At 38.3% G+C, this 283,617-nt stretch overlaps 4 protein-coding genes across 4 annotated transcripts; 1 reads left to right on the top strand and 3 right to left on the bottom strand.

The window, feature by feature from the left end:
- Window positions 1–6,734: 6,734 nt before the first annotated feature.
- Window positions 6,735–40,810, bottom strand: LOC140240016 (uncharacterized). The gene is made up of 7 exons (XM_072319827.1): window positions 40,677–40,810; window positions 39,386–39,565; window positions 28,633–28,668; window positions 22,416–22,511; window positions 21,818–21,990; window positions 9,248–9,315; window positions 6,735–6,912 (listed from the first exon to the last, which is right to left on the bottom strand). The coding sequence occupies exons 1-7, from the start codon at window positions 40,708–40,710 to the stop codon at window positions 6,735–6,737; spliced, it is 765 nt and encodes a 254-aa protein (XP_072175928.1). The 5' UTR covers window positions 40,711–40,810.
- Window positions 40,811–63,057: 22,247 nt separating this feature from the next.
- LOC140239584 (uncharacterized) lies at window positions 63,058–68,772 on the bottom strand. Its single transcript, XM_072319414.1, has 2 exons — window positions 68,151–68,772; window positions 63,058–67,859 (listed from the first exon to the last, which is right to left on the bottom strand). The coding sequence occupies exons 1-2, from the start codon at window positions 68,770–68,772 to the stop codon at window positions 63,058–63,060; spliced, it is 5,424 nt and encodes a 1,807-aa protein (XP_072175515.1).
- Window positions 68,773–75,042: 6,270 nt separating this feature from the next.
- Window positions 75,043–158,572, top strand: LOC140239912 (glutaminase kidney isoform, mitochondrial-like). The gene is made up of 17 exons (XM_072319728.1): window positions 75,043–75,269; window positions 76,081–76,101; window positions 85,401–85,469; window positions 101,213–101,291; window positions 103,822–103,955; window positions 106,299–106,428; window positions 112,162–112,405; window positions 114,142–114,200; window positions 114,753–114,844; window positions 121,849–121,966; window positions 122,802–122,978; window positions 124,199–124,330; window positions 124,939–125,034; window positions 126,783–126,921; window positions 128,052–128,115; window positions 144,627–144,752; window positions 158,464–158,572. The coding sequence occupies exons 1-16, from the start codon at window positions 75,043–75,045 to the stop codon at window positions 144,718–144,720; spliced, it is 1,875 nt and encodes a 624-aa protein (XP_072175829.1). The 3' UTR covers window positions 144,721–144,752; window positions 158,464–158,572.
- Window positions 158,573–177,424: 18,852 nt separating this feature from the next.
- On the bottom strand, window positions 177,425–216,425 carry LOC140240019 (uncharacterized). Its single transcript, XM_072319830.1, has 3 exons — window positions 216,338–216,425; window positions 197,010–197,670; window positions 177,425–177,797 (listed from the first exon to the last, which is right to left on the bottom strand). Exons 1-3 carry the CDS (start codon window positions 216,423–216,425, stop codon window positions 177,425–177,427), a joined length of 1,122 nt encoding a protein of 373 aa, XP_072175931.1.
- Between the last annotated feature and the right edge of the window lie 67,192 nt (window positions 216,426–283,617).

Consider the following 283,617-nt stretch of genomic DNA (forward strand, 5'->3'; position numbering starts at 1 on the left):
TTGAATTATAAATGAAGACATGAAAACCACAAGTGAATTGAAATGGATAGCCGAACTCTGTGCTTGAAGTTATAGGCTGACTGTAGCAAAGACAGTTTACTTAGCACGCAAGTTGGCAATGAACTCATACTGTTTATTGTTCACCAATTGGCATGGTGGCATAATGGAAGCAAAAGAGCACTGAACAGCTTCACTGACAAATACAACAGGAAAATATGAACTGACATGAAAAAACATCAACACATGTAAAAATAATAACATCAAATGAGCAAACATCCCTTCAAAGTAAGACGCGATAGATTTCAGATTCTCTTGCCCTATATACAGTATGTTACAATGCTAGTGTATGCATATACACACAAGGATAGAAACACACTTTTTGTCACTTGCTTCAAAAATTCAAGACATGTCTAGAACAGGTGCCGACCAAAAAAGTCACAAATTTCACATAAAATGAGTTTGAGAATGTAGCCAATCACAAGTGCTGACATGAGTCAGATGTGCACTCTTTATCTTCTTACTGAAATGTATGTGTGCAACAAGTGTGCAGCAAAAAGACGTTTCTAAATTCTCAATGACAGCACAATGTACATACGGTACATTGTATTTCAGCAGCATGAACTGAATAAGTAGACCTAACAAGCATGTGCTCAATCACTTGCTTACTGTACACAGCTTCTGAGTTCATTCTTTATGTTCAGTGTGTTTGGAACACTTCTTCATCCAGCTCGGCTTTTCAGCAAGTTCTACATGTAGGCTAGCTGACTAGTATTCACCTATAAGCCTGGAGGTAAATAAACTGCAGAAACTCCAACCCCAAGCACCTTATGATCTGGAGATTCTCCTGCCTGAAACCCCTGGCAAACGGGAGATTCCAACTTGATGTGCGCGAAGTTCCTTGTGGCTGGGGTCCAGCTCTAGGGTTCTAGATGTTATAAGGCTTATTTTTCAACATACGATGACAATAGGTAAGAAATCATTTCAAGCGGGAGAACAGGAGATTTTGCAAAAATGGGCTTTCGGCGGGAGATCTCCTGTCGAAAGCGGGAGAGTTGGAGTCTCTGAAACTGTATTTCATAGACCCATTTTATAAATCAAATAAGGCACAGGTTTAACTTTGTGATAGAAGTGGCGATGCAGCTCACTCTCGGGTATTCACAATGTCATGCATGTTTTACCATTGTAAATACCCTCAAGTGCACTAGTTACTGCATCTCCGCTAACGCACTCTCACCTGTGTATTATTTGTATACTAATAAGGAAAACAAACATTGAATGTTCCCATCATGCTACAGGTGTCGATGAAAATTTAAGAAGCACCAAATACAGTATTTACACTTGTTTACACATTAAAGATGACATGAAACTGTCTACTACACCACATGTTGAGTAAAAAGTCTTCTGCAGCTAAGATCTGGCACAAAAACTTCATATGAATTTCATCGCAAGGTTTGATTGTTACATCTACCTACTCAGACCTTAAATCCATCCATAAGGCCTACCCGACAGTATTGAATGTTTTTACACTGTTTGTATATCTCATTCTTTCATCCAAACACACACTTAGATATAATAGCAAATACTTTTCTTAACATTTTTTTTTTGTTCAATGGCAAGGAAAGTAGCTATTACATAATGAAAAAAAAAAAGACGAAGTAGCAAGAAACGCAAAAATTCTACAGTGAAGAATACAAAGGGGTAATGCTAAACCTTCCCATGCAATAATATGCAGCATTCACTCAAATCTCACTGTATAGGTGTCTTATTTTTCTCATAGCAAACTCTTCTTGTCTTCATGTAGTAATTACTCTATACATATATGTGTATATATATATTGACTTTTCTTCAGCTGTTGTTTAAATCCTAGTAACTTGTACATTCTCCACCAAATATATCACATTAAATTACAAAATACTTGAGTATCACAAACCCATCTATGTCAATCATACAGACAGGTTGCCTCAACCAGTAAATTTTCAAATTTTAGACAGAAGCAAGGTAGAGCTAATGTCATGTCACTCTCAGCATACAGGTATTATCAATGAAAAAGAGAAACTTGTTGGAAAAAAATAAAGAAAGATGAGACTAAACAAGTAATCCAATTACAGTCAATCTTTCTACGCCTGTTATGACAGATGAGTATGCAGGGCATAAAGATAAGAAGGATATGACTGTAAATTGTTTACATCATGCCAGTGAAATTTGCTGAACTGGCATCTTAACCTCCTCATTTTCACATCTAAAAGTATTTCACAAAACAAGAGAGAGTTTAATCACAATCTTGGAGAAAACAAATAGATTAATAACATGTACATGTACCAAATACATTTATTCTAAAAGGTAACAATATTTCAGTATATTGAATTACAAAATGCCAGTCCAATTTTATTACATACTTTTAGAGACAAAAGTTTAAGTCTTTAAAATTTGGATCTGCAGCCTGATTTGATAGAATGACTGATCCCATTTAACTATATCCTTTTAAAGACAGATGTTTTAGTCTTTAAAATTTGGATCTGCAGCCTGATTTGACAGAATGACTGATCCCATTTAACTACAGTCAACCTCGCGTAAGTCGACATAATTGGGACTGAGCAAAACACGTCGACTTACGCGAATGTCGACTTACGCGTAAGTCGACATTTTGTCGACTTATAAATGAAAATTAATTTCTTCTGTACAGAGTAAGATTTGGATCACGATGCGGATCGCTACCAATATCTTACTCCTTTTGCCGCCAAAACATGCCTACTGACATGAGCAACAATAATGTTTTAGTTCATGCATAAATCTTGCGCGGGTTAGTAACAACACACAATTCCCAAATCTCTGGAGAGATTTTGAGAGAGCGGGATTGGAAACCTAGGCCCGTTTCTAGACATTTAACGTTTTAAACTTGATTTGAAATGTCAAAGGCAAATTCCCCAAAATTGCATTAAACCTTGCGATTTAAATTCAAGTGCGTTGCTGGGAAGATATGCGTGTGATTTCGCATGATTCTGTCGAGATTATTTTTCAGTGCCGACTGAGTTGAAATATGTGTGATATGCTTAAATTTGTACTGTTATGCCATACTCTGAAAATGAATTGTTCTCGCGCTCCAATTCGCAACATTACCGCTCTGTACGCGGGCCTGTCTGAAATAAAAAGAAGAAGAAAAGTTTGTTCATCCGAAAACGACATTTTTCGGACTACTATAACCTTCGTAAAAACAAACCTCTTACCATTGTCGGACTAATTTACATTTGGACTGAGATATAAAACTTCGGCATAGCGAACTTTAACAATAATTCGTTATCATTGTTTTCATTGACATTTTGTGAAGCAGCATGCGTTTCGGTAGTTTGAAACGTGTAAATGTTGCGATGTCTTTCCCCTGCAGTGCAGACTAAGTTCGGTCACGGCGAAAGTTCCGTTACGAAATAAAAAAATAATGCGAGCCTTTTTAACAATAACGCACTTCCGTACATTTTTATGCGTTTAAACGCAGTTTCTAGTTCCGGACAAGAACCGCAAGTCTTTTCTGCAACGCTCTTGCATTTTAAAAACAGCGTTGCTTGTGATTTGACGGACTTGCATTTGATTTTAGAGTTGCGTTTAAACGCAATTGAGTTTAAATTTCATACAATTTTCTAGTTTTGTATTATTATCAAACGCAAGTTTTTTCAGCGTTCCGTGTGATTTGATGGACTTGTATTTGATTTTCAGAATTGCGTTTAATTTTTAATTTTGCTTACGATAAGTCTTTTAACAATAACACACTTCCGTAGATGTTTAGAGATGCGTTTAAACGCAATTCGTACAAAAACCGCAAGTCTTGTCTGCAACGCTCTTACGTTTGAATACAGCGTTACGTAATTTGATGGACTTGCATTTGATTTTTAGAGTTGCGTTTAAACGCAATTGAGTTAAAAAGGTTCCCTACAATTTTCTAGCATCGTGTGATTATCAAACGCAAGTCTTTCAGCGTTCCGAGTGATTTGATGGATTTCCATTTGATTTCTAGAGTTGCATTTAATTTGTAATTTTGTTTACGAAGTAAAAAAATAATGCAAATCTTTTAAACAATAACACACTTCCGTAGATGTTTAGAGATGCGTTTAAACGCAATTTCTTATTGTTTCGTACAAAAACCGCAAGTCTTCTCTGCAGCGCACTTGCGTTTAAATACAGCGTTACGTGCAATTGGATGGACTTGCATTTGATTTTTAGTGTTGCGTTTAAACGCAATTGAGTTTAAGTTTCCTGCAATTTTCTAGTTTCGTGTGATTATCAAACGTAAGTCTTTTCAGCGTGCCATGTAGTTTGATGGACTTGCATTTGAATCAGAGTTGCGTTTAATTCTTTATTTTGCTTACGAAACGAAAAAAAGTAATGCAAGTCTTTTCAACAATAACGCACTTCCGTAGATATAGAGATTTATTTAAACGCAGTTTCTAGTTTCGTACTACAAAAACCGCAAGTCTTCTCTGCAACGCTCTTGCGTTTAAATACATCGTTGCGTGTGATTTGATGGACTTGCATTTGATTTTTAGAGTTGCGTTTAAACGCAATTGAGTTTCAGGTTCGTAACAATTATTTTCTAGTTTCATATGATTATCAAACGCAAGTCTTTTCAGCAACGCACTTGCGTTTAAATGCAAAAGTTGCGTGTGATTTGATACACCTGCATTTGATTTTTTGAGTTGCATTATTCAAATAGTTGCATTGTAATAAATCTTTTAAGAAAGGGACCTGGTTTTAATACCGCTTCGGAATAATCAACGTTAGGATATTCGGATTTACAAAAACACCTATTTCATGTTCGGATAATGAATACCTTCTGGGACATATAAGTGTACAAAATTTGTGCGTTTTGAGAAAAACGAGAGGGAGAAAAGGGGTAAAGTGAACTGTCTTGGCTCATGGGTACATGTAATGCTCCAGTGTAAATGAGTGTATATTATGTCCTTTCTATATTCTGGCATACAAGACAATGGACGCATGGCGCGAACGCTACCGCGCCGTACACTAGCGAATTACCGAGTAGAAACGCAGCGAATCGGAGCAGGAAAACAATTCTTTTTCAGAGAATGGCGATAAGATTTTGAGCGAAAAATTATGTCGACTTAGACGAGGGAATTAACACGTATTTCAGCTCAGTTGGCACTGAAAAATCAGGTCGACTTACGCGAGTTGTCGACTTATAAATGTCGACTAAGACGAGGAAATTTTCAAGGAATAACAAAGGCAAAAATCGGGACTTTTTTATTGTGTCGACTTAAGCGAGTTGTTGACTTATGCGATGTCGACTTAGGCGAGGTCTACTGTATATCCTTTTAGATACAGAAGTTTTAGCCTTTGAAATTTGGATCTGCAGCCTGATTTGATAGAATGATTGACCCAATCTAACTATATCCTTTTAGAGACAGAAGTTTTTGTCTTTAAAATTTGGATCTGTGGCATGATTTGATAGAATGACTGAACACTCATGCAGACTAAAACACTACTTTGCACTACAGGCATAATGCAAGATTGCATCCATATCATGATACTTGCTACAACTTACCAAGGCTTCTTGTTTAGAATGAATAGGCAAGAAGGTGACTATGTGACACATTAAACTTTCTTTTAAGTGTTTTCTTTGACATCTGGTGAGTTACCTTCTCATCCCACCCTAAAATAGAAAGCAGCTTGACGAGTATTGAAAAGTGGGCTTCATGCCTCCTTGCCCTAAATTCTAATCCAAAAGTGCACAGGATAGCACATCGATTTTAATTACTAAGCAAGCAGATTTAGCTGAAGAAAAATAAATGTAAACACAACTAGCGTGTTTTCACACAGTTAATTTCCAACGAAAGGCAACTGTACCAGCATTTAAAGCTAAAAAAAAAAAATGACTACAAAAGCTGGGATCAAATTATTTAGTACACATTTTCTGGGTTAGCAGTATGGGTACGACCACCACACACACCATTTTACATGTATGAAAACCATTCTACATGTATTTTTGAACATTGGTTTACATGTACAAACACCATTTGACACGTAAGGGCATTATGCTATTAAAGCAGGAAGTCACATCTGCCCCTTTACTGTGTTACCCTGAATAAGTCTTAAACCCTTAAAGGCTGAAAAAGAAAATACATAAATTGATCTCGTTGGAAAATCGAGGGTTGAGATTCACTTGCAAATTGAAATTTGCTATCTACCTCCTTTTCCACTCTCAAAGTCTAGGAATCTTTCAAAATAGTAAGCTTTTCAGTCTCTCTAAAGCATTAAAACCTTTAGTGAGCCCTAAGACTGCTCTAGGCCAGGTCTGAGTCAGATCTGAATAAATTCAACAGTCTACATTTACAATTAGACTGCTCTATATCAGGTCTGAGTCAGATCTGATTAAATTCAACAGTCTACATTTACAATTAAGACTGCTCTAGGCCAGGTCTGAGTCAGATCTGAATAAATTCAACAATCTACATTTACAATTAAGACTGCTCTAGACCAGGTCTGAGTCAGATCTGATTAAATTCAACAGTCTACATTTACAATTAAGACTGCTCTAGACCAGGTCTGAGTCAGATCTGAATAAATTTAACAATCTACATTTACAATCAATCTTGGGACATTCTTACCAGATTAAACAACACTGGTAACAAGATAAACAAGAAAACTCAGCATGTAATTCTGTGTCTGTTATCCTGCCAGTCGGAATATTCTTTTGATACTGCCAACTGAGCAGAAAAATAACCCTTCATTTAAGCATTAGGAGTTCTGAGTATGATATTATGATTGATAATACGAAAAGAACTTGTCCCCAATCGTCCGTTGCTCACATCTGTATCGAGATAGTCTTGGGCATCTGGACTGGCGTTGTCATTGTCCAGTTGTGTGAGGCGGAGGGTAAATGAAATCTCCACTCGCCCACGAAGATTTCTATATTGGGAGTTATGATAAGATCATGACACAACATTGTGAGTGACAGATATACACTACTGTCAATGATGAAGATTGTCCAACATTATCTATCAATTCATTTATTGTTTAGAGTGTGCAGAGGCAGTTTCAGATAACTCTGATCACTTGTGACTTCATGGGTGGGTATAAGTGAACTCCTGTTATAACGAAGTCCTCGGGACCGGCGGTTATCCTCCATGATATCAAAATTTTGTTACAACCCAACAAATAAACAACTAGAAATGTTGCTATGGCGACTGGTATGCCTCCGCCACAATGCATGGTTCTCCAAATAGGTCTATAGCACAAGGTCTTGACAATGTGTGATGACTGGCAAAGTATTAAAATGACAGGTTTGTCACAAATGGATTGAGCGTTCACTATCCTTGAACTAGGTTTATTTGGATAAATGGCTATACTGTCTAAGAGTGCAGGTATTTGGGGATTTGAGGATTTGTACCTAACTTTTTACCCTTCTATAAGTTAAGAGAGGAAGTGAAATTTAGCACTTTCACTTGACCTTTGACCTTTAAGCAAGAAAATTCTGATAGAATCTGTATTGGGTAATATATGCATACACTAAGTTTCAAGAAAAAATCCTGCGGGAATTGCATAGATAAGAGAGAAATAATGACATTTTGAAGAGTTGACCTTGACCTTTTGCCCCAACCTTTGACCCATGACAGCTAACTTCCCTACATGATCACTGCCAGTCAGTACATACATATATACTAAGTTCCATGAAGATACCTTGAAATATTTGTGAGATAATGGAGAAAAAAGTGAAATTTTAACATTTTCATTTGACGTTTGACCCTTGACCTTTGACGTCATGATCCAAAGCTCTCTCTGGCTAACCTTTATTTGGTAGTTCATGTATACACCAAATTTCAAGAAAATACCTCCAGGCATTGCATAGATATAGGGGAAATAGTGAAATTTTGAGCATTTGACCTTGACCTTTTGACCTTTGACCTTGAGCATGTGCGCTCAAAAGATAATAGGCACAACTTCGCCCACTCATACATATACATGCCAAGTTTCATTAGGATATCTCTAACACTTTTTTAGATACGCTGTCCACAAAATTGATTATGGACGGACGGACGGACAACACGAAAACATAATGCCTCCGGCGACACTTCGTGGCGGAGGCATAATAAAAATACATAGACTGGATAATCTGGCAGAATGAATTGTTACTTCGTTGTAACCGGGTTTCGTTATAACAATGTTCGTTGTAACGGGAGTGCACTGTATACTCAAGTATACCTCAACGTCTCCCATAAATATAAAAATTCACAAACAGTTGTCTCTAATTTTTTTCCTCTGCTTCATTGGAGCAGGAAATCTGCCTGAATTTACACACCATAAAATATTCCACATTTCTAGTCCCATCACTTACTTCTACTCCTCATCCATCCACAAGGATTTCCTTTGACGCTGGCATGAATATTGATTCATGGACTTGTACTGAAATTGTTTTAAAACTGTCACCGAGGATGGGAGGTGGATCCAAATAGCATGAAAAGTTAAAAGCAAGTTTGGTAGTTAACAAAATGTTAAGTGTTTAACCCTAAAAAGACTGGGGGGGGGGGAGCCTAAAAGGCCCCCCTCGACATTTTGTGCGATTACTCGGCAACACGCATTGCTTTCACCGCGACGCTCTTTGACTTTTTTCTTTTGAGTTTTCCGCACATTTTGACAACAAATATGTGACGCCCGGGGGTATGGTTCTGATGTTATGTAACTTTTTGTACGTGCCCATCGGACTGAAAATGGCTCCAAAATGTGATTTTGTGTACAAAGTGAATGCAAATTGATATTTTTCACATGGTTCATATAAATATGCTTATTTTTACTCTCAATGGCTGATATCACTTTCTTTTAGCAGTATTGTTCTTCAAAAAAGGTCTGATTTTTGCATAAATTAGCATAATTGATTGATATGAAATAAAAGAAGTCTATTTTGAAAAAATCTAATTATGTGATCTTGTAGATTACATCGCACACTACCATTGTGCAAATTTTTGCGGTGATAGCGTGATCCACGACCCTTTAGCCCCCCCCCCCTCCAGTCTTTCCAGCTACCAAAATACCCCAGTGTTTTTAGGGTTAATATTTTGTTTGCTTTATAAATGGCATAGAGGGTCGGGAGGATAAGGTGCCAAATCAAGGGAAAAGAATGGGTACTTTCCCTAAAATAAATGGCTACTCATGCAAAGCACACACACAAAAAATACTTTGTATTGCCTTATTAACAGGGAGCACAGATATGGTGCCTAATATTGGGTAGAAAAGCTAACACACTCACGTGAATTGATCTACAAAAACTCCATCCAGGAAACTTTCGTATGGTGATCCACTGTATGCTCCTTCAATCTGTGGAGAAGAAATAGAGAAACATTCCTTTGGCTTACTCTGAATAACAACAGTTTGTCTTGAAGGGCAACTTACCATGTACAGTTGTACTTTTTAATGCATAGTTGTATCACACATATAAATATCCAATTCTATAAAGTTGCATTTTTTCCAATCTTTATAGAGGATCTTTCACTCCTTTTGTGGAAAATTTCGCAGATTGGGTGAACGATGCGCAAAATGAAAATAAAAGTGCTCAAAATGTTGAATTTCTGCTATGCCTAACACCATCATTCACAGAATGATATTAAATGATTTGAAAAGCTACTACATTAGTATGAAACATTTAAGCACACCAAAGCATCAAATCCCCTGTACATGATTACAGGTGTTTGCAACTTTTGATGGTGCATAGTTAGGCATAATGTGCTTCCAGCCACGAAGGTTGGAAATTTATGATGGAAAGAGACTTTTGTATTGAAGTGTAATTCATCTCTTTACAAAATTATATAGAATAACAAAATACGAACATACCCCCCCCCCCCCCCCCGAAACCTTGGGGTATCATGCTCACTTGAGCATCACAAGTTCACATTCCATGCACTTTTGCAGACTATTACCTGAGAACACATCAAATGGGAGGGGGACATTCCTACATTGAATAACACTGGCAAAATTACCTGGCAAGTATCAAGAAACTTTGCTTGTGCAGTGTCAGAAAAGAAAAAGAAAGAAAGATGAAAATATCCAACTGGTCCAAATTCAGACCCCACCCTACCCCAGGATCTACCATTTATATAAACCTTGAAAGTACATTCACTAATGTATTTGCCATTACTCAGGAGTGTTTGCAGTTTTAAACAAGATTTGTATTTTTGTTTGTTTCTTTGTTTATTTTATATTTTCACAGATACTCAAATTTGAAGGTTCTGGGGTCCTTGTACTGAATATGTATTGTCACCTTGCCAACCCTGCCAACTCTAGCAACAAATTTGACCTTGCTTTTTGTATAGAAGAAGAAAATGTAAAATTAGACCCCAATTTGTGCCCCCCCCCCCATCCCTAGAACCACAAGGAACAGCGTTGAAACTGCAGTAACCAATCTTCTTTCTCATAGCACTATTGAAGTCTGCGTATCCATTCTTTTCTCATAGGTGTTGTGTAAATTATCATAATACATAAAATTATGGATCCAGCTTTAAGGAGACACATATAATATGCTCATAATTTCCATATTAACCCATTGAGGATGAGTCCCAAGTATTCTTGGGCAAGTGTCTATGGGAAATGCATGTTGTAGCAAAATCAGCCGTGCTCAACAGGTTAAGGAGATACCTTAGGGAGACAAGCTGGATCCAGAGTGATCTTTGATAGTAATTGCTAGATGTATGTGTCTGTCAGCTGTCCATTTCGTCTGTTTTGCTATTGTTGTCATTGTAGTTGAAGTTGTTTTACTACCTACAGGATACACAATGTATGGTACATACAAAGTATTCAGGCTGATATTATAAACACTAGTTTACTTAAAGATAATAAAAAATTTTGGTACCTCAAAAGTTTCCCTGAATTTCCGTGTTTCAGGTTAAAGTACCTTTCAAATAACTAACACTGTGAGACTTACTCGCCCCAAAGTGCTCTCATTTCTTAGTAATTATGCAATTAACTGCGACCAGCAGCCCCATACGCATAGCGTAATGGGGCTTTGCATTGTAACATTCAGGATCATGACAGATTTAGTATCGCGGGTAAATATCAACTTAAAATCCAAAAAATTCTTCAATTTGAAGACATACCAATTAAGTTGAAGTCTTGAAAACAGGCTTCGGACAACGTTTGGCTCTGCCAATAGTCCCTTCCTGTTCGAATTGATGACTGAATGTGACTCTGTCGAGAGGACCTTGGGAGAGCTACATACACTGATTACTACGGCCAGCGCATACGCACACATCACATGCGAACAAATTTCAAATCCACGAACGGATAAGATGTTTGTGTGTGCATGCGCTGGCCATTAGCATTCAGCGTAGCTCTCCCAAGGTCCTCTCGACCGAGTCACATTCAGTCATCAATTCGAACAGGAAGGGACTATTGGCAGAACCAAACGTTGCCCGAAGCCTGTTTTCAAGACTTCAACTTAATTGGTAAGTCTTCAAATTGAAGAATTTTTTGGATTTTAAGTTGATATTTACCCGCGATACTAAATCTGTCATGATCCTGTAAGCTACAATGCGAAGCCCCATTTAGCTATGCGTATGGGGCTGCTGGTCGCAGTTAGCTACTCGGTATGCGTATGGGGCTGCTGGTCGCAGTTAGCTACTCGGTATGCGTATGAGGCTGCACGCTGCTGGTCGCAGTTATCATGCAATAATGGTTTCGCACAATACGTGTACTACTTCGCCGCCGTATGGCGGTGGCTCTGGTACGAAACCATTATTGCATGATTACTAAGACATGAGAGCACTTTGGGGCGAGTAAGTCTCACAGTGTTAGTTATATGAAAGGTACTTTAACCTGAAACACAAACTAAGACAAGGAAATTCAGGGAAACTTTTGAGGTAATACCAAAACTTTATATTATCTTTAATACTGATGATCTTGACTGGACTGTTTTTCTTCCCTTTAAAGTGGAAATCCAGTCCAAATATAAGTTAGCCTGACAAAAAAAAAAAAAGAGTAAAATCTTATGAGTTCAACTGTAAAAATTCGACTGAAATCGATTGAAAAATAAGGAAGAACTTTATGAAATTTTGAAGTTTTGATAATTTCTGCAATAACAGTTCTTGTACAGTGGATATGAATATGCAAATGAGTGAGCTAACCATGTCATACCCTCACAATTTTCAACTGATTATGTAAAAAAAAAAAAATGAAGAAAATTCAATGTTTCTGCCCTTCAAGTCTGAAACATGATGTTATTCCTCGTTGAATAACTTTGAAACAGTGATCAGTTAGATACGAGGATTTGACCCTCAGGAACAATTGCATTTGAATGAAAGACTGGATATGTCTAAATTGTATGTACAACCTATATGGTAAGTTGTAAGGAGATGACATGCTCACTTTGCCATTTGCATATTCACATTGACTGTTCAAGAACTGTTTCCCCACAAAGCAGCGAAACTTCAAAATGTCATTAACTGCCTAATTTTTCATCCGATTTTGTACAGAATTATACTGCTGAACTCGTAATATTTTATTCTTTCTTATCACACTAACTTATATTTTGACTCGATTTCCCCTTTAAACAGTACACACTCTACACATTTTATTTTTCTGACTTGGCAGTATAACAGTGATTTTCTTTCGGATATAGTTTAAATCCTCCTGATTCATACTAATGAATGATTTTCCAAAGCTACAAAAACAGATCTTTAGTTACTGGCACCGCACAGGTTTGCATCCTGTTGGTGACCAAATATCAGGGTATCATTACTACCCACAATGACGCTGTTACCACTGGCCATCTTGTGTATGAAGAGTTTTTTCAACACCATGGAATAAAGTCTATGGGCTGAACTTGAGCCATCCCTTAGCATCATGAGCTGGTGGCATCATCTTTAACAACAAAATTGTCAATAGAATATTTGAAGTGGTAGAGTATGACAATCACAATGATCATAGTTTAACTGTGTCGGTATATTGTTGAAGTCAGCTTGAAATTATTCTTTTTTGACATTGATACCCCATTAAAAGATTTCATATGCAATTTAGTTGATAAAATTTTTCCATAATGTATTCACTGCATTTTGAAATATTAGATAAATCATCGTCATTCATACACCATAATATTTCCAGGACTCGGATGAACATGAATACAGTTTAGCTTTGATGGCAAAATATCACTTAATGCATACCTGCCAACATTTCAAGATGAAATATCTTACTCGTGGATTGCAAAAATCTTATTTTATATGCAAACTGAAGTTAAAAATCTTACTTTCGGTCAAATCTTCAGAAAATACACATGAAAGGTATATCTAAATATTTTTTCAAAATCTGATTTTGCTATTTCTAATGTAAAAAATCTTACTGAATCTGATAAAATCTTACTAGTTGGCAAGTATGTTAACGTTCAAAAGAGGGCATGTTATTTTTACAGCCTAAATGAGAAAAGATGGTGGTTACAGAAGACATAATTTTTCATTAAATACATGTATATTTGTATAAATGAAAAAAAGTTTGAAATTCCTCAAGATTACACAAGGAAAAAATTCAATAAATTTCTGCCTGCCAAAAAAGGTAGTTCCTGGTAGTAAAAAACACTTGTAGAAATCAAAGAATCCACATGTATTGAGTAATCAAAAGTGGCTGTACAAAAATATTTACTGGAAAAGTTATATTTTTGTGAATGAGGAGGTCACTGACATTTTAGCAAGATGTTGTTTTTGCAAATTGACAAAGAGGTTATTATAAATGCACTATTACCTCAGTTTATTGCAACAATTTTGCATGTTGTTATATTTGCAGTCCAACAGTAATTCCTGAAACTTGTGAGGATTAAACCCTCCCAAAAACAACACTTAGGTAACCAACAATATATGTACAGGGGCCAGTAAAAATGTGCATACTCAACACTAATAGGTACTTATAATAAATGTAAAGAGGCCAGAAAAATTTATGCATAATAACAATTTAAAAACTGTAAAATTCATAATTTCCCAGGTTTACTTTTTGATCCCAAACTTTAAAATTATGTAGAAGAAATGTTTGTTCTTTAAGAAAATACGGTATAAAAACAAAAGACTGATCATGCTGACCAATTTCACCAGTTTTGTGTCCTCATTCAAAATTGGGGTTTGCGACTTTTTGTTGGTTTTGTAAATGCATGGTCACGTATCTAATTTTTCTTTCTGGCCAGCTTCTTCTTTGTCACAACAATGGCTTGTAGATGGGTAATGCCTACAACCCACCACCACTTTACAATTTATGGTGTAATAGAGAGCTCTGCCTTGTGATATTTGAGCAGCTCTTTTACCACAAAGCTTATATCACCCTCATACAGCTGCTGCTTTGGATGACGGCACACACGTTGCCTGCATTGTGTAGCTGTATGAAGGTAGGATTTTGTTTTCACTATTCAGGCTTTGTGAATATTTTTTTTCCCCACACAGTTGAAGTGCCCAACATCACACCAGAGTCAAGCCTGCATTTATAGCTAGTATAAATCAAGTGAATAAAATAGTAATTTGTTTTGTTTAAATCAGACACTAGAATAACCACAAAGTAATGGAATTTAATAACCCACATCTTCACAAAATGGTGATATTGGAAACAATTGTGTATGTATACAACTCTTTAATTGTTGCATGAGTTTGTCTTTTACTGATTACATCTCTCTCTTCTTCTTTTTTTTTAATTAAATGCATAAGACTTGAAATGTAATACCTGATAAATTTACTACTTGACAATGAATTGAAACTGCAAGTGAAAACTAAAAATCAATTCAATTAAGATATCCTCTATATATGTATTATAATCACATTCTTTATTCTGTTATAGTAATAATTTTAATGTATCATATTAATTTTTGACTATTAGCTTTTTTTTTAACAATCAAATGATTTTATACCCATGGTGTACAAGTTTATATTGTGAACTTAGTTGTTTTATGTTAATTTTATCAAATATGTATGTCAAGTGGATCCATTTGAAAATCAGCCATCCTGAAAGGGCTATCCACCCTATTGCTGGAAATGAATAGATAGATAGATAGATAGATAGATAGATAGATAGATAGATAGATAGATAGATAGATAGATAGACAAATCTGTAGCACAGGGCCTGGGTAGAGGAGAGATTCTTGTTTCTTCTCCTTCTCCAACACCACCCTGATATGACTCATCAAGCAAGTTTCTCTTGCCGAGTCTCTGAGTAAGCTTATACCCATATTACTGGATCCGGCACAGGCTTAAAGTGCCATGAGTCCGTACTCTATTTGGACAGGTGTCAGACTTCCTGAGATCTGAAAGTTCAATGGCCCTCCATGCTCAAAATGACTGGCCAATAGAAAATCATTTAATCATAAATCATATTAATACAAACAGAGCAGTAGAACTATATCAAAATCACACATATTCATGTAGTCATGGAATTTGAATGTTTCACATGACATTGGACATAAGCACAGCAGTAATCATCTCAGGTAGTATACACATTTATGACAGGGAAGTTGATGATGTTTGAATGTGTCTTATAAGTCTCAAAATGACCTAAACATAAATATTTACTGAAATCAAAATTATATAAAAATAAGCATAGGTTCTTGAAATTGATGATTTTGCATCTAGTTGTTTGTAATGCAACTAATTGGCAAATTGCCCTTCATATACAACTAGAAATGTCGCTATGGCGACTGGTATGCCTCCGCCATAATGCATGATTCTCCTAATAGGTCTATATAGTACAAGTGGACAATGTGTGATTACATTTTCACAAAACTGGCAAAATATTAAAATGACAAGTTTGTCACAAATGTGTTGAATGTTCACCTTCCTTGACCTAGGTCTAATTGGATGAATAGGAGAGCATGTATTTGGGGATTTAAGGACTTTAACTTGACTTTGACCCATTCATAAGTTTATTCATTGAGTAATTATCAAGGTATGGAGCAAAAGTGCAATTTCTGTATTGAAAAGTACATTGTTACCATTTTCATTTGCCTTTGACCCTAAAATTCATAGGATAATCACTGTCAGGCAGAACATGTATAGAAATATGTAGAAAGAGTCAAGATAACTTGAGCCACTTCCGAGATATGGAGGAAAAAGTTAGTTCAGCACTTTCCCTTGATCTTTTGACCTTTGAGGCAAAAAAGAGGAAATTTTCAAGAGAATCTCTATTAGGTTTTACATGCATACACCAAGTGTAAAAAAAAAAAAATCATCCTGCTGGCATTGCATAAATATGAGGGAAATAGTAAAATTTGGAAGTGTTGCCCTTGACCTTTGACCCCATGAACCCTTTTTATGCTCTAGATAATCACTGCCAGTCAGTACATGTATATATACTATGTTCCATGAAGATACCTTTAGCAATTTCCAAGTTATGGAGAAAAAAGTGAAGTTTTAATATTTTTACTTGACCTTTTGACCTTTGACCTCATGACCCCAAACTTTCACCAGAAAATTTTAATTGGGTAATACATGCACACACAAAGTTTCAAAAAAATATCTTCAGGCATTGCATAGATATGGTGGAAATAGTGCAATTTTACGTATTTGACCTTGACCTTTTGACCTTTGACCTTGACCATGTGCATCTAAAAGGTGATAGGCACAACTTCACCCCCTAATACACATACATGCCAAGTTTCATTAGGATACCTCAAAAGGTTTTTTAGTTATGCTGTCCACGAAATTCATTACGGACAGAAGGACAGACGGACAACCCGAAAACATAATGCCTCCGGCACCACTTCGTGGCGGAGGCATAAAAAAAACCACATATAATTCAGAATTTGCACAGCTTGAACTCCCTCATTTGTTTGCCCTTTTAACCGATAAAATCCTACAAAAAAAGTCAAAAAAGTATCCTGGATCCAGGCAGTTATCCGGATCACTACCAGACTTTAATCGTCTGTTCCTTGTGGCAGTATCAACTTTTCCTACAAGTTTATCCAAATCTGTTCACAACTTTTCTAGTTATTCTGCAAAAAGACAAACAAAGAAACTAATGCAGACAAAAACATGTCATTGGCAGATGTAATTATGTTGGTTTTACTTTCATCCTTGAGTTAAAAAAAAACACAAGGCAAGTGCCATAATGTGTCTCGCCCATTCGCGTACAATTTCTTGTACGCGAATGGGCGAGACACATTATGACACAGAATGGGATATAACAGATAAAAAAGAGATACAAGAGACCCGTGGGTCTAGCGCTCACCTGAGTATCGCAAGTTCACCTTTCACGCAGTCACTAATCTAAATTATTCACAGCTCTACCAAAATTTGACCAGGCATTCTCAAGTAGAAGATGAAAATGTACAATAAGGGCACAAATTTTTTACGATTCCTTAATTTGGGGGGAGTGGGGCCCCCTGGGGCCCTCTGGGTGGGGCATGGTGCTCATTTTGATAAATTGAGATCCTGACCCCCTAGGGATGCTACTTGCCAAGTTTGATGAAAATCCATCATGAGGTTTTCAGGAAGAAGATGAAAATATACATTTCAGGCCCCCATTTGGACCTTCCCAACCACCCCCCCCCCCCCACCCCTGCCCCCAAGAGGGGCACCCCTGGATCTCCTATGAACAAACTTGAAACTACAGTCATTAATGTACTCACTCATAGTATTATCTTAGCTCTATAACTTCTGATTCTAGAGAAGATTTTTAAAGATTCCTTCATTTTGGGGGTGTGGGCCCCCCTGGGGGCCCCCTGGGTGGGGCATGATGCCCATTTTAACAAATTGAGATCCTAACCCCTTAGGGATGCTACCTGCCAAGTTTGGTGAAAATGGGTCATGGGGTTCTCAAGAAGAAGATAAAAATGTACAATTTAGGCCCCATTAGGACCCCTCCTCACCCCCCTCCCCTGGGTCCCAAGGGGGGGGGGGGGGGCAGCCCTGACTCTGCCTTGAACAAACTTTAAACTACAGTCATTAATGTACTAACTCATAGTATTAACTTAGCTCTATCACTTCTGGTTCTAGAGAAGAAGATTTTTACAGATTCCTTAATTTTGGGGGGTTTGGGCCCCCTGGGGGCCCCCTGGGTGGGGCATGGTGCCCATTCTAACAAATTGAGTTCCTAACCCCCTAGGGATACTACCTGTCAAGTTTGGTGAAAATGGGTCATGGGGTTCTGAAGAAGAAGATGAAAATGTACAACTTAGGCCCCATTACAACCCTTCCCCACCCCCCTCCCCTGGGTCCCAAGGGGGGCACCCCTGATTCTGCCATGAACAAACTTGAAACTACAGTCATCAATGTACTAACTAATAGTATTAACTTAGCTCTATCACTTCTGGTGCTAGAGAAGAAGATTTTTACAGATTCCTTAATTTTGGGGGGTTTGGGCCCCCTGGGGGCCCCCTGGGTGGGGCATGGTGCCCATTTTAACAAATTGAGTTCCTAAACCCATAGGGATGCTACCTGCCAAGTTTGATGAAAATCGGTCTTGGGGTTTTCAAGAAGATGAAAATATAAAAAGTTTACGCACGACGGACGACGGACGAAGGGCGATCGCAATAGCTCACTTGAGCCTTTGGCTCAGGTGAGCTAATAAAAGGGTAAAAATTTATGGCAAAAAAGAAACGTGCCATAAAAACTTAAGATTGGGCCCTTAAAGTTCATTGACCCCTGCCTGTGACGTTTGACCTTGTGGTGACCATCCACTCGATCCCCAAGGGACATCTACCATCCAAATTTAGTCACAAATGGAGTTATGGATCAAAAGTTATGACCCATAATAGAAACGCATCATAAAAACTTAACATTGGGCTCTAAAAGTTTGTTGACCCCTGCTTGTAACTTTGACCTTGTGGTGACCATCCACTCCCCAAGGGACATCTACCATCCAAGTTTAGTCACAAACGGACCTATGGATCGAAAGTTATGACCCATAATAGAAACGCGCCATAAAAACTTAAAGACCTAATAAAGTGGTTTAGGCATTTTTTTCTCAATGATGTAATAATATTAAATGTTAAATTCTAAGTAATTCTATGGTTGTGCGGGGTATTTTACTGTTCTGAATTTTGTTCTATATTTGTTAACATAATGGATGCAATTTCCTCGGTTTTGGAAAACTTGCTATACTTTCACCGCATGCGGCGCACTATCACTTCTAAATTGTGATGACGTCTAAGAACGGAGTCGTTGCGTTCACGACCAGTCTAGCCGTAGCCAGCGAGCTGGCAAGGCTATGGCTAGCGCAGCGCAGCGACAGCCGGCCGGCGGCTGCACTGGCTAGCGCTGGCGGCCGGGGGAGCGAGCTAGCGAGCGCATAGCAGGTGCTGCGCTGCACTATTGTCATTGGCTAAGCCTTTAGACAAAAGAATATTTAATGAACTGTATCGGATTTAATACTGCCAATAATACAGATTACAACTGTGGTACGCTTGGATATCCATTATTTTCGGCAAACTCGTGAAATAGGCCCCACCACTGCGTGTCTGTACTATAATACTACGGCGACTCGCCTGTTTCAGCCCCACCGTGTGGTGTTCATCTCGGTAGGTAAGCACGGCGGTGGGGCTGCCTTCCACAGTGAATACTCGTGAATGCGGCGAAAATGACTTCATAATATGGCCCTCGGCTCGACTAATTTATTGGCCAATTTAACCATAAATACAACCCTACTTAACCCTAAACCCAAGGAGGACCTACCCTTGCTTGCTAAAAACGCACGGGTACGGTGCACGCGCACTGCGGTGGGGCCTATTTCACGATAGCCCCACCACCACTGCGTGTCTGTACTAATACTACGGCGACTCGCCTGCTTTATAGGCCTAGACCTACTAGTGAATCCAGCCCCACCGTGGCATTCATCGGTAGATAGGCACGGCGTTTGGGCTTCCCTCCACAGTATGATTTTTAGCATAAAACAAAAATGACGATCATTCTTGGTATCGTTTTTCTTAGAAAATGACGCATCTAGATTACTGATCATATTGCAGAAACTGACTATGGGAAACTGGTTAGGCCTTTTTTTTTTTTTTTTTTTTTTTAGCCACACGACCCACCCTGTAACAACATATCCCCCTAACCGTTCAATAGGCGTTAGAGTGTAGCCTCTGTACTACTACCAAAGATTCTGCTATTACTACTTACTAGTCTACTAGACCTAGTGCCGTAGTGGTAATAGTACTACTACTAGTAGTAGTACTAGTAGACTACTACTACTAGTAGACTACTATAACTACTAGTAGACTGCTACTAGATCTACTACTAGACTACTACTGGTAGTTTAACTTGTAAGCGCCGGCCGACGGGCCAGGCCACGGCCGGGACGCTCCCGCTTGCTTGCTGTGGCCGGAGTAGCCGCTCACTTTGTGAGCGAGCTGGGCCTGTTCTTCTAATCTACTTACTAGACAGTTACAACTTACAATGTCAATCATGTAGAATACAGTATATCGTTTCTAACGTTAAACTATATGGGGGCATACCAGACATACCACTCTGTATTTCCCAGGCGATTGTTTCCGTGAGGTCTATTCTCGGGCTTGGTGCCATGTTCATACGCTCTTGCACTGGCAGCGGGGGAGATGCAGCTGGTTCATATCGGTATAAGGTGCAGCCCCACCATAACGTTCTGGTTCATCGGCTGCCTCTCCCTCCCCATCTTCCCCTTCAACTTCATGTGCCTCCTCTTCCTCTCCGCTATTGTCAGAGCTGCAGTCTTCATCATCATCATCAATGTCGAAGTTTACCCATATAGGGGAAGACATTATGCTCGAGGTACGTATCTGTGCAAGCTAACTTAGTGATAATGTACGTGGTAATGCGTACATGTCGACAGTCAGTGTGTCGACCAGGAGCGCACATCCAGCGGGGCCCGGGGCCTGGCCGGGCTAGCTATCGTGTACGCGCGTGTACCAAGCTAGTAATCTAAGTGCTTGTGCTGAGCGGCGTCTGCTAACTGAGCACAACTCCGTGCTTATACGTCATCAATCGGTTCAGGGGTGTTGGTCACGTGACTATCTTTTTCGCAAAAGCTGCAAAGGGGTCCTCCAAAAATGTGATATTTGGGGGAGTTTCTAGAAGCGATAAAAACCGGAACGACACTGACAACATATTTACATTGATAATCATGACATATATTTTACATTTCTTTTGCATATTAAAACATTTTGCAAGCATTTTATTAGGTCTCTAACATTGGGCTCTAAAAGTTTGTTGACCAATGCTTGTGACCATTGTCCTTGTGGTGACCATCCACTCCCCAAGGGACATCTACCATCCAAGTTTGTTCACAAATGGAGCTATGGATCAAAAGTTATGACCAATAATAGAAATGGGCCATAAAAACTTACCATTGGGCAGTAAAGTTCATTGACCCCTGCCTGTGAGCTTTGACCTTGAGGTGACCTTCATATATGGTAAAATGTGAAACTTTGTATGACCCCTCTTCCCTCGATGTTTGATTGCAATTGAAGCCCAGAGTAAAGAGTTATTGAAGTTTTTGTAGTGTTACGAACAGACAACGGACGGATGGACGGACGGACGGACGGACGGACGGACGACGGACGGACGGACGGACGACGGACGGACAGACGCCGCAGGCTATCCCTTAGTCTCCCCTCACCTCCGGTGGGCTCGACAAAAAAACAACATAATTAGCTCAGGAAGAGCAAGGGGAAAAGGAGTACTGTAAAAACCAGAAACATTCACGGCAGAAAAGTTTTGCAAATTGGAGCCAATGGCCTTTTTCCGGGCTTGAAACTTTCACGAATGGCCACTGACATTCCATGCATGGTGTAGGCATACTTTCCCATGTATTTTACTTTTCCGAATCCCGGCTCCGCACGAAATTTACAAAAGTTTCACGCACATGAAAATTTCCGGTTTTACAGGATCTTGCTTACTGCTTGAATGAAGCTCTGTGCCAAAGCCTGGTATGCCGCTGATGATGGCACATCTAAACCCGCTGTGTAATTCTTGTCTGTTTCGAAGGTACCATACAGGATTACACCTGGATATGGTGTTGTTGACATTGGACTTGTGGTTGTCATGGGTCCTGCTGAGGTTGCCATGGGGCCTGCTGAGGTTGCCATGGGGCCTGCTGAGGTTGCCATGGGGCCTGCTGAGGTTGCCATGGGACCTGGTGCTGCTAAAAGCAAAGGAAACACAGACAGAAGAGAAATTTCAATTTCAAAAGATAAATCATGAAGAGAGGCAATTACATTGATATCAAATCATAGGATCTGTAAGTCAAGTTTACACAAATATCAACATGGCATTGGACTTGTGGTTGTCATGGGGCGTGTTGTGGTTGCCATGGGACCTGTTGTGGTTGCCATGGGACCTGCTGAGGTTACCATGGGACCTGTTGTGCTTGCCATGGGACCTGTTGCTGCTAAAAGCAAAAGAAACACAGACAGGAGAGAAATTCCAATTTCAAATGATATATCAGAGGTAATATCAAATCACTGGATCTGTAAATCAAGTTTACACAAACATCACCTGGATATGGTGTTGTTGGCATTGGACTTGTGGTTGTCATGGGGTCTGCTGTGGTTGCCATGGAACCTGTTGTGGTTGCCATGGGACCTGTTGCTGCTAAAGCAAAAGAAACACAGACAGGAGAGAAATTCCAATTTCAAAAGATAAATCATGACGAGAGGTAATATCAAATAACTGGATCTGTAAATCCAGTTTTACACAAACATCATCCTGGAAAGAATTTCAAAATTGTGACAACCCAAAAAATCTACAAAAAGTCACAGATCAGGTTTCTCTGTGATGGACCAAGATATGTCACCAAAGACTCCAATCCCAAGCACCTTCTAATCTAGAGATTCTCCTGCCTGAAACCCCTAGCAAACGGGAGACTCTAACTTGATGTGCGTTCGCGCACATCACGAGCGCGAAGTTCCTTGTGGCCGGGGTCCATAGCCCTTAAGCGGGCTCTGGGAGCTCTAGGGTTCTAGATGCTCTCTTGTGCTATCTAAGGCATATTTTTCAACATACGATGACACTAAGCAAGAAATCATTTCAAGTGGGAGACACAGAGCTAGGGCGGGAGAAATTAAATCTCAAATGGGAGAGGAGGAGATTTTGTAAAAATGGGCGTTCAGTGGGATATCTCATGTGGAAAGCGGGAGACGTGGAGTCTCTGTGTCATTTGGGTTGATTTCTTTACTTCTTTTAAGTTTATCTTTACACCTGAGAGAGTAATATTTTCTCTACCTACACACTGATAAAATTTTGGCAGCTTGAAACAAAACCAAAATCGAAATATGAGCAATTTTTTCTGGACCATTTTCTTTTGGACATGCACTGCTTTTAATGGGAAATAGAATACTGTAAAATGAGGAATGTTCATGTGCATTTTAATTTCGCGAGAGCCAAGATTTGCAAAATCAAAATGCATGCAAATTTTTTTTTTGTCTACATACACTTCACAATGCATGCATTGAAAGCCAATATGATGCTGTAGGGCAATTCCACGATAAAGTGGACATGACCATCAAATTTTCAAAATTGTCAAATCTCATTCATTTTGGTATCAAATGAAAGCTTAAGGACTGAATTTTTCATATTTGACCATCTTTTTAAAAAATTACATCATTTACTTTGCTTAATATGTGCATAAAATCAGCATAATTAAATTTGACAAAATTATCTGAAAAATATAATGAAGTTAAATGAATGTAGCATGAGAAAATGAAAAAGGAGGTAAAAACTTTGCCTTTGTTTTCAGAGTTTAAGGGTTGAACATCATTACCAAATCATCAAAGTGCAAGATTTTCTATGTGTTAAGCTTCAGCGAACATCGCATATACGATCATCAATAATGTCACGGTGTTACAGTAAAAACTGATGTTTTTAGTATTGTTTGAAAATTACAAACACAAAAGGGTTTATTTTGATAGCCCAAATCATGACCACATGTAGCTACCATTATATACAAGTACTAAAATGATGGTAACTCATTTTGTTAATTAATTAAAGCTGATTAAAATGTGTCACAGTGTTACAGTAACTGTAACACCGTGACTATAACACCGTGACTTGCATTGCAATAACACAGGACACATACCGGATTACACATAATTAACTGTTGAAGTGACCATCTGATTTCTCTGTCACGTTTACTCACAGGATAGAGGTTTTTCAGGATTGTTCATAACAGATGGGTCAAGCTATATCCACAAAGATTATCCCTTGCACTTGTTGCCAGCATCATGCAATTTTAACCCTTTCTGTGCCAAAAATCGAGAACTGTGTTTACAATGCAGTGGGGTTTGATATGCCAATCAACGCTCAGAGCACATGGTGGGTTAAAATGGAAGCAGTCCACTCACAGTGTACCACCTACCAGATTCATAACTATCCAGAGCAAACATTTCTGAAGGTTTTGAACTTTTAATTACGGTAAAGGCAACAGTTTCAGTTGAGTTGATACCCTTCGTTTAATATTTTTATCATAATTGACCATTTTATCACATGGTTTGACTCTTCTTTTGTAGACTCAAATGTGTTCCTAACATGATAAACAGTCTGAAATCTTGCTGCAGCTTCCCTGGTATCCTAAAGAATTACTTAGGGCATACTGAAGCTAGATTGATGAGTCCACCAAAAGTTAATCTCACTGGAATACTACTTTCCTGTGGATGGTGCTGTGCACAATCTTACAATGATTCTTTTTATTGCTACTGAAATTGCTAAGTGGGTTCACATGGCTTTGTGACCAAAGGTATTAAAATCAAAAGTTTCAAATTTGTATGTCATCTTTAAACATACAAATTGGACTTTTAAAGAGTAGTTGTAAACCCTAAAAGTTCACTCAGAAATATTTAACAAGCTTTCAATGATGATAGAGTGAATTATGTCTCAAAACATAAAGTATATTTTACTGAAAGAGCAGTGTTCCTGACTTAACGTGTACAAACGTATATGACATGTCACGGCGTTACAGTGCAAAGTTTTTTTTTACTTTGTTGTTTTTGTTGATCTGTTATGATTTCCATAATTTTCTGTTTTATCTGGAAGTGTTATAGTGTGATGTCAAACATTCATCATGAATTATCATTTCATTCTACCTAATGGAGAAACACTATGAGCTGAAAGTATACAGGATTCTCCATAGGTTTTCTACACACATTTCAGAGGTCACGGTGTTACAGTCACGGTGTTACGGTGCACTTATTTAAAATCTATGTCATAGTTTCCCTGTCGATTGATTCTTTAATAAAATTTTACTTCATTATTATCATTTGAGTCTCTAGTACATCCAATGAACACATCCACTAATCAAAATGTTCATCAACTTCACAGAGTTTTGTCAGTAAACAAAGTGCACAAAAACCCATGTCCATTTTGCGTCACGGTGTTACAGTGGTAATTAATCATGCATAACTCATTTACCACAGCAGTTTTTCTTCCTTTCTTTTGTTTTCAAAATTGCTTATGACGATATGCATAGATACACAATAAAAATTTTTTCTCAAGTGTTACATTTTGATTATCATTTACATTTGATCCGTGAAATTATACTCAAAAGTGTCACGGTGTTATCGTGGAATTGCCCTGTACACCCCATCGTACACTGTACGGCACGCTCACTTGTATTGTACATCCGGCCCTCGCTGTTTTGGCTTGGGCAGCTCCCATTGTTGTAATGGTGATGTTTGAGCTGAATAGAGAAGTCCGTGCTAAGTACTAGTACTGCGTACGTTATGTCCAGTACATGTACAATGTGTACATGTGCAAGGTGCGCTCAGGAGGAATAAACAGTTTACCCCTTCCAAAGTTCCAAGCAATAGAAATGATCCAATTCATGCATGCTGGTACCACTGTATGCTATACTACTACTGTGAATGCTTAGTACCAGTACCCTCAATTGTATGTACACGGTGTATGCATGTGTGTACAGTACACACAGCTTGAGCCAGGCTGAGCGCGAGCGCATCTGATTTTTTTTTTTTTTTTTACATGCTTGCTTTTTTCATTTTGTGTTCAGTTTTTGTTGCATGTTTCATATAGACCAGAGTAGTAGGAAGCATCGGCAATTCACGAAAATGGCAGACGGCTCAATTTGCGAAAATTTCACGGCACGAAATTATTCTGTTTTACACTACTTACATATTTTTTACTGATACTTCTGGATAGCACACATGAGTGACCCTAATCTTCAATCCTCTTTTGTCTATTTTCTTTTGTACATCCTTACTCTATCTTATATCAGTCAATTTTTACATGGGTTAGGACAGTCCAATCTTTTAATAACAAGTTTAATATCATTTTAAAGCTTACCCTTCTGAACTGTCAATAAAAAAGGAGAAATTCATTTTGGGCTACAGTATGTGGGTTTTGAGCTGGGTGGTCAAAATTGGTCATACAGGTTCTTTGATTGATAAACATTAATAACAAAAAGAAATGAATGATTGAAACCATGTTATGGTTCATTATTCCAAGGGTTTATTAATCTAAAAACGAAATCAGGCTTGTTGTTCCAAAGGCTCATTAATCTGAACATGGAAAGGTTCATTATTCTGATGGTATTTCATTCTGTAAATGAAATAAGGTTAGTTATCACACACCTCCTTTTCATCTTTGGATTGACAAACCACATTTCATTTTCAAATTAACGAACCTTTCAAATGACAAACCTAATTTCATGTTTGGATTAAAGAACCTTCTGAATAAGGAACCTTATTTCATTTTTGGTTTTGCAAACTTTGGAATAACAAACTTTTAGAATAACACCACAGATGTTTGGATTAAACAAACCCTCTTCAATTTTCAGATTAACAAACCTCTACATGAAATATGAAAGCATGTAATTTTAAGAAGGATTCAATGTTTATTTGATGAAAATTGGTTTTCAAATGGCCGAGATATCCAAAAAAGTGCTAATAATAAAAGGCGACATGCCACAACTTTATTAGGATCTCTTTGTTTCACCTTGTTTTTGGATATCTCAGCCATTTCAAAACCGATTTTCATCGAATAAACTTTTGATACCCCTTAGAACTGCATGCTCTTTGACATCTCATAGAGTGGTTTCTGAATATCTCGCAAAATGTTAAAAGCTAAATCCTCACCTCGACCAGAACTGTACACACCCTTTAAAGCATAGTGTAGTAATTGCAGAGCCGATAGTGTAATTTGAGCCAAATATCACTGTGCAAACAAAAGAAAAGAGGACAAGGCAAGTGCCAAAATGTGTCTTGCCCTTTCGCGAAGAAGAAATTGATATTTTTCTATATCCTGGAAGTTCATTGACTCCGACTATGACCATTGACCTTGAGATGACCTTCAAATCCCCAGGGACATTTATCAGCCAAGTTTCATCACAAATGAACATATGGATCAAAAGTTATGAGCCATACTTGAAACACACCGTAAAAACTTAACATCGGGCCCTAAAAGTTTGTTGACCCCTGTCTGTGACCTTTGACCTTGTGATGACCTTCAACTCCACAAGGTTACTCAGTTGACGAGAGCCATCTAGCCACATTCTTATCAGGTACCATACCCGAGAACTGAATCGCATCGCCATTCTTCTTTCTAAGAACTGTGAGGAGCTGGAATTTCCTGTCGACAGAAATTGTTTGAGCGTGATCTGTAGGATCATTCCGTAACCGACTAACGGTTGATCGCAGTGGTTAGTTATTTTCTTCAAATTTGATATGTTCTTGTAAATATCTGTAAATAAACTGTCTTATATGTTAATAGCATAGTCTGCACGAATCTTCAGCCTAACGAAGAAGGCAGACTTAATCAGAAGAAGAAGGGACATTTACCAGCCAAGTTTAGACATATGGATCAAAAGTTATGAGCCATACAATTGTACTTGAAATGCACCGTAAAAAACTTAACATTGGGCGCAAAAAGTATGTTGACTCCTGTCTGTGACCTTTGACCTTGTGATGACCTTTAACTCCCCAAGGGACATCTATCATCCAAGTTTGGTAACAAACGGATATATGGATCAAAAGTTATGAGAAATAGTCAAAACACGCTGTAAAAACTTAACATTGGGCCCTAAAGTTCATTGACCCCTGCCTGTGACTTTTGACCTTGAGATGACCTTCATGTTTGGAAAATGTGTAACTTTGCATAACCACTCTTCCCTCCAAGTTTGATTGAAATTGAAGTCCTCAGTAGAGAGTTATTCAAGTTTTTGTAGTGTTGTGGATGGACGACAGACAGACGACGGATCTGCAGGCGATCCCTTTATAGTCTCCCCACACCTCTGGTGGGCTTGACAAAAACCACATCATGGCAAATGTAGTACTAACACATGCAGCAGCTAGCAGGAAAGAAATAATCTGAGCATAAAAGTGACCCATGACATGCAAGGAGACTTCTAAAGTTGCTACAATTAGAGAATTCTGATTTGACATGGCATTCTATCATATTCTATTTTCAAAGTTTCCTAAATTTTATCACAAGAGCATCCATCACCTGCCTACCTTCATGTGAAAACCTCCACAGATGGAGAAAAAAACAACAACTAAATTCCCATTGTTATTTGTGTGGTAATCATGAAACGCTTTTCCACATTAAACAATTGTAAATGAGCATTGGAACAAAGAGTGATATAATTACAAACATGTTAGTATTTTAAATCATGTACAGAATGTTATCAGCGGTGATGCTATTCGTGCAGGAAATCATATGAATTTGCATGCAGGTTTAGATGGTCATCGTCTCAACTGTGGTACTATACCTCCTGATGTTGTGGTCAAAGCAGAAAGCCCTGATACTGGATAGTGAACACAAGAGATAGGTATGTTGTAATTGCAGAGCTGACAATGCCGTTTCAACCCAGTATCAAAGATTAATACTCAATTGAAAGATAAAAACTTGCAACCTTTTTTTGATAACCCAGGGTACAGCACTGAAAAAAAAAAAAAAAAAAATTCAACAAGAGACCCGGGGGTCACGCGCTCACCTGAGTATCGCAATTTCACCTTCCATGCATTCTTGCACACTCTTACCTGAGAACATTGGAAACTAAGGTCTGAATATACGGATCCCCCCAACTCCAGGTGGAGGAGGGGGGGGGGGGGGGGGGGGCAGGCAGCCCTGGATCTGCAATGAACAAACTTGGAACTGAAGTCATCAATGTACAAATTCATGGTAATAACTTTGCTTTATCATTTCTGGTTCTAGAGTAGAAGATTTTAAATATTCCTTAACCCGTTGAGGACGGACTGATTTTGCTACAACACGCATTTCCCATAGACACCTGCCCGAGTATACTCGGGACTCATCCTCAACAGGTTTATGTGGTGGGGGGGGGGGGGGGGGGGGGGCAAGGGGCCCCCCAAGAGGGACATGGTGCCCATTCAAGGGAAATCCCCCTAGGGATGCTACCTGCTAAGTTTGGTCAAAATTCATCATGAGGTTTTCAAAAAGAAGATGAACATGTACAATTCAGGCCCCATTAGGACCCATCCCCATCCCCTCTCCTGGGTCCCAAGGGGGGGGGGGGGCACCCCTGATTCTGCCATTCCCATGAACAAACTTGAAATTATAGTCATCAATGTTGTACTAACTCATAGTATAATCTAAGCCCTATCACTTCTGGTTCTACAGAAGATTTTTAAAGATTCCTTAATTTCATGGGGTTTGGGCCCCTATGGGGCCCCCCTGGGGGCTCCCCAGGTAAGCCATGGTGCCCATTTTAACAAATTGAGATCCTATCCCCCTCCGGATGCTACCTACCAAGTTTGGTGAAAATCAGACATGGAAATCTCGAAGTGAAGATGAAAATGTACAATTTAGGCCCTACTACGACCCTTCCCCACCCCCCTCCCCTGGGTCCCAAGGGGGCACCCCTGATTCCCCCATGAACAAACTTGAAACTACAGTCATCAATGTACTAACTCATAGTATTAACTAAGCCCTATCACTTCTGGTTCTAGAGAAGAAGATTTTTAAAGATTCCTTAATTTTAGGGGGTTTGGGCCCCCCTGGGGGCCCCCAGGAGGGCCATGGTGCCCATTTGAACAAATTGAGATCCTATCCCCCTAGGGATGTTACCTGCCAAGTTTAGTGAAAATCGGTCAAGGGGTTCTTAAGAAGAAGATGAAAATGTAAAAAGTTTACGCACGACACACTACGGACGACGGACGCCAGACGAAGAGCGATCGCAGTAGCTCACTTGAGCCTTCGGCTCAGGTGAGCTAACAAAAAGGACACAATGAGAATTTTGGGGTTTAGCTTATTGTGAATTCATGATGTTAAATAATGTTAGATAAGATGTTAGCATGTGATGTTAGGATTTGGTATTGTTATTAGTGGGGGTTTTTGATTAAAAAGTTAAAGTGGAGTTTTTGGGAAAAGAAATGAATAAGATGTTAAATCAATTAAAAGATTTGAGAGTAAGGAGAAGGGTAATACTTAGGAGGGAGATGAGTTTAAGAATAAGGAGGGGAAGAGAAAAAGAAAGAAGAGTGAGAGAGGGAAAGATGGAGAGAAGGAGAGAGGAAAGCGAGGAAAAGAGAGTGAGTTAGTCAGAGGGAAAGAGAGTGAGTTAGAGGGAAAGAAAGTGAGTTAGTCAGAGGGAAAGAGAGTGAGTTAGTCAGAGGGAAAGAGAGTGAGTTAGAGGGAAAGAAAGTGAGTTAGTCAGAGGGAAAGAGAGTGAGTTAGTCAGAGGGAAAGAGAGTGAGTTAGTGGGAAAGAAAGTGAGTTAGTCAGAGGGAAAGAGAGTGAGTTAGAGGGAAAGAGAGTGAGTTAGTCAGAGGGAAAGAGAGTGAGTTAGAGGGAAAGAAAGTGAGTTAGTCAGAGGGAAAGAGAGTGAGTTAGAGGGAAAGAGAGTGAGTTAGTCAGAGGGAAAGAGAGTGAGTTAGAGGGAAAGAAAGTGAGTTAGTCAGAGGGAAAGAGAGTGAGTTAGAGGGAAAGAGAGTGAGTTAGTCAGAGGGAAAGGAAGAAAACTGAAGAACAAGATAAAATTGTATTAAGATAGAAATGTCAGTCTTAGAATAAAATATTGCATATTCTAATTTGTTTGTGCTCCCTTGAGAATAATTTTTTTTTAATCTCATCACTTTGTTTGTGCGTATGTAACTGTAACTGTTGCGTGGTCTTGTATTATGCAAGATGTATTGTACATGTTATTCTCTTGTTGTTGTTGTTTTTTGTCTTTGTCTTCTGTCTTCTGTCTTATCCAGGAGACAACCTAGGTTTTTGATGTCACATTGTTTTATACAATAAAGAATGTGGAACAAACAAAATAGTGACAGTAAAGTACAACATATAATGTTCAATATAAGTGTTATGGTTAAATATAACCATAACAAAAAATAACAATTATACATTGTTCTGTGACATATTCAAAATGGGTGAAAATGTAGCAATAATTGTTACATGTGACATGAAGGTACAGTTGTGTGTAGCGAAAAGAGGGTAGATAATGACAGAGCAGGGAGGTGCTGGAGAAGGAGAGAAAACTACTGCTCTCCTTTGAAGTCATGCGCGGCACCGCCGAGAAGTTATGCATTCAACTACAGGTGTTACCCATGTGCTTTGACAAAAGAGAGCATCAATAATCGGGACTAGCGCTCTCATATCTAGAAATACTTGCCCCTACTGCAATTCGCTCTCTCTTTCAATGTGACGGCAACAATGAATTTGTGTACCTTGAATTGGAGCAGCGAATCAATATGCAGTGTAAAACTGACAATTTTAACAGCAAATAATTTAAAAGCACGCTGGAACACGCTTTAGCGGAATACTTTATTTGAAAGATCAAAATATACCAGTTTAAAAGATAGAAAACTAACATGCGGAAATGTGTGCATTATAGAAAATATTAGGTTTTAAAGAGGGCCTAATTTTCATTTCATTTTTATTTGCGCACTACGAAGAAACTATAAATACATGTTTATAACATTGAATTCTTTCCTAAACTATTCTAAATCAATTCCAGTATTTCATTAAAAATTTTACGGTGAAATAAAGCTTGTAATTCAACGAAAAGTGAAATTCGTTCTTCGTCTCCGAACTTCGTCTTGCAATTAGAGCGGTGCCGAGCATGACTTCAAAGTGTAGTGGAATGGCAGACATCCCATTGTAACTCCTTAAACCCAAACATGTGTTTGCATGAATTACGAAGAGTTGCCACTCCATCTCTGTAACACCCTGGACAGAGAAAACAGGTGATACAATAAAGTTGATATGCACAACAACTAATCAATCTGAACTGAACGTACACAACAAACATGAACATTAACACATATTCACAACTCATTTCCATGCAAACACTTCACATTTTGCACAATGCATTTTTTTTCTCTTTTTTTTTTCCCCTTCCCATTCTCTCTATGTCTTTATCGCCACTCAGTGAGCAGTAACATGAACATCATATTCTCACTTTGGCGTATTGCTTAGACAATTATTTCTGAGGCCATTGTCCTCGTCAAGCGTCAACTTATCAGAATGATCTCCTGAATTTCTGTTACATCCAGAGTTTTTTGTACGACATACGGGATCCTATGTTTACATTAAAATGATGTCTGTTCATTTTCATTATGCATTGTGTTAGAAAAAAAAAAATGTTGGATAGTTGAATTAAACTTATCTTTTTCAATGGTCAGATTCAAATCATACTGTGTTCAATTATTTCGTTCAATAGACCTTGTATTTCATTTATATGAACAATAAATTTAGAAATAAAACAAGGCAAGTGCCATAATGTGTCTCGCCCATTCGCGTACAAGAAATTGTGCTCAAATGGGATATAACAGATAAAAAAAGAGATATAGCAGATGAAAAGAGATATAAAAGGGGGATGGAAAAAAAAATGTGCCATAAAAACTCAACATTAGGCCCTTAAAGTTTGTTGACCCCCGACTGTGACCTTTGACCTTGTGGTGACCATCCACTCCCCAAGGGACATCTACCATGCAAGTTTGGTCACAAACTGACCTACAATGTATGGATCAAAAGTGATGACCCATAATCGAAACGCGCCATAAAAACTTAAACATTGGGCTCTAAAAGTTTGTTGACCCCTGCTTGTAACCTTTGACCCCTGCTTGTAACCTTTGACCTTGTGGTGATCATCCACTCCCCAAGGGACATCTACCATCCAAGTTTAGTCACAAATGGAGTTATGGATCAAAAGTTATGACCCATAATAGAAACGCGCCATAAAAACTTAACATTGGGCTCTAAAAGTTCAATGACCCCTGCCTGTGAGTTTTGACCTTGAGGTGACCTTCATATATGGTAAAATGTGAAACTTTGTATGACCCCTCTTTCCTCGAAGTTTGATTGCAATTGAAGCCAAGAGTAAAGAGTTATTGAAGTTTTTGTAGCGTTATGGACAGACGACGGACGGACGGACGGACAGACGCCGCAGGCGATCCCTTAGCCTCCTCTCACCTCCGGTGGGCTCGACAATAAAACCAATCAATCAATAGTCATTTACATCTAGACTGACTATATTTCATTGATATTGGAGGTACAAACATGCAGTTCACTTTCATATTGATTTTCAAGACTAATAAGAGTTCCTAGTAGCCTCTTGTTTGCTAATAATAATAATAATAATTGCATTTATATGGCGCTTCATACTGACGTTTCTAAGCGCACTTTTGCTACTCATACAAACAGACTAGAAAACACAATAACATCAACAAAATCTGGTTGATGTTTGCATTTTTTCAGTCTTCATACAATCTTTTTTTTAATTCAAATTCAAAGCTTTCTGCATTGAACATATCATAAATGAAATACACTTTTTGTTTTTTTTTAATACAACGTACTATACCTAAATCTTTTTTTAATGTGTATAATGGACTGATAATGAAATAAAAAAAAAAAAGTTGATTTAGAGTTATCGTGTAGGATAAAGGAACAAATGGTGATCTGACTGAATTATGGTAGAATGTGCAAGGGAGTTGGAACAAAGAAGGCTTGCAACTACTAAACACATAATTGCTTGAAGAAATGACAGTCTGATACTAAAGACTAAATAGTAAACATTTCTCTCTCATGATCTATTGACCGATTCGGGTTCGTTGAGGGCAGCAGACATTTTATGGCACTGGGCGCAGCCAAGAGCTCAAATTGCGGTGTCTCAGTCGACCCCCCCTGCTCTCCCCCACCCCCCGGGCAACATGTTTATCGCGCACTTGTAACAAAGGTTCGCGCACTAAGCAAGCATTCGCGCACTCAGTACGAGACGCCCATTGGCTAAAGCAACCATGCATCAGTTTTTCATTCTGTGCGCGTGCTAATGTAGGGAGAGGGGTGGGGAGTGGGAAGGGGGGGTCGGCTGAGACACCGCGTAATGGCGCTGCCCATGCCAAAAATACACATAGCGCGTCACAGAATCGGTCAATAGCTTTAAAAGAGATTTCCGTATGATTTTTAGGCTTTTGTGTTTGAACATCTATAGATTGATTTGTACTGGGTGCAGTTTCAGAATTTTTAGTGACTAAGATGAGGAATCAGAATGTTTTCAAAATTTATAACAAATCTGAAGGATGATGACATAGCAGAATTACATGAAAATGTTTGATTGGGGCTTAAGAAATCAGAATAAAAGAAGAAAGCATGAATTCTATCCAGACAGATGAGCTTGTTAAGCAAGTAGTATTGTAATGGAATGACACTGCTACATCACTGGAATATGTGAGACTCTATGTCATCGTCCTTATTCAGTGTATTGTGTTCGTGGTTTGTCAGGGTATTGGTTTATCTGCTCTAGGACCACAATAATTCCACAAATCTATACATGACACTTCATGATGTGAATATATGTGACCTGCTGCAACATAAGGATCCGAAAGTCGGGGGAGGGCAATTTTCTGAAAATGACATGACATTATTCCCTTACTCTTCCGCTCTAATGTCATATACAACATGACTCATGAAAGTACTCAGTTGCAGAGATATGGATGATTTTATTAGCGCATGTTGAGGGGTTTGACAAATCAGCATTTCGAGAAAACCGCCTTCTAAGTTTTCCTGTCATTATCAAGTGGAAGCAAGACAGTTTTCACTGTTTGACAATAGAAGGAACACTCCTAGCAACCTCCGCGATGCTCATTCAAGCTTAGCGCCAGCAGTCTACGCATGACCAATCAGTAACCAGGATGCCACGCACTGACCGATGAGATCACTCCCTCATTGCTAGGGGCGGAGTCTAGCTGCGGCGCTAAATCCAAATCTTCGGACACATTTCTATTCCGTTGAAAGTCAGAAAATCATGGCCCAGAAAGAGGCTCTTGTCTCGCCTTTCCTTTGATCATTTAGCTTCGAAATTTCAGCAGATGGTAGAAGATACATTAGACTACAAAATAAAGTCAAAAACAGAAATCCGAACGTTTTGACGGATTTTGATGATCTGACTTCAAACTCGATTTTCTCGGCTCACCTGTCAGCGACTTTAGGATCCTTTTGTTGTAGCATGTCACATAGTGACATATCAATTGTCTGGAATGCCCCTTTAAGCCTAGCTCACACCTTTGCGTTTGGAGCTTGTGTTCAGCTGCGTATTGCCCGAACGCAGTCTAACGCAGCTTAACGTAGTACTACGCAATGAAACGAGCTAATACGAGGTCAATACGCAGACTAACGCAGAAGCTTTGCGTTCTAGCTCGCTAGTTTGAAATTTTTTCAAACATCCGCAACTGAACGCAAGATCAAAATTCATACAAACTATGACGAGGGGCAACCAGCTAATGCGAGCAAGGACGAGCGACAACGAGCTGCTTAACGCAGGCCAACGCAGCTTTATTTTGAACTGCGTTTTACTGCGTATGGTTGCGATACCTGCTCGCTTCACCTCGCATAACCTCGCTTTAGTTCGCATTACCTCGCTTTAGCTCACATCACCACACTCTATTCCTGGTACTCTGCTCGCATTAGCAAGGACCATTGTGGATGTAGCTCGCTACATTGCGAATCTAGCTCGTCTGTCGCTCGCTCCCCCTCGTTCCTCCTCGTCTTACCTCGTTCCTCCTCGTTCCTGTTCGATGCTGCTCGTTTTAACTCGCTATGACTGCGTATATCTGTGAATACAAAATCTAGTTTGATTTAATTAAAATTCACTTATTTGACGTAAGAAACACAACATGCTTGTCAAATCATGAAGCTTTTGTAATGATTGTGTGCTTCCAGCGACATCCGATCCAAACATATCAATTTTAAAAACGCCTCTGAGTTCCCCGCTATTATTGTAGATTTTGTGGACAATCCTGTTTTTCTCGAAGTGTATTACCACACATATATATCGCAGAAAAGTAATTTTGTGTGTGTTTTTTTTAAACCAGTTATATGCTCTGTTCAGTTCTCAACAACTGCAGGTATATTAGCAAGGTTGTCATTCCTGCTATGGTGACCATAGGCAGGCCATTTTAAAAAGTTTCGAAAAAAATAACCTGTAATGAAAATAATGTCTTGACCAAAGCGACATCTAGGGTGACCTTATAAGGACAAGTTGAATTCAGACCATAAAAAACCCGGGGGGGTCACGCGCTCACCTGAGTATCGAAATTTCACCTTCCATGCATTCTTGCACACTCTTACCTGAGAACATTGGAAACTTAGGTCTGCATATATGGATCCCCCCCTCAACTCCAGGGTGGGGGGGGGGGGGGCAAGCAGCCCTGGATCTGCAATGAACAAACTTGGAACTAAAGTCATCAATGTACAAACTCATGGTACAGTTGTATTAACTATGCTTTATCATTTCTGGTTCTAGAGTAGAAAATTTTAAATATTCCTTAATGTGGGGGGGGGGGGGGGGAGGGGGCCCTAGAGGCCCCCCAAGAGGGACATGGTGCCCATTTGAAGGAATTGAGATTCTATCCCCCTAGGGATGCTACCTGCTACGTTTGGTCAAAATTCATCACAAGGTTTTCAAGAAGAAGATGAACATGTACAATTCAGGCCTCATTACAACTGTAGTGTAGGACTTCTCTCCATCCCCTCTCCTGGGTCTCAAGGGGGGGGGGGGGTATGCCTGATTCCGCCAATCCCATGAACAAACTTGAAACTACAGTCATCAATGTACTAACTCATAGTGTTATCTAAGCCCTATCACTTCTAGTTCTAGAAGATTTTTAAAGATTCCTTAGTTTAAGGGGGTTTGGGCCCCCCTGGGGGCCCCCAGGTGGGCCATGGTGCCCATTTGAACAAATTGAGATCCTATCCCCCTAGGGATGCTACCTACCAAGTTTGGTGAAAATCAGATATGGGGATATCAAAGTGAAGATGAAAATGTACAATTTAGGCCCCAATTTAGGCTGCATCGAGTAGTATTTGTAAGTTTTGACGACAAACTTGTCAATTAAAATATTGGAGAGCCATCTTGCACACCTTTCTCGCTTGTTTTCTGGGTTCAGAATGGCAAAAAAACTCTTCTTCTGGCCATCGCCCGGTTTATTAGAACACCCAAACGCTTCACACATCGGCATTTTCGAAGTGAAGCAATAGATCATGCCACGTGCATCTGCCGCGTGGCCGGAACCATGCGGAACGCTACCGCTTGCTCGGCCCGTATCGCCGTTACTCAAGCAGGGCTCCCCGAGCCAGCTGACACTCCAAACAAAAAGCAATGTGATGCTAATACGTCACGCCGTCACGTGATCTTTCTCGCCGGCGTACAGAAGTTGAACAGTTACGATTCAAAATTAGTGATGTTAAAAAATCGATTGTGACAAGTTGGGAGGGTATTTTTCAATGAAACTTAGTCATTATGGTCCTTGATTTATGTAGATTATGGTGAAATTTATTCAAAATCGTCTGGACTTCTCCTTTAAGGCTGCGTTCTGCTAACGCAGCTATACGCAGCTAAAATCGCAAAGGTGTGAGTGGGGCTTTAAGGACTGTCATATGCAGCACTGATTCTGAGTATCTTGCAACACTAACCCTGCTGCCAGCAGACCCGAACCAGAGACCTCATGATTGTGGGTCCATTATACTTTGAGCTAAAACAGCTCCTCCTGAGGTATCCAGAAGATACTTTATTTATACATAGGGTAACATCCCCAGTATTCGGTCACTTAAGCTTTTTTGCAATATTTTTCAAACTAAAATAATACATACATACATATCTACAGCAATGTATGTGAAATATATCAAATTTCTTTAATCTCAACTTTCATTTTGTTAAATATCTCACAGAATTGCACAAAATCGCGAAATATTTCACCTTGAAAATTCCCCAGTATACGGTCATCGGCTCCAGTATTCGGTCACGCGATGTGCCCGTTCAAAGTCAATGCGTGTTCAAGGCAGCTGAAAAACGCGTGCGCGCGCTACCTTGTCAGCGCAAAATTGCATCGGGGAAGTTGCGGCGACCGTTGGTGACCGAATACTGGGGCCTCGGCACTTGCATTCAACCCTTGTACATTGGGACACTGTATCGGCACGTACGGACATTTTGTTTTTCTTTTGCATTTTTGAGGATACCATTACACTCCAAGCTTGCGATAAGCGAAAAATCCCGCGAGAGAACGGCATATTTCTCGATTTTTAGCGCTTTTTCGGCGACCCGTACTCTTAAAACTGGGCCTTATCCGCGCGCGCTTTTGGAAAGTAGCGCCGATTCTGCACTTTTGACGGTAAAATTTGGGATTTTGGATGGATTTTTGGAGGGGGCTAAGGGAGTTTCCTGTTGTGAATGAGTGTGCAAGTATGTGAATTAGTGTGATTTGCGTGTGTTGTGACAGTTGAACTTACTGGCTGGTGACTAGTGATAAGTGACCGAATACCGGTGCCTGACCGAATACTGGTGCCCTTACCCTAATGTGAATAAATTATCCAGTACCAGATATCAACATCCCTTTCATTCATGAGAACTGCTATTGGATTTCTTGAGAAATTTTTGCAGTTTGTCAAATGAAATGCATGTTTACCAACATGTGCATTCAAGAATTCTGGATCGGAATTCATGAAGAATGCTTCGAAAATAAACAGAATTATATATTAGAAACACAAGTGTCATGATACCTTTGACAGAACATGTAATTGTACTACAACATACAGTACATATGACTAAGAGCTTCAACACTGCTGTATACACTGCTCATGTACTGTATACGCCGCTCATGTACTGTATACGCCATATATTTCTAAATTTAAATATGTCTAAATTTTCGCAAATTGGGAATTCCCAACGATTTCGCGAGTGGTTAAATTTGCAATCATGCAGTCCTAATATTGAACAGAGAAGTGTACACAGGTACGTCACATTCACATTGGGATCAGAGTCAATATTTTCGCATGTCTTTAATTTCGCGAATAGCACCCGACTTGCGAAATTCGCGAAAATAAAAACTTCGCGAAATATTTAACGTATACAGTATTTGAATGCTTTGATAAACATCAGTCTTCAATGGCAATGATGAAACAGAAAGAATGCAAGGTGACAAAAACACAGTGGTCTCAGGTATGGCTTCTTGGATATTGAAAGAGGGCTAAGCTTAGAAAGCAAGTTGCAGTACGGGTAACCACTTTACCTGGTTTAGCTGATGAAAAATACACTCCACATGCGACAGCCACGATGACAATCACAATTCCAATAATGACACCAATGCAGATCCCTTTGGCCATATCCTTGGATACAGTACAGCAGAAGAGCTTCATTGTTTTACTAGTAGTTTCACCTTCTGGACTTGTCGAAACAGGATCATACTTGGCTTTTGGAATTAAAAAGCAAGAGAGAGAGAGAGAGAGTGTGTGCATGTGAAAGATGAAAAGGGCAAGCAAACGAAAATTTCTGACAGATCTAATAAAACGAAGCAAATGCCATGCAACATATTTGTCTCGCCTACACAATGTGTGAATTTTACCTAGTGTTTGTCCATGTACATTGTACGTTCATTGATCTTTTGACCTTTGATCCAGTTGGAGTTCAAGAATTTTAAACTTGACTAAACGGCCATTTTTATGTACAGTCTGTTATGTGAATTCGGTGGTCAAAGCTCAAAACTGTGGAAAGTTCAATATAGAGTACACCACAGTACTTGGAGTACAGTGCTCATCAGGCAAAGTTCATTGACCTTTGACCTTATCAGAATTCACCAAGATATTCAAACTTGACCCACATCATTAGATTGTGTACCTGTGGTATAAATTTGATAGTCACAGCTCAAAGCTATGGAAAGATATTCAGTACACCACAACACTGTGAGGACAGTGCTTATCAGGTAAAATTTATTGACCTTTTGACCTCTGACCTTGTTGGACTTCGCCCATATTTGAACTTGACCAGCATGTTTCGGTTCTTTACGTGTGGTGTCAATTTGGTGGTCATAGCTCAAAGCTACGGAAAATCATTGAGAAAACGCCAAATTGTTTACAACAATTTATAACGGAAAAGTGACGCTTACATGTCATGTACGTACAATGTATGCATGTCACGCTACTCAAGAAAAACAATTAATGTATTCTAGGAAAAGGACACTTTTAGAAAATTAATGTCGTCTTTAAAAATCCAGTGAGAAAAGATATTTCTGTTTGCTATGACAAGACATTAAAATGTCTTTAAAGTCATAATTCATTATAATGATAACCCACTCCTTAACCCATTGAAGACGAGTCCCCGAGTATACTCGGGCAGGTGTCTATGGGAAATGAGTGTTGTAGCAAAATCAGTCCGTCCTCAACGGGTTAATAACCCTAGTACTTATACCACATAATAGCCTCTTTCCCCCTCCCTTCTAAGCCACCCCAACAACCCCCACCCATTAGGTGGTCTAAAATAGGTCTGCAATAGTAAATAAAATGATTTATAAAGGATTCTCCTACCTTTCAACTCTGTGCCATTTTCAACATCTGTCATGCTGAAATTACTCTCCTCACTCACTGATGAAAATCTTAAAGTCTGTAATCAGCTGGTGTAGCAGTCTCATCCAGCCTGGACTGCTCACGTATGTAGCATCCTGAAAATGTGATTATGGAAAAAAAATAATCATTACGTTGATGATGATCAATACAGATGCAACATGTTTTTGCCTTTTAAACATGGTTATATCATCTACAGTCACTGGGACCATATACATGTATATGCCCACTACTGTACATTCCATTCATTCAAACAATAAAAATTAAAAAAAAAACACACAAACAGGGCCAAAATATTAAGAACACACTCCTCCAGATGTGGAGTGAGAGCTTAAAGCTCAAGAACAAAGCCCCAAAACAGAGATTTAAAGAGCATATATTTGACAACCTATATATTCACAGCACATGACAGCTATTGCAAATAATTGACATACTGCCCCATTAATACACACTGAGAACATGCATGCTCTAACAAAACATCAATGCAATTTTCTCATCAAGTCAACTATATCAGTAACAATACACATAATATTCCAATTTGAATCTGCTCTAGAGTTGTATGCAGTTGGATTGAAACCATGTTTAGAATCTGCACATTATAAGCTTTAATTCCACCTGATGGTGTGTCGTTATTTCAACTAAATACAACACTATTGGAGACTATGCACCAGGCCAAGAGGGCTCAAGAGATGGAGTCACTATAAGTCATATGCCATATGTTATCATAGATGCTATCATAGATCCCATGTTTGATGCTGCCACTCAAAAAATGTTGCAGCTTGTGCCAAACTGGAGCTTTACTACAGACAGGAAGACAATGGATTCATGTCTTATTGCAGAATGACTAGACACTCTGATGTCTGGTATTGGTAATTACTTCTTGCTATCACCACACAGATGAACCATTGACGTAGACACAAGGATGTGCAAACAGAAATTGGGCAAAGACTGATGAAATCAAAATCAAAACTACTGTAAAACACGATATATTCGCGGCACGAAAATTGTGCGAATCACAGCCAATGGCCTTTCTCGCAGCATGAAATTTTCACGAATTCCAACAGGCATGCAATGCATACTGTGTAGGCAAGAATTTTTGTGTGCAGTTTAATTTCGCGAATGTTGGCGCTCGCGAAATTTGCGAAATTAAAATGCATGCGAACATTCCTCGTTTTACAGTACTTACATGACTGCACATGTCTGGGCACTAATCTGACATGTTTTTAAATTTGTGACGAACTCTAGAGGTCATGCTAGCTCGAAGAATCATGCAATGAAGTGGAAAAGTGAAAATACTGGTTTTCCAGGAGTTCAAAGTTTCAAACATTTTCACAAAATACAGCTCTGATTTCAGATATTTGTGAATGGGATGGACTTTTTTTTTCAATCATTAGGGGAAAACTTCAGTCACGTGGTAGATGAATAGTCAAGCAAAACATATCCAACATTACATTCATGTTTTCATTCAAATCTTCAGATTGCTCAGAAAGATGGCAGTTTCAAACACAAACATTAAGTCATAGGCTCAAGTGGACTTTCTGTGGTTCTCTTTTGGGCATCCATAGAAAAACTGAAAGCTGTTTGAATAATCAAGTTCACAGCCAAATGGGACTCCAGTTCTTGAATATGAACCTCCTTGACCAATATTACACAAACATCAATAATCTCCTAGAGATGCATTTAATTGCTGGATTCCATATGGACAGCTACAACATATAAATCAGCTTTAATACATTTTATTACCTCCGCCAAGGGAGAAGGTTATGTTTTCGTTACTGTTGGTTTGTGTGTTTGTTAGTTAGTTAGTTTGTCTGTGTGCAAAATAACTCCAAAAGCAGTCAACGGATTTGGATGAAACTTGCAGGAAAGATTTAGAATGATACAAGTAACAGATGATTAAATTTTGGTAGTGATCTGAGAATTTTGGGGGAATTTATGAAGTATTTTTGATATTTTGGCGGGTAGGGTCAATGAACTTGGGAGTTCAGGCTGCGCGTATTTGAGGTTTGCATGCGCGCACTAAAGTGCGTGCTTGATTTTCTGCTAGGGCGAGGCGCGCCGTGCAGCTGAGGGTTTATGACGTAACAAAGGCTTCTATATTGGGAAATCGGGCGGCTCTCAGCACACAATGCTATAAGTACGTATGGGTAGAAATCACTGATATCTCTATGGAAGAACAAAATCAGTGGTGGAAATGAGCCGCATGCTTGGCGGAAGTCTGCGCTCTCAGAGTGCTTCTCTACTTGTCTGTAAAAAACAGACATTTTAATTTGTTGTGATTGTGTATACCTGTACTAAGCCACTTGCTGTCACTCCCTCGTTACTCACTTTTGTTCGCATTAGCTGGTTGCTACTCATATCCACTCATATAGGCAATTTGCCTAGATGCACTGGCTTGCGATGATTAAAACAGAAAATTTAAACTAGCAAGTAACCAGCGCGTCTACAGAGCTTGTCTGTGTACATAGTATATAGTGAGCATGTTCCATCGTGCTTTATTGGGTATGACTGGATATTTCACTGAGGCAAAATGCAATCAGAATACGCAAAGACGTGACCGTAGCATTACCTAGGTATTGTATGATTTACTGAATTTATAGACTGCTCCATTGCAATAGTCTTTAGGTCTTTATAATATAGTACAGTTCTTTATTCTTTTTATTTCTCTTGTTTCTTGTACTAGTAGATAAATTGGATATAATGTATAAAATATTGCTCATGTAAATTATGTTCATTTAGAAGTTTTCGTGAGGGTAAGTAAAGTCTAAACAGCCTCAGACTAAAATCAGAAGCTGACAGACCACTGCACACTATGGTACTATTAAAGCATTGCATCTTCTGGACCAGATTGTCATCAGGCTATTTATAGTAGGGCAGATATGTAGCAAAAATTGGTCGAGATGCTCACATCTGGCGGAAAGTATGAAATTTTGCATGCATAGAGAGGTATTTTGGGGCACTGATTTCAAATATTGCCGGATCCAAGAGATCTGACCATGGGATCGGCTGCCATTTTGAATTCCAATATGGCCGCCATCACAAAACAAATTTAAAGATCCCTATCTTCAGTTCTGAATGACCTGTGGCACCAAAATTTGGTACACATGAGCTTTTTGACATATCGAATTTGATGACAGATTGATTTGAAGTGTCTGACAAACATCGAATGGCCGCCATTTTGAATTCTAATATGGCCGCCTCGATGAAATATTCAAAATCCCTATCTCAATTTCTAAGTGGTGAGTGACGCTGAAATTAGGTGTAAACAAGTATTTTAACATACTGAGTTAATATTGACTAATGTGATGTGCCTGACAAACGCAATGCCTGCTATTTTGAATTCCAATATGTCTACGAAGACAATCATGACGACTAACATTCACGGGCATGACAAAAAGTGCAACAAAAAGGAAGCATAATGCACCTTTCACTGACATCACAATGTAAATACTGCAGCGCGCAGTCAATCAGTTACAAACGCGCGCTCAATCAAGTAGCCTAATTTACAAACCCGAGATAGAGATTTTCAACACTCCAACATGGCAACTATGTATAAAAATTCAAATTGGCTGCCGTGCAGCTTGTCAGACATGTCAAATAAGTCTGTTATTGAAGTCATCATATCACCTACATTGTAACTACACGCAGCCGCTGTCGCTTCGTAAGTTAGTATTTACACTAATTCTGTCACAAATTGATAAAATAATTTTGTATAGGCCTACTTTTAGTAACATTTTTCGTCGACGCAAGTTGTACTGTACGATCCGTTGATATGTTCGTATTTGTGAGAGTCGCGGTAAAAAGGGGAATGCCAAAACGAACATTTTTTTATAATAAATAATTTATATTTCCTTGGGTTAAAAAAAAAATCATATCAGGGAAGCGCGCCCGGGAAGGGGGGGGGGGGTTAGGGGCGGTAAAAAACAAACAAACAAAAACCGAAAAACATGTGAAAATACGATGCCGATCATTTTGCCGATTTCTGATCCGATACCGATTTATCGGCAAATTTGCCGATCCGATTTTCCGATCTGATCATAGCTTCAGGTTACACCACTATTTTGAGGTTCTGTTATAAACAATACTTCTAATTTGAACAGCGGCTGTAGCACTAATAATACTGCGTCGCACTACCAGACTGCGCTTCTGTGGCCGTGGCAAACAATCATGTACTATACGTGTTTTTGTTGTTTGTTTTGCTATAAATGTATTGTATTGTTTTGCTATAAATGTATTGTATTGTTTTTAAGCAGACAGTAACGGAAACCAGCCTCGTCCTGTGTTTTTTGTTTGACTAAATCAATAATTAAGTCATGTTGATCAGCCATAACTATAGACGGTCTAATAATCGACTATTAAGTCTCTTCGTAAAACGGAAACTTACAGTTGATTTAAAGTTATAGCGGACTTCAAGTTGGATAAAGTTAGCGTTGATTTCACAATCAACGCTTGCCCGACCAGACACCGTGCGCTAGCGCTAGCACGGCGTCTGACGTGTGTGATACACATATCTACGAAACCCCATACACATATCTACTAAACCCCTCGAACACGGCCACACAACAACAAAACTGTTGAAAATTTCTACATTGTTATCACAAATTGTACAAATGACTCACGTGAACTGAGATGCTTGGACTATGAGCATGGTATTTCAGTCCATAGTGAGCCCTCATGCAATATACACTGAGCAAAAAGTCCAATCTTAACCCGAAATGCTGTGATCATCGCTGGGCCATTCAAAATAATCCTTTCCCAGCCTAATTGCCCAGTGCCCAGTGCTGCGCCGACATTTCGAATCATTTCTGCGATTTCTACGATTTCTGCAGCGTGCAGGATTTTAAAAAGGTGCAATTTTTGGTAAGTTGTAAAATGAGTATATCAATATCAATAGCTGGAAACGGTAACTAAATAGATAAAGTTTTCACCTTATGTAGGTCCTAGTCTTAGTAGGCTAACAAATATGATGCAGTAAATTCAAAATCGAGTCTGCGCCCCGGAATCCTGAGATTACGTAGTGTCCACACCGTACAGCCCTGTCGCGACTTACACTTGTGTACAGCGACAGGGCTGTGTATAGTTAAATCAACGCTAACTTTATCTTGATAAAACGGGGCCCTGGTCTTGTCTAGCTGAGAAGCTCTTGTCACCTACTGTTACTATGGTAAGTTTAATTGTCTAGGCCCTATGTCGGATAGACATCGAAACCGACAACTTGTCAGGACAAGTTTCATGAACACCAGATGAAACGGTGCCCAGCAGCAGAAGTTTAATAAAGCCACGAATATAGAATACTAGTAACACCAACAGTCATTTCGACATGCTAACGTTACAATGTACATGTAGCACTAACCGGTTAGTATCTGGGGGGTGTTTCACAAAGCCGTTCTTAAAGTTAAGAAGGACTTAAGTGCGACTGGTGATCAGTTCTTGTGCCAAATTATTGAGATTCTGATAAGTATAGCACGCAAGAACTGATCACCAGTCGCACTTAAGTTCTTCTTAACTTTAAGAACGGCTTTGTGAAACACCTCCGGAGGAGACCGCGCCGCGACACTTCGTGTGGCGGCTGTCGCAGTTAGTATAGCTAGATCTAACTGTAACGTTAGGGCTATCCTCTAGCCCGACCAGACGCTGTTATTAGTGTTAATACGCTGTGCGAATACGTACGTACAGCGACTGGGCTGTGTATAGTCAGATAGTTAGGGCTATCCCAGGTTTTAGGGGGTTATTCAGGCTTTTTAGTTCTAACTTCATCATAGCCCCTATGTCACCCTACCTAGGCCCACGTTAGTTTAATCCTACTAACCGATTCTGTGACGCGCTATGTGTATTTTTGGCATGGGCAGCGCCATTACTGCGGTGTCTCAGCCGACCCCCCCTTCTCTCTCCCCACCCCTCTCATGCGCGCTTAATGAGAAACTGATGCATGGTTGTTTTAGCCAATGGGCGTCTCGTACTGAGTGCGCGAATGCTTGCTTAGTGCGCGAACCTTTGTTATAAGTGCGCGATAAACATGTTGCCCGTGGGGTGGGGGAGAGCAGGGGGGGGGGGGGTCGGCTGAGACACCGCAATTTGAGCTCATCGTCATGGCTGCGCCAAGTGCCATAAAATGTCTGCTGCCCTCAACGAACCCGAATCGGTCAATAGGCAAGGCTACGCAGGCTGCGATTTTTTTTTCCGTAACCCTAACGCGTCGAAATTGCCAATTGTGTCACTTGAGCAAAGACTATCAGCGTACTGGCTGGTTTTGTACGCATGCGCTTGGACTTGTTTATGCATGCTGTACTGCTACTGTATACAGTATGTACACATAACCAGTGGCATGGTTCTGTTAACACAGAATCAGATTCGAATGTGAATGACACGCCCTTCAAACATAACAACGTGTTTGTGTGTGTGTGTGTGTGTGTGTGTGTGTGTGTGTGTGTGTGTGTGTGCGCGTGTGTGTGTGTGCATGTGTGTGTGTGCGTGTGTGTGTGTGTGTGTGTGTGTGTTTAAAAAAGAAGGTGATTCAGCAGCACAAGTGTGTGCGTAAGGCAGATATGGATTGGCTTGAAGTTAGAAAGCCTTTTCTGAGATATTCATGCAGAATTCTATGTCAAGTAATACGCTACGCATGGAATGATTTGTATGGGTCTAGGGCAATTACCCCCTGGGCAATTACCCCGGACCCTTCCCCTGTCCCTAATCCTAATCCTAATCGTGAAACTAATCCTAACCATAACCCAAACTCCTAACACTAAACCCAACCCTAACCCTAATCTTAACTCTAACCTTACCACTAACCAGTGTATAGCCGGGGGGTAATTGCCCTCTGGGGTAATTGCCCGGATACGGATTTGTATATATAGGCCTATATTGTACTGTGTGTTAAGAAAAATATGATTTAGAAGCACAAGAGATAAGAATTCAGCAGCTTATTTTTGTTCAAATTAATTTCATTGTAAACATGGGCCTGATATCGATGAAATTCAAATAAAGAATATCATTAAAAAAAAGTTTTTTGGTGTATTATTCTGTTCGCACTGCAAGTATACACTCAACAGTAACACGATCCCATTAATCGAAGTTCCAAAGGAAAATGACAAGTGAGGACACAAGTCGTACATGGTAAGTTGGAGCTTTATTCAAAGATGTTTCACATGAGCAAGCCGTTTAGCAAGTATATAATTTTACAAAACTCAGCACTCGGTATATCGTGTACAACATAAGCAGGGAGATGACCTTGCTGGTATATTAGCAGGGAGGTGAGACTAAAATTCTCTCACCTCCCTGGTACACGGGAGGGTGCCTTTTTCAATCAAAGTTACAAATCACTGGTCACTTTCACTGACAGCGATCACTTGTGTTCAGATTATTTTATGGGCTGCCTTACGCGGCAGCCTCAAAAGTGGAGTGAACGTCAGGTGGTGTCCATTGACAAGCCACGAATGATTTTTTTTTTTTTTGTGGGGGGGGGGGGGTGGAGTAGGATAATAGTGCTGCTTGATATAATGATGTGTACATAGGCCGTGAGGTAAAAGAAATTTCATTTCAATTCAATTCAATTCGATTTTATTGCCCGTTTCTGGAAATTTGTTTTCTTAGCATAGCATGCATACAAGTTACATCGATACACAGAGCACACGTTTAACATGGATACATAGACATGATAAACACACAAGAGATATACAGCAATACAATGTCAATGTCATTGTCAGAAATACATAATATTAAAGAAATATTAATCTGTATAAATCAACGTTGTGTTGGGTGTGGTGTGCATTAACATACACTAGTGTGTAAATATGTATCAGATTTATAATAACTATATAAAACTTATAAACAATATAAATTAATACATCTTTACGTCTAAATAAATGATTGTATATATAAAAATCTCGAAGGCTATTTATGTGCGTGTGTGTGCGTGTATGTGCATACGTGTGTGAACGTACAAAAATGTAAGTCTATGTTTTTTGACAAAACCGTATAAATTACAGCCATACGATTGTTCTTTTGTTTTTGTTTTACAACAGCTAAGATACTGTATGATATAGTAATTTGCTAGTCAACTGTTCGGATGGCGTTAACTGCTGTCTGTGAAGGGTTAGTGTATAAGATCGCATTTGTAAAAATCTACGGTTTAAAGATGTTAAAAGCAATGACAGTATTCAGTGAAACATTGTGCCAACATCCATGTGACGTTTACATGAATGGTTAGTCCAGCGTGGCACGACATAACTATGTGCATAAGGTTGAGCCAACATTGGTTCGAAACCAAGGTGAAGTAATAGAACTGATGTCACAGAGGTTATTTGTAAAATATTTGGAGTGATTACTACAGAGGGTGAATTTAAAATGGAATACAAACATATATTTTAAAGGTCCTGTTTACCGTTGGGAACAGTGATTTAAAAAGTGTTCAAGATATCACTTTTGGTATTATGTGTAGGTCATTTCGTTGTATCACAAAACATCCCACCATATGAAACGTTTTCAATACAGCATGAAATATAAGGAGATATCACTATTTTTCCCACTAAACCATAACTGTAGACGGTTTAATCTGGAAACATTTTTATTATAACTATTCTACACATTTTGTATATCTAAAAATACATAACATCGATGATAATGGTTCAAATATTTACATTGGTTGTTTCTATCCGTAACGCACATTTAAGAACTATTTTGAAGCACCAATGCTGGGTTTTTGTTTCATATGCAAAAGGTAAATGATGCCTTTACGTTAGAATATGAAATTTTGCATACATGTACTTTCTTTTCTATTCTCTTGTATAGGAAGTCGCTGGAAAATTATTGCCTGATTTTCTTGATCGATTATAATTTTTGACAAATCGCCTTTCTTAAAAAAGTTTTCCTCAAACTTTAACCAATAATATTTTCTTATTTGCCAAGTTTTTTTTATTTTTTTTTTAAGAAGTTGTCTTTAGTTTGGACTTCCCCTTACTTTAGGTTTCAAACACAGACCTGTAAATTCATCTATTTCAACGTTTGACGTTGTATCTCAGATCAGCAAAAGTTGTCGATTTCTACAGCCTGGATGCATTAGGATGCGTGCAGAAAATGCACAGAAATTGGTTAGGAAAAACATATAGCACTAATACTAAAGTAGTCATATGAGCGGTTGAATTGGCAGGAAGGGATGGAACAAACTTTATGAACATCCCAGCTTGCAGACGGAGGTCAAAAAGACGTCTCAATTTGGTCGCAACTATAAATGGTCAAAGTTGTCGCAAGTCTGAAAATGACCAGAAAATGACGTGATTTCAACGTCTCTTTGAAACGAATTTATCACGTCATGTTATGGACCTCCTGATGTGTTACGTCAGTTTTCCGACGTATTTATTACCTAATATTGGTGACATATTGATGACGTAAAATTTACGTCAATTTTGCGACGTGATTTTTACGTCTTAACACGTATTAATGACGCAATCTACGTTGGTTTGCAACGTATTCATAGCGTTATTTAAATGACGTTTTAATACCGTAATATATACTTTGTTTTACAACGCATTTATGACGTCATATGAGCGACGTATTAACGTGAATTTTTTTTTCAGTTTTGCGACGTATTTATGACGTCATATTAGCGACGAACTAAAGACGTAAAATTCAAGTCAATTTTATGACGTATTATTCACGTCGTACTTACGACGCATAAGTGAAGTAAAATTTACGTTGCTTTGCAACGTATTTATCACGTCATATAAATGACGTATTATGACGTGAAATTTAGGCTACATTGTTTTGGGACGTATTTATGACGTTATATTAGCGACATCTGAACGTTATGTTCACGTCATTTTTGCGATGTCTTTGTGACGTCATATAATTGGGCCTACAAATTATAGTTTTACAGTTATATCAGTTTGCTTTGCAATGTGTTTATCACGTCATATCAATGATGTATTATAACGTTGAATTTACGTTGTTTTGCGACGTATTTATAACGTTGCATTAGCGACATGTATATTAACGTTATATTCACGTCAATTTTGCGACGTCCTTATGATCATTTTATTAGGCCTACGAACAGAGTTTTAGAGTTATATTGGTTTGCTTTGCAACGTATTTATCACGTCATTTTAATGACGTATTATAACGTTAAATTTACGTTGTTTTGCGACGTTTTTATGACGTTATATTAACGACATATGAACGTTATGTTCACGTCAGTTTTGCGACGAATTTATGACGTCACATAATTAGGCCTACGAATTATAGTTTTGTAGAGTTATGTCAGTTTGTTTTGCAATGTATTTATCACGTCATATCAATGACGTATTATGACGTTAGATTTACGTTGTTTTGCGACGTATTTATGACGTTATATTTGCGACATAGTAACGTTATGTTTACGTAAGTTTTTCGACGTCTTTATAACGTCATATAATTAGGCCTACTAATTATAGAGTTTTATAGAGATATATCAGTTTGCTTTGCGACATACTGTCGTCAGAATGACGACATTTTCACGTCATTACAGAAAGACGTCGAAACTGTCAACAATAAGACGAATTGTTGTTCAAATGGAAGATATAAAAATGACGTCATTATTTAGACTTCAGAAAGGCGCAATGATTGTCGTTTGTTTAACGTAAATAAGCAAAGAAAGCAGACATCATTTAGACGTCTTAAACTGACGCCAGAAAGTCGTATTTCTGCTCAAATGGATGACGTCTAAAAGATGACATATTTGTGACGTCTTTCTGACGTCTGGGTTGTTATACAAAGACGTCATAAAGACGTGTAAATTACTAATTTAAAGACGAGACTGACGTCAAAAAAGTCTTTTAGACGAAAATAAACAAAGATACTGGACGTCATATAAACGTTTCAAACTGACGTCAGTACGTAGTATAGTTTGCTCAAATGGAAGTTGTCCAAAAGACGTCATTGGTGGTCATATAAGAGTCGTCTTAATTACGTGTAAATCACAGTTCTAAAGACAAGATGTACGTCAGAACGTCGTGAGCACGTCGTTTACACGTCAATTCATGACTTTTTAACGTATATTGGAAAAGAAAACAAGGAATACATCTGAAAGACGCCTTTTCTTCAAGAAGAAGGGAAATGGACGTGATTTTGACGTCATTTTGAAGTCGTGGCCAGTTGGTTTATCAGTTTTTCAGTTTAAGATCTAATAAAGTGCATGTGAGCACCTCAAGGTACAATCATGATAAAAATCTAACCTACCCTACTCCCAACGGCGTAGCCAGGATTTGATCTTAGGGGGGCGGTTAGTCTGCGAGGGAGCGAAGCGACCGAGCCCGAGTGAGCGGAGCGAGCGAGGGGGGGGGGGGGGAGGAGGGTGTGGGAGGGGGGTGTCCCACGGTAAGAACTTTTTGCATTTTGATGTTGTCAATGGTGCAATTTGATGCATGTTTTTGCGCGTTTTATCGACGTGAAACAGTCCCACTTGTTTAAGGTATAGCAGTATATTTTAGTGTACATTATTATTGAACAATTTGCCTATAAAATGGTATAATTTTAAATACACTTCTTGTATTAATTCTTTTCACTGAATATCATGAACGCGACTGAACCCGAGCGAGCGGAGCGAGCGAGGGGGGAGGGGAGGGTGTGGGAGGGGGTGTCCCCCTCCCACGGTAAGAACTTTTTGCATTTTGACGTTGTAAATGGTGCAATTTGATGCATGTTTTTGCGTGTTTTAACGAGTTGAAACAGTCCCACTTGTTTAAGGTTGCAGTATGTTTTAGTGTAGATTATTATTGAACAATTTGCCTATAAAATGGTATATCATTAAGATAATCTTCTTGTATTAATTCTTACACTGAATATCATGAACGCTGTCTGCAGTTCAGCAATCAAACAGAAAAAGCATGCACACGAGGGTGTAGATAGGGGCATATCCCCTCCCACACGAAGGTGATTTTGCGTTTTCAGACCTGAAATTCAGCGATCTGGTGCAAATTTTTGGTGCAATACTTTTTCATCGAAGTGTTAAAATCACGGAATTTAGCTCTTATTCCGAATGTGCACCATCTGTGTGTATGTATAAAGTCTAGTGAGGTAGAGCTTAGAGGAAGGGGGATTCCCCCTCCCGCTCGCAGAGCTTTTGCGTTTCTAGAATTGAAATAAAGCGATCTGGGTATAGCCACAGTCTACTTCTATGCATGGCGGAAGGGGGGGGGGGAGGGGCGGGCGAGCAGGGAGAAGGCGTTGGCGAGTGTTATCTCCACCCTTCCCTTACGATGGAGCTTTTGCCTGAAATTGAGATATCTCGTATATGCATATTTGATGGAATCAACATTTGGGAAATCACAAAAAACAAAACAAAAAAAAAAAACAAAAAAACTGATGGGGGGGGGGAGCTGAGGGAGGAAAGGGTCGATTAAAAGGGGAAATTCCCCTTATACATGAGGGAACCTTGAGTTTTCGGAAAATAAGTGATAAGTCTTGTGCGCTCAGAATTATTCATACTTTTTTTTTGTTGTAAATCTAAAAAGTGTACTAAGCTAGGGAAAGAGGCACAGAGGGGGAGGGTTTGGGAGGGGGATACCCCCTCCCAAGCACGAGAGATTTTGCATATTTTGAATTGAAATTCAACGATCTGGTGCACACTTTGAGTGAAATATTCAAAAAAATATCTTATTTGATGAAAGGTTGCAAAGGAGACCCGCTTCATGTGCATGCATACAGTATACACGCATTTTTTTTTTTCGCCTCCCAAATCCCCGGTCCAAATCTTAGGGGGGGCGACCGCCCCCATCGCCCCCCCCCCCCCCGGCAAATGTCCTAAGCCTTATATCTACGTCTATTATCTATTCATTAGTTGCTAGCACTGTTGTATCACGTTTAAGGGGGAAAAATTGTAATGCTTTGTGACATTGTTACGAAACTAGATCACAGCAGGCTCAATCTTGAAATATATAAATATGTGTTCATAAAACACGCTGAAGTTTGAATAACAAACATTTTAACAATAGAGTGCACAATTTCTGACACTTTTATGATTATGACCAGAATGTTTACTTTTTCAGACGTGAACAACGACCAGCTGTGACCTCGCTTTCATTTTCTTTCAGAATAACTCTTGATTACGTTTTTTACGTTGGCATACACAAAACTTTGCAAGTAACGATATACTACACACCTGCCACACCCACACAAACACATAAACACACAACACACATTGCACGCACTCGCACATACACACAAAGAAACACACACAAAGTGCATGGAAGGTACAATCATTGCACTTTCAGGCGCCCGCCCTCGAGTTTTCGGTGCAAAGAAAACACACATACACACACACACACACACACATTGCAACATTGGTGATAGATTCCGTACTTTTGTCCAGGCTTGGTATGGAGCTATATAGGACACCATAATATGATGGCTATCATCGTTTAAACGTATTGTGATATGTCAGTTTCCTATAAATGCATATCATAAAACGCGTAAGAAGCGTCTGTGACTCTGAACAGATGCTTGATGTTCCAACTTAATGAAAAGACCTTAAATTTGGCTAATATCGGGTAGATTAATTTTCTTCTGGTTATCCTTCACCATTAGAATAAATGAAATTAATTTGTGCCAAATAACAACACATTATAAAACGATCGTTTCAAGTCGCTTGCACAAATGTGTACTACTCATAAACTCATGACCCCACCTGTATGGGAATCTGATACCAGTTAATGCTAGGTGATTGTTTCTATAATATATCGATCATGAAGTTTCATAAAAAGTTACGAGTATAACAAGAACTCGAGTTTTGGAGCGCGCTCGGTAACCAGCTTACATGTGTGAATGCGGCTAGTGTTCTTACAAACAAACAAACAAACAAACAAATCAGTGTTTTAATATTCTATCATTAATTTTATTTTCATCATTTCATTGAATCGACTTACAATAAGGGTGCTAGGCCATGTGGGCATTGAAGGGAGGGATCGAGTAGCAATATATTGATAGTCGCAATGCTTATTTAGACTGATTGTAATGATGAAGCTGAAAATATGCAAGAGATTTCGTGAAGTTGTTGATGGATTGGTGACATGAAAAAAAAAAAGTATTGATAGTGCAATATGGTGGAGGATAGATTGCTTGTGGTAATATGTATACGATGGTAATACGAGTAGCAATCATGGTGTTGATGATGATAAGATGATATCCAGTTGTGAAATGATAGTAACGATGTTTATGGTCGATCCCACAGAACTTTTTTTTTTCCATAATCTTTTATTGATTCCATATTCAATACAATTTCATAATAAATCGAATCATATGTATTACAGAATTCACGATTTAACAAAACACAATTAAAATGAAATCAAACCAAGCTGTACTTTCAGCAGGAACAGTGCATTAGCAAAGGAAATACAATTCACCGAGAAAAAAACCCAATAACATACACTGCTTACTTGCTTTCATTAAAATCAAATCGATCACAGAACTCTTTTCTGTGATCGATCCCTCAGTTTTATAATCTAATTGAAACAATGATGGTAGTGATGATTGCTTGATATTAAAGGAAACCAAAACCCAAAAGAGCAATATGGATTGAGTGAACGCAGCAACATTAGTGAAAGTTTGAGGAAAATCCGACAATCGATGCAATAATTATTCATTTTTATAGTTTTGGTGTTGCAATCACTGGATAAGGAGACTACTAGAGTCCATGATGTCATGTGTGGACAACAATGTGAAGAAAACATGATGAAAAATACAAATTCCATCAACTTAATTGATACTGACATAAGTTATGTTAAAGGCAGTAATCATTCCCCCTACTTTCTGAAAGCGGTTTTTATAGTCAAATGTTCTTTCATACGCAAGAAAAGTGAAAACATGTTTTATGATTTTCTTTATATTTTCTTTATGTTGTTGTCCACACATGATATCATGAACTCAAGTATCCCCTTGTCCAGTTGTACCAACATCAGAAGGTTACAGCTCGTTATTCCGAAGGTTCGTTATTACGAATTTCATTTTCGGATTAACAAACCTCTAGGTATATAGGGAATTTGTGTGTATCGGATTAACGAACCTTCGGAATAACGAACAGCACCCTATCAGAACGTTAAAAATGCATAACTTTTGCATCTTTGATTGCGCAATTTTCCTTTAACTGTCACTGATGTGTTTTACTAATGTTGCTGCTTTCACTCAATCCACATTTCTCTTTGGGTTTGGGTTTCACTGATGGTCGTTTTGGTAGAGGTAATGATGTACTTGATGAGGAGAACTATAGGGTTGGCAATGATAAAGTGAACATCAAAAAATATAGACATATATATTCATATTCATATAATAGATCAATTCAAACCGTACGTGATATTAGAATTTTAAATGAAAATGAGTTGCTGTTTGCTTTATAAATGTTGTTTCAAAATGCCTTTATAAAGCTGATTGAATTAATATATTAATATTGAGATTTTATCGATCTAAATCGATGATTACTCTCCCCCCAGATTCTCTTCCCTCCCCCATCTTCATCTTGGATGTTAGTGCATGAGAATCTAATCATATATCTTGATCTACATGAACCTGAACTGACTACGCCTTTCTGAATCATTTTTTTTTTTGAAGCACAATCATTGTGAGGTTGGAGAAGTATAAACCCAAATTAACCAAGTAGTGTATTCATGTTACCCAATTAGACCTAATGCCCACTTCGAATCTGATTACTAACTGCGTGGCTTAATAAACATGATCAATGTTAACAATAGCAATTGCTGCAGTTGTACGCCTATATAGGCCTATGTAATACTTATCATAATTCATTCCAAGCTTAGATTTCCAATTTACTTTTGCAAGATATTGATCAAAACTTCGAGTTTGCATCTTTACAACAATTTGTACTCCATGACTGAATTTCTCTTTTCTAATGTTTTCATCGAGACGCTCAGCGCTTAGAAACATTGTAATAAGCGCTTTATAAATGATATTTATCATTATCATTAACAACGCAAGTCTTGCGAGACAAAGGAAAAGTGTCAGCAGACGGCGAACAAAACCACAGGAATACCAGTAGTGTAAGCAGACTGCAAAGCAGAACGTGATGCCGATGGCGAAGTGGAAACACGCACACACACACACAACACACACTTTTGTTTTTCAATGATATTTTATTGATTTCATTCAAATCATTCATAAATCAACCCATTCTGGGTGTAACATGAACATAAAAACGGTACAAATGCCATTCAAAAGACAAATCCATTACCAACTTATACTGCCAATCATCTCCCTTCAACATAACAACTCGATTAAAATCAATCCTACTGACCATTTCTTCACGAGAAAGTATTGACATGTACAAAAAATATATATCTTTGACTAGACTCTATGGTTTACTTATACTGCCAATCATCTCTCTTCAACATAACAACTCGATTATAAATCGAGTATATAAGGGTATATATATATACAAGGGTATATACATAAAAAAGCAACAAAAATACGTTAGAACTCTATACAAAACTAGAATGAAATCATTTCATTGAAAATCAAATCCCCATCCCCACCAACACACACACACACACACACACAACGCACACAACACACACACTCACACACACACACACACACACACACACACAAAGCCGTTGTTATGATAGTTCACAAGGCGGCGTGCCATTCTCACATTCTAATCTGATTCTGTGGTTAGCAGACGACCATGTACTGTATACAACAAAGCAACACAAGTATCGCAACCAAGAGTCTAGTCTACATGTAGTACACTGATAGTCTTTGCTCAAGTGCCACAATTGGCAAAAAAAAAAAAAATCGCACGCAGGCTATAACCAGGGAGGTGGAACCTCCCTGCTATAACAATAACATGGCAGCCCTCGGCCTACTACAGTGACGTGTAGCTGCGCCTGCCGATCGCTGTGTACCAAAGAGATTTTCCCCAGAGAAAAATCTCTTTGCTGTGTTACATGTGCGTACCAATCACAGCGAGTGGCTGCGCATGCATGGCGTCCTCAACATCCACTATCAACGCATGCATAGTCAGCTAAAATCTCTGAAATTCTCCAAAATATTACAATCAACACTCATATTTGAAGCAGTAGAAACAGGCAAGAATACATACTGTTCGTACGAGACTACTTTGGTCCTCCAAAGTATGCGATTTTCGGCTCTTTCAGAAGATGCACAACGTTACCTACACTGACTGCACTGCGCCAATTATGTGTATTGTATACCACGCCCCTACCCTACAATAGCTAGTATGTATGGCGCGACGAGTGTGCGCTCGCTGCACAAGTGTGCACACGGACATAACGGGGTAACCAAGGGGGTCAGGTAACTGACGAGAAAACGGGATTTCCCCGGTATGAGTGATCATACAGGTTCGGGTGCACAACAAAGAGGTTCAACCTCTTTGGTGCACAACCACATCCGCTGTCGAAACCATAACGACTTCGATCATCCGAGGTGTTGTCAAAAGGTCAACGTTGCCATAGATATAACATACATCGCACCTAATAAATTTGGGCAGGAGAGCCAAAACAGGCAAGAAAGCAAGAGAGAATAATAATAATAATAATAACAACGATAATAATGATAATAATAAAAATGATAATAATAATAATGATAATGATAATAATTATAATAATAATAATGATGATAATGATAATAATAATAATGCGTCTATTGGGTACATACATGGGTTTCGTAACGGGTTGTACATTTTGAAAAAGCACCACAAAGTTGTTTGTATAGCAAATCTGGTGAAATTTTAGATAAAAACAGTAAAATAAAATATAGGGGCAGCAACTCTGCAGCGATGAAGCTCATTTGCGATTTATGTTCATAGTGACTAAACACAAACTTCAATACTGTACTAGACAATATTTCAACAATATAAGCACTTTAACAACAAGCCGTGTCTAATATACACACATACATACACCTGCAAAATAATGAAAATTTTCAACCAAAGAAAAAAAAGCCAGATATAATCATATAATACTTAAAATCTGACTGAAATGAAGAATAGCCTGTGTGGCATATTTACAAGGGAAATAACAAACTTTTTTTTTTGTTATTCATGGGATGTATGCGGTACATACATACACATACATTTTAAAAATAAAAGTAAACACATTTAGCAAAAATGACCAATAACAAAGACATCATATTAAATACACATATAATAAAATTAAAGTTTACCAAAAATCATCCGGTATTTTACTTAACAAACCTTGCTCAAACTATATTTTCAATCAGTTTCATAAGAAATAGAATTCAAAAATGGCAAAATGAGAAATGTATTCTATTCTTATGGGGGAATTTTTGTCATGTAATTTCTCTTACACATTTTGAAATATGTTACATTGTAATCTGGAAACAATAATTACCGACCAAATGACAGAAGTTCATAAATAGAACTTGTTAAATACGTTTTTCAGCTATTTTGAACTTTCTGAAATATTTCCTATTTTCTTAATTATAGGCCCTAGTATACATTATATTTTATGCATTGTTGCTAATCTCTTTATTCTTTATTTATTCATGTATTGATTTATTAATTTATCACTTCATTAATTCAATAATTATCGGATATATATATATGAAGAGTTTGTTCGCAAAAACCGATAAGTCCATATTTGTCAAATGGAGATATTTGCGATTAAAGGTCAAGAAAAATAAAGAGAATAATAAGAAAATTTTCCTTCTTTTGACCATAACTTCAAAACTGTACCTTTATATGTAGTGACCAATATATCATTTAAAAGGTATTATTTTGTACTTTATGACAGACACCATAAATCATCAAAAATGGACTTATCGTTTTTTGCGAACAAACTCTTCATATATATATATATATGGGCCGTGACGCGAGAAAAGAGCCCTTAGCGCCGCTGCGCGCAAACGCCAGAAAACGGCACGGAAGTTTAACAAAGAAATACGTGCAAAAAAGATCAACTAGCTAACTACGCGCACTTGCATAGACGCAGCAAAAAGTGACAGGATTTGGACAAAACATACTGTTTTGAATGTTGTAATTGGGGCATTTAGGAGTGGAATTTCAGAAAAAGGTTTTCATATCCAAATACGTCAGAGTTTCTTCTACAATATGGAGGTGAAAACTCATTTTCGGTATTTAATGCCCTAAGGGCCCTTTTTTCGCATCACGGCCCATATATATAGTGTGATGATGCTGATATTCCTATCGCACGCCTCTGTCATCTTAAGTGAAATTATAGTTGAGACAATGTAGATAACAGAAGATGTCGCATGAAACCGGCAGAGTTGTGAAGCTTTCGACCGTGGTCTTCCTCAGCTTTAATATCTGCTAAGCAGACGTTTGAGTTGCCTGGATCCCGCCACAAGACAGCCACAAAACATCCAGGCAACTCAAACGTCTGCTTAGCAGATATTAAAGCTGAGGAAGACCACGGTCGAAAGCTTCACAAATCTGCCGGTTTCATGCGACATCTTCTGTTATCTACATTGTCTCAACTATATATATATATATATATATATATATATATATATATATATATATATAAATTTCATTGTGATTACACCGTGAATCATTTTGAAACTGTGCAGGTTGTTTTATAGCTTCTGAACTATACGAACGTCTTTACTCTAAGATAGTAAACATGTCATTATGATATAATTCTGCTATAATTTACATGGATGCTCCCTGGTAGTACCGTACAACTTACATGCGTGCAATGCACTGACGGCACGTTATGTGCTGGTCGTAACGGTTATTATCACTTAGGAAAATTAGGCCTATACAAAAACGTGGGTTACCCGGAAAGCAGTAGGTGACAGGTTCGAGTCCCACTGCTTCCTTCTTTTTTTCCTTACATGTTATCAAGGTGATAGATAAATCAACAGTTGGCTTCAAACAAATTTCATTTGTAGAGGGAGACAAATAAAAAAAAAAAACCTCACACCTGGGGCTGCTGCTACCCATGAAGGCAGAAGTAGTTATTCAGGAGCCATGGAAGAGTCGATGGTCCATTCCATGCCAGTTATTTCAGCTCCAACTTGAAGAATTTCCAAACAAAAGCCTTGGACAAAAAAAAAGTCATAGGTTAAGTACCTCCTGATTATTTTTATCTTTGTTTGTTTTCTTTGTTTGTTTTTGTCTTTTTGTGGGAGAGGGGCAAATTTTTGAAGATCCAAGGGGAGGGGCAACTGCAACTTCCCTCCCCGGTTCTGTATGGCCCCTGTGTAGATCACACCAGTGAGGTTTAAGGAAACTTTATATACTCAGTGGTGATCAGACAATTCATTCAAAAGTTATGAATATTGTATTTTCAGTGCCTCCATTGCTGGGTGTCATGACTATAAATAGTTTGCGACATCACCACAAGACAGCAACATAAAGAACATATTAAGAGTTGATTCCACAAAATTTCATTTTCTATGATAAGTATTCATTCCCTCGATTTACTGTTACTGACTTATGTTATATGTAATATTATTTTTTTTCTGCTTTCTGAAAGAGTTAAGTTAGGTGTCATTTCTTATGATAGAAAAATGAAAATAATATTTATTTTAAATTTTCATACATTTTTCTATCATTGTCCTGCAGTGATGACACGAACCGTTGCAGTCTTCTCATTTATTTTGGAGATGGCAGCATCGAAACTTTAAAAGTTCATATCAATTTTTATAAACTAACTGTCCTATCTTCTTAAAACTGTGGATGCGTTCTAATGTTGCTGCATTCACTTAGTCCACATATTTGGGTGTCATTCCGCCTTAATTACATAAAATGACAATAGGCCTACACTTGAAGAGTTTGTTTGCAAAAACCGATGAGTCCGTTATTGAAGATTTTGAAGTACGGTGTAGCTTCACTACATTGGGTGGGATTCGTTCTTGTAAACGCACTGTTGCATCACCGGCACACGACCAGTCGTCAAGAAAATAATGAAACACTGTCCAACTCGTTGTTTGCTTGAATCAATAATCCAGGCCTGTCCTGATTTAATGATCGATTCATCAAAACATTCCTTGAAGAATCACAACTGGACATAAATACACCAATGTGTATCACGACGTGAACTTAAGATTCGAACGTGGGATGAAGTGATGTGATGAAGTATAGTGTCGTAGAGAAGTGTCCTGAAAGTGTCTTGAAAGTGTCTCATGGGTGAAGTGGTTTACTGTAACAAAGGGATATATATACACTTTAATTATACTGTAAATGCCTACTGCAAATGGTACACAAGCGTCGTTATAGCTCACCTTGTGTATACTTGGCTAGTATTACTAATAAGCCTTAATTGATTATAGTACAGTAATTAATGAACATAAACATAACACTTGAACTGAATGATATTTACAATGTAATCCGACAAAGTCTTATAACTTCATCATTCTGAAGGGTTCACTTCATAACCTTCTACAAATCATTATATAAACTACCTGTCTAGGTAATGTCAACAGAGTGTTTATAATCATTGCATAATACAGTCATAACAATGCATGGAATTATGTGTGTGTGTGAATCTCCTTCAAATAACTGAGATTTTGACATACGAATTGCTGTAAAGCTTTACTACTACAACTGTACAACTGTACACACCTTTAATCATACCAAATTATAATGACAACAAACATTTCTTTTTATATCACTATTGAATTAGCACAACTATTGATATGTGGCTGAAATAACAAGTATTAAACTTCTATCTCAACTTACCAACTGTTTGAGAACCCCAGTCAATTGTTGCCATACAGTCCCATACTGTATTTTGCAGCCTCCACTGCTTCGTTGATTCCGACTGCCTTCTATCACCGATAGTTGCACAGTGAAGAAGTGTCAGAAGTTTTGCCTGTTTAAAACCAATTCTCCCTTTTCTCTATACAAATTATATCAAAAAAGGATTTCTAGAAGTGAAACTACTTGAAACAATGCCGACAGTGGTGCTAAGTGCACTGGGTCGGTCAGATTCCCCTTAGTGATCCGTCATCTTGACACGGTTAGTCCTCTTTTGACCTCTGTCATAACCCTTATGACCCGCGTTTCTCTATGAATATATTTGAACTATATACATATCAGATCTCCTCTACTGACATCTCATTATTCTGAATGAGTGTAGGCATTATAAGTCAAATACAGAGGAAAAATCACACTTCTGCTGCTACATAACCGGCCCCAATGAGCTAACTTCTTCCAGTTGCTCATTCTCATGAATACTAATTCTAGCGGCAAAGTTTACAATTACAATCAACTTGAATCAAATAGGCACAAACATATTGCCTAATGAATGTACCATGTTGTGTACAAAATCAAACAACAAATGTAACAATCAAAAGCCTTCACTGAAAGCTACGTATCACGGCAGTCTCTGCTGTGATAATTAAGAATCGCATATTATCCTTATTACTCATTTGCTTCAAGCAGGCAGAGCTTTGAAATAGGACGTCGGTAGTGTTTTACGCCGACTCTAACCTCCACTTGCCTGACTAGACCGTTTTTGTCGGGGTAGGTGGACACAATTTTGCCCATGGGCCAGTGTCCACGAGAGCTGCTGTCATCTGCCAACAGCACTAGGTCACCAATGGCGAAGTTCCTTTTGGGTTTTGCCCATCTTTGGCGAACTTGTAGGAGCGGCAAGTATTCCTTTACCCATCGCTTCCAGAATTGATCTGCCAAGTGCTGGACCTGACGCCATCTCCTCCGATGGTAACTGTCCTCCTTCGAGAAAGCTCCTGGTGGTAGGGAGGGGTTCTGGCGCAACAGAAGCAGATGGTTTGGTGTAAGTGGCTCATCGTCGTTCGAGTCCATACTCAATTGGGTGAGTGGCCGGGCATTCAAGATGGCTTCAACCTCCGTCATCAACGTGGTGAGTGCCTCATCTGTTACCAACTGTTCTTTAAGAAGGCCTGACAGGATTCTTCTCACAGCCCGTATGACCCTCTCCCAGACTCCCCCCATATGGCTGGCTCCTGGGGGGTTGAATTCCCAATCTATGCCCTTTTGTGTCAGAAACCTTCCGACCTTCTGGGAGTTTAGTTGTGTGAGACTTTCTTTCAGCTCGCGATACCCGCTCTTGAAGTTGGTACCATTGTCACCGTGGATTTTCTTTGGACGTCCTCGCCTATTGATAAACCTCCTCAGAGCGTTTACAAATGAGTCCGTGTCCAATGAGTGGGCTACTTCGAGATGTACTGCTCTCGACGCCAAGCAGGTAAATATACATCCGTATCGCTTCACCTGGGTTCTTCCTCTCTTAACCTGAAACGGTCCAAAGAAATCCACTCCCGTATTGGTGAAAGGTGGGGCGTTCGGGGTCACTCTTTCTCGTGGTAGATCGGCCATAAACTGTTCTCCTCTTGGGGAGTTTCGCCTTTTGCACTTGAAGCAGTTCCCGATCACCTTACGTATACGTACCGTTGCTCCTCCGCGAAGTATCCAGAATTTCTCCCTCAAGGCTGTCCAAGTCATCCCCGCCCCTGAGTGGCCTACTTCCTCATGGAAATGTGAGACTAACAAATTTGTCACATGATGATCGTGTGGTAATATCAGTGGATGCTTCACATCATCTGAGAGTGGAGCCTTTGCAAGTCTCCCTCCCACTCTCAACACCCCATCATGCACAATGGGATTCAGTTTTGCAAGACGACTTGACCGCTGGAGTTTGACAGAGTCTGCCTTGCTCCTTACTCTCATCTCCTCAGGGAAAGCATGCCTTTGAACGTGCTTAACAATTTCAAGCTCTGCAACTTCCAGCTCCTTCGCTGTGAGGTCGTGTCTCATCTGTCTTGCCAGTGGGTTTCCTGACACCCGCATTCTCAGATATTCCTTGTACCGCAGTATCCATGCTACGCCTCTCTTCAGGCCATTCCATGTGGAGTACCGTTCTGTGAGCTTCTGTACAGGATCAGCAGTTGTCAGGTTTACTAGACCCTTTTTGACTTCTGGGTCGTTGAGAACTTCTCCGCTTGCTGCCAGGTCATCGTTTTCACCCAAGTCAGTTGGAGGTTGTGGCCAGCATTCTTGGGGTTTCTGTAGGAATTCTGGACCGCATATCCATCTACAGTCACTTGTCATCTCTCTGGCTTGAAGTCCTCTTGATCCATCGTCAGCCGGATTTGACTTGGTGTCCACGTGACGCCATTCAGATGGGTCAGATACACTTTGGATCTTTGTGATACGATTCGCCACAAATGTGTGGAATCTTCTACTCTCATTGCGTATGTACTTCAAAACTGAAGTAGAGTCTGTCCAGTAAGTAGTGGCCGAAATCGGTAGCTTGAGTTCTGCCTTGACCACTTCCATCAATGAACATGCCAGTACTGCCGCCGACAATTCTAGTCGTGGTATTGTCATCGTCTTCAATGGACACAGTCTGGTCTTTCCCATGACGAAGGTGCACTTGATGCTTCCATCAGTAGAAGTAGTGCGGAGATACACTGCTGCAGCATATCCACGCATAGATGCATCACAAAATGCATGAAGTTCATACTGACTGACCTCCGACGTTGGTTTTAGACATCTGTCTATGGTGATGCTCTCCAGCTGGGGCAACTCTTCCAGCCACTGCTGCCATTGCATGCGTTCAGAATCCCCTACTTCTTCATCCCATCCTAGACCTTTTGCACAGATGTCTTGCAGCAGGATCTTGGCTACCAAGATGAATGGTGCTGCAAATCCGAGAGGATCATACAGGGAGCTTGTGACAGAGAGGATCCCTCGCCTTGTTGCTGGCTTGTCCTTAACAGACACTCTGAAGCCGAATTGATCAGTTCCAACGTTCCACAGTACTCCTAATGTGCGTTCAACAGGCATGTCATCGAGATGCAGATCTAGAATTGAGGTTGATCTTTCAGATACAGGGATAGTCTGGAGAACATCATGATCATTACTCACCCATTTGGTGAGTCGAAATCCTCCCTTCGAGAGCAACTCTCGCAGGTCGGCGCATAGTTTAACTGCTTCTTCCTTAGTGCCAACTGATGTCAAACAGTCATCGACATAGAAATTTTCTTGTACAGCCTTGACAGCAGCCTCATTTTCGTCTGTTTGGTTGTCTTCTGCTGTCTTACGTAGGGCGTAACCCGCACAACTGGGGGATGAGGTGGCACCAAACAGGTGGACGAGCATCTTGTAGTGTTTTGGCTCCTTAGTGTAGTCTCCACCAGGCCACCACAGAAATCGAAGCGCTTCACAGTCTTCTGGCGTCACTCTTACCTGGTGAAACATGGCTTCTATGTCGGCGACTAAGGCTATCTTCTCTTGCCGGAACCTTGTCAGCACACCAACTAGGCTATTGGTGTAATCTGGTCCCTGCAAGAGTTGACTGTTGAGTGATGTGCCCTTGTACTGCGCTGCGCAGTCAAATACCACCCGTGTTTTGTCTGGCTTTCTTGGATGAAGTACCGGATGGTGAGGCAAGTACCAAGTCTTATTGGTTCTATCGTTCCGCGAGTCTCCATCATGTGGCTCTCCTTGGGCCGTCTTTTCCACTTCTTTGGCATAACCCTTATCCAAGTATCCCTCCATGGTAGCTGTGTACCTTTGGTGGAGCTGGGGATCCCTCTTTAATCTCCTTTTGAGGTATTGCAGCCGTGCCTCTGCTTGTGTGAGGTTGTCTGGTAAGCATGGATCTTCATGCCTCCATGGAAGAGCCAGCTGATAGTGGCCATCGACCTTGGTGATGGATTGGTCCATTTTAGATCTCGCTCGTTTGTCTTCGAGGGACTCTCCCACCTTGGCACCAAGTGTGGATCCCCCAAAGTCCATGTACCAAAATCGTTCCACCTGCTGCTGAAGTTGCTCATCTTTGTTGTGGACAAAATTCACCTTGAAGTCGGTTTCCCTCTTCATATTGTTGGTAGGTCCGATCAAGGTCCAACCCAGTGGTGACCTTATGGCGTATGGATCTTTTCTTCCTCCTCGCCGTTCTTCCAGTACCCAGAACGCTTCTGGGACGTCACCACCAATTAGCAGCATGACCTCCTTGTTTTCCATGTTTGGGAGTTCTATCCCCTTGAGATGTGTCCATCTCTCAACATCCTTGGCATGCGGCATGCTACTCTCCGATATTGGTAATTTTTTGACCGTCCACACTGAGTCAAGTTGGATGATCTCAGTTTTCCCAATTCCGGTAACAGTCATATTGACTTCGACACTCATTACTTTGTGATTCTGTTGGTTGATTGTTGTTAGCTCAAGCTCCTTTGCCGACCCTTTGAGTCCTAGCTCCTTGACCAGCCTCTCATCGCACAGGGTGACATCACTCCCCTGGTCAAGAAGCGCACAGGTGGTCACTTCTTTCCCATTTCCGCGTACCTTGACTGGGAGCACCCGAAGACACACTTTGCCTTGTTTAATCGTTGAAAGATTCGTACCTTGAGGTTGAGGGTTATTGTTGCTGGCGCCGGCCCCAGTTTGGTTACTGACACTGCTACTGTCCCGTTGAAAGTGAAGGAGGGTGTGATGTTTCATGCCGCAGCCATCATTTTTACACCTTTGTGAAGACCTGCATTCACTCGCAATGTGAGACGGCTTCAAGCAGTTGTCACACAATCTTTTCCTCCTCACCTCTCGCAGCCTTTCCTTCTGCGTCTTGGCCAGGAAGTCCTTGCACTTGAACAGATCATGGTCCTGTGAACACAATGGGCATTTACGTCTAGGCCGCTCTGTGTTTTCTTTCGTTGGCTGGCTCTCTTCGCAGCCTTGAGTGGAGAAGGAAGTCAGTCTCTTACCACTAGAAGACCTTCCACCTTTCTTTGCTTGACTAACGTCTCTCGTGGACTTACCTATGTTCTGGCCATAGACATTGTTTGCTACCTGTGAATGCTGTTCTATGAACTCCGTCATGTGAGAGAAATTGGGTTCCACACGTGATCGTAGCATTGTCTGAGCACGCTTTGCCCAGTCCACTTGCATGTGAACTGGGAGAATTTGCTGTATCTTCAACAGAGTTTCACTACTGTTCAAGTTTGCAGTGTGACCCATTTGTGTCAAGGTTATTTCACACTTGCGCATTTGACGAGCAAGCTCCACGAGCTTGGCTCCATCGTTTGGTCGAATTTGGTTTCTATCCAACACTTCTCTCATCAATGCATTCGTGATCACGTGTGGTCGCCCGTACTGCTCTGCCAGTATCTCCCTGGCTTTCATGTAACCCATGTGAGGGTCCATCAACACACAACACTCAATGCTCTCCTTAGCTTTACCTTCACAAAATTGCACAAGATACATCAATTTCATGGTATCATCGGAAATCTTACTTGCTACATTGATATCAAAGCTATTCATGAAATTCCAATATTGGATTGGATCGCCATTGAATGTTATCATATCTGGTTTTGGCATATTCATACTCAACATCAACATATTACACAATTGTGTTGTAGAAACAGTTTCAGCTGGTTTCTTGCTATCGAGAGTCTTCTTGTACATCTCACTCTCGGCACAAACATTTTCATGTACTACTTGATTGTTAGGTAATTGTACTTCTACGTTACCAAATTCTACGTCTCTCTCTGCAGCGATGTTAGCTGAATTGCCTTCGTCTGCAATTTCCTGTGCCCAGAATTCAGCTTCCAGGTCGGCATTTTCCTTCTCATTAACAATGTCCATCTCGGCCATGCGCGCTTCCAGATCGAGCCTTTCTCTATCCAGTTTCTGCCTTTCCCTTAGCTGTTCAAGCTTCTGCTGCATGAGCCTCTGCTTTGCCCTGGCCTCGCGGAGCTTCATACTACTCGTTGTCGAACTCGCAGTGCGGATGGAACGAGCTGATTGGATCGACCTCACAGATCGGCGCCCATCGTCGTCGTCTCCACCATTCTGCTGTTTCGTCGCTTCCTCCATCCAGCCAGACAGCCGCTTGTTGAACTCCTCTTTATTAAGCTTGTACGACTCAAACTGCTGCATAGCGTCCTGTAATTCATCTCCACTAAGCAGAGCAATGTATTGATGGTACTTGTTCTCATAAAGAAGAAACATTCCTTTCAGCTGATCATATTTGCGTTGCACGGCATCCTGATTTTCATAATTCACAAAGAGCTGCTCCAACTCTTTATACCTCCTTGTGAGGTTTCCTAGGTGACCGATGCAAGACCGTTTCAGCGCTGTCACTTGCTCCATTGTTGTATCAACAGGGTTAGATTGTTCCATCTTAGTTGTAAGCGTTCAAAGCCAGTTGAAAACTTTAGTTCAAAGCACTTGTAAACTGAAATTCAAACAAGTTGTAAACTCAAATGTAGCTTCACTACATTGGGTGGGATTCGTTCTTGTAAACGCACTGTTGCATCACCGGCACACGACCAGTCGTCAAGAAAATAATGAAACACTGTCCAACTCGTTGTTTGCTTGAATCAATAATCCAGGCCTGTCCTGATTTAATGATCGATTCATCAAAACATTCCTTGAAGAATCACAACTGGACATAAATACACCAATGTGTATCACGACGTGAACTTAAGATTCGAACGTGGGATGAAGTGATGTGATGAAGTATAGTGTCGTAGAGAAGTGTCCTGAAAGTGTCTTGAAAGTGTCTCATGGGTGAAGTGGTTTACTGTAACAAAGGGATATATATACACTTTAATTATACTGTAAATGCCTACTGCAAATGGTACACAAGCGTCGTTATAGCTCACCTTGTGTATACTTGGCTAGTATTACTAATAAGCCTTAATTGATTATAGTACAGTAATTAATGAACATAAACATAACACTTGAACTGAATGATATTTACAATGTAATCCGACAAAGTCTTATAACTTCATCATTCTGAAGGGTTCACTTCATAACCTTCTACAAATCATTATATAAACTACCTGTCTAGGTAATGTCAACAGAGTGTTTATAATCATTGCATAATACAGTCATAACAATGCATGGAATTATGTGTGTGTGTGAATCTCCTTCAAATAACTGAGATTTTGACATACGAATTGCTGTAAAGCTTTACTACTACAACTGTACAACTGTACACACCTTTAATCATACCAAATTATAATGACAACAAACATTTCTTTTTATATCACTATTGAATTAGCACAACTATTGATATGTGGCTGAAATAACAAGTATTAAACTTCTATCTCAACTTACCAACTGTTTGAGAACCCCAGTCAATTGTTGCCATACAGTCCCATACTGTATTTTGCAGCCTCCACTGCTTCGTTGATTCCGACTGCCTTCTATCACCGATAGTTGCACAGTGAAGAAGTGTCAGAAGTTTTGCCTGTTTAAAACCAATTCTCCCTTTTCTCTATACAAATTATATCAAAAAAGGATTTCTAGAAGTGAAACTACTTGAAACAATGCCGACAGTGGTGCTAAGTGCACTGGGTCAGTCAGATTCCCCTTAGTGATCCGTCATCTTGACACGGTTAGTCCTCTTTTGACCTCTGTCATAACCCTTATGACCCGCGTTTCTCTATGAATATATTTGAACTATATACATATCAGATCTCCTCTACTGACATCTCATTATTCTGAATGAGTGTAGGCATTATAAGTCAAATACAGAGGAAAAATCACACTTCTGCCGCTACAACGGTCTCTGTAATAAAGTACAAAATAATACCTTTTAAATGATATATTGGTCACTACATAAAAAGGTACATTTTTGAAGTTATGGTCAAAAGAAGCAAACATTTTCTTATTATTCTCTTTATTTTTCTTGACCTTTAATCGCAAATATCTCCATTTGGCAAATATGGACTTATCGGTTTTTGCGAACAAACTCTTCACTTATTGGAGATATAGATATAAGTTGAAATTGAAAATTGAAATGAATTTTGAATAAATGAACTTTGATTTTATAAAGATTGAACAATGGGAAAGAAACGAAAGGGGTATTTGGTAGTTGAATGTCACATCAGGTGTTATGAATAAGCATAACCTGTGATATTTACCATTGCAGATCTATATTGCCGTTACTGATCTGCCTCTTATTTGTAATAAATCTTGTTCGGATTCGTGTTCCAGTGGCCGATCAAGACCAAAGGTGGGGGCTCACTGGGCGTGGCACCCCCCTTATTTTTTTGTTACATCAAAATAAATAAAAAGAAAAAAAAAAGTGTTCCCCCTTGGTAAATGTCCAACTTTACAGAATTCCTGGATCCTTCCCTGTGTTCAGTACCCCCCCCCCAATAAAAAAAAAAAAAGATAGAAAAACAACTCTTCATGAAAATTAAGAAACACATTGAACTCGCTCGTCGTGTGATACACGTATAGGCTACCACACCGAAAAAACTGCCAACTAATGTAAAAATACATCATCGACAAATGTAGACATTTCTAAGAAATTTTTTTACATTTGTTATTGATGTATGAAATTTGTTACTACATTTGTGGTCGTTTTCTTCATTAGTGGGCGCTGTTCGTTTCTACGTTTTTGATTTATTTTTCTTTCTTTCTTTTTTTCATTTGTGGATGATGTTTTCTATGTTCAATTTTGTGAGTTCAAGTCTAAGAATAGATGGCGCGATTCTAACTTTTACTCGATCGCATCGCTATCGCGATATCGGCGGTTGAATTTCCTAGATCCTTGCGATCGATCGCCCGATAAATCGGGTGTTTATGTGTACCAGGTAATTTTGGGGTTCTCAGATCGAGGTAAGCATTGTCATTATTATGGCTTCTTCGTAAGAATATTTGATGAATGCTCATAAGGTATTTCTGTAGGGATTGACTTCTAGTTAAAAAATGACATGTACATCTCGAGAAAAGGCCCCTCTATTAGTTTTACAAGCTACACAGGTCAGAGAGACGGTAACATGGCATTACTAACGTTAGTCCGTACTGTAGTAAACCGTGTTAGTGTTGAAAAATTTTGTCAGCTGGTTGTTGCCGGCGAACCTTGTTGCCGGTGCTCCGGTGCCGTTACCGATAAGGTACACGACGCGACGTTTCCCGTACACGATATGTAGCAATTATAAGTAGTGTCTACACACACACACTCAAACCATAACTAGCCAGGGCTGTGTACTGTAGTGTAATTCTCTGTCCATCCTGGTCCAGGTGGCATGATGGCAAGGCAAGGCCCAGGGTTTCTCCGAAGCCTTCTCGGAAAGAGTTCCTTGAGAGGTAAAATTAAATAGGCCCTAGGCCTAGTTTCTTGTGAGTTGTTGACAACTGGCGTCGTGGAGCATTTGGTTCCTCCAGTAGTAGAGGGTCTAATCTAGAATAAAGTTTAGGTCCTAACTGCGGCAGTTGAGTAAGCGGCCGTGCGCCCGTTCGCGGCAGGTACAACATCTACTCGGTAATATACCACTAAAACAACATTGCACTGTTTACATGCACACTAAACTTTACACATCAGGCCTACACCTGTACTACACACTACCAATCAACAAAAACCAACCGATAAGATGGGCACAATCTCCGACAAAAGTGACATTTTCTCACCTAAATGACAACATATCGCATCCAAAATATTATTTTCAGTACTTCTTAACATATAACAGTTAAGAAACAATGGTCCAAGAAACTGGATAATATATTTTGTCATTTTCCCGATGGTGATGTTCATGGATTTTAAAAACATATACTCATGTAAAATAGAACTTTCGCGAGCTGATGTGGGCCGCCATTTTTTTTTTTTTTTTGGAAAGTGGATGTTACCATCGAAAAAAATGAGAAAAACACGAGAAAGACATCAAAAACACCGATCCTGTTTGCAGTCAGTGCATGTGCGCCCGCTATTTTCATGTGCTTTCTCAATGGGAATTGGTGCTTACGCAATGTTCGTGAGACATGTGAAGGCGTTCAGCTGAAGATCGCGGAGCATTCATGCATTGCATAGGGATTGTACATCATGCCGCAAGCAGAGCTACTACGGCGCATGTCGGCCAAAATTGTGCCGGGTTTTGCCCTGGTACATCATGAAAACTGCGTTTGTCATTGGTCAAATTTTTTATGAAAACAATAGCATGAATAATCTTGTCTATGATACATGAAATGGTTGAAAATAATTAGCCTGATTTGTTTACTGTGTGGAAAAACTCTTAAACTGCCGCAAACAGGGTGTTTTATTCTAGACCCTTTCTCTTCAAATTTGATGATTTTTCTTGATTTGGTCAAGCAGAATCCGTGAGAAGGACAACAGCTTCAGTCAAAAGGATTTGAAACCTGATAGTGATATGTGCATGCGCTGGCCATTCATTACTGTATACATCACACACAGTTGGTCTAACATGCATAATGCTTACCCGATTGGCAAGAACCTATCACATCGTACGGTCATGAACAGATGTGAATATTCATCAGTATAGATTTTGCAAAGTTCCACTAAAAGTTGTTTTGAAAAGGAATGGCAAAAAGGAGATAAATGCAAAGAAAAATGTCTTTTCAAGACCATGTGAACAGTCTTGGAGTTAGTATGTTCCATGAGTGGTATAAGTTAGATAAAAAACATTTAGCATAGTATAAACACCAGCCTATTGCTGGTGAAATATGGCACTTTTGGAGGTGTCTGATGTTTTGATTTTTTTGTGATCATTCAAAGCAAGCACCCTGTTAACTCAGGGTGCTCCAACAGTTTATACTATACACAGTATAAACTCAGGGTTAGGGTTATGTTTTACTTTAAGGCAATGTATTGATTGCAATCTAATCTTGTTATCAGTATTGCATCGGCCTAACATTTGGCGTATCCTTTGGTGCAAACAATAACCCATTATGTGTAGAATTTCTGACCAAAAGAATCCAGCACTCATTGCACACAAAGACGCTGTCCATGGGAGGAGCCCCTCAAAACATCACAGTATCACCACTCTTAGGCTGCGTTTATCTAAAAAAATTCTGAGGAAGAATCACGATCCTAAATGCGTTTGAGGCATTTTCAGGGGTTAGACGAATGCAACCGTGTTTTCAAACACTTTGTAGGTATTATTGTGTGGGCCTATGATGAAATACCTACTCACCAAATGGCCAAAGGGACTGTAGAGCTAAGGGCGCCGCCGGTAGGAGTGGTAGACGACCGTCACAAAAGTAGAAATCACTAGGGCAATTGATGAGGTGGACAGTGTCCTTATTGCACTTCCCGAAATCATATGAAATGATATGGACAAACTCCGAAATGCACTGGGGGTCCGAAGACGACAGTGTCCCGTAGAAATATGTACAAAAGATCCAGCGACAGCGTGGAATAGCCTCTGAGTGTCGTGGCTAGCACAAGCGAGAGTGGGTCCACCGCTGGAGCGCTGGGTAGAAAACTGCGAAGTACCTGGAAGAGTCTGCACACCACTAACAGCACAGTAACAGGACCAAAGCAGCGATGTCGCGAGGCGTAGATCACGATAAATAAAGCAATAAAAGATCCCCTGATGGAGTGTAGAAAGGAAGTGTAAATCGCGATGTAGAAATGTAGCGAAGATCGCGAAGTATAAATCCGAGATCGGAGAAATATGAAAGTGTAATAATCCATATGAGTATAATCCAAAAGGCGTATAATAATCCGTATTTATTAATGAAAGTCCACGGCGCGAGGTGTCGTTCGCGAGAAAAGACGTGGGAAGAAATGTATATGGACGAAGTGACTCCAACAATTTGGACGTGCTCTCAGGATGAAAGCTAATCGTGAAATGAGGAAGTATGGAATGTGGGACAGCGTACACGCTTGGTTGGAAGAAAATCGTCACGGACAGGAGCTTAGAGAGTTGTTATTGGCTGGTGAAAATGCACAGCTCGCAACTAATTGGTAGTTCGTGTCCATGACAACAAAACAAGAGGTGTGTGTATGGAAATCCGACTACTATTTGAATGTAAGTTACGCATACATCGGCACGATGACAAAGCCGAGGAATGTAGTGCGCACCTGTCGTGTGTCGGCGCACAAAGAAAGTTCACGTGGATGCTGACAAAAATTACTGAGGTTGCCAGACGGCGTAATTTACAGCAGCCATAATACCAGTCAATATAATACATGGATATTGAAAACCGCTACAACTTTTAGAAACCCCATTTTGAAACTCCTTTCAAAGGGCGTTTTGAAACATGTTTGAGACCACGATTGCCATTCTGTGAGTACGCAGTGCCGTTTTGAAACACGTTTATAAGTCAAGGTCAAATCCCAGCTGTTTCTGGTTAGGAAGTGTTCTCTACCCATTCTTTGGGTGGGACTGATGAGGCATGTTTGCTGGTACGCAGTTGACCTTTACTTCCCGGGTCAAGCAGCGCAAAACAGCTGCACAGTGATGTATGATGGTATGATGGTGAGATAAATGCGGCACCCCGAGAATCGCGTTTCAAGCCATGTTTGCAAACACCGTTCCAAATGCGTTGTAAAACGTGATTCTCTCTCTCAAGATAGATAAACTCAGCCTAAAAGCTATCGATTTACCCTTTGTGTGTTCTCACAGGTCTGATGCTGCTGTTTAGCTCATGCTACAGTGTACTGCCATGACGTCAGCAGTAGGCTCCTGTATGCAGCGTTTGCTCTTCCTTCGCAACTATGCAGTGCAGCAGGCTAGGTGTGCTGCTGTCTCTCAGCGATGGACCCCGAGTGTGACGAGAGTCACGCCTAGCCATCACAGATTCGGTAACCTGCTCAATCAGGCCCTTTCCCGACCCTTTCACAGCTCCAGTACATGTCTTGATAATGGTGACTCCAGCAGTGGACCAAGTGGGTAAGAAACAGCTCTTAACCATTGTGTCAGGACCACATGAGAAATGTTTACATGATTAAAGTGCATAGGCTGCCCTGCACATCCAACTGGACCCATGGAAGACCAATTGGTGCAACTGAATATGGACTATCCAGCCATCTTCTCAAATGGGAAGTGAAACATACAAACAAACGAAAAACGCACACAAAAATATCTAGTCTCTTGTACAGGGAAAGTTTTTCCAAATGTACCACCTGCATGTGTGCATTCAGCAAATTTGGAATAAGTGAAGAGAGACAAGTGTTTAGCAAATGTGATGACTCACTCAAAAGTTGTGATTTTTAAATGAAAGTGTTGCCTTTTCTTAAACATTTTATGATGTCACAGTAGCAGTCTTTAATTTTCGTATGAAAATTACACATATTTCCATACGTATATCTGAAAAGTATTAAGGCAACAGTGATTCTCTACGCCTTCTGGGGAAGGTAGTAGATAACATATTCTGTTGATGTCGTTGAAAAAAAAAAAAAAAAACGAAAAGTGCAAGTACAAATGTATACATGTGGATTGTAACTAGTATTATTAGCATGACTCTCATGACTTTCATGACGTTCATGTCGGGATCAGTTGACGAATTCGCATATGTTGTGGAAGGGATGGTATAGTTTTGGTTGAAATGGGGGATTCAGATTTTAACTTTTTGCAAGATAATTAAGAACCACTTGATAGTTTTGAGTTCACAGCAAATCTTCCCCCCCCCCTTCCCCTGGAGACAGTAGATAATGTATGTCAAACGATGTTGACATATATGATTTCATTTTGGTGTGTGCAGGAATCCTGGAAGACGTGCCAGGTAGGGGTTTCAATTTAATACAAGCAAACATTTGCATAGCAAAGATTTGCATAGCACATTCATTACAAATTTCATGGTGTTGTCACAGACTAATGTATTAAAGAAAACCCCCAAATTAAGTGTATTACTTCCTCCTGGTATTTTCTGCTTGCTCTGTATGTGTTACGTGCATTTCTGGTTGTATCCAGTGTACAGTTTTCACATTCATCCTTAACACTGCATTCTTCTCTTTTAGAAAAAGAAAAAGAAAAAAAAAAAGATAAAGCATGTGGGAGTTATGAAAGCATACAAATACACAAAGAAACTTTGATGCCCTTTTTGATTCAATAGCCGTGATTAAATCCAGACAAATGAGCAATCAGCAAGGTCATATTTAATTACTTGATTACCTGGTAGGCACAAATCCTTTATTCTCAAAATCCTACTGTAAACTGCTTCTGTATAATGTACTGAGTAATGTGTTTGCATGAAGATGTGCATCCCACTGAAGTTCCTTTGAAAACAGTTGAGTCAGGCCTTAAATTTTATAATAAAGTTGACAACAACTTTGTGTATATATAAAGTGACATGAAGCCAATTATGGTTTCAGTCAATTAAATTCCTTTTCGTTAAAGTAAAGAAAAAACAGTGACAATTCTTAGCTAAATCTAGCATACTTATAATTCAAGTCAATTGTATTTCTCTATGTGAACACAATCAAATTTTAGGTTAGTCCACGGGGTTGGGTCATCTTTTGGGACATACTAAAACTGAAAATCTAGGCATCATTAAAACCAAGCAAATATCTGCCAGTAATGACTTCAGAAAGAATACAGTATCCCACCAAGTTTTACTGCTCAAGCATATTGGGTATTGCAATTTTAGACCAGAGAATTTATTGCCAGTGTTAAATGTGATGTCCATGTAACGAAAGTAAGAAAATTAAAGGGATTGTATAGTTTTGGTTGAGACCTAATTTCAGGTTTCTAACATTTTATGGTGAGATAATGAGAAACCTCTTATGAAATATGAAAGAACATGTAATTCTATGAGGAATTCAACGTTTATTTGATGAAAATTGGTTTTGAAATGGCTGAGATATCCAAAAAAGAGCGATTCTAATAAAGTGTGGGACCCACACTTTATTACGATCGCTTTGTTTTACTTTGTTTTTGGATGTCTCAGTCATTTTAATCCCGATTTTCATCAAATAATCTTTGAATTCCTCTTAAAATGGTATTTCCTGTACTATATCATAAGTGTTTTCTTGGTATCTCACAAAAAGATAAAAGCCCAAATCTCATCTCCACCAATACTGTACCATCCCTTTAATTTGTGGTGCAGCAAATCCATGAAAGATTTCTGATTTAAACATGCATCACTATAGCAGAATGCAAACTTTAGTTCATATTGATACAGGAAAATGTGATAAACCTAATTTGAAATAATCTTCATTGTGAAATTAAAAAGTTGATACCTCCCTTACATGGACACATGTAATTTGTTGACCCAACATATTGGGCTGGCCCTTTTGTAACAAGAGAAACATTCATGAGCCAGGAAGATGATTATGATCTTACCAGTAATTGAGATTCAATGCACAATTATTACTGTCAGTGTTTTCAAAACATGCCATATATTTTATTTTATGAAATGTAAAAGAGTTGAGATGTGGCTGGACAAATTCATTTAAACAAGCAGCTTACTCTTTGGCAAAAACATTTGACAGAACAGTCACAGTTAGCGAAAGTACTGTAGCATATTAGTAATCTCTGACTATTACCCAATAGTTTATCATGTACACTGTATTCCAAATACCAGGTACCAGGTACATTATGTATGCTGTAGGCCAATTTACCCCTCCCCAAGATCTCCTGTCACATGCAGAGGCAATGCTAGTACAAATGTATTGTGCATTGTTAATGTCTTGTAGCCCAGCAATGTTATCCTTGTCATTTTAGCAGGCACTAGAAGTTTGTCACTTCCCCCACCACCCTCCCCCCCCCCAAAAAAAAAAAAAATAAAATAAAATAGATAAAAAATTAAAAGTTGAAAGAGGTGACGGGATGACCTGTGCATGTCAGTTACTTCACGCTAGTTCTGAAACTGCTCACTACTTGAATAAATCTGTTACACACATTTATTTTCTGCATGAGTTAGATGGCAGAGTTTGTCATTAGTGTCTGTTTTATGTACTTTTCCTGTTCTTCCCTGTCAAAATGCATTTGCAAATTTTCTAGCATGTTGACCTTTAAGGTTGGTTTCCTTTCAAACTTGGGCAATTGGTTAGAGTATCAGGTATATAGCTTTTGTTTCACATTTCTCCCAAATTTGATAGGGATTGTTTAGGAGGTAAAGAGGTTACAAAATTGGTCATATGGTTCAGATGGCCCTAGGGAAGAGCCTTGTGTACTATCACATGAATTTTAATTTAAATATCTTTAACTCAAGATCCAGGACTAGTACGACCATTTTATGTGGCTTGTTGGTGTACTCTTGTACACAAATAAGTTGTTTATGATAGTGGCAACTGTGACCCAGTTGGGCACATAGGGAATTCTTGGGAATTTACCAGGGAATTTAGTAGTTTGATTTAGAGCCAATGACCTGAAATTAATATATTATCTCTTCTTTGTTTTGCATGATCATTTTTTTTTTCCAACAATTTGTTTTTAACATATAACTTGGCAGGAGTCAATCCATCTCCAGTTTTAAAGTCACGTACAGTATGTTGGAAAATCCCTGTTGCATTTTCTCTTTTTTGGTACTTGTACCTACTAACAAAGGGGAAAGAAAGTCGGAAATTCTCTTGGCAGCTGCACTAGCTGATAATCAATCCAAAGAGCAGTGACTTACGGTAGCAGTTTAGTGTGTGGTACACTCAAAAACTTCAAGCCAGGACTTAATGGTTCACAAACATGTCACATTCATGCTGTTCTCATTGCAGAAGTTTGAAAATTTGGGTTGTAATCAGGGTCATATCTTTTTTTTTATTCAGTGTTCTCTCTTGAAAAATTTCAAAACTTTTTGGTTTGCAATTATTTGCAAAGAGCTGAAATTTTGAAATATGGGTTGTGATCCTGGTGGTGACCCAAAACAACACATTATTTTGAAAGCAATGACAGCGGTACTACTATATATTCCATGTATCACAAGTTGAGTGGGTGGGGGTTGAGGGCTATATTCTTTATTGAAGCTACCGGTTTTGTATGATTTCTGTTCACTCAAGATGTAACTATTAATGACTTCATTGAAGTAGAGCCAAGCAGTCTGACCCTGAAAGTTTCCTCTAAAACCACGGTGAAGATTACAACACACTTCCTATACCTCTGGTAAAGTTGTTTTAAAACACAGTTAAGATGCAGATGATGTTTCCATTACAGTGATAACATATGGAGGAGACCCTCGTACCAATATGATAATCAGAGGCAAGTACTAATTTTTCTTCATATGGAAAGAAGTTTTGATGTACATGCAATATAGTCATGTGTTGTCTACATATTGATTGCAATTGTAGCTACCAATGCTTTTTTTTTTTTTTTCCAAGGCAGTCAATAGCAAACCTCCCTTGTACATACAGTGAAAAGTTAGTGACCATTACTGTAAATTAAAAATGAAACATCTCGCGGCACAGAAGCTTGGTAAATTTGCATGCTATACTACCAAGACCAATGTGAAAGAAATGCACACTAATATGATTTTGGATATCCAGCATATATTTACACTGTATAATGAATAATGAAGGAAAATACTTTCATTTAAAAAAAAAACAACATTCAAACAGGTAAAGTGGACTGAAATCAGCCCAGTGCCCCAAATTAACTGAGTGATAATTTGCTGCTTTTGCATTAATTACTTGATACTGATAGTTACAACAATACACCCTGCTGTTTGCCCTTTTATCTGTAGAATAATTTGTACTCACGCAGTAACCTTTGCATGGAAAAAACCAGCAATTATTTATCCATGGATGGTGTGTTATACTTTACTTAAATTCAAAAGAAATGGATGAACATTAAAGGAAACCTCTGGATGATTTTCAGATTTTTACATTTGAACAACTATAAATTAGTCATACTGAGGACAGAGTTTCAGAATTTGTGATAATTGGGATGAAGAATAAGAATATTTTCAAAATTTAGAACAAATTGCAATGAAAAAGGATGATGACATAGCAGAGTCACCATAAAAATGCATGAGTTGGGGCTCAAGGAAGCAGAACAAAAGAAGAAGGCATGCATAGATTATACACAGGTGAACTCGCAAGCAAGCGGTATTGTAATGGAATTACACTGCTACATTGCTTAAATATGTGAACCTCCTATGTCATCATCCTTGTTCAGTGTAATTTGTTTGAGGTTTTTCAAAGTATTGTTTCTCTGCTCAAGAACCACAATAAATTCCAAAAATCTATACATGGAGTTTTCGATTTATGTACTACATGATGTGAAATTATGAAAATCGTCTGGAATGTCCCTTTAAGTTGCTTGACAGGAATCTAGAGGCCATGGAATGCTTTGCTTTTGTTGGGCATGTACTGTTCCCTGGCTATGGTCATTATAAATGCACCACACAATGCAGCTTCTAGTTCATGAGTGTCCCTACATTGTGAAAAGGCAACTAGTTGCCCCTTGGTATTATATGCTTTTTGTAGTTAGACTTTGACATAATGTATGTTGATATATTATATCAGGTCATGATAACAGAGCATTGAAAACATATTCTCAAATCTCTTTAATTGTTTTTTTTTTTTTCATTGTCGTTGGCAGTGCTTTTCTTTGACCAAAGTTAGCTCCCATGTATGATTTTCTCAGCAGCATGAAACAGAATTGCATGTTCAAATTTACTGTGGTAAAAGTTTCCTTAAGAATGACGAAAAAGTAAAGAAATTTGATGAGATTTCAAGTTTTACACATAGCATTTTAAACACTATATAGCAGACACATTCATACGTGCAGTGTGATAAGATGGTGATACTACTGCCTCACAACTGTCATTCACATGTAAATGAGTTTAACATGCAAAACTTAACATACCATAACCTCCACACTTTTCTTAGTCCAATTCAATGTTTCTGATTACAACCAGGTCATTTGACTTTGCACTATTTAGTAAAGTCAGTTTGAATGTGGAATTTAGTTTGAAGGGATATTGGTATTGTCATCCACAGGAAATTTAACAATTGTCTGGAAGGTATTGGTGGATTCACAGTTTATGCTGCATTTACATCATGTTCCCTTTGGCCATGTCAGTCACATCACTTGGAGGCGGTCCGTAGTTGGACGCGACGGAAAATATCATGTAGACTAGCCTGACCAGATTGTGAGAACGGCGTCTAGTCTAGCCTGACCAGACGCCATGAGAATGGTGTCTGATACAAAAGTGTAGCTACACTGTACATGTTCACCGGAGTGAGGACTGGAACAAACAAGAGTAGAATATGGAGGGGGAAAAATCAGGAGAATGTCCCATCTATCCATGGCGCACTACATTTAAGGCAAACGGGGCTGCCTTGGCTGCTGGGAACATGGTGTAAACGCAGTGCTCATTATCTGTAGCACAGTTTTTAAACTGGGTAAATACAGGCGTGATACTGAGATGATGACAAAAAGCATGTCACAAGTTCAAGGTTATTCTTAATGAGCTTGCAACATAAATTTTGTAGAGCTTCAGATTTATTTGTCTGTACAAACATCTGGAATGAAAAAGACATGCTAAACATAAACGGAGGTATACAAGACTTAATTTGGAACAGTAAATCAAATATTAAGGTAGGAAAAACAGAATTTTATAAGATTTTGGAATGAGCATGATTGGAGTGGATAGAACACATACAATGTAATTCAAATACAATGTTCAGTAAGAATATATGTAACTTTTATATTACATATATTCTTACTGAACATTGTATTTGAATTACATCTTTGAAATATCTGTCTGTAAAATAAACCAACTGTATTTTTAAGATACATATTGCAAGTAAAGGGGGTATCTCACTGAGCGGCGAACGTTTGCGAACGTAGCGAATTTGGGAATTCGCCAGGGTTCGTAAACGGTTGCAAAAGGTTCGTTAACATTCGCAAGAAAGTTCGCAAACGGTTTTTATTGTCGCAAACAGTTTTTCTTGTCGCAAAGAAATTTTGAACATGTTCAAAATTTCTTTGCGAACCTTTGCGAATTTGTATTTTCGCTAACAGTTGCAAACATTCGCAAACATTCGCAAAACACTCGTAAGAATTCGCAAACGGTCGTAATATGGTGTCGCTAACATTTTTATATGATTCGCCACTGCTAGCGAACAAGTAACCACATGGTTCCTATATAAAAGCTTCTGAAACAGACAAGGTTCCACTCTAAGAAAGTTCTTGAAGCTCTTGACATCTCCATCATGATTGTAATTGCTTCAAAAGCTTTTCATATTGACTAAAGTCTGTCCTCTGCAACAAGCACTCTCTGACTCTCTTTCTTTTCTTCTTCCTTTCTTGTTTTTTTTTTATTTTATTTCTCTTATGCTGCACAACTCTCTAAAAAAGAAAGAGTGAAAATGTTCACTCTTGAAGGAGTGAATTACAGAAAAGAGTGAGTTTTGAGTGAAATTGGAATGAATTTTGAGTGAAAATATCTATTTTCACTCATTTTGGAGTGACCTCAGGGATCACTCGAAAATCTTGGAGTGATCCCTGAGGTCACTAAAAAATGAGTGAAAATGAACATTTTCACTCCAAAATCACTCTTATTTCACTTGAAACTCACTCTTTTCTGTTATTCACTTCTTCAAGAGTGAACATTTGCACTCTTTCTTTTTTAGAGAGAATATAGCTGTAGCAGCAGCCTGACAGAGCAGCTCTTCAAGGATAGCAACACCTTGAGCCTCTTCTTGGCAGAAATTTATTTCCATATCTTGGAAATCCATCCTGAACGGTTGTCACAAGAGATCTGAATTCAGTGGAAGGTTTTATGTTGTTTTATGGGTATTACTATACACAATCGCCTGGTACTTTTCTAGGTCCAAGAACATTCGCAAAATTGTCGCAAAGGATTTGCAAACAGTTGCTAATATTTGCAAAACTGTCGCTAACATTTGCAAAATTGTCGCTAACATTTGCAAAATTGTCGCTAACATTTGCTAACATTCGCTAATAGTCGCCACCTGTGTTCGCAAACACTTTCGCAAACATTCGCTAAAGTGTTGCTAATTGTCGCTAAACATCGCTAAAAGTCGCTAACTGTCGCTAATGGCAGAAGCGAACTTTGATTTTTCGCAAACATTTGTCAGAAAAGTTGGCGAATCTCAAATTCGCTACGTTCGTAAACGTTCGCAAACATTTGCCGCTCAGTGAGATACCAGCTTAAGCAAATGGTTTTCTGTTTGTTTGTGTTTCTGTACATCCATCAGAGCAGACTGGACCGGCTGCTGTACTGCAGCTAAACATAGAAAGGTTAATGTACAATTTTGTACAGCAACTCTTGACAAATTTTGTGCAGTTCAGATGTTCTTTAGGTTTCCAGCAAAGATTGAAGCAGCATGTGATACCGGGTACTTTAACCCGTCGAGGACGAGTCCCGAGTAGATACTATTAAAGATAATAAAAAGTTTTGGTACCTCAAAAGTTTCCCTGAATTTCCGTGTTTCAGGTTAAAGTATCTGTCATATAACTAACACTGTGAGACTTACTCGCCCCAAAGCGCTCTCATTTCTTAGTAATCATGCAATTAACTGCGACCAGCAGCCCCATACGCATAGCGACCAGCAGCCCCATATGCATAGCGTAATGGGGCTTCGCATTGTAGCATTCAGGATCATGACAGATTTAGTATCGCGGGTAAATATCAACTTAAAATCCACAAAATTCTTCAATTTGAAGACTTACCAATTAAGTTGAAGTCTTGAAAACAGGCTTCGGGCAACGTTTGGTTCTGCCAATAGTCCCTTTCTATTCGAATTGATGACTGAATGTGACTCTGTCGAGAGGACCTTGGGAGAGCTGCTGCTGCTCACGGCTACACACTGATTACTATGGCCAGCGCATACGCACACATCACATGCGAACAAATTTCAAATCCATGAACGGATAAGATGTTTGTGTGCGCATGCGCTGGCCGTCAATTCAGTGTAGCTCTCCCAAGGTCCTCTCGACCGAGTCACATTCAGTCATCAATTCGAACAGAATGGGACTATTGGCAAAACCAAATGTTGCCCGAAGCCTGTTTTCAATACTTCAACTTAACTGGTAAGTCTTCAACTTGAAAAATTTTTTTGGATTTTAAGTTGATATTTACCCGCGATACTAAATCTGTCATGATCCTGTAGGCTACAATGCAAAGCCCCATTTAGCTATGCGTATGGGGCTGCTGGTCGCAGTTAGCTACACAGTATGCGTATGGGGCTGCACGCTGCTGGTCGCAGTTATCATGCAATAATGGTTTCGCACAATACGTGTGCTACCTCGCCGCCGTACGGCGGCGGCTCTGGTACGAAACCATTATTGCATGATTACTAAGACATGAGAGCACTTTGGGGCGAGTAAGTCTCACAGTGTTAGTTATACGAAAGGTACTTTACCTGAAACACAAACTAAGACAAGGAAATTCAGGGAAACTTTTGAGGTAATACCAAAACTTTATATTATCTTTAAAAGGCAGGCGTGTATAAAGGGAAATACATGTTGTAGCAAAATCAGTGTGTCCTCAATGGGTTAACATGATGAAGACTTGTCCCAAGTACATTGTATACTTGGGCAGGTGTCTATGGGAAATATGTGTTAGAACAAAATCAACCCGTCCTCAATGGGTTAAAGGGATCGTATAGTTTTGGTTGAGACCAATTTCAGGTTTCTAACATTTTTTGGTGAGATAATGAGAAACCTTTTATGAAATATGAAAGAGCATGTAATTCTATGAGGAATTCAACGTTTATTTGATGAAAATTGGTTTTGAAACGGCTGAGATATCCAAAAGAGTGATTCTAATAAAGTGTGGGACCCACACTTTATTACGATCGCTTTGTTTTACACGATGTACTTTGTTTTTGGATGTTTCAGTCATTCCAAACCCGATTTTCATCAAATAAGCTTTGAATTCCTCTTAAAATGGTATGCTCTGTACTATATCACAAGTGTTTTCTTGGTATCTTGCAAAAAGTTAAAAGCCCAATTCTCATCTCCACCAATACTGTACCATCCCTTTAATGAGCAGAATTGATCCTTTTCTTTTCATATCCAGCTGAGCGGCTCTATGCTATATTTGATTCGGTTTCTTCATCTACAGTTTGTATGTTGATCCTTCTGTTTGGGTTTTTGTTTCTTGTCTGTGTTGCACAGAAAGCTCTGGTACGAAGTTAATGATCCAACAGCAATGAGAGAAATGCAGGGATCCAAGGATAATAAGCCGTATGTGATCCAAGAGGATGAATTTTTGAGTTTCTCTTCTGTGTTTGCATGGATTTACTGTGATTTCTCATTTGTGGTGTTTATACAGTGCATGCATGTCTGGAAGGAAAAAAAGAAAACAAGTTCCCCCCCCCCCAAAAAAAAAAGAAATCCAGCCAAAAATTCATTTATATCTCCTGTTGTCATAGTGATGTCTATTTCCAGTGCAAGGTGGTATTACTTTTACTGCATAGGCTGTTATTTTCACTTTAATTTTGGGAATTACAGTCGGACCACAGATTTAACAATACATGAAAATGTTGCCATGGACTACATTAGGGTTATAGTGCATTTACAATAGCCATGGTGTCAATTTGCAAAAACAACATCTCACGAAAATGCCTGTGACCTGCTAATTCGTGAAAATATCTGTACACGAAAATAAAAGCTTAATATGATTCTTGCAGAGTGACATAGCATTTGAACTGCTTGTTTGAATTAACTAATGATCACTTTTTGACTGACTGACAGACATGAGATTAAACTTGAGTTTGTCATATTTCATATCAACAATTTTTTTTGTTATTGTTTTTGTGACTTGCAGTGTACAAGTACAACATCTGAAATCATAAATACCTGTAGTCAACCTTGCATAAAATGTTGAATCCACAGGGACCAGAGAAAATCCTTTGACTTATATGTGACTTTTCTTACTTTACGAAATAGAATTTGGACATTTTTTAATCCATCTGGGAAGTGGGATAGAATTTTCTCCTTTTATACTAGTTAGACTATAAAACAACCTGACCGTGTGGGGTCGGCTTAGGTAAGGTTGACTATGGTATGGATATCACTCCCACATGCCCTTTTACTCAGGGCTCTCCCATTGTTTGTTTGTTGTTTTTTTGTGTTCATATTTTAGCATTTTGATTTTGTAAAGTTCTATGTCTGCATTAACTGTTCTAAGGCATGTTGTTGTGGGCTGTTTAAACCGTTCTTGTTAAATGCATTGTTTAACAGCAGGTTCAGCACACAATACCATTTTGAATTATATTCTGACTTTCAATTTAGTTCAATAAAAGCAGTTCAGTTACAGTTCTGCTAATATTTTATATTTTAGTTAATGCGCTTTGAGTGAAATACTTTACTTTGAAGTGCTAACATGTTTAAGATCATTAAAGGTGGTACAGTAGATGCAGCATAGAATGTTTTTCTTTACCAAGCAGACATAGAAATGAATTCCTGTGCTCTTTGATTCAAGTCTAGAAGTGGGAGGGGGGGGGGGGCTTGAATGAAGAGGAGCTACTGAGTATGCAGAGGCTCCATGGTAGCACATAATACAAGGAAGAAAGAAATGGAATGAAACATGTGTATTGTATGTGAATTGAAGAAATGTAGCAATATTTGAAGAATACATCAGCAAAGTGTGAGGAAAGTTGAAAAATCTTTTCAAAAGTTATTAATTTTTAGAGATTTTGTTCTATCATTGCTGGATTGGAAGGAAGACTTCAACATTTTGTGGTGTAATGGGTGAGCAATGATATGTGAAGAAAATATAAAGAAAATTCAACATATTTGCACTGAAAGAACACCATTATACCATTATTCTCCTCTTGGTTTCATGAATCTTCACTGCTCTCCCCTATCTCCATGATTCTCCAACATTCAACTCCTTCCTCTTCCTCTTCCCGTCTATTTCATCTTTCCCCTTCTAACGATGTCCGAACATCTTACTTGATTCTCACACTATTCTTCCTTACCACTCTCTGTGTTCCTTTCTCTACTGTCTCCACTAGTGCAACTTCAGCTTCCAGCCCATTACTGTCTCCCACTCTTCACTTTTTGCCCTCCTCACAACCCCCATATGTCGCTTCCCTCTTCGTTTCTCCTCTTTCTAAGCTCTTCTTCCAAACTACGATCCGGTTAAGGACTACATACACATGGTGTCACCGCAAATCTTTCTTCCTAATTAACTTCACCATGCAAACCTTCAAACAACACATAACCGAGCTCTACGGGGAGCAAACTCAACGATCTTCTCGCCTACTTCAACGGAACCTAGTCAAACAATCTAAACTCTCCAATCATCTCACCTTTCTGAAAAGATGCCGAGATCACAGTATCATCCCTCCTGGTCTACAGCTGAAATCAACCGTACAAACTCCACGTGCTCGACGTATTCTTCACCAAGCCGGCCTCTCCCTCACCAGAGAACGCATTGCCCATACTCGACAAGAACTTCACACAATCGATCAACAAATCAACACCTCACAAACACACTTGTCACAAACACTACATCCTGCCGACCTCCAGAAGATACAGACCTTCAACTCTCACACAGCAAGGACCACATTTCTTCGCACCAGAGAGAAGAAGATACGGAAGTTCAACACACTACATAACAGCCATACCCATACATACACACGAGACAAGCCGCCCGCCGCCCGCAACACCGTTGTCAATTTAAGCCAGCACAACCTCACACAAGCCGAACACAACGTGTTATCCCTTGGACTTAACTTTGCAACACCACCCAGGAAGATTCCTTTCACAGAAATCATACAACAAACGGAACCCAAGCTCAGATACCTGAACAAAGCCGCAGCCGACAACATTCGACTCCTTGTTACTCAAGCTCTCTCCACAGCCAAGCCACCGCAGCCCAACCTCAACAAAGAAGAACGAACAGCGGTGAAGACTCTACAAAGCAACGCATCCATCCATATCATTCAGGCAGACAAAGGCAACGCCACGGTCGTCATGGACAAAACACAATACGAACAAAAGATACAAGACATCCTTCACACCCCCACATACACCGAACTGAAACGTGACCCGACTCCTGCCACCGAGAGGAAACTCAACGCCAAGCTCCTCGAACTTCATCGATCAAATGCCCTTCCTCAACAGCTTTATTTCAGACTCCGTGCCTCCTCCAGCAGATGTCCCATCCTCTTCGGGCAACCCAAAATTCACAAGCCATCAGTGCCTCTCCGCCCCATCATTTCTACACGAGGTTCCCCTTGCTACGAAACAGCCAAACACCTGTCAGACATTCTACAGCCACTCGTTGGCAACACAAAACACCACATTAACAATTCCAAACACTTCATTGACATTCTCTCTCAAACTACTATCAACCCTACAGACACCCTCGTCAGCTTTGATGTAGAATCACTCTTCACCAGCGTTCCTGTAAACGAAGCCTGTGACATCATCAAACAACGTCTCACCGATGACCCTTCTCTTTCTTCCAGAACACAACTCACACCACAACAGATACATGACCTCCTCCTCACATGTCTCAATTTTACCTCCTTCCGATGGAGGGACACACACTACAAACAGCAACAAGGCGCAGCCATGGGCTCCCCCCTCTCACCGATCATTGCCAACATTTACATGGAACATTTCGAAAGTCACGCACTAGCCACGGCACAGCACAAACCTTCACTCTGGCTCCGGTATGTCGACGACATCTTCACCATCTGGCCACACCAAGCAGATCAACTGGACGACTTCCTCACACACCTCAACAAACAACATTCCAACATCTCATTCACAGTGGAAACGGAACACAACCATTCTCTCCCCTTCCTCGATGTTCTCGTCACAAAGACCAACGCTGGCACTTTCTCTCACCAGGTCTACCGCAAACCCACTCACACAGACAGATATCTTCACTACCGCTCCTTCCATCATCCAGCAGTCCGTCAATCAGTACCGAACGCTCTCGTCCGACGTGCTCATCAAATCAGCGACAAAGAACATCTTCGACAAGAACTCGAACACATCACAGACACACTCACCACTATCAACCAATACCCCAAGCACAAAATCAACACTCAAGCACCTTCTCATCCCAACCAAGCAGCCAAGGAACAGCCCATCACAACTGTAAATCTTCCCTACCTCGGCGCTACCTCGCACAAACTACAACGCATCTTCAAGTCTGCCAACATCCAGGTCCGTCATACATCTTCCAACAAACTTCACAATTCATTGCACTCAGACAAAGACAAGCACTCCAGACACAAACAACCAGGTGTCTACCGTATCTCATGCGAATGCGGCAAAGTCTACATAGGTGAAACAGGGAGATCGCTAGAGACCAGACTGAAAGAACACAAAACATGCTACAGACGTTCGGAATGGGAAAAGTCAGCCATCGTGAAACACGCTCAACAGTCGGAACATCGCATCAACTGGGAAGACAGCAAACTCATCACATCCATCAAAAACTGGAACACACGACGCATCAGAGAAGCCATAGAAATTCACACACACGACACTGTTACACAGGATACTGGACTCCACATCAACAACATCTGGCTTCCTCTCATCAACAAACAATCAAACAGCAACAATGACAACAACAACACACTCTCTCCACAGCACATTCCCCCCTCTACTTCTTCCTCTCATAACTCTTCCCCCACCTCTTCACAACAGCGCCCACGACGTCAACCGCGCCTTCCACTCACGACCACACCTATCGCTGGTTCCAGAAGACGCCCTCACCGACACAATTCATTCACACCACCGGCGTCCACCCCATCTACTAACCCGGACTCCAATCTCCGGCCAAGACCTACTAACAGCCAAGTTAGCCCTCACAGAAGTACTCCGCCACTAACACACTCCAAGAACAATAGAACGCATCAACGACCACAACACTCCACCAACAGCCGACGCTCAGCCCGCCTGCGAGCCCGCCTCGACCGACCTCTTCCATCTAGGTCCGCATTCCCCATATATAGCCCGCCTCCTCTCAGATCACGCTTCACTTCTGACGAAGGACAGTCAACCTGCCCGAAACGTCAAGTTCCTCGGTTCTCCTAGTTATTCTTATAACTAGACTTCTTGCTCTACTTTCACTAGCTGTGTACCTTTACTCAGTATTTCATTTCTCTTTCCTCTCTCTCTCTTTCTTACACTTTTGTCTGTTTCTACACTACTTATCTTTTCTTTTCTTTCTGTTCTGTTCTCTTCTTGTCTTCTTTTCTTTTTATTTCTTCCTTCCATACAACCCAACGGTCCTTTTCAGGACCACTAGTTTTAATTTACACATTTCCTTACAGGTTATTTCTCTTGTCTTCTCTCCGCAGGTCTACACTTTAATCTTATTTTAATTTCTCATTTTTGCATTTCTCCCACAGGAACCTTTTCAGGATTTAACTGTCATCAATTTCCTCTCCATTTATTTTTTCTTTTCCGCAGCAGCAATTAATTCTAGGATCTACACTAGCTCCCTCCAATTTACGTCTTGAATTTCAATTTGTTCTTTTCTTCTTCTTCTTTTCATTGCCCCCCCCCCTCTCTCTCTCTCTCTCCCTTCTCTCCGCATATTCTCACCTCTCCTCTACTTACCCCTCCTTATTTCTGTTAATCGTCCTTTCTCCATTCATTCGCATTCCATAGCCACACTGTTCGCCGACTTCGTTCTCCTCTTGGTTTCATGAATCTTCACTGCTCTCCCCTATCTCCATGATTCTCCAACATTCAACTCCTTCCTCTTCCTCTTCCCTTCTATTTCATCTTTCCCCTTCTAACGATGTCCGAACATCTTACTTGATTCTCACACTATTCTTCCTTACCACTCTCTGTGTTCCTTTCTCTATTGTCTCCACTAGTGCAACTTCAACTTCCAGCCCATTACTGTCTCCCACTCTTCACTTTTTGCCCTCCTCACAACCCCCATATGTCGCTTCCCTCTTCGTTTCTCCTCTTTCTAAGCTCTTCTTCCAAACTACGATCCGGTTAAGGACTACATACACATGGTGTCACCGCAAATCTTTCTTCCTTACCATTATACCACTTTCACAAAGCAGGGAGAACAATATTACCCCAAACATGGATGTACAGTACAGTACAATCATATGTCAGTAGCAACTCAAGTGAATATACTTTTCATTCTAAGGAAAAATGAAATTATGTGGAATTCTCTTTTTATTTTCTTTACAGTACACTGTTGTACATTTATATAATGATGTCACAAACTGTCGTCTCTATCCAGCAATGGCTGCATCAAAACTTTACCTAATTTGTTTTACTTTTCAACAGATTGTCGGATTTTCTACTTCATTGATGCACACGTTCTTCTAACATTTACTCATTCCCCTTTTATAGTCAATCCCATAGCCTTATGATATGATATATATCCGGCCAGGGTCATAGCATGTAGCTAGGACAATCGTAAAGAGCAACGGGAAATTGCTCGCGATAAGATTTTGGAGTATCGATGCATGTTTGTGGAACAAATACTTCACCCTTATATAGATAAGATAGAAATGTGACAATAAGTGTGCTGAACCTTACTTTTTTTTCTTTTTCTTTTTTTAAAGATAAGGGCATGTAATGTTATACTCATTTCATGCATGGGGAGACACACTGCCTAGAGAATGTGGTTTGATAGCTAGAACTTCAGCTAGGCATGTCTGATGGGTATGTAGGAGAGAGAAAAATGAAGTACAAAATATGATCTTCATTCAGAGACATATGAAGTCTTTCCTTTATGGTCAAAGGTCTGAACTTCATGTGAATACGTTCAAAATGAAAAACAATATGCTGACATACTTTTAGGGCAATCCATGGAGAAGAAGGAGCCATTTCAGTCAATTGCCTTCTGGGGGGCATTTCATGGAGCATTTTGGTCAGATATTTTTCTGACGAACTGTTATAAGCTACTGAAAATCCTTGCATCTGATTGGCTGAGGGCAGATTTGTTGGACAAACTTGTTGGACAAAACGCTTTATGAAATGCCCCCTGGGTATACAATCACTGTTTTATGGGAAAGGGGGGGGGGGGACTTTCAGTGATTAGTGTTTTGGTGTGAATATTGCGATCTTTGAGCATCCAAATATTCACTCAAATTTGCCTTGAGATGACATAAGGTTTCAGGATGGCAAATGTTACATTTCAAACTATAAACTGTGTCAAAAAACCCCAACATATTTCACTCATTTATTCTATACCAGTGGCGGATCCAGAGGGGGGCGCAAGAGGCGCACGCCCCCCCCCCTTATTTATCGTTAAAAACAAAGGAAATAAAAAGAAAAAAATGAAATTAAACCTGGAAGTGGCACCCCCTTTACAGAATTCCTGGATCCGCCCAGGGCTGTATACCCTTATACTTTTGGGATGCCACATACAAGTGTATAGCAACTTAAAGGGATCATATAATTTTGGGTGAGACCTAACTTCAGGTTTTTAACAGTTTTTGGTTAAAGATACTGAGAAACCTCTTATGAAAGGGTAAAGAACATTCAATTCCAAGAGGAATTCAATGTTTATTTGATGAAAATTGGTTATGAAATGGCTGAAATGTTCAAAACAGAGCGATCCTAATAAAAGGTGGGATGCAGCTTTTATTACAATTGCTTTGTTTTATATTTTTTGGATGTCTCAGCCATTCCAAAATGATTTTCATCAAATAAACTTTGAATTCCTCGTAGAATGGTATGCTCTGTACTATTTCATAAGTGGTCTCTTGGTATCTTGCAAAAAGTTAAAAGCCCAGTCCTCATCTTCACCAGTACTATACCAACCTTTAAGTGAAGTGAGGTGATAAAGGTGGGACGCTATCGTTCTCTTTTTTTCCCTTCAGTGGCCATCATGTACGTGATCGCAAACTGAGGTGAGATCTATCCGGACACTGATTGTCTTCATCACTGCTTACTGTAGATACTATACACATACAGTACAAACCTTGTATGAATGTATCCTACCATGTGTGATAATGCTTGCCATCAACAAAATGGTATGACCTGATCAAGCCAACACCATAATAATCTGCCTGCTAAGTGCCACACTGTATGCTTGCAAGGACTGGAACGCCGGGGCTTTTCATTGTTACTGCTTCATAGGAATCCATTATTGTGTAGCAGATATTCATCACGAGGCTCGCTGTAATGTAATAATCTCCTGTATACACTGCTCATATTATATAAAATAAAAATAAAAAAATCGCAAAAGGGTGTATAAAAAGAGCAAGCCAACCCACCAGTATACAATACCTGTCAATGCTTATTTACATTGTATGTAGCACATGGAGAAATCCGGTAGATTTGTAAAGGCTATGACTTCCCGCAGCAAACGTTTGCAGTACATTATGTATTTTACAGAGAAAGACAGAAAATATTTATATCTTCATCTGATTCACATCATTCAAGCTTCTATGCCAGCTAATCTCCATTTCATGAACTCTATGACAAATTCGTCTAAACATATATATGCAAAGTAGTGTAAAAAAAACCCCCCAAAAACTAGAAAAGCACTCAGAGAGCACAGACCTCCGCCAAGCCAACAACTCATTTTCACAAAATACGTTATGTATGCATGCGGTTTCCCAATATAGAAGCCTCCTGTTTACATCATCAGCAGAGCATGCACTTAAGTGCATGTAAAACCTCCAGTACATGCACCTAGAACTCCCAAGTTCATCGACCTTATAAGCCAAAATAACTTTTTGAGCTATTTTGCAAACAGACAAACCAACGCTGATGATCACTTAGCCTCCTCCTTCCTTGGTGGAGGTAATAATGCTTCCTATGGGTTGGCATTGCAAGAAACATCTACCCCCTGGTACAATGTAGTTGCTAAAAAGGGATGCATACTCTGACATATTTAAGAGAAATGAAGCCTGTGTTCTTTTGTATGCTTTGCTTCCATTTAAACTAGATACTGCTGCAGTGATCACACTACCAGATGTAGACATCAGTCTAAGGATCATGTTAAGATATCAACTGTCATCTACCTATGTTTCAATTCACAAAATGAGCAAATAAAGCAGGTACTGTAAAACACAATATTTTTATACCCCCGCCAAACGAAGTTTGAAGGGGGTATATAGGAATCAGCAGACGGTCGGGCGGTCGGGCGGTCGGTCGGGCGGTCGGTCGGGCGGTCGGTCGGGCGGTCGGGCGGGCGGGCGGTCGGTCGGGCGGTCGGTTGGGCGGTCGGTCGGTCGGGCGGGCGGTCAGTCCGTTGCAAATCTTGCGTCGCGAACTACTTCCTCAGTTTTCAACCGATTCCCATAAAACTTGGCACAGATGTGTGCCTTGGGTTGTAGATGTGCAAGACGTAATTTTTGACAGTACCCAAAAGTACGTTGCCATGGTAACGGCATATTATGGGCAAAAATGGGTACAAATCTTGCGTCACGAACTCCTCCCACAGTTTTTGATCAATTTTTATGAAATTAGGCACAGATGTTCATCTGAATATGTTAATGTGCAAGACACATATTACCGCAGTGGCAAAAAGTGCGTTGCCATGGTAACGGCATGTTATTGGTAAAATATAGGGCAAAATGCTTCATGGCAAAACTGCTTCATCAGTGTTCTTCCAATTCTCATGGAATTCATATTGAATGTTTGTCTTAGGATATAGGTCAGCATGACACATTTCTTGACAGTGACAAAAAGTATGTTGCCGTGGTAACAGCTCACATATTATGAGCCAAAATGATGGAAAATTTTGTGTTGCAAACTACTTCCTCAGTTTTTGCCCAATTTCCATGAAACTTGGTACAGATGTGTGCCTTTGGTTGTAGATGTGCAAGACGCATTTTTCGACAGTACCCGAAAGTACGTTGCCATGGTAACGGCATATTAATGACAGAAGATCAAGGAAAGATCTTGCGGATTTAACTACTTCCTCAGTTTTTTGACCAAAGCTTACGAAATGTTGTTTGGCGGGGGCATAACCAGTCGCTGTAGCGACATTTCTAGTTGTGTCATGAAATTTTTTGCAAATTGGAGCTGACGGCCCTTTTTCGCGGCATGAAATTTTCGCAAGTTGACTCTTAAACATTCAGTGCATATAGCGTAGACAAGAACTTTCGCGTACATTTTAATTTCACGAATCTTGGCTCTCACGAAATTTGCAAAATTAAAATGCGCGCAAAAAGTCATCATTTTACAGTACACCCTGTGTACAAGTTGACTTTTATACCTTAATTGAACAGGTTCAATGTATCGTCAAAACTGGACATGCTGGTACATTGTAACATTGGAAAATTAATGGGATTTTTAAATTTCCCATGCTTTCACTTAGTTCTACTAGTAATACAATATATTGTGACACACATGCTTTTGAGGTGATATGACATTATTGTTCCAAGTCTCCATTTGACCTGCACACAATTCTTCAATAGAAGTTCTTTTTTTTTTCAATGAAAGTATACTGGATAGAATAGATACCTGTATAGTATCTGATGTCTAGGTTAAAAAGTTATGGAGTATCAATTATTTTAGAGGTGAAGGGGTTATATGTGCCAAGTCATTAACTAAAATATGATTTGAAATCAAAGAGGGTCACCGTGGCATAGTGGATAAGACACTTGACTTTCTATCAAAGGTCCCGAGTTCAAATCCCATCCAGTGGCTATGTCCTTGGACAAGATGCTTAATAACCATAAATGTCCTTTGCAACCCAGTTATGTGAATGGGTTTCTGGCAATGCTGGGGTACTAGTAGCAATAGCAGGGCCCTCGCTGGTAGAGTAGTGGCAACACTGAGGAGGCTACCCTGGGTAAAGAAGGCCTTCAGTATATTCTAAGCAGATGATGACATCAACCCTTATCTTATTTTCATGGCATGTGTTGTTGGAATAGATATCACTATTCCACAAAAATCTGAACATGTTCACTATTTTTTTTTTCTTCATCTTGTGTCTGTGGTAATGAAACTTGTTTCCTTTTCTTTGCTTGCTTTTTCTCAAGTGATTATAAGCCAACTTGCCCATGAATTTGCTTTGCACTCTCTCACCTTCATGATACAAAAAACCTCAAATGTAAAGCATCCTTATGTCAATGCCATTAATTGATGGAACTACCAGTTTAAATTTCAATGTTTTGAAATCCATGGCACTCATATAATGCAACCCTCTGTGCCAATGTTCAGGCTCATGTATGCAACAAAATAAAATACTTTGCAGAATTCGTAATCTATACAGTTGTGGTCTACATCCTTTGCACTAGGAAAAAGGGGCAAACATAGTCATCAGATAACATTTTAAAGCTTTACTAGTTGTAAAAATCTGATCACTGGCAGCAATTTGCCATAGTAAAGACGTATATATGAAGATTTAACTCTGTGACCTTGTTGCATAACAGTGCCTCATTTTATGTTCTGCACCAACATCATTTCTGTGTTTGTCATGGTGTATTTCATGAAGTGCTTACTTTTTTTTTTCATAGATTTTGGCTTGGAATTAAAGAGGCATTAATTCCACTGACCTTTTAAAATGTTGTTGTTCTGTATTGATGTGTAACATTTTAATCCGGTGAATAAAATTAGATTGGATGCTGCACATTCTGAACTTGAATTATGAGGAATTATCTTTTCAGCTGACACAAATGTGCTCCCATAAAAAATGTTCAAAAGTCTGTAATGTCAATTTTTCAAGACCTTCTCCTTACAGCTGAACCCCTTCAGTTTGTATTCTATGGCTTCTGCCTCATGTCACAGGAGTATTTAAACACACATGTGTTTGTGGGCAAGTGTCAAAAAGGCTTTCTAATCACATGATATCAAAATTAATAACTTTCATGTCTTCACATTCAGTTACCACATCATTTGTTTTCATGTGATATTATGCCACAGTGCTCATGTGAACCCCCAGCTAAAAAAAAAAGAAAAAAGAAAAGAAAAAAAGAAAGAAATGAGAAGATCTGAATGCAAAGTGAAAAAAAAAAATCTGCTCCCTTTGGGGTACCCCCAAAATATTCACAAATTCTCTTTCTAGAACCAGAAGTGATAAAGCAAAGTCAATACTATGAGCTAACCTAGTACATTGATGACTGTAGTTTTGAGTTTATTTATTGCAGATCCAGGGGTGCCCCCCCCCCCCCCTTGGAGCATTGGGGTGGGGTGGGGGGATCCGAATGCAGGCTTAAATTGTACATTTCCATCTTCTTCTCAAAAACAACATGATGGATTTTCCCCAACCTTGCCAGGTAGCATTCCTAGGGGGATAGGATCTCAATTTGTTTGAATGGGCACCATGTTTCCCATATGGGCCCCAAGAAACCCAAACCACCCATATTGAAAAATTACCTTCTCTAGAGTCAGAAGTGTTCAAGCTTTTTTATTTCAAAACTGCATAGTCAAACCGAGGAGGTTCAAGAGATGGAGTAAGAATAGTGTTATTTCCTTTGATCCTATGTTTAATGCCGCCACTCAGAAAAATCTGAAGTATGTGCTAAACTGGAGCTGCCCCCACAGATAGGAAGACAATTGATTTATGTGGCATCGTATCGTGACTAGTCACTCTCTAAGGAAGATTATGTCTTTACATGGTAATTACTTTTCGCCATCCCTTCTTATAAAACATAATCGGTACATATCAGAAACGGACACGGGGACGTGCGAATAAAGACTGCGCAAACATTGATGAAATAAAGATCAAAACTACTCGACTTTACATGACTTTGCACTAATCTAACATATATAAATGAATAAAGATCTATACCTGAAGATTATGCCAATTCAGTTTCATTTGTCAGAAGTGATTGGAAAGATTATAAAATTGGCTTTTCAGTGAGGGTACAGTTTTAAATATTTTTCACAACACACAGACATATGGCGTACAGATACTAGGGTGAGACCCTTGGGTCTCTTGTTTAGTTTATTAGTGAAAAAAACAAGTCAATTTCTTTTGTGTGTGTTTGAGGCTTGTGAAAAAGCATGCTAGGTGTGTAAAGCCTGAGAAAGACCCCAGAAGCATAACTGTCAAGCCTGATGCTTGAGACTTTAAGAGTAATTTAAGTTTTTGTTGATGTTGCATGTTTTGTGTTGTTCATGCATTTTTTTTCTGGCTTGAAATCTGAATTAAAAAAAAAAAAAAATGGTGTTTCCATTTTATTGAACCATTACAGTTTGTTGATTTATGCAATGTTTTCACTAAATTATAACTGTGAGTGTTTTTTTTTTGGTTATGTTGTTGCAAATATTATTTTCAGTTTTTAAATTTTATTTTTTTGTTGTTCTGTATACATCTGCTTTGCTTACAGCATTGATCTCCTCATGACTGAATGCATCATAGGTGGTTTCTCATGGAAAAAAAAAAATGATTCTCTTCTATGAGAAATTTACACATTGATGTAACTTGCTATCTTGATTGATGCTGACAAATCTCGGTTCAATCAATGACTCCTCTGTGTGATTTCAAGGAATTTTTGTAATACAATTCAACTTCACAAGTGAATCAAAAGATACCATCCCACTCCATCTGCGTTAATGTTGCATACATTGTACGTATGTACACATATCAGCAGTCCATTCTCTCCTGGCATTTTTGGTACATGTACATTGTATCAATGAACGTACATGTACATACATCAATGAACGTAAAGCTATTTCATAAAAGTGGTTTTGATCCAACAGTAGCTCTTAAAGATAATATAAAGTTTTGGTACCTCAAAAGTTTCCCTGAATTTCCTTGTCTTAGTTTGTGTTTCAGGTGAAAGTACCTTTCATATAACTAACACTGTGAGACTTACTCGCCCCAAAGTGCTCTCATGTCTTAGTAATCATGCAATAATGGTTTCGTACCAGAGCCGCCGCCATACGGCGGCGAGGTAGTACACGTATTGTACGAAACCATTATTGCATGACAACTGCGACCAGCAGCGTGCAGCCCCATATACGCATAGCTAACTGTGACCAGCAACCCCATACGCATAGTTAAATGGGGCTTCGCATTGTAGCATTCAGCATCATGACAGATTTAGTATCGCGGGTAAATATCAACTTAAAATCCAAAAATTTCTTCAATTTGAAGACTTACCAGTTAAGTTGAAGTATTGAAAACAGGCTTCGGGCAACGTTTGGTTTTGCCAATAGTCCCTTTCTGTTCGAATTGATGACTGAATGTGACTCGGTCGAGAGGACCTTGGGAGAGCTACACTGAATTGATGGCCAGCGCATGCGCACACAAACATCTTATCCGTTCATGGATTTGAAATTTGTGCGCATGTGATGTGTGCCAATGCGCTGGCCGTAGTATTCAGTGTATGTAGCTCTCCCAAGGTCCTCTCGACCGAGTCAAATTCAGTCATCAATTCGAACAGAAAGGGACTATTGGCAGAACCAAACGTTGCCCGAAGCCTGTTTTCAATACTTCAACTTAATTGGTAACTCTTCAAATTGAAGAAATTTTTGGATTTTAAGTTGATATTTACCCGCGATACTAAATCTTTCATGATCCTGAATACTACAATGCGAAGCCCCATTACGCTATGCGTATGGGGCTGCTGGTCGCAGTTAATTGCATGATTACTAAGAGCGTGTTTCTACTGAGAGCACCTCGCCTCCCTCGCATCGCCACAAATTTTGTCCAATACAGCACCTCGTATTTTACGACCACTCGAGCTGTTTCTACTGAGCGATAAAATATGCGGTGATGCAAAGGTGACGTGCAAATGCGGTGATTGCAGAAGTCGGGTATTTTTAGGTCACAGATCGGGTCACGTGCGCACTGCCGGCATGCCGTATGGGAAGGTAAACAACACGAAGATGGCACCAACCAGAGACAACATGTTTCTTCTAGCGTACCTACCTACATTTACTCATATCAGCCTTATGCACGGGGAGCAGTTGGTAATACAGGGGGCATACTTTCAGGATGTCATCCCTTCCTTTTCCTGAAGTGTTCAGCCTATCAGCCTTATAAAAGCGTTCCCTCAAGTACTTTAGCTTGTTCCTGATCGCCGCCTGGACAGTCTTCTTGTTTCTCTCTGTTAATACGAGCCCTGCCCACTTTGCTACTGCCTCGGCTATTTTTTGATAAGCCACGGTATTTCTCTTCGTCTTCCCATCCAATATACCCTGAACTAACATATCCTGCCACTGACTGATGAGAAATCTTTGGAGATCGAGGGTCCAGTTGAGATTTTCTCCAGGCTGCGACATACTAATGTAGTACTCTCGCGATTCGAGACGATATAAAATGAAATAACGTGGTGTAAAATCAAAGTATGTGATGAGGGCTCAGTAGTGCAATAATAGGCTGTTAATCACGCGAACAATAGACGATGAATGCCACAATGCCTACACCTACACACGTACACAAGCGAGTTGGTACAAAGCATGATGCGAAAACGGTCGCTGTGTGTACACACCTATTTTGTACACCTGTGTCGGAGGAGTGTGTGCGATGAACCGATTGAAAAGCGCGGGGAGAAATTCTAGACGTACGGTACACCACGAATTTCGCTACCCGGTGTGTTTCTACTGAGAATCGTCCCTCGCGTCACCACGCATCGACCACCTCAGAAGGTGGACGACGGAGCACCTCACATCAGCGCGCATGGGCCACTACCCGATCTGTTTCTACTGAGGAAAAATTTGAGGTGTCACCACGCATCGGCTGGCATCACCTCAAATTTTCGTCGCTCAGTAGAAACACGCTCTAAGACATGAGAGCACTTTGGGGCGAGTAAGTCTCACAGTGTTAGTTTAATATGAAAGGTACTTTAACCTAAAACACAAACTAAGACAAGGAAATTCAGGGAAACTTTTGAGGTACCAAAACTTTATATTATCTTTAAATGTGTTAGTCTGGCAGTAAAGGATCACAGGCTATATCACTGGCATTCTTTATATCTTGAAATATCAGTTTGAGTCTACTTATAAATGCAGTGTTACATGGAAGTATGCTCAAAGTATGTACATGGAAATCTACATTGTAATGTATGTGTAATATTTCGAATGTGTGCATTATTTCCTTTGTGATATATTGCTTTTCCTTCTCTCCACAGCTTTCCAAGTCTCGAGGAACTTGTATTCCACATGCTCAGCCATGGCAATGGGACAATCTCAGTTGGAACGTTCTTCGACGTGAGACTTACTCTTCCTAATTCTTCACATTCTTTCATCAATATGCTCTGTAGAGTGTTGCCACCACCATACTCTACCAGAGTTCATGGTGGCTTGTAGTAGAAGCGTGAGCTTTGTAAATAGTTGTCATACCAAAGGAGCCATTTAAGTACCTGGTATGCTGAGAGTCTGTGGAGCTGATGCCCTTTTAACACAACATGGCCAGAATGTTACTGAAGGAAAAAAGATTAGCATAGAAAAGATTGATGATCACCGTTAAAACCAAGATTGACAGAATTGATGCTTCTGTTAATTGACTACTGTGATAGCCACTTTCTCCCTGATCTGTTGTAATCTTCAAAAGTCATCAGGTGTAAATTGTGCTTGTCATGCAAGATTGTGTGTGGAAATGCATAAAAATTTCTACTTATAGAGGAAAAGTTCACCCAAATAAATCTGTTTTTAGTGAATGCAGCAATATTGGTGGAATCTGTCAGTGAAAGTTTGAGGAGAATCAGACAATCTATTGAAAAGTTATGCATTGTTAATTCAAAGTTTCTTAGCAGCTGTTGCTGGATGAGAAGACTGCTGCAGTTTGTTACTTCACATATGAAGAGTGACATACAAGTAAAGAAACTAAAAGATCACTCACATTGCCTCTTTCAGAAAGCTAGGGGAATAGTATTACCTTCAACGTATGTCAGTAACAAGTTGAGGGAAAATGCTTTTCATTCAAAAAAAAAAAAAAAATGAAACTGTCTGAATTCTCTGTGTGAATCTTATTGCTTTACATATCACAAACTGTAGTTGTATTGTCATCCAGCGATGGGGACATTGAAACTCTAAAAATTCATAACTTTGAGTGGATTGACTGATTTCTCTCAAACTTAACACTGATGTGTTCTGCTAATGTTGCTGCATTTACTCAATTCACATACCTGTACCATACTATTTGGGTTAACTCCTGCTCTATAAACCCCTTATTGTGCATTGGATTTTGTTTGTCGCTTATCTCGCACACAGGAGCACTTTCTTCAGCAATAATTGGCACAGATGTCTAGAAATTAATTGTCAATGAATAGAGATTAACTAATCCTTTTAATCCCTGTGATGTCACCATGGCCTTCCTGTTGCATTGAGGCACTCTTTAAAGAACAAGTCCACCTTCATATACAATAAAGGATTGAGAGAATGCAGTAATATTAGGAGAGCACATCAGTGAAAGTTTGAGGAAAATCGGACAATCCGTTTAAAAGTTAGGACTTTTTAAAGTATCTGAGCAGTCACTTCTGGATGAGAAGACTACTACAGTGTACGATGTCACTGATGTGTTCTACTAATATTGCTGCATTCACTAAACCCACATGTCTATGAAGGTGAACTTGTCCTTTAATATGTGAATGGTCTTTACAGAATACTAATCTACAACTAGGTTGAAATGGAATGGCTTTTATAGTGAATGGTGATGAAAAAGCATGGGAAGTGATGCTTCGTATTATTAAAGGACAAGTTCACCTTCATAAACATAAGGACTGAGAGAATGCAGCAATATTGGTAGAACACATCAGTGAAAGTTTGAGGAAAATTCGACAGTCGATGCAAAAGTTATGAATTTTTAAAATTTTTGTGTTGGAACTGCTGGATGAGGAGACTACTAAGGCCTGTGATGTCATATGAGTACAACAGTATAAAGAAAATATGAAGAAAATTCAACATTCAAATGTTCAAAAATGAATTCAAAAATGAATTCAAATTCATTTCTTCAAAATATGAAGAAAATTCAACATTCAAATGTTCAAAAATGAATTCAAAAATGAATTCAAATTCATTCAAAAATGAATTCAAATTCCTTTTTTTTTGCATAATAAAAGAGCACTTGACTTGCCTCTTTCTAAAGCCAATGAGAATAATATTACCCATATTATGTCAGTAACGAGTCAAGGGAATGTGTACTTTTTTCAAAAGATGAAATTTTGTGAAATTCTCTTTATAGTTTCCTTATATTGTTGTACGCACGTGACATCATACACTGCAGTAATCTTCTCATCCAGCGGTGACTTCACAAAAACTTTAAAAATTCATAACTTTTGAACGGATTGCCCGATTTTCTTCAAACTTTCAATGATGTGTTCTACTATATTGCTATATTCTCTCAATCCTTATGTTAATGAAGGTGAACTTGTCCTTTAAAGTGCCTGGTAACGTAAAGAAGTAAAAGCTGGTTCTCATGTTGAAAAAGATTCATAATATGCACAGATACTTGTATGAACACAGTCTAATAACAATCTTTGTACTCATAGGACTCTTAGATTGAAGAAAGCAGCTACAACACATAGAGATTGAATATAAAATTGTTTATTTTGCTGTGTACTACAGGGTATTGTATATACACATACACTTTGTCATTGTTGTCTCACCAGTACACATGCATGGACATTAAAGAGTTGCATGTCATTCACCACATACATGTAAACTTAAAATCATTAAGTATTCATTCCAAATTTTGTTGTGATAGCAGTTTTCATAACACATCATTTGATTTTTTTCCAAGGCCTTAGCATCAAAAGGACTAACCCTCAATGACCCAAGGCTCAAGGAGTCCATGGACAAATTTCGAGAAAAGCACCTTCCTCTCTTTCCAGACCGAATTGGTGACAAGAACCTCACACAGGATGAGTTTAAAGAGTAAGTCAATCTATTTTTCTACAGCATTAAAGGTACAGTTTACCTTTGGGAGCAGTAATTTCATTTTTTTCCCCGAGATATCACATTTAATGCATATGTTTAGGAAAGTTATGTAAACAAAACATTCTGTACCATGTAAATTTTTTTAGATAAAGCCTAAAATATAAGGAGATTTAACTATTTTTTTCAATAAACCATAACTGTAAATGGTTTAATCTACATTATGTAGAAACATTTTGTATTATAACTATTGTTCATATTTTGTATATTTGATAATACTTAACATTAATTATACTGATGCAATTTTTTTACATTGGTTGTTTCTATTTCTAATTCACATTTTAGAACTATTTTAAAGCACTAAAGCTGGGTTTTTGTTTCATCTGCAAATAGTAAATGATGCCTTTAACTAGAGCATTTACACGTACACATACCATTGACTTAATTTATGAGTTACCGGTACTGTAGTAATCATGAGTAAACAAGATGCAGTTACCGGTAAGTACAATCTAGAAAAATGCTGATGAATGAAAGATGGAACTTCAACTAGGCAGTCTCTCTATTAAAGATGCCTTAAAGTTTTTCCTGTGTGCCAGTGGTTCAAATCAATTGGGAACAGCATAAAGTGTTCCACGTACAGTAGTGTGGAGAACTATGAATCTATGAAACGGTGTTGTAGACCTACATGTACATGTAGTCCCAAAGTGCAATGTAGTTTTTTTTTTTTCCAATTGACTCAAACTTTAAGGTTTATTCTGACTGTAGGTTCATTCGTACGGATGCTGATCATTGGTGATAGCTAGTCAGCAATGATAAGAGCTGTGAATACCCTTTACATTATGATGGCCGTCCATATGACAATCAATTGTAAAGATTTAACTTTTAAGAGAGAATCTCACTCAATGATTAAACCACAGAATTGGAAGAAATACACACACACACATACAGCACTAGTGATAAATTGGATAATGTGCAACAGTACAGTAGTGTACTGCATGCATGTGCACTGTATTTACATTATAGAGGTATTAGAACAAGAAGCTAAGGGGGTGCCGGGTTCATGGAGAGGTCATGCTAACTTTCAAGTTCATGGATTATTGTGTCATCATGACTACGACTCGTAGACAGAGTGTAAACCATAATTATAAAAAATCTTTTACTTCAATCTTCAACTTGTCTTAAGGATGGCTACCTTCCAAAGCCATCTATACAGGGCTAAAACTACAAGCTAATTGTTAAAGATAATATAAAGTTTTGGTACCTCAAAAGTTTCCCTGAATTTCCTTGTCTTAGTTTGTGTTTCAGATTAAAGTACCTTTCATATAACTAACACTGTGAGACTTACTCGCCCCAAAGTGCTCTATGTCTGAGTAATCATGCAATAATGGTTTCGTACCAGAGGCGCCGCCGTACGGCAGTGAGGTAGTACACGTATTGTACGAAACCATTATTGCATGATAACTGCGACCAGCAGCGTGCAGCCCCATATGCATAGCTAACTGCGACCAGCAGCCCAATACGCATAGCGTAATGGGGCTTCGCATTGTAGCATTCAGGATCATGACAGATTTAGTATCGCGGGTAAATATCAACTTAAAATTCAAAAATTTCTTCAATTCAAAGACTTACCAGTTAAGGTGAAGTATTGAAAACAGTCTTCGGGCAACGTTTGGTTCTGCCAATAGTCCCTTTCTCTTCGAATTGATGACTGAATGTGACTCGGTCGAGAGGACCTTGGGAGAGCTACATACACTGAATACTACGGCCAGCGCATGCGCACACAAACATCTTATCCGTTCATGGATTTGAAATTTGTGCGCATGTGATGTGCATGCGCTGGCCGTAGTATTCAGTGTATGTAGCTCTCCCAAGGTCCTCTCGACCGAGTCACATTCAGTCATCAATTCGAACAGAAAGGGACTATTGGCAGAACCAAACGTTGCCCGAAGCCTGTTTTCAATACTTAAACTTAACTGGTATGTCTTCAAACTGAAGAAATTTTTGGATTTAAGTTGATATTTACCCGCGATACTAAATCTGTCATGATCCTGAATGCTACAATGCGAAGCCCCATTACACTATGTGTATGGGGCTGCTGGTCGCAGTTAATTGCATGATTACTAAGACATGAGAGCACTTTGGGGCGAGTAAGTCTCACAGTGTTAGTTATATGAAAGGTACTTTAACCTGAAACACAAACTAAGACAAGGAAATTCAGGGAAACTTTTGAGGTACCAAAAGTTTATATTATCTTTAAAGTTAAAAAACTTTGAACTAATCTTTGATATTAGCCAGGTCCTATGGACGTAAACTACTGTACCTCCTGGTATGTGTCTGTCCTAGGTGCATCACAGACAACATTGTCCTTATTGGCCGGGCTCTTCAAAACAAGTTCATCATACCAGATTTCCCAGACTTTGCGGCTGTCATCCAAGAGACATATGAAGAGCAGATCAACAACACTGATGGAGAGGTAAGTGTGTTGGTTATATATCGCACGTACCAAAATGAAACTTTGTCTGTGGTTTCTTTTCTTTCTTTTCTGTATTATACCCGTCAAGCCCGTCATCTGTGGCTTGATACTGTATCTGTTTATTGTACTTTACTGTTCATTGCCAGTATTTAAGGCTTACTGACTACTTTTATTTGAGCCCCGTATGGTAATTATAAAGTCATTCATTTAATTTGCAGAATTATCAAAAGACTGTAAATTGCTAGATTTATAGCTGACCCTCAAATTGGCCACATATTTTAGGGGATTAAAATTATGCTCTTGTGATTTACAGAATGGAGATGTCGATCCTACCTCCTTTTTGAAAGAGCTTAAAGGGATGGTACAGTATTGGGGGAGATGAGAATTGGGCTTCTAACTTTTTGCGAGATACCTAGAAAACACTTATGAAATAGTACAGAGGATACCATTTTAAGAGAAATTCAAAGTTTATTTGATGAAAATTGGGTTTGGAATGACTGAAACATCCAAAAACAAAGTAAAACAAAGCGATCGTAATAAAGTGTGGGTCCCACACTTATCAGAATCACTCTGTTTTGGATATCTCAGCCATTTCTAGACCAATTTTCATCAAATAAACGTTGAATTCCTCATGGAATTACATGCTCTTTCACATTTCATAAGGGCTTTCTCATTATCTCACCAAAAAATGTTAGAAACCTGAAATTAGGTCTCAACCAAAACTATACGATCCCTGTAAAACCTCCTGTATTTGTTTCATTAAATCTCATGCTTTTCTCTATCAAAACTGTCTTTTCTAATTCTTCTTGCTTATGAGGCAGCAGCATCTAAGTAATGTCCCTCAATTGTTGTAGCCAAGTTACAGTCTGTGGAGTAGGGTGTGTCAGGTCCATGTTGTCAGGAGGTCGGAGATCAGGGCACTCACTCAAGATGTGTTGAGCAGTCTGTTCTGGTGCACCACACTGGCAAGCTGCTGATGGGCGTAGCCCCCAACGATGCATGGCTGCATTGAAACGCCCAACTCCCGTTCGGATCCGATTTAGAGACACCCACTCACTCCTTGGGAGGTTTGCTCCTGGGGGGACAGATGTATCGGGCGTGACAACGAGTTGGGCAGGTCGTTGGGTGTCTTCCCAGCTTGTTCTCCATGTCTGACAGATGTTGAAGTCTGATCCTCTCAGCGTTGCTGCATGGCGGGAGAAAGGGCGGCGAGACTTCAGTCGCTGATGCCGCTGACCCAGAGTTACAGAGCCCTCAACTACGTCGTGGAGGAGGTCGTCCGGGTTGCTGGAGGCCTTGCTTACCAGCCTATGTGTGTGATGTTCTCGGCGCATGGGGGCAGGAGCGATGCCTGAGAGAACAGGTAGGAATTCTGTTGGTGTAGGCCGGAGACATCCTGTTATTAATCTCATGGTGTCATTCAGAACTGAGTCAAGTTTCTTGGTGTGAGAGCTCCTACACCACGCAGGGGAGGCGTATTCCGCGGCACTGTATACCAGTGCTAGCGCACTAGTGCGGAGAGTGGTTGCACTGGCACCCCATTTTGAGCCTGCAAGTCGGTGAAGGAGGTTGTTCCTTGAAGACACTTTTGCACTTATGGCCTTGAGTTGTTCCTTGTAGGTCAGCTGCCTATCCAACTTCACTCCAAGGTAGGTTGGTGTAGCATTGTATGGAAGAGGTGTTCCATCAAGAATGACACTGAGTTGCCGATTAGCCTCCTTGGTGTTCAGGTGGAAGGCTGTTACCGTTGTCTTGGACATGCTAATCTTGAGTCTCCAGATCCTGAAGTACTTCGCGATTTGCGACATATCTGCAGTGAGGGTATTCTCTACATTTGACCAGGCTCTGTCAGAGTGAAGAAGGGCAAGGTCATCTGCATAGCCATACTGTCGTGAGGTTGTGAAGGGGATGTCACTGATGTATATGTTGAAGAGCAAGGGGGATAGTACAGAGCCTTGAGGAACTCCATTCCGCAGTTGGCGTGGTCTGCTGGACTGTCCATCACTAGTCTTCAGAACGAACCTCCTGTTGGCTAGAATGTTGCAGAGGAACCTCACCATGTGGCGATCAGGGATTGTCTTTAATAATTTCAGAGTCAGACCCTGGTGCCACACAGTGTCGTAGGCTGCAGTGAGGTCGACAAAGATGGCGCCTGCTTTGTGATTCTTCTCAAAGCTGTCTTCGATGTCATTGGTCTGCTTGACAATTTGGTGGACTGTACTCCGACCATGGCGGAAGCCCGCTTGTTCATCTGGTAATTGTGGGTCAACCACAGGTTCTATCCTCGCCAGAAGGAGACGTTCCAGAAGCTTGTAAGGGACACAGAGAAGGGAGATTGGTCTGTAGCTCTTGGGGTCATCAACTGGTTTGTTTGGTTTTGGGAGAGCAATTACAGTGGCTTTCCTCCATATCTTAGGGATGACTTGGTTGGTGAAACAGCAAGAATAGAAATCTGTTAACCACTTCTGACATTTGACCCCGCAATGAATAAGGAATTCTGGTGGGATGTTGTCCGGACCTTGGGCCTTTCCACTCCTAAGTAGGGCTAAAGCATTAGCTAACTCCTCCTGAGAGAAGGGGGCCGACAACCATCCATCCACTCCCGGGGCCTGCCATAGGTTGGTAGTCTCCTGTTTCACAGATCGAGTGTGGGCCTTGTCACAGTCCTTGAATCGCCCATTGCTAACAAGTTGTTCCGCGATGGAGTTGGCTGACACAGGACATGTTCTAGGTTTGGTACTGTTTCCAGTGAGGCGTTTGAGAGTCTTCCAAGTAACTCTGCTAGAGTGAGTGAAGTCTATCCCTTGCACGGTTTCTTCCCAACGTTTACGACGCTTCCTGTCTAGACAATCAGTCAGTTGTGAGGCTTTGGTGGAAGCCAAGTCTCCAGGTTCAGATCGCAAGAACTGGTTGTAGATAGCATCACATTCTTCGTCCCAGGTGGGGATGTAGTGTCGGCGAAAACCGCGCGGGATGGAATTCGTTGCTGCCTTGATAAGTATATCGCAGAAGTCTGAGTAGGCTTGGTCGGTGCCACGGGGAGTTGGTGGAGGGAGATTGCATACGGCTTCATCTACCAAGTCGGAGAATTTTTTCCAGTCGGCCTTGCGGAAATTCCAACGCTTAACAGGCTTCGTTGTGACTGGTCGGACTGGGTTTACTGGTATGAGCAGTGATGGCCTGTGTTGTGACTTGGGAAAGGGGTCTAAGATAATCCGGTGAGGTGATGGGCCTTGAAAGTTGACAAAGGCTAAGTCAGGATTTGACGTTGTATTCCATCTGCAAGAGTGGAAGCTGTCTGGCTGTTTTGGGTCAAACAGTAATTGGACACCAGCTGTTGAAGACCAATCTTCTAGTGCAAAACCATCTGGATTAGTGGATGAGTAGCCCCATGAAGTACTGTGACTGTTGAAATCTCCAGCATAGATGCAAGGAGCACTGAAGATAGGAAGGGTATTTGGCTGAAGTCGAAATGAGGGTGGCTTGTAGATATTTATAATGGTAACCTCTTCAACTAACGTTGCCGTCCACTCCACTGGTGAGTCTGATGGACATGAAACCAATGCTTTCCAACTGTGAGTACTCTTGACAAAAGTTGCAATCCCATGAATTTCACTTACTGTATGTGCGGCCAGAGTGAAACCAGGGATATTGAGATAAGAGCTGTCCTTAGCATGAGTTTCCTGTAGAAGAACTACTGTTGCTTTATGTGTCTGAAGTAACTGTTCAATAACGTTGATCTTGGCTTTGGTTAGGCCTTCTACGTTTAGTTGCAGCACGGAGACGCCTTCCTGTATGACATCAAAAGATGCTTGCCCTGATAACTTTGTGTCAGCTTCAGGATGTGGACTTGAAGGATTCATCTTATTTGGAGCTTTACTGTTGCTGCTGCTGTCTCAGATTGTTGTCATTCGCCTGATAAATCAGTCACGTGATCGATCAGTTGCCCCGGGCCCACCACAAGGAGGTTGACAACACGGACCCACAAACACTATTCAGTGCTACTCAATATTCGTGTGTATCGCCTCGAAGGCTATTTATAGCTGAAAGTTCTAAAGGAGAAAAAAAATTGGACGTGTCCTTTAGCTTTTGTGACGTCACAATAATGAATTGCGTCAAATCTGGCTGCTTACGGGTGCTTTGTGTGCGTTGCTGAAAGTTAGCTGCGATGACTGAAGGGGATGACGTCACAACGAGGTTTGTTGGTAGTACGCCTTGTTCCTTAGTAAAGCTGCGTTGACTGCACTGTAAATGGTGACGTCACACTGAGGATTGTTGACTGGTACGCGATACTATTACTAAAGTTGATATCTATAGTGACGTCATAGTAGGCTGAAATCCTTGCGTAGGACTATTTGCGCGTCTACTTAGCGTATTTTTGTTTATATTTGTTATTGTTGGACGCTAAGTTTATTATACTTCTTCGACAAAAACGACCAGAAACGAAGAAAAAACCCGGAAAAACTCGCAAACACTCAAGTTACGCAACACATACCAGACATCCGCGGAATCAGCGTGATGAGTGCAATCCAGGCATATGAAAAAGTTTCTCTGGTGAGGCAAAAAGGCGCTGAAATCAGAGCATAAGATGGAGCTCCGCTCCGGCACGTCCGTCCTCCAGCACAACACAACACGCTGAGGATCTTTTCTAATAAAGCGAGACCTCCTTTTAACATTGATCTTTTCTAATGAAGCAATGTTAAAAGGAGGTCTCGCCCTTGTATGCTAGGGATGTTACTGTGTGACACACACAGTGCATCAGAAGACTTTATTATCATTAGTGGTAGTAAAAGTAGTACTGGTAGTAGTAGTAGAAGAAGAAGTAGTAGTATATTAATATAGAAGTAATAGTAGTAGTAAAAGTATTCTTCTTATTCTTCTTCTTCTTCTTCTTATTATTATTATTACCTCCGCCAAGGGAGGAGGTTATGTGTTCGTTACTGTTGGTTTGTTTGTTCGTTCGTTTGTTAGTTAGTTAGTTTGTCCGTGTGCAAAATAACTCAAAAAGTAGTGAGTGGATTGGGATGAAACTTGCAGGAAAGGTTGAGAATGACACAAGTAACAAACGATTAACTTTTGGTAGTGATCCGAGAATTTTGGGGGAATTTATGAAGGATTTTTGATAATTTGGCAGGTAGGGTCAATGAACTTGTGAGTTCAGGCTGCGCGTATTTGAGGTTTGCCTGCGCGCACTAAAGTGCATGCTCTAGTTTCTGCTGGGGTGAGGCGTGCCGTGCAGCCGAGGGTTTATGACGTAACAAAGGCTTCTATATTGGGAAATCAGGCGACTTTCAGCACACAATGCTATAAGTACGTAGGGGTCTATGGATGGAAATCACTGATATCTCTATGGAAGAACAAGATCAGTGGTGAAAATAATTTGCATGCTTGGTGGAGGTCTGCGCTCTCAGAGTGCTTCTCTAGTTATTATTATTATTATTAGTAGTAGTAGTAGTAGTAGTAGTAGCAGTAGTAGTAGTAGTAGTAGTAGTAGTAGCAGCAGCAGCAGCAGCAGCAGCAGCAGCAGCAGCAGCAGCAGCAGCAGCAGCAGCAGTAGTAGTAGTAGTTGTTGTTGTTGTTGCAGAAGTAGTAGTAGTAGTGGTGGTGGTGTTGATGGTGGTGATGGTGGTGGTAGTGGTGATGGTGGTAATGGTGGTGGTGGTGGTGTATGCATGCTGAGACAGGATGCATCATGGCTATGTTTGCCTGTTCCCATCTCATTCCCATACTCAGCTGGCAGACTACATACCCCAGCTTGCCCGCCAGGACCCCAATGCCTGGGGAGTGAGTGTCTGCACGGTGGACGGCCAACGGTGCTCCTTCGGCAACACCGATGTCCCCTTTTCTTTCCAGTCATGTAGCAAGGCACCCTGCTATGCCCTGGCCTCCACACTCATGGGTGCCGACTACGTGCACAGACACATTGGATTTGAACCCAGTGGGCAGCCTTTCAACGCTCTTTTCCTCAACAACAATAGTAAGTTTCTGATGCACTGTTTATTCTAGCAAAGTCAAGATCGAATATAGTCCATTGAAAATGTGAATACCCTTTTAAAGTACTCTTGGTAGTTTGAGCAGAAAAATTTGTCCTTTTTATTAAAGTTAGATTCTGTCCTAGAATTGCTATTCTGCTGTTCAAAACATGATAGAGACGTAGAGCTTTAATGTATTCATGCATATATCACACTGGAATGGGTTTATTTGTAGCTCCTAGTGATCATTCAACTAAATGTGTCACTACATTCAATTCATATAAATGATTTGAACGTAACTTGTATGTGGGAAGTAAGTAATGAAAGATATACTGTATAAGCTGTCTTATTTCCGTGAATTTTGCGAATCACTGTTGGTCCGCGAATTTAACAATGCACAAAAATGTGGCCATGAGGTAGGATTATAGTGCACTTACAATATCCATTTGTGAAAATAACATCTCGCAAAAATGTTTGTGACCTCCTCATTCACAAAAATATCTGTATGCAAAAATAACAGCTTGTACAGTAATAGAAGGTGCAGTTAATAGTGCAAGATGAAGGTGAAGAATAATTTTATTTACACTGCATCGGTATCAAACTGAAGAGGCATTTTGTCTTAAGTCATCGTAGTTCAATTCCTATTCTTTTGACTGTCAATAAATGATTGTTTTGATTGTGTCAAACATGCAAATGGGATCTATATACATTCAAAGGTTGTCTCTAAAATCACAGGTGAAGTCAATGATCAAAGGCTGTTGGTATTAATTTGGAACTTCCCCTTAAATGAAGCCTTTGAAAACATGTGATAAACTGTGACCCTTGGCCCCCTGTTTGAAGTGGTCACCTGCTATTTTACTGTATACGCTGTTATCTTCGTGTTCAGATATTTTCGCGAATAATGAGGTCATAGACATTTTCGCGAGATGTTCTTTTCGCCGACGCTTACTTTAATGCTCTATTAACACAGGGCATGGAGTCATTTTCATGTGTTGTTAAATTCACGATCCAACTGTGATTTGCGAAATTCTCGAAAATTAAACCCTTGCGAAAATAACAGCTTATACAGTACCCAGATCACTGGTGACAGTCATATTCATAGCCACAATGTGAGTTCATTCTTATACAATGTGCCAATGTTACCATGAACATCCAGATGATTAAGGGGAAAACCCTTCTTGCAGACTTTCCCAACTTCCAGAATATCTCTATCCTGAGTTATGAAGTTGACAACCTTGCTCTGAATAACGGCCATTAAACTTCAGATTTTTTTTTTTTTTAACTTTTGAACTTTAGAACTTTTCAGACCAATATTATCCTTGGTTTGGCAACAGAGATTAAACCAAAGATTGGTTTCTCATCTGTTTTCTTTCAGTGAATGGCATATTTATAGTGCCAAACATGAAGTGGAGCAAGTTAATATTATTACTGCATTAGAACACTACAGATGTGCTGAACCGAATTCTTGTTTAAACCATCTGACATAATCAAGTTTTGTTTTGTTTTGTTTTGTTTTGTTTTTTCAATGAGAGCTTCTCTGCAGTAAGAACTACCAACAGAATCATATTATTCAATAAGATGCCCAGTTTTCTCTTTTGAAGACTCTGTTGCGGGATGTCATTTCAATTTAGCACATCTTGACCTCGTGTTTATTGGAAAGGAGTAATTACAATGTATCTTTTATCGTTGAGTGTGCATTTTTCATAGAGATCTTCATTCTATTCTGTGTCTTCAATTACAGATAAGCCCCACAATCCTATGCTGAATTCTGGTGCCATTGTGACAGCCTCCTTGTTAAAGGTAACTGCAATGATCTTGAAGAAAATAAATCTCTTGTTGGAGATGTTGACATTAATATTTCCTCTGCCTGTTGTGTTTAGCTATTGGTACATGACACCAATAAGGCTGCCGGGGTACTCACAAACTATACTGTGAAACATGATATATTCGCAGCATGAACATGTCGCAAATTGGAGCCGACGGCCTTTCTCGCAGCATGAAATTTTCGTGACTTGCCACTGGCATCCAAAGCATATTGTGTAGGCAAGAACTTTAGCGTGCATTTTGATTTCGCGAATGTTGCTGCTCGCGAAATTTGCGAAATTAAAATGCCCATGAACATTCCTCATTTTACAGTACTATGCAATGTGTCATGATATTCAGGAACACATCTTGTAAATGAAATTCTTCTTTTTGTTGCATTGTTAGGATTTATTTAACCACTATTGAATATTGCATATTGATTTGATCTCTGACACTTTCAATCCCCAAATATAATGTTAAGGAAAAAAAATCTTTGTCAGTATCTGATGTTTCCTCACTATGTTTTTACCTGGTGTTCAATGGGCACAGCCTGAGATGAACCCAGCCGACAGATTTGACTTCATCATGTCCAAGTTCAAGGAAGCTGCGGCAGGAGAATATATCGGCTTCAGCAATGCCACGTAAGTATTCTATCATAGAGTGAAATCAGCCAAAGTTGAAAAATGAGTGAGGTTCAGGTTTACGTGAAAAGCCAAATACATTTTTTTTTTTTTAGGTAAGAAACAAAATCTTTGATTACAAAGAATCTTGTATTGCATACAGTCAAACCTGCCTTAGCGGCCACCTGTCTATAGCGACCACCTGTATTTAGCGGCCACTGAAAAATCCCCCGGAGAGAAAAGCCATGTTAAAGACCCTGTGTATACGGGCCACCTCTCTAACGTGGCCAGCGGCCACAAATTTTGTTTCTCGCGGTAGATTTTAACCTGTCTATAGCAGCCACAGACCCGATGGAACCGTAGCCGAGCCGGTAATTCAGAGTGTTTTTTCTGCTTTGTAGCCATGCCCGTCATTCATGAGCAACGTTCAGTGATCGCCACCGCTGCATTCATCACTCATTCAGTCGTAGAGTTAAGCTTTCTTCACGACTGTACACATGCTACTGTGCAACAACTTCATAAACACCTGCATTGTTACATGAAACGCACTTAGGCATACGTACACACAAACATGTACATGCAAGTACTTATAAATGTATACAACGATGATACATGTACATGTAGGCAATGCACACAGAATTGGATTACCTGTCTATAGTGGCCACCTTTCTATAATGGCCACTTTTTTTTGTCTCCCTTGGGTGGTCGCTATAGACAGGTTTGACTGTATCATCTGCATGGTGGATTTACAGAAATGATACAAAAAAAAAAAAAAAATCCTATGTACAATTGATATGGTAAGTGGATGAAGCAAATCCCATGTATGTGTGTGCATGTGTGTGCTTGTGACTAGTACATTCCATGCAAGTTCTATAATATACACACATTTACATATCCACTCTTCCCTAACACACTGCGTGTACCCCCCCACACACACACACACATCAGAGAATGCAGCACAACACACACACAAATGCGCGCACACACACACACACACACACAAAACCCCCAAAACGCACAAACAAATCTCTGTCACCACCACACACAGCCACGTATACATGGGCAGTGGTCGTCGGAAGAAAAAAAAAATGCAAGTCTATTTTGCGTAAAAACACATATCTTTCTTTGTTTCTTAAAGGGATAGTTTTATAGTCACTGTGGTTCCGAAATTGAAATTTTCTCCAAACCTCATTTTAATTGTATATTCTTATGATAAACTGCACAGATATGACATTTCAAACTATTTGGTACCTTAATTTTTTTTCCTTCTAGGCAATGTATAGGCTAAAGTTGTATACTGTAAAAGTGGAAATTTTCGCGCATTTCGCACAACCACAAACTAGCGTGAAAATAAAAGACTTGCCATACATTCCTGTGCGTGATGTCTTGATTCCGCGGAATTATAAACACTTGAAACTCTTCTGACCAGGCCAAGCGCGAAAATTAGTCACGCGAAAATATCCACTTTTACAGTAAATGAATTCTTAATTGAGTTCTATGATCGATTAAATAACAATCTTTTTTGAAGTATTTATGATAGATAATTGCTGTTAATTGGCATAATTGACAACATTATTTGACACAAAACTAATACTGAAATCTATTGAGAATTACAAAATGTTTGTAAACCGTGTAGATTTTCTTTACAACAGTTCATTTGAATTCCAGCATAAAACGCTGGCCGCGGTCTTTAAATTAATTGTTGTGTATTAATATTTCATCCATTTCTGAGTGGATTTTTCTCAAACAAAGATTTGAAACACATGCACAGAGACATCAACGTTAATGTTTAAAGAAACATATTGAGGCAATAATTTTTTTTTCTCATGTCTAATTTCACAATGAGTCCAAGTTATTCATACACTGAAGAGCAGTACAAAATGAAAATGAGTCAAAATCAAAGAAACAGTCCAATTGGATGTTTTTATCCAAAGATAGAAATTGTATATTAAAGTTATTCAATGTATAAATGTGTAAAATTATGTAAATTTCATATACTTTGTTCTTAAAGTCATCCCAGTGCCCCATTGGAAATCAACATTCGTTCCCTGCAGGGCTACTCTGATGGGTTTTGTAAAATCAAAAATAGATAAATAAGTACCAATTTGTTACTAAGTTGTTTTACGCAAACTTTAAAAAAATGTAAATTAAAGTAGACATGTTAATAAAAACAAACTTGAATGCACATAGTTAACAAATAATGCTATTAAATGATATTGCACAAAAATAAAAACAAACTTTAATACACATCATTAACAAATAATGCTATTAAATGATATTGCACAAAAAATAAAAACAAACTTGAAAACACTTCATTAACAAATAATGCTATTGATATTGCGCAAAAAATAAAAACAAACTTGAATACACATGAACAAATAATGCTATTAAATGATATTGCACAAAAAGTGAAAACAAACTTAAATACACATGAACAAATAATGCTATTAAATGATATTGCATAAAAATAAAAACAAACTTGAATACACATCGTTAACAAATAATGCTATTAAATGATATTGCACAAAAAATTAAAACAAACTTGAATACACATGAACAAATAATGCTATTAGGCCAAGTAAAAAAAGAAACCAGTTTCTCGTCCTTGCGCGCATCGATTTTGGCCGCCGCATCAATTTTTTTACTATTTACTATTTTCAAAATGGCGCTGAAAATACCAAGAAATTCATAATTCTCGTCCCAGCCCGCTCCCCGTCCGCATCGATTTTCATTTGCCGAATCGACTTTTTTGATATTTACTATTTTTTCGGCCGCCGAAAAAAGAAATTGAAAATAATATTCACCTACCAATGGTGATGTCTCATCTCTAATTACGCCTTGCGTCCTCTACTTAGCTGCATATACAGCTGTAGCTTCTGTAGTGCGTATGTAATAACGCATGCATTTCACACTGCTCCACAAAGCAGTCGAACTGTAGTTGGATGGACGGGCCACGGGCGGGCCTGGGCTGTGATGTACAGCGCACTCGGTACGTCGTGAACGCGATAGCGGCAACATTTTTGCGAACAATCGCTGATATTCCACGCGTATTTCGCGCATTGTTCGTATTTTTCCCCGTTTCTCATATTTTAGGCGGATGAAGTGTACTGTACAAATGCTTGTGAGGATTGTATGGAGTTTGTATACATTTTCCTGTCATTGTGACTATGTGCATGTGCGTGCAGTGTCGGAAGGTACGGTAATGCAGTGGCCGTGCCGCACCGTTTATTGGCAAAGTGTGCGTGTCTGTAGCTGTGTAGAGGCCCGTACACTCTGCTCTGTAACGTTGCATCTGACGGCGATGTATTGTTATATTTTGAAGATGAAATGAATGCGCTTTTCCAGCAAATGTATAATTATTAAATGGGTGTACCTACAAAATAAATAACTTTTCCACGGATTCTGGTTTGTCTCGTATTTCTGCGAGATACTTTTCTTTACGATGTAAATTCACGGACACGGCCGGGAGTCGTATCATCTGTAGTGTGGTATACTAATCATTCATCATCCAAATGATGAGTGATTATCAAATGTCTTTTTAGAACATGAAGAAACATCTTTAAATGTTTAATGCTATAATGCCATATCATTATCATTTTGACATCCATCTGCAATTGTACAAGCCAGTTTCCAGTTGAATGTGCTACAATTGTACGAAGAAATGCAGATACATACCAGCTGTGTGGACACAAAAAGTCACAAACACCAATGATAAATAAAGCAGTGTTTTGAATATCATGGAATTTATTTCAGTCGTACATTTGTTGAAAGACATGTTTTACACCTGTTTCAATTAATAGCGCAATACATCAGAATTGCAAGTACTCTGGTATCAGAAATGCCATTACAACAGTAAATACCAGTTTTAAGATGGTCATTTTCCTTTGACATCTTTAGTGGAAAGAAAAAGCAAATGTATTTCTGCATGCATGAAGTTTCATTTCAAGTATGGTACATATATATATTTGTTTGAAAATGCACAGAGTGCAGGCAAGACATACACTTGGGACCTGGTCTCTCATAACACAGCTACCAGAGTGATATTTCATTTCATAAATTGGATATAGAAAATAGTAAAACCCTCTCTCGTTACCTTTCTCAGAATTACCGGACGAGAAACACATATTACTTTCATTTTGACAATCCTCGAAAAAATAGTAAGATATCAAATAGTAAGGACCTCCCTCATCGCCTTGCTCAAAAAACCCGGACGAGAAACTACTTTATTTTTTTACTTGGCCTTAAATGATATTGCATAAAGATAAAAACAAACACGAATACACTTTGTTAACAAATAATGCTAATGCACATGCTTATTCCGTTAGATTTAATACAAGAGCTGATTGTATTCTGACTTGCTTAAAGCAATATAAGTTACAAACATAAAATGGAAATATAGTTTTTATCTATTTGACATGAACATATTCATGTCAATCTATTTAGATAAGTATTAAGTATAAATAAGAAGAACACAAGAAAAAGTTCGAATTTCACTCATTCATTTATTTGAGTCTGATACTGACGAACGAACATAAATTTGCACAGCCGAAATGAAACTTAACTTCATTGCACATCCTGTTTGCAATTCAGCTATTGCAGGGAATGGAAAGTTACGCAGTAATAAAAAAGACCAACCAAACCAAAAATATGTAGCATTAATCTAATGTCTTTCATGTGAACACTTATTTGACATTCCCTGCTGCTCGTCCCTCCATTTGTGCCCCTTCCAACTGAATGCACAATTGCGCTCTCCGATACATGTCGGCTACAGACGGAATGATGACGCCCCTGTGTACATCTCTCAGAGCCGCTGCCTCACATTCACGCAATACAGGCAGAGTCTGCGCGAATGGCGGTTGGTACATGACCGACTTCACAGACTCTCAGAGAAAGAAGTCAAGGGGCATTTAGGTCGGGGGAACGAGGGGGGGACTCGACTGCATGCCCCAGCACCACCACTCTACCTGGAAAAAGTTCTCGCAGTCTTTCCCGAGCAGCTAGCGTCTAGTGTGCCAGGCAACCGTCTTGGAACCACCAGATGTTGTGCAGTTCAACTCCAAGTCTGCCGCCTTCAGGGAGGACGTAGTCATTGATCATATCCACTCACATTCTCCCGTTCATGTTCCCTTGAAGAATTGCAGCCCAATCAAGTGTCCGTCACTTGTGAGTCTGCACCAACAGTGCAGTGTGTCATGCACGTCATTTCTGACATCAGCGCTAAAGTTGGCTGGCGGGTATGGGTACTCCACGTACTCCCGGACATTCTGGCTGTTGACCTGTCCATTCAGGGGAAAGTTGACCTTGTCACCAATGAGGAATCGCCTCTCGTCCTGAATAAAAGATTAAATACATGGACAAACAATTGTGTGATGTAAAAATGACTGATATTAGCAGAATTTACTTTGATTTTAATACTTAGATTGATATTCACAGAAAAGAGAATCAAAAACATCACCCTCAGAATGAGATGTACCACCAATTTCAAGTCAGCCCTATTGACACTTTGCCAGTTAAAGTTATGACACCATTAAACATTTTAACATTGACTCTTACGGGCAATGGCGTACAAGGAAGGGGGCTGTAACAATGTTGCGTAACATATACAAAACACTTGGACGAAGGGCGCCTGCAAAGAAGTATGACCAGACCCCCCCCCCCCCCCTCGTAGGGTTCACTTGGAAGAAATATTCGGGAGAGAGGTGACAAGTCTTCCCCGAAAACTGGGTCCCATACTCTCATAATACGTACGCTCATGTAACTAATACTGAATACCAGGACACATACAAGGAAAGATTAAGTGTCAAAAACATACCTGAGAAAACCACCTGCAGAGAGCAACCCGGCATTTTCATGGTGTCCTGCAACAAGACCGTGCCTCCTCTGGATCCTATAGGGATGAAATTGATGTCGTGGATGAGACGGGAAAACGATGATCTAGATATGCCCAGGTTGTTTGTTGTTTCTCCTCTTTCTCTGTGTGGGTCATCCTCAATGCTCTGCCGAAACTCGGCGATTCTGGCATCCGGACGGATGTTTCTCGAACATCCCGAGTTATCATGGCACAAACTGGTTACGTGCTCCTCGTATTTGCGATAGTTCTTTAGGATGGTGCTCTTGGAAGGCCAACAGGGCACAACTTTCATTGCTACAGTGCCGTGGCAGGCAAACACAGAGCCCATAACCCATCCAAAGGTTTTATTGATATCTAATATATGGTCAGCTTATAAGCGAAAACCAGTCGGCGACTGGTCACGGACTGGTCGCCGACACTAATAATCTAATCGTTAGTTGGTTAGTTGGTTATCAGTCACGGCCCGATTAAGAGGCCCGTCCTTAGGTTTTATAGATATCTAAAGCTTTGGTCACGCATAAACAAAAACCAGTCGCCAACTGGTCATCGACTACTATCAATCGAATCGTTAGTCGGTCGTCAGTCGCGGAAGGCGATTATGGGGGCGATAAGCCTCCGTAGGTTTTATTGATATCTAAAGCTTTGGTCACACAAAAAAAAACCAGTCGTTGACTTTGGTCACACATTAGCGAAAACCAGTTGCAGACTGGTCGTCGACTACTGATGATCTGATCGGTAGCTGGTTGTCAGTGGATGCAGGTTTATTGAAGTCGGCAGAGGTTGACATGCTCAGGTGACTGGTTGCTCGAGTGTTTTGTTCGGGTTATTCTTTTCGCAGATGTTGACATGTGTATGCGCATGTAACAATATACATGTATACATATGTGCTGTGTATTTTTATGTGTGTCCGTGTGTGTATGTACATCAATGTATGGGTGTGTGTAAGGGTGTCTGTGTTTGACTATGTGTGTTGCGTGATTTTTTAGATGTTTTTTGAAGAGGAGGCGGAAACGTTGAAGAGTGGGTGGTTGAGGAGAGTGTAAGGTAATAGATTCCACAGTTTGGGAACAGAATGCTGCATTCGCATACGTTTTGAAATAATGATGTCTTGTGTAGCAGCCCCTTTTTTATGACATACCCCTTGACATGTCTATTCTACTATATCTCACGATAGGTTCCTGTCAGAGAAGAAAAGTGGTGCCAGGAACTTTGCCCTTTCATACCTTCTGCAGGACTACAACTGTTACCCCTCAGGGGCTGACCCCCTGGATGTTCTAGACCTCTACTTCCAGGTAAGAAGGAAAAGTGTTTGGGGGATGGGAATGAAGAGAGGGAGAGAGTGAACGAGGGGCAAAAAAGAATGGCACTATGGATATGTTAGCGCGCTCTCCGGAAACGTACCAAACAGTGGCAGATCCAGAGGGGGGCGCAACCGGTGCACGTCCCCTCCCCCGTTATTTAAAAACAAAAGAAATAAACAGAAAAAAAGAAAATGAAACCTGGAAGTGGCACCAGAAATATGAGTTGCGCCCCCCCCCCCCCTTTACAGAATTCCTGGATCCGCCCCTGCCATACCCGTGCCAGAGGAATGCTTGAATGCTTCAAAAGTGTACCATACTGTACTGAACAGCGCCAAAAGTGGACCACTTCCCACTGTGCTATCATAAGCGTACCATACCATGCTATACCATTCCACAAAGTGATCAAATGCAAAGAGGCCCCAAAGTGTACCATACTGTACCATGCCACAGATTGCCTGAATGCGAAGAGGCCCAAAAGTGCACCACATTGTGCTGCAGCTTGTTTGAAAATATAATTGTTAGGGCAAGATCAATGGTCACATAACACTCTACCTCCCACAGTGCTGAACAGGATGGAATAAAAGTTGTATGCCTTATGATTGAAATTCTTTTACACCTTTGATCTCAAAATACTCCTAAACAACTCATCATCCTGGCAAATCTTGTCAGCCAGGTTTCTTGGTAGACCTCTTTCAATGTATTGCCAGCAAATCCCAAATGGTGGAAGATGAATTTTGAGCTCTTTTTAGAACTATGTGTTGGCTTTTAATTTCAGTTCTGTGGCTTTACTAATGTTGAGAGCCCTCTGTTCTTTTGCTGTTCACAGATTTGTTCACTGGAGATAACCTGTCAGTCGGCCAGTATCATTGCAGCCACTCTGGCCAATGGGGGCATCTGTCCGCTGACCGGTAAGAAGGTCTTTGAGTCTGTGGCCGTGCGGGACACCCTCAGCCTCATGCTATCCTGTGGCATGTATGACTTCTCTGGACAGTTTGCCTTCCAGGTGAGTAGGCATGTGGTAGAAAATATTTCATTGCTGGGGCAACAAGACCTCGTATCTACAAAATGTCAAATGTTCGGGAGAGTCAAAAAACATGGCGGCCAAAGCACTATAGCGAATGAGAAAGCCTTTCCTTTGACATGCCACGGTGGGTTCAATTTTGGAGTAAGACAGTTGGGGTTTGGACAGGACATCACTTATCCCATTGTTTGACCATTTATCCAAGAAAGTCATGTTCACCAAAATTTCAGATACAAGGTCATGTCACCCCAGCGACGATTTGTGTCACACCTTACTGGATTAATGACCCAATATCATGAGGAAACATGGATGGTCCGATTGACTTATCTTCATTTGCTGCCCACCGGTATTCATTCAAAATCCACGAACAGCACCCATCAGCCACGTGTCAACGAATGTGTGCATACACGCTAATTGGTAACAGTTGACTCTACAGTATTTTCCCAAAAAAATTACAATCAGATTTTCGCATTGATAACACCCAATGTGATTAAAGTGTCCAAACGCTACTTCAGGGTCTTGAAATATAACATCTTAGCTCTATTTTGCAGAAAACCCCATTCAATTTGGTTAAGCGGTCACAGAGAGATGTGGATTGTTGTAAAGCATATCATGAGTCTGTTTCTTCCAATTTTGGCACTTGGATGCTCTTGGAACTGCATATTAATGTGTAAACACAATAGACATACTTGGAGGGAAGAGATTCCTGACATGCTCTACAAAATTCCTCATTTCTCTTTGACCACTGAAGCAAATCAAATGGGGTTTTCTGTAATATGTGGGCAATGAGATATAGTTTCATATCCTGATATTGTATTAGGATTGATTCACTATTTTTAAAGTTATCATTGCGGATGGTCCCATTGTAATTTTTTTGGGACAAACGGTACATATTCAGCTACCCCGGTATAATCATTGTTCCTCTTAAGCAGTGTTCACATTTATGACACAACAAAAGTAAAATTTGCAAATGATTGACAAATTGCCCTGCATCGACGTAAATAATTACTTAATTGATCAGTTTTTTGTAGTAGTAGCCATGATAAAAAATCATGGGCGTACATGGGCTTATCGACATTGATGCAGGGCAGTTTGTCAATCAGTTGCAATGAAACATCTCGACTGAAGACTTTCATAAATTTGAAAAAGTAAAATCTGCCAGTAGTAAAAGCTCATCAATCCATTGCTCTGAACTCTCTCAGGTTGGAATGCCAGCCAAGTCTGGAGTGTCTGGTGGCATCTTGTTGGTGGTTCCCAACATCATGGGCATCATGCTCTGGGCTCCTCCGCTTGATCGATTTGGCAACAGCTCCAGAGGCATCCAGTTCTGTCAGGTGTGTATGGAAAGCCATGTGTGACCAAGCACAGGTTCACATACAAAGTGTATGGAAAGCCATGTGTGACCAAGCACAGGTTCACATACAAAGTGTATGGAAAGCCATGTGTGACCAAGCACAGGTTCACATACAAAGTGTATGGAAAGCCATGTGTGACCAAGCACAGGTTCACATACAAAGTGTATGGAAAGCCATGTGTGACCAAGCACAGGTTCACATACAATGTATGGATGCTGTACAATTTTATTTGCCTTGCATTATTAAGAACAAAATGACAGTTACATGATTCTTGCTATGCCTGTATTTCACAGAAGACGAAGAAGCAGTTTACTCAAGCATGTCTGTTATGCTCATTGCTTGGCTACAAAATCTGCTTTTTTACTTTGACTTTTTTATTTTCTTCATGTCTGTTCACTATTGACAATATTTTAGTTCATAAATACCATACAATTGTGTAAAAAATGTCATACTTATGCATGGTCATATCTGCAGTTTCTGAATGATACAGAATGATGTTAATGCAGGACTTTGGTAGAATAATTTACTATTTTTGCATAGTTTTGTTGACCGAATATGACATGCTGATTATGTTTTCAATTTTGCAGGATTTAGTTACGCACTTCAACTTCCACAACTACGACAACTTGCGGCATCATTCGGCCAAGAAGATTGACCCGGTCACTCAGCGAACACACAGCCAGGTAATTTAAAGACCTCATACCGGTCACTTTCTGACCATGACCTCATACTGGTCACTTTCTGACCATGACCTCATACCGGTCACTTTCTGACCACATATTGACAAGGGTAAGGGATAGGAGGTCACTAAATATACAGTGTGTCTGATTCAGACACGGTTGATACCTGGATCATCTTACATAGGAATCAGTGTGTAATTTCTGACTGCATGTCTTCATTCTCCTTATTGTAGATAACTGTAAAAATCTCAAACAGCAGTGGTGCTATTTAATATCTGAAACAGTGTGTTGACAATGCTGTGCCAGTGCACAACGCGAGCTCTATTTGATCGTATAGGAAAAACATGGTGCATTAAAATGTATTTCTCTATCTCCAAATTATGATAGTTTTGCAGATTTTCTCTGCAGCTATTACATATTTGGAAAAGAAAATCAAGTTATGAGCTCTGAAAATGCATTGCTAATTGTGAAGTGACAGTTTGTAGTCATGATAAAAATGGATAAATTAGATATGATTACTTTTATATACAATATGCTCTGTCTGTGCCTGCTGCACAGTAACTGCGTATTACTTGGAAATGGACAAGTCAGTGCCCTCCATGCATTGTGTGTGGGTGTGCAAGATCACCTTTAATTCCTTTTCAGGTAGCATAAAATGTATGGTCAGTGTACAGACCTGCCCGCTAGCCACAAAATGTTTAGGTACATTTATATGTGATAGAAAGAATTCAACTTCTATGCTTTTTTATAGCTAATACTCTGTCAAAACACAGCATTACAGACTTTTGTTGATTTGTCATGTGCAATCTACTGGAATTAACATTGTTTTTCAGGGGCCTTCGTGAACTCTACTTTATCTTTTATTCTGATTGGCATAGGGTCATGTTGCATGTTTCTTTGTGAGGTAATATTTGTAGTATAATAATGATAATAATAAGGTTTTATTTACCCAGGGTAGCCTCTTCAGTGATGCCACTGCTCTACCAGAAGGCCCTGCCATTATTATTACCCTAGCGTTGCTAGGTACCCATTTATACACCTGGGTCGAGAGGGACATGGTGGGTAAAACATCTTGTCCAAGGACGTAAGCTCTGGGCAAGAATCGAACCCGGGTCCTCCGATCGGGAGTCGAGAGTCTTATCCACTATGCCACTGCGCCTCCCAAATCCCATATAAGAGTTTGGCCGGAGGACCCAAGATACAGTATCATCCCTTGATAGCAGTCAGACGCTGAGGGTGCCTCCTTTATCTCTAAGCCTTTTTACCTAACAAGGTCTTCTTTTTAGTGACAGTTTCTCCTTGGTTAGGACAAGGTCCCCCTTTCAAGGTAACCCTTATGTCAATACCATGGCTGTGCATCCTTGTATATGAAGAGTTTGTTTGCAAAACCCGATAAGTCCATTTTTGAAGATTTTGAAGTACAGTCTCTGTCATAAAGTACAAAATAATACCTTTTAAGTGAGATATTGGTCACTACATATAAAGGTACATTTTTGAAGTTATGGTCAAAATAAGCAAAAAATTTATTATTATTTTCTTTATTTTTCTTGACCTTTAATCGCAAATATCTCCATTTGGCAAATATGGACTTATCGGTTTTTGCGAACAAACACTTCATATATTTCCAGCAGACTTTTTGCCCGTCCAAGCTCACTGCACACACATACACCATATCTCACCCAGATACTTTGAGTGCAACCCAAAATAAATGATGTGAGAATGTGTTTATGTGTTCTCTCTGTGATCACTAGGCCACCAGGATTATGAAGTTACTCTTTGGTGCCTACAATGGCGATGCCAGCGCACTACGTCAGTACTTCTTACAGGGTATGGACATGGGGGAGTGTGATTATGACAGCCGGACGGCCCTCCACCTCGCGGCTGCCGAAGGTAGGACGAGCCTTTTCTATCTGTCAAAAAGTGTCAGTGGCAATTCACCCCATTGTATTTATCTGTAAAAACAATTCTATTTTGATCACGTTTTTGGATATCTCAGCCATTTCAAGGCCAATTTTCATCAAATAGACGTTGAATCCTTCTTGAAATTATGTGCTCTTTCATATGTTATAAGAGGTTTCTCATCATCTCACCAAAAAATGTTATAAACCTGAATCCTCGCCTCAACCTGTACTCTACATTCCCTTTAAGGCAGTGTGAGCTCTATATGATTGTACTTGAAAAACGTGGAGCACTTTCTCTATCTCCAAACTTGTTACATTTTGGGAAAAGAATTATGAATTTATGAACTCTGAAAATGTATTTCTGTTGTAAAGTGACAATGTTTTAGTCATGATAAAAAGGGAAAAATTACATGTGATTGTTCAGCAAAATCTGTATGCTATAGGGAGGATCGAATGGATGATGTCATTTAAGTTGCTTTTTCATTAATGCAGGTATCTATTTGACTTGATTTGATAGGATTTTGATTTGATTAGAGTCCACCCCAACTAGTAAACTGGATTCTGCATTATCATTGCACATACATTAATCAGGGACCAAGTTGTCTTATGATTGTAGAATATGCAATTCTTTAGTGAATAAATAGTAATGCTAATGCATCAAGCAAATTGGATGGCTGGAGCTGCAGCAAAGCTTGATGCGTTTGCAACCATTATGAAATCTAAATTAAGTTTACACTCTTTTGAAGTGACTTTGATACTTCAAAAGGAGATAGAAGATTGACAGAAAGAGGTTTTTCATGAACTGCTTATGAAATAGTTTTCTTAATAGCTGAATCTCTGACGAGGTTATAAAAAAAGAGAAAAAAAAATTTGTTTGAAACGTTCAGACGATTATATCATCCATCTTGAACCATTTAGTTATGGGTACTCTTATATAATTTCATGGCACATAATTTTCGCGAATTGGAGCCGACGGCCTTTCATGCAGTGGTAAAATAAAGTTATATAGCACCCTGTATTGTACCGTTGGAACAGTGCTGTCTTTTCTTGGAGTCTCGATTAAATGGAGATGACTGTATTACAAAGTGTAGTGACTTAGTGCACCCAATTCATCCCCAGGTCATTTAGAGTGTGCAAGGTTCCTACTAGAGAGATGTGGCGTGAGTCACCAAGCATTGGACAGGTGAGTACAGCTCCCTCTATTGGTGATTATCGAGTAGCATTGTGAGTTTTTAGTAGCACCACTTGTTTCATCACTAGACTCAAGCCCAGGCACTCAGTCCGTCTTCCCTTATACTGCAATACACTCTTGCAGGTGATGGTATAGAAATTTTATTTTGTGTGTTGCATGGTAAAGTCTTACTATGTAGAGTATAATATGTTTCATTGAGTCGGCTCAGAATCACCAAGAAGTACTACAACAAAAAACCTTTCCTTCCCTGACTAAATGATTTCTAAGAACATAATGCTTTTCTTGTGAGTTTAGTGCAAATTCTGAATATTAGCTATTTTATTTGTGACTGTACCTTACTGTCTGTTTCTTGTCAGTATGTAAGTAGTGTCTCCACTCATCAAAAGTCTACTGTATTTGTATCAATTTCATAAAGTTGGAACAAGTGCAATGTGCCTGTGTGTATGCATTTGTAAATTTGTTTTGCAGATGTTCCAACTGTTTGTTTCTCTCCCGCCTGCTCTCCCCCCCCCCCACCCCCGTTTATCATTGTGTATTATCTATCCTATATATTGCCCATTTCTTGTCCACACTTCCAAGAAATGTACGTGTATGTTTGTTTGATTTGACGTTTAATTGAAGTTAAAAGCTCAGTTAAGATCTCTTCACCTGAAGGATGTTGGAAGGACATTCAAGACTCTTGCTGTATTACCAATAGATTTATTAAAATCATTTCATTTTTATTCATTATATGATGGATTTTTACACTCTGTATCTCACATTACTGCTGTGTGAGATCAGCCTCACACTCTGCCATTTTTGCAATGAATATTATGTGGGTAGATATTTTCGAGAATGACGAAAGAATTATACAGATTACATGAATTATTCAAATATTTATCCAAATTTATAAATGTTTAAACTGTAACTATTAAAGGTGCAGCTTTGGAATGGTTTTGAAATTAGCAGTGTTTATTACCATTTGAATCAAATGCTATCATTCCAGTTTTGTAGTCCTCTTTTGAATGTCACATGAATAGTATTCAGAAATTATGTATATCTTAAAGAGCAAACCTTCTCCAAACATATTCCTTTACTCTCCAAGTGCAGAATAATTAGAGAAACACTCGGTGTGAATTTACTAAAATGTCACACAAAATTTTCAAAGGTTATCCATTCTGAAAGATATGTGGGGAAACTTTCTCTTTGAGTATATGAATCTGCATGAATAGAGGTGAAGATCATAAAATGCGTGACTTGCTGTTATATCCATTAATAACAGCTATTTCAAGGAACGCACATTTGTGCTACATTAAATCACTATATAGAGGAAAGCATGAAAGATTGATTGGGATACTGGCTACCAGCATGCCTGTAAATTTTCAAAGAAGAACCTCTATGATTGTATTTAATGTTTGTTGAGTGTACTTGTATTCTAATAACTTTTGTTTATTTTACAGTTGCATATATCATGCTGTGTGTAAAAGTAATAATTCCCTGCTGTTCATAGAATTGGTAATAAGAATTGTAATTTTCATCTCAGTTTGATGAAGTGATGATTGAAGTAGAAAAAAACATGCATCTTTGACTTCAGTGGGTGAAAGTATTTCACAGAGATGGCAACTCTTACTTCTTTGCAGTGTTCGGAACTGTTTTTTAAGCCGAAAATAGTGCAGCTTTCATTATAGAAAATACTGTTTTTACACCAAAAATATGCCTTTTCAGCCCTCAGAAGTGTCTTTTGTTTGTTTGTTTGTTGTTGTTTTTTACAAGGTTAGCATTCATGAATTTGATGCAGCAGCGTCTCAATTATTGGAATATGTGGCTTGTTTACCAGCACTGCTTGTGCATTATCATTTGATGTTTGTGCTCTGAATTATTTCACCTCAGCATGCTTTCCTGCACCGTAGGCCACATGTGAGGAAATTTAATGCATATTAATAGACTTGGGCTCCAAATATCATCTCTATCTTCTTATCCATTGCATGTCGTGGTGAGCATGTTCAACTGGGATTTGAACCTAGCACCTGCCTCTTAAAGATGCCCCACAAATGGTGCCTGGGCACAGACCCCATGAACTGTGCATGGCAGCTACTGTTCCTAGAGTTCAGAGTTTGTCCCTAGTCCTCCACAGTTGGTAGACAAACAAAATCACGAAAACACCCCTGATCGCCTAAATCTGCGTATCAATCAACGTCCGTTCCACAGATAAGTCCTTGAAGAAGCTTAGATAAAAGTGACTCTTTCAATTTAATTGCTTCCATTTCTCTGGCTCCTTCTGTCTTTCTATTTGATAACCTACAGTGAGATCTCCCCCCCCCCCCATCTCTCTTTCTCTTTTGCCTTCTCTCTATCTCTTTGTCTTTCTCTCCCTACCCCTACTTTTTGGTCAGAAGTTAAGTTGTCCGTTGTTATCACAAAAGTATATTAGTTTGGGCAGTCATAAAGTCATTAGGCCTAATTAAGGTGTTGTCTTTAAGATAAAACAACACACTTATCAGGTCTAGTGAGTCAGTCCTCCAAGGAAAACACTACCTTGATTGGTTTCCATTATGTTTGTACATGGTCATCTCTGTTCAGTCACGTATCTGTGGAAGCAGTCATAATTGGGGTCTTTAGGGCAGTCTAAAAATACTGTATAAAATGTTATTTTCGCGAATTTCACGAATCACAGTTGGATCGGGAATTTATCACCATGCGAAAATGTCTCAATGCGCTAGGTCAAAGAGATCGTATAGTTTTGGTTGAGACTTAACTTCAGGTTTTTAAAAATTTTTTGGTGAGATAACAAGAAACCTCTTATGAAATATGAAAGAGCATGTAATTCCAGTAGGAATTCAACGTTTAAGTAATGAAAATTCATTTTGAAATGGCTGAGATATCCAAAACAGAGCAATCCTAATTGATGATGGGACCCACCTTTTATTAGGATAGCTTTATTTTACTTTGTTTTTGGATGTCTCAGCCATTCCAGAACTGATTTTCATCTAATAAACTTTGAATTCCTGTAGAATAGTGTGTTTAGTATTATTTCATAAGCTGTTTCTTGGTATCTCACATAAAGTTGAACGCCCAATCATCATCTCCACACCAATACCATACTCATCCCTTTAATAGTACATTTATGATAGCGTCAGTGTCAATTTGCAAAAACAACATCTCGCAAAAGTGTCTGTGACCCCCTTGTTTGCGAAAACAACTTGTATACAGTAAATCGATGGATGCTGATCCGCTGTGGCTATTCCATTTGCATACACTTCATTTGATGTGGTACCAGTATATTGTGTCATGAAAATTGTGTTCGTTCTTGCATGTAGGTGTGTGTGGGTATGCATCACCTTTTATGGGTAAGATTAGAATTCCTTTGCGCAAAGTAAAACGGATCTTGTCACCTTCTGTTGCTACAAGATTGATGACAGATGAACAGAAACTTTCATATAGATGTTTCCTTTTGTCTAGCTTTACATCTCATATCACTTTATTGCAAATTATCAAGAACTGATCAATGGATGTATTTCTCTGTGTACCTGGCCAGGTATGCTGCTGCATGATTTGTACAGGCAGTGATTAGATAGGGGAAAACCCCATTAGGTACAGTTGTTGATGTATGATGTCATGAAACTTAGGCTAGAAATATCATATTTCAGTGGTAATGTAATCTGGACAGAAGGGTAGATGTGAATATAGATTGATCTACATCTAAAAAGGTTTAAACAAGGTTAAAAGTCACTGTACATTATTTGCCATCCTAGCTTAACCCGTTGAGGACGGGCTGATTTTGCTACAACACACTTTTCCCATAGACACTTGCCCAAGTATACTCGGGACTCGTCCTCAATGGGTTGATATTCTCTTGCTTTATCAATGCCCTTGTCTGTCATGGAGTCAGGACTACATAACATAACAATGTCAAAATTTTGGAGCTTGGGTATTTGTTCCAAGTTCATTGTGTTACTGATGGCAGCCAGGGATAGTCAAGTGGTAGTGATGCTGCGCAGAAAGCAGTTGATGACGGGTTCGAGTCCCACTGGTTCCTTTTTTCAGATGTAGATCAGTGGTTGCAATCCTACAAATTTCATTTGAAGAGGGAGACAAATTGAAGAAAATTCACACTTCAATATATACAGCTGTATCATCTTAACTTCATGAGTGGGGAGCATCAAATATCACTGAAGTGTAGCTTTTAAAGAATGAATATTTGAACAAGACTTTATCTTGGCCGTCAATGTGGTTATCGATCTCACAAAATTGTCTTACAAGTCTCCATGCACAAGTATTATACTCACAAAATATTGTATTGTGTGTACAGTGATTGGTTAGTTGAAATTAATGAGGAAAAGTCAAAGGTTACCAAAATTTGAGGTCCCAAATTTGAATTTGTAAAATATTGAATGGAAAAAGCATTGAAATAATAATACCTACAAGCCTGGAATACAAATTTTGGTACAAAACTTCTCCTAATCTTCACAGTGTGTTTGATTAATAATAAAGGATCATTTTTATTTTGATAATAGACACATGTTAAAAACAGCAATAATATCAACACCAACTTTCAGGGATATTGCTTGTTTATACTACGATTTAAACAAAAGTAACTACATGTTTGAATGCAGGATATGTTGTAGATGACTTTTTGAGGATCATTTTATTCAGGTGGCTTTTTGTCACCACATATTGACTTTGCTAGGACATGCAATAGGATGTTGCCTCAGTGGTAGAGTCCTTCCACTTACATCTTTTGCTATTTTTAGATCCCCCTTGTATGTAATATGAAAACTTCTCTCTGGCATTGAACGTATCCTTAATGCCTGCTACATTGAATGCGCATCACAAAATTCAAGAACACTTGTACAGAGTTGGCTGACTTTCCGTAACCAGCAGCAGTGTACAAATATAAATCATTTTGTCACACATTGTAAGAAAACTGAAGATACCCTCACAAGATACAATGTAAATACTAGAAGAGTCCCGGATGCGCAAGGTAAAGCTGGATGTGTGTCATGTCTTGTATAATTCCTGCCAGTGGGTCACACTACAGACATACTTTGCAGTACTAAAATTATGAAAAGCGTGGCGAGGATCTATGGCTATTTGATTGCATCTATTGATCCCTTATGCTGAATGATATTTCATTATTATTTTTTATTTCATTTATTTCTATTATCATTAAGTGATAACTTTTCTGAAATGCTAAAATTCACCATAGCACTACACTTCCCTGCATATACACTGAAGGCAAATGAGGAGTCAAAGTTTGGACCTGTCATGATTGCTTTCAACTTTTAGTATCTGATTACCCTTTTTTTAAAAATCAGCTTTCAGCCATATCATTGACAAGAATCTACAGCAATAAGAAATGTGCTACTGTGTCTTCTGGCTTCAATTCTGTCAAAGGTTCAATCATAAAAGCCGCTTTTATGTTAGAGCTCTGTGCATATGCTGACAGTCATAGTTATGTGCAGTGCGGCTAGCAGCAATGGCATGATGAGTAACTCATATGAGAGATTCATATATAACTCAAATGGAAGGCTAACATGGCAGCTCATGTAAGATACTCATTTGAGAGACTATGTGAGAGACTCATGGGAGGCTCATATGAGAGACTCATATGAGAGATTCATATGAGAGACTCATATGAGAGTCTCATGTGAAAGACTCATATGAGAGACTCATTATATATAACTCATATGGAAGGCTAACATGGCAGCTCATGTAAGATACTCATATGAGAGACTATGTGAGAGACTCATGGGAGGCTCTTATGACAGGTTCATACGAGAGACTCACATTGGAGACTTGTGTAAGAGACTCAAATGGGGGACTCGTATGGAAGACTCATATTGGAGACTCATGGGAGACTTATTAGAAACTCATATGAGAGACTCATGGGAGACTCATGTCAGAGACTCATATGAGAGATTCACATGGAGATTCATTTGGGAATCTATTCATATGGGAGATTCATACGGGAGATTCATATGGGAGATTCATATGGGAGATTCATATGGGAGATTTATATGGGAGATTCATACGGGAGATTCATACGGGAGATTCATACGGGAGATTCATATGGGAGATTCATATGGGAGATTTATATGGGAGATTCATACGGGAGATTCATACGGGAGATTCATACGGGAGATTCATATGGGAGATTCATATGGGAGATTCATATGGGAGATTTATATGGGAGATTCATATGGGAGATTCATACGGGAGATTCATATGGGAGATTCATATGGGAGATTCATATGGGAGATTCATATGGGAGATTCATATGGGAGATTCATATGGGAGATTCATATGGGAGATTCATATGGGAGATTCATACGGGAGATCATGTGAGAGGCTCATGAGAGACTTATGAATACAAGTGTCATATTGGAGATTTATCTGAGAGACTTATATGGGAGACTCATGTAGGAACTTACATGAGAGACTCATATAAAATACACTATGCTCTTGATGTCTCATGAAAGCATGTTTTGTACATGTGCCAATTCTGCTTCTCATTTTGTTTTGGCTATGGAAAGAAGAGTGTGCTTGCATGCACAAATGCAGATTTCTCCAGAAAATGATGTGGAAAAAAAAAGTCCTACACTACTACCATGCCTCAGAATCACTTGTCTGTAGGTGCTACTTTTAGCTTTCATCTACTTGATTTTCTTCAAAAGAGGATGCAGTGCCCCATGTTGAGTGCCTCTCAGCAAATATCTAAGTGTGGTAGAAGGACCCTCTTGAGTGAAATAGTTTTATAGCACCCTGGACTAGACCGGGTGGAGACATCTTAACTGTCCATGTAAACACTCTGATAGGGGTGAATCATGAAACAAGTAGGTCAAACCCTTTACCAGCCTCGTCTTCAAAGATGTTACACAAACAGACAGATATTTGTTTGTTTGTTGTTGTTTGTGTTTTGAGAGCTAAGGGTATGATCTTACAACACCAGTCTGCATTTGTAAGAGAATTCTCTCATGTTGTTTTTCATACTTTCTCACAATATATATTTTAAGCTGACCTATGTAAGGTGCTACATAAGCACTTGCCCAATTGCCCGGGGCAAGGGAAAATCAAAGTTGAGCAAGTGATTTGGAACAATGAGAACGAGTGCTTGTTGAATTAGGCATGCAAAAAGTTTTAAAGCCATCTTTTTTTTTTTTTCACTTTTGCCCCCTTCAAACACACAAAGTCAACCATACAGAAGCCCAAATATAATGACTGTTTAGTGATGCAATGTACTTTGATTTCATTTCAGCAAGTTTCAAACATGTAGATGAAGAAGCCCCAATGCAATGCAACACCAACACTCAATCAAACAAAGTTTGTTACTCCAATATGTCTTAAGCGTGTGAATCAATGTGTGCTGTTTACTGACTTACGAGTTACTTTCTACTTACAATGTATATTTTTGAACTCTTTTTTCGGGCAAGTGTTCGGCAACAATTTGAAGATCTACTTGCCCAACTGGGCAAGTAGTAAATCAAAAGTTATGTAACACCCTGGTTCTGTAGTCTTCCCGTTCATGGTGCTTTAGTGGACGATGTTCAAAAAGTTTTGTCTTAAACCCATTTTCATATCTATTGCAGGTGATGAAATAATTGTATCAAAGTTGTAGGCACTTGGACAGTATGGAAGGAGATAAAAAGTATTCTGCATACAAAGTCTTTCAGATTTTAGCTATGTCATATTTGTTTACCTATTCATTCATTCATTTATCACTGTATTTGGTATATAAATTCTCATTTTTCTTGCATTCAGTAATGCCATAGAGCATGTCCGGTATGCTGTTGACTGAAAGCAACCTTTATAATGGGGGTCTTTTGACCTGGTCAATACATCATACAGTGTTATAAGCTTTTACTTTTGATGATAAGGTTGTGAAGGAGAAATCCATTGCCTGAACCAGCAATGCACTTTTGTATGGTTTTATATTAACCTCTCATCAGCAGTAAAAATCATTTTTGGTTGTCCTGCTCTGATACCAACCCCCTCCCCCCCCCCCCCAAAAAAAAAAAAAAAAAAAAATAGCAACAGAAAGACAGATAGGTAGGTCACTGGTTAGAGTGATGTATAGAAGTCCTAGAGTTCTCAGGAGTCTTTCTCAACGAGCCATCCAAGAATACTCATGAAATCCCATTGAGGAATTGCCATCAAAGTATCACAGGTCTGCCAAAAGTGTGGGGGCAGACCCTGGAGCTGGTGTAAGGAGGGTGCCACCCACTTGGTAAGGGGTGACTAACAGCTAGACAATGCCATGAGGAAATACCCTACCCACTTATACCAAGTGCAGTAGGTTCCCTCAAAATTGAAAATCCTTAAAGCTGCACTGTAGTTTCGAAGAGTGTTTTTTTTTTCTTGCTTTTTATAGCAGTACAGAATCTAAATAGCACTTGGTACAAAGGAAGAATTATGTGGACTTAATGTCTGAAACAAACAAAACTGAACAAAAGTGTGAGCAAAAGGGAACAAGGAACACTAAGTAATAACCATTTTAAAGTTAGTTAATGAACTAATGTGATATCTTCCATTAAAATACAAGGTAGGTGAATATATTACTGTACGCAAGTTATTATTCTGCACTGATTAGTACTCCTCCAAGTTCTTTAATTGCCCCGAGAAATGTCACTTTTATTTATATTGATATGAAAGCTGCGTTAAAATGTGCAACTCTGTTCAGAACTTAGGAATGATATATTTTCCTTGGATATCTGTACCTCAAAACAGAGTATAATTTATTTCCTTCATACAAATATGAGAAATAGATATTATGGGTCTCGTTGCACTCAGATCTGTCCTTTGCCTTTTTAGATTTTGGTACAGTCTATGTGCTTTTGTTATGGTGTGTCAGTTTTGATGAGTTTTTTTTTTTTTATTGTTTTTGGTATAATTGAAGACAAATTAAATGGATATTGAGTGTATAAAGCATCTGCGCTATAGACGATATGATGTAAAGCAATGTGTAGCAACTATGAAATAGTTTGTAAGAGCGCTTTACAAATGATATTATTGTATTGTATAAGAAAGTTTTTTTTTTTTTTTTTTGGGGGGGGGGGACATATCACATAAGACTTGCTTTTGGCTTGGACTAGTCATATGGACTTCTAAAAGGCTACCCAAGGGAGGTACCACTGTGATTGGAACAGAGCAAACACAGGATACTTCCTTTAACTTTATCATCCTTCATCAACTGGTGGACACCATTGTTTTGGGTGATGACTAAGTTGGATACGTCAGAGATTTGATGTTTAGTGATAGCTACTAATTATTCCTGCACGCTTGGCCCTTGGCAAACACATACCAGTCACCCAACTTTGACGTTGCTGGTTACTGCCCTAAATCATTCACGCATTGATACAATCAAAACAAAAAGAAGAAGGAAAAAAGAAGAAGGGAGATGCATATAATTGAGTTTATTACGTCACATGTGATTGCCAGTTTAAGGATTTGTAAACAAAGCATGATGATTCACACAGGTGGAATACCTTCCCCATTACATCAAAAACAACAACAGCAAAAAAGTTTTGATGAGATAGACAGGTGGAAGACCTTCCCCATTACATAAAAAACAACAACAGCAAAAAAGTTTTGATGAGATAGATACTTTATATAGTGATAAGAATTAGAGGGGAAGAAGGAACTTTTATGGTTTATTTCTTCATGTCAGGAGTTCAGAACCTACATGTGTGATGAAAATGTCAGGAATGAATGGAATTATCTCCCAGAGTAAATTATGTTCGTGTTTCAAGCATATGATTTTCACTTTCCCATGTATCACCTGGCATTGGCTTCATACAAATAGGCTCTGACTAGATATGATGTACTGAAGAGAGGTCTTTCTAAGTAAAATCATTGCTGAGCACCGCCCATCTCCAAGGATTATGTAATGTACCTTCCATTTGTGAAACCAGTTATTTGTCCCCCATCATTGTATCTTCTCTTTGGAAATGAAAAAGGCCATGTTCGAATGGTTAGAAATTACCCTATCTTAGCTGTCTAACAGAGTCGTGAGTTATAAAATGATCATATTCAGTTTTTGTTTTGTATGCTGATGTTATGTATTAAGTCCCATGAATTGTTAAACTTCTCCATACAACCAGAGAAGGGTCAAAATCTGAATTACTGGCTTTGCTGCAGTAATATGTGTGTAGATAGAAATAGGAGTACCCAAAGTGAATTTCATGTCACATGGCATTGATATATAGCCTTCCAAAACTTGAGTAAATGTAGCAAAGTTTGGTAGTAGATGAAGCTTTTAGAGGACTGGGTAATCATCTTAATCCATCCTTATTTGATAATGGAAGTATCATGAAATGTCCCCATGTATATGTTACCTTCTTCTGGTATTGCATGCATTGTGGAAGTTCTTGTCAATAATGAACCAACCCATCCTATGGTAGTCATATCCAATATGAAGTGGTTAAAGAGTAAAGTAAAGTAATCCCCTTCTCACCCAATGCTAATCCCTAACCTCACCTTAATGCATCATGAAGTCCATGGGTATTGTTTGACCTGTCAACAATATTCATCCCTCTCTCTATCATATGTGGAGTCTTAGTCAACTGTGTCCTATAGCTTTTGTTTACGTTTTAGTGTAATGTACACTTTATTCTCCTCAAGTTTGTTCTTCTCTGCCACACTTTAGAGGAGAATTAAATCCAAATATATATGTGGCTTGAGGGAGTGCAGCAATGTTAGTAGAAAATGTCAGCAAAGTTTGAGGAAAGTCAGATAATCTGTTAAAAAGTTATGAATTCTTGAATTTTCAGTGCCACCATTGCTGGATGAGAAGACCACTACAGTTCAGCATGTTCAATGGTGAAGAAGTCATATAGAAAAATCAACATATTTTCACTCTTCTAGCAAAAATTCATTAAAAAATGAAATTTTGTGGATTTCTCTCTATATTTTCTTTATATGTGACCCGCTACAACAAAAGGATCCGAAAGTCGGGGGAGGACAATTTTCTGAAAATGGCATGATATTATTCCTGTACTCTTCTACTTTAATTTCATATAAAGCACAACTAATAGAAGTACTCGGTTGCAGAGATATCGATGATTTTATCAGCGCATGTCAAGTGGTTGAGGAAATCAGAGTTTCGAGAAAAACGCCTTCAAAGTTGCCCTTCCGACACTTTCATGGTCATGGGGAGGCGAGACAGTTTTCACTGCTTGACAATAGAAGGCACGCTCCTAGCGACCTCCGCCATGTTCAGTCAAGCTTAGCGTCAGCGGTCTACGCACGACCAATCGGTAATCAGGATGCCACGCACTGACCAATAAGATCACTCCCTCATTGCTAGGGGCGGAGTCTAGCTGCGGCGCTAAATCCAAATCTTCGGACACGTTTCTCTTACATTTTAAAGCTGGAAAATCATGGCCCAGAAAAATGCTAATTTCTTGCCTTTCCTTTGATCATTTAGCTTCGAAATTTTGGCAGATGATGGATAAAACATTAGACTACAAAATTATCAAATGCCAAAAACAGAAATCCGATTGTTTTGACCAATTTTGATGATGTGACTTCAAACTCGATTTTCTCGGCTCGGCTGTCAGCGACTTTAGGATCCTTTTGTTGTAGCGGGTCACATATCATTGTACATGCATGATGTCATGAACTGCAACAGTTTTCTCATCCAGTGATGGTGGCAATGAAACTGGAAAAAATTCATAACTTTTGAACAGATTGTTTGATTTTTCTCAAACAGCCACTGATGTGCTCTACTAATATTGCTGCATTCACTCAATCTACGTGGATATTTGGGTTTCATTTCCCCTTCTGACTTATTTCTACTCTTACGCTTCCAGGCATGTTCTTGTCCCTCTGTCTTTTTCTTTTCCTTCCCCTTATCCTTCTTGTTAGCATCCTCTTCTTCCTTCCCTTCTCCTCCTTCTTTACTACCTTTTTCTTTCTTCTACTTTTTTCTTCTACCACATTCTTCACTCCCTCATCCATCCACGCAATCTCCTCCACCACCACCACCTCCATCATTTGCTCCACCTCCAATCTCCTCCTCCTCTTGCTCCCCTGTCTCCCACTGTCTTTCCTTTCTCCTTCTCCTCCTGTCCCTCCTTACCTTTTCTTCTACTTTTAGCTCACCTGAGCCGAAGGCTCAAGTGAGCTAGATTGCGATCGCTCTTCGTCTGGCGTCCGGCGTCCGTCGTGCGTCGTACGTCGTGCGTAAACTTTTTACATTTTCATCTTTTTCTTGGAAACCCCGGGACCGATTTTCACCAAACTTGGCAGGTAGCATCTCTAGGGGTGTAGGATCTCAATTTGTTCAAATGGGCACCGTATCCCACCTGGAGGGCCCCAAGGGACCCAAACCTCCCAAAATTAAGAAATCTTTAAAAATCTTCTCAAGAATCAGAAGTGAAAGAGCTAAGTTAATACTATTGGACAGTACATTAATGACTGTAGTTTCAAGTTTATTTGATAGCAGATCCAGGGGTGCCCCCCTTGCGGGCAGGGGGAGGGGTGGGGAGGTCCAAATTGGAGCCTAAATTGTACATTTCATCTTCTTCTTGCAAACCTCATGATGGATGTTCACCAAACTTGGTAGGTACTGTAGCATCCCTAGGGGGTTAGGATCTCAATTTGTTAAAATGGGCACCATGCTCCTGCCCCCCCCCCCCCTCCATCCCCCAAATTAAGGAATCTTTAAAAAAGTCTTCTTCTCTAGAACCAGAAGTGATAGAGCTTAAATTAATACTATGGGGGGGGGGGGGGGGAGGGGCAAATTTGGGCCCTAATTGTACATGTTCATCTTCTACTTGAGAATGCCTGGTCAAATTATGGTAGAGCTTTGTGTAATTGTATCCCCCGAACAGAGTTCGGAGGATACTATGGATTTGGCCTCGTTCCGCCGCGTCAGTGTCCACCGCGTCCGCTGCAGAGATTTTCTTGTGAGCGCTCTACTGGCTGCAGTTCTTCTTCGATCATCTTCAAATTTGGCATGAAGGTGTATTATGGTAAGACGAAGAAGCCTATTGTTTTTGGTGATGGCACTCTCACGTGTTCCGTCTTTATACATGAAAAGGTAAACTTAACAGAGTCTGCTTGTGTGTGCGATGTTGGCCTTGTTTCTCGACCGATTTTTTTTTTGAAATTTGGTATGTAAATGTATCATAGTCTAATCTATACACCAAAAGGTGCATTATAGTGAAATGAAGATGGCTATATTTTTTTTTGGTGGTGGTGCCCTCGCTTGTTCCGTCTTATACAACATTCTGGCCTGAAAAGTAATCTAGATGGGGTATGGGACAGGTTCGGGGGATACATGTGCTCGATTGCGAGTGCTCTAGTTTAGATTAGTGACTGCGTGAAAGGTGAACTTGCGGTACTCAGGTGAGCGCTAGACCCGCTGGTCTCTTGTTCTTCCACCACATCCTTCACGCCCTCATCCACCCACCCCCATCTCTTTGTCCACCACCACTTCCACCATTTCCTCCACCTCCAATCTCTTCCTCCTGGTGCTCCCCTGTCTCCCACTGTCCTTCCCTTCTCCTCCTCCTCCTTCTCCTGCCCCTCCTTTCCTTTCTTCTACTTTTTCTTCCGCCACATCCTTCACCCGCTCATCCCCTTACCCCAGCTCTTTCTCCACCACCTCCATCGTTTCTTCCACCTCCATCTCATCCTCCTGTTGCTACCAAGTCTCCTACAGTTCATCCTTTTCCTCCCCCTCCCCCTTTACCTCCTTTTCTTATACTTCCACCAGTTCTTCCCCTTTTCTTCTACCTACAATATCCTCCTGTTGCTCCCCTGTCTCCATCCTCCTGCTCATCTTTTCCCTCCTTTTCTTTCCTCTTCCTCTCTCTCTCTCTTCGTCCCCCCCCCCTTCCACTCTATCAATTCCTCCTCATTTTTTGTCCTGTTCTCCATATTTGCTCAACTCATTTTGTGATTTGTTAATTTCTACCATTATTCAGAAGTAGGATACATAAAATCTTGTTTTGCCTTCCCCGTATTCTTTCTAGTAATGATACTGTATTTTCCTTGTTTTGAAAGATGTATCCAGTTATTCCCCAAGCACCAGTGACAAAGATGTGGTCTTTCTCTTTCGTATATCCTACCGTGACCTTCTCGCGTCTATTTTTTTTTAAATCATCATTCTGCATTTCTTAATCTATCTTGTATGTACTTTTCACATTTTACTCATATTGTGATTGATCATATAATGTGATTGTTCTGTTATCGTCGTTTGGCATCAGTATTTCAGTGTGTTGAGATAAATTATTGCACACTTTCTGTGTCATTTCCTTCCTAGTTCGATAGTCAGGTATCATCTCTCCCTGTTGAATGATTGTTTGTTTTACTCTATTTCTGCTAGGAACATATTTCACTTGCTTTGATTTTTTTTTTTTTTTTTGGTGCCTTGTCATTTGCACTGATTATGATGTCTCCCCGAAAACATGCTCTTTCTATGAAAGATTAAAATGAAAAATGAAAGATTTAAAAAAAAAATTTCTTTCAATGAAAGAAAAAGTTTGTTTCTTTGGATCACTTTTTTTCCTTTTTCATACACTGTATATATATATTTTTTGTATTCAAACCTACTTACATGTCACATTCTCACTCACTTATAATATATACTTTTTCTCTTTCTGTCAAGTTATTTGCCAATACCCATTCAACATTTGATACAGTCTATTTCATATATTCTCCATATTTAGACTTTCAATCTATGCATTGTATATCAATGTATCCTTTTCCCTCATGATATATAGTATTTTAAGGCTAGATCTGAGCATCGATCTATAGACCCAGTTTTGTCAATATCCTCCACTTTGTATACTACTTCAGCTCTTTTTCTCACCCTTTTCTGCCAATTTATCCAGCATCTATTCTATGTAGATGAAGAGACTTTCAGTCTATCTTTCTGTTTATGTAACACTGAATCTAATACCAGCCTGGTCTGTACTTACTGCCACCTATGAGTCACGCTAAATTTATCCGTGGTCCCGCGTGCGACTGTTTATCCTGAACTGCTCTTGGTTTGGTTGCATTGCATGACTCACAACCGAGCACGAACACCAAGTTTCCCATTGAAGACGTGAATGGCAGGTGCTTACCAAAGCCAAACTTGGAAACTTTGTCAGCTAACGGTGCTCTCTCCCCTGCCCTTCTCTTTACAAGGTCATGTTGAAGTGTTGCTGCTTGACCCCACCCCTTTTTTTAACTCTCTGAAAAAAAAAGAAAAAAAAGGTCCAGTGTTAGCCAATAGAGATGGTATAAGGAAATAAACTAATTTCATGACATGTTGGAAAATGCTTACAAATTTGACATGACAAAATTTGTATTGATGAAACAATGGTGATTGTATGTACATTGTTTCTTTGTTGGATTGGGTCCAACATACGTTGGAAATGGAAAACATTTGTTTTTGTTCTCTGATGAAAAATAAAAGTTATGGTGACAATACATTACAAGATTACATACAATGTAAGAGAGATTAAGCTTGTCCATCATGGTTTCATGTATGTAGATACAACCAGCAGACATTTTTTTATTTCATTTATTTAATTTTTTTTTTACATCTGGGGTTCACATTTATCCACCAGGATACTATCTACAGTCAAACCTGCCTTAGAGGTCACCTGTCATACAAAAGCCACCTCTGAAAAGTCCCTACTCCCCCCCCCCCCAAAAAAAAGCCATGTTATCTCAAAGAAGTGAGTGAATCAGTGGGTCTCCAATAGTTACAAAAGCATTTCTTATATTGAGGAGGCTGTACTCTCAAGTCTTTTTTGTTTCTTTCTTTTTGAGAGGGTAGAAAAGCATATTCTGCAGCATGTTAATCCATTGGAGACTAGTCCCGAATACACTCTGGCAAGTGTCTATGGCAAATGCCTGTTATAGCAAGATCAGCTCATCCTCAAGAGGTTTTTGTGATAGTGACAATCTTAGCACTCTTTCTATTCTCTCGGTGGTTTTTAATTGTTCTCTGTGATTTTCCATTTTTCATCAATGCCTTTTTAGATTTTGAACTTTTATGTGAGTGGTCCAGTGACTGCCAATATATACATATTATCAATCACTCTGGTATTTTTGTCATACTACTAACTCAGTAAAACTTGTGATTCCTTGAGCAGTATTGTTTAGTTCCTGTTCAAATGAAATATATAATTTTCTTTAATTCTCTTCCTTTGCTTTTTTGTTTTCAGTGGAGCCTATCAGTCACTGAAACAAAACAAAAGAAAACAAGTGCAATGGAGGCATATGAATGTATAGTTATTATTTTTGTTATTATTATCATTATTATTATTATTATTATTATTATTATTATTATTATTATTATTATTATTATTATTATTATTATTATCATTATTATTATTATTATCATTAATAATATTATTATTATTATTATTGTTATTATTATTATTATAATTATTATTATCATCATCATTATATTTTTTTTTTGTCCCCTTGTAGTCTGGATGTTCAACCCCATGTGCCTCTTTATATCTTAATGTGTCGTCATTAACCACCACTTTTCCCCTTGTCTGATATTGTTTACTCACTAGATGGGGCCATACACCGCTTGATGACGCCCGTCTGTTTGGACACACAGAGGTCGTAGAACTGTTAGAGCAATATGAGAATGGCAAAGGAAAATAGTGAAGAAACAAGACTCGTTTTTATTCTTGTGCGTAAGTATCACATTTGTTGTCACATTCCTAAGTGCCCCAATCTGTTGATGTAGGTTATCTTCGGGCAGTTTTCACGCCTCCGCCCTGAAGACCGCCAAAGGAATCAGGTTTTCTGGTTCCCCATCCCACTTGACTATGAGCTGTGATCTTACAGCTCTGGTTTTCTTTTACTTTACTGTTGACTGGAATTGCATCAGTGAACATGCATATTACCCACGGCTAAAAAGTGCATCCACAGTTTGCAGGTATGGATTCCAACGCAACACATTGTCAATGTTCAGATTACTGTCCGCTGTATGGGACACCAGGACATATTGAAACATGACACGCTACTTGTAAGGAAGTTTGTAGAGTTTCGACTACAGAGGTAAACTAAAACCCAGTAACAACTGAAACACAGTTCGGCATAGCACTACTTAAGAAAAATAGGTGCTGAAGACATGCCACCAGAAAGATATCAAAGCTTGATATCCATTAATTTAGTGAGACATGATATAGTACAGCACTGCTGGAGGATTTAAGTAATGTCACAATACCATCTCTCTTTGTAGCCAGTAGAATCAGAACAAAACCCCCAACAGTTGGTATTTGTGTGACCCCTCACTCTAGAGGATGTAGGTTATTCATTCTGAACATAAAGTCTATTGTGGATAGGCCTATGTCTTATGGATAATTTGTGTGTTAGTGACTTCATTTTTTGACTGGTTAAACTAGCACAATGTGACATTCACTGTTTTTGTTACAGTGCATGGTCATGCAAAATTGCTTCAAGGAAAATTATTCATCATTTGGGAGCATCCAAATTTGAAGTAAAGGTGTTAAAGCCATAAATGTTTTAGATACACATCATGTACAAGAACAAATGCTCTGCATGCACTATTTTGGACTGTGTGCACTCCAAATAGCCTTCATACAGTTTTATTTTACCAAGGACATGGCCTTGGTGAAATAGAACTGCACTTACTAACTGATATACAGAATTTGTCATGCGTGTTATCACTGCTACAGTGCCATCAAGACCACACACCATTCATGTATCTGCAATGTCACATTGTAAAACTCAATCTCTTGATTGAACGCCTACGAATATGTTGCGTATTCATACTCATGTGATCGCAGTAGATCTACTTTACAATGCGTCACAGACACATCACGCATAGAGTACTGACATGATTTCAGAAACAACAGAGCTGGTCATTTACGCCCAAACATTGGATGTCCTTTTAGCAGTAACCTCAGAGTCAGACCACATTGATCAAATATTTGCTTTGGACCTTCTGAGATTACATTCACCATTTCGGAGAAGTTGTCGTATTGAAGAAAAAGAAGAAAAGAGGGAGCCGAAGTAGGAAACAGTGAATCGAAACCACTCCAAGCTCCAATTTCTACCAACAAATGGACAGAAACAGTGAAAACCTATACCCAGCTGTGATTCATATGGTAATGAAGTACTTTCAGGTGCCTTTTAGAAACTTCTCTCGTTACAAGTCTTATATGGTTTGACCACGCCCACCTGTTAAGCTTGATGGACCAGCATGTCAACAGGTGTAGAACTATTTACCTGCTAGAAAGAGATACATAGTTTTGGCTGTCGAAGAGCTCTTTCCTGTAGCATGAAAACCGATAAATATGTTGTACTCGACTCAGAAATACTCTCCGTCTTCATCATTTCAAAGCAATCACTCATAATGCTTTGTTTGCACCATTATCCCAGTGGTCACAGCAGTCCCGTTTGCCTGAAAAGTAGTGCTCCCTGGGTAGGTGGGTTATTCTCCTTCTTTCCCCTTCTGTGCCCTAGTCTTGTTCATTTCCGTCCTTGCTCCAGTGAACATGCAGCTATGAGATGCCATTCTGAAGGCAGTTGGTCAGGCTAGACTACATATATTTCCCGTCGCATCCCACTGCGGACTGCCTCAAAGATTTGTTATGGCCTAGTATGTGCTGTCACATTTTTGCTGTTCACTCCATTTTACTATGGCCTTCTAGGTTTCTCATCAGCCCTGTGACTGCTCTAACAAATTTTTTCACCGTCTAAAAATCTGACAAAGCATCTTCAGCGATCATGTTGTCATGGCCTGTCACGTTTGCCCATCCCGTCCCCTCACATTGTCTGACGTCCATCCCGTTTTGGCCACGATGGCCTGAAACTTGATTGCCGTGGCTGCCGGGAACATGTGTGAATGTAGCAATAGTTTACAGTGCTACTCTGCTCTAATCCCTCTTCTCACAGTCCTTCCTCCCATTGATATATTTTGTATGATATATCAATATCCTTCAATCTCTTCAATCTCTATCTTTGCATTCACAAAATCTATCATATATTTCTACACTCCTATTCCAGTTCCAAGTCATAGCAATAATAATAATGATGATAATAAGGTCTCATTTACCCAGGGTAGCCTCTTCAGTGTTACCACTGCTCTACCAGAGGGCCCCGCAATTATCATTACCCTAGCGTTGCCAGGTACCCATTTGTACGCCTGAGTCGAGAGGGACATAGTGGGTAAAAACATCTTGTCCAAGGACGTAAGCACTGGGCGGGATTCCAACTCGCGTCCTCCGATCGGGAGTCGGGAGTCTTATCCACCATGCCACAGCGCCCCCACTAAGTCCCCCACAAGTCCTCACAATTCCTGCAGTAACTTGGAATGTCACTCTTCACGTTGCACAGGTTCTCCCAAAACTTTGCTATGTCTTTTTTGTCTCCACGATGGACGGTCACTCTTCGTCTCCATTAATCCTACCTACCCTTCTCTTTGCACTTCAACTTTAATAGCCGGTGCGATTTGACGCATAGAATATATTAGTTATTTTCAATTCGTCAAATCTGGAATAGGAATAGCAGAGTGACAACCCTAACAATCATTTTAGAGGTATTTCATCCTTCATCTTCTCTGAGGGAGGAGGCTTACGTGTGCAGTATTTTATCTCATCATGCTCAGATTGTAGACACTAAGATATGGAAGGATCAGGGCTGGTGTGGGTTTGACCATTGTGATGTCATTAGCAACCAATTTTATTGATCCTATAACTATGCCTCGTAGCGAGAGGAACAATCAAAACTCGTGTTTGATGACTCACTGAATATGCGTACCCCTATCACATTCCGCATTGTGCACAGCCAATTTGCAATTGTTCCTTTGTGAAGCTGAATGTAAGCTGATCTGAAATGCCCTCTGAAGATTACAAGATTATGAATACCGACACAAAAGAGTAGCTTTTTCAAAAGTGAAACAGAGAGAGCAACCTATGTCCTTGGCGGAGGTAATGATAGACATGACGGCATTATACTGGTTGCACGACAAGCAATTTGTGGGGGTTAGATGCTAGATTGCCTCATTAGTCGGCAACCGACCACAAGAACATGACCGCATGGCACATTCTGATGAAGATTTTTTTTTCACAGAGTGTGATACATGTAGTCTACATATTCATGAACTGATATCAATCTACTTGTCTGGAATGTTTTCGGAAATCAAGACTATGTGGCTATTAGAACCCATTTGCCTCTGATGCTGTTATATATTTCAGTCATGTGAGCACTTCTTCCTCTGCAACAGATTTTTGAATTAAAACTTGTCGTAAGTCAGTAGATTACGCATCTATAGGATTCACCATGTTGTAGATATATCATCAAAGATGGAAATTACAATTTGAGTCTTGTTTCCATTAGTTCAAGCAAACACAACAAAATATTTTGGCACATTGATCTGACCTGACCATGGTATGCATTCTCAAAATATTGTCTTTTTTTTTTTCTTTGTGTGTCTGTTTCAATCTCATTAATAATTCACAATCAATTTCCTATTTTCAGTTATGGAGAATGAAAGGCTTGACCTCCAGAGAAAAGAGCCCTACATGAGCTAACATAGAAGCAATTACCCATTTACCATTTTATTGAGTACCAGACCTCCAATCTTCCTTTGTTGCGTGTAAGATGGTAATAGACCCTTAATATACAAATTACATCGTTTACAGATCATTTTAACAGTACTTTCCATTATAAAGCTAAATGAAACTGTGTTTCATTATGGAGACTGGTCTTTGAGTACAGCCCAAGAAATTAGTAATTGTTAACCAAATGTGATAACTGATTTTACTTTGCCATACATTGTAGTTAGATAGTCCATACACCCTGTTCCTCATAATTACACAGCTTTCTTTGTTCATAGCAGCACTCCAAGTAGAGAGCTGTGGTGTGCTCAGGGCAGCATCCGGAGAAGGCAGATATTGTAACAACACCGAACTTCTTGAGACCATTATCTAGTTTTTAAAGACCCTGTTATCACATCTTTATGAGGTTCGTCAGTGATTAGTAGCTCTCAGACCCGAGGCAGATTAAATTGCAAATTGCTCTCTCTAGATATCATTTTGACTCTTGCATCCGCATTAACCCACGACGCGTATGACAAAGAGGCCAGGGAGAGTGAAGGAAGTTGAGAGAAATAAACGGTAACGAAACTGCCTGACAAATAAGAATAACAAGATGAAAAGGATAGGTGCTGTTTGTTGCCTTTCGCTCGGGATCCATACAGAGCGAAAGGAAGTCTCATTCAAAAAAACAAAACATGGAAACAAAGTCTGTGTAAAACAATTAGCAAGTGGTGGTAGTTAGCGATATGACTTGCAGTCGCGGGAAATGTTGTCTGAGAAAACATGGCCGTCTATAATTGCTTATCACAATACTAGCCCTTGCTTTGGTGAATAAACACTGACAGTTTAGCATTTCAATGCCAGGTCACTTCTTACTGTAGCCATGCACAGTCTATGCCAAAATTGGGGATTTTACCTGATTTTGCCCCAATTTTGACCCTGTAGTTTTCAAAGGGGAACTTATATTTTTGGAAAACAAATATTTTTCATTCTGTTTTACACATTTATGTAATTGTTACACAGTATTTTTCATACTGTATCCTCGTTTCACTGATATTTCAGGAAGATTGCCAATTTATTACTCGATTACTTTTCAATCATGGTTGCATGGATATAAAAAGTTTTAAGTGCACAACAGTGAGCTCTACCCTTAAAAGCATTAATATTGTTTTCATTATATCTGGCCACTGTAGTGGTGTCTCCCTTGTATTCATTCCATCTCATGGATCAGCTTTTCTTTGCTTTTCTTTGTTTCTGCTGGCCACTGGCGATTTTAGTAATAAAATAGTAAAATAGTAATAAAATGTCTTTAAAATGCCTTCAAAATACTTTTCACCAACTACCATGTAATCTCTGTTCATTGAACTCACAAAAATTACAGGTACTTCAAATCAAGCATAATTGGGGGATCATGCTTTCTCATACATGGGCCCAAAACTTCAGAATAATAGCCTTCCAAAATCTCTTCGACAAGCATCTTCTAATGATGGTTTTAAAAAGAACCTCATGACCTACCTTTTCAATTTAGATTGACAATTGTTTACCTGTAATATGTACGAATATTGTTAGTTAGGTTATTGTTGTTATATCTTCTGTGATACTCTGTTGTAATGTGATACATATATGTACTCTGTTCCACAGCACCATGAGTATCTTTTTAGGTAGAATGAGCGCTTTATAAGAGTCTCTCTATTATTATTACTATCATAAAGCTACTGTATTTTCATGTTATTATTCATAAGAGAGGTTTTGAGAACATAAAGAGGACCATAGAGAAAGGCAATACAAAGTCAAACTAATCTTTACCTCCCAAATTGTGTTGTAAAGGTTAAAATTTTCATATCACTAGCAGGCAGCCAGGCTAAAGTATATTAACCCGTTCCATACAGGAACCTGGTGGCCTGTATATCAAGTCTATGGGGATTTCAGAATTTAGTATGGAATGGGTTAAAGTTATTTGAATATCACTTCTGGTCCAGACTGGCCCACCTTGTTTCAAGGGAAATGAAAACCACAACATGTGGATCAAGTGAATGCATCAGTATTAGTAAACTACAGTGTACATAAGTGAAAGTTTGAGGAAAATTGGACAATCTGTTTAAAAATTATGAATTTTAAACTTTTGGTCCAGCCATTGCTGGATGAGAAGACTACTACAGTATGTGACGTCATATAGAAAGAAAAAAAATAAAGAAAATGTAAAGAAAATTTAACAAAATTTCATTTTTAAAGAAGAATACAATTTCCCTCAACTTGTTACTGACATATATTGAGGGTAGTATTTTTCCCTCTGCCTTGTGAAAGAGGTACCACGGTTGTATGTGTGAATCAAATGCTGTCATTCAGCTGGAAAAGTGAAAATGTGTGATTTTTGCTATATCATTTTTCATGAGATATCACAAACTGTTGTAGTAATCTAATGCAGCGATGGCTGCACCAAAATTGGTAACTTTTGAACAGATTGTCTGATTTTCCTCAAACTTTCATCGATGTTTTCTACTGATATTGCTGCATTCATACCCCTTTAAGAAATACTCTTGGGAGTAACATAAACTTGTTTGCATTTAGATTTACAAAATTTAAAGTATGTAATTTGCTTGAAATGTCATTTAGAAAAATTTACATACCAAGGAGGTAATGTTTACATCGGCATTGGTTTGTTTGTCTGTGTGCAAAAATAATTCCAAAAGTTGTGAACAGATTTGGATGAAACTTACAGGGAAGGTTAAGAATGACACAAGGAACAGATGATTAAAGTTTGGTAGTGATCTGGGAATATTTATGGATTTTATGAAGGATTTTCAATATTTTGGCAGGTACAGTAGGGTCAATGAACTTGAGAGTTCAAGCTGCGCGTATTTGAGGTTTGCATATGTACGCTAAAGTGCGTGCTCTAGTTTCTGCTAGGCCAATGAGGCAACACACAGCTGGAAGTTGATGATGTAACAAAAGGCTTCTGTATTTGGAAATCGGGTGATTTTCAGCATGCATATGTATGGCTGGAAATCACTTATCTCATTTGAAGGACACGATTGGTGGTGAAAATGAGCTGCTTGGCGGAGGTCTGCCCTCTCAGAGTGCTTCTCTGGTTTGTGATTGTGATTGCTCTCCAAGACTCAAAAAGGGGCATTTTGAATCCCCGTGGAATCTGCTGATAAAAGTCTCATATGTGAACATACTCACCTCTCTATAATTAAATCAGTTAAAGGTGCATGGTCCCGGCGTTTTAGTCAAATGCGTACGCGGGCGCACGGCGCAAGTTTCCTATAGAGACCTATGCTATCGACACCTCTTTGGCGCTTACGCTTTGGCCCACTTCCCCGAGTCCGAAGAAGTCCGATTCACTGTAGTCAGTGGTCCGATCACAGTTCGGCTCATGATTCGGCTGAGGGGGATGATAGCTTTAGCAAACTTCTTTTGTGATGTCTGTCATATTAACAAGCACATATGCATGCACCCTGGCATTACTACGGACTGCGCGATGCGCAGAGAAGACAACGAAGGCAACGTTACTTAGCAACACCTACGCACTTTACTCTTGATGACAGCTCAATTTCGGTAATCTTCATATCAATGCTAAAGGTGATCGGCAGTATCATCAACAGCACCCTCTACACTACTGGGACCATGCATGTTTAACATTACCTGGTACACCCATATTCAAAGTGCCATGTATATGTGACCCGCTACAACAAAAGGATCCTAAAGTCGCTGACGGCTGAGCTGAGAAAATTGAGTTTGAAGTCACATCATCAAAATTGGTCAAAACAATCGGATTTCTGGTTTTGGCATAATTTTGTAGTCTAATGTTTTGTCTATCATCTGCCGAAATTTCGAAGCTAAATGATCAAAGGAAAGGCAAGAAATCAGCGTTTTTCTGGGCCATGTTTTTCCGACTTTCAACGCAACAGAAACGTGTGCGAAGATTTGGCTTTAGCGCCGCAGCTAGACTCCGCCCCTATCAACAAGGGAGTGATCTTATTGGTCAGTGCGTGGCATCCTGATTACTGATTGGTCGTCGGTATACCGCTGGCGCTAAGCTTGAATGAACATCGCGGAGGTCGCTAGGAGCATACCTTCTATTGTCAAGCGGTTAAGACTGTCTCCCCTCCCCTTGATCATGATAACATGGGAACGAAAACTTTGAAGGCGTTTTACTCGAAATTCTGATTTCCACAACCACTTGACATGCGCCAATATAATCATCGATATCTCCGCAGCCGAGTACTTTTATGAGTTGTGCTATATATGACATTAAAGTAGAAGAGTAAGGGAATAATGTCGTGCTATTTTCAGAAAATTGTCCTCCCCCGACTTTCGGATCCTTTTGTTGTAGCGGGTCACATATATATAGAAGCATCATTTGAGAATGTAAAACACGGATCATTAAGCGAAGACATATTCAAGGTTACCACAAAGCCATATATTTCAAGCTGTGGTACTAAAATCATTAGTCCAGATAAAGTAAGGCAGCAAGACATGGGTAAGAAGCCTTTTCTGGAAAGCCATTACATGTTATGATATCAAAAAGTACAGCAACATCATCGTCTATATATATATATATATATATGTATAATATATATGTGCTGGTAGTGAGCCAACTGAATCAAAAGTAAATTAATGATGAGATGTCATTGGTTTCAGAACACCATGGTAATTGATTTCCAGTCAACTTTTATGTTTTATTATTGTTGTCAGAAATAGACCAGAATGATATATGATATGCAAAATAGAGCAAATATGTGTCACTGGGTAGCTATAGGCGCATCATCTTCAAATAACATACATTGGTTTAATAGTGTGATAAGTTGGGGGGAAAATTAAGTATTTTGTATGTGAGCTCTGATTATTGGGCATATTGAGCTACAGTGCACTCCCGCTATAACAAAGTCCTTGGGAACGGCAGTTTTCTTTCGTTATATCAAAAAAAAAAAATTATAACTGAACAAATAAACAATAAAAATACATATAGTGGATAATGTTGCGGCCTGAATTTTTACTTCGTTGTAACCAGAATTTCGTTATAACCGTGTTCGTAATAACTGGAGTGTACTGTATTCTAAAAAAGTAAGATTTCGTGCCGATCTCAAAGAACTGTCATACTTGGCTTTTAGTTGCCTCTCTTCCGATATTGTCAGTACTAAAAACAGATGTAAGATCTTTGAAAAAAGCTACAATCCGGTATACATAGCAGGACTAACTGATGGTCAGTTTCCTCTCTGTGTACCGTATGTCCCTAAAAAAAAATTGCAACGGGACCCGCCATAATGATAACTTTGAAAATAGTGAAGCAATCCAAATACAATTTCAGGGTATGAAACTATGACTTATTACCCACATCTTACAGAAGACCCCATCTGATTTGTTTCAGTGGTCAAAGAGAAATGAGGATCTTTGTAGAGCATGTCAGGAATCCATTCTTTCCAAGTTCTGTCCATTGTGTTCACACATTTATATGCAGTTCCAAGAGCACACAAGTGGTAAACTTGGAAGCAACAGACCCCTGACAATGTTATACAATGATCCACATTTCTCTGTGACCACTTAACCAAATTCCATAGGGTTTTCTGTAAAGTAAAATGTATTTATTACACCCTGAAATTACATTCAGACAAGTTAATCCTACTGAAAGTTATCAATGCAGAAATCTGATCGAAACTCTTTTGTGACATACTGTATAGAGACTGATGTTCACTGGATTGCCATCAGCACAGTCAGTAGCCACACCCAGGGTATATTGGCTTGTGTATTGCAATATGTAAATTGGTGTTATATGCCACTGTATACACAAGCAAAAACAAAAGCAAAAGCAAAAAACAAAAACAAAACACTTGGCTGCAAATTGAAGGGGTTTCTTTATCTTCAGATTGTGTGTGCCTGAACAATGAGCCAAACTTGACCTCGTGTGCACAAGTGTGTGCAGACCTGGTATGGTGAGTTGAATCATGGCATAGTTTCTTTGCTCGACGTTCATATAGTCATGTAGTAAAGGGCAACTTATGGCAACAATTATTCTCTTTTTCAATGAAGCAGGACTGATTTTTACATTGAGATGTTTATCTTGAGAGATGCAATATTTGTGTGTGTGTGTTTTCACGTGCAAGAATAATGTTTTTCCACAACTGCCATTCGCCATTTCCTCAGAGAAAGAGAGCTTCAGCCAAACTGCTAATCAGTGATCTTGTAGGATTCAATGCACCCATTAGTATGCTTCACAAATGAGAGATTAAGAAAACCATCAAGCCAAAGAAACGTAAGCCCACAGAAGTGTCAACACAACACTGCTTTCTTGCTGTTCTGTATTTTCAAACTACAGACTGAATAAAGAATGGATTCCTCCTTTGGAAAATGCCTATACATAATGTGAATCATTTTGTTGACCCCAAAAATGTATTTTCATGCAACCTGGTAAATTAAAACCGTGCAACTTTTTCTTTTCTCTCTTAGTTCATTACTTTGTTCTCATTTCATGGCAATACACTGTGTATGGGGGCGTAGCTTGTGTAGTAAGGCAAAGACCATCTATACTTTCATTTAAACCAGAAAAAAAAGTCCCATATAATGTTCTTGTTGATGTAAGGGCTAACTACACCCCAGTGATGATCGTTACTCATATATCTCCCACCATCACAGTGCTAAAATGTCAAGTGTATCATCTTTGCTTCCTGATGATGACAAGGATCTACGGTATCAGTAAACATTCAGTAAAAACAGTGTGAAAACGCAGATAAACCCTCCGCAACCATCATTCTTCTCAAATCACAGACCAGCGTATTATTCCAGCGTATCTAGTTTACCTGTCATACCAAGTGATCACTTACGTTTCATCATGAGGCAAACTTAAATGTTATTTTTACAGAGGTCAGTTTAAGCCCATCAAGACATTGTGATGAGAAAATGATAATATTAATAAGTATTTGGTACACTCTCCATAGTACACACTATAGTTACGTTCAGACGGCAGGCCCTAACCTCGAGGTTAGGAAACATTGAGGTTTAGCTCTTGCCCCCTAACTACAATGTGTGTCTACATGACGAATCTTAAAGGACAAGTTCACCTTCATAAACATAAGGATTGAGAGAATGTAGCAATATTAGTAGAACACATCATTGAAAGTTTGAGGAAAATCAGACAATCCGTTCAAAAGTTATGAATTTTTGAAGTTTTTGTGCAGTAACCACTGGATGAGAAGACTACTGCAGTGTATGATGTCACATGTGTACAACAGTGTAAGGAAAATATGAAGAGAATTTCACAAAATTCCATCTTTTGAAAAAAGTGCACATTCCCATGACTTGTTACCAACATATGTTATGAGTAATATTATTCCCCCAGCCTTTAGAAAGAGACAAGTCAAGTGCTCTTTTATTATGCGAAAAAAGTGAAAATATGTTGAATTTTCTTTACATTTTCTTTATACTGTTGTACGCATATGACATCACAAGCTGTAGTAGTCTCCTCATCCAGCGGTTCTAACACAAAACTTTTAAAAATTCATAACTTTTGAACGGACTGTCCAATATTCCTCAAACTTTCACTGATGTGTTCTACTAATATTGCTGCTTTCTCTCAATCTTTATGTTTATGAAGGTGAACTTGTCCTTTAACCTCAACGTTTCGTAACCTCGAGGTTAAGCTTCTGCCCCCCCCCCCCCCCACGTAACTACGAGTGGGTCCACTCGATGTTAAAACCACAAAACTGGAAGTTTCAGCCCACACTGCTAACAAGGCGTCTATTTCTTCTTTAGTCCGACCCTGTCGGACTCGCTTACCGGTACTCTTTTTCCCACCGGCGGCACCAGCTTCCTCTGTCATGGTATGCAGAGATAGCACTGCACTGATGACTTTATGCCTTTATGAAGATATTCGTCGAAAACAATATTTTAGCGTCGGAGAAGAAAATAGAATACAGTAGCGAGTTTGACGTGTTCAGTTTCAGAGATCAAGCACATGGGAAGAAAAGATGATGTTGTTGTGATGTGCGTCATGGGTTTTCACCTCGCGCGCACGTGTAGTGTATTTGTGGTGTATTTACGTTTGGGAGGTTGACCCGAAAGCAGAGGGAAATTGTGGGGGCTTGAGTTCACGGCGAGGTCACTCTTAACTTCGAGTTCGTTGTTTTTTGTGTCCACACGGTGCTTAACTACGAGTGGGGACCCCCCCACGGTTCGTGGTTAGAGCGCTAACCAGAAGATTTCTTGTGGCTCGAAACATCGAGCAAACCTCGAGGTTTGCTAACTACAAGTGCGTCTTCACGGTCCCTAACTACAAGCTCTAACCTCGAGGTTTCCTAACCTCGATGTTAAGGGCTCCCGTCTGAACGTAACTTATATCACAGCATTTACAGTATTCACAGGGAACACATGCATCGTCTTCCTAACAACTGTTAGAACACAGTGATGAACCGGATTCAGTGATTGGTTACATATCATGCCCTACTGATGAGGCCTCCTAGTGATCTTTCTGGATCAGTTTGTGCTGCAGACCACTCAACTTTCTTTTAATTGCTGTGCAAACACTCCAGAAGTTGCTGTTGTTGATGTTGCCAAATGCATATTGTTGTTGAGACTCTGGTTGCTGTTGTTGTTGTCTGGCATTGTAAATGAGTTATTAAAAGTATGCATTTCCTATGGTGAAATGTGCAGATGACATTGTATGTTGTACCAGAACATTCCATTATAACTGTAGTCACAAATTTTATGGAATAATATGGTCTGATCTATTGATCTGATAGCTCAAGTGACAATATCTGCCCCTTCTATTTGATCACATCCTCTTCAGAATAATGTAATTTCTTAATTTATTGTAATTGTAATTTCTTAAAGGACAAGTTCATCTTTATATACATGTGGATTGAGTGAAAGCAGCAAAATCAGTAGAACACAGTAAAAGTTGAGGAGAATCGGACAATCTGTTCAAAGTTTTTGAAAGTTTCTGTATGGTCCTTGGCAGATGAGAAGACTACTACAGCTTGCGATGTCACATGTGTAGAATGTTAGAAAAGAGACTCCACAAAATTTTGATTCTTTTTTTTTTTTAAAGTACAAATTCCCTTGACTTGTTACTGATCATATATTAGAGGTAATATTATTCCCCCTGCTTTCTGAAAGAAGCAAGTCAAGTGTTCTTTTGTGATACAAGAAAGGTAAAGATATGTTGAGTTTCCTTTATATTTTCTTTTTATTGTTTTATGTATGTGACATCTCAAACTGTTGTAGTCTTCACATCCAGCGATGGCAATGCTGAAACTTTAAAAATTTATAACTTTTGAATGGATTGCTGATTTTCATCAAACTTTCTCTGATATGTTCTACCATTATACTTATATTGCTGTATTACACAGTCCACATGTAAATTTAAAGGTGAATTTGTCCTTTAATCTTAACGTCTGGCTCATCTGCTAGAAATCATCCCATAATTGTGCTTGTCGTTTTTGAAGGTTCCTTTTAATACCTCTTGCATTAATTCATTCATTTATAAATTAATGTAATATGTAATTATTTCTTCTCCACACTCAAAATCAAATGCTTCATTTTTATGTGATATTTGAAAATGTGGTACAACCAATAATGAAATGAATACAGTCAGAATTGATGGCATGAAAGTCTGATATGTATGCACCATTGTCTATATACTGTACAACCAGAAATTTTGGCGTGCATTTTGATTTCATAAAATTAAAATGCATGCAAAAGTTCTTGTCTACACTGTATGCGTAGAATGTCAGTGGCAATTTGCAAAAATTTCATCTCATTGGCTCCAATTAGGGAAAATTTCATGACATGAAAATATCTTGTCTTATAGGACACATTTGTTAATCTTCACTGTCTACCACAGGCGATATTGGAGAGGTCTGTGGGTCCGGAGAGGAACACCAGTATAGACTGTACAGGTGACTTCACTCCCAAGGAGCTTTCCATCTGTCCAAAGAGGACCCATGGATACTGCCTTCCCTATCCCACCAGAGCAACGCCAGAAGCTCCATACCAACTCTATCCTAGCTGCAGCCCAGCTCCACATCAAGTTGCAATCACTCACAGGAGTTATCCCCTTTTTTTTCGTCACGATTCAAAGATCTAAATTGAATGGGTTCAGGAATGTAGCCAATCAGAAATGCTGAAATGAGTCACATGTGTACTCTTAATTTTCTTACCAACATGCACAGCTGTGCAAAAAGTGTGCAAAGAAAAAGTATAACAGCAAGGCGTGTTATCTTATGGGACTTTACCGAGAAAGCATAACTGTACGCACACTGACGTCACAATGCCTACATAGTACTGTAACTGTGCGCACTCAATCAGTTGTTACAAGCATGTTATGCGCTCTCAGTCACTTATTTCTGTAAACAACTTCAAGTTTGCGCATGCCATGCACCAGCAGCATGTACTGCATTCACATGTGTAGCGCAATGTTTGCCGTGTATTTGGAACAACATCTTGGCTTTTGAGCAAGCTCTACCTGTAGCTGACTGGTATTCACCCATATAGGTATATGAAAAATGCTGTTAATTTTTTATCCATTTTATAAAACAAATAATGCACAGGTTTAAGTTTGTGGCATTAGTGGACATGCAGCTCACTCATGTTGCACAACATTATGCAACATGCACTCGGCTGCGCCTTATGCATGTATTAACATTGTAAATACCCTCAAGTGCACTGCATCTCCACTATAATGTACTCTCACCTGTGCATTATGTACATAATATTTGTCATCATAACCTGTGTGTGGCAAGGTGCATTACAGGATTAAAAAGGCAAAAGATATGGTTTCTTCACATGTCGTTCACACATGCCACAAAGGCAAGTTATTGTGAGGGATAAAGTAAAATTCAAATTGGGGAGACATTTGCACTGTGATGTGTATCAGAGGAGTTATCAATTTTTAGTCTCCATAACACAAGACTGAACGATTTTCAAATGGTGTTGCAATAATCAGTTATAAAAAAACAAACAAACAAACAAACAAACATTAATTATGTGTGTGTGTGTGTGAATATGGCTTCAGTTTTATTAGCTCATAAGGCCATGTGTGTTATAGCAGCTCATATTTGAGAGGAATGACCATGTTACGCAAGTCGCCTCAATAGCCTAAACTACAGAATGTTCTCACATGCCTGTTATAAGTTTTAGCTCAGGGAACACTGCTTTTCATTTTGTCTGGGATATTTTGTGCCCATATTATGATCCATTTTGATGTAGTCCTATTTTAATGGCGAACGATCATTGATGTGTGTGCTACAAACCAGAAATTGCATCCCATTCAGCACCTTACATGGGTGTTCCTGCAGGTATAACCCGGCAAAGCACACATATTTCTCTGACATCTACAAACTATGCAGAGTCTTCTCTCCAAATTTTGTGGGCATATTTTAGGGAATTCTGGATTCCTACTCTGACTCTTAGAAGATAGTTTTCAGGAGAGGTAGCCATACTGGGGACGATACTCTCGTGAGAAACAATCATGTACAATGTTAGGCAGCTCCTCGTTGGATAGAAAGCTTTCAGTTTGCCCAGTCGCCACAATCTAGAACACAAACATTTTCCAACCATGACATCATCCCACGCAAGTCCCTATCCCACAGAAAAAAAGAAGAAGATATTTTGATATTGATGACGCTTGGCCGAGACTACACTGGGCCTAATCACATGATCGCTGTGATCAGATGCATGGATAATGCATTGTAGAATCTAGAGGAGAATGATGGTGAACTTTGTCAGCTTTTTGGAACCCTCCTTTCAACTTCAATGTTAAGGAATTGAAATCTGAACTCAGAAATGAACTGTAAAATGAGGAATGTTCACGTACGTTTTAATTTCGCGAATTTCACGAGAGCCAAGATTAGTGAAATTAAAATGCACATGAAAGTTCTCGTTCTCACTATCCGCATTGAATGTTAGAAGCAAGTCATGAAATTTTCATGCCGCGAAAAAGGCCGTTGGCTCCAATTCGCGAAAATTTCATGTCGCAATAATATCGTGTTTTACAGTATCTTGTGAACAAAGGAATCAGAGTTCCACTCTAATATTAAGTACTGTACTGTATACGTTTATCATTTTGTGGGTTTTCGTAAGGTGGACGCTAACTGTGACTTTATCAAACAACATGCAGAAATATCAAGACTAATCCTGACATGAATGCAACATGCACGCAAACAATTCCCTGTTGTCTATTGTACTCCACAATCGCAAATTTAAGCCACTTGCAAAATTTTGGGAATTCCCAATTCCCCCCCACCCCCCCCCCCCAAAAAAAAAAACATCTGCGCACTAACTGATCTTTAACCCATAACGTGCCACGGTACCTCAAGTGCGACTCCGTTTCTCACACATACAATGTATGGCTTGCGATGCATGGTGACTGAATAGTGGTATTGCTTCCAGTTTTTTTGAGTCAATTCTGATTTCTGAAGAGGTTGTGTCTTACAAAAAAAAAAAACAAAAAAAAAAAAAAAACATGCCTCCCAGGCCTATTAATTAATGTGCATTGTAGGTGTCCTATGCATAGTTATGACAATGAATACAATTTTGCAGTCTGTTTTGGGGGTATGTTTTTAGCACTGACCATTTCCAAGAGAACTAGCCATTGCTTTGTCATAAAATTTACATCACTGCAAAGATTGCAATTTTCTCTCCAACTTTACTGTACTACATTGCTAGCATAAAAGCTTATATAAAAAAACCACATGGCTTTAAAAAAACAAACCAAACAAAAATGTTTTCTGAAAGCACTCACGCTATGAAGTCTCAGAATGTGGCACACAGGGGGTTTACACCACGATACACAAATAGATCAAACAATATATGGTTTATCATATGACCCAGTATGTGATACTGGAAAGCAAAGAGTACAGAAACACATACATGTATGGATTGAATGAGAAATTGTGTTTCAAAATATTTGAAAACTCTAGCTATGTTTATCATCCGTTCAGGATATAAGTGTGCTTATATCTATTCCATATTGTATGTTTGATATTAAAAACAAGACGAGTACACAAGTGGACTGCATTGAAACAAAAAAAAAAAAGAATATATTTGAAAGTATGTGAAATCTCTCGCTATTTATATCATGCTGCAAGAACTCCAACATCCTGTATATATGAAAGTACACCTTGTACTTGTTACAAGGACAAGTACACTTGTTGAACTGTTTGAGATGCAATACTGTTCTAATGTTCGTGCTTGTATTGTATGTAAAGTGTACAGAAACGTATTTAGTGTTAGGAGTCCACTCATAATAAAAGCCATCAGGACACTCAGAATGGCTAAGGTGGCTTCAAAGAGTCTGAGTGCGGAGCTCATCTTCGCTCTTTACCAACCTTCATGAGTTGAAGTATCTGTTGTCATAGCGACTGGCTAATAACTGGACTTCTTTTGTGAATGATTCATGCACTCGGTCTAGACAATTATTAGAGATAAGATTATTAAACATAGATATTATGTAGATTTGCAAATTATAATCTTATGATGGTCAGGGGGAAGTTCTGGATATTTGAAAATGACTACCAGTACAAAGAAATACATTGAAATTAGTCATTAATGATTCTAAAGGTTGTCCAATTGTATGTACATGAAAATGTAAGTGATACAATTTTGTTTTTCAGTTTGTTTGTTTTTCGTAAGTTTGACACTGTCATTACTTTCACCTTTTGTCAGCAAGCACTGTCATTTAAAGTTAGCAACTTGTCTGTGTACATGTTAGTAGTAGTTTGAAATGAGTTGGAAGCTTGAATAGTCAGATTATATCAGGGGGCATTTCAAGAAGTATTTTGTCAGATTTTTTTTTTTTCTGACAAACCGTTATAAGTTATTGAAATTCTTGCATCTGAATGGCAAAGAGCAAATTTGTCAGAAAAAAAAAAATATCTGACCAAACTCTTGATGAAATGCCCCCCAGAAGCTATCACAAGAAAGTAGACCCAAAGTAAATGGACCATAAATTTCATTGGATAGCATTCAAACAAGCAAACTTTGCATCAAAAGCCATCTGCCATCCTGGTGTAGATGCAGAGATTTATAGTAAGCTTCATTATATTGTAAGTGTATTTCATGCAGATCTTATAGTAGTACTGTCTTCCCATTAGCATAGCCTGCCGCAAGTACTATAAATGTTGCAGTATTCATGGAGTGCGCATATGAAACAATCTATATTTTCTTCCATGGGACAGAAGAGGCTCTGTTACCATTCATTTAAAAACCAAAGTATGTTTTACAATATGTGTAATTTATGGGGAAAAATAATCATTTGTTGCATGACTGATACAGGGTAAATGTTGAGACACCCTTGGCAAACTTTAACTGTGTTTTAGCGATTAAATTTTCTTTCAAGGCGATGCTGTTATGAGCCATAATCATGCTAACATAATCCAGCTTAATTAATGACAGTATTCCCGACAAAGCAATCCCAGAATACCTGGTGAACACTGTATTAATGTTTATGCATGTATACAGGTAGATCAAGTTACTCACTTTCTCCAGAATGCTTCCTCAATATTAATTATTTATGGCATGGTTGAAAGTGAATTGCATTGTTCAGGGTGGCAGTGATGTAAACTAATCGTGGCTCAGAATAACTGCTGATATAAAAGAAAAAAACATAGTACGGGGAAGTCCCGTCCTAGGGAGGTTGGATACAAAGGCACGGTCCGACTGGCAAGGGATTGAGAAGTTTTATCGTGAAGTCCTTGCAATCTTTTGTCATCCAGTCACGCCAGCCCCGGTGCTTCGGTGCAATTAACTCACTGATAAGAGGCCAAAGCTTTTGAATTCTTAACGGTCATCGAAGGGCTGTGCGGAGGGAAGAACAAAAAAATCTCGAAAGTTCACCTCCTCGTATCTCCCTTATTTTGCCACCAAATCCCTTGAAACTTCACACATATATCTAATATGGATATATCTTCCTTCATATGATTTTTGGGCGAAAATGCTGATGTATCTTTTGAGATATGTGTATTTTTCTGTTTCAGCCGACCGTGGGAAAGGGTTACGATTTTTTCCCGACACAAGTCTGCGCCTGCATGAATATGCATTTGATTAGCATATTACTAGTCTGTATACACCAGACTCACTACCTGCGAAGTCTTGTGTTTGTGCAGTTAGTAGTTAGGTGAAAATAAGAGCAAAAAGACAACCGACTTTAAGAGAAAATACTGGACATGCACAACTAGATCGTCCTCCTGCACATGCGTTTTCTACTGGTGAGTGCATGTATAGCCAATCAGCGGTGTCAGGTTCGGCGCAATGCGACAGGGGTTGATTTTCGGTCAGCAGGGTGGTGAGTAGGCAAGAGAGGAACCCTGCTATGTGCTTCAACTGTTTCATGCAGCACAAAAACCAATACATCGGACTGCGTTTTGCTTACGCCATGGATTTTACATGGGTCACAAGTGACAGTGATCTCGATTTTTTCCAGACATAGCCGTGCGCCAAATGATACAGAAAAGATATTTGGAATGCAGTATGGATATACTACCATAAGTCATATACTGAAGTTTCATTTTTGTGCAATGAAGGAAAATGTGAGAAAATAACACTTGTTTTGAGACCAAATTTTCTGTTTTGGAAGCTAAGTTTCGACATTATTTTCACACGTTTATCCTCAATAAAACCCCAAATAACTAACATTACGAGTTAGAGAATAGTTTCTTCTTCAATTTGCTGTATAGATTTAATCATTTGATGGCTTCTGAGATGAGATACTGTACGAGCTGAAATTTTCGCGTACAGATATTTTCACGAATTGCTACAGGGAAGACATTTTCACGTGTTGTTAATTTCGTGGTTGCGAGGGTCTACCTGAACTTACTTATTCGTGCGTTGTTATTTTCGCGGTTCAAAGGCGATTCGCGAAATTCGCGAAAATAAAACCACCGTGAAAATTTCAGCTCGAACAGTATTGCGATTGTCCTGCAACACTTCCCCAGCGGTTTTGCGTACACAAGCTGTCTACTTTTTGCAACTAAAGATTCGAGGTCATAAGCTTTTGGCGAGTTAATTGCACCGTAGCGCCGCGCCTGACACAAGCAAAAGACTGAGAAGTTTGGTGGGAGTGGCATAGGGGGAAATATCCCTAGGTGGAGTGGGAAGTTTGATGAGAAGTTTCACAGGAAGGTTTGCGGTCACACTGGCAAAACTTTGAGATCTTTAAGATCGCAATTTTAAACTTCACGATCTTTTGCCAGTCTGACTGCGCGTAATGAGAATCCGCTTACAATGAGGTACACAGTTAGAGTTCCAACTAAACCTTCATCAGCTTACCTATGGGAATTCAAAGTTTCTTTTATTGCAAGATATTATTTAGGCCAAAATCACAAGCAACATCAAAGAAGAGTTTGGGCAGATATACATGTGTAGCAAGGAAAAATGTTGGTCCCTAACCAAACACTATTCATTGTGTCAAAACTTGCAAACTATGATAAATAACCACTCTGTATAGTTGCATGAATTATCACTGCGTGCTTGCAATAAGTGACCACTCCTTGGTAGGTGTCACATTTATGCATGCTTGGTATTATCCTAGCTCCAATAGGCTAAGTGAATGAAAATAATGTGGGCCTTTGAATTGCTTGAAAGATGTCTCCGTTTGTGAAAGGATGAGGGATGTGGAGCCACCCTTATGATTTTGGTACCATTTGAGGAACAAGAATGGGGGTGCTTTCCTCGCGTACCCAATATATTTTGTATTCGTTGACTGAAACTTTTGTCATATTATTGAATTAGAAACTTAGAAAAGTGATGCATTGCGCATAAGCACAAGGATCTCATTGTTGTATACCAATCTTTGCACTGTGCACATGACACAATAACAAATGAAAGATACGGGTATTCATTTCTTCTTTTTTTTTTTTTGTTTAATCAATTTTTAATTTATGCCTGCAAAACACCTTTGCTGAGGATGTCATTTTCTTTTTTTTCGCACCATTCATACAGAAATTGTCTCCTCTTCACTTTACTTATTTCTTTATTGTGCAATAGCACATTTTGAATTTCTTGTACTTTTTTTTTAGAAAGTGGGACAGGTTAGATTTGTGTTTTTAGAGTGAGCAACGACAGAGACTCAAATCATATTTAACTTTTACTCAATCCAGTTTGCTTCATTGCACTGCATTCTCTGTCTCTCTAATCCCTTGATCGACCTGGCCCCACAATCTCTCCTCCCATATTTATGTGTGTGAGTACTTTGAACAGCATTTTATCGAAACCGTTTGTTGTTTTTCCTCATCCACCAGACAATGTAAAGACACATAGTAAAATGCAGGTATCAGCTTCAACATGATGTGTGAGTTTTAAAACTTTGTTTTTTTTTTCAAATTGAAAACAAGCATCAAGAATAAGATTTGCTTCTTTTTTTTTTGCATTGTGTCATATGTATGTAACACTATCAGAGCAGGGAGGTGTTACAGAGATGGAGTGGCAAATCTTCGTAATTCATGTAAACACATGTTTAGGTTCAAGGCGTTACAATGGAATGTCTAGCATTCCATTACGCTTTGAAGTCATGCTCGGCACCGCTCTAGTTGCAAGACGAAGTTCGGAGACGAAGAACGCATTTCACCTTTCGTTGAATTACAAGCTTTATTTCACCGCAAAATTTTAGATGAAATACTCGAATTGATTTAGAACAGTTTAGGAAATAATTCAATATTATTAACATGTATTTCTAGTTTCTTCGTAATTCGCAAATCGAAAGGGAATGAAAATTAGGCCGTCTTAAAAACCTAATTTTTTCTATAATACGCACATTTCCGCATGTTAATTTTCTATCTGTTAATAAGGGAATATTTTGATCTTTTAAATAAAGTACTCCGTTAAAGCGTGTTCCAGCGTGTTTTTAAACTATTTGCTGTTAAAATTGTCAGTTTTACACTGCATTTTGATTCGCTGCTCCAATTCAAGGTACACAAATTCATTGTTGCCATCACATTGAAAGAGAGAGCGAATTGCAGTAGGAGCAAATATTTCTAGATGTGAGAGCGCTAGTCCCGATTATTGATGCTCGCTTTTGTCAAAGCACATGGGTAAACACCTGTAGTTGAACGCATAACTTCTCGGCGGTGCCGAGCATGACTTCAAAGGAGAGCACTAGTTGCCTCTCCTTCTCTAGCACCTCCCTGATCAGAGCAGAGCATGCATGTAAATGTTATATTTGTGATTGTGTTCAAAGTGTACAGATATAACAATTCCCATGTAATTGTCTTAAACCATGTTTCAGCACTACTTAAGGTTTTAATTCTTGTGCTTTGTTATTACTTTTATTCAGACATGTTCAGATTTATTTATTTTTTTTAAAGTAGTAAGACAAAGAGTTTGAAATGACTGGACCATGTAAAATGCAAACACCTAAGTTGTGTCTGATCAAAGGGCCACAATACATCATGGCTCTTCAGTGAATAATGACTGATTCTAATTCTGTATTCAATTGTAGTGGTTTGTGGTACAGGGTCGTTCAAGTGATGTGCAAACACTCACAAACAATTAAATGCAACAATGAAAAACAGTAGACAGCAGTAGTGATACAGTGGTCTATCACTTTCTGTCCAAGTAGGTCTTATTCACTTCTCAAGGCCACAGTGCATGAAGAGGTGAAAGTGAAAATTTTTGTGTTTGTTATACTGTGCCCTCTGGCAGGTAAAATGAGTTTGCTTGGTTTTTATCACGCAGAATCGAAGAGATCAATACTATTACATATTACAAGAAATAATATTTGCGTATTTATATTTTCGCCCTAGTTTCATATTGTGCAAAATGCAAAAAAAAAAAAAAAATAATAATAATAATAATTTTTTTTCCAGTACTTTAAAGGGACTGTACAGTACTGGTTGAGGTAGGGATTCATGTTTTGAACATTCCTAAGTGAGATAATGAAAAGCCTTTTATGAAATATGAAAGAGCATGTGACTTTAAGAAGGATTCAACATTTATTTGATGAAAATTGGTTTTCAAATGGCTGAGATATCCAAAAAAGTGCTAATAATAAAAGGCGACATGCCCCAACTTTATTAGTATCTCTTTGTTTCACCTTGTTTTTGGATATCTCAGCCATTTCAAAACCGATTTTCATCGAATAAACTTTTGATACCCCTTAGAACTGCATTCCCCCCTACATCTCATAGAGTGGTTTCTGAATATCTCGCAAAATGTTAAAAGCTAAATCTACACCTCGACCAGAACTGTACACACCCTTTAAACTGTACATAAGTGTGCTTTTCCTGTTGGCCCCCATTTAATTAATTGGGAGGGGTCGGGAAACAAATTGTTCTCACATTTTAGCAGGGCTCCTACCGAGGTACGGCTGTAGTATGCCCTGTTGAAATCATGCAAACTGTAAAAATAGAAGTTTTCACATGCATGAAACTTTTGTGAGTTGTGTGAGGAGCCACAATTTGCAATAGTAAATTGTGCACATGAGTTTATGATTTCATGTAGTATACTTGTAATTTTTTCATCAAAAAAGGCAGTCGGCTCCGTTTCAAGAAAGTTAAATGCGTCAAATGTTTTTGGTTTTAGCAGTGTACTCACACAAAACCCAGTGTGTCTGTAGGCCTAGAGCACTAGAGTAAAGACCACAATTTACAAATTGGCACAAACTATGACACCAAAGATAAATCGGAAGTATAAAGGAGGCAAACTGTATCTCTCGTTGTGCAAAGTGATCCTTTTCAAAGATCACTTGTCAAGACTAGGCAACTGATCATCTTTGATCTGGGATCAAAGGAGACATTCTGTATGGAAACTGAAAGCCTTGTTAGTATTATGTTTGGATTTAGTCGTTATTTCTAAGACATTAATGAGCAACAGTGGCAGCATTTTGGCCAAAATGTGTCCAGTTGGGTAGGTTGTGGGGTTAAGATTTTGTCTTGACATTCTCTGCACACACAGCACTAAAACTTTAATGTCAGTAAGACATCTTTTATAATATTTTGTCAGATTCTCATGATAATTGTTTTAATCATGACTTTTTGAAGGAAAAAAGTTTGAAATGACTTATGTGGGGTTTTTTGTGTGTGTGGTCTTTTTATGTATGAGGAAAAGGAAACTAACTATTAAAAAGTGTAATTTCAATGAAGGCCAAGCTAAGATGTATGGGAATACTTCTTTTTGAGAGACAATAACTCTTTACAGAACATAAGGGATGAAATGAAGACAGTTCACAGTTCATGAATTTGGGTGTGTGAGGTTGATGTTGTCATCCAGACAATGATTTTATCATTCTTGTGCAAAAATTGCTATTTATATCCCCCTTTACATGATTAATCTCAGGTTTTGATACAAACTTTTAATATTAAAAAAATATATATTTCCCCTTTTAGGGATCTGAGATCAAAACATGCCAATATATAGATATATATATTAGATGTTGTTTTTTCTTTGTGTTTGGGTATGACATAATGAGTTCACATTTCACAACTTTCTTCATGTGTGCATTATTATGTACTGTTTTTATTGTGCTACCTTGTTTTATATATCCTATTAACATTCATAGCCAGCCCTGATTTTATGTAATGTCTGAATGTCATTAATCAGTTTTTTCGCTATTTCCATTGATGGAAAAAGCTGGTTTTATGTCACATGTTTTCGGGACAAAAGGTTGGGTTGGGATACACACACGAGTCTGTAAGAAGAAATGCTGTTATTCTCCCAATTGCATAGAACTGTAAAAAGTCAAACTGTGGCGGCGCTATTTAATTTTCATCACAATTTGTTTGACAAAGCTGTGCCAGTGCACAGCAAGATCTCTATTTGATCGTACATGTATATGCGAAATACACAGAGACTCCAACTCTCCCGTTTTCGACGGGAGATCTCCCGCCGAAAAACCATTTTTGCAAAATCTCCCGTTCTCCCGTTTGAGATTTAATTCCTCACGCCCTGGCTCTTTGTCTCCCGTTGGAAAGGATTTTAACATACAACTGTATTTCTATTGTATGTTGAAAAAATAAGCCTTAGATAGCACCAGAGAGCATCTAGATCCATGGGAATTTCGCGTTTCGCACACATCAACTTTGAGTCTCCCGTTTGCTAGGGGTTTCAGGCGGGAGAATCTCCAGATCAGAAGGTACTTTGGGTTGGAGTCTCTGAATACACTTGTTCTTGAAGCCCTTTCTATATCACCAAATTACCATAGTTGTGCAGATTTTCCCAGCAAGTATTACATGCTGGGAAGTATTATATGAAATTATAAGTTCTGAAAATACATTTCTATTGTGAAATTACAATGTTTTCATCGTGATGAAAAGGTGCAATTACTGCATATTTGGTGCAATTATCGCATAATAAATATGCTTGGCCTGTGCTTATTGCACAGTAACTCTGCATCACCGGAAGTGCACAGTAAACCAGGAAAGTGTGACCCCGCTTGACCTCCACATGTTGCGCTCGGGTGCATGAGATCACATAATTCATTTGCATGTAATATACAGCCTGCGTACGGACCGGGCCACTAGCGACAAAATGTTTACATCTATAAGCGATAGGGAGAATTGATCCCCTTCCTTTTATCTAGCTTTGAGATGAATTGTCTTCCGCTAACATGGCTGAACTCGCCCAGCATTCTTTAAAGGCAAGTTTACTTTTATCAAGATATCTCAATCGAATCATGTCACCAAGGGTTGCCATGTAAATGTTTTACAAATAGCTGAAGTGGGACTTGTTGCGTGGCCACTTTGATTGATGAGATTAAAGACTGATGAAGTAGGCTTACCTCAAACTTGTCAGGAGTCATATTAGTAAAACTACAGCAACACAAATATGAATTGTATCTGCACATTTTTTTTTTTTTTTTGGGGGGGGGGGGCCATACGCAAGACAGTGCGGCTTTGTAAATGAAAGTAAATAGTGTTTTGTGTCGTTGCCCAAGACACTGCCATCATCATCTAATTTTGTGGCATAGGATTTCTTGAAAGATCATGGAGTGTAATCATACATGTGTGCCAGTGTGCATATGAGAGCTGATTTTCAGTCTTTCTTGGATTTTAAATGTTTGGTTCTTCAAATCCTGTGTTTCCTTTGTTCATTTTTCAAAATGTAAGATATGTGAAGTTCAAGCGTCGAAACAAGTAGGAAACAGTATGCAAATTTGTTGCCTTAGTAAGGTAGGTATGACTCCAGTTAGACTAGGATGAAAGTGACTGCGTAATCAATTTTTATTACTGTTAAATAAAAGAGATGTGGCCAGTAAAATGCAATTGTAATGCAGAGGAAGACATAATAAATGTTGTAGAAGCTGATGTTTGAAATCTGTTTCCAAATATCTTGAAATAAAAGTTAACCTTCAAAGTTGACATTTTCTGTGAATTCTTGATTCATGTGCTGAATGCTACACTTTACACTAAATACATGTACATTATCTTCATCATCACCACAATCACCCATAAAGAGGGACCTGGTTCTGATAGGAATCAAGATACAGCTTGCACAAAAATTCGCATAAGAGTATGTTGACTTCACAAAACACATATATGCACAACTCTTCACGGTGGTCTATAGTCAGTAGATTCAGACTTCTTTATTATTAATCTGCACTCAAAAGTAATATGACTATTAATGTCACTCTAATCCATCCACATTAATCCGTAAAAAGAATAAATAAGTGTTTTAACAAGACAAGGACACAATTTTGGCAATTGTTTGACATTTTTCACACTCAAAAGCTGCGAACATGTATGACCTGTGCACAAAATTCTACAATTTCAAATGCTCTCAAAATCCCATAGGTCAGTCAGTCAGTCTTCCTAAAATGACAAATGATGCAGGGAATGCATTCTCAAGGTATGCAAGAATAATACCTCACCAATTTTTTGATGAAAGATAGAAAGTGAATGGGTCAGATCAGCCAAAAACTTCTGTATCATACATCGGTGTAGATCTTTTTGGCTCCCCCATTCAGTTGTGGTATAGTTCAAGTCAGTTTTCTTCCTTTGTGTAATCATTTTAAGAGTAAATATTTCAAATAAAATTCTTCCTTCATTGAAAAATATCTAGAACACATATGATAATTATCTATTTGATGTATACCAGGTATATCAAGTTTCAAATAAATGATTTAAGCACAAATATTTAAACAATGAATGAAGTTGCCAACTAACCCAAACAAACAACAACTTCATCTCCAATACCCTTTCTGATATAACTATACGATCTGTGAGTATGAGCAGTCTCTGTGTGAATATGAAGGTAACATAACACGTGGACCTTTGGATGGAGTTTAGAGACTTGTGCTCAACATTAAAAACAAAACAACAATCGGATCTCAATGGACACGTCTCAACTATCCATATGAAGCCATAGGTCATACCTCTGAAATACGGAGCAGATTGTTTTAAACGTGACATGGAACTCGTGGTTGATGCATGTAGTTGATACCACTTTCAAGTTTACTCAATTTTATTTGTTGGTCAGGTGACCTACTGTACATCAGATGCCGGATCTGTGCCATGCAGATGTATGTCTCATCCACAAAGGTGTAATGAGAATTCTCGGAGTACACTCATTTGTGCTCTTTTCTTTTTTTTTAATGAAAAGAATGGTATTCCATACACGTATATCGTCGCTGGGGTGACAAGACCTCGTATCTACAAAATGTCAAACGTTCAGGAGAGCCAAAACACATGGCGGCCAAAGCACTGTGGCGAATGGGATAGCCTTTCCTTTGACATGCCGTGGTGGCTTCATTTTTGGAGTAAGACAGTTGGGATTTGGACAGGACATCACTTAACCCATTATTTGACCATTAATCCGAAAAAGTCATTTTCACCAAAATTGCAGATACAAGGTCTTGTCACCCCAGCGACGATATGTACATATCACATTGTCCATTAATAAACACTGACAACCATATACGATTGTAAAGAGCGATACACCTTAAATGTGGAATGCTAGCAGCTATGTTACGACACGGAATGACAAAATCACGCTATAGTTGTGGGAATCATGATTGCGCTTCATTCACACTTGGTTGATCGACCTCTGTGCGGAAGCACTTCTGCAGAATCGATTTCTAAACGCAAGTTAACAGATGAAAACAAAAAGGACGATTACAATTTTACTTTTCTATGTCTGGTCTGAGTCGGTAAGGATTTCCCTGATTGTTATTAAAGTAATGCAATCCAACAATGCTGATATGAAATGGTTATTCAAGTGCATTTTTCCGGTTCCGAACATGTCCAGCAATTGTTCTCTACGGTATCATGTTTTATTCCAACAAACTGTATTATTGTGACTACCGAAACAACTGCTTCATTATCTTTAGGTCCGATTTGTTTTCATTCATTTGAAGTTGATATGAAGTCATTCAACACTCGTATTTGTGTGAGGTTTGAAAAAAAAAATAAATGAAATACCGGGAAGTTTTCTGCACAATTGTATAATACGACAATCATAGTAAAGTTTGGAGGTGAAGTTTTTGTTGTATTGTAGCAAAGGCTGTGCATCTCAGTTGAATCTCCATTGAAAAAAAAAGACAATCTATTTTCAAAACAGCAATACATTTTAATGACATCAAAACTTATTTCTCTGTACAAAGGACTCACTTTTAAAATGTCTTGTTATTTGTACCTGTGATAAGATGTGGTGATGGAACAATTGGTATAATATTATATCTCCATTAATTTTGGTACACCCTGTAAACAATTTAGACCTGTCCAGCTCAGAAAGAAAGACAAAAAAAAAAAAAAAAAACGTTTCTGTGCCTAACTACTACAGCTGTGCAGTGCAGCATCTTGTGTGTTTTAGAGTAAGGAGTGAAGAGGTCTATTGGAAAACACTGGCTAATGAGCATTAGTTATCATTTCAAGTTTCAACCCACTCTATGCGAGACTCTTTGACTCACACAGACTTTGCAGAGACCCACAAGGCTCATATTAGCAGTGGGATAAACTAAAAAACAAATGAAAACTAATGCATTCAAGGCTTAGATACAGCTTTCATCCATCCCATCTCTAAAACAAAATATGTTTCACACCCAGATATATTCCTTGAATTACGCCTATGAAGGAATGGGCATAAAATTCTGGGTAAAGACACTATTCCATGAGTTTGTGGAATACAAATGCAGGTAGCATAATCCTTTGAATGAGAGGGGGGGGGGGGAACAAGCACTCTGCCAAACAAAAGTTCTTGTGCTCTTTGATTCCATCAAGCTCTGATACAATTATGGTAAAACACAGATAACTTAATACAGCTGTACATTATTTACAGTGTCCAGCAGCCCAGCTGCTGGTGCATTTTTAATGCAGAACTACATGAAAGTGATCTGAACATAAATAACATGCATTCGACAACAAAAATCAAAGTCCACACAACTGTTGCGTGTGCTACAAATAAAGCAGTCTCAACGTACGGAGTTTCCCTCCCTTCCTTGATAAACATGACACCTCTAGCACAATGATAGCAAACGGGCGTAAAACACTCTCATTTCACACATAAAAGTCAAGTGAATGAGTGCTAGCCTTACAAGATTTGCAAATCTCTCTGCGGATTATGGACAAACACTGGAACACTACAGACTGATAGTACTTCTGAATACTACACAGATAGCTACAGTACATACATTTGGAGGGGGTTGATTTTCTGATTCACAAAGCTGATACCCAAACCTGTGTAAAGTTTAATGTGATTTTCAAATCCAGAGAAGGTAAAAAGATAGATAGATCGATAAATAGATAGACAGATATACAGATAGATAAATAGATAGACAGATAAACAGAAAGAAAGACAGATAGGAAGATAGATAGATAGATAGATTAATAGAAAGATAGACAGATAGATAGACAGTCAATAGATATCTGGATAGATAGACAGCCTGAAAGATAGATAGATAGATAGATAGATAGATAGATAGATAGATAGATAGATAGATAGATAGATAGCTGTAGATAGATAGATAAATGAATAAATATATAAATTGACATAGGTAGGTAGGCAGGTAGATAGACACGGAGCATAAGAAAGAGTATCTACATGAAGGGATCACAAGATGACTGAAGAAATTAATATAAAAGTAGAAATCAGTGATATCTCACAACATGATGGGGAAGTAAATAAACTTGAGAGCATGGGAAGAGATCAGAAGTTCATTGAGGAATAGCAGGAGACAGTGAGATGGGGAAATCAACACTAATTGTGACACACAAACTGAATAATTGAACAATTGATGATTGGACTAGTAAAGAGAGAGATATTGAGAGAAAATCCTGATTTTACCAAATCTCTTCCAAAAGGAAGAATATATCCTATCAGTGGCACCATCACAAAAGCTGGGACTTTTCACGGTTGAGCCATTCGATCAGTACCTGTACTGATTTTTGAGAGACAATTAGTATGATAAATTCAAAAAAGTGATTCTCAAACATTAGTATAAAAATACAAAGAATTTTGGCTAATTTAGTCAGTACTCAATCACATGCTGAAATAAGACCTGATGCCTTATAAAGAGTCTTAGAAAAAAAGACATGAAAACACTAAAAGTATGTGTGACAGCATCTTTGGGTGTGAAGGGTGTACATCTATCTATTTTCAGTACTGGATACATTATACAAAATTAGTCGACATTCATTTTCTCAAATTTCTTGATTAGTGCTTAGCAAAATGCTTCTCATCTTGAATACATAGACTGCAGGTGCATACTGACAATGACATTGTGTGGATCAGTCTCACCTACGACCTATACTACACTACAGCTAAATCACCTTCACTTGCTCAGAAGTGCACAGCATCTCCTAATAAGTATCTTTGATAACTTTTTATTTTTTCTCTCAATATGTTACATACAGTCATGACATTGACACGACTCGGCACACAAGGTGGAATCCGTATTCCAATATTCTGTTATAGATGTTAGGGGGTTGTTTTTAGGGTGTGTGTGTGTGTGTGTGTGTGTGTGCGTGTGTGTGCGTGTGTTTTCAAATAGGTACTGCATCTTCAATGCATCCACTTTCTTCTTGGGAGAAATATATAACACAGATGGGATTTTGAGGTAGGCCTATATACTGATACCATACCCTGGAACTGTGGGTATTTTCCATTAAAAAAAAAAAGTAAGGAAACTTTATATGATCATTAAATAATTTGGAAATGCTTGTGAGACAGTTATGCAGTTTACTTCTACATTTTTCTTGATACCTGTTCTATTTACACTGTTGCACATATTGCCTGCAAAACATGTTTTGTAGGTATGCCAAACATTTTTTGTTGTCTTTGATTTTTTTTAAAGTGATAAGTTTATTCCTCTCTTTAAGAAAGGGTCTGTTCATCATTGAATGGCTGACAACATGAAGATTTCAGGTGTTCAGAATCATAGCTTGGGATCTGAGAGGTAAAGACACAATGCACCAAGGGGTTGATTGACCAAGCGGCACTCCTCTGCTACAGGACTGAAGGTGTGACAACATTCTGTATATTCTGATACATATTCATGTATAATAGTCAGTAATACAATATCATGTATATTCTTTCTGCCAAGAACGGGTATCTGACTTTATCTTTGTCATGTTTCTCCATATATGTATGTGTTTATGTGTTTACATCTGGTTTGAGGATACATTGTATTTGAAAATAATCATGAATGATATTTTATTCAGACAGGACACAGACAAAATGATGCTAAGACTTTTCTTGTGCAACAATCAGATAATTACAATCTAGCACCTGTTAATAAAACACTTGTATATATAAGTAATGAAGATTTCAGTAAGATATTTCTATTTCTTGTCTGTTACACTAACAGCAATACCCAGTTCAAAGTTTCTGGATAAACTTCTAATAAAATATTCACAAATAAAAGGTGCTCTACTACACTTCATGCCCAATTTTCACATCATCGCCAGCAAAATGGTCAGTAATATATACAATTGCATTTATCGCCGCATAGCTCTTTCAAAATAGAAACATTTTGGTTTCTATAATGACAAATATACACAGTCATATATGTATTACATGTACCATCCTATGGAAAAAGGTACTGGTTAAGCATTTAAATATTAGCAAACAAAACACTTACTGCTTTTTGTGAGCAAGACATGCCTAAACATCAAAGCACCTATGACACATTCATGCTTGCTCTTAGACAATTAATCTGTACAGTATATGTAAGTAGTGGTAACTCTTTCTGCCCTTGAAGTACTAAAAAAGTTGTTAAAGTTTCACAATAGCTCACTCTTTTCTGTCCACAAACACGAGTTTGCAGAATCCTTGTGAGGAAAAAACAACACAGGCAATCCCATAGCACACTTTATTTACTGTACTATACATACACCCCTAAGTGTACACACACAAGATATACACTTATGTTTACATCTATTTCGTATAGAGTGTGCTATGCATCTTTTCAAAAAAAGTGTGCCAATTATGGTAGACTTAGCCCAGCAGTACACATCGCATGGCTATGTTTATTTTTCTGATACCAGTTCTTCAGATGGCCAGTTTGTGGTGGATGTTTGACACCAAATCAAACACACAGCAAAATCCTGCTGGGGTCAAAAATGTGGTTTTGACAGAGATGCAAATTAAGTTTGAGCTGTTGTCAGTCTCTACCAGCAGCCACTGACAGTCTACAGATCAGATTGAGGCAAATCGTACGTTAACCCATCGAGGACGAGTCCCGAGAATACCTGGGCAGGTGTCTATGGGAAATGTGTGCTTGAGCAAAGTCAGTCCATCCTCAACAGGTTGATGCTGACTGTGTTCACTCATCCACCCTGAGTCCTTTTTCAATGGGCTCCAGTTCTTCCTTCATCCAACCATGCAACCGACAGAGAACCAAGTCTCTAAGCATCCTCACTTCGGTTTCCTCCACCGTCACTCTAATTGGTTACTTCCACCAGAGTGGCGCTGCTGGTTGTTACCGAAGCCGCGGCCGCCGCGGCTGCAGCGGCAGCCGCTGCCGCAGCCTGTATGGCCCCGACGCACTCATTGTGGGTGAAGCTGTGGCGGCGTAGGTCACAGTTGCGGCGGAAAACCTTGCCACAGTTGGGGCAGTTGAAGGGCTTGATGTCGGTGTGTGTGAGGAGGTGGGTCTTGAGGTTGCTGCGCTGGTTGAAGGTCCGCCCACAGGTGGCGCACTTGTGCGGCGACTGCTGCATGTGGAGAGTCTTGTGGACAGCCAGAGTGCGTGCCTGGCAGAATCCCTTGCCACATTCACCACACTTGAATGGCTTCTCCTTTGAATGAATGTATCTGAAATGACAGTAGAAAGAGAGAAGATATAAAGTTTTCTTTTAATTGAAATATAGCAAACTGACACAATAAGTACAATTTATATGTACAGAACGAAAAAGTTGGCAGGATTGCCATGAAACATGATCAGATTAATTCAAACTAGCCTTATCAATAATACACCTATAATTTCAGATTCACAAAAACTTAGAAAAATTGAAATAAGTGTTTGCCATTTCCTTGACACCATGTATGGCAAGTTACTCCAAATAAAAGGTGATGTATTTCAAAAACCATCTTCATGATCACCTGAATGACAAACCAGGATATGAAAGAGAAGAAGTGATTCAGACAGTAAATGCTTGACAGAAACAATATCATAATTGTCAGAGAAATCACACCACTTTCTGACACACATACTGCCCAGCTAGGAATGCTGTATGAAATGTAACCTGGCAAGCACAGAGTCCTACTTTGGAAGCTTCTGGCTCTGTTAACATTACTATCCATACCATATTCAAAACCTTACAATTCATCACATGTTTTTTGAGGAGAAAGTAATTCTTCTCTCCAGCTACTTGTGTGTAAAGTAAATATACTATGTACATTGTACGCAGAGAAAGAAAAACTCTCAAATTTCTTTGGCACACTTCTCACATGCAAATTCATACAGAAGAAATAAAGTGAAAGAAAACTGCCTGACTAGACTAGCACTTGTTAGAGGAGCTGTTTGTATAGCTACCAACAGAAAGGAAAGACCAGTGTGGTTGGTATCAAATTATGCTACACCTCAGACTATTGTGAGGGAAAAGTTCAAATTGTGTAAACCAAGAAATGTACTTTGCCAAATACCAGTAATCAATATTTTACACAACAATGTGCCAACGTGGGTTGATTTTAATGCTCCTGTGCCTAATGATAATAAAAAACTGCAGTAGTTCAGTTGAACTTTTTTGTTTGGAAAACAAGGGCATAATGTTCCTGCTTTGAATTCCAGACACGAGCTGGGATCTGTTTTGAAACTGCTAGAACAAAAAAGGACCACTGTACTTTGCTAGGAATGAACTTGAGTGTTCACAAAGAGTGAAAGAGAAAATTACAAAAGGGAAAAACTGTGAGACAAAGAGGGGAATAATAGGTTAGGAAGGAATGGAGTGATGGGGGTTACGGTAGAAGAGGTAAAACTCAAGTGCATCATTCATATTTGGTTTATGAGAGCATTTAAAAGAGTTCATGACACAATTTCTCATGAAACCGTCCTTCTAAATTCTTTTGTTGGTTTCAGAAGGAAGGATTAGGAGTATTTGCTATATGACCGATATCCCTATTGTGGCAAATTAATCTGGAATTATCTAAAGGGTGAAAGTAAAAACTGCAAAGTGTCCTCAGATTTACTTTGATTTCTTTCTGCACTTTTTTTTAATGAACATACACACATACATGCTTTAAAATGTGAGGTAAGTAAAATATGAAATATACCAGTGATTAGGCACGATTGCATTCATATAGCAAATCATAAATGATCATCACTTATGGATCGACATAAAATGGATTCCAATAATATCTGATAAACTTGTTGCTAATCATTGTCAAAAAACACATTAACTGCTGTTGCTAAGTAACTGCAAACTGGTCTCGAAAAACCAGTCTAAGAAATGTTCGAGATACTTTTTTTTTTCTCTTTGAAAGAGCTTTGATTAAGAAGACATGCAGTGTGCTCTGAAGGAATTCAAAATAAATCTGGTGTTTACTAAAACATATCTACACCCAGACATTCTCTGGGTGACTTCACTCACTGTTTGGCATTTCAAATAGTCGGGAATGGTAAGATAAGATTGGAGGTCCCAGTACTCTTCATATCACAAGCAATGGTTCTTTTTTTTTTGGGGGGGGGGGGGCAAATATAAATGCAAACCTAGAAAAAAAAAAAACACCTACTCTTGCTTTTTGTATTATCTTTATGATGGTCTGTTAAAATCAGTGTTGAAAACTGTTTTTCTTTTCATCTGCCTTGTAACCAAGAATCATATCTCCCATATGGCATTCATACATATTATGATGTTTACAACAACATCCTATATATAATTTGTGTGGAGACACAAAAAGGTGCGCTGTGACGATGAGGGTTACACAATAATCTAACTAATGGTTTATATCACTGTAAGACCATTCTCACCACTAAAGACACATTTAATGAAACACTCTACTCATATAGTCTTCATTTTACTTCTTTTTCACAGAATTTCTCCTTAGCCTTTGAGAGATTGTTTTCATTTTTTATTCCATGGCAGGATCCAAACCCCAATGGATTGTCAGTTCCTGTTGGTAAGTGTTGTGAGAAAATCTTTCAACTTGGCCGAGCATCCGCTTTTACCATTCCAGCGCCCGCTAAGACAGGTGGATTACAGCGCCGAAGGTTACCCCGCGATTGCAGGTGTATCGCCGCTCCTCCAGCTCCAACCTAAGAATCGCCGCTGATGAGGGAAACAGACGGCTTGCCTAACGTCAGCGACCGGGGTAGCCAACCAGACGGAGAGGTGAGCTCGCCAAGTGGGTAGCACTGGCCTTTTTCTCTCTCTTTTTTTTTTTGGCCGTGAAGACGCAGACACAGAGGTAGCTTTTCAAAGCAGATTAACCCTTCTTCCACCTCCCACCCACCCCAAGCTGGTCCCCCTTTCTCTCCCATGATCAGGGACTGACAGATGGAACAACCTGCTAAACTCATTGAGGCTAATCCCCTGCTTCCTCTTGAGTACTTGAACTTCTGGGCTGAGTTTTATCTCTTCACTGATCAAAGGAGGAAGCACCGTGGAACAAAAGGAAGAAGATCAAAAAATATAACAGTGAAAAATATACCTTGCATGAAAGAACTTTTGAGGCTGTAATTGCTCCAACAAATTTGTAGGTAATTGGAAATTATCGCACGTGTGAGTGCTGGCTTATGATAGTCAGGAGATTTAGCTCCCAGGTCCCTTGCCTGACCTTAGGGTGGAGAAAGTGAGATGGGAAACATCATGACCAGACATAGAGATTTGCTGTCTACAGTCTACAATTTTTGTGACAATAGTTCTGTTTTAATCTTCCTGAGCTTTCATTGTATCACAGAAGTTTATGGAAGTTTTATGGAAGTTCAGTAGAGTCAAAATGATAATTTATGTAGTTTACTTCTCTCATGAATGTATTTTTTTTGTTTACATGTTTGATTAGCATGACCTAATGAGGAAGCTGCAAAAATGACATTCCAATAATTCTTTGGTTCAGAAATTTTAAATTTTTAAATTTCTTGCAGGATTTCTTACAAACAAGAAATATCATCACTATGTTACAATAAATATGTTGTCTTAATCTCCATAATCATTATAACAATATGCTAAATCTGTGTTATTTTCCTTGTTTTTTATGAAGCATATTTTGTTTTACAAGTATATTCTAAACTAAGGACAGAGTTTAAGCCAGTGTCTGTTTGTGATTTTTTTTTTAAGTTGTTTTTAAAAAGTTTATGGGATGGGTATAAACTACATGCTCCCTTCTTACATGTTTAGACAGAATTGTTCAATTCTGAAATACTGCCCTCTTGTGTTCAACCCAATCTCTCACTTCTTCTATTGATTGCTATCTCCTGCTCCCACCCCATCCCCCCTCTCTCTATCACCAGCTCTTTGTCTTCTCAATGTCTTCTAAATGTGTCATAACCATTGGTAACCTGCATGCCTGCAACATCTATGAAATCTTGATAAGAGGTGGTTGCCAAAGGTTTTACACTGAACCCGCCAAGGACGAGCCCTGAGTATATGCGGGCAGGTGTCTATGGGAAATGCATGTTGGAGCAAAATCAGCCCATCCTCAATGGGCTAACTTCTTTTTTCAATGCACATAACTCTGTAGGTGATCAGCATGGCATCTATGATATATTTCTTCTTTTTTTTTTTTTTGTTTCAGCTATGTATGTCTGGTCTACCTGAATATTGATTTTTCTTTCATTTTTCCTTTCTCTGTATTAAAAAAAAAATGATCTTTTATCATGATGGTCAATCGTATTTTCAATATGCAAAATAAGATAAAGAATCTCACAAATGATACAATAAAAAATTGAATCCCTTTAATCAATTTATTTCTTAGTATACTATTAACGAAACATTCACTGGGTTGCAGCATGGACAATCTTGACCAAAACTCTAGGGTAAAGTTTCATGGCACGCAGCTTCCACCTCCCAGGCGAGATAGCGTGGGCAGCCAACACCATAGGAGTTTAACTTTGAAGTGTATTTGTGTGCATAGACCGGAAGCTAAGTAGATAACGCTATTTGCCAAAAGATATCGCCCTGCCTCAAGAGTTGAAAAGTTTAGAACAGGATGTCAAAAACAGGTAAATAAGCAAGGGAGCGAGAGAAATAAAATAGTTAAACTGTGCAGGAGGAAGAACTCAAATGAATTGGTTAAAAAAATAGAATATATAAGATAATCAAGTCAGTGATCTCCATTCATAGAAAAAAAAGTACATTTTTGTCACGCAAGTATAGATAAGTCACTGCTTGCATTAAAATGTAGTCCAAAGTACCACTATTTTTTCAATGAAATGAATCTCAGAGCTTAAAATAGACCTAAACTCACCAACAGATAAATATTTCACACAGTAAGCAAACATCATTGAGAAACTTCTGTTCATTGTTACTTTATCAAGATAGAAATCATCATATATGGTTAAAAGCATCTAAAAATGGCAGAAGAATAGGGTATTCTCAGCCTCTAATCAATATGTTCAAGTATATTTCTGAAGAGGTAGGAGGTCACAAGTTCATTTATATTCCTCAAGACATAATTATTTCTCTCCGATCTTGATACGGAGGGGGTGTTACTCCTTTGTTTTCTGTAGTCATCATTGACAATAAATGCTGGCAAACAGTTGATGCCAACCTGTCAATCAAGATGGGCACGAGAGATAACGGTAAGGCGTAGACTCAGAACCGGAAGACCGATGGGAGCGATAAGTCCCCACTCAAACGTGTTGGTACTGGACACGACTGTTTACTCCCGACTTGGTTTGTCTTGGCAGGTCTGATGACTTTATTTACAGCATCTACCTTCGACATGATGACCAACTTTGAAGCTCACAATCACACTTTAGACTGAGTTTAGACACCAACTACTCATAGAGAAATGGAATTAAATTTCTTAATTTAGGATGTTAAGGACAAATATTCCTATTGCAATACATAATCTTCAGATTGCTGAAATGGAATTTGGTTTGACCAGGTAATGTTCATGGAAATATTTAGTAACACTTTAGCAAAAACAAAAACATGTTGACCACCGACATGAGGTTTGTGCATCATACAATGGGTCTAGGGCAATTACCCCCTGGGCAATTACCCCCGGGCCCTTCCCCTGTCCCTAATCCTAATCCTAATCCTGAAACTAATCCTAACCATAACCCAAACTCCTAACACTAAACCTAACCCTAATCTTAACTCTAACCTTACCATTAACCAGTATTTAGCCGGGGGGGGGGGGGGGGGGGGGGTAATTGCCCTCTGGGGATAATTGCCCGGATACGCATACAATGACTGCTCTATGAATTCAGTTGCATAGTCAAATCAGACATATATTTCTTTTGCTGCAGTGTCATGGAACAAATTTGTAAGAAATTGTTTGAAATATGTATCCATCTAATATCAAAATCATCAAAATTGTGCTTTTATTCTGTTACCTCATTGTTGATTTTCTTTGTACTGAATTTCCTAATTGCATTTGGGAAATTACAGTTCACAATACCATCTGAGATGCCTCGGATGCGAATCATGACTTTAAAACATGTTCGGCAATTATTTTTCTTTGTGTGGTCACCTTCCACTTCCAGTGAATGTTGTGATAACTGAAGTAGCAGCATTTCAAGTATTTATGTTTGCAGCTCCTTTGGAAAAAAAAAGAAGAATTGTCCTACTGACCCTTGGCTGCTAGAACGAGCATTAACACAACGGGAATTTAATTGAGAAAAAGATGAATGAAAGGAAGAAAAAAAAATCAAGAAGCCAGCAGTAGTCTTCATGTCTGCACCTCACTGCTGATGCAAAAAGTGATGTTGGGGATGAACATCCAGACTCATACCGGTATTTTGATTCCATGAGTCATCCGCTCGTGCCAAGATGGAAGTCTAGGCTTATGGTCTGTCCGCAACCGGGATTTGCTGGAAAACCTTCTTCTGATCAAAGTATTACTGGGAGTCTTTCAAGTGCAGAAGTTATCAAATGTGGCAAGCAACAAAGAAAGGCAGGCAAATTAAGAGACAAAGGGAGAAGTAGAATAGACATTGATGATGAGATTCGAAACAAAATTTTCTGTGGAAATGAGATTTTAAAAGAAGGAGAGGGGAATGATTGAACATCTTTTGATAAATATGGACTGAAAAAAAAAGGTATGCCTTTCAAACTTTTCATTTAGGAAACATTTGACAACTTGTCAGCTTTCTTTTCTCCATGTAATTGTTGGTTCAATTGGGAGCACATAGGGATTAAGCGGTTACATAGAGTTTGTATCGGTTGTGGGTAAATCAAAGTGGCTAAAAATTTAAATCTTAACCTGTTGAGGACGAGTCCCGAGTATACTTGGGCAGGTGTCTATGGGAAATGCATGTTGTAGCAAAATCAAACCATTCTCAACGGGTTACAAAGGGCAATGCAAGTGCAATGAAAATACATTTTGCCAAATACCTGCCCCTATATTGATAATTAACCTCCACAAAAATAATGGTAATAGTAACAATGATAATAACTTCATTAACTACTTTTATCAATTGCTTTCATCGATATAATCATTCACATTTGTTGTCATTATTATCATTGTTGTTATCATTATTTCCAATACCATTATTTTGGTGGCTACTGAGCAGAGGCAAAAGCTTTGAGGAAATATCATTGTCTTTGAATGAGGCTGGCAACTGAAAAGAAAAACGTATTTGGATCCTTATAAAAGAAATATGAATAACATCATCTTAAGTACAATGTTTGCCATTGGTTTGCACTGACTCTAAATGATTCTTGAAGAGTACGGGCAGGATGTTATCGACATCGACTGCTTGGCCCTACATACAGCTCCCTCATCCCTCAACCCTACCTCACCCCGGCTAGATGATCCTGAACTTTTGAACCATCTCTCCCACAACATGGCATAGAGGGAGGGAGAAAGATCGAGAGAGGGGACAGACAGAGATACAGATAGATAGATAGATAGATAGAAGGGGGTGGGGAGGAGAAGGGGGGAAGGGAAGGCCTGGAGTGTATGTATGATCTCAATACAGATTCCTCACTTTGTCAAAGAAATCCTTTCGGGACCACTGTCCCAAACAACCATTGAAATCACATTAAGATGATATGGACTCTGAGTGTGCAAGGATTAATGAAAACAACACTGACCAGGGGATGACATTTTTGATGCTGATCAGAAAAGAAAAGTTAAAGAGTATGACAAAGAATACAATAGAAAAAGAGAGGGAGAGAGAGAGAGAAAGATGGAGAGAGAGAGGGAGAGAGGGATAGATATTCTCATATCAGGAGACACTTGATCTGACTGATGCCAAAAGTCACAACAAAGTGAGCATGATCTACAGCTAGATTTACATTTTTTAACAAAGAAAAAAAAAAGCAATGTTAAAAGTCAAGATAACAGCTTTGTTGCTATGAGAAGAAAGAAAAAAGAGAAGAGAATAAGAGAGAGTAAAAGAAAGAGTGAGAAAGAGAATTTTTAAAGACATAGTGTCATACACTGATGTTCTAACTATACTCCCTGCCCTTCCAGATCAAGCGATCAGGATTTGATGTTAAAAGCAGCAAAAATGTGATGTTTAGTAACCAGGGCGTGTAGCCTGAAAGCGGAAGCAACTGTACATCATGGATAAACAGATCATAATCCATCTACAACCAATATGCTGCCCTCCCTAAAAGCTCACGAGCACGTCCCAAATCTTTTCTTCTACTTCTCCTCTTAATTGATTAGTAGATAATCATCTATAACCACTCAGAGTCTTGCCTGTCAGAGCGACAAGTGTGTCCGATTTCACAGTATTCTGCCTTTCTTTGGCAAAAAAGAGGCTTTCTTGACCCGACTTCCCCCGATTTCATTTCCTTCAAGGATTTGATTTCCTTTTCGCGTATGTGTAAGGATAAGTCCGGGAGGGTGTGGATTTGGATTAACAAGGATAAAGGATTAAGAAAATTATCATATCTTGTGCAATGACCAGCTGACAGTCAATGTGTGAATGAGAACTCATCATTAACTTGCTGATTGCGGCAGGAAAGTAAAATGTTCTCCCATATTTCAATCCCAGTCCTATGTCGTTGATTGCATCGTTTACCATTGTCTCTGATATAATACCTAATCTATACCCACATTTCATGACTGCAATGATTTCATTCCCTAAGCTTACTGTGCATGACCCTGACCGGTCAATTCCATGTTTGATACATCAGAAGATAAACACATCCTATTCTACCTCAGAACTGTTTTTTAACCACCTGATCATTATAAGAGTGCTGAGCCTGACTTATCTGGCTTCAAGTCCACATACATTCATGTCTCAAGAAGCCACCTTACAGCCTGAAACATGGAGTACCAAGTTGCATCTCAATGTTACTTTCCTTTCCAATTCTCTGACAGTTTCAGTCAAACTCACATCTTATCTTAATAGGATTACACAATGTCTATGGCACAATTCCAGCAGGGGTAGAAAGTAACTGCGGATTTACTACTTATTTGAAACACACACAACTTATAATAAAATCAAGTTTGATGCATAACATTTTTATTCTATTCTTCCACCAAGCCTTACAGGTCTTCTTAAAACACTGCGGAATGAAGAAAGATCTGTGCTGTATGATTGCAGTGATATTTCAAAAGCTGATAACAAAAATTGTTACATCTAGGTCTTAAATCTGTTTATACTGACTTTTCACAGAGAATATTATGTTTTTCTTCATTCTTTTCTCTTTAAGTAGCACTAATACCATATTATTATATAACCTTTGTTTCATCTATCCTATCCACTGATTTTTTTTTTGTGGGTTTTTTTTTTTGTCTGATCTAATATGTATTCCATTATTTTTCCACAATTAGTTTGCATCTCTTTTCTTGTCACTTTAGTGCTTTGTTCACAATGACAGCGCTTTATTTCTTGAAAGAAGATGTCTGCAACTTATACTACAGGGATTGGCTTCTATTACCACTCTCCTTCAAACTGAAAAAAGATCACCTCTAGATGTTGTTGTGCATATGTGTGAGCTAACCTGCAGAAAACATTGCCTGAAAATCTATCACTGAGAGAAAGAAATGCTTTCTCAATTTATGTTTTAAAGAAGAATCTCTTATCAAATGTGTCGTAATGGGACCTCAAGTGGAACAGAAGATTATGTGACTTATCTCACTTTTCTCACCACACCATGACTGCATACTGAAAAGAAATTTAAAATGCCATTCAAACATATCATTGGTTTTCTGATTTCGTTTATTTTAGGCAATAGAATCAAGTGCAGGGAATGAGATTCAATAAAAGAATTTATGCAAATTCAAGCAATTCTTATTTAATTTCTATTTTATCACTCGTAACTGATCAATAATTGCAGATTAAGAAAAAAAGTGACTGAAAAGTTAGACATGACACACACACAAAATCTAATCTGTACTTTTAAACATGTGTCACATAAGTTTTGCATATATTGGTAACTGCTTGTTGAATTCCCTCATTGGGAATTGAGGGGTTAAGCCAAATTTACCAAGTCATGCACTCGCCGTCGACTCTAGACAGTGTGTATACAGCAGGGCGTGTCGGACGATTTCAGTGTCACACAAATTAATGAACGGCTTAAGTTATTAGCCGGAAAACCAAATACGAGGCAAGAAATAAGATATGGCTGTGACTGTGCGGAGCTTGCACTCACTCCTCTTCGTGACGATCATGTACAAGAAACTGAAGCCCAATTTGATTTCCAATGAGCACACCCGCTAAGATTTGTTTTCCTTCCTTTTCTACTCCGACTACTGAATTATGTATTTTCCATTAATGATTAATCCGCCTATTTTTTCCCCCCTTTCTTCTCTCAAACTCGTTTGGCAATGAAACAAAATCAGTAGTTATGAATAAGATTTGCGGGGAATTACAGTTGATTTCATGCGGCACACCCTCCCGGTCTAATCTCACTGCTATGATATCAAAGTCTAGGTTATTAATCTGCGACTTGTTTGTGGGCATATGATTCACTGGAAACATGTTGAGGTATGGTGGCATGCCTGCCTATCATGTTATTCCCAAATCCATCAACTCTGGGTTTGGTGTTTAATTCTTTGCCTCATCGCTCCTTGCAAGCTTCAAACAATAACCAACATTAGTCTGTATGGCAGACTCTGCCAAACTATTTCTTCCTCACTTCCTCTATCTACAGAAACAATGAAAATACTTTCATATGCACTGATTAAGACTGTTCTCTAGACCCACTTGTCTTCGCAAATGTAGAATGCTAGTAGAATTTACCTTTATTACTGTACGACATTATTCTATCACTTCCTTGACTCTAAAATAGTAATTATGTAAGTGTTGGTATATATTTCTCTATCAGAATTTTATTGCTTGTAAGAATTAATTAAGAATCATTAAAGATCATTATGAATAACAATTACAACTATTAGTACTATTGTCGTTTCTGATCCACATCTGTTGCTTAGTCAAGAAATGAAGCAGCACAAGTTGTTCCGAACAAATGTAACAATTCTTCTCTCCCAACACTTCCAAACATTTTCTTTTGTCTTGCTACTTGATGTGACAAATTCTTGCAAAATGTGAATCTCTACAAGAATACTAGATCTTGATGTTGCATACTCTCTAAAAAATCGAGTGAAAATATTCACTCTTGAAGGAGTGAATACAAAAAAAAAGAGTGAATTTAGAGTGAAATTGAAGTGAAATTGGAGTGAAAATGTTCATTTTCAATCATTTCGGAGTGACCTCAGGGATCACTTGAAGATTCTGGAGTGATCCCTGAGGTCACTCTTAAACAAGTGAAAATGAACATTTTAACTCAAAATTCACTCCAATTTCACTCTAAATTCACTCTTTTTTTCATTCACTCCTTCAAGAGTGAATATCTTCACTCATTTTTTTTTTTTTTTTTTTTAGAGAGTAATATCAAGTGTTAACTGCCCTTTCATCTTCACATTGTACGTTGTACTTTGAAAGTAACTGGAATTACATTGGTTAACATAAATGCTGCCATCATAAAATTATGTCACAGGAGCATTATAGACAGTACATGAGGCAAACCAGATATTGACATCATCCAGATAATACCGAATACCATTCACATCTACACAAACTACACATATGCCATAGAGAGACTACAGGCAACTCCCATGACAACAAAGTCCTCGGGACCGGCTGTTTTCTTTGACTGTATCCAAATTTGGTTGTAGCCAAATAGGAAAGTATATTATAAAAAGATATAGATGATAATTTCTAGACCTGAATTTTAACTTCATTGTACTGAGAATTTTTGATAACTGTGTCCGTTATAAAGGGGAGTGTACTGTACAACAATGTCTGATCTTGAAATTATTTTCAAAGGAAACATATGTGACATATTTCTCCCTTCATTGTCTGAACTTTGGATGGCATATCACTGCAACATAAAGTAAAGGAGTACAAATGTGCCATTTGTAGATATCTTAGAAAATAAGGATAAGGGAAGGAAAAGGTTATTTGGCCCATCCACAATGCTGGTTGATTTTGAACATTGTAACCATTTGTTCTGTGATTACACCCTGGACAATGCTATAATTTTTTCACGCCCAACATTCTTGTTAATGATGCTTCTGTTTATTGTTGTGTTAAAGAGCACAGAACAGACCTTTCAACCTTTGTACCTCCTTAGTAACACTCATAGCAACAGAGAATCAATGTCTGTGACATTGGAAATTTTAACCAGATTCTTTATACCTATATGAATAAGAGCAAACGGGTGAATTGGATCATTAGTTCAAGAGCAATTTATCATCACTACAGAGTCTGTTAGACAAATGTTCAAATATCTAGGTAGGTGCCCATATTTCTTTTTTTTTTAATGTATGGCCCAGATTCTTGACCAAGAATATGCTTAAGTTCTGGTTTAAATTTGAGATTTTTCCTCCTAAGGTTTTCCCACTGGATATTGGATTCTACTATCTGGCATGATGAAAGAGAAAAATATTAAGATGAAGTCTATAATCTGGTTTATCCACTCCATTTTCTGGGGCAGAATGAACCTCTCTTGGGTGTCCATTTTTCATGTGGGGCTCCTGTGTTCTGCGAGAAGCAAGCCAATGATCAATATACCGTGATAAATGAGTAAAAACCCATGTGCAATTTAGCAATAACCACACTGAATCATTACCTAGTTTCTCTTGATTTACTATTGTCAGAACTTGAGGCTACTAGAGGAAAGCAGACAAAAGAACTAATTAAAAAAGAAATTCTGACACAAAATTCAGACTAATCGAAAACTCAAATTGCAAAACAGTCTCTTGACAATTCCTTCGAATGCACGTAGAAATAACAAATCCTTTAAAGAAATATTCCAAACCATGAGCATGTTTCTGTAATAGATGGAATTGAACATTCATGACCATTTGTTTTCAATTTCAGATAATAGAAGTTAGGAGACATATTGCAGAAGCAGACAGATTGCTGGTGAACATAAGATAAGAAGTAGAGGTAAACACAGGGAGAAAGTTGTCTCCCTGACAAGAGAAAGGGAATCTATATGCATTTAGAACCTGCTAATAGACTGAATTAACATTTTACCACTGAAATCAAGACTTATGTTTGATGGATGAGCCATGCAGTGGTAGTATTTCAGCTTTCAGACACACTTATAGTTATTAAGGTAGATGAACTGTTGCATAAAACTGGGTGCACCGGCTCCTCAAAACGCAACCAATTTCAGTCTTTCTTAAACTGCTTTCATCATGCGGCACTCTACAGTGAGCCAACTCTACCGGAATAAAGGCGGGGTAATCCAGCCAGATCAGACAGAGAATCCGCAGCGCAAATGAACAAACAGCAGAAAGAAAAACTTTCCCTTGCTGTCCCAAGGTTCTCAAAATATTGTAGCACATCACAGCACCCCCTCGCAAATGAAGTGTCTACCTCTTGGCTTACAGCATCGCAGAAAGTTAAAAACTTTATAGAAAAGTTTTGAAATTCACACACTGCCCCCCTTCAGGAAAACTCTCTTCCTTCTGCTTTCTTCCACTTGTATTCCAAACCACCTCCACAGCCACCGGTTGCATCTCACTGATGGATCCCATGGACCCCAGGTTTAGCCTAAATTGGAGGAGATTATGACCACAACGAGTAACTCTTCAGGCGCGGCAAGGTGTCCTTCGACTTCTCTATTGGCCTAGTTTTTGAGATCCCCACCAACCCCAAGCTCTAACTCACTCTGAGGAGGACAATACACTGGCCCCCACTTGATTGGAATAGGGAGGGGAAACAAGCTTTTCTCCCTATTCAAGGGGGGCTCACACTTATGCAGTGGACCCATGCAAATCACTCCACACAGAGCCCAGCATATACACTTTGTAGGTAGGCCTAGAACATTTAGAACATTGTATTGGTAAATGTACCATGTAGACTAAATGACAGTATCAGTGGGGCAAACTGTACTATTTGTTTTGAAAAGGAAAAAAAAAAAACCCACACATATTTCATGTCAAATGGCAGTGTTGAGAGTGTTTAAAGTTTGCAATCCAGGATAGATCAGAAAATGGCTGATATGTTTGGAAAATAAAATCTCTGTCAGTATTTGCATTGATTTAGTCATTATTCAGTAACATCAATAATTGAATATGGCAGCATTGCAGTCAAAGTTTATTCCCCTAAAAAGGATTACACAGCTAAAATGAAATGAAGAAGATTTCTGCATAGCATACTTTTGCACTTATACTTCTAATGGGAAAAAAAAAAGCAATACTGAGACCAAATCATGCATTTTTTTTTGTAACCAAATCAAACGTTTTTTTTTTAAATCTAAACTAATATCTTTGCACTTAAGCGACATCCCCCGTGATTCAGTTCCTGATTATCAGGTGTGCACAGTATTAGTGATGGTCCACAAGCCCTTGAGCTACTTCCCTTTTGATGAAGGGAAAAGAAAAGAAAAATCTGGAAAATCTATGTTACAATCAGTGACAAAGGCATTATCTTTATTTGTACAATTCACATACAAGACATATGAGAAAGGCTTTAATCTCTCTTTTAGTTTCTTGTGACAACAGCAAATTAAAAAGTGGTAATAAAATATCATTTACTTGATATATTAACTTAGGGCTATAGATATGAGAGATATATGTCTTGTGACTGATGGTATCGATGCAATCTTTTAATTTTACAATGATTACTCAAAGATGACTGGATTCAATGTATCTGTAAATATTGGAGAATTTTATTGCAGGGTGCAGACCTGAAGATGATGATGTGAATTTATTTCTTAAGCCTGAGTTTACAGGACAGAAGGCCCAAGTTTGCCCTGAAACATCTCATCCTTCACAAGTACATTGACATTTAATATAAGCCTACTTGTCACAGCACAGGGAAGTCCACAAATTTTTTGTAACTTAATATGATATCTTTACTACCAGCTAAATGACCCATGTTTTGAGATGGGGCTCTTTGACACTTTAAATCATTGGTTTATCTCTCTATAAGGCTCGTGTCAAGTTCAGAGAGAAATTGGCTCTCCCACACCTCTCAAGTTCACTTCATCTAGCAAGTAAACATAAGAGAATGCCAATCTCGCATCATTTTAAGTCCCACACGACCATTTTGCGTCGTTCCGGAGAGACAAACCCTCACAGTGAGAACGGGATGCGCTGGACACTCTGGTGGCAACTTGACACCGACTAAAATGAGCGCTCATCTCGCCCCGTCCATCCTGTCCACTTTCCTTTCCGTGCTATGTTCCCTCTACAGCTGCCTGCCGGCGTATACTGGTCTCATGCTTCCTCATTTGATGGTCGAGGGGATGACATTATCATACGACAACTTCCCTCAACTCAATAGCAGCCCCTGATAACATGATACACGGCAAGCCATCAGAGTCAATTAACCCTCCTGATTCCAGCTATATTCTGTTTGATACATCTTCCCTCAAAACAATATAGTCATATACTTAAATGCACAATATATTTCTAATGAAGGTATTTTACCACTTTGAGCTTTGTCCCGAGCATCCAAGGGACTAACTATGAGTTTTGTTGATTATTGTATCAATAGTTTTTTTGAGAGATTGTTCATTAAGAAAATTTCTCCTTTTTTTTTTTTTTTTTTTGCTTCCAGATGGATAAAAACAACTCATCCATGTGTTGCAAACAGACAACTAAAGGCCTTGAACAAACATGATTTGAACAAAGAGAAAATACGGTTTTGTGTTTGAGTCACTAAAGAATGGTTTCTTTGGAATGACCATGGTACACACTATTTCATAGCTTAATAAGAGGCTGTAAAACATTTGATCATATGAAAAAATTCAATGAAAAGAAACATGCAGCCTGCAAATGGAATGCTGTCCTATATCCCTTTATAAACTCCTTGACACTCGGCTTAATTTGCCACACTATTTCATTATAGCACTCAGTAATCAACCCAAACCTATCCTAGCTGAAAGTTAGAGAGTCTGTTCAGGTGAAACTACATTGACACAATAGGGATTAAGGAGATTGGGTAATCTCTACTTCTTGACAGTGTAGTTACCATCTAAATATGTCAATGGGTGAAGAAAGCACTATGGCTTTTGGTCAATTGGTCAGCAATACCCATTAATGCAAACTGTAACACTAGATATTATGGATGAGCATTGGAGAGGGCTAGAACAGAAGGGGTTAATCATACAGCCTCTCAGAGGGAATAATGAGGAACTAGGTTGACTAAAACTGTGTAGGATAGTTCCTGATGGTCTATTTCCTCTCAAGAAGATACCATGCCAGATGGGTGCACTTATCCCATGTGCTCTTGACCTTGACAAAACAGAGCCGGCAATCATTTGTTGTCCTTTTCTGTTGATTTTGAAAAACTGGCTGCTTTGATTACTGGAGAACAGAGTGTAAGATGTAAAATTCTCTTCAGCGGGGACCAATCACACTCAGGATGTTCCTCATTCTAGCTCTTGTCGCAAGACCAGCTTGAGGGTCATATGACGAGAGCTGGCCTAAGACAACACATTCGCCTAACAGCACAGCAGCAGTGACGTGTAGTAAGAAGAGAGTGTTACACTAATTTTTTATTTTTTCATATAGAATATCTTTTACTTTAGCATATCTTCTTACATGGCATTTGTCCACAATGGTTTCAATACGGGAAGCAAAATGCAGGAGATTACAATTCTTGAAGAGCTAAATGACAGAGATGGGAGACCAGTCACCCTGTGTGTGATTATTCCCCTTTTTTTTGACAAGTTTAAACCATGGAACCATGCCCTCATGCAATGTCACATACTTATATGAAGCATGAAACAATTCAACCACTTTGTTTTAAGGGCTACAAGCATATCGAGCCCTGCTTAAGCAATAGCCCCTCTTTCTATGCATAATAAAATTGCTTGTAATATGTTTTTTCATTCTGTATATACATAAATATGTATTCATATTACATCAAAATTTGTACTTTTGGCAATATGATGGTATGAGTACAAACCGATAAAAATGATTAAAAAGCAAATCAAATAAACATTTGGATCACCTGACAAACTTTTTCTTTAAACTCACTGGCTAGAAATCGCGTCTTTCAAAGTGAAGCAATAGTCTTTTACAGGTTATCACCTCATATCAGATACAGGGTGATACTGGCCACACATTGCCAATATGTATGAAGGCAAGCAACTTTCAAACACCATTTGAATCACACGAAAACTTAGAACTGCTCACAGTTTTGTTGAAAGTGTACTTTTTTTTCATAGGTGACTTCCCATTAGTAGTAGTAAGCTGTGGTTACACGCACTTTCAACCCTTCTGTACTTGAACAAAGCCTGTCCATGCCATGTGTTTCCATATCATGGTATATAATATCCTGGGGGAAAACCAGGTGATTTATATCTGTTTAGCAATACCATACTATTGGCAATTGCACTGATCATTTCACGGGCTGGTAGCTTGAATATTAAATAATACCTTTTTTACTGTCTCATGTACAGGAAGTGGCAATTCTTTGTAATTCATATTTAGGGCACAGCCACTCTGCTTTCCTCTATTCTATAAATATGTCAAGTAACTTTGTTAATGGGTTGTTAGACAAGATTTTAATGATGTATGTCATTGTGATAGAATGCATACCCAAATAAAGAAATGTCAAGACTGACACTGAATGCTGATGAAAACCCATGTTTGCAGCACTGCACAAACAAAAAGCTTTACTGCATGACAGTGGAACAATATTTGATGCAATCACAGTCACTATGAAAATATGACACATTAGCGTGATTCTTTGTTTGTTTTTCACTTTCATATTTTCTCACAATGGGGCATGTATATGAGAAAAATAACATCAGCTAGAAGTATAGATTGCACTGAAAAGCAAGTAGGCAACATCCCATGTGTTTGGTTGATATTCCCCACATTGATAAACTCTATGAAACCTTTAACCCTCTCTGTGCCGGGGACAGTATTGACAATGCTATGGATTTCTGTGCCTATTGGCATTTGAAGGGAATTGAAACCCAAATATACATGGGAATTTAATGACTGCAATAATATCAGTAAGAATACATTGATGAGTTTGGGGAAAACTGGGCAATCCATTCAACAGTTATGAACTTCTAAAGTTTTGGTGCCACCATCGCTGGTTGAGAAGACTACAACCACTCATGAAATCAGTGCAGGAGAGCTATATAAATTGAATATATAGAGAACTCCAAAAACATTCATCTTTTGTGAAAAGTACATATTGCCTCAACTTGTTACTGAACTATGTTAAGGTAAAACCCCCTACTTTCTGAAAGAGGTAAGTCAAATGCTCTCGCATTATGCTAGAAAAGAGAAAATATAATGGTTTCTTTATATATTTCTTTGTATTGTTGCCATGCACTTACATAAAAACTGTGGTAATCTTCTCATACAGCAATATGGCAATGATGATGATGAAAATTAAAAATTCATAACTGTTGGATCGAATGTCCGATTTTCCTTAAACCTCACTGACGTGTTCTGCTTTATGGATGCATTCACTCCATCCACTTAATATTTGGGTTTCATTCTTATTTCTATAGCACACATGTGTGAAGACTATTCTCTCCTTCTCCAACAAACATTAAAAAAGAACCATGTAACAAAATGAATTAAAGAAAAAACACCAACACACATGCAAAGAAGTCTTCTTTTTCTTCTGGACTTCCAGAAGGCCCTCTTTCCTTTCCTTCCCAAAATCTGAATTCTCTATCACTCTGGGCTCCCGTACAACCCAAGCCTGCCGGTGGATTAAAACTAAAGAAGCATTCCACACCCTTGAAAGCAAAACCCAGTGCCGGAGCAGACTCTGTTACTGTGTACAAACTGTCCATGGCTACCGTGCCAGACAAAATCACTGGTTCTATTCTTACAGGACAACACTGAGTCCTACATGAAATTTTACACAAAATACTTGATCAAAGGCTTCTGTTATCCTCTATCCCAACAGTAGACAAGGGAGATCGACCAGATTTATTTTGTCTTTGTGGTCTGAGGTAGCGCTCTGATGTTGACAGAATTCTTGTCCAGATTTGTTGGAGGACAAAAGTCCTGGTTTAGAGAAGGAACTAGAAAATCATTGCAGATTTGTCAAATTCTGCAAAGACATTCAACAGAAGGGGCAAACTCTTTGGGGGAAAATGTTTACAATGCACAAATAGAGAGATCGGGTCTTCACTACAATTAGGAGATTATGTGATGTCATGCAGTTCTAGATTTGATATCTCTAAAAAGATGAGTTTTGTGTGATCCTGTCACAAAAAAAAAAATCACATATATGCTAAACAAACATGTGTAAACAAACATAGGAAACCTGTTTTTGTCTTTATTCTTGGACATAACAGCATAAATTGAATGACGCATTGCAGAAAACATTGATGAATGTTAATTTGGTGCTTCATTCGATTGTGTTTGAATTTTTTTTTTTTTGTATTTCTTGCAATATATGACACTTGATATGAATAATATAGAACATCAAATCATTTTTCACTGAATAAGACTCACCGGTGGTCCCTTAGATGATCCTGTCTCCTGAAAGCCTTGTGGCAGATGTCACAGGAATAGGGCCTTTCATCAGTGTGTGTCCTCTCATGGATCAAGAGGTTATATGACTTGGTGAAGTGTCTGCCACAGAACCGACAGATGAATTCCTTCTTGGTTCTCATGGGGCCACGTCCTCGCCGCCTCTCTCCTGTGGGTGCCGCCAATCGCGCCTTGGCACTGTCGGCGCTGCACGGCTGTGTGGCTGCAACCGCCAAATGAGCAAAGTCAAACCTTGGTGGTTTTTTAGCTGGTGCCGAAGAGAGCCCTGTCTGCCTTGAAGAGTGCGATGATGTGGAACCACCAAGGACAAGTCGGCGCAAGGTGCTGCCTGGGTGTGGCACCGACAGTGGGGACCCCGTCGCTGAACCCAGAGGGGCACCACCAGCTGCAGGTACCTGCCATGCTGCGAGGCCCTGCGAGGTCCATGCTGTACCAATGGCACTGAGCGGAATGAAGGGTATGTGGTCACCATTCTTGGGGATGTTCAGGGTACCAGCTGCACCACAAGCCAGAGCACTGGGTAGGTGGATGGGGCTTGGGTAGTGGAGTGTCTGCACCTGACTCTGGCTGGTTGGAGTGAGGGGCGGTGTTGGAGGACCAGCAGATTTTAACTTCTTCAGCTCTGGAATCAAAAGAGAAGGAGATTACTTTCATCATCTATGATGCTTGCTAATTATACATTTTAGAAAGTACATCAAATACAATCTTGCACTATGTCAATATTGACATACATGAATCATACACCAGCACTTCTTGTATGAAACAATAGATATCTGAGAATATATCATCCACACTATTTCTAAAAGTACAGTAGATCAAACAAGGAAAGGAACGTCAACATACTGGTTTTGTTCTTATCACATGGAGAAGCAATTTATCTGACACTAAGGTGATATTGAGCAGTTTCTGACAAATTACCCGATATTCATCCTTAAATTATTTGCACTGACCACCTGCCTAGCTACCAGTGGAATGATGAAGACTCATTGCTCAAAAACATACAAGAAATCCGACTTTGATAGCCTTTGTATTGAAGCTCCAACACCCGCCCTAGCTCTGGGCAAACAAGACATTAGGGCCTGGTGCTATCACTGCTAAGACCAGAGGCAAACAACATTAGCACAAGCCATCACCATGCTTTATGTGGATCAAAATCCAATGGATTTGATGCAGCTCTACAAGGTTCCAGGCATGAAGCTGAAATGGCCAAACATTATTGTGGAATGAAGTCATCTAAGTACAGCAGGTTGCGTTGCTATGATATCCCATCATTCTTTGTCTCAAAAAGCAGTATGCTATTGCTTATCAAGGCTATACATTGATAGCTTTAAGTAAGTTCTTACAAACAAAAACAAAAATTCACAGTCCGTGTTCAAGTCCACTTTGATAAACAGAATAAAATCTAATGGGAATGGATGAAGTTTCATCAAATGGATTGTAACATATGAAAATTATTCATATTTTTTCACAACCACATTTCCAAATGAGCTTTTCATGTGTCCTCAATACACAGCTCTCCATTGGTTTGCACACAAAATATCATATATATATATATATATATATATATATATATATATATATATATATATATATGGATAAAATTTGGCAACTACAACCTTTTTGCACTGAAGATTCTCATTGCCAGTTTATGTGTTTAGGTCATAGAAAGACTTCTGATTCCTTGGCATCATCGCTTTTTTTTTTCATGGGAATGATTATTACAAATATCACTGTTTCATAAAAACATGCTGAAACCGAAAATTCATATTTTCTTCATTTCTTAATATTTTTAATGAAACCTATACCATTCTGTTTACACAACTGCATTAAGCCAATTTGAGCATGGTGTGAAACTGAAATGTGTGATTCACAACATATGATAAAAATGTAAACGAATAATATCTTTGCAGAATACATAGAAAGAAATATCCTGCGACACAGATTATAATGTAAATCACTTAAAATCAGTTTGAATAACAATGATATAATTAAACTGTGATTGCAGACAGAAATTCTACTTAAAGTAAATTAAACCATATAATATTATCTTATGTACATTTCAGTTTTAAAAAGTGCTTCTAGTTCAGTTTTGTCAACCAAAGTGTGGTATGTATGTTAGAGGTCAAGGTTTTTTCCGTCATATTTTATCATACATATTTTATGCACCTTAGCTTACTACCAGTATCTAGATTTGAGATGTGATGTTTTATTTTGAAGGCAAGAAGAGTAATGCTATGTCACAATGTGCTGCATGATTTCACATGCATATGCAAGGGAAGAACGAACATACATTTCAGACTGTGATCTGCTGAAGGACCCTTGGGTGTCATGTTACAACAGCAATTATCCTCAGATCTATATTTAAGTTGCCACATTAATGCCTGAAGACTGATAACAATATACCAGCGCCTCCTTACCTCACTAGATATTAGTCCCAGAGACAAAGTTCATGACAAAATTGGCAGTGTAATGTTCTGAACAATGAGATTCCACTTATTTTCTTCTCAGCAACTTTGTGGATTTCTGAGAAAATGAAGCTACAAAGCTTCAAAGCTTGAATGATGATTATATTAAGTGTTACATCTTCTTTGGTCTACAAGCTTTGCTTTCCAGTGGACCATCTTTCCATTATTACACATATTTTTTTAGTCATTCTTGCAAAATATGCATTGCCATTCTTGGTTATTCTAAGTAATCACATTTATATTTTATGATTTTTTGTATTTCTTATGATCCTTACATTAAGAATTCAAGTTTCTTACAAAATCACAAGACAATAATTTGTGTAATATATGCTTTGTATTTTGTTTCAACTTTTGTTGGATGGAAATTAATGACATATTTGATTTAAAATCGACAATTGAATTGGTGGAATAAGGAACTTTGTATTTTCTGTGATCACTTTCTCATGCAGATAACAAAAGACTTCAAGACAAAAGTGAATATATCCCAATTTCACTCACTTTCTGCATTTTTTAATATTCACTATTTAATTCACTGAATGCAATTTTAACTTAGTCGGAAAATTAATTCTGAAAATTGAATTTAGCACAGTGCATATAATCACCAGAAAGACTAAATAATAGAATTGAGAAGATACATGCACCATTTGTAACCCTTTACTACATCGCACTAGAACACAAAAACTTCACAGCAGTAAAACCATTAACTACTCATTGGGTATCATTTTTCTGCAAGCATATGGTATCATGCAGATAGATTTTCAACCAATAAACTTTGTCCTTAAATTGGGATCAGGAATTTATCCTCAGGACCCCACACACAAATGATGAAATGCTACTGAACTTTAAAAACACGAAATCTGCCAAATTCCTCTCAATTTCCTCGGCTTCTTTTGTTTCAAGCGCTGTTGCATTTTGTTTTCTCCACTTGCAGCTCGCAGCGCATGGACCTGATAAAGTTGAGTCAGATCCAAGTAGCGGCGAGCCGTTTGAAGATCTCTACTGGCAACAGTTATGGATAAATTAGGTACATTTTTACCAGCGCTTGCAGCGGATGCCATTTCGGAGGGCAGGATCGAGTTACAGATCAATCCTACTTCTGCCTGACAAAGCTGGGTTCTAGTTTGACTTTCAGAAATAGACCCACAGATCAATTTGATTACAGCTTCCCTTATTCCTCTAATGATATGTGATGATTTTGTGAAATGGCTGGTTGGAAGTGGCCTGCTTGGCACTAACACACCCTCTCTTCCTCTCTCTCTCTCTCTCTCTTTCTCTTTCCTCATCTTCCATGTGGATTTAGAGGGGTGAAGAGTTTGGGAGGGGCTCCCTTGTCCTGGGGTGTAAGCCCATAGCCTTGTAGTTAGGCAATGGCGGCCGCTTAGCCACTGGCCTTTGAGACAATTGGCTTGATCCATGAGGCAATTGCAAAAGTGTTCCCTGGACACCAGAGCCGCCTGATTTGATTGAGATGTGTGGCAGCAGCAGACACCCAGCTATTCTCCTCTCCTCCTCTCCTCTTCTCTCCCTCCCCTCTTGCTGCCCGTCTCTCACACTCACTGAGATGGGTTCCTCACCATCCCTCCTCCACTCCCACACCCTCAACCCCAGTGTCCCCACTGACAGACCGGTAGAATGTGACCCTCCCCCGTCTCCCCTCCAGCCTCCCTGCTGCTGCTGTTTGCTACTGACATCCCTGCCAGCACCACATAATTGTCTCCAACACCAGGAAAGACATAAACCCTTCATAATGGACCTCTTCGCAGCTTAGCATGTCGCCTCTTTAAAGACAAAATGGCCCTCCCGCATCGCCGGGCGGAAATACCTCTCCTTCTCGCATCTATTATTCTCCCACTTTGCTGGAAACAGCGGTGTTGGTTTTTCAGACAAGTGCGATGCCTCGGCCTCTTTTGGCCGGGTTGGAGGGAGCCTCCCATCCCACCGCCAAACTCATATTTTGTTCTCTCATCCATGCCGGCCGCTCCGCGACGCCTTGGTACCGCAGCGCGCACAGCTGTTCCAGCCAAAGAAGAATGCCATCTTGCACCTGGGAAGTCCCGTGGCCAGGGTTCTAGGATCACAGGCTGGGAAACTAATTGAGGTGAAGGAGACATTGCTGTGAATCGGAAGTACCTTCTCTTTTCCTTCCTCTCCTGACAGTAATATGAAGATGATGACATAATTAAAGATGCTGGTTGCCCATCACAGAGCACAAGCACTTTGTAATTCCATTACAGGACCTCCTGCCCTCCATGGGTACACTTGCAGAAATTCAGAATGACTGCTGCTCAGTCTGTCAGTGATTCACATCACAAAAATTTGGTCTGTAACAGACTTCTCCACTGGCATTCTTAACAGACACCATAAGACACCACCAGGGTACTCGTCTATTGTGGCAAAATCAACATCACAGCAAACAGACATAGCACAGCCATGTTGTGTGTTCATACATGGCTTCATGATAAAACCAAAAGGGCGCGCATTCTCTTCATATGCTATGGAGTTTATATAGGGCTCTTTATCTGAAAATATATTCATACCTTCCGAGTACTGCCCAGTAAATAGCGAAATGACCACTAGAGGTCATTAAATTAACAATATTGTATACCTGTATGTATAGTATGTGTACGCATATAGGCCTATTGTTTGTTGGTTTATTGTCTTAGTTTCTGTGATACTGTTGTAACGTGACACAATATGTACTCTGTTCTATAGCGCCATGACTATTTTTTTAGGTAGAAATGTGCGCTTTATAAGAGTCTCACTATCATTATCATTATTATTAGTCAACATAACAGAAATTTGTACTATTACATAAGTATACTGCTTGTCATGTGAACCATTTTTCTTGATGTAACAAATAATATATTTTCATGAATTATTAATGCTCTCTGGCTTAATTCCAGACAATTGTACTTTCGAGCAAGGATTTGTAAACCACTTCCAATAACATTCAAGAATGTTCACCTTAAAACCATCTAAAGATATATATATATATATGCCTTACTTTCATCGGTAAGTGGCTGCGACTTTGATATTTGTAGCTGTAAATGATGGCATCACTGAATTGATCGCAGAACAAAGAATTGAAGTATCTAGCCCTCTCCAGTGTCACATTCGCTTTTTAAGTGTCACCCAATGATATTCAGATATGAGCCTAAACCAAAAACTTTTAGTGTTCAGGCAACCTGATTTCTTAAATACACTGCCCTGTCCATCAGTGGCAAAGTTCACTGGTGAAGGTAATCAAGCCCATCAGATTCTTGTTTCTTTTCTCAGTTCCTCATTTCAATTAATGTAAGCTAAAAAAGACAGTAGGGCATACCTCTATTGAATTTCAGCCTAGTTTTGCATCCTTCTAAGTACTTCCTAACTGGTGAAAGCTGTTTGGGGAATATCACATGGCTGATGGAAAGTGGCAGCTAATTTACTTTCTCACACAATCAAAAAGCTTCAGATATCAGTTTTAAAACATTATTTTCTTGGGGGGCGGGGGTGGCACTATTTACTTTGTTGGCCTCTGGAAAGAGATATCTGTAAAATCCACATATCAACTGTGCTTGCAAATTAAATGCATTCCCAAAGGTAGAGTGTGTTTTAAACTACGAGCTACACGGAAGGAAACCATCTGGTCATGATCCAACAACTGGTTTACCATTCCTTGAAGAGAATGTATTACCTTCCTGCTCCTACACGGGGAAAAACTAAAACTAAACAACAGCACTGGGGAGCCAAAGAAGAAGAAAAAAATTAAATAAAGTGACAGCTACTACAGGAGGAAGGAAAGCCACCATTAGATGATCCTGTCTTTGTGCCTATAGAATCACTTCAGTACATCTTTATGAAGATTAATCTTCCATCCCCATCACTCCCCACCCCCCCAAAAAAAAAGAAACATTCAACTTCAACTCAATGCAACAGACCTGTAAGTTCAATCAGTCTTATATGATAGTTTATGAACATTTTATATTCTAATACCATTTTTTTTTCAATATCACCACATATCATAAACTGACTTATAGACAAACAAAGAAATCATAATAGACTTCCTTACACTTTTGTTAGAATATTCTTATCTCACAGAGCATAATGCTTGCTTTTAATAAATCTGTATAATTATAGAGCTAAAAATATTCTTTGAAATTACTGATCTACTGGGTTAATCTTTCATATCTTGTCAAAAGATCCAATCTGTAAACTCTGAAGATTATAAACTGTAAATGACTTGCTTTTGGTGGCTATCCCTCTCATGAGAAAGCAACACGTGTAATTTTCTTAACTGGGAAATCCCTGATGTGGCAAAGTTATGCCAAGACTTGGATCATGATATATAAGAATTGCACAGCCCTTCAAACAATGTATAACATATCTCTTTACTTTTCTTCAGTCTTTTCTGGCATTGTTGTTTTTCTGCTCTTTCAAAACCGAGTAGCTGGACTTATGACGGAAACATGATCCCTGATGTGCACTTGCTCTTGAAACAACCTACAGCATTAAAGCTACTTGAGTTTTACAGTATATCCTCGTAATGGCATGTACATGGCTTTAGCATCAGCGTAAATAGATGCCAACCCTTTGCAAATCAAAGTTATTACCTTCACGAAAGTAATGAACTCTTATCAAATTGCAGTCAGGAACACATATATACCTTACCCAATGGATGATTTAAACTGACAATTACCTACAATATACATAGCCATTCAATGAGTAAATAATTCATTACTGGGGGCCAGCACACATAAGAACTATATAATGTGATGAACATGTGAAGTGTCTGACTCAAGTGGACAATAATTCTGAAGAAAGAAGGTGGTAATTTGATGATATATTACATAGATCATTTTGTTTAGATAGTTTGATTTTTATGTTACATAGATCATTTTGTTTAGATAGTTTGATTTTTATGTTACATAGATCATTTTGTTTAGATAGTTTGATTTTTATGTTACATAGATCATTTTGTTTAGATAGTTTGATTTTTATGTTACATAGATCATTTTGTTTAGATAGTTTGATTATATGTTACATAGATCATTTTGTTTAGAAAATGAGCAGCACCACAAAGCTGATTTTGTGACTGATATAAAGGCAAAATTTGAGGGAATGAAAAAGTCTGTAAGAAAACATTCATTTGATAAAGAAAACGGCAGAAAATGAAGTCTGGTGAAAGACAGAATGGCTGCTTGGGTTCGAGATGGCTGACTACAGAGTGTTAGTAGTAACCTTTGGAGTGAGACTGACATCCGCAATGAAGCGTTGGGAGTGATGTTGGGAGGTTGCCGGTCTCAGCAGGAGAAGGAAACAACATCAAATTTAATCTCTGAGAACTTTTTCACTATCTCTCTCTCTCTCTCTCTCTCTCCATCTAATTCTCTTCTTTTTCTCCGTGCTGAGACGTGTGCCAGGTAGGTTGATCAGCAAACATGCAACTGTATAATGACCCAGTCCTACCCTACAAGCTTCACCACAGCATCTGTCACGGTATTGCTCTGAAGGCATACCTTTCTCATTTACTTCAAGAAAAAGGGAAACAGAATTAGTAGGTTGCCCTTATAAACCCTAATGATCAAAATTTGTCTTCCTCAAGGAATAGTTTGACTAGATTTTGTGGTAAGCATATATAGCAAGGTTAAAAGAAGTGGTTGGAAATTAGTTGGTTTGACCATTTTGCTTTGGTCATAAATGATATGTAGGCCCTATACAAAATGATTTTTAGATTGGAATCATTCATATACTTTCTTCAACTATCAATAATGTCTTTGTTGTAAATACTTTATTTCAAACAAATAAATGATTGGTAGGAAAAAGAAATAGCCAAGTTGAGGAAAACAAGCTCTCACGAGACAGAAACACATGCACATCTTTGATGAAAATATGAATACTAGCATATCATTATGAATATTATGTGAAGATATGCGTACACATACACACACATATATAGCATATATAAACCTACAAAGCTTGATCCCTATTAAAGGTATAATAGTGAACACCAATACTTGTGAAAATGTTGCCAACAGCATCCCCATCCATTTTCCTTGAGCATGTTTTCAAGTGTAGAAGAGCAATAACGGATGTAAAATGTTTGAGAGAAAAAAAAAATACACAAATTCACACGATGCGGGTTGCCAGGCACCCATACCGATGATCCAGCTGGGAGGTTAGTGAGGGGAGATGAAATTGCATTAGTATCCGTTGACGACCCACGGTACACTCAGCTGTCACGGGTCATGCCACAGGATGCAGAGCTCCCCATTTGAGATGCACTTATTCAAGGAATATCTATATATATATATATATATATATATATATATATATATATATATATATATATATATCTATATATGACTGCGAATATGTCACACATCTTGAAGTTTATGTTATGACAATTCATTGGTAGAAAACAAATAGAGCATTGCAGTCTACTTTGAGAGAGAGATACTACTGAGTATATTCTTATATGAACATATACTATATTTCTACAAACAAACACACATTATTACATATATGTATATATACATATATAATACTTAAATTTATGTTTATAGTTACATAATCAATCAAATCTAAGCCAATCATATCACAGCCTGCAATTGAGATATGCATTTTTTAAACAATTAAACTTTTTTTAGTTCTAAAGTTTCTTACAATACGATTGGTATTTTTACAGCTCACGTAGAACGTCACTGTTACATCTCCTGAACACAATCTCCACTTTAAAAATGGGTAATGGTTTTTATTGCAGGAATTGGCCTAATTCACAGGGGTCTCACAATGAAAAAATGATGGTGGGAGAAAAGGAATCAAACAATAGCATGAGATAGAGTCCCTACAGCCAGTTTCAGAAAGAGAAAGAGAAGTATAACTCATAGTACTAAGCAATTCCATGAATGAAAATGCTCATCAAGACAAACAGCACAACAGAGAGCTTTATGAACTAATGTATGGGGACAGATAAAAAAATAGGTGGCTAGATAGATAGACAGATAGATAGACAGATACATGGAGAGGCAGCAAGAAAAAGATAGACAAAAATGACAGGAAAAGACCAATGTGTTGGCTCAGTAAGTAGAGCGGCTGCCTCACAATCGGGAGGTCGTGGGTTCGAACCCCGGCCGCGTCATACCAAAAGATGTTAAAGGTCCAGTTTATCTTTGGGAGCAGTGATTTCAAAAATGTTCAAGATATCACATTTGATACATATGTGTAGGTCTGTTGTATCATAAAACATCCTACCATATGAAATATTTGCAATAAAACCTAAAATATAGGGAGATATCAGGGTTTTTCTCAATAAACCGTAACTGTATACGGTTTAGTCTAGAAACATCTTTATTATAACCATTGTTCACATTTTGTGTATTTAACAACACTTAACATCGATTATACGGATTCAAATTTTGATAGTGGTTGTTTCTATCCCAAACTCACATTATAGAACTATTTTAAAGCACTAATGCTGGGTTTTTGTTTCATCTGCAAATGGTAAATTGTGCCTTTAAAAGATGGGAGTTGCTGCTACCTTGTTTGCCGTTCAACAGTTGAAAAGGTTAGAGCAACGTCGATCTGGCGCTGCTCAGTGGCTGCCGGGCCCACGATCAATTGGGCAAAAAAGAATTTCCATTTTCGGACAATAAAATTTGGAGTTTGGAGTTAATATCCAAAAGGAAAAAATAAGGAGAAAAGAGGAACACAATTTTTATGATATAATGGCAAAACAATGGACAGGTAAAAATATGATCTATGGGAATCAGTTTTTTTCCCCTTTTTTTTAACACTATTTGAGAGAAGGCCGAGACCTAAACCAAAGATAATATCTAGATAGCAAAGTCTATATTTTCATAATGGGATAACAGTTTGCTAGGAGTATATTGTGAGCTTCATGAGATATACATACACATGCATGATACTGTTCATCTCACTGATTTCATCTAAGAGGTTTAACCATGAATAGATATTATTACCTGATAAGTTTCCTCCTCTGTCAGCATTTAGTGAGACAGAATCTTGGTCAAACAAAGGTGGAACCTTTTCTATCTTTTTCTTTGTATTTTTTCCTTTTTCTAATTAACACCCCCTTTCCCCGAGTAAATCATTACTCGGCGGCAGCCGCTGTAAAATTTCAAAAGAGGAAGTCATTTGAGCTCCCCCAAATCTTCCTTCCTCCAATGAACAAATTTGGAAGTCAGAGGACTGTTTTGGCATATCCTGAGGGGAAAGTTTCAATTGCCGTTCATATTGAGCAACAAGAACATATTTCCATCAGCCCCTTTCCAGTTTCTGTCATAGATTGCAGGAAAAGATTATCACCTTTGTTATCCAATAACCAATTAAATTTAACTGTTGCAACATGACTCCCACGATTTTATGGGTATTAATTCACCATTGTCCTGAACAGTGACAAACACACACAATAACGGTATCAAAGAACTGCAAGAATCAAAGAAGACCTTGTCTAACCTATGATACAAGTACACTGTAAAATAATGATATCGTCAGCTGAGAACCAGAAAGGCACTGTCATGTTCTAAGATTTGAGGGTAAATAGAAATAAACAATCGATTTTCATGAAATAAAAAGCTAACTTAATCAAAAGTGGGCAGATTTATTAGCATTTTTCGAAATATTAGATAAAATAGCATCCTTGTGTTTTTCATTTTCAACATTTCACTGAAAATGATATTAATCTAAGAGAACAAGCTCCACAATGTGATACTAATAATTCAATACCCCCCACAACTGTAGTAATGCCCTTCTGGTTCTCAACCCATGATATACCAACTGCCTTCACCTAAAAGATTTTCACTTTTTTTGTACTAAACGTAAGCCTTGAGCAGAAAAAAGAACAACAATGACAACAATAACACAAAAGCAAGCTTTCACTCAAAAATTAATGATGGGCTGTATCATCAGCAATTGACAAAGATTAAAAAAAAAAGAAAAGATTGTTAGGTAATGAAATCAATTGAATGGCAATATTCCTGATCCATGGCAAATTAAGAACTTTGTCCAACCAGCATACTTGGCACACCTGGATATTCAACTGTCTAGTGTGACTTTGTCCTTGCCTATGTAAACTAGGGAGGCATACACTGAAAGAGCTCTGTTTAAATACATATTTTTTTTTTCTCCATTAAAATGACTTTGTCAGAAACCTACTTCATCGGAACTGACACCTGTACCAACACAAATTTGTTTATTTCCCTGTCACTCTGGTCTTTTGTCCCTTACAATTTGCTTCCATTTTCCATCAAACCTTGTTTGCCAGTAGTCATAATTTCCCTGTTTCAGAATAATGCAAAAAGAATTGAAATTCTGGAAACAAATGAATCATCATGTAGCATTATCGGTAAGACTATAAGTTTAAGCATTGTAGCATTTTGTGAGATTACAGAAATGGATTACAGGTTAAAATTTCAAAGTATCATAAATCATCAATGAAAAGAGTTCTGTTCTTTCCATTAAAAAGAAAAAAGAATGAGTTTGTGAATAATACACAACCCAACTACTAAAACACAGGAATCATCAATGTATTGTAGCATTTTGTGAGATTACATTAAAAAGAAGAGATTACATTAAAAAGAAAAAAGAATGAGTTTGTGAATAATACACAACCCAACTACTAAAACACAGGAATCATCAATGCATCGTAGCATTTTGTGAGATTACAGAAATGGATTACAGGTTAAAATTTCAAAGTATCATAAATCATCAATGAAAAGAGTTCTGTTCTTTCCATTAAAAAGAAAAAAGAATGAGTTTGTGAATAATACACAACCCAACTACTAAAACACAGGAATGCAAAGAAAGCTGTGGATAATAGTTTATAGAATGTATTCAACGAACAGGGAAATAGTAAATATGAGGTCAAATGATGCAAGTTTACATCATTTGCAATATCAAATTCTTCTGACTGTAAGAAAATCAGTTAATGAATTGCATGAACAATGGATGTCTGAAAACATTTTCTGCCAGTACAGCAGATTTCAAAAGCGATAGTATTTGTCACCTCCATTCACTAAAGTTTTGATGCCTTGTGCAAAGGGGTCGGCAGCAGTTGAAATTGCGAAATTACCACTTACAGAACCAGGAAAGTAGTGGCTGAGGGTGCAAATTGGAATTAAATTATAAATGGATTGATGTACAGCAATTAAGGTTAGTTGAATCCTGAAGTAGATTGAAATAAATTTCCCACAGCTGGTGATGGGTTTTATGCAGCCCCTTATAGGGTTAGGGTGCCATAAAGCCACGCTGCCTTAATGGGATGTGCGTAGCTGCTGGTTGTTTCGTTCGGTTCCTCACCATTTTGCGTTGCTTTTTTCAACACATAGGTCAAAATACTTAGCCCGCGGCAGCATATACCCCCAATAGTCATTTGTTTTTATAGGAAACCATTATCTGCGCAGGCAGTGGCACGTTTATGGTCGATAATGAAATAAGTGACTACTTTGTTTTGACTTGTCAATAGAGCGGGCGATGTCTACCTAATTGTTCAGTCCATGGATTCGTATACACCTTAACCTGTGAGGTCGAGCCCAGCAAGAGATAAGGCTAGAGAAGGCAGACTCACTTTAATCGACGTGTCAAATGTTCTGCTCAAAATAAAACCATCTTTTCTTTTTGGGGGATTTGTAAAAATATCCCACTAAAAATGTTTTAATGTAGATGAAGAGTTATATTGCAAAATGGGCTATTAAATCATCATTTTCAAACATTTCAAAGTAAGTCCATCATCAGATAGAGCAAAATTAAACCTTTCAAGTTATATCTCACTTGTAACATAACAAGGAATATTCTAGAAGTTATGATTAAATATATCCTGTATTTTCTCATTATTTTCTGTGTTTTTTAATCACAAATATCTCAACTCAACAAGAATGGAGTTAGCTTGTTTTATGATAAAACTCTTCAAATCATAATGGGAATTATGGATTTTTTTGTGATAATGTGTAACTGCATATATCAGTGTTTGAATCTTAAACTGATGACAGATTTAGATTTACTCTTTCCAAATATATGAAACAGATTTGCATTTCTAAATTTAAATGAAAGTTACATTTTTATACATTGACTGCAAAATTGAAATGCTATCTCCTCAGCATCTAAGCAATGACCAGTATAGTAGAGATAGTTATGGGAATCTTCAACATCCAATCTTCTAAAAAAAAATAATTCAATACTAGAGATAGTTATAGGGATCTTCAACATCCAATCTTCTCAACAAAAAAAACAAAAAAAAAAATCAATACTAGAGATACAGTTGAAATCTGAGCAGGAGACTGTTGAATGAGGTAGGTCTTAGAAAGTGGAATATTGACAATATCTGAACCAGAGGAGAAGATGATAGGGTATACTCTACGAATGCTACTGTTTCAACGCTGGTGCTGCAAGATATCACACCACCTTGCAAGAGCGGATTCAATTCCCAACCTGTAAATAACAAAACCTTGGGATTGTGAAACACAGGTAATCAGAGATTTGAACAAAGAGGAAAAACAAGATCTATGTCATAACTGGAGTCCCCAACAGACATGCTGGTTGTCCTGCCAAAAATAGATTTCTTGAGAAACGCAGTATCTATGTGGGTAGAATTTTGTCGTAACTTGGCAGTAGCACATGAGCAATGTACCGCTACTCAAGAACAGTGACATAAAGGGAAGATGAATACGAGTGAAGCAAAGCTGGCTACCTGGGCACGGGGTAAACTATAAATAAAGTACTAAAGATTAATGATACGGTAAACAATGTTAAGTGAGAGCGGTTGCCTCTAATATTCTGCGGTGTCCTATTTGTAAATGAATACTACCTGATAATCTTAAGAGAAATCAGACGACGACTGGAAATGGAAATGGAGGAAAGAGAGTAAAAGAACTGATGAAAAGTAAGGGTACAATGAATATTGTATGACGTGTGTTTGATATGTTGGTTACAGTAAGATTTAGCTGAAGGTGTATGTGCAGTTTCAGTCTTGTAATAAAAGGCAAATCAATATAAATCAGATTACTGTAAATGTTTTCCCCTGTGAACACGAGTCAGACCAGGGAGGTGGGAAGAGACCAAAGCATCTGGTATTTGATTTGAAATCCTTTCTGAATGTGTTTAAGATTGCCTTTATACTTCCCTCCCCCCCCCCAAAAAAAAAAAAAAAACACAAAAAAAAAAAACAACAACACAAAAACACAAAACAAACAAAAACAAACAAACAAACACAACAACAACAAACAAACAATCCTATAAGGTACAGATAAAAAGCTGTCGGTATTAATTTAGAGATATATGAAACACCTGCTCTCAGTTTCTGAGCAATAATCTAAAAAACACTTTGCCAATATGTGACATTAAAATAGTGATCTTATCACAGTAGTGTACCTATCAATTCAGTGCGAAGTAGAAATGGAGAAAACTTTGATATTATAAAAGGAGAAAGCCACTAATACATCAAAAGACTGTTATGGACTGAAATCAGTGGACAGCTCATGGCCCAGACTTGATCCATTTTGACCACACCAGCAGAAATCATTGTGTCCATGCACATGGGAGAGAGCTCTGCCAGAGCTGCAGGGCTAGCTCTCCCTCAGCTGCTACTACTGCTGCTGCCTTTCAGCTGCTCTGCCAGCTACTAGCCATTTCACGTCTAGTCCATCACGACTGGTGGATGTTCTAGTCTTCAGCAGTTTGCCAACCACCGTTTTCCATTCATCAAAATTCCTCTCATTTCAGCAAGGAACAGGACTAGAAAGCACATCACACCTTTATATCCAAATTGCATGGAATTCATAGAGTCCCAATTTGCCTTTATCTCACCCGAGGCAATAGTCATTATCCTGTTTACTACAAGTTTCTTTCCATAAACTCTTATTTTCCCACATATTCTACATCTGTAAGATCTGTAAGATGCATCAGGTAGCAAAGACAGAAGCAGGTTCTCAGAAGAGAGGATCAGTCATTACATTCTTGATGAATTAAATCTGGTGGTCAGAACAATGGAAAATGATACCAGCAGAGACTTTAAATCAGTCACCACTGGTATAGATCAAGAAGGACTTAACTCCATGAGATGAAAGCTACAGAAGTCACAGTTCAAAACAACTTCGACTTCATGCTCAAATATTTTACTGTGACAATTATTACTATGAAAACATGTAATGGCATGTCGGTAATCAGACCAGGCACAGACAATAAATTCAAGAAATTCCAGCTTTTACACATGCCTCTTCTGACTTTTACATATCTGGCTAAGGTTTTGGGGTTTTCATATTTCTTTTTTCTTTCACGAATAGTATGAAGATAAAGACACATTGTTTAACAAAGAAAGTCAGTATATAGGTATCAATTCTGGTTTCTCTTTTCACATTATGACCGTGAAAGCAAAACTACAATATCGACAAAGGACAGCCCTGATGAATTATCAGTCCACACACATTCAGAACAAGCTGACTGTCCTTTCTAGCTGTATAGTCAGTGGTGAAAGGAACAAATTGTCTTCATAAAAGAGCACAAAAACAACCAACAAACAAACAAACAAACAAAAATCAGGAAAAAAAAGGCCTGTTTGGTTCACAATAACCCATCTTAGAATCTGGCTCATTCTACCTGTTACAAGACTGTGATTAACTGTAAAACTAGAAATTTTTGCATGCATGAAACTTTTGCAAATTCCACAAGGAGCTAGGATCAGTGAAAGTAAAATGCATGCAAAAGTTTTGTCTGCATAACACACTGAATGCCACAGTAGCAATTAATGAAAGTTTTAGGCTGCAAAGAAAGATCATCGGCTCCAATCCATGAGAGTTTCATGCTATGAATGTTTCAGGTTTTACAGTACCAGCCCATACAAGATCCTGTGAAACGTGAGCTTTTATTTCATCCCTTTCCATTCATTGTTCAAGTCATGGTAGACTGGAGATATTGATCATGACTGATTTTTATTTTTCACATTTAGACTCCATCTTCTTTATCACCTACAATGTTCTTACAATTTTTTAACTGCTACCTGATTTGAGAGCATAAATGATGACACTCAAGCTTTAAGATATCAGAGACAGGATTTATATCACACTATTTCTTACCTGGAGTCCTTGTTTACTACCTTCCACCTAAAATATTAATGTAGTTTATTTCATGCATTTTGAAAAACTCAACTTAATTCATATTTACCTATTGCATTCGTGGTTTATTTTCACAATAAACATAGAAAAGAATTTACGTAGATTCTCTTTTTCATGATAAAGTAATCAACTAGGACCAAAACAAAAACCCCATTAGAAAACAGTGCTTGTTTTTTTTATAATAACAAATTAAATCCAATTCAAATTCTTAGATGTCAAAATGAGATTATGGTATTTAGAAAAATAGAACAGACATTCCAAACAAAATGCTGTGCCACATGTCAAACTCTTAAGGTAAATCATGCATGAGCTTGTAAATACAAATGGGAAAAACAATTACACCATTAAAAATGGGAAGAATACAACTCAGACAAACATAACAAATTAGAGCATGTCAATTAAGCCTTAACGCTTTCTTTCAGTGTGCTACCACTATCAAACAGCCAGTGTTTGTGTGTTTCCTGATGTTACATACGTGTTCATACATTAATCTTTCTGTTCTTTCCTCTAAAGCCCTGCTCCTTCCATGATACCTAAGATAATATTCAAGGCAAGTATTTTGATTTGTCTTCTCATTAAAACAACTGATAAATTGAAAATTTGATATACTTTAAGTGATTTATTTACTTGCTTGCAGACAATGAACTGCTCCATTAGTGGAAATTATTGCACTTGAACAGTATACTACATGCTAGAACATTGCAAAAATTCTCCACTGTCTGAACAGAACAAAAGAACATAAATTAATATACTGAAAGTAACGAACTGATAGAACAGAACAGAAATATGAAAGCTAAACAGAGAGATTGCCTGGAGGTAACTCAAGGCTAGCAATTGTATTTGGTGTTTTTTTTTACTACATTAATGATAGCCCCTGTTCCTTTGTCCTAAAATTATCTTTACCAAGCAGAGGTTGAAAAAGAAGTTAGAATAAAAAGGGAAAGAAAAAATGGGGAAGACCAGTGTTAAATCCTAATTTGGAGTTAATTAGTTGACTACCTTTGTGGCTAACTAGAATTCAAGTTGCAGCAGTGCGTCTATCAGCTCCTCCGCTAATGCCTATTGTCCCTGCCGCCGCACTCAGCCGTTTATCAGTAGCCACCAGCCGGACAGGGTGTATATAGCTGGCTGCTATGAGCTGCTACCCAGCAGAGCAGGAACACGGCGGATCCGCATGCCCTCTCCAGCCCACTGGAGTTCTCTTTGTTTCCCCTACCCCCACCCTCCTCCCCTGAATGCACAGCACCGCGGGTCACCATGCAACCACGGGAAGTCTTCCATTACCAATTAATACACTCCTTCCCTCCTTACTCGCCCCTCTTTCTCCTCCTCCTAGAAGTCTAGGATCAAAGAAAATGGGGAGCTTTTTTTATGCATTTTCAGGTTTCTTCATTGGTTTCAAAAATGAATTGATGCTATGATTTATCTTTTTCCCTGAAGGCAGTTACTTAAAGTACTGCAATAATGATCTTACTAATTACTGTGCACAACTCGTTTTCCTTATCAATTGCAATGAAATAATTCCCTTCATTGCAATGACCAAAAAGAGCTCCAAATTCTTGCCTCATGTGAATCAATGTTATATTTAGTCTGAGCCATTATCAGAAAACTGATTTGGTGCACTAATATCAGCAGTCTCTCATTGGCCATTTGGCAAACTATTCATAAGCAAAATATCAAAAGATATTAAAAGTTAGAGAAATGAAATAAAGCATTTCTAGACTAGTTCAATCAATTACTATCAAACAAATTCACTTTCTTTTTTCTGAGTAACAAGAACAATTTTATCACTGCCCTAGCTCCATGACAAATGACACTTTAGTGTTAAGATCAATGCACAAAAAGTACATTACATTCTCTGATTTCTAATAAACATTTTTTTTTTCATGTACAGAATTACAAATTTCACAAATATACATCTCTGTTCAATAACAAATCTTTGTCATTGCTTGTTATTAAGGAATGGTTTCTGTTGGTAAATAATTTTGATATCTACAAGCTTGAGCCCTGGAATCAAAATATCCTGCAGCTAAAGCAAGAAGCTGTGGGGTCAATTTCACAAAAATCCTAATCTAGAATACCCTTAAACTATTAATCATAGTATTTCATGGTCTTAAGTGTCCATTGCCATGGTTTCAATTTGGAATTTTCCAGACAATTGTCCATCCAACTATTTGAAATAAGAAGAAAAAAATACCAAACTAGAACTGGTATCCAATGACATCTATTTTTCAGAGTTTGCAGTAAAATAAAAATCTACTTTAAATGTATCTCTGAAATCACATTATGCCAATCTGTATGAAAAATGCATTCAACCAAGACGAGACTGATAAGTTTCGCAAACCTTTTTTCAGGCAGAATGGCCAGTTCTGTCCAAAGGAAAAGGCTGAAAATTGAAAATTTATAGAATTAGAAGGTGCCACAGATTCTTGAATATTGAAATTCAAGAGGCCATCTTGTGAAAACACTAAGAAATACTGCAAAACCAGAAGCATTCGTTGCATGAAACTTTTGTGAATTCCTGGAGACAGCCTTTCTTTGCTGCATGAAATTTTTGCAAATTATACTACATAAACTTATTGGTGCAGACAAAAACTTCTCACTGTGCATTAAAATTTTGCAAATCGTGGCCCCTCATGATATTCATGAAAGTTTCACGCACATGTAAATTTTCTGGTTTTACAGTAGACGGAAAAGAACGCCGAGTAGCTGTAACTACCTTTCTGCCACAGATAGAGCTGTGGATCCCTGCAGGAAGAGAGGTAGAGCTGCCAACTGTAATACATGGACATCGATCCGGGATCCATGGCTGCAGGAAGTCGTAGAAAACACGTTGAAATCACAGAGAAGATACCAGAGTCACCCCCTGCTACAGACGTGTCGACAGGGTTTGGTAAAATCGGGCAAATTGTCCAAAGTCTTGTCTAACTGTCACAGAAGTTGCTAGATCTGTCTGTCATATATGCGTATATTTTCACTCTCTGAAGATGATGGTGTGTTATTTTCATGAATCACTTGCGAGCAAAACTTGGAAAGGGATGTGAAAGTAAGATGACAAGTTTGATGTCAACTGATATGACACGTCACAGAAAAAGAAATGGTGAGCTTATGGCATTCAGGTTCTTAATCGATCACTGTAATGGTAGCATTGGCACGAGATGACAAAAGAAGTGATTGCAACTGCAATTTTGAGAAACGTGAAATCAACAAGACACGCAAAACTGCAAAAAAGCTTCGTTCAAGCTTAGAAATGGAGTCGCACCATTGAGGTGTGTGTAAAACTGCTCACAGAATTAGATGCATGATCTGCAATATATATATTTTCGGTGCAAGAGCGTAAGTCAGCAAGTGACTTCTGGGAAGGCGACCCCTCCTTGACAGCAGTGAGTGTGTGTCCTTGCGTGGACAGCTCCAAATTCATCAGAAGAGCCTAAAAATCACTCCTACCAGTTGGCTTGGCCAGCATTCCCTCTGAACTGACCGTTTCGTGCAAGCCAGGGATACCGGCAGTGACCAAACACTTCTGGTCCCCCTTCCTGAACGGAGCGTAACTACGCTTATTCGCAAAAGGTGCAAGGTGTTGGTGGTGGCAGAGCAAGAGGGATGATGGCGCACCGCAGGTCGTCAGGGACAGACCTTGATTTGTGACGTACATCCGGAATCTTGTCAGGGAACACAGCGACAGGTCGCGGCAGTCCTCCGTGTTACTCTCAACCCACGGCGGCGGCTCATGAATATCAAATCAGGAAGACAATTGCCAATCACCAGTCACAACCCATCCTCTGCAGCTCTGCTAATTGCAACATAATCGTCCAACCTCAGAGATAGATCTGTGATGTCATCACTGGCTTCTCACTGGGCTACAAGCCATGCGCCCCTGTTCTACCCAGTCTCTAACCACCTTCTTTCTTCTTCTTCTTTTTTCTCCCTCTCTGGATTGAGGTAATCACCACAACTGTTTGTCAATCTAATTAAAGATCCTGCTCAGATTAATACACCTAGCAAGTAAACAACACCTTCAATCTTCATTCATGCATGGCCAGTAAGCAAACAAAGAGGTTCCACAGTTGAAGAATACAGGGAGGCCAATATTTTTTTTTTTTTCCTTTTTTTGGCCTGTGACGAGGAAGTCCCAAATCCAACCTGCCACATTCACTCCACTCTCCCACTTGGATTTCCCACCTCCATGGAGAAAGTTATGAAATCGAGAATAAGGGGGAAAAAATTTACTATGCCATGTGTCAGTGATATGAAATGATATGCCGCTGAATAGGGCCGGGGCATCCATGTGTGTATGTGTGTCTAGGTAAGGGATGTGCATGTGTGTGCGTGTGTTTGTATGACTGACTGGACAGTGGAACACGCACACTCATGCATATGCAATACTGTAATCCAGCAACCAATGAGAAAGCTGACAGCACAGAGAACTTAGAGAGGCAGTAGAAACAGTTCTTCAAAAGGGGCGGAGCTAATCACCAACTAGTTTGACTCTCTTCTCACTCTCTCTCTCTCTCTCTACACTTTCTTTATCACCTCTCTCTCTTTCTACTCGCTCAGCTCAGCCATGGACTCGTTGTAGGTCCATGGCTCAGCCATGGACCTACGTTGTAGGTCCATGGCTCAGCCAAGGTGTCTGTTGTTCAACTGACAATATATATCACTTTCTATTTCTCTTCCTCTCTGCTATTTTATCACTTTGTTTCTCTGAAATATTGTATTTCAAAGGCTTAGGGTAAATGTCTACCTACTGTTCTTTTCTTTTCCACATGTTTTCTGATGAAAGCATGCATAGTGGAATTCAGCACTCTCTCCATGCATTTCGTTCACCTGTCCCATATTTGATTTATAGTTTCTCTGGAATCACATATTCCAACCATTTTCATTACTAAATTTCTGACAGAGATTATCCTCAGAAATTTTTACCATATATGTTCTTCCATATTACCAGCTTATTTTCATGTCTTTCCTGTTATTCAACTTGCATTCTGTCTGTTGCACAATGTATAATTCTTATTTTATCTTCAAATCCATCTGTGCCAATTTCAACAGATATGAGGACATCTTACTCTTAGCTAAATTGTTGGCAGGATGCAGGCTAATCTACATTAGTAATCTGTAATTGCTCCAACTCTGGATTTCAAATACCCCAGGTGTCAGCATTTTACATCATATTTTCATTTGAAATGATTAATGTGAACTTTTTAGCAGTAAATTGTTATCTAATCAACAGCTTGCACTAGCTAATTCATCCATTCACTCACCTATCAATCAAATATGTAAGGATCAGTCAGTCACAAATTTTGTTTATCAACCCTGGCAGTCATCCCTACCAAACAGATCATAATCACCATACAGTTATCTATCAACAAATCTGTCCTGATATCAGGCCTTTTCATGTGTCTCTAGAATTTAACTCTTTAGATCTACAGAAGCAGGTATGGCATCAAACCATGGGGGTGGGGGTGGGGGAGACATTGAAAAGGGGGTCACTGTGCCATTAGACCGTAGTACACACAAATATGCTTTTTCTCCCTTCACCCTGCCCCCCCCCCCCCCCCCCCCCGCAATGAGCAGACCATTACTGAACACACACACACACACACACACACACACACACACACACACACATTCAAACACAGAATCGTACAAGAGGAGAAGGTATGACAAATCGACTCTCCAAGCACCCACCATTGAACAAATGTTTGCCCCAATGGCGGAGGTCGTGAAACTCCTTGATTGATCACAATTAGCAGCAACAAAAGAAGGGGAAGCAATCGACAACAAGCCTCCTGAAACTTGTATCAGTTTTCTCAGTGCCAGCAACGGTCAGAGTCCAGCCATATTGGAGAATCAACTTCAGAGTGGAGTGCTTTTTTACTCTATTTTTGTTTCAATATACCATGGAAACTTTTCATCAACATTCATGTTTTTTGTACTATCATCAAAATCATATTGCAATTAAACAACAACTTTTGTACTTTAATTTCTTTTCATCAGATGTAATTCCAGTGAGCCAACATGTTAAAATTAACCTCGGCTCATAAAAAGTCAAAGCTGAACAGCTTAACAGAAAATTGTTAATCATAATTTTCATGCAGAGAAATCCCTCTTTTTGTGCTATGCAGGCATTTAGGACTTTAAACATTCTAAAAATCTTGTTTTGTAGAATTAATCATTAAAAATGATGAAATCTTAATGGATATCAAAGTCTTGTCATTTCACGAGTCAAGCACCTGAGTTACCCTTTGTAATAGCCAACACACCTAGAATACATTATTACACCTTGAAAGGGAAAATTCAATGCCACATACTAGTAATTGCATGATATTACATAAAGCAAACATGATTCTGTCGTAACTAATTTTTTATAATAAACTAGAAATGTCGCTTTGGCAACTGGTATGCCTCCGCCATAATGCATGATTTTCCCAATAGGTCTAGATAGTACATGTGGACAATGTGTGATTACATTTTCACAAAATTGGCAAAATATTGAAATGACAAGTTTGTCACAAATGTGTTGAATGTTCACCTTCCTTGACCTAGGTTTAATTGGATGAATAGGAGAGCATGTATCTAGGGATTTAAGGACTTTAACTCGACTTTGACCCATTCATACATTTAGGCATGAGTGGAGAAAAAGTGCAATTTCTGAATTGAATAGTAAATTGTTACCATTTTCATCTGGCCCTTGACCCTAAAATTCATAAGATAATCACTTTCAGGTAGAACATGCATAATATGTACTAAGTTTCAAGATAACTTGAGCCACTTCCGAGATATGGAGGAAAAAGTTAGTGCAGCACTTTCACTTGATCTTTGACCTTTTGACCTTTGAGGCAAAAAAAGAAGAAAAAAAAAAAACTTTCCAGAGAATTTCTATTAGGTTACACATGTATGCATACACCAAGTGTAAAAAAAAAAAATAACCCTGCTGGCATTGCATGATAGGAGGGAAATAGTAAAATTTTGAAGTGTTGCACTTGACCTTTGACCCCATGAACCCTACATTCTCTAGATAATCACTTCCAGTCAGTATATGTATATACTATGTTCCATGAAGATACCTTGAACAATTTTCCAAGGTATGGAGAAAAAAAAAGAAGTTTTAATATCTTTACTTGACCTTTTGACCTTTGACCTTTGACCTTTGACCTCATGACCCACACTTTCACCAGAGAATCTTAATTGGGTAATGCATGTATACACTACGTTTTAAGAAAATATCTTCAGGCATTCAATAGATATGGTGGAAATAGTGAAATTTTATGTATTTGACCCTGACCTTTTGACCTTTGACCTTTGACCTCATGACCTAAACTTTCACCAGAGAATCTTAATTGGGTAATACATGTATACACTAAGTTTCAAGAAAATATCTTCAGGCATTCAATAGATATGGTGGAAATAGTGAAATTTTATGTATTTGACCTTGACCTTTTGACCTTTGACCTTGAGCATGTGCACCCAAAAGTTGATAGGCACAACTTCACCCCCTAATACACATACATGCCAAGTTTCATTAGGATACCTCAACAGGTTTTGATAGTTACCTTGTCCACAAAATTCATTACGGACGGACGGAAGGACGGACGGACGGAAGGACGGACGGACGGACGGAAGGACGGACGGACGGACGGACGGACGGACGGAAGGACGGACGGACGGAAGGACGGACGGACGGACGGACAACCCGAAAACATAATGCCTCCGGCACCACTTCGTGGCGGAGGCATAAAAAAAATCATGATTTCAAGATGCAAAACTACCGGAGAGAGCCACTGTAAGCTTTTGCTTAAATCCCAAAGGTGGGATATGATATCACATTATGTAATGAAATTATGTCTAACTCTAATCTGATTCCTCTAACAAAACAGCAGTCAACCCAGTGCATATATGGAAACCTTCTGTGCACTTAACATAGTCTGTGGGGGTTTGTAGTCTGGTTGAAAAAGAAGTCATCATCATATTGGTTGCCGCAAAATATCGCAGCAACAGACATAATCAGTTTTCCTGTGCTATATGTATAATGAATTATACTGACAGGAAATTAAAGGTGGTAAAACTTCATATCATACATAAACATGCACCTGAAATTGCCGACAATTTAACCTGGTACATTTGTATCATCCACAAAGTATGCTATACTATAAAAGTGGATATTTTTGTGAGACTAATTTTTCGCACTCAGCCGAGTAAGAAGAGCTTCACGTGCTTTTAATTCAGCAGAATCAAGACTTCAACCACTGGAACATATGGCAAGCAAAAATATTTGTGTGCTTTTAATTTCGTGCTAGTTTCTGGTTGCACAAAATGTGTGAAAATTTCAACACAACAAAAATTTCCACTTTTACAGTAAATCCCTTGTGTGAAATGTTGCCCAAGAATTGTCACCAAATCTCCCCATGTCCCCTGCCTTGGCTTGCATTACAAAGGGAAAGTTCACCCTGAAAATTAGTTTGCCTCAATAGAAGCAGAGGAATGAAAGAATGAGGACAGAGAAAGTTTGATAAAATTCCTATCAAAACTGAAAAGGCTATGATCTTTGAAGTTGTGATCAGTCTAACACAAACTGGTAACTCCATGGTATAGCAGGTGGGTTTACCTTCCACTTGGCCTGTGCACAAAACCCCATAAAATCACCTTTTTTTCATCAATGATGGAACATGATTCTCACATAAAAGGGTTGTATAGGAAGACATTTGCAATGATTGTATTGAGGATGTATGCACAATTGAAAAAAAAATCACTGGATGGAAAAATGAAAATTTCTTACTGTACGAGCTGAAATTTTTGCGGTGGTTTTATTTTCGCGAATTTCGCGAATCGCCTTTGAACCGCGAAAATAACAACACGCGAATATAACAACGCGCAAATAGTTACGTTCAGTTAGACCGTCGCAACCGCGGAATTAACAAAACTTGCAAATGTCCTCCCAGTAGCAATTCGCGAAAATATCTGTATGCGAAAATTTCAGCTCTTACAGTATTCTATAGCACAGTGCAAATGAGGGATAAGCTCTCATGTGATGTCACAGATGTGCCAACTTATGTTTGATCGATTACACTCAGTATTTACCACAATTTGGTCAAGCTTTCATTATTGAGTTCTTTGAACTTTTCTGTTTTCTTTCACACAAACTAATTTCCAAGAGGGATTTGCCCTTTATGAAAGTCCTGTTGTGAAAGCAATTTCTCAATATCATAGGAATCAAGAAATCTAAATATTAAGAATTAATATTGGGTTAATGGCCATTTTTGAATATTCTAAAGTAAGTACATCACCAGAATAAACAAAATAAAACCTTTCCAGTGATACCCCACTTGTTACATAAGAAGGAATATCCTTGAAGTTATGAGAAAAAAAAAAATCAAAATTATTTTCTTTGTTTTTGAGCAGGTTTAATCACAAATATCTCAAATTGGCAAGAATGGAGTTAATTCGTTTTGCTACCAAACTCTTCATATGGAACCCCTAACTGCTGCCACACATCAAACTCTGGGAACATAAGACTGTCTTTGAATGTGGTGGAACATCATAAATGTGTCACATACAAAGTGATGATCCCAAGCAATGATTTCTCCCTTGGGCTGTATACTTCAGGACCCCCCCCCCCCCCCCCTTGCCCACAAATGTGAGGAAATGGGGTGATCGGTTAAAGGAAACCAAAACCCCAATATAGATTTGGATATAGAGTGAAAGTACCATTATTAGTAGAAAATATCATTTGAAGTTTGAGGAAAATTGGACAGTCAATTCGAAAGTTATGAATTCCTACAAGTTTCAGTGCAGTAACTGCTGTATAAAGAGACTACTACAGTTCATGACATCATTGTGGACAATATAAAGAAAATATATGGAGAATTCCACAATTTCTTTTTTTTTTGATATTTGATGGAAAGTACATATTCCATCGACATGCTACTGACACATTGTAAAGGGCATTATTCCCTCTGCTTTCTGAAAGAGGTCAGCAAAATGCTCTTTCATGATGCTAGAAAAGTGAAAATATGTTGAATTTTCTTTATATTTTCTATATATTGTTGTCCTTAATGAATTAATGAACTGTAGTAGTCTCCTTGTCCAGCGATGACAGCACCAAAACTTAAAAAAAAAATCATAATTTTTGAAGGGAATGTCCAATGTTCCTCAAACTTTCACTGATGAGTTCAACTAATATTGCTGCTTTTACTCAATCCACATTTATATTTGGGTTTTGGTGTCCTTTAATCTATATCTGGACCTGTACTTTGTGTTAAACACATTACACAGTTCCTAATTTGATCCTCATACTAGAGTAGTTTGACTTGTGATGAAAATTGTGGCATTCCATTATGTGTTCTTATGTAATAACACTGTAGAGAAATCATTAAACAATTTAATTCACCCCAAATTCTTTGTTCATGGTATTATGATTTCTTTCCATAAGTTTTTTTTTTTCTTTGCTATGTTTTAACTTTTGCTTTTCAAACAATTAATAAAGAAATCTGCTTTGACTCAATAAATGTTGTAAAATAAAATAAAAAATGGTAAAATGTTCTTGTTGACATAGTCTGTTTCTTTGATTTACAATGATTTAGTCAATTAGTTTGACTTCAGATGACAAAACGACTTATAGTCCTGGGCCTTGTTTTATCAAAAGATATAATTGATTATGAATTTCCTCAAAGCACAGGCTGCCATAGAGTTATGATAGAAATCAACTATGTAATGAATTACAACTCTTCATAAAACAGGGCCCAGGTTTGGTTTTCAGTTTGACTTGGGCAACGAAGGTACATGAGAGCACTGATAACTGATTCAGAAGGCTTGTTTTGTGGTTGGACAATTGATCAGCATGGACTTTACAGTAAGTGGCTCTACGCTGCCAAGCTAGATATTGAAGTGTAGAAAATAAAAATAATGACAGTATCACTTTTAGAAGTGGTAGCTAATGGGGTGTTTGAGTTATGATGATGACTGCTGTGGTCTAAAAGTACCCCTGTACCAACTTTCACTCCCTTTTCAATCAAGTGCGTTTTTCCATGTATCATATCATTAACTCTTTCTTTGTGCTTAACTTTGTGCTGTTGAAGACCATTAATACATGGTCTTAAATAATGTTGTATTTAGACATTTATGACTGTAAATTGTTATGGTGTTAGAATATGCAAAAGTACCCTTAGAGTTTTGCTCAAATCTTTAAAGGTATCATATGATATAAAGTAATTAATGACATTCACTAGAAAAAAAAAAATAACTCTTTCATTTTCATACCAAAGCCTTGTGATCTTTTGTCTACTGATTGAGTGTAAAGAAATATTTCATAACAGCAGCTGTTTTTTTCTCATGAAATTACTGGCTAAACATTTTCATCTAACAAAAGAAGATTGACTTGTCATCTCAGCATTTGCAAATGGGAGTGAGGGAAGCCAAAAGAAGGATGACAGAACATCACAAATGCAAGCTTGAATTATGACAGATGCGCACTGACACTGTTCAAATCAAGGGCGAATGCAAACGATGAAAAAGATGAATATACTAAAATTCTATCAGTGCACCTGAGCAGATGAAATGTGTGGAGATTGGGGTAATTGATGGCTGCAGTGGGAGACTGTCTGCCAAGATGTATGAAGAGGTGAAAGTATGTGACAGCTTGGTAGTCATAGACAGATTCAGGGTCTCCATTTAGGGTCTTGTGTGACATAAACTTGGGGTGTCAAAGCACCAATTAGCCCAGATGAGTTCCACAGGGTGTCGCCAACATACCCCCCTTTGTCGGTAGGACGATCCCACTGGTAGGAGCTTGTTTTACAGCAACTTTTCAGGTTAAATGATTGCCTCCACTTTTCCTTAACTTTTGTCACAGGACCAGAGGGTGCCACCGGGTCACAAATGTTATGTGCACGATGAAAAGTGCAAAGTGATTGCATCTTTTTCAGAAGCGTAAAAAGTGGTGACACCAAATGGTGTCATCAATTTATGCCTAATGGCTAACATTCCTGGCCATTATGTATCACTAGGGTGCATCATTGACCCATAATACACCCCACTTAATCATCACCAAACCTTCATTCTATCCTATCCTTTACTTTTATCTCTACAAGGGGAGATGGGGAAACATTCATTTTCCACACAAATTACTTGAAAAACATACCCCGCCTTCACCATCTACAACTACTTTTCAAGCCTCCATAAATCTTGTTTCATCACACTTTTAACTTCCATTCGAACCAAGAGTCAGAGTTTTCTGCAAAAGCTGCGGAGAATGTCATCAATTAGCATTTGACTGCTTGAAAAATTGCCCAGATAAAGTCACCTCACCTGTGACACTTATCATGTTCTATCTCTACTTATTTTTCTATAAGACATCCTTTAGCATAAAGTGAAGGTCTCTTCCCTCTTAAATGTCTTTTGTTCACTTTGAATATCATCACTATCATTCAGATCCAGCAAGATCGACATTGCCAGGACCATTTGCATTGATAAGACTGAATCCCTGTCACATGATACCCTATGGTAAACAATATGCGATGAACTGGGGATAATAATTTTGTATTCATATGAACTTTTTCAGTTAAAGGCATTATTTACCATTTGCAGATGAAACAAAAACCCAGCTTTAGTGCTTCTTAAATGTATGGATAGAATCATCCAATGTAAACTGTCAATTGAATTAATGTTAAATATGCAAAATGTGAACAATAGTTATTATAATAACATTGTTTCTAGAATAAATCATCTACGGTTTTGGTTTATTGAAAAAATACTGATATTTCCTTATAATTTCAGGCTGTACTGGAAAATTTTTATGTGGTGGGATGTTTTGTGATACAACTCACCTACACATATCCATCAAATGTGATAACTTGAACATTTTTTTTTTAAAATCACTGTTCCCAACTTTAAACGACACCTTTAAATCTCTGCTGTCAAAGCAGACAGGGACATTCACAGGTTCTGTGATGAGAAATTTGACTACCTGGAATGAAAGAGGCATGCAAAAAAAAAAAAAAAAAAAAAATGGTAGTATGAATATCTTTACGTAATATATTCAGTACTTACAGAGTAGATCTAGTAGAAAAAAGTTGATATGATAGCAACTCTTGCAAAAAATCATTGCAAAAACAAGAATCCAGCTTCCTGATTGGCTGTTGCTATTGTATAGAAAATTGCCATTCTAGCAAGAGTTACTATCGTATCAACTTTTTATGAAATGGGGTCCAGAATGCAGCTTTCCATCACGAGTCACAAAATGGCTGAGAACAATCACAGCAAAAGTAACACAATTGATGAATGCATATGACACAATCAATTTTCGAGTGAGACCATAATTATCACATCACTTACAGCTTAAAAGTGAAGCAAATTGACTCAAGCATACACACGCAACTAAATTCTCCACACTTTAAATGCTAAAAATGGAAGTGTTTTTGCCCTGTTGCTATTGGACACAAAATATTGAACTGTTGTAAACTGACACAGGTCAGGTAGTTTCCAATATTTCTGAAATCATATTTCAGAACAGACAAAAATATTAAATGCAGTGGGGGAAAAAAAGTTAGCACATTCTACCATTTTAAGTTAGTTAGGGCCACTATCATGCAACTCAAATTCCTTAACCAATTGCAAATTATACAATTTAACAGATAAGAATGGCTCACTGACTTTTTTCCACAGAATGTGTCTAGTGGAAAATTTGTTTAAAACAATTTCCTGATTACCATAGGGCAGCGAGCGTCTTGCGGTGAGATCAAAGACAACTCTGCTGAAGTGCATTAATAACGCCAAATTAGTCTGGGATCATGATAAGACAAACTTGGCCTACTAAAGTAGCTGAATATAATGGCCAGTGGTTTGCCTGTGCCTAATCTCTTTTCGTAATGACCCTAGATAAACATCAAAGAAACTGTCTGGAATTACTGTTGATTACACAGGTTTGGGGAAACACAAAGATATATTTATTTCATCAATGCATTACAAAAATCAAATTATTTGAGAGGAAGTGGACCAAGAGTAGGGTTTATCATCAAAGCAAAGATATGACTGATAAACATACAACTCATCACCATGAAAGCCTGATAACATCTATAACTGTGCATTCTTAATGATTTTGGTACCGCCACATTCTCTGGAGCCTACTTTTGATTGAGTAATTTCAGCAATATCACTAGAGCACGTTAGCAGCAGTTTGAGTAAAATTGAACAATCCATTCAAGAGTTACAAATTTTTTAAGTTTCAGTGCTGCCATTGCTGGATGAGAAGAGTTCTACAGTTTGCGATGTCACAGGCATAGAAATATAGAATATATAAAGAAAATTCAACATATTTCTTCTTTTTCTGCATAATAAAAGAGGTATAAAAAGGGAATTTTATGGAGCTCTTTTTACATTATCTCTGTATCATTCTAGGAACGTGACATCATAAACTGTAGTAGTCTTCTCATCCAGTGATGATGGTGCTGAAACTTTAAAAATCAACAACTTTTGAATGGATTGCCTGACTTTCTTCAAACTTTTACTGATGTATTCTACTACTAATACTGCTGCATTCACTCAATCCACATGTATATAAAAGTAAACCTGTCCTTTAAAACAAGATCATATCTATTCAACATGATAGTGAAGAACTAGGCGGCAAATAGTCTGAAAATGTGTCATGTCCTTTATAAGCACACGTCACAAGGACTTTTCGAATATACCAGCAGAATAAGCGAACTAGTTTCTTCCCAAGTTCAACTGAGTAATCAAGTGGCACAGTGATGCACTATTTTCATGTGAGCATTCAATATATTTTTAGAATTGCTAACTTGGACTCATCCATCTGATATCAAGAACAATAGAGGATCGGCTAGTCCTTTGTTGCTTAAATTCCTTTATATAACAGGAGGGGACAAAAGTTTCAAAGTAGGTTCAGCTCCTGCTTATGCAGAGTTTTCTATGAAGGTCACATTTAACAAAAGTGTGAAAGTACTTTAAGCAGGCTGCAAATTATGTGTTTATGCGTGTTTATATTCTTGTCTAAACTAGCCACTACTTTCAACTAGCTTGACCTCCTAAACCAAGTGGTGGTTTAGATTTTGGTCTTTGTCTTGTTTATTTTATTTATTTATGTTTTTTTTTTTTTTTGCTCAGAAGCAACAAGAGGATTACACAATAAGCTTTGCAATGAAGATGGCTTACTGTGTCTGGGACCATGTGTGTATGTGTGTGTGTATGTACAGGGTGGTGGGGAATATCAAAGTATATATTACTGCGTATCAATTTTCTCACAAAAGCCTGTAAACTTATGGTACTCGTCCTATAGGCCCTGTTTCACTTTCTATGTGCTTGTTTTGCTTATATTATCTGAAGTGTTTCGAAAGTAGCATATATATTGCAAAATCTACTGCTCCCATTGTACGGCAGGCTAGATTAGTAGCACCTTCGGCAATGCTGTTCCTTAACCCTTCTGATTCTCCTATGTGAACATGAATAGTCCAATGAAGTTGAGTTCAATAAAGCCTAAATTATTCTTATTCCAGAACAGACTGCATAAATCTCATGTATGACTGCATGACATCCTCTTATTCCACAAAATAGGGATATCATGAAACTGTCAAACCAGAAACATTCGCAGCATGAAACTTCACCAGGAACATTTGTGGCATGAAACTTTCTTGAACTGCCACTGGCATTCAATGAACTGTGTAGACAAGCACTGTCACATGCATTTTACTTTTGCATATCTTGGCTTTCAGTGAAATTCACCTAAGTTTCATTCATACAAAAATTTTTGGTTTTACAGTATTCAACTTGACAATGAATATCTTCTTTTGAATGATATCATGGCTTTTGTTCAAAACTTGATGTAATAGATGACGACGGAAAGAAAGTTGGAACAAAAATAATCATATATACACTTCATTATTATGGACTCACTTCTAAACTGTAAGTTACCATTGTATTCATATACACCAATTAACTTGTTTGTGTATCACCATAGAATTTTACCAGATATATTATAAAACACGTAAAAAGAATGTAGCTCTCTGATTGGTCAATTATCCATCAAGTGACAAGCAGCCAAAAGTAACATTGCACGCTGTCACTGTGAGCTGTGCAATTTTGTTTGAGCAAAAAAGGATATCAAGTGTGACTGACTATGACTGTGCTACTTATTCACCTTTCAAGAAAAAAAAAATGGTTGCCATTTATGCGCTAAACTCAAGAATATGCACAGCCCACATCTGTTGATATTTGAGGTGTTGCATAAAACAAATAGTGTACGGTCTTTACTTGTGCAATGGAACAACATTATGCAGTCTTGACCATTCACAATTTGACCATTGCCTGTGAGAACCAGGTATATACCTTATGGAAAAGGTTATCATACATTCATGGCAGTGTGTTATACACATAATCAGAAATATATACATGTGTTATATATACAAAGGTAAGAAAATGCAACATGTCTTAACACTGCCTCTATTGTGGATGTTTCGCTCATCTAAGCAAATCTTCCACTGAAATTACTTCTTTGCTAATTTCAGCATTTCATGTGTATTCAATGGGCATTAATTTTTATGTGTAAAAAAAAAAGTTAGAGATGTTAAAGGGTGTGTACAGTTTAGCTTTTAACGTTTTGAGAGATATTCAGAAACCACTCTATGAGATGTCAAAGAGCATGCAGTTCTAAGGGGTATCAAAAGTTTATTCGATGAAAATCGGTTTTGAAATGGCTGAGATATCCAAAAACAAGGTGAAACAAAGAGATCCTAATATAGTTGTGGCATGTCGCCTTTTATTATTAGCACTTTTTTTGATACTCAGCCATTTGAAAACCAATTTTCATCAAATAAACGTTGAATCCTTCTTAAAATTACATGCTCTTTCATATTTCATAAGAGGCTTTTCATTATCTCACGTAGGAATGTTCAAAACATGAATCCCCACCTCAACCAGTACTGTACAGTCCCTTTAAGTTTTAGGTGTGAATAGATATATCAGAGAGCTATAGGGAGCAGTTCTTTTGTTACATTTTATTAGATCCCTGTGTTTTGCACTGTGTTTGGTGTAGATGCCTACACACACACACTAACAGGTTACATCAACCATGCAGGTATCAGATGAACCTGCTTAGTATACTTCCTTGCACTTATTGACCAACTCACATCCACATAAGTGTTGATAATGAGCAGCGAATGTTTCTCTTGCTGCGATAAAAAAGTCAATACAGATGTCATACATTGTGCTAATGCTGTTTTCAGCAACTAAACCCATCACCACACTACAGGGCATGTTCACCAATCCATAATTCCTCAGTATACTAGATTGTTTTAAAGATGTACAAAATACTTTCCTCTTCTAATCACACCACTTGTTTATATTTGTCATTTACATACGAAGTAAATGTGACTCCTGATTTAAGTACAACTTACAATCATGCCACTACATCATCTGTATAGGCCACATCATGATCGAAGGATGGAATAGTTTTGGTCAAAATGGGAGTTCAGATTTTATAAGAAACCACCGATGTGAAATATTAAAGAGCATACAATTCTTAGAGTATTTGAAAATTAGTTCTTAAATGACTGAGATTTACACAAACACAGCAAACAAACACAACAAACAACAAACACTAAATAGTCTTGATAAAAGGAGGGTCCCACCTTTTTTTAGGACCACTTTGTTTTTATATATCTAAGCCATTTCAAAGCCAATTTTCATGAAATAGACTTGTAATTCCTCTTAGAATTGTATGCTCTTTAACCCGTTGGGGATGGACTGATTTTGCTACAACATGCATTTCATGTATTATAACTAAGGCTTCAATATTTCTTCAGAATTATCACTTTTTTATTTATTCTGTTTTATTTTTGCAGGTTAGTCCTTTAGGTAAAAAAAAAAAATGATATAGGCTACAAAGGGGCCCTGCATAAAAATGACACAAATACATACCAATCTACAGACAAAAAGACATTGAAATAAAGGTAAAACATATCACTTACAAACTAAATACAAAATTAAGATTAATTAAAAAAAAAAAATGTGTCACAGTGTATTTTGATTGTGTTCTCTACGAAGAAATTGAGGAATAATATCAAGCCAAATCTAACATCCTAGGTTCTTCTGCTATGAATTTGTGACACATTTTCATGCAAATACAGGCTCATCAAAGATATCATGGTGATGTGATATAGTGTCTCGGGAGATAATCTTGAAACAATCACTGAACGGTCAAATTAACAGATTGAAGCTTTGTTCTGGAAACTGAGAAAGAAACACAAGTGTGGCAAGCTTCAAGTGCATGGTTTGTGTATACAAATATCTCGAGAAACACAAATTTCTCAAAACTGTGGGCTGTAGTCCATTTTCTTTTCTAAATCTAGAACAAACAGATCCCATGTGACATATCTTCTCTCTTTTTTTTTAATCTTACAAGTGAAAGTAGAACTGGGGGACTATTTTACAACTGATGGTTTTCAGAAAGTTTTGATGATCTGAGTACCTGCAGCTTTCCTGATCAAGGAGCTTCAGTGTTTGAATTACAGCTCCTTTTCCTGATACTCTCTCTCTCTCTCTTTCTCTTTCTCCTGCATAATTCTCTTTCAGTTTAGGCCAGTACAGTAAAATGAGCTGCTGGTTAAAATTATGGAAAGTGAAGGACCTTCTTTTCTTCAGTATTCATTTCTAAGTCTTGGAAATTAAGATTTTTTTTTTTATTTATTTATTTTTTTTTTTATTTTTTTTTTTTTTATTTTATTTTTTTTTTTTTTGGGGGGGGGGTCAAGTACATACTATAAAAAGGAGAGTGCACTTAGCGCACTGCTACAGCTTCTGACCATCCGAGCATTGGGAATTAAGGGTTTCTGGGACGAACACTGATGTAGGGCTTTCTGTAGCTCAGTCGGTAGAGCACTGGGCTAGCATCCGGAGGTCTCGGGTTCGAATCTCGATGGAATCCCATTTTCTTTGCTCAATTTTCCAATAAAAAGGAGAACTTACATCATCAGGAGATCAGGCACAGTAACAAAAATTGAAATTCATGACATGTGCCAAATATTTTTCATCATGGTAACTTCATATCATAATTACACTTCTAAAGACAACCCAATGTATCTCTGGGAGATATTATACTTCACTAAGTCAAAACAAACATAAACAAAGTAAACTCCAGTAGGCCTAAAAGCATTACAGGAAAAAAATGAGAACTGATGTCAATCATTTGATGTAAACATATTCAAACAATATGAATTGCATTTCTTTCCATTATAATTCTGTATTAGAGTGATAGTACATTTGTCTGCTTTTTAGTATCTCAAAAAGAAGTGTGAAAATAAATAAAAAAAAAAATCGCAGACATCCGAAGATTCATAACTATTTGTCTTACCAATTGAATTCATTACCATCTACACTAGACTTCTACTGATCTGAGTTATAAAATAAGATTTTTTTTTTATTGAAAGAGGTTAAGGAAAAAAATCTTTATTTTTTTTTTGATTTCATACAAGTGAGAGCAGCACACTGTAATTTCCTTTAAAATACTCTAAAAGGGTGAGCTCACATTTGTAAGCAAAATACTTGCATCAAAATCACACATTTACTCACCTTTCCCCACTTCCAAGTTCAAGAGCCCTGAGTAAGGCATCAAGTAAGCTAGACTGGCTTCCATTATTTGCAGAAACTTTGCTGGATGAATGCCCAAGAAACTTCTCAGACAAAGTACCAAAACTCTGTCCTGGCACAGAAACTGTTGACTGGGTGAGTTATATCTTCACACAGTGACTGCCACCTTCAGTTTGAACGTGATGGATGCAGAGGAGTTTTGACTGGGTGATTTATAGCCGTGAGTGACTGCTGGCAGAGAGTTATCAAGACAGTAGCAAAACTCACCCTGAAAGGAGTCTACCAGCTTCCTTTCTTCAGCTTTTGATTCGACGTTGTGTGGTCTCTTGGTTTCATGAAGACTTTTCCGCACAGTCGTGCAAGCAAAACAGTCGAAAAGTACCAGTAATTTCTACTCTCACACACACACACACCGACTGCTTTAGGAGTGAGCCACCTCATTCTGGCTTTTGTTGGTAGCAATCGTAAAAAATGGCTGATTGATATTGGGGGAAATGTGAAGTGCCTACTTCCACCGCTGCTCTATTACAATCACATAGAGCCTAGGTGTGAAGATGGGTCCTAAAACTCAACTGTGTGTGTGTGGCAGTCTTATTTGCATCCCATAACTCGTCCCATGCCAAACACAACACAGAGACTAAGAACTGGATCTTGCAGAAATTATACGGCCTGAAGGAGGTTATCTGTCCCACTATAACTTGACTTTTCTCCCAATTTTCTGATTTCCCTCTTTTACTTCACAAACATCTACACATTTGTGGTCAACCCTGTCTACCATTGACTGGCATCATTGCAGCTTGTAGTAAAATCAGTCACATACTGTTACTTTTAATTCTGTTTGACTTGAGGATAACACAGGTATACCCTATTTTTAATAGAAGAAAATAAACATTTTCAAAGGGTCCATATGGCTAACATCAGGTAAATTTTCACGCAAAATACTTTATAGCTGACTGCACCTGACACACATTTATTGCTGGTTTAACAATCAGTTTCCGTATTTTCTTTTCTCACTGCTGTACAAATGGAATATTTTAAGTAGGTGCTTCTTGGTGACTCATGTCATATACTGAACCTACCCATTTCTCAGTTTATTCACTCAACGTGGTAGATCACACTGGGATAAGATCACATACTGTTTCCAGGCAGCAACAAAGGCTTCAGTTCATTAAATCCTTTGAATGTGTGCTTACTGGTAATGCAATAAGGGGACTTTGCATTGAAGTGGAAGTGATCTACTCTTTGTTATGAAGGCATGAATCAAAGTCAGTAAGTCTCTGACAAATTTGAATGTAAAATCAGACAAAGAACAAGCAAATGTCTACCAGTAATTCAATGTACATTCTACACAGCTTCTCAAGATAACACACTTGTCATATGATGGTGATGTGGTCTAAATGATATCCTGCCTCTTTTTATCAACTGTCACTATTTTCATAAATTTTTAAGACATTGCTAAAAATACATTAATGCAAATGTAATAACAAACTCAAGGAGGAAGAAAATATAAGAAAGACATGCTTATGCTGTTTTGTGCATAAACTTGAAAAGGTGGAATACTGTATTAATATATACATTGTCACAGGATCAATATGGCTGCTGATATGGTGCTATTATTTCATACATTTCTTTTTCCTTATTTCGTCTACAAAAACATAAGTTTTCTGATTGACAGTAGCCAAGGAGAGTTCGACTTAACATTTTAATCACTTTTTGAATATAGATAGTAATTGGTTAGATGGTGAAACTTGTCCTGTTCAGATAGCTAATTATCATGAATTCATTTACAGTGATGACCCATGATCGAAAGAATATCATTTGTTGAAAAAAAAAATGCAATTCTAGTATTTAATGAGAAATCAGTTCACATGAAAAAGGGAAAAAAGCAGATTCAAAGTTCCTGTAATATTGTAAACATCCCAGATTAAACTTCCAGAACATATTACATACCTTGGATGTGGGCGTAAAGTTAGACTTAACTTATTTGCCCCTCGGTGTCGTCATTACATGACATTAATAACTTTTTGTTAGGCGCTGTGCAGTATAACATGGACAAAGAAATATCCCTTCGGGGTTGTATTTGTTCTTGTCTTGACTCCAGAACCTCTCTAAGTTAGACTTGAAACTATTCACGGATGGGCTGTCAACTACAAATGATGGTAACTTATTCCACTCATAACTCTTTGAGAGAAAGAGCGCTGTCTCACTTTGGACTTTACATGTTTCTTCAGTATCTTAAATTTATGACCAAGCGTCCTTCCTCCAACTGAGAACTCAAAAAAATCTGAGGACTTCATATCATCAATCTCCTTCACAATCTTAAAAATCTGTATCATATCGGCTCTATGTCGTCTATATGCCAATGAAGGCAATTTCAAGTGTTTAAGTCTTGCTTCATAACTCAAAGGTCTGAGTGGACGTATCATTCTAGTAGTTCGACGCTGTACATTCTCTACTTTTACAACATTCTTCTTCCAATGAGGATGCCACACTGATGAACAATATTCTAATGTCGGTCTAACAAAAGACTTGTACAGTTGAATAAATCCTTTCTCATTAAAAGTAGAAAATGTGCGATTGATAATTCCAATCCTACGATTCGCTGCAGTACAAATTGTATCCACATGATGAGTAAAATCTAACTTCTTGTCATAATTTACTCCAAGATCTTTTACATACGTAGCTACTGGAATGGGTGGGTTTGTTTCATCCATCTTATAATTGACACATGGGTTATTCCTTCCGTAATGGATAACTTTACACTTTTCCTGGTTAAAAGGAAGCTGCCACTTTTTTGACCAATCCATCACTCTAGTTAGTTCGGCTTGCAGATTGAGTACATCATCATTATCATATATCTGTGAATACAACTTGGTATCATCAGCAAAGAGCTTAACTTCACATCTGCCACTTAACAACACATCAGGAAGGTCGTTCACATACAACAGAAACAAAATCGGCCCCAAAACACTACCTTGTGGGACTCCACTAGATACTGCAGTTTGTGAAGATGAAACACCATTGACCACCACTCGTTGTGATCTTTCACTTAAAAAAGACTTAATCCACTTCAAAAGATTTCCAGTGATCCCGTACGTTTCTACTTTCCTAATCAGTCGTTCGTGAGGTACACTGTCGAATGCCTTACTATAATCTAAGTATATACAATCGATGTTTCCACCATTGTCTAATACTTTTGTCCATATTTCTGACACAGATAATAACTGTGCTCCACAGCTTCTTCCTTTCCTAAAACCATATTGCTCCTCTGTAAATAACAGATTTGAGTCCATGTGTTGTACAATCTTGTCTCTGACAATGGTTTCCATTAACTTGCAAATATTACTAGTCAAACTCACCGGCCGATAATTATTTGGTTTCTTCTTATCTCCTTGCTTGTAAATTGGAGAAACATTAGCATTCTTCCATGCCATTTTAATGATATTCATCATTAAATTTTTAATACGCATTCATTAAATTGGAAATGATACCCGTCACAACACATCACATCCAAGTTTTCTTCTTTTTATTGACTCCCTGGATTCTCACCTCTCTAAAAGTATAGAATCTGTCCCTTTAAAAAGTTGGCTTGCTTTATAACAAAATCATCAGGATTTTTTTTTTCAAGAACTAAACTGAGACAAATCATTCAATGTTGGAAAGCTAAGAGTCTCAATAGCTGAATACCAGAAGCAGGAACTGTACGTTTGGTGACTTAAGGCTCTCTAACATCCGGTCGTGCGTGGTACTACGAGTGGTTTGCGTGCCACGCAAGTGGAAAGTACTTTTTTTGGTGGTCACAAACACGACGCATAGCACGCAGCCTGAAAACTGGCCGGCCAGTATTTCGCTACGACCTGGCTGCGACAATTAGCATGTGTGGGGCACGCTCGGAGTACGCAAGACAAAAGTACTGAGTAAGTTCGATAGGCGTGCGTGTAATGCAGGCAAAACATGCAACAATTTCGGGGGGTATTTTCCCACGAAGGCGTACTTACCACACAAGAAGCTCTTACTTTCCACTTGCTTTCAATGTACGTGTTAACAAAAGGGGGGGTGAGCACACTTCTTCCGTGCGTATTACCTACTTCCAAAATGCGTGGTGAGTACTACTACCGTACTTGCGAAGTACGTCACACTCAGACGACGAACGTGATCAGCACGATAAAAAGTGTGTCAGAAGTACATGTTGAGACATGCTCAGGTGCATCATGCTCCTATATAAAAGCTGATACGGACAGCGTGCTTTCAGTTCCGCTCGACATTTTCTGCAATGAGTCCACATGAATGATGAAGAGACTTAGTGCACCCTTTTATATTATTGTGATTATCCGTGCGTTCTTCCAATTTGACGCACGATTGTCTTGCTTAAAACTTCCATGCTCCTTACGTTTCTCTTACGTTTCTCTTACTTCGTAAGTACGATTTTTGAAAACGTACGCTTCACTTGCATTTCACGTACAATTATCCCACTCATTGTGTGCGACAGAAGTAGAGATCTTACGTGCTCCTAATTACTTCTTCCTACTTCCAAAAAGACGTACAGACCACTTGCGGGCCTCACTTTTTGAGCAAGACACACCCACTTTTTAAGTACTTACTACATACTTCCCCTCCAATTTAATTTTCACCCTGCGACAACTCCACGCCTGACAGGAACTCCGAGTCCGCACGATCTCTAAACACGCACGACGCGATGTAACAGAGGCTTTACATTGTACCATTCCTTCATGATGCCAGTTGAGATTCAAGAAACATAACAACCATAAATATTTGTTGCCATGTAATGAAAGCAGGTGAAGTGCATGGCCGGTGGAACCGTGGGGGTCGTGGGGGCTTGGGCCCCCACACTTTTTGTGCACCATACAAAGGAATACATAAGGTGTCATCACTTTGGGCCCCCACACTATTTTTAACCCGGAAGTACGTAAGTGGCACTAAATATTTCCACTGAAGACCTTTCTTTTGACTTCTCCCTTGTCAAAAGTTTTATTAGAGAGATGGAACATCAAGTGCATTATTTGTCTTGGGGTATATGTAAAGATGACCAAAGTGAGAAAAGGAAAGAAAAGCAAGACATAAAAGACATCAGTGTCACAGTACAGTCTATCTTAAGGAGATCCAACCACAAATGGAATAAAAATTCCTGAAGAATTGAAAGAAACACCCATATGGTTAAGATGGGCTAAAAATTTTATCAAGAAATATGATAAGCTATGAGAAAAGACAATGAACATCAAAAAGTGGTGTATTTTTAAGGAAATGCAGTTCAGGATAGTTGACATGACATGATGATTACAAGAGGATTCAAACAACAAAACATTTAATGAAATCAGTCAGCCTAACACTTGATGTATTGATAGAATTATACAGAGTACATCTGAATTTAACTAAGTATAGAAGGCCAACATTGCACTCACTGGGAATTTAGCACTCATTTCACAAACAAAACATGCTGATGTTTTAATTGTCTGCATAGTTTGTTTGTTTGTTTTCTGATGAAGTCAGGTAATTGTACTTGGATATGAAAGGTGGTAAGATCAGGGTGCGTTTGGCCATAGATTAATTGAGGTCAGTGATAAGGACAGCATCACCATAACCAACAGGTATCCTTTAATTTCTACTGTACACCTCCAACCAAATTTGAAGAAAGATGTATAAGAGGCTATAGAGCACACACAAGTGGACTGTGTAAACTTGACCTTTTTGCCTATAAAAGTTGGAACACTGAGGGCTCTCACACCAGAGACAATAATCTGCCAGATTTACCCATGATACACCTCCACAGCAAATTCAAATCAAGTTCATCACAAAATGTGATGCTGAAGCAGTGAGAGATACACTCTTGGAAAGTCTTTCATTGGCATTGTTGTCACAATCTTATGTTGCAGTAATTACAATGACTATGGTAGCAGTCAAGAAAAAAGACCTTGTTATACTCTTTACATTTTAAAGGTAGGGGATACCTTTACAAACCTCCCAAAATGCAGCAAAACATTAAATATGAACCTCAGGGGACTTGTTTAGTCCACTGCTGAGAAATTTGGAAGTCAACAGTTATCTACAATTTGAATAATGCACAAAACTCAACTATTCAGTAGTTCTGTGTGTCAGCCACACTTAAGCCTTTTTGTTGCAGTCTTCTGTATTTTTTTTTTATCTATAAACACAAATCTAAAAGTATAAGAGCTGATGTAATAACATATAGAGTGTGTGGCAAGAATGTATATAGAAATGTTTGTAAGTTTTGATGAACTTTCTTCACAAAATACACATGATGGACACACATGCAGTGCATGGGTCTGCAAAGGTAGCCTAGTAATGTACTGGAATTTACGGTGAGCCCCGAAAAAAATTCAATTCAAAATCTAACGGTCAATAAAAATGTACTAAATGTTACCTTCCACTTTCAATACTTTATTGGAGTTTCTAAAATGATACTCTCTTCAACATACCTTTGTATTTATACAACTCTTCATTTAAGGCATGCAAATGGGATTCCCTACCTTTAAATTTTTGCAACAGTAACTGCAATAAATGCAATCTATGACCATATATCTCTATAAAATAAGCCTCTTACAATAAATAGTGGTCTCTCTATTAAGTACTACTTCTACTACTGAGCACAACTAGTTCAACCAGAGTTGAATGTAGGATCCATGTTACTGCAAGAGACCCAGAGTAGACTCCAAACCCTATTTCAATTGGCATACTCAAAAAGATTCTATAATGTGTCCTATCTCCACTCCCTGTCTCTCTGTTTACCATCACTGTGGTTCCTCTGGTTCCTCTGGTTCCTCCTCCTCCGCCTCCTCCTCCTCCCACACAATAAAACAAACACTGTACCCATATGACTCACCAATTAGGGTTGGTAGCCACTTTTCAGGAAGATCAACTGTTTCAAGACAATCATAGTATGACACTCGATTAAGGAATAACAGGGGTAGCAAAAAGGACTGAACACATCCCTCACTTCTTTCTCAGTCTCTGTATAACTGTTCAAGGTATCTATGTGGAACTCATAGCATCTAATTATCATGTAGACATATTGGCCCGAATTCACAAAGGTGGTACAATTGAAACCATGGTTTAAACCATGGACAATTTGTATCGAGCGCCAGTGTCGCATGGCCTGTTTCGTTACGAAATCAGTCATTTCGTCGACAAAAATGGCCATTTCATTGATGAAATGTTTATTTTGTTAACGAAATTATCATTTTCGTTGACGAAATGTTTTCATTTTGTTATGAAATGATCATGTCATCGACGAAATGACTGATTTCGTAACGAAATAGGCCATGCGACACTTGGCGCTCCATGCAAATTGTCCATGGTCTAAACCATGGTTTCAACTGTATCACCTTCGTGAATTCGGGCCAATGTGACGATGGATTAACCCGTTCCATACTGAATTCCGGATTCCCCATAGACTTAATACACAGGCCACCAGGTTCCCTATGGAACAGGTTAACTGCTGCATTATCTCTGCCATGAAGGTTAGTGCATGGTACACATGTATCACAGCCCATTTCTGCTTGAGAAGCTCACATGTAGCAATAGAAAGAGTTTCTACCCAAAAGACCAGACACAAGTAAAGCAATTACATCCATCAAAACAATGAATATGCAGAGACTCCCAACTCTCCCACTTTCAACAGGAGATCTCCCGCCGAAAACCCACTTTCACAAAATCTCCTGTTCTCCCGCTTGAGATTTAATTTCTCCCGCCCTGGCTCTGTGTCTCCCGCTTGCATGGTTTTGTAGATGGCAGTCAATTTCATATGCACGCATGTATAGCATCTGCACATGATATATGAAATGAAGTTTTATTAAGCCAAAATATATGATTTGATTCATAGAATTATTACTTACTTAGTGCCATCGTATGTTGAAAATAAGCTGTGGCTGAGATAGCACGAGAGAGCATCTATAGAACCCTGTAATGACCCAAGGGACTTCGCGCTTGGCGCACATCAACTTGGAGTCTCCCATTTGCGAGGGGTTCAGGCGGGAAATCTCCAGATCAGAAGGTGCTAGGGGTTGGAGTCTCTGATTATGTAGACCAAAGTTGATGCACAAGGTTAGCAGGTCTTTGCTCATACCAAAATGTTTGACAGAAGTATCAAAATAGCAGAAAATTACATAAATTCATAATTATTGTGGTATACAACATCCTCTTTCTAAGTTAAGCTGTAGCTGACAGACTGGTGTGTGTTCTACAAGTTACTGGGCCACTATGGTACTTACAATACACTATGTATTTTTTCAGTAGGCCTACAGTTCAAGATGGCAGGGGTATGATTAAAAAAGGAAATTTCTTCTTCACATACAATTCATCTACAACATCAGTAACCATGCACTGATGTATCTCACCAGACATTACATTTTCAAGCACTAATGTAATTAAAGGAGAAGTGGTACAAATGATAACCTATGGTATTTGTTAGTAACACAAATATATTTTGACTGATGTTTAGAAATTTATCCTTGACATTTTGACTGAGTTACAACAGTTATATTTCAACTATTGACATTTGTATTTTTTTTTCAGCTAAGATAGAAGGGGAGAATAGGAAAATGATATCCTATCTCTTTCTTGGGTTCAACACCAACCCCAATAAGTACAGAAACCATGACAGCTACATTGAAACTGGCTTTCAAAGCACCAGCACTTTGCATATCTCATACGACACAGCATGACACAGTACAATGCTGGTAGCATTAAGATGACTGTAGAACCCAGTTAATGTATGGAAATTGATCCTCATAATACAGGGGATGGCATCTGTCTCAACAGCGCATAAATTCCTCCAGAGGAAATGTGTGTTCATGTTACTGGCATTAGCCATTAAAATTCATTGCAAGGGAACTTTTAGTGGCTGACACAGCATCAGAAGTAAAAATCATTAAAAGATAGAATATATATACATATAGATATATATGCATATAATCTTTGGGTGAGTTCCAAGAATGTGCACTACTTTGGCAAGTCTGTACTGCAGTGTCATAAACATATCAGCTCCCTTCAAACTACTGGTATTATTGCAGTTACAAAAGCATATAATAGCCTTTGTCATTAAATTGTTGAACTCTTGTCTTCCTTTACACTTCTACAAAGATTCAGACAAGAAGTCTGTGTTATCATTTCGTGTATATTTTTAAAAAAAACTTTTATTGGAATATAGGTCTTTATTACTTTTACTCTTACTCTGTAAAAGCTTTTTCTCCTTATCTGTCAACAGATCATAAGCCATTCGTTCGATACATATGAAGAGTTTGTTCGCAAAAACCGATAAGTCCATTTTTGAAGATTTTGAAGTACGGTATCTGTCATAAAGTACAAAATAATACCTTTTAAATGGCATATTGGTGATTACATATAAAGGTACATTTTTGAAGTTATGGTCAAAAGAAGCAACAATTTTCTTATTATTATCTTTATTTTTCTTGACCTTTAATCACAAATATCTCCATTTGACAAACATGGACTTATCGGTTTTTGCGAACAAACTCTTCATATGTGTTTCTTTCAAATATTACAGAAAGATGCAATGCCTATAGTGTTATTCACTGACAGAAATTTGAGAATGTGAATACCTTATAAATTGATTCACTCAATTACCATGGTTTCCATGTTGGTTGGGTTGAAAGTGGTACCAGGTGAAATGCAAGATTACAAAACAATTCTGAACGAGGGATTATTGTTTCAAAGAACATTAAGAGTTACGTATTTGATTACAAATACAGAAGGCACTGTTATCTGATACACTACCAAGGATGCAAGTCATCAGGCACACTTTGCAAACCTTTGAAAATGCAACTGTGAATCGCCAGCATTAGACACATAAGCCATGTACAGATGTAAAGTTATCAGTGGCCAGTGGGGTATGAAGATGGAAATTTCAAGGCAATAATAGGAATTTACCACTTTGATATTAGAGAATGTACCGAATTAGATCACCTCTTGATGGCCCAAAGAATGTGACACGCAAACAACAACCGCAGGCCCTTCAGAAGCTTTGAATCACATTTAACATTACTACAAAATAACTCCTATCTACAGAATATCTTTCAAGTAGCTAGTTTGTGCAATGAACAGGAAGTTCTCCCCAGAAGCTGACAAGGAAATTCATAAACACTTATAATATCAATTTCCCATACATTTCCCTTGCATGTCCGCTCCAATTATTCACATCAGATATATAATTTTCTATTCTTTTCTGCTACTCACAAATGTGAAATCATGCACTTACCAACAAACTGAGACTAGATGTCTGGTACCATGACTCTCATAACTTTCTATGTTGGAATATTGAGTGTATGATGTCATTTTAGACCCAATGATATTTCATACATAAAAGCAGATACACTATTCAACTGACACGCACACATTGACATCTTTAAGATTTAACCCTTTCTGTGCTGAGTCCAATGTCCACACATGCATACCTTCAGCTATATAGGAAATAAACATGGCACACAGAAGGTTAAAGGGATTATATAGTTTTGGTTGAGACCTAACTTCAGGTTTCTAACATTTCTGGCGAGAAAATGAGAAACCTTTAATGAAATATGAATGAGCATGTAATTCCAAGAGGCATTCAATTGATGAAAATTGGTTTTGAAATGGCTGAAATATAAAAAAAAAGAGCAATCCTAATAAAAGGTGGGAACCACCTTTTATTGCGATCGCTTTGTTTAACTTTGTTTTTGGATGTCTCGGCCATTCAAACGCCCGTTTTCATCAAATAAACTTTGAATTCCTCTCAGAATGGTATGCTCTGTACTATTTCATAAGTGTTTTCTTGATATCTCACAAAAAGTTAAGAGCCCAATCATCATCTCCACCAATACTATATCATCCCTTTAAGCAGCACCTTCCAAAAGAAAGAAGTGAAAGAAAAAAGATAATTCTCTACTTCATTCCATGTTTTGATCAACAGAACGAAGAAAATGAATTACAATCAGAGTTACATCCTTCGTTAATAAGAGGTTTAAATTCCTCTACAATTGCAAAATGTTAGGGCATTTCAAAACAGATCCAATCAAATTTTGAAGTTTTGTACAGTAATATCCTCAATCTTGCCACTTCCACTCACCCCATCACAGGAAAAATGTATACAGGTGAATCCTGTTATAACAAAGTCTTTGGGACCAGCAGTTTTCTCATATTATGTCAAAAATTTTATAACAGCCGAACAGTACAGTATATAAAAATAAACAGGCAATCATTTGGGGTCGGAATTGTTACTTTGCAGCATCAAAACTTTTGTTATAATTGTGCTCATTATCATGGGAGTGCACTGTACATTTACAGAAAATATTCCTGTCTCTTCCTGCTTAAAATGAAACTAGAAAAGCACTTGAGAGCGCAGACCTCCGCCAAGCAGTTACTTTCCACTAATGATCTTGCTCTTCCACAGAGATAAGTGATTTTCACCCACTGAAAAATCGCCCGATTTCCCAATATAGAAGCCTTTGTTACGTCATAAATCCTCAGTTGCACAGCGCGCCTTGCCCTAGCAGAAACTAGAGCACGTGCTTTGGTGCGCGCATGCAAACCTCAAGGCGCGCAGCCTGAACTCCCAAGTTCATTGACCCTTCCTGCCAAAATATCAAAAATCCTTCATAAATTCCCTCAAAATTCTTGGATCACTACCAAAAGTTAATTGTTTGTTACTTGTGTCATTCTCAACCTTTCCTACAAGTTTCATCCCAATCCATTAACTACTTTTTGAGTTATTTTGCACACGGACAAACGAACTAACTAATAACGAACTAACAAACAAACCAACGGTAACGAAAACATAACATCCCCCCTTGGCGGAGGTAATAATGACATACTGATGTCAGTTTTGAGCTACAAATGACAAAAATTTGACTTTGTTTTGCTGTCAGGGTTCTGGACCACAATGAGGGAAGACCATTAGCTGCTAGAAAGAAGCCAAAATGAAACTCGGTATACTTGTCAGATGACAAACGAGGAGTTCTGTAGCTGGATGAGTCATCACCAGCTCTGAGAAGATGAGCTTCTCACTGTTTGACCAATAAGATAAGTTTCTTGACAACTCTGAGATAATGTGCACTAAGACAGCTTCTGTACAGCAGTAAGACATCATGATGCCAGAGTTACCAAGTCTCACGCATTGTGAGTGAGACTCAAGCATTTAGGGTCTGTCTCACATCTCACGCATGACACCCGTTTTTCTCACGCATTGGGAGCATAGCCCAAAATATTAAAGTGAGAGTTGCAAGTGAAGGCATATTTCCCTTTTGTCTTTCAAAATAAGTAAAAAATAGTCACTTAAGTATGCACCAGCTTGCACCATTAAGAGCTAAAAATTGAAAAAGCTCCCTACCGTGGGAGGGTGGAAACCCCCCTCCCCTCGCTCAGTCGCTTCGCTCCCTCGCTCATGCACATGCATGCGCGCCGAGATGCCGAGTCATGAAAATCTCACTCATAAAATTTTTTTGAACTTGGCATCTATGTGATGCACCATGAGTATGGCCTGTTTACTATGACTGAGTCTGCATAACCTGTTTCTATTCATTCATGTGCCTTTTCTTTTTAAATGAAGCCTATATATATTCCTATTACACTCAAATGGAGAAAATTGGACAGGGTTGTCACACATGGCTGTTGGATATCATTTCCACGTTGATAGGATTGTGATACCTTTCTTTTTCTTTCTTCTTTGTTGTAGTTCTGTGGTCCAATCATCCCCTACCTATCACACATCAGGACAAAAGTCATGGTCCACATTCACACAATGGTTCTACTTCCGCTGGCAAATACCCCAAGTGGGGCAAACTCACCCTTTCACTTTGCATATACATGTATGCTAGCTAGGATGTTGCACAACCAAAATGCATACTTGCTATTACAGAACATAACTAAAGCAAGAATAAGACACAAGTTATCACTGCAAGTTTCGTAAAATAATGTGTTGGCAGTCCCAGCTTTCTGTTCCCATGCAGACAGATTTGTGGGGTCTGCCCCATGCAGGAAGGAGGGTGAAACCTACAAATTTGGTGGTGCACAAAAAGTGGGGCTGCCCCACTCCTGGTACATGATGCTCCTGTTCGCATGGCTTTAAAAAACAAAAACAAACAAAACCATGTTTTTTAATACCCCTTTTTAGTGGGTTCACTCCCAGATGTGGAACACTGTGTAAATGCTGGAACACTTTTGGTAAGGCACAGTGATTCCTGAAGTTACCATACCTAAATATTTCACACTTTGCTGGGCTTCAGATTGTTTGCACGATAGCTGGTTGTGGTGGAAACATGATGTCAAGTAGATTCACCCATCGTAAGCTGACAAGCAAATGGACACTATCGCATTCTCAGATTTGAGCGTAAATAAAAAATTAAAAAAAAATCAATTTTCAACAAAACAAAAATCATGGTGTGATACAAAGTAAACATGATAATCAGTAAAGATGGTAACAATGACTGAATGGTAAGAAAAAGATGAACTGGAAGAAGAAAATGAAGAATTCATTCTCATGAGACAACTTCATGGTAATCTAATCTGAATTTGCCCATAGAAACTCTGCCTGGAGTGTAACATTGCACATTGCAGATCCATGAATGTAAGCAATCACTTACCCATACATCTGTGTAATTCTTTCATTTCAAATGAACAGATACATACAATTTCACAATAATGAAAGATGGAAAATGCTTTGGCCAAAGATGCCTCAGTACCACTTCACATTATACAAATATTGCACAGGTGTGAGTGCGTGGGTGGAAATGCAGCACATTTGAGAGAATTTACAATTGTGAAACATGCACAAGGCACACTCAAGTGCATGTTGCATGACATTATGAACAACAGAGAGTGAGCTGCATCTCCACTAATTTCACAAACTTAAACCTTGGCATTACTTAATTGGTCTATAAATTGGTTCCATGAATGATTTCCATTTACCTTTATGGGTCAGCTACATGTAAAACTTGTTCAAAAGCCAAGATATCCAAAGAAATGTTCCCAACACACACACACACACACACACACACACCAACCAGCAACTTAGAAACTGTTTACAGTAAAATAAAAATAAGCGATTGCGCAAGTGCTTACAACATACAGAGTATGTGCTGCTAAAGCATGCAGTTGTGATGTCAGTGAGCGTATATATTTGCAGCAAGTGCAACTGGTCATGTGATTGCTCTCAGCTGATCATTTGATTATCATCTAAATCATCATTTTGAAAACCTGAAACCTAACATGTCCATCTGGATAAGCCCTGTAACCATACACATGACCATTACCCAATGAACATGCATGTTAAGTGTGATAAAAGATATTTTATCTCTGTACTGTATGTCATATATAGACACATTCTACATATTTCCTGCATATTTCTAACATATTTCCCACATATTTCCTGCAATAAACTCTGGCTACTTCTGACATGTCATAGTATTTTCCTCTGTTGTACATTCATGGGAAACATGACATTGCAATGCAGTTAAAAGATATGAACTCATCATTTCTTTGTAGGAGTGGTCATATTCCATCCCAATCTTTACAACTTAGAATTAACTTGATCAGCATGGCATGATAATCCACTTTTGCCAGAAATTTGTGCTGCATAAAGTTTCAAATTGAATGGAATTGAATTGATTTTTTTTCCTTTTTTGATGTCTTTCTTCCTTTTTTTTTTAAAGCATCACATATGGGTATAGTCACATTTTAGTTCCATTAATGACAATGCAATTCATCTATTTATTGGATAACTGTGCTTTAATACAGTTGTCCCAAAAAGTCAGCTTTCCGCTCTTGGGGAATCCTTTCTGCATTGTCAATGTATTTACCAGTCTTGGTGATATCTGTTACACACCTTGTCATCATGTGCAACATGCACATCAGGGAGGTGGGTTCTTTCTTCCACCTCCCTGATGCACATTGAATGTATACATTCAATGCTGTATTTATACTTTACCATATGGCAATAGTAGGCCCTATATCGAATGAAGCAAGTAGATCACTTCCTTTGTTAGTATTTAGGTTTAAAGGGTGTGTACAGTTCTGGTCGAGGTGTAGACTTAGCTTTTAACATTTTGTGAGATTTTCAGAAGCCAATCTATGAGATGTCAGGGGGAATGCAGTTCTAAGGGGTATCAAAAGTTTATTCGATGAAAATCGGTTTTGAAATGGCTGAGATATCCCAAAACAAGGTGAAACAAAGAGATCCTAATAAATTTGGGGCATATCGCCTTTTATTATTAGCACTTTTTTTGATATCTCAGCCATTTGAAAACCAATTTTCATCAAATAAACGTTGAATCCTTCTTAAAATTACATGCTCTTTCATATTTCATAAGAGGCTTTTCATTATCTCCCTAATGTTCAAAACATGAATCCCTACCTCAACCAGTACTGTACAGTCCCTTTAAATACACCTCTCAACAGTATCAGAATATTGATTTATATTGGCTTCAGTTTGGTTTTCTTTTTCAATTCATTTCTTTCCAGACAGAGGTCTTGAAGCAAAAGCACCTGTCATTTCTTCTTATCTGACACATATGTACCATACACATATTTACTAATACAATTATTTATATATGAATTCTGGATTTAAAAAAAAAAAATGAATAATAAAACCTGACTGCACAGACTGAACAGAAAACCAGCACAGATGAATTATCAGTTACAAACATCGGTATGAACAAATTCTACATACATGTTTAGTCTTCTCATGCCAAATTTTGTATTTCTATCTTTTACTTCCAAGATTTACAATCATTCTGTGATTTTTCTTTTTTAAATATTGATATATACATTTTTTGAATTGGTTTCAAGCTGACCTGGAATTTTGGGAGAAATACTGGATTTAATACTTTGGTGAGCACGAGTAATGTGTCTGTTTTAGTGCTTTGCGATTAAGATACCAAAGATATCATATAATATTCAACAATACAAGGAATGACCGGTTACTTTCATTTCCTCTCACAAATGTGCATCTGATCTCACTCTGATAACACTTAGATCAGTCACCAGCAAAGCTCAATACTGTTACCCATTGGTTGAATATGGGACAGGATATGCCCTCATCTTGACAAGTACCTCCCTTCTGTGCCTAGGGTTGATTGAAAATAATACAAGGGCCTGCTTAATTTGGGTAAATGACAAGTTTATGGGGTGAGGTTCCACATTGACTGTGAATAAGCCAGATATTAACTGGGTTTTATGGCCATACACAGACCAGAGTACACCTCAAGATGCGCGTTTCGGAAGTTTACTCTTGCCACAACAAGTCTGATATTGGGGCTACTGGGTTTCAACCAAGGACATGCATAAGGTGTGGACATGTGTATGTGTATGTGTGTGCGTGTGTGTGTGTCTGTGTCTGTGGGTCTGTCTGTCTTTCTTCTATTCCTTGTGTGTTGGGACAATAGATCTGCAGAAGAAAATAAATGTTTGTTATTTGCCACTTACCATCACAGAAGTACTATAATACATGTAGTGTGCAACACAAAGACATGAATGATACTTCTAAATCAGTAATGCACAATCTATCATGGCAAATAAGGAAGCTCTTATAGATGCAGATTCTGCAATCAGATTCCTGTGAAAGTGAGAAATTTAAGATGCTCTAGATACTCTTAAAGATCTTAAAGATATAAAAGATTCTTGTGAAAGTGAGAAATTTAAGATGCTGTAGCTATTCTTAAACATCTTAAAGACATAAAGAGATTTATCACTTTCATGTGGTGAAAAACCTCACAAAATTTCGTCTATGCATTTCAAAGGCAACCACATGTACTAATTTTTAACTTTTCCTTTTCAAAAGACATAACCAGGCATGTCATCCTCCAACAGACATGTCATTAAAAGCAATGATGGTGCTAATTTGTGGTCATTTACTCTGGGATATCAAATTTAGATTTTAGATTACTGAACATCCCAGCCAGGTTATCAAATGGTGAAAGAGTCAACAATATAAATAAAATGTAAAATGTTTGTTTGCTGTTTTTTAAATTGATTTCTTTTTTTGAGTAATTGAATTTAAATTTGGTGTATATGATGAAAGTGAGGTGCAGATTTGTAGGATATGTCTCTCGTGTGTCTTTGTTGGAGAAAGCATCGCTATGGTAATTTTAATTTTCCCAAAATTTTGTGAATTATTTTCACAGTATTTAAGTAGTGTTATTTTACATTTTGGAATGTGTAATGATTTATAGGTGTAGTTATGTAAGACACACTTTGTGTTATTTTGAAAAGGCGCTGCTATATATGGTAATGATATATATATTTTGGGGGGAAATTTTTTGGAGTGAATTATAAAGATATATATTGGGATATGTAGGTGATATATTGTCTGGTGTATAATGATGATGCAGGAAAGGATATTAATGAATATATTTATGAGTTGAATAACTGTATAAAAGTAATATATATTAATAGTTTTTGTATAGTTGTAAATGTCGGGTTAATGTATTATGTTGTTATGGTGTATACGTTATTGTATGTTAATATGAGCTAGTTTCATTTGTATTCTGTGATATGTCTGTGGTGTACCTGTGATGTATTGAATGTTTATTTTGTGGTGATATCCAATGTACAAAGAATTTCCAGAATGGACAATAAAGTAATCAATCAATCAATCATTCTTGAGTTCAGTCTAGTACATCTTGTATGAAATGATGACATCATCACTGGACATCTTCCTCAATGCCTTGTCATAGGCGCTGTCAATCACTTCACCTGTCACCGAGATACCACACAGATAACCATCTTTTTAGCCATCACAATCCCAACACTAGGCACAATATCATCCCCCTCAGCAAACACTCAAATACAGCTCATAAATTTGCAAGGACAACAGTGGATCTGACTTTAACAACTCTGATGGCAGGCAGGGCATTATTACAATAATGAGCCACAATGCCATTGGTATGACTGTGTAGCTGTGTCAACTGTGTGTTTTCATAAACTCTTTCACTGCTCAGATACAAGAATTTATTAATTATACAAGGTATATCAAACAAGCTTGTTTGCACTAAATTGAGGCAGGGTTATCAATTCTGTCCATAAATCCATAAGATTAGCATAAGTCACTTAAAAAAGTCAACACTGTCATCAACACCAAAATATCACACTATATTTTGTATAACAGGGCTCTGGGCAAGACTAGTATCAGATGTAAAACAACTTGGAAATGCTAACTTGAAATTAAAACCAAATTATATCAATTCAAACATGTCTAATTACTCAATTTAAATGCAAACTCAACTATGAAATCAATGTAAGTAACTGTCATTAAGTGTAATATTGCCTGTTGCACCAGTTAACCATTTAAATATTTGAATGAAACATGCATACAAAGTTTTAAACTGCTGTGATCATTTAAGTAAGAAAACACAAAAGGACTGAAAGCATGAATTACATTTGTTTATCTACTTCCAAGGAATAGTATGAAGACATGGGCAATCTGAACCAATTAAATACTGTTTCAATGCTCATTATTACAATTGTTCTTTGTGAGCTCTTCATTTTGTAAATCTTGTGAAACTAACTTTTGATTAACCATTATATACCTTTCAAGTGGTAATAAGGAAGGAAATATTTCTCTAATGGCTGGCAATAAACATTTATGGAAACTGAAAAAAAAGGACATGACAATTCACTGCAAACATTTTCTATATATCATGTGTCTTTTACAGACTAGAGTAAAAGAATTGCTGATGTGTCTACCGCAAGATTAAGTCATCAGAGATAATCATCTATTCAGTGTTACGGATCGCGTGACCATCTACTGAACTTCTTCCATGGCCATTATTCAATCAGGCCAAGCTGGCCTCGGGCCAGCACACATCTCATACAATAGCTATTGGTACAATAACAAATATGCACATGCGACAGTATTCAATTGCATTTTCTACAGGTAATTTTAAGAGTCTTGTGGTAATACATTTATGAATATATACATGCATACCCAGTTTAAGAAAAAAAGAAGAAGAAAGAAGCAAAACTAAAACCTACCTGGTGAATCGTGTTATGCACAAATCCGCTGTACCCTATCCACCCCATCCCCCCCCCCAAAAAAAAAAATGGAGTTTGAGGAAAACAGAAAAGGCATCAGTGAGATACCTCTGACAAGAACGTTGATTACATCTTTCTAGGCTTTGAAATGCAATGTGAAAAAGTAACAATAGATGATACGCAACCATCCTATATAATAATGATATTTAGTTTGTGGGTCTATCACCTCTTTACAAAGTTCTGCAGACCGACAATTCTTGAATCTATCTTTCCGACATGTGTTACAAGAGTTACAGTGCAGAGGGATGGGAATTGTGATATCATGCCATCTGTGCATCACACCATTTCTTGGAATTCATCTCTCTTCAGAATGAAATATATGAATTTATGATATAACAGAATATAATGTAATGTGATATAATCCAATATAATACAACACATTATAATATAGAATGATACAATACAACATAACATAACATAATACAATATATACAGGAAGACTATAATAGCAAGATGACCTGGTTATAACAAGCATGGTTAAGCTGAGATTCAGGATAAATAATAAGAACAAAGAAAATCTCCTGACATCTTGAGTTCATTTATGAAATGCATGATAAAGTGCATACATGAAATGTAGCAAACATAACTTTCTGTTACCAATGAGGTTTGGGCTACAGGTAGAGAAGCATTGAATTTGGCATTGTGTCCAATAGGTTAGTTTTATGATGACCAAATATACCATTATCAGAGAGAGAGAGAAATAGTTCAATACAGAAAGAAAAGAAAAAGGAATACTTGTTAATTGGTCTTTCACAAAGTCAAGGTATTTTTTTCTTTGATATCTTATTGATCAAAACAAAAGGGTTAAAGGGATGATATAGCATTGGTAGAGATGATGATTGGGCTTTTAATTTTTTGTGAGATATCAAGAAACCACTTGTAAAATAGTACAGAACATACCATTCTGAGAGGAATTCAAAGTTTATTTGATGAAAACCAGGTTTTGAATGGCTGGGACAAAAAGTTAAACAAAGCAATCATGATAAAAGGTGGTTTTCACCTTTTATTACGATTGCTCTATTTTGGGTATGTCAGCCATTTCTTATTTTCATCAAATAAGCATTGAATCCCTCTTGGAATTACATGCTCTTTCAGATTTCATAAGAGGATTCTCACCCCAAAATGCTAGAGATCTGAAGTTTGGTCTCAACCAAAACTATATGATCCCTTTAAAACATCACAGCAAGATTGGAAATGATGATAGAAAAAGAAAAAAAAAAGTAAGATTAATTCTTATCATTGTATATGCCAACACTTAGTATCTCTGAAAAGTAGAGTTTCATTTTAAAAATATATGCGACAGCTGCTTTTTGAAGTAGCCTCTGCCACTTCAGGCATTTATTCCATACAATGGAAATATTGAGTATCCAGTATCTGTAAAACAGGTGGTTCATTAAAACAAATATATGTATGTATATATCCCCCAATTAAAGCAATGCATTTGGGTAATTCTGCACAAACTGCGATGCACTCAAACATTACTATAATAAACATTTCTTGTCATTATTGGCAACAAAAACAGCATATTTCATATATAGAATATTTTTCTGTCACATCATGATACTTATGTTATCATTTGAACCACATGAAAGAAAATTAGTTTTAGTGCAACATGTGAGCAGTGAATCTCTGATTCGGGGAGATCTGTTGATTTGTATATCATCTATTAATGTTTTAATACCACAGATATGTAGGTTGGGGTTGAAGTGAAGTATTGATGCTACCAATTTAGGATATGCTACATTGTCAAAATGTTTCATTTTACGACTCAATTCTGGGCAAACACCAGGAGTGAAGGGTCTTATTTTCAAATCCACTTTAAACACTCAATAATCTGGCCATCAAACTTTATGTCTGAAGAGGTACTGTTGCTTCATAGGGATTTCCCGGCACCAGTTCACATATATATGAGAGTAACCTGCCTGAAACTTCCTGAGTGGGGCATGCCAGTTGGGATGTACTAGGGTTCATTTCCTATCTGCACTCCACTAACATAGTAGATTACATTGTGATAGCTTGCCAATTGTAGATACGAACTGCATTCTGTCTTACTCTTTCTTTGTTACCGTTACATTTAATTCCTTTACTGCATGGAGTGGGTGAAAGTGAAAGAGACCTGTAGGCCCTCCTTATCCCAATCAGAACTATCCAACATGTATTCAGAACAACAGGATGGCCTCTTTTAAACAGCACAGTGAAATCTTTCATATAATTCTATTGAAACTATCCAGTTGATACGGTGACTACCTGCAAAAGAGAAATTCACAATTACCTTGGTCATGCAAACTCAATCTAAACTACATAATAATAGCAGTAAACAAACCCTAAAGAGTACTATATACACAACTAAATGCAAAGATTTATTCCCATAACTATCATTCTTGCATTTCCTGGATTCATTTCTTTAAATCTCATGTCTTAACCCGTTGAGGATGGTTTGATTTCGCTGCAACATGCATTTCTCATAGACACCTGCCCGAGTATACTCGGGACTCATCCTCAACGGGTTAATCAAATACCAGGTCAACGGGGAAAAGGCCTTTTTCTACAACTGTCTCCTTATCTTTAATTTGCAATATCTTAATTTGCTATAGATTGTCAATATAGAGGTGACATTTTTTCCCCAGTAGTGAAATTTGATATCAGTTTCACAACTGATGAGGCTGTTCTCAAGGCCTTGTACACAGACTGGGAATTTCCCATTAGTGACGCCAGGCTTGTGCTCTCAGTCCAAGTGTGTGTGATGTAGGGACTAACCCCCTCACCCCACCCCTAAAACTGTACCATACATTACATTATAGCATCAGTCTACAGGAGAAAGACATGACATGGATTGAAAGTCAATAACCCTGCAGCAGCCATCTTCATGAAGCAATTTGTGTTATAGTGATTAGGAATTGGTAAGAAATTGTCGCCTTGGTGGAACTAACTTGACTTTATAAGAGCTGCCAAACTCTGCCAGGAAAAAACAAACAAAAACAAAAGCAAAGGCCACAAAAAAACAACAACACACAAACAGACTTATACACAAAGATATACTGAATGCAGGAATAAATCAAATCAAATCAAATCAAAACCAAATCAAGAATAAAAATATTAAATATCATGAAGCATGTACTAGTTTGCAGCTCTGCTTTATACACCCCTGACCTTTCCACACACAATCTTGCCAAAAGCACACATGAAATATCTGCATCATGCAGATGATTTCTCACTATTTCCATCATCAACAAAGAAGTCTAATCACACATTTTCTCAGGACAGAGCAAGAAAGGCATATATATGTTGGGAATTTGCTAATAGCCTTCTGTCTCTACCATCTACTACTATGTATTTGCTAAACTTATAGTTGTCCTCGACCATGCTGGTGTCTTATTCTGAGTAATATCATGCAGCAGAAAAGTGTCCTCCTATAAACTTTCTTCTGAAGATATAAAGTAAAAAGGCAAAAGAAAACATTCACCTACAGAATGAAAGAATATTTCAAGCCAATTTTTATTTTCAAGGTCCCCCCTGCATGGCATCCATTCCCTGTTGACCTCTGCTGATATGAACTACTTTTATCACAATATGCATCAAAATTGTTATTTCTTTTTCTGCACACAACAACATGCTCACACCATAAAAGCAATTTTCTAGCCTTTCATAATGTCATCAAGACTAAAGTCAGCTAAAATGAGCATCAAAATACCAAATAACATGAGCCTTGCATAATATTCAAAATATTAAAAAAGCTGAACAGGTCTTATGGAATAACTCCTGAGAATTAACTTTCAACTGCTATGTGGAAATGTTCCAGAATGGGATCTGAAGCAAGAAAAGTGCATAGAATTATGATGTGAGGTCATCTGTAAGTTGGTGCACCTTCATGCTGCAGGCCAGGTGGGTACCACTGGGTACTGTTCTGCTTTTCAGCTGACTTGGTAGTTGATGACATTACAAAAGTTAAGAAAGATATTTTCAGGGGAGAGTTTAGTGGATGGACACACATACAAAAAAAAATATGGGAAAATGATTTATGATATTTAATATACATTTTAATCAATCAATTCTCGAAATTGGGATTTGAAGACCTATTAGTACCAGCAGGTACAGGTCATCATATAATGGGATGGACTAGGACACAGGACACTGGCGTAGGACATCAGGTGACCTTTCAGAGATTTAAACAATGTTGAGTCATAGGCCCTCCATAACTCCCTTTAGTTTGTGCTGCACAACTAACAATGACAAAACCTTTTACAGGCCAGCCCTGTCTATTTTATACTCGCAGGTAAATGAAAAAGGGAACATACACCCTCTGGATTCGCTTCATTTATGGTTGAGAAAGTGATCAACTGGTATCCACTAGAGTTCTAGAGCTTCCTGTAAAGTGATAGGTCCCTTTGATCAGCACTAAAAAAAAAATAAAAAAAAAATAAAATCACTGCCTCACTGAAGTAATCCCATTGAATACTGTTTACCTGTTGTCACAATTGTTGTGAGGGGATTCACAGGTGGATCACCTGGGCATAAAACGACCGCTCACTTCAACAGGAAAGATTGAAAAGAAATCTGTTACACTGGCACCATGCATAAAGGCAAACAAGGTGTTAGCACAGGAAGATGAAGAATCAGAAACCCTTACAAAGACCTTTGGATAACAGTGAGAGAGAGAAAAAAAAAAGATTAAGTAGATTGGTAGATCATCAATCAAATGTTATGAGCTGCAGCATATAATTGTATGAAAACGGAATGTGAGGGGTTCTATGGTCTTCCAGTTGTTTGTGGCCAACTGGACAAAAACTGAGAAGCTGAGATAAAGAAAGAGGCAACTATAAGAGGATATTGGCTATTGGTGGTTTCATTCACTGAGAATAATACCTCATTGGGTTGGACTGTCCATTTCCAGATGAGTCCACTTTACTTTCTTCACCAAGGGGGCGGCTTTCTCGTTTGACGCAATCTGTTTACAGACTGCGGTGTCATTCACGCAGCCGTTTCCGGAAACTTTAAATAGGTGGTAAACCTGCTGGAATCACCCATGCCTCTCTTCACCCGGGACTGTAAGTTTGGTGGCAATGGGGGGAAAAAAGCACACTATGTGTCAATACAGGGTGGCAAGTTCAAAAGCTTTATTTACTCTACCTGGACAAACTTAAAAACCAAATTCATGGAAGGGGGCAGGAGAAAACAGCTTTAGGTAGCACCGGCCGGTACCATATCCTTTTTGTGAATCTAAAAAACACCAGACTTTCCTAAAGCATACAATCTGAGGATAAACTGCTACCAGGTCTTGTGGTTGTTTCCCTACAACCAAAGCCATTGATCACTACATTCAAAGAAAAAAAAATCAAAATATTTCATAGAATTTGTGAGTTCAAACATTACTCAATTTGATCTGAGCCACCAAAGGCATACATGCCTGCCACTGTTTCAACCCACAATCTACTGAAATGCACAAACTGTACACAATTAGTGCCCCGAAGCCAAAAAATACACAGATGTACCACTTACTACACACCAATATGTTTCTGTGAAGCCTGAATCTACCCGAAATTAGACATGCAAATCATCAAGGACACAACCTGTAGCTGATGGGGGGGAAATGTTTATCAAATGCACAGATACAAAAGTACATAGAGGTTAGTGCTGAAAGGATATCACAGGATTTAAGCACAATCAATCCTGGAATCACAAGTATCAATCAATCTACATGTGAGTGAGCTTATGGCTTCATTTATGCAGATTTTCTAAATGTGTTCATTCTTCTCTCACACCCATTAGTATATACACATCATTCCAAATAGTATCACTGTATCATATCAAAGACAATGAAATACTTAAGAAAATCAACAGTTTGTATAATGAAATTTTGATTATAAAGTAACACCGATACTAATTAATTGCACACTGGTTCAAGAGAGTAAATTCCAGGAGACCATAGAATACAAATGTACAGTAACTTCCAATATTTTGAGCTGATGAACAAGAGGTTCCTGGAAAATTCTCTGACTGAAGTTATCTGATTTTCTAGGGAACTATGCATTGGTCACATTGATATTGCATGTAAGTGATCATAATTTTATAGTTTGTTTCTGTTTTTCATGCATATCTCCATGGCAACTGTCAATATAGACTAAGACATGGCGATGGATGCTCACTTTTTTCCAAACACAGGCTAAGCCACTTGTGATATAAAGTGAACACATCACAACAATCACGAACAGCTAATACAAAAAACCCATTTGGTGGTAGATTCTATCATATTTTAATTAAGATTTCATGTTTCACAAGATCTTTTCTGACACAATATGGAAACAAGTGTGTCTTATAGGTCATTAAGTACAAACTTAGGTTGAGAATCAGTATACTGTCAGCAAAGATACATGTAAATGTATTTGTCTTTTTCACCTTGTGTGGTACACATTCGCGGTCCACCACCTTGTCCCTGGGATCGGGAGCTGGGGGACGCTCCCCGCGATGCAGCAGCAACAAGCAGCTAGCAGCTCTGTTGCTGCGTTACATCGAGTGAGGCTGAATGTACTGCTCAATAGGGGCAAGGCAGTTCGTTTCTCGTTCACCAATGAATAGGCGAGCAATAGTGAGGTAAAAAACAAACAAACAAACAAACAAACTTTCATAGCACATAATCAGATTTTCAAATTGCTGAAATCGGAATGCAGTTTGACTGTAACACTTACACGAAAGTTTCCAGATCCAGTTGCTCGAAGTATGCGCAACACAATTGCCTGTCATTGACCTACATTGTTTTCTCCGATTTCCAAAAAGTATCCGGCCCTGTCACCTAGGCACACCTTGCAACCCGACACCTGCCAAATCTTCAGTTGGATGAGCCTGACTTATCAACTTTGCTGTGCCGTAGGTCCTGGCTGGCTTGACACCATCGCCACTGGTAAAAAGTACTTGTAGCATCGTTACGAAGTTACATGAATTAAGTTTGGACAGCACTCTTTACCGTTACCCTGGATATTTGTAATAATTGATTTTTAACCTAATTACTGAGTAAAATTCCGCAAGTGAACTGCTGTGAAAGCTGGATCACAGTAGACATACCAGGTAATTTCCGTTTTAATCGCTACATAGTACAATTGAATCCACTTAATTTTTCTGTCCACTTTAAATGATAGTGCATGCAGACTACAAAACAATATTCCTGCCGACTTGTTCTGCGGCGTTGTCGGGTATATCGCCGCGGACATTCGCACGCCCTGGAGTTGGCTTCGCTGTCGTTTACTCACAAAACTTGGGTTCACATGCTCTAACTGATACTGCAGAATTGAATTATTTCTAGACCAAAACATTTCTGTAAATTTGAATTAATACTTTAATTGCAAGCCTATTCTATACCAGAAGGAAAATTGGCTGCTGCATGCCTACAAATAAAACCAGTGAAGTACCTTCCTAGTTTAAAGCTTTTGATCTCTGTATTTTTTTTTTTTTTTGTCTTTGCGGTGAAATTGTAACAGTGCCAGAAATAGAATAATCCTTCGTTATATGTCATTTGCCTGTCATGGTGTATAGGACATGTTTTCGAAAAGAAAACTATCCAGTGTACTCCACAGAAGTGCACAGACTCGAAAGGAAAAAAAAGAAGATGAAAATGAAACCTGTTTTCTGTGTTGTGTTTTAGCTGTCTCCCAACAATAGCTATTAAAAAAAAGATAAAGTCTAGGATCACAGTGCACGCATGTGAATTGTGACCAGTGTGGAAATAGGAACGCCTAAATTATGACCCTCTTTTTCATCTTGCTTTAATTCAATTAATTCGTATTTCAAAGTGTGTGCATGGAAACATTTTAACAAATCAAATTAATTATATTCATTGTCATCATTCATAATATTAGTGTAATCATCAACAGTTCTCATCATCTTTATCGTTATTGCCATCCATTTATTATCTATAATGTGAATGTCGTTTTTAGGTGCTGGAAGCACTGATGATACTATATCCAGCATAGCGGTTACCAGTATGAATATCATCTTTTTATTTTTTTTTTCTCTCTCTCTCTTTCGTTTCATATCACCTCTAGCCTGAATGTGATATATGTTTCTTCTGCTTGTTTTCACAAAGGTGATGTATTTAGGGATATAAATAGAGCTTATATCAAAACACACAAGATAATCGCAAACATTGTAGGCCTGGATCAGCAAATTGGGAAACTTGATAACAGTGATCTTAAAGTAACAATCATAACAACCACACTCTCTTTTACTTCAGATCTACCATATTATTTTTTTCGCTCTTTAGACAAGATGCCGACTTCTGTCCGTTTGAAGGGAATGATGCCTTGTCTTCAGACGAAAACCTTTGGTCGTCTGCGACAGCCTAGTGGAGACGTTCCCGCCAACAACAAGGGTACCGCGAAGCTCACCTAGCCGATAATTGCCGGTCATAAAAATTCCTCGACACCTAGATGGTTACCCCGTGCCCTCCTTAATTCATTCCAAAACAATAAACACTTGAAGATTCGGCCCCTTTCAAAGTTGGCGTCTCCATGACAACAGGCATGACGCAATTATGTATTTTCAGTTCGCCTTGAATAAACAGCAACGCTGCACGGACAGGACGGAATTAGATTTGATCAGAATAGCAACAAACATATCTGGCAATTATTCAACGTCCACACCATGGTGAATGGGTCTGCCAATATCATATTTCTAGCGTGCATTCAGTAACTCATTCATGACTTATGACAGAATCTAGCACTTAAAATGAATGGTTTCATTGACATTGTATTGATGTCTTAAATGTACACATGATGCTTTCTATTCAATAACATCGTTATCATCATTAATACCATAAACGCCCACTATGACGCCACCAAAAAAAAAAAAAAAAAAAAAGTTCACTCAAACTGGCGAACAATCTCCACAACAATCATCACCGTAACTTATACCGTTATCAATTGTGAATAAAACAACAACAAAAAGACATTAATGAAAATGGAACTATGGAAATCCCCGCCCCAACCTCCCTCCCCCTCCCCCCCCCCCCCCCCCCCTTTGAATTACTAGATACTCATCAAGCAACAATTTACAATGGGCGTTTCGGGAAACTTTTTTTTTTTATCTTTCTCCGTTTCTACAACGAAAACTAAAGTGCCTTTTATTCGTTTTCCTCAGGCGTCGAAAAACAAAAATGATATAGACTTCTAGGCCTACCTATTGAGAGGGAGGAAATAATGAATAATGAATCTCGACCAAATGAGGCCCCCAAAACAGAGCATATTCAAAGTGAACACTTCTCAAAAGAGCTACATTAGAATTGTTCCTCTTCATGGTGCACTTACAGGCAAGCAGCGGGAGGTCGAGAGCGCGCGGTACCAAGTGAGTTGATATTTTGAAATCACCTTGACAACGCGTCCTCTCTTTCTTCGACCGATCCTCAACACGCGACCACTGCATTGACTTTCTTCTTTCGATTTGTTATTGTTTGCTTCTTCCTTTCAGAGACTGCTTGTCTAAAGGTCAAATAATCTTACCAAAAAAGGTTATACCTAGTGATTGGCTAGAAGTTAGCCTCTGTGGAAGTAATATTCATATTTAGTGTAACTATTTTATTTATGTTTTCATCACAAATCAGAATTAAGGATCGCGAGAAACTGAGGCAGAGAATTCACATGACTGATATACGCATTTCATCATTAAAACTATACATGTATTACGTTGAGGCACCAATAAGTTGCAGTGTCTCTATTTTACAAAGATCATTTCGTAGATCATCAAATATCACAGATGACGGAGCAATGTAACAAGATTAAAGGTCACAATAATTTCGATTTCCATTTAATGCTGCTGCAGAAGATATATCGTATTTCTGTAAAATTTCACATAGAACCTTTGTACATTCTGTTGAAAAAAAAAAAGAAGAAGTTAAAATAAAGTTTGAATCATTGAATCAAGATTTGAAGTCAAAGATGTCATCACTGAGAACGAAAAAACAGCAAAACACGTAGTCCGGAAGGAGTCCCTGCGAGATAAGAATAGTGATGGCCGGTGTCACGGGGACACGTTAGCTTCAAAGCCTGGCTCTGTTTCTATTTTATTTTCAGCGCACAATGACTCAATCTCCTTCAAGAAATCTAAAGTGATACATACACCTTTCGATTGAGAAGAGCAAGTCATATTTGATCGACACGGAAGACAAACAAGCCGCAATATCTGGCCATCGGGCATGATAAATGGCAACTACCACGTTTACAAATATCAAGACTTAAGCAGCCGTAAGACCTTCGGCAAACCCGATGAAAGTTCGACCCAAAACAATTATTGTCTTCAATCAGACGCGGCGGATGTTTTCGGATTTATATCAAATTCATTTACTCCTACGTCACTTCAAGCGAATTTTTCCACTATCTGATAGACTCATGATGGTTGTGATCACAGTCAATAGACTGTAAACCAACAAAGCAACTGTTTACCGTTGGTTTGGTAAGAAATCAAAGACCAAATCTTTTGGAAACATATCACTGATGAAGGGGATCGTGTTCGTTTGCACACAATCGAAACCTAGTATGAATATACGTTTAGATCATCGGCTGGCTGTTATAGTTCATAAAGTACAAAATTAAGGGAAGTTCTTCGTCCCGATTCTATCACGTTTACCTTTTATCCCGCCCCCGCTTTTTTTTTTCTAGTAGGCCCATGACATCATCTCATCTTCTTTCCTAGGAAACTACAAAACATATAGTGATTGATTAAAAACACAACCCGTGTGACATTTCCCCATGAACTTTTTTTTTTTCTGATCAAGAAAACAAAAAGATAACATTGTCAGTCATTTTGTGTCATCTATCACTTTCTATAGGGAGACAAAAGATATTTGATAAACACAGTGGTAAGTAACCAGTGGTTACATCGTTTCAGTGTTGCATCAGCATTGATGAAAACTTAAATGTGCTGTTTTACTCCGTGTTTTATAAAGTGGCTTGATTAGAGTATAAAGTAATCAAACACAACAATGAGCGTTTTATCAAAATTTGACACAAAGAGGTAAAGTATATAATCGGACTCCAAAATGTCGAATGTTTTTATCTAAACTATATAATAGTAATTTACAAAAGATTAGATACATGATGTAACAAAAAACTCTTATCCTCTGTATCAGGTTAATGTTATGTTGTAATATTCTCACAAGAATATCCTTTCTTCTTTCTTTTTCAGGAGAAGGGGTTCTGATTGCAAGGTTTACGTTTTCAAAAGTGAATGACTTAAGAGTTACAAGGTGACGACATCACCATAGAACAAAGGTCGCGACTAATTCTACTGTTCTGTGAAAACACCTGAAACTACTAATAAAAAATATATCATCATTCTCATTTAGTAAAGCTTTATAGGATTCTGATTGTTTGGCTTTATTTTGATTCTATAGGCAACTTGGCGGCTTCGCACTATGGAGAATGTGTGATTACAAATTGTTTTTATTCTGAAATAGAAACCCTCAAAAATTAATGAAATTACTCTGAATGGCATGTGGGCAGAACTATAATAACGTGTTTGTGTGTGTATGTGCGTGGTGTGTGTGTGTGTGCGTGTGTGGGTGTGTGTGTGTGTGTGTGTGTGTGTAAGATTAGGGCCGTAGTGCCGTTTGCTGTCAGCTGACTTTCTGAATAATGCGTGGTTAAAGGTGAACTGAAAAAAAAAGAACTGCAAATTGCGAGGTCGCATATAATTGGCGCAAATCATTATCATAATCATTCAACAATCTCTTTAATAAACTTTACAGAAGAAGAACAAAAATTAAAATCAAATTCAAGAGAAAAAATGTACAATCAAAAGGATGTTAACATGGTCGGCAATAAGTCATTTCAATAATAGTTAATGCGCATGGAGATATGGCAAAGAATGAAAAGTACCCTCACCCCCCCCCCCCCCCCCCCCCACTCCATTTCACAGCGATATTTTGGGTTCCTGAAAACAGCTTCTCCTATATACCGGACGATAACCGGTTCGACAATCGTTTAGTAACGTCATCCGCTAATCAACCAATGACGTTCTCTCTAGACTAGAACCGAGTTGGCAAACTTTATCAAGCTTTGCACCAATCCCTGAATGGCTTTGTTGATCATTGGGATGAGGGCGGAGTCCGAATACAAAGCGCTACCGTGTGGCTAGATTAATCATTAACGGAACGTGCGGGGAGAGAGAATGGACGAAAGCGGCCTCAATTTCTTCTTCTTCTAGGCTCAACCAGCGAAAACAGTTCCGATCCAAGAAGGCATCTGTGCATTCTTTGCCAAGTTGGTCAATGAGGTTAAACATCGTTATTGAACACCATTGTTTCCATAACTGAATCAAATTAACGGATTTGCCAAACGCGGTTTGCAAAACACCCTAAACCTATAGCGCTCCCGTGTAGGGGCTTAGCGCGTTCAACGTTTCAGCTATGTTGACGGACTCGGGCCGACGTACACGGGGTGATTTCCTCTAAAGCTGCTACCAGTCTCGATCACTCCCCTTTCTCACTCTCTCTGCCCCCCCCCCCCCCCCCCATTCTCTCTCTCCCTCTCTCCCTCTCTCTCTCTCTCTCTCTCTCTTTTCCCCTATCTAACTTTGCTTTTTAATTCTATATGTTTCTAAGAAATAATGTAATACGTTTTGTTTCTTCTTCTTTCATGACTAGACAAACTCATGGGTACTGCGAAATTATCAACAGAACATGGAAACACACAGGAACAGATTAGTATTTGATTTAATATTGTGCATTCATTTAATTTGTCATGTATTTATCCTCTAACCTCCCAGTTCCTCTCAGTTTAATTGCCTCACTCATTGTCAATCTATTCTACTGTTAATTGGTGTTATATGTTATATTTCTTTAGTACTATGTCTCTTTTTTATACATAATACAATCATTGCATGGTTACGCTTGATAATGTACGAGTATTGCATGTATAGTTTTGTGCAATGCACAAATAATGAAATACATACTTTGAATCTGAGAGAAAGGTGAATGTAATTATGTTTCACTTTATATCACTTTCATGTTTTTTGGGAAAAAGTATGTGAAGTTTTCCGTGATTAGAGTGATTACACGTTGTTTTCTTCTCTTATTTTTTATGTTTATGTTCGATGACTTTTTTTTGGGGGGGGGGGGTAAGCAAGTACGAGAGAGATGAGATGAGAAACTTGTTCCGTCAAAAAGGCCGTTTCACGTAACCAAAACTAATTCCCGCGCTGCCCTTCATGCCACAATGTTCAGTATTTTTATAATAGTAGGCCCAATATCGCTGCAGAGTATATAAGGGTATATTCTGTGGTAGATCTATTACATTTTAATGATAGAGTATATAGAATGTAGTGAAATAGATACAGTGATTATAGTACAGAACGATACAGCATATATGAATATGATTGGGAATTCTATACTACTATAGTACATTGCTGTGTAGCATGATACTGTTTCGAATGCCCGTTACATATGCCTGAGAATCGTATGGTATATTGCACATCAGCGTAATCAGTGGGTGCAGAGTGCGTATGCGTGACGTTAAGATGCTTTATTTCAACGAAATATGTTGCAGACATTTAACTTGAATTTAGATTAAAAGGCGGCAACAGATGTTAGCTATTTAGTGCATAATCTTGTGTTGGTGATAGGGACAAAATGTTTCATACTTATCTGTATCACTGTCCTTGTTATCATTATACCTATATATCATCATTTATCTTCTGTTGATATTCTTCAAACCACCAATAGCAAGTAGTTGTTATGGTGCAGTGTAAGCATTTTGCTCTCAGAATTTTAAGACGATTTATCATCAATCATCAATTATGATATCATTTTCAAAATATCATAATAAAATGATCCAGGATGACTATCAGCATGATGAACGAATCTTCGTTTATTTCTTTCTTTCTTCGGGGTTGAATACCGCTGGACATTTTGACAGAGTCTGCTACAGCTGAACTACGCTTGTTTCTCTTCACCCCAACTGTGGAGTGCTTTTCGCATGCTCACAGTGCTCCACGCCATACTCCTCACCCGTACCCGCATGACAAACTCCTGCCGCGGTTTCCCGGGGTTTGTTAACACCGCCCCGTACTACCGATTTCCGGCTGAGAGTGCACTTACTGCTTACATTTTTAGCAATGAGGGATGGTCCAGCAACCAGCTAAGCCGGCGGGCGGGCGTAGACGAGGGTTACTCTGATCAGCGGACCAATGTGGAGGTGTTTCTTGGTTGCCATCAAAAGCACCGCCTAAGTTTACTTATCAAACGCCCTGATCTAACAAACCACTCTCGACTAGCTTTTGTGTTCTTTTATTGCCCCGAGATAGAGCCGCGATAAAGTCGTCTTGAAAACACTCTTACACGAACCTACCGCCAAGCGTAGCCGAACAGCACACACAACACGCATTCAGCGGACGCTAAGCCTACATCTTCCCCGCCGCCGGTTATTCGTGGCGCTTTCTTTTATCACGGGGTCCATGCCCAAACCGTCGATCGTCATTGTTCTAATATTTGTCCATTTCACTCTTTTTCTTTTTCTATTTCGTTCCTTACGATAATTTTAAATCAGTCAATCTCGTCAAGTCGTCGGTCGTGTCGACTTCAAACAATATATGTGTCGACAAAACGCGATAATTACGCTTATAGTTTCTTGTTGCTGTGTAATAAAAGAAGAAAATATCTGGGACAGACCTGAGAGAGATAGGTTGCTAGAATTTGAAGTGCGCTTTGTATTGGAGGCAGCAGCCTTCACTGGCACCTATACACCGAAAGGTGTACATTCGTTATAGGGTATTCATAACACACGCGTGAGTGAATGTTTTTCACATTTTCAAGTTTTCTCTCTCTCTCTCTCTCTCTCTCTCTTTATTTTTCTTCTTCTTCTTCGCCGTCTTCTTCTTCATGAGATATCAAGGAAGTAATTCTTTTTAATTTTTCAATGATTGTATCCATTTCGTTGAAATATTCAAGCAATTAAATGCTCCTAAGCATCTGTACCAAAAGAAAGAACTTTACAAGATGTACAGTATACGAAGACTGCTAAATCCACTTTTGATGGTAAGGAGAAAAACCTGTATTTATATTTCATATGCTTCTAAGAGTTTTCATGCAATAACATGATAATGTCCTAGAATAGTGCCCCATGTGATGAAGAAAATGTGCCTTGGAAAAAAATCTGCGTGTCTACACTGATTTTCGAAGGATGTGGATTTAGCACCTTTCGATCAGCTAGTTTTTCTTAACCTGATATCTTCATTTTCTCTTTATAAGAATCAACACTTGGAAGAGTTTAGATGTTTGGCACTATACTAAAAATGAATACATTTTTGTTATAAATTCCAGTTTGATGAAATATGGATTTAGCAATTTTTGGAAAGGAACTCTTCATGTGTATGTATAGGATATGTTTTTGTATATGTATGTATATGTGTGTAGATGGATATAAAAAATAGTATATGTATATCTATGTATATGTATATATGTATATATGTATGTATATGTATACGTATATGTATATGTATATGTATATATATATATGTATATGTATAAATGTATATGTATATGTATATGTATTGTTCCAAACATTGTAGTTGCCCCGCGTATTGGCAGTACTAGAAATAGCAATAATGTCACAATAGAGGAATGCATTAAATGCAAATTGCCTTGATTTTAATTCAAAATCCGAATTTTCTGGGGTACCCCGAAAATTCGGATTTTGAATTAAAATCAAGGCAATTGGCATTTAATGCATTCCTCTATTGTGACATTATTATTGCTAAATGTATATGTATATGTATATGTATGTATATGCATATGTATAATGTATCATTACATATATGTTTTTATGTATCTGCATTTATGAACACTGGAAAGGACTAAACTTCGTTCAGAACCGACATGCAGAAATTGGCCCTTGTCATTTGTGCCTGTACTGAGTAAAATTCACTTTTATCTTTTTTTTCTTCACTTTTCTCCCCCTCTTCTTTACACATTATCGTGAATGCATGCACGCTCACCATTTTCAACATGAAAGAATTACTTTCTTTTCTGTGTTTAACGTGTATTTTCCATTTTTCGTAAAGTAAATTTAGACTGTAACCTTCCAAATGTTATATTAGCTCTAGAAAGAGATTTTTGTTCATGATATGAACAAAAATCTCTTTCTGGAGCTTCACCATCTTCACCATAGATATATCTATGCTGAAGATGGTGAATCGTTTAACTGAGGGCACAACCGCTGAATATTGTATGATAGCATTACAAAGATAATTGAAAATACACAGAAAATTAATGAGAAACATGAGATATTCAGTAAATTGATTACCAAAAGAGAGAATTTTTACTGAATATGATTACACACTGTGTGAATAATATAACATATAATAGAATAATATGATAGGAAGCATAAGATGCACACGTCATATACATAAAAAGTACAGAAATAAGATTCCGATGAAATAAGTCGAGTTAAAGGCGTGGCAGATAGACATCTAGGGAATTATACTGCATTACCGCGACATCTTGTCAATTTACATCATTCCTTATATGCGCTTTCGGTTTGTTTTATGTTTCGCGGAGGAAAAATTGCTGATGACGGCATAGCTTATTTATTTATTTTTTCTTTTTTTAAATTTACATTTGTACTTACTAACATAAATTATATGGCCCGAATTCACGAAGGTGGTACAAATGAAACCATGGTTTAAACCATGGACAAAAACCATGGAATGCCAAGTGTCGCATGGGATATTTCGCTACAAAATCAGTAATTTCGTCGATGAAATGATTAGTTTGTAAAGAAATGACAACATTTTGTAACTAAATGAACATTTCGTCCACGAAATTATAATTTCGTTAACGAAACAGTCATTTTGTCGATGAAATGGCAAATTTCGTAACGAAATATTCCGTGTGACACTTGGCGCTCCATGGTTTTTGTCCTTGGTTTAGACCATGGTTTCATTTGTACCACCTTCGTGAATTCGGGCCTATATGTATATCTATAATTCGTTGTATTTACATTTATTTTTTTTTTTTCTTAAGAGCAATCAAAAAAAGATCGATGACACAAAATTAACATGTCTCTCTGACATACATAATGATATAGACCTCTTTAGACCTATGCAGATTAATGCCCAGAATTAAACCTTTTAATGCAGTTCCACTATTCATAAAATGGCGACTGATTGATTGAAAAGACAGTTCGGTGAAAAATCTTAGGATAAGGTTTGTCCATTTTGTTTGAACACTGCACTCACTCACAACGTAAATGAATACGTATGCAGTGAACTTGTACTGCCACTGCCTGGTTACTTGTACATGGGACCAGAGATGACATCTCATAATGCTTTGTATCCAGTGGAAAAGGCGCTCTAAAAATATCAACTTTTATCACTATTATCAGGGGCGGATCTAGCTTTTTATAAAGGAGGGGGTTGGGGGCGGTATGCGAGGGAGCGTAGCGACCGAGCCCGAGCGAGCGGAGCGAGCGAGGGGGGAGAGTGTGGGAGGGGGGTGTCCCCCCTTCCACAGTAGGGAGAATTTTTGAAAATCTGTGTGTGAAAATGGCGTTTTCTTGCATCTAAAACACCACTATTTTTGGTATAGAGGTCATTGCCATAAATAGAAAAAAATAAAATTACAAAAGTTTAAAAAAATATAAGATAAAAAAAAATGGTCCCCAGATTTTTTATTTATTTATTTATTTATTTTTTTTTTTGGGGGGGGGGTTGCAACCCCCCCCCCCCCCACCCCCCCCCCTCTAGATCCGCTTCTGATTATTATTATCTAATTCAAGCCCCTTCAATTCTTTTGAATCGATCTAAACCGGTTGTGAAACTAATTATTACTTCTGGTTGTCTTGACATTGTGTAACACATATATGCTGAAATAACGAAGGGGAATTAGGAGCCTTGGCATTATCATTCGCCCCCCCCCCCCTCCCTCGTAAAGTGGCATAATATAAATGCCACAATAAGGGATACAGTTATTATGCGCAATATATTTTGTGTAAACGGAAAGAGTAAGGGATATCTGTTGCCTGTTGCATAAACTTTTGGGGTTTTTTATCATCTGAAGATTAAAAAAAAAATGGTCAGAACTGACAATTCAGGTTAATATGATTCCGCTATTGACTTTAACGCAGGTAAAACTCTGTCAAAAGTAACTTGAGTTTTTTAAGTTAAAAAGTTTTAAGCAACAACGTCCCTGAACTCGCTGCTCTCCCTCGCATTGCAAAACCAATTTCTGTTATCCAACAGGCTTAAAAACGTTCATGTACTCATGAAAATGCATGCAAATGATTATAATGTTCGTATTGACAGAATCATGCTTTTTATATTTCTATATGAATTGTGTTTACATATGTGTATATCTCTAAATTTTGACGTCAGCGTCCCCATACCAGTCATTTGTCAAAAAACCCAAACAAATTGAATGTTATAGCATCAAAACTACATAGTAAGCTCTTGTTGTCACAAGACTTTAGTTTTTATCAATGATATAATAGGCTTATATTCTATGAGAATTGCCACGCTAGCCACTGTCTTATAAGACTCTTCATTGATATCTAGCCAAAAATGTTTATGTCATAATAAAATAAGATGTGGCCTGATAAAGTCACTGCTTATTTCAGATGCACACAGTTGGAATTTATCTTGTCTGTTGGGGATTTATTTTCGAGACTTATATAATGAAATCCCTATGGGAAGCACCCCCTCCCATACCTTACTTTATAGCTGACTATTCTCGATACAGTACTTAGCGTACCCCTTCTCGTGTCAACAGACATTTGAAAAGCTATATACTAAACCATGTGGTTATCTCCATGACTATACGTAATACTAGTACACACATGCACATACATGAACAGGTGTATATAGGGCCTATAGCAAGTGTGTTTGATCATGGAGAGTGCGAACGGTGCAATCTGGCCGTATGTATAGATGAATCTGACTTCAGAGCACTGTAACTAATGGCGGGCATAACGGGGGGGGGGGGGGGCTTCCAAAGAAGATAAAAAAAAAACACTTTCAATTGGGTTAGGTAATGAGCCAGACGCGTTGCTAAGTCAGTGCATAAATTCTTTTGTTAGGCATACTTGAAGCCCCCCGTTAGGAATTAAAAACAGTACCCAAACTGAATTGATAGGCTTTATACATTATTTCTTGTAACTGATGATGATGGCAGAGTCAATTATACATTGCAGTATGTATGTATGTATGTATGTATGTATGTATGTATGTATGTATGCATGTATGTATGATATATGTATTATATGAATCTACATACAACAATTTCCGTAAGTTTATGTGATTGTATTTGTATAATGTATCTTTCGTTATGTACCAGTTCAGTTTATTTCTGCAGTTTTGCAATTTCTGCATTTTTTTCACTACAGTAACAAAATTTGACAATATGTCATAAATTATATGACATTATATGTTGCAACACATTAATACACATCATGGAGTATGATCGTATAAAGAAAACATAAACGAACAGTGAACAATAAATATCTTATCTTTATCATCAAGGAGACAATGAATACTCTTATCATAATTAGTCATATTTTATTTATACCCATATTAAAGAAAAGTCAATGCGTTAAAGGCATTGTTTACCATTGGGAGCAGTGATGTAAAAATGTTTGAGTTATCACATATTGATGCATATGTGTAGATCAGTTGTATCACAAAACATCCTACTATATAAAGATTTGTAATATAGCCTTGTAAGAAGATGTCACTATTTTTCTCAATAAACATAACTGTAGACGGTTTATTCTAGAAACAATTTTATTATAACTGTTGTTCACATTTTGGATATTTAACAATACTTAACATTGATTATACTGATTAAAATTTTTACAGTGGCTGTTTCTATCCCTAACTCACATTTAAGAACTATTTTGAAGCACTAAAGCTGGGTTTTTCTTTCATCTGCAAATGGTAAATAATACCTTTAAGGTACTCTTTTCATTCTTTCTTTTTTCTTTCCCAACAAGGAAACTCGTTCCACTACCAAGGCGTTCAGATACACGATGAATTCCACATAAAATTACATGGTGACATGATACTTGTACATCGAGAGTAATTACCGAGAATTAAATACCTTTGTTAATTTCCCATTCGTGTGTGTGTGTGTGTGTGTGTGTGTGTGTGTTTAAACCTTATGTATACTGACGAGACCCACAGTAGCGAGGAGATGTTGAATATCTTGCGCACTTTTGGCTATTAAACTGATGACGTCAGAGACCGTCAAGAGTTCACCATTCTTTCACTCAGTCTGCGCATGTGCTTACTACCCGACACAAAATGCAAAGTATAAGTAGACATCTAATTAAAGGAATACTAACGATTGATAATGAATACGAAGAAAAACAATGGCGCATTATTGCTAGAAACGTTTTTGGAGATTTGCGCAGTATTATGATACCTCCGATAGAGATCAGTGAGATACGATGCAACTATTAGTATTATAGAAACGCCGGTGAGGGCGTAGTTTCAGTTTGGAATTGAAGTTCAACGTTTTACATTGAAAAAAAAAATGGTAGGCTTACATCTGATGATGCGTTGTGCTGTGTCTTTGTATGGGAAGTCCATTTTATTCAGACAGGGCGCAAACAATAAGATTTCAGTTCGAGAGTTAAAATGATATGATACTAAACGGCTCAAAATAAAGATAGGCAGAGATTTGTTAGGCACGTAGATATAACAAAAAGGTAAAAACAGTGTATGATATTTATCTCTGAATTTGCAAGTAGGCCTACATGATGTACATCCACAGGCATATATAATTATAACAAAAAGAACTGAAAACGGATGAAGGAGGGAGAGAAAAAAAAAAGATCCCCAACGATGTAAAAACAATCCATCAGTGCAGATGTATAAGTGTTTCTACCTAAAGACTTTTAGCGTTTGACCGTTATAGACGTGTATTACTCTAAACGTTTGATTACTAACCGTTCTAAAATCATATGACATCTTGTTTGCATATCACATTTGACACGATTATCACAGTAGAATAAGTCTCCCTCCTAAAATATATATATATTTTTTTTCTTTTGTCCTCTTCAGAACTATATCACAACTTTTTATTCCACAATATATTTCGTCAACATGTTTCGTAAGATATCCTTAAGATAAGAGCTGGGACAAAGTTTGTTTGTTTGTTTGTTTGTTTGTTTTTTTGTCGGTCTTTTTAGATTTGGATTTGGATATCAATATCAGATTGCTTTAGCGGAGGGGGCTGCTACGATTATGGCATAATAATAATAATAATAATTGCATTTATATGGCGCTTCATACTGGTGTTTCTAAGCGCACAAAAAAATAATAATCATATAAAAGCGAAACAACAAAAAAATAACCATATAGAACACTCTGGGTTAAAATTCCTGCATGGATATTTCCCTCTTTCTCTTTTTTTGTAAAGTTTATTTTCTATCTGTTTCATGTCTCGCAATAGCTGATTACACATCTAGAGAGTGAAGATTCTATAAGATATTCCATTACGATTCATTCATATTTATAACTCGCTGTACTGGAGATACAATGAATTATGAATAAGACCAATACAGAATACAAACTTACAAAATTAAAGTGGCGAGCACGCCCCCCCCCCCCCAACACACACACACACACACATTTTTTCTTTGTATTTCTTTTGTTTAGCAAAAAATATAGGGGGGGCACGGGGCGCGCGTCTTGACTTATTGGTAATGCCACTGCCCGGTAAGTAGTAGGTGACGCGAGTGAAAATCCCAGGGTAGTTCCTCCTCCTCCTCCTCCTTCTTCTTCTTCTTCTTCTTCTTCTTCTTCTTCTTCTTCTTCTTCTTTTATACTTAGTGTTCACAATGACACAACAGATCGAGCATACAATCTTGTTTACGGAAAGAAGCAGCAGAAAAAAAAATCATCTGAAATTATCTCTAAAAATATTCACATTTCAAACAGAAGATCATATAACATTTCTGAAATGTGCGTATTCAAATTCTTACGAGCAATTACGTGATTTCGGGAGTTTTTGGTTCATTGATATGACACAATGTTATTAGCAGTATTGCTTTACAAAGAATCGGTACATACCAGTGAAATAAAACGATTATGGACTACAGAAAGGATTCATACAGATGCAATGGGATCAGCAGCATGAGTCTTCGAGAAAATGGCTGATTCAAATTCAAATTCAAATTCAAATTCAAACTTTATTTTCACTTTCTTTTTTCAACAGAATGCACAAGAAACAATATTATGAATTAGACGATAATAATCGATAGGACTTCGGTTTACTTTTGTCACTGCTTGGGGATGACCATAATTATTTTGCACCTCCGCCAAAGAGGCTATGGTTTTTGATCCAGATTTTTTTTTTTTCATTACATGTACACTGTATTATTCTGTATCATTGGTAGGTCAATCATGAACGCTAGATGGCGCGCTTGCTTTTGCGACCCTCAAAGCCATTGCGTCGTTGGCTTTCATTGATCCCCTCGCCACCGCTGCAACCTGATTATGTGCATCTTGATAATAATAATAATAATGATGATAATAATAATAATAATAATAATGATAATAATAATAATAATAATAATAATAATATTAATAACAATAATAGTAATAATAATAATGATAATAATAATAATAATAATAATTATTGTTGTTATTATTATTATTATTATTATTATTATCATTATTATTATTATTATAAATGTTATTATTATTATTATTATGCAAATTATAATGATATTAAAATAATAATGATAACAATAACAACAATGATAATAATAATAATAATAAAAGAAGAAGAAGAAAAAAGAATAGGGTCTTTTAATGCGCCATGTATGTCACACAGTGACACTCCTGGGGCAGAATGGTAAGACCTCCTTCTTACATTGCTTCATGTAGAAGAGCCAAGACTGAAAGAAACCACACAATGACAACTGCATTCCAATGTTTGGACAATGACGATTGTGCATATAATCGTGCATCGTCACTGTAATACAAAAGAACCGTTTCCCTCATTTCGGTCTTGTTTGGCTGAGGTGCTTTTTTTCAGACTCAACTGCCTTTGAATAAACCCCAATTATGACGGGGAGCAGCGAACCTCAAAACATGACAAATTTTGTGTCACAAACTTGGTTATTACTGACATGACTGAAGGGGAAACTTCAGTCTTGTGGACACGCATGTAACTTTGACATAGACATGGGATAGTAATGTTGTCTACTGCTACTGTCCATGTTTACTCTGAAACAATGTGCGAAAAATGGGAAAATTAGATTACAAATCATAATCAGCTGCCTAAATATTTGCTTTTTCTCGTAAAGTACGTTCATCTCGCAAAGAAAATTGCTTGAGCGATGATTCCCAATATACACACCAATATCTACTGGACATACACTTTTCTTGCTTCAAGAGAGGTACTATCTCCTGCGCATGCACTTTTTAGATTTCTCAGAGCGCTGTCTTGTTTCTATCCGGGCTGTTAGTCGGCGGTAATGTTGAGATCAAAGCAGGAAAGCATGTTTAAATGTAATTGTAACATTTTTGAAAGAAACAGGTGCATGAATTGATTAACGAGAGATGAGCGTCTATGTTTAGTAGGTCCATGGTAAAACGGAAGCAACGACATTGCGTGAGTCTCGTATGTCATCATCCTTGTTCAGTGTAATTATTTTCAGAGCATTTTTTTGTTTTGTTTTGTTTTGTTTTGTTTTGTAGAGTATTGGTTTCTCTGCTCAAGGACCTCAAATCAATTCTACAAATGTATACATGGAACTGCCGATTTATGTTCTGCATGGTGTGAAATTATGAATTTCGTCTGGACGTCCCCATTAAAACTTGCAGTTTCTTAAAATGACACACCGGAAAAAAAAAATAATAAGACTATAGAAAAGCACTCGGGGAGAGTCTTAGACAGCCGCCAAACAGCTCATTTCCACCCATGTCGTGATTTCCACCCTATATTATAATCCAACACTCATATACATTATTAGGTTCCTTGACCATCAAAACATACCCTCACTGCTGACCAGCCGTCGCGACGGCTTGTCAACAAACAAATTATTCATTGATAAAGAACACTTATCTCTATAGTTCGATGATAAAAGATTGATGATGGAAGTCATTAAAATTGCCGGTAGAGGGCGTGATTGTAGTATGAAGTCAACTAAATGAGCTGGATGGGTCAGTAGTACATGTACTTTACTGGCTGTTCTCGTTTTATGTGAATTCAAACAGAAGTTTCACCGAAATAGTATACATATACCTCAACGTGGAAGATAACTAGGCTTACTGTCGAAAAAAAAAAAAACACCACAACAACACATGAATGTTTTAAAGTTTTAGTAGGGTGGTTCGCGCATTCCCTTAGCTTGTTTCTCCCCTTGGACAACAAGCTCTCAGATTTATCTACATGTGTTCCACATTGCGCATGATCAGAAAAAAAAAAAATCACTTCGTTTGATAATTCACGGACATATGCATTTGGATGTAATGATTATTCATATCATTTCCGTTTGAGAGAGCATGAAAGAAGTTTTTTTTTTTTTTTTTTTTTTTTTTCAGAGCGCCGTGCGTGCTTACCTCCATTCTATGCTTTAAGTTTTTTGTCAGATTTTTGTGTTTTTTATTTCTGAATTTTATTGATCAGAACCAAAAACATTGTCCTTTTTCATAAATCATATGACATATACATTTTTGACATCACAAAACAAACATTTTAACAGCATTCAATGATAGTAAAATTACCAGGCGTCTGATCCTTTTTTGGACTATACTCTCTAACACACGTTCACACGAAGACACTCTAGAATATTGTATATACAGAAAACGAGGGAAAGAAATAAAAATGAAAAAATAGCCTTTAATGGAAACACTGAATATTACCCAAGACAAGACAAAATAAACCAAAGGCACAAGAATCTACACTACACTACACTACAATCTTAACAAAAAATCAAAGGTATTATTCACCTAGCTCATTAATTTATGCACTCTCCGTAACTTTCTCTCTGCAATGATATATACACCCAGGCCTGGGCTGAAGATGCAAAGTCTCCTGTCCCCTCTCCCGGCCTGGGCGGGGGGGGGGGGGGGGGGGGTGGTATTCGACGCTACAGTCTTTGGGATGATAATGCAGAACAGAACAATTGGTTCATAATCATAAACTGTAATAAACGCCATGACAAGAGAGAGAGAGAGAGAGAGAGAGAGAGAGCGGGCGGGAGGGAATTAGAAAAAGGAGTATAAACCGCGGTGAGGAAGAAAAGATCATCTGAGCAAGGAAAAAGAAAGGGGTAAGGGCAGTTAATTTTCTGTAGAGATAATGTGTTCTTTTTTTTTTTTCCACTTTGCCTCATGCAAATCAAATTTATTTTTGCTTTTAGCTATTTCTTCTTCAATTAAACAATTTTTTTTTACATAAGTCTCTAGATCTCCACCTATGAGTTGTGATTTGATATTCATCAAAATTCCGATCGTGAAAAGAGTACGAAATATCTATTCCTAAAACAGTGAGGGCAGATACAAATTTTACATTATTTTCTAAATATTGTTGCACGTCAGTTTTGGGTGCAGTAGTAAACACAGATGGACCAATTCGCATCACTTTGGTCTTATCATACTTAGTAATTAATTGATAAAGACGAACAGATGGCAAAATCATCTAAATCTTTGCAAGATTAGGAAAACATTGATCATTTGTTAACAAAACTGTAATATTATCACCATACATAGAAAGTTTTATTGCCTCCTGTGCACTTAACTTTATTCCCATGATTTCTGGGCTAGATCTAATATGGAGTGCAAGTGTCTCTATATGGCTAAAATGAACATTATATATATATAAGGTGACAAAGGATCGCCTGGCGGACGCCCCGCCCAATCCTAAAAATACACAGTTGACCTATTATCATTCAAAACAAAACTTTCTATATCGTTATAAAACACACGCACAAATCTATAAATTTGTTCTCCAAATTTAAAAAATTTCAACACTTCAAATAGATATTGATGATTGAGAGAATCAAAAGCTTTTTTAAAATCAAGGCTTACAATAAAACCACAAATATTTTTCAATCTGATATAAAAGAGTGTCTCTGAAACGGTGCAAACCCGGTCCGCTTCACTTATTTATTGTACCTATCTTTGATGAAGGCTACCTGGTATGAATGGATGATATTAGGTAAAACCTTCTTTAATCTCATCGCTAACATCTTCGAACATAATCTTGAAATCAACGTTTGATAAAGTGACCGGGGGTAATACTCAATAAATAATTTGTCTTCCCCTTTTTAGCTATCAACGTTATCATTTCTTGTCGTTGCGACGAACATAATTTACCAGACATAAGACTGTAATTCATAATTTCTACCCCCCCCCCAAAAAAAAAAAAAAAAGGCACCAAGTTTATCCCAAAATTTACTATAAAATTCTACCGTCAAACCATCATTTCCGGGGGATTTATTTTTAGCCATCATTTTCAGAGCCGCCGTGAATTCTCTCAAAGTCAAATCCGCATCAGGATTATCGCGTTCTGCTGATGACAGTGATGGACTATCATCAGACTTTAAAAAAGAACAGTCTGTGAAAATTTTCTATTCGGGCTCCTTATACAACTCAGAATGATAATATCTAATATATTTACTAATAGAATCACTATCATCCAAAAAAAAAAAAAAAATCTTCTCCTTTCTTCAACACATTAATACATGTATAAGTCTTATTCACCCTTTACAAATAAAGAAAATAGTTATTATTTTTCTCTCATATTCAACCCAGTTTGCTCTGGACCTCACCATAATACCATGTGTAATATGATTCAAATGCGCACATAATCACATTTGACTTTTTCGTATTCTTGAAGAAATTGATATCCTTGCTCTTCTATCAACTTCTGTAAATTATATTATCGCCTCTCTAACTCCTGTCTCTCCTCCCTCATCTTCTTTGCTTTTTTAATACTACATTTGCGAGGAAAACAACGAATTTCATACTTCACAAAATCCCATCTTACCCTCAAATCTTCAAACTCTAATGATTCATTAATCCAGACATCTATACTTCGGAACATCTCAGTGCAGAATTGCTCATCATCACAGAAACAATTATTAAACTTCCAATTTGTGGCACTGAAATATTTCGTTGTTTTACTCTCAATCTTTAAAGTAATTGCGATGTGATCAGTGCCAACCCCAGGAAATCACCTCTTGAATAACAGTACACGCTGCCAGGTTACCTCCATCCCTATCCATACATCTATTGAAAAGAGTTTTAAAATCTCCCCCTATTATAACAGCCAAAGAAGTAATATCGTGGAATGACTTCAAACGTTCATGTAGTCGTTCAAAATAGAGTCTTTGATCTGTGTGTTTATCGCCTGTTGGCACATAGATATTACAAAGTAAATATTCATTGCTTTCTATAATATCCATCTTCCATTTTCCGAAACATACTTATCAATAATATCAACTTCTAACCTATCTTTAAACAACATCAGCACCCAGCAGCTATGTGAAGATCCGTGTGAAAATACTGCCTTTCCTTCCCATTGTTTTGTCCATTCAGTAACGTCTTCAAGGCTATACCCGGTATACGTCTCCTGCGAAAATTTAATATCTACCTGTTTATCTTTACACCATGAAAACACTTAAATTCTTTTCAAATAAGACCGTATACCTTTAACATTCAAAGATATAAAAGTCAGCTTTGTGTCCTTAAGAAGACCTTCCATAATGACATATATGTATAATCACTTTCAAATAAAACTTGTTATCACGCCAATGTAATCAAGAGTTAGCGAGAAGGAATATAAACTACACTTGTGACCCGCTTTTTCATCAAAAATCAAACTTAAGTATATTAAAAACAACGCAGGATAAAGAGTACACAATATCTCAATCCAAGCATGCCAAGGGATAATATCAAACCAACCAGTTTTCCATAGCACCATACCCCAAAGCACCTTGACACTGTCTTATGCGCCAACGACGTCCAAAAGGAAAGCAACGCACAATTCGTACCAACTGAACAGAAATGGATTTACGCCCGGGACGCGCACAATAAACTTCTCAACTTGGAGGGGTCAGATTTTTGTGTTGCTCTGGGATATCATTCTCGTATCTCTGTACTAACTGTATTGTACATGCTTTGTGAATCCCCTGGATCAAATTTGATTTGAGGTTTATATCACCTTCTGATTGCTATTGATTGTACAGAAACCATAAATACTGCAACCTTCATGGCACGCATACCATGATGCAATCTGAAGGCAATCTGAATAATGGTTGTTCTTCTATATACACACAATGTTGCACAGTTTGAATGAGCTGTTTGCTCTGCTCGTCTATACTCACTACTCAGTGATAATAAGAATCAGTATGGTGTAACGGAATGAATGAGGAGTCTGTGTATTGCGAGTCTAAAACTGATTCTTTTCCCGTATACGTATCAATAAATAAGTTCAAGGTGGATTACAATGATATCAATGTAGAGGACTAACGGATATGCTGTGAAAGTGAGTTACATAATCTTGGGGCAGCAACCGGAAAGGACCTGTCACCCTAAAATTTTGTATCAACTTTAGGAAGAAGGAGATCAGGGAATTGAAGTCGTGATATTCATACGACTGCGTGTGATTACAGGGTGAGGTAAGCAATTCCCTGAGATATTGTGGACTGATATCATTTTGTACTATGTAAACACAAGGGAGAATCTTCAGAGACGCTTTTCAATGGGAAGTCAGTGAAGTTGAGTAGAGGTAGGTGAGATTTCATTATGCCTAGGGAGCTTTTCAATGATGCCGGCAGCACTTCAGTGCTTGGAATCATTTCAAGATGATGACAAGTCGACTGTGGACGATTAATCGATAAATTATTGCACCTATCTAACTTACTCATGACCAAAAAAAAAAAAAAAAAAAAAAAAAGAACTTATGCGTGAGTGATCTTTTTCGTAAGGTAGGGTCGTAGTTTCTCAAGACGTAGAACTGTATATAGCAGACATGGGGACCTGCTTGATGTGCTCCTTTATGGTGAGATGTTTGTCAAGAAGGTCTCCAGGTCTTCGAACACAGGACGATGACGTGATGATGGCGTCACCGATATGTACTGCCAAAGACTTGGTGATGTAAGAAATTTGGGGGAGAATCGAATAACTTCTGTTTGGAGTCAATCCAGTTAGGGCAATTGTTAACAGATCAGCGTTTGATGTCAGCGAGACACTTACGGCATTCAGCTCGAGAACAGACGCTTTTCCGTAGGCAGGGTTGAAAATGACCAGAATCTGTGTCTCGAGTCTGTATACAGTAAACCATCGCTTGTGAGTCATAACCACTGATGATGTGGATGACCAGATTAGGTGTAAAAATCACTGACCATTGTGGGACGCCACTACCATGACTACAGCTGTCACGGTGGATATCACATGTATCGTCCGTAATCTGCACAACGTGTCTCCGGTCTTTCAGATATGAAGCCATATGGAGGATGAATTCCCCTGAAGCATGCATGGTTTCCTCTTGTCTTTGAAAGAAGATGGGATGGTATACGATATCGAATGCGGCACTATAGGTAAGAAGGATAAAAACAGCTTCCTTGTGTGAGTCTAGGACGAGCAGAATCTTATTGTACACTAGTTTTAAAAGCGCTGTTCCTACACTGTATAGGTCCTAATTTTCCTATATGCAGACTGCGTTGTAGGGATTAAGTCATGCTAAGAGAGGTGGGCCTACTCCGATCATTGATCTGTGCATGCGATGCGGCTCTTTCAATCAATTTTCACTGAAGCTCACAGAAAAAGGCCGATAGCTGCCAATTTAAGATAGTCACGTGGCAGTCAATCCCTCTGTTTTCAGACCTGTTTCAGAGAAGAAGGAAATCGACCCGTTGGCAAACTGTGGCGTTTGACAATTTTTTTTTTTTTTTGGTAATGGGAGACAGCAGACTAGAAATAATACACTTCTGCAACAACGACGAAGCAGGAATAGGATCAAGTGACGAAGAAGGGGTGGAAGCTGCGTCCTAAGAATGTTTGATATGACATCTTCTGAAAGGTAATCGAATTCAGATATTTTACCAGCACATTTCTTTAATGATTAGTAGAAGCTAGGCTGGCCTCCATTGTTACACAGAAATGCGGGACGACATTTTCGTTTGATTGGCCTGCAGGCATATGATATGGATGCCTCCGTACTGACAGTATAATGTTACCGTGTATATAAGAAGGAAGCCGGGTGCATATAAATTATCTCCTCCATCTACACAAGAGGCAGCACATTGCACGTGTGTATCAGCTGCGTTGCCAATACACTGTATATGCTTATAGCACTGTGAGCTTGCAAGCCATATCCAGATTCACGAGATGAGAATCCCCACAGAAAACTAGATTCAATTTGAACCATTGTTACTCCCAAGCCATAAACTCAGCACCTTGATCCGATGGTTTGATCGAGGAGGTACTTGACCGTACTGACAACATGAACGTGCAGTCTATGGAGGCAATCGAAATGAAATTAAATGTTCATAGACGCATGCAGCTCCTGGCCACCTATAGAAGGACGGAGACTCGTTTGTGTTTCATATATAGTCTACACGTATAAATGCTGCTTTCATCGAGTTGAGGGTAAGTGCATATGATAATTTCCCTCCTTTATATTAGTGATAAAAGAGAAACAAGACAATGCACTAAAAGTGTTTCTTCATAGAGATTATTTCTGTAAGGAAAGAAATTTGTGTCTTCCACAAATTCAGTGCTTCCTCAGGGGCAGAGAAAAAAAAAAAAACGTCAAAGACATCTGGAAATACAAAATTTCATCCCTTGGTAAAGGAACTAATAAAAAAAAAAAAATATACAAAAAGCAAGAACCCAGAGGGGAACCTTTTCGCATGTTGGATAAATTTTCCTTTTAGGCCAGTTAGTGTGGGGTCATTTTACTTCCTACGTGTGTGTCAGCATTATACATTATTTGCCGGTTACCAACCCAGATGGGTGCACGTCACGAGATCTACACCCACGAGTCATACAGCCTACGAGTTATACAGCCCACGAGTCATACAGCCCATGAGTTCGACACCAGGCAATTAAGGCCCACGAGACCGACACACTAAAGCCCGTGTTGTATCTGTCGAACTCGTGGGCTGTTTTTACCTAGTGTCGGTCTCAAGGACTTTATTTTGCCTAGTGTTGAACTCGTGGGCTGTACGTAGGACTCGTGGACTGTATAACTCACGGGTATCGGTCTTGTGGGATGACACCTAACCTATATGCATCAAGGACGTACTGGCCTACCATCTAGTAGATGATGATCTAGCTAAGTCCGTATTAGGGTTTTAAGCAAGTTACAAAATTTGTTGTTGCACGATTTTAACCTGTCAAAGTATGCATATTCAGCTTTAT

The sequence above is a fragment of the Diadema setosum genome, chromosome 16, assembly GCF_964275005.1.
Source record: "Diadema setosum chromosome 16, eeDiaSeto1, whole genome shotgun sequence".
In the NCBI taxonomy this organism is placed as follows: domain Eukaryota; kingdom Metazoa; phylum Echinodermata; class Echinoidea; order Diadematoida; family Diadematidae; genus Diadema; species Diadema setosum.

What these genes read in the sequence shown, in the direction of transcription:
- LOC140240016 (XM_072319827.1), bottom strand. Translation starts at nt 40,710, where the DNA reads ATGACAGATGTTGAAAATGGCACAGAGTTGAAAG. An exon ending in AAATGGCACAGAGTTGAAAG is followed by an intron (nt 39,566 to 40,676) that starts GTAGGAGAATCC and finishes TAATTCCAAAAG; the next exon opens with CCAAGTATGATCCTGTTTCG. An exon ending in GCCAACAACACCATATCCAG is followed by an intron (nt 21,991 to 22,415) that starts GTGATGTTTGTG and finishes CAACCTCAGCAG; the next exon opens with GCCCCATGGCAACCTCAGCA.
- LOC140239584 (XM_072319414.1), bottom strand. Translation starts at nt 68,772, where the DNA reads ATGGAGCAAGTGACAGCGCTGAAACGGTCTTGCATCGGTCACCTAGGA. An exon ending in AGAGAGAGACGTAGAATTTG is followed by an intron (nt 67,860 to 68,150) that starts GTAACGTAGAAG and finishes AATTTTGTGAAG; the next exon opens with GTAAAGCTAAGGAGAGCATT.
- LOC140239912 (XM_072319728.1), top strand. Translation starts at nt 75,043, where the DNA reads ATGACGTCAGCAGTAGGCTCCTGTATGCAGCGTTTGCTCTTCCTTCGC. An exon ending in AATCCTGGAAGACGTGCCAG is followed by an intron (nt 76,102 to 85,400) that starts GTAGGGGTTTCA and finishes TGTGTTGCACAG; the next exon opens with AAAGCTCTGGTACGAAGTTA. An exon ending in TCAACAACACTGATGGAGAG is followed by an intron (nt 106,429 to 112,161) that starts GTAAGTGTGTTG and finishes TCCCATACTCAG; the next exon opens with CTGGCAGACTACATACCCCA.
- LOC140240019 (XM_072319830.1), bottom strand. Translation starts at nt 216,425, where the DNA reads ATGGATCCCGGATCGATGTCCATGTATTACAGTTGGCAGCTCTACCTC. An exon ending in GCTCTATCTGTGGCAGAAAG is followed by an intron (nt 197,671 to 216,337) that starts GTAGTTACAGCT and finishes TTTTGATTCCAG; the next exon opens with AGCTGAAGAAGTTAAAATCT. An exon ending in GATCATCTAAGGGACCACCG is followed by an intron (nt 177,798 to 197,009) that starts GTGAGTCTTATT and finishes CTGTCATTTCAG; the next exon opens with ATACATTCATTCAAAGGAGA.